Raw genomic sequence first — 288,358 nt, 5'->3', positions numbered from 1 at the left:
CTTGTTTTCAAGATTTTCTCCACAATCATGAGAGCTAGAAACTTACTTTAGTTTTAAAATAAAAGCTGAGGGCTTGTCTACACATGGAACTTTCTGGAATCTTTGAAGATGGATTAAATTAAACAGGAACAAGGCTCTCATTTCAGAATAAGAGTATCCACACATTGAGTTACTCTGAAATAGTTCTTTTGATTTTATATTCACACCCTGCTTAATCAGAATTTTCAGGTGTAGACAAGCCCTGAAATTCTCCTCTCATTATGTGACTACAGGAGTGGGGACTTTAAGTAAAACATCATATATCACAAGATTCACAATAATATTGTGAGAATTGGCCACATTGGAAGCGCACAGCTGGATTTGTAACCTGCCTTAAAGGGCCAGTACAGCTGGTGACAGTAAGCAGGAGCTTGAAAATATGAAAAATAAATCAACTAGTTGAATTGTTAAAGATTTTCTATAGTCATACCCCCAACTCTGACACAGAAACAAAACATAATTCTTCTGTCTGCCCCTCGAGCCAGGTAGAGCTGAAATGCCACATTACAATTTTAACCCTTTACCACTTTTTACTTCAGCAGGCTTTGTCTGAGTCTCTAACAGTCCCAAACTGCTTCCAAACACAGAGGCATTGGCCACCAGGTAACCTAGCAAATGATCTTTGCCCCCACAAAAACACTGTCCTTTAGTGATTAGCAGAGGGAAATGATAAACACTTGACACGGGTTTGACATTCTATCCAATAGAATAGGTCAACAGCAGATGGACAGGGGTACATGCACTCCATTACAAATACATTATTCCAAGAAAAGCAGGCAAGCTTGAACTGCCTAAAAGTATGTTTCATATGATTATATTTTTTAACCTCCAGTGGCAGGATGTGGGGTTGTAAGATAAAAGCAGATGCTTTGAATATATTGCCTGAAACAAGAAATGGGCTGTCTGCTTCAACGTGATATTTTATTAGAAAAGTTCCTTCACCCATGTATATATGTATGTATCCTGTCTATAAAATATCTAAAGAAACTCGTGGAAGATATAGTTACATATTCAGTTCTGTAGATTTACAAAAGCTGAATGAGTAGAGTCTCCATAGATTTTCACAGTATTTTCCAAAAGTGTGGATGTTCTAGCTGTTAAATAATAATTGTTTTCTGATTCTGTATTTTGAATTGGAATTATTTTTCTGCCCTACTTATACAGAATTGTACATATGTCTGTATTTTATTAAGCAAATTTACAGATAAAAATTTTTGCCTTTGGAAAGGGAAAAAAAAAACAACCTTTGCTAATATCTGAGAAAAGAGAGTTGTAGATAATTGGGAAGAACAGGCTGCTCACTTCCTTATTCCCTTTATCAGCAGGCTAAATTACAATGTGTTGCAAAATATTTTTCTACTGAAGTAGAAATTCACCTTCTGTGTTTAGGGGCCCAATCCCATTTTTTACTGAAGTCAGTGGCAAAACTCGCTACAACTCCAACAGGAACAGGATCGGGCCCTAGGATGCATCATGGCATTTTTATTCTCCTTGACAGAATAAAATGAGAGAGGATATTTTAGATTCTGTCAGTTATATATTTTGTAAATGATGTGACTTCACTAGAGACAAGAGAAATTTATAGGAATTTCCTTCCCAAATGTATGGAATTCTGTTCTCCCTGGGTATAGAGAATTAGCCTTTCTATAGAGTTTTTGGAGTAGCAGCCGGGTTAGTCTGTATCCGTAAAAAGAAAAGGAGTACTTGTGGCACCTTAGAGACTAACAAATTTATTAGAGCTTTGAAAGCTTATGCTCTAATAAATTTGTTAGTTTCTAAGGTGCCACAAGTACTCCTTTTCTTTTTATAGAGTTTTGGCATTTGAATTTTCCTTTTCATGTCCGGTCTACCTAGCCCTACTCTGATATTTTGATAGCAGTATTCTAAGACAAAACAAGAGACCATTCAACAGTATCTATTGATGCTGGACCAAGTTGTATAGAAAACCCATTGTACTGCACACTGCACTTTGGGAGTTACACTTCGTAGCACACTTGGTATATCCCACCTTTCTCCTGAACCATTGTTATGGGCTGTCCTTTCTAATCACTGGGCCATCAGGATGTCACAGACATACTCAGTTCCTCTGAATACACAGTAGTGGGTTAGTTGGAACAAGGAGCTTTCTTCCTCAGTCCATCTCTTTTTATTTTCCCCATTCTTGTGCTTTTGCTTTTTAGGCTCTCCCCCCAGCCCCGCCCCACTCACTTATATTATAGCTGCCCTCTGTCATAGTTAATTCATCATTATTCCTGGCAGCATAGACAGGACCTAACTAACTGTGTAGTCTATCCATGCTACAGCTTTGTTTATAAAAAATCCTCTATTATGCTTTCACATCTATATGCAGTTTTCTTGAGCTAGGGTGAGCAGCAATGTGGCTGGGCATTTGTGAATAGCCTCTGCTCAATCAGGTGTGCTGATAGTGTCAAACAGGAAAGCCATTCCAGTTTTTTTCTGGATGAGGATACAGCGTGTTTGTCTCAAGAGACCTTTATTTTGCTAGTTAGGGTCGTGCTAACTTGACATCTTGCTCAGGTTAGCTTGCTTCCTGAAAATGGTTTTAATAAGTGTTACTCATCATACCAGAAGCACAAAAGATGCAGAATGTTTAGGCTAAATTCCAGTTCACCTGTACAGTGGGCGTGCAGCCTGGCAACAAGCTCCATGCCCTAGTTAGGCTCCTAACCTATAGAGCAATGCTGCATGCTGAAGGGGAGGGGCTGCTCACCAGGGGCCATGGAGCTGCTCTTGTGGCCATTTAGCCCTGCCCCCTTTCCTCAGAGGCAAAGTCCCTCCCAGACTCTACCTTCCTTGTCACATATGACAGTGGGGGTGCACTGGAGTGATGGTGAGGAGGTGGTGCCTCCTTTGATATCTTTGGCTTCCCTGGCTGACTGACAAGTTGGAAAATGGCGATAAAGGCCAGTGGTCTTCTCTCCCTCTTTCCACTCAGCATCAGAGCTGGCTGACTGGTCCAAAACACAGCTGTTGACTAGGAGGGTGGCCCGTCAGCACCAAACATGCACCCTACCGTGGGAAAAGGAAGAGTGGGTTGCCAGCACAGGCTTCCATTCTTTACCAGCCTCTCAAGTGCTGTTCTTGGGGGAGACATACTGGGACCTGCCCCTGATGCCCTCTCTATCCTCTGAGCAGGGCACCCTGTGGAAGCTACTGCTGCCCCTAGACAGGAATAGCTTTCTGGGCTACCAGGCGAGGTAAAAAGGGGTTGGGATAGCATGAGCACTCTGCCCTGTCCTGGTTATAGATCAGCCCCTCTTTCCTTCCTGCGCTCTCTGACTATCCTTAAGATCAGTTAGGACAGCACAGGCCTCCCCTGTTTCAAGTAGGGTACTGCATGCCCCTTATCCCCTAAAATGTAATCAGTGAATTCTCACTAAGTATAATAGCTTTAATAGCTTGGTGATAATGTGTGAGGGACAAATGAGGTGTCTGCTGCACTGAACAGAATACTGTAGAATCCCGGACAGTGCTACCCAAGCTGGGAATTGTAATTGAGGTCCTGTAGTAGCAAGTTTCTGGATCTTGTCATGCCAGGGAAATAGACTGATTCTCTAGGCCCAAAGGGAGCAAAACCTGGAGGAAGATGTTCCAGATGGCTGAACATGGTTCATTTGGCTCACTTTGTTGGAATTACACTGAGCAAATGACTGAACTCTAATAAAAGTCTTCAGTGGCAGCTGGAACAAAGGAGCTGAAGAGCGTATAAGGTAGGACAAAACAATTAAAACCAGGACTACTTAACCACTTACAGCCTCCAGGAATAATCACGTCGTTTGCTGCATCTGGGATATATCGCTTCCGCATTTGTCAGAGGCTTGTGATTTAAATAAGTAAATCGTAGATTAGGTTACAAATAAATATAGTTTATTTGCTTGTGGGATACTTTTTCAAGAATGAAGCGGAGATGATGCATATGCAGAATTCAAGTAATCACTGGATCAGTCAGGTGTATTCATGTCACTGGAATTGGAGATGGATCAGGAGTTTTGAAATGCACTGCAGCTCCTATAGGTCCCTATTCTACAACCCTTACTCACATGGAGCATTATTTACCTGCATGAATAGCCTAATTGTACTTATTTGCAGGGGTAATTGCTACTCAGTATACGCAAAGGTAGCAAAATCAATCCTTAATTTAAACAGCTAGAACTTATGTGAGAGATTTTCACTTTGCTGCATGTAAATAAAAAGTCTTCAAAGAACTGAGTAGGCAAATTTGACTTTTCCTATTTTTGGCATCTTCTGTCTGCTTCTATGGTACTAGAGTAAAGAGTTTCTAGGATAACATTTCTATGATATATATGTTTATTTGTCTAGCTTGTTTAAGAAGAATATATTTATTTCTTCTTTGGTAAGAAGCAAACTTTAGTTTCTGTTCGTTGCTGTGTTTTGAAACTATTTCAGGTCTTAAAAAGACTGATTAAAAGGAGAAATGGAAGACTCAAGCACAGATTTATTCTATAGTTTTTCAATAATTAGGTTAGAGTTCCACTCAATATTAAATAAATGCCAAAGCTACAAACACATAGTGGGTCACATCAGTGGTCCATTTTGGCTTCCAACAGTGGCCAGGGCCAGATGCTTCAGAGGGAATGAACAGAACAGGGCAATTATTGATTGATTCGTCCACTGTCATCCAGTCCTATCTTCTGGCAGTCAGAGGTTTAGGGACACCCAGAGCATTGGGTTTCGTCCCTGACCATCTTGTCTAGTAGCCATTGATGGACCTATCCTCCATGAATTTATCTAATTCTTTTTTGAGCCCAGTTATATTTTTGACCTTTGTCACATCCCCTAGCAATGAGTTCCACAGGTTGACCGTGTGTTGTGTGAAGAAGTACTTCCTTATGTTAGTTTTAAACCTGCTGCCTATTAATTTCATTGGGTGACCCCCTGATTCTTGTGTTTATGTGAAGGGGTAAATAACACTTCCCTATTCACTTTCTCCACACCATTAATGATTTTACAGACCTCTATCATACCCACCTGTAGTCGTCTCTTTTCTAAGATGAAAAGAGACAACTTTTTAATCTCTCCTCGTATGGAAGCAGTTCCATACCCCTAATGATTTTTGTTGCCCTTCTCTGTACCTTTTTCAATTGTAATATATCATTTGTGAGATGGGCTGACCACAGCTGCACACAGTATTTAAGGTGTGGGCGTACCATGGATTTATATAGTGATATTATGATATTTTCTGTTTCCTTATCTATCCCTTTCCTAATGGTTCCTAACATTCTGTTAGCTTTTTTGATAACCGCTGCACATTGAGCAGATGTTTTCAGACATTTTTCGTGACTACAAGATTTCTTTCTTGAGTGATAACAGCTAATTTAGACCCCATCATTTTGTATGTATAGTTGGGATTATGTTTTCTAATATGGATTACTTTGCATTTATCAAATTTCATCTGCCATTTTGTTGCCCAGTCATCCAGTTTTGTGAGATCGCTTTGTAACTCTTTGCAGTGAGCTTTAGACTTAATTATGAGTAATTTTGTAACATCTGTAAATGTTGCCATCTCATTGTTCACCCCCTTTTCCAGATCATTTATACATCCGTTGAACAGCACAGGTCCCAGTACAGATCATTGGGAGACCCTGCTATTTACCTCTCTCCCCTGTGAAAACTGACCATTTCTTTCTACACTTTGCTCCTGGAACCTTAACAGAATCTCCTTAAGCATTGTCATATAGTCTTTATCACATATTGCTTCTCAAATAATAATGTAATGTCATACCATTTTTGTCTCTTTATCTTCCATAGTATGTGTAACATCTTCCAGCTATGTCTGGTGAGCTTAATTTCCACTCCCTCTTTGCTCTGGATGTTTATGAATACACCAAATAGTGAAAGGCACATTTTTGTTTCTTTTTATTCTTTGTAATATTTCGCACATTTTTCCTGAAGGAGCCCTAAATACTTCATAAGCTTTCAGGACCACTGCAATGCAGTCACCTGTATGAGGGTGATGGCAGCCAGCTAGTACTCAGTTTATCTACCTTCCAAAGCAGGGGCGGGCAAACTTTTTGGCCTGAGGGCCACATCGGGTTTCTGAAATTGTATGGAGGGCTGGTTGCCAGGTGTGGCCCGGCCCCTGCCCCCTATCCGACCCCCGCTGCTTCTCACCCATGGACTGCCCCCCTGGAACTCCTGCCCCATGCACCTCTCCCTACCTGCCCCCCGCCGCTCCATCCCACCCCCCCTTCCTAACTGCACCCCCCCGGGACCCCTGCCCCATCTAACCAACCCTTCTCCCTGACCGCCACCCCATCCAATCCCCCCCCTTCCTGACTGCCCCCCGGGGACCCTGCCTATATTCAACCCCCCTGTTCCACACCCCTGCCCCCTGACCACCACCCTGAACTCCCCTGCCCTCTATCCAGCCTCCCCCGCCCTGCTCCCTCTCCACTTACCCCACTGCCTGGAGCACCGATGCATGGCGGCGCTACAACCGTGCCACCCAGAGCACCAGGACAGGCAGCCGCGCCGGCCAGCTGGAGCCAGCCACGCCACCGCACAGCACAGAACTGGCGGCGCAGTGAGCTGAGGCTGCGGAGGACGGGAAACAGCAGGTGAGGGGCTGGGGGGTGAGCCTCCCGGGCCAGGAGCTCAGGGGCAGGGCAGGAGGGTCCCATGGGCCATACTTTGCCCATCTCTGTACCAAAGGATGGAATTGGCCTTGCCAAAATTTGGACCTTTGATGCCAGGGCCTCTGTGTATTTCAAACCTGATACTTATAGCTACTTCCCTTGGCTATAGAGCACATTTGAAAGAGGACAAATAGCTTTGAATTTTAAAGAATTCCGTAGACAGAGAATTTTTTATAAAGCTCCCAGGAGGGAACAAAGACCTGCATTTAGTTTTGAACAATCCTTTCCAAAGCAGCCAAGTGTATGGGAAAACCAAACGCCTGTACTCGAAACAAGCAGGTGAGATGATAAATGATGAGGGTAAGAATGTGACACATTTTGTCCTGGAGTCCTGTGATAGGGTGTATCAGGCCCTTTGAGTCCCCCGGCTGGAGGCCCTGTGGTCCTACCACACCCTGCCTCAGGAAAAAAAGCATTGAAGGCAGGTCCTCCAGGCCTACCTGGAAAAGATGCAGGGAAGCAGCCAATCACAGCCCAGCAGACTCAGTTCAAAGGGGCTACAGGGTCTGAGCAGGGCAGTTGCTGGCTGGGACTAGAAGGGTGAAGAAGGGCTGGAAGGCTGAGACACTCCACAGGTAAAGAGACTGGGCAGAAACTAGGGTTGCCAACTTTCTATTTGCAGAAAACCAAACACCCTTGTTTTGCCTGGCCCCTTCCCTTCGCTGTGGCCCCGCCCTCACTCACTCCATCCCCCCTCCCTCTGTTGCTCGCTCTCCCCACCCTCGCTCATTTTCACTGGACTGGGGCAGAGGTTGGAGTGTGAGAGCGGGTGAGGGCTCTGGATGGAGGTGTGGGCTCTGGGGTCAGGCCAGACTTGAGGGGTTTGGGGTACAGGAGGGGACTCCGGGCTGGGGGTTGGGGCCAAGGGGTTTGGAGTGTGGGAGGGGGTTCTGGGCTGGGGAAGGGGTTGAGATGCGGGTGGGGGCTCCAGCTGAGGGTGGTGGGCCCTCGGCTGGGGCCGGGGATGAGAGGTTTGGGGTGCAGGAGGGGGTTCAGGGCTGGGGTTGGGATGTGGAAAGGGGTGCAGGCTGGGGGTGCGGGCTCTGGGGTGGGGCAAGACAAGGGGTTTGTGATGTAGGAAGGAGCTCTGGGCTGGGGGTTGGGGCCAAGGGGTTTGGAATGTGGAAGGGGGCTCCCGGCTGGGGCAGGGGTTGCGGGTATGGGTGCAGGCTCTGGCTGGGTGTGTGGGCTCTGGTGTGGGGATTGGGATGAGGAGTTTGGGGTGCAGGAGGAGGCTCTGGGCTGGGTCAGGGGGTTGGGGTGTAGGAGGGCGTGAGGGCTGCAGGCTCCAGGCCATGCTTACCTCAGGCAGCTCCCAGAAAGCTGTCAGCATTTCCCTCCATCTCCTAGGCTCTGCGCACTGCCTCCCCCTGCAGGCACCGCCCCACCGCCTCCCCCTGCAGGCACCGCCTCCGCAGCTCCCTTTGGCTGCAGTTCCTGGCCAATGGGAGCTGCAGAGCTGGCACCAAGAGGGGGGAGCAGCATGTGGAGCCTCCATGGCCACGCCTAAACTTAGGAGCCAGAGGGAGATGCCAGTAGCTTTCTGGGAGCCATGTGCGGCCGGGCAGGCACCCTGCCTTCCCCACTGCGAGCAGCCAACCGGACTTTTAATGGCCCGATCAGCAGTTCTTACTGAAACCGCCAGGGTCCCTTTTCAACCAGGTTTTCTACTTGAAAACCAGAGGCCTGGCAACCCTAGGAGAAACACTGCTCAAGCAGAGATAGGACTGTGAAGCTTTCCAGGTGCAGAGACCTGGGAGAGAGAACCCTGTCTAAAAAGGGGGCAGAGCCAGTTACAAGCTCTCCAAGCAAATGAGGCCTGAGAAAGACCCTGCTCAGCGAGGGAACAGAGAACCCAAGACGGTGGTGGGACAGAGTGGGAAACCACCCAGGAATGCAGCAGTAGCAACAAGCAAAGAAAGCAGCATGTGGCTGCTACTTGGAGGGTCCCTGGGTTGGGACTCGGAGTAGTAGACGGGTCTGGTTCCCCCCATGAGCCACTGGTGAATTGGTCAAAGCCCTGAGAAGGGGACATGTTTTGTTTTGAAGCCCGAGAAAGGAGCTAGAGTTTAAACAGGCCCAGAGACTGGGCTGAAGACCCTGGAGAAGGCCAACCCTTTGTTGGACTGCATTACCACAGAAGAAGTTTCTTCATACATTTAGTCTATATGTGGTTTAGCCAGAGCCACTGAAGACCCTGCTGATGAGGGCAACAGCCGACAAGGGGCAGCGCAAGCAGAGAGCGTGCAGGTTCGCACGCAACCGACAGCAGGAGCTCATAAGAGGTGAGTGCGCACTGTCACAGGTCCTCAGGAGAACTATAAGGACTATAACAACTGTAATGGTGTCGCTATCATATTTAATTAGGTGAAAGCTTTTCATGGCAGGGACTGTCTTTCACTCTGTGAAATATCCATTGGTAGCTTACACCATTCTTATGTGTCACCTCTGAAAGGGGCCTCCTATGTTTACAGAGGTATAAGATGGAATGATATAGATGGCGAAGCATATTTTCCACAAATAAAACAGGCTTGTCATTGTCCTCATTATGCTCAAGACTTAATACTAAAGCAACAGGGCAGTTTGCACAAGGCCTGCATACGTTCACATCAACTCTTAAAGATAAACTAGAAAGAAAAACAAGGTAATTGTACCTTTTTATTCCTTCTTTATGACCAATAGAGATAACTTCAAAGGTTTGCAGTTTAAAATGTTTATAGATTAGAAATATCTGGTCCTGAATTTTCTGTTTTTGTGGGAGAGCCGAGTGGAGGCTAGTGAAATAATGACATCACCTTGAAATAAAACCTTAGCTGCAACTTTTGCATACCTAAACTGAGAGGGGAGGGATGCTTAGACTGTTCAGACTGTTATAAATGTTGTTTGGTTCTTTTTGCTAAGACCTGCTTAATGACAAACAGAATAAAATGCACTTTGTGAAAGTTTCACTGTCCCCTTCCCTTTGCAAAGTGCAAAGGAATGTTGTAGACCAGCTTTTAGTCTATTGTGAGGTCACCATCCCATTTGAGCCATCCAGCCCGCCAAAGGCCATCCAGCAGAAAAAGAGGAGCCCAGATTTGAAGGTCTTGATTTTTCTAAGGTAAAAAATAGAACCCACCCTCTCCTCCCAATTTTCTTGTGTAGAGTTTGTTTTATCCTGATTGAGAAACAAACAAAAATAATAACCCACTTGGATTGCTAGTGTTGTAATTTCCCTGCAGTCAATGGAGTTACACCTCCTGAGAATTTGGCCTATTTCTTTTCCTGTGCAGTTCACCTGTTAAGAAATAAACATTCAATTTGCATGTGAATGTGCTTAGTATTAAAGAATAAGGTACAAGAAATGCACAAAAATAGATAAGTGTAGGCCTGTTTCTAAATAAAATATTTTCCAAAGTTTTCCTTGAGGCATCAGCAGCTCTTTGACACGGAATCTGATAAAAATACAGAAAGTAACTGCAGTGATCCAGCTCCCATTGCCCTCGACTTGTGGTATTTATTCATTTAATAAAATATAGTGTATATATTGTATCCTAAGTTGGAATGAATTATTTTAATTGTAAATGTCTGAATGTTTGAATAGACTGGGATACAGCGAGACAATGGTATCCATGACAGAGGGTAGCCAGTCAATTTAAAAAAGAAGTTGTGCTCTTGAAAACTGTTAGGTTCCCAGTAATTGAATTGCTCCATTCTCATGGCAGGTACAGTGCAGTAGCAGCAGTGGTGGCTTCCCCATGGGCTTTATTGATATGTTTTTAAATACAGCTGTGCATAATGCTCACATAAAACCCAGAACCCAGCCTGAATCAGGATTGTTTCAGGTTCTGTTATGTTTGTTGCCTAATCTGGATTGATTCTACCCATTGCACAGAATTTCTTCTTCCATAGGCAGCTCCAAGGCTCCACTTCACCTGTTGATACATTTGGAGGTGGGCTGCTTACTTGGCTTCTGAGGCTGGGTGACTTCTTTTGCTCTGTTTCAGTTCTTCAAGGGGCTCTGGAATTTTCATGGCTGTGTTCCTTCTCTTAAGACAGTGGTGTACCTGTTGTGATGTGAACGTTTGTTCACTGGGAACTGAACTGTATTGAAACCACCAATTCATTTCCACAGAGGTCACCAAAATTCCATCAGATGGTAATGACAGTCACTACTGATGTGGGCTGGATATGAGCCAGTGATCTAGAAGTGAAAGGCAGTGTCACCCATTACCAATTCCCCTGAGCCATCGAGTCCCCCTGCTTTTCACTCATCTTTCTGCTCCTACAGCTCTCATAAGTTAATCTTTCTTCTTCTATGTCTAATGTGATCATTTTTCTTCTCCTACTCATCTGCTTTTGACTTTCCTGACAGTAGGGCTGACAAACACCTTTAGCATTTTTCCTTCTGTTGCCGTAAAGCATTAGTCAGTAGTACAGTGTGTAGCAGGGATTTAAATAAAAATGGGAGCAGGGAACTCCTTATATTAACCTTTCGCACCTATAATAGTCCAGTAACTGTTATGTTTTTAAAACTCTGAGATCTTCTGATAATGAGTGCTGGCTGGCAGGCTGCAGCCTATAAACTGTACAGGGACAAAAAAAGGATTCATCTGATACAGGATCCCCAGAAGGGGACCTGAATCTCATCAGTGGGACTACAGATGATAATATCCTGCTCTACTGTAACTACCTCAGTTTCTTTTTAATGAAATAAAAACAGCCAAATATAGAGTCAAGTCCCTTGGGGAGTTGTTCTTTCTGGCCTCTAGTTTTCTGCCTTTTTTTGGGGTAAATCTATGGATAAGATCAAGTTTTGGGCCAAACATGGGGCCCAGTCTGCACAGTCAAATCTGCCGTGTTGTGGGGGATCATAATGTTCCCCAAAGGTGTCATAATGTGGCTTGGTCTTGCCTGTGTAGATGGGACTAGTCTGGGGCGCTGTGTGTGCAGGGGGGTAGCATGGATTATAACTGCATGTCACTGAGCCATGTAATAAAAATTCAGACTAGGACCTAGGACTGGACCTGGGTGAATATTGCAGACCCTGTTAGAATTCATTCTTCTGACAAGGTACAGATCCCTTTTACTTGTGTTTTGTATACATTTGTTCAAGTGGATATTTGCAAATATGTATTCACATGAATATTTACTGTGGAAAGGAGTTTGGATGGCCATTTTGAGATTGCTTTGTGGCTGCAGAAGTTTTCCAGTTAGGGAAAAGAAGCAGAACCATGTGACTAAGTTAACCAGTTTACAGTAATAAATTATGAATAGCATCTACTCACAGCAGTAGTTGCAGTAAATCAATTGAGAGTGATCTATCTGTCTGAAATATGTTCTCATAATTTATCTGTTGAATAAAAACTTTGCTAGAGTTTGGCTAGCTTGACATTGGTCAGTTTAATGTTGCCCTTTAATGTGTGGTGTTTGTATGAACTAATACTCTAGGGAAACCTCTTCTTCTACCCTATGCCGCTTCTCCACCCGCAAAATTAGAGAGACTAGGGCCTACTGTTTCTATTTAACATTTTTATTTAAGTTAGCCAGGAGGTGTGATTTCTTCTATAATCCAGTGCTTGTAGGCGTATGATCCTGCCAATAGAACAGTGCAACAGATATGAAACAGAGATGTGCCAGGAATCATATTGTCTATAGCACAAAGTAAGAATAATTGAAAGGTCATATTTCAATGTCATAAATTTGTTTTCTTCACCTCGCTTTTAAATTAACCTTGAAATAGATGGCATGCTTTCTATTCTTCCAAAAGAAAACTGGAAATTTTAGGAATTGTAACTAAAGCAAATAGAGTAAACCTTCTCTTACTGCATAAGTGGACTGTAGTTGGGAATCCCCTATAATTTATATATGAAGTCTTAATATTACTGTAAATTAGCTGGTGTAAAAATCTAATATTGTTCTGCTGCTTCCTTCCATGTATTTTATTACATGCTGTATCTTTTCAGAAACAGTTTGCACTTATCTTAGAGTTTTAAATACTGCCCTGGAGAATAAACATTTCATTTCAGTAAACAATCCTCAGCAGTAGATTTTTACCACAAGTAGTTTGTTTTCAATAACACGTGCTGGTTCTTGGAGTCAGATTCCTAATGGAACCATAAAACCTATGTCTATCCCCACATCTCACTTCCCCTCTGTCAACTTTGTAACAGATGTGTCGTATTTTCTGTAGTTACAGGTCAGCTTCTGTAAATAAAATATGTTTAACTATCATTGGTTCTGGAATTGTAAACTGACATTTACAGTTCCAGGGCAATTTTTTCTGGCAGCAGTGCCTGCTCATTAACTTACATGCCACTGATTTTAAATTGTAGAAGTTCTGAGTAAAGATTGCTTTTAGTGTAGTCAGCATTACAATACTGTTTGGTATTGTTATAGTTAATCAACAGCTAGCATTTCCATTATGAACCTTTTTTATTTTTTTCAGAAAACAACCCACATTTTTTGTAAGAGGCTGATTTAAAATATTTGCTTCTGCATCAACCATCCGACACGCCCTTACTATACAGGACTATTGATGTGTACGGCTTATGCTAGTCATGTTTAATTCACATGCGCAAGGCATACAGGTGGTATGATGATGTGAACAGTGTAAGAATCTGAATAGAATATGCTGTCTTATGTGCAGCACTTTACCTTATGATATAGACTGTACCCATGGCATATTAGAGGAAGGTGATGTAGGAGCATTAGGGACCAGAATCAAAGTCCATTCAAGTCAATGGAAAGATTCAGTTCAATGTACTTTGGATTTGGCCGTAGATGTGGGCCCATTAGAGGGCTGTGCAACACCTAGGGTCTTCAGAAAGAATTCTGGTTGATTTAGTAGTCAGTTAAGCTACTTGAGATTTGGGGGTCAGATTTTTTTTAACAGTGCCTCTCTTACTGAAACTACGTTATGAGTATGTCTAAATAGCAAAGAAAACCCTGTGGCTGGCCTGTGAGGCTCAGTTTGCAGAGTACTTTCATTGCTGTGTAGACTTCCAGATTTGAGCGGCAGTCTGGGCTCTGGGACCCTTCCACCTCACAGGGTCCTCCAGCCTGAGCTCGGAAATCTACACAACAATGAAGCAGCCTCACAGCTTGAGCCCCACAAGGCTGAGACGATTGGCATAGGCCAGCCACGTTTTTTTCTTTGTATGTAGACACACTCTTATAGGTGCTGGAACTAGAGGTGTGAGGGGAACTGCACCCCTAGTTTGAAGCGGTTTCCATTATACACTCAGTTTACAGTTGATTCAATGGCTGTCAGCACCCCCACTATAAAAATTGTTCCAATGCCCCTGCATACCCTATGTGTGCCCAAGTAATTTCAGCTTTTGCACTCAAAATTAATTGTGGGTGTCATTTAGGCCATTTAGATGTTTACGTACTTGACTCTTAGAGCTGGTTGAAAAATAGGAACTTTTTTTTAAACAAAAATGTCCCCTTCTTTTGTCTAACTCTACTGATTTTGCCTGCATAATAGAAATATATATGACTAAATGATCTAAATTGCACCACAATCAGTTGTGAATGCAAAATTGTGCCCACTGTTGTTTATACCTGCAAAATTGAGGGTGCATAAAGGAATTCCTGGTTTAGGCTAAACTGAAGATCAGGCATTTACACCAGTGTAACTGAGAACAGAATTTGGTCTCCAGTATTTTATATTTCAGTATTTAGTTTCTTTTTATATACATTTACTGTTCTGCCACAACTTCTATTTATGTTACTAAGTACTTGTTGTTGTACTTAGATAGTAGGTTGTATTCTAATGTCAGTTACACTAGTGCAAATCACAGCAGAATGTAGCTGTATGTGCGTTAATTGGTATATGACCTAGGGTTGCCAGGTGTCTGATTTTCAGCACTGCTGGCTGGGCTGTTAAAAGGCCGATTGGTGGCACAAGCAGGCTCCCTACCCGGCTCCCTGCAGCGGCCGGCATGTCCCTCCAGCTCCTAGCCGTAAAATGAGGTGAAAATGAGCGAGTGAGCGATGAAGGGGGAGAGCAAACGATGGAGGGATGGGAGGAGGAGTGAGTGGGGATGGGGCATTGGAGAAGGGGCGAGGTAGTTCATTTTTCTGCAATTAGAAAGTTGGCAACCCTAATATGACGCTGAATGGGCATCTGGGAATTTTCAAACACCTGTTCAATGATGATTCCCACATTGTATTCTAATGCTTCTCCGGCGAAGTTACTCTTGTGTTGTGAGGGCCAATTCTATGACCTGTGATTTGAGTGTCAAGCTAACTAAAATATTTAGTGTTGCTGATATGCCTGCAACCTGTCATGTCTACATGTCTACCTGATCTGTGGGTGGAAAAATTAGGGGCAGGCTATGAACACTTTGGGCCTATAAAGGTATTTTCTTAAAGAGAGATAGAATAGATATGGGCACAATAGTCCTGGTCCTGCAGTCCCCATTCATGCCAAAGTCCCATTGAAGCAAATGGAGTTATGTGTAGGGACTGAGGATTAGGCCCTATGAAAGGTATATATTCATATCAGGTATTCCCAAAACAAAACAAACACCTTCAGCCTGCAGTTGTGTTAAAGGATATGGTTCTCGGAAAATATGTTGGCTAGTCATTAATTTCTTCTCACAAAAATTTTAGCTACATTGTTTTTATGAAGGGGGGAAAATCATCAATTTTACATGGGTGCCTAATGCTTGTAGATGAGGATTAGGTGAACATTGATTTATGCATGTAAATCTCCCTGGGCTTCAGAAATCCCTTTTTGCTAAGGATAAGGTCTGATTACACAGTTCACAGACTCAGTTTTATATCTCTTTTATAAAAGAATACTGGTGTCTGCATCATCAACACAAAAACAAAACGAATTAAAATAAATAAAACCCGACAAAAACTCTCTGAACCAACCAACCAATCAAAAAACCCTCCAAAACACTGCAAACAAATGAACAAGCAAGTTAAAGCAAACAAACACAAAATCTCAATGTAACTTTCACCCTATACTACTTTTATCCTTAAGGGAAAAAATAGCAACAAAACAAGAAAAACTCTAAAAGTAATTTGCCTGGAAAAGAATTAATAACAATGTCAGTTCGCTTAAACATTTATTGCTCAAAATAATCCTAATGCATAGAATTTCCCAGTACACATCACTAACCATTAACAGTTTAAATTAAATCAAGAGTATTTCAAAGGCAGCATGTTGTACAGACATTACAATGGTGGGTAGTAGATGTTAACTATTGTCTATAGTAATCAGTGTTATCTCCCTGTTTTTATGTTGATTAATATTGCAGAGCCCTCCTAATCTAAAGTGTTAATGTTTCTCTAGAGGAACAAAGGGCCCATTTTTAAAAGATGGTAGATTGTTTGAAATCCTCCACCTCCCTTCTGTAGTTACAGAGGGACATAAATACAGAGGGACATACACGCATGGTTAGACAATGCCAGGAAATGAAAAGACTGAGCTAGAGGGCTTCACGGTTCCCTATGTGCTTCAGAGCTCTTCAGCAGTGCTCTCTGTGAGAACATAGGGTTTGTGGTCAGTATAAGAGTGGCAGTGGTGTGACTAGTGGGTCCATGAACTGAACAGATCCTCTGGATGCAAATCTTGTGTGTGGGGAGTGGGGTATGCCAAGCCATAACAACCAATTCAGCTAGGGGGCTGGAGCAGTCACTGAGGCCTGTCTATGCAGGTCTATGCTCTGCCTCCAGATTAGGAAGGAGGACTCTATCCTCTCTCAACAGTTATCACTGTTCCCCCTACAAAGCTAATTCTTGTGAGCATTGTACAGAGGATGTGTAGTTCACCTGACGTGTACCAGGTTTTTAGCAGTATATGCTATGAGGAATCTCATGTTTTATAGCCATTTAAAGTCCTGTGCTGCCTTGTGAAGAGAGCTACTACTGTAAAAATGGGAACAAACTACTTTGCTAAAGGGTGCAGTTCCTTCCAATGAGCAGATCTGGTTCCTGTCCCTGCTCCCCCCCTCTCCCCCACACAGAGGCAAAGCATAATCAGTCTAGATTATTTTAATTACAAATTAAGGTAAACAAACACAGAACACGGAAAAGATAAGAATGGGCCTTTCCTTCTGTAAGAGCTTCCATCTCAAATCCCCTCACAGCCCTGATACCTGGTTGACTGGCAGGCAAACTTCTTATGTCTAATGTTGCACTTACACAGAAACAGAATCACACCTGTGTGCCCAATGCAAATTCATAAACATGCAAGAAAATGTTCATGAATGTGTTTGCCAACAAAAGGGTATATAGGCTGACCTTGATAGGGACAAACCTGGTTTGTGCTTGTAGTCGTTAACCACAGTTCATGCTGTGGTCGATAGCCCACTGCTTGTCAGAAGAGTCATTGTTGGTAGTGTGCAGGTAGCTGGGTGTTTTTATGGTTTTGGTTTTCCTTTTGTTCTTGAATGGCAGTGGGGAATGTCCACAAACATGCTCACTATTAAGATGTGGTCCAGACCAGTGGCTCACAACCTTTCCAGACTACTGTACCCCTTTCAAGAGTCTGATTTGTTTTGCATACCCCCAAGTTTCACTTCACTTAAAAACTACTTGCTTATAAACTCAGACATAAAAATACAAAAAAGTGTCACAGCACACTGTTACTGAAAAATTGCTTACTTTCTCATTTATACCATATTATTATAAAATAAATAAATTGGAACATAAATATTGTGCTTATATTTCAGTGTATAGTAAATAGAGCAGTATAAAAAAGCCATTGTCGGTATAAAATTTTAGTTTGTACTGATTTCGCTAGTGGTTTTTATGTAGCCTGTTATAAAACTAGGCAAATATCTAGATGAGTTGATTACCCTCTGGAAGACCTCTATGTACCCCAGGTTGAGAACCACTGGCCCAGGCTATCAAACAGTTTGTGAACCTCTGTGTTGCTAATCTCAGCAGTTTTACCAAATCATCATCTGCTTTTGATATTATGGATCTTTTCCAGGTGCACATGAAAGAAAGCACCTGTAGGGGGAATGTCTTGTACTTTGTACTGTCTTTAAGAGGAACAGTAAGTCGTCTTAGTTTCATACAAATAATTCCTTTCTATCTTTTTCTAAATGAACACATTTTGTGAGAAGAAATGCTATGATTAGTTATATTTGACTAGAGTTAGGACTTTTAAACTATTGATGCATTAATACCCTTCCTTTGCTGGATTAAGGAAAAAGGCCCCATTTTAATTCCCGCTGTGATCATATAATTTTCTGTGAGATACAAAGGCTGATGAGAAATGGATTTAGAATGTGGGATTTGATTTTATGACTTTGATATTCCCCTTAAAAGAGAGTTTTTTAAATTGTGTTTTTTGTAGAGGTTCTGAATGGACTAGTGTTGTAATGGTAAAGCAATTGGACACAGCTTTATTGGTTAGGATCATTATCTTGAGGATGCTGTACCACATGACTGTGTGGGGTAAAGAAAAATATAATTTATTAGCTGTTTGTAGTAATTGAAATTAACCAATTAGGGATGAAATTGTCACATTGAGATGTAATGTATTTATAACCTGGAAAATGAGAGAGAAGATCTAACTCCCAAACAAGACCTAGGGATGATGATGATGAAATTCAGCAGGTGGAGCTTCATCCCAAGGGCAGAAATTTGGTGTTGCCACAGACTGCTTTGAAACCAGAATTAATTTGCCTCTTGTACCCTGAGGTGGAGTGGCTGAAATATTGGTATTTTAGAAGTAAATTAATAAGTGATCTCTGGTTATTGTCAGTAGTTCTGTTCCTTTCAATTGTATTCAATAGTTTATAGTGGAAGACAAAGGAGATTTTTGTGGAGAATAAAAATCTGCAAGATTAGGGTCTTCCTAACAGATATTATGGTAATCTCTAGAGTCTAAATTTCCATGGGCCTTCAAACATGCTCTAGTATCTTCAGTATTAAAAATCCTATCCCTTGACTTCAGCTGTCTCTTCAACTACTTCCCCATCTCCTCCTTTCAGGCTCAAACATTGGCCGATCTCCTTGGCCACATCTTCTCAATCTGTTGATGCCTTTGGCACAGCTGACATGCTTTCTTCTGGCCTTTTTTTGTCCTTTGACTTCCAAGACTCTGTGCTCTCCTACTTTTCTTCTTTCTTCTCCTACTGCTCCTCCATTTTCTTCTTTGGTGGCTCCTCTCCTGCCCTGTCTACCAGTATTCTTCAAGGTTCTGACCCTTGCCCCTCTTTCTATGCTATGTTCCCCATGGGCAAAAAAAGCTTGTAAAGCTTCAAATGATACCTCTGTGCCGCTGACTCCCAAATCTCTGTGAACTATCCCTTCATCTCCAGCTGCCTTTCCAATGTCTCATACTGGATATTCTGTCACTAACTCAAACCCAACACCATCACTGTTAACATCACTAGTCTCCCTGTCACCTATTGGAACTTCAGTATTCATCTTGACTCCTTTCTTTGTTACCAAATCCTTTTGGTGGTGGTTCTGCATTTCACAAACTCCTCTTCCTTCCCATCCCCAATTATACAATGCTTGTCTTTGTCTTGTTAACCTGCCATTGTGACTAATATAACCTCCTCTCTTCTCCAGCCTGCTTGCTTCTCCCTTTACGCCATTCAAATCCATACAAAATGCTGCTCCGATAATGCTCTACCTATGCCTCTTCTCTTGCTTTGGATACACTACCTCCCACCTCTTCATTTCCCTGTACTGGCTTCCTTTACTGTCCTCATCAGTTACATGCTTATTGTCTTTACCTTCAGGCTATGAGCAAGTCTACTCTTGCTTACATTTCTGCTCTCATTTCTTCCTAACTTCCTTTTGTTTCCACCAGTCTTCTCATGTAATTATTCCATTGTTGTTTCCTTTCCTCCATTCTCAATTCTTGTTTTTGATTGCATCTTCTTCCATTCTGACCTTTATGCCTGCCTTGTGGGAGGTTGGACCAAAGGATGCATGCAGTAATCTATGAAGTAAATGTCTTATTACCAACAAAGGACGTCTATGTTATTTTAAGTTATGGATGGGCTGTACATTTCAGGAACCAGATAAGTTACATTTCAGAGTTGAACCCAGATATTATAGTTGGGAAATGGTGGATAAACTGGAGAATACATGTGAATGATAATGTAAACTCCAACTGTTTAAATATTATTCTGGTTGTATATAAAAGAATAGATGAATAGCACTGAGAATACTTTATCAGCTTGCTGGAGGTCATTAGTGCTGGGACCTGTTCTCCATTATTTAGAATGCATTTAATGTTGATTTCCCTAGGTTTAAAGGGTTTTATACACTTGGTTTAGAACTAAGAGCCTTTTCAGTCATTCCTTTCCATCCTTGATAATGCCATTTCTCTGGAATGCATGTTAAAAAATTGAAACTACTTTGGATCTAAGTGCCTCTGTGGTATATTGACCATTTCTGGTTGCTGGTTAAAATATAAAATAGGTTTATTTTGCGGTTTACTTCTATATTGGAACCTTTCTTGCTATCATTTGGTACCATTGTTTGGCATTGCCTGGGCCCTCCTCTAGTGTTTACCTTGATTTACTAACACGTGTGAACTGTAAACTGCTTTGTCCACACTTGTTTGTGAGGAGTTGTAGCCATGTTTGTCTCAGGATATTAGAGAGACCAAGTGGGTGAGTTAATATTTTTACTGGACCAACTCCTGTTGGTGAAAGAGACAGGCTTTTGAGCTATACCAAGTTCTTCTTCAAATCCACAATAGCATTTTGCTACATGTTCTACTACTCCACTTTGGCACAGGAAAAAAAGTGAGAAAGTGCATAGATATTCCTAGCTGATTCCCTTACTGTCATTTATACAGCTTTACATCACTCTGGCAATGTAGGGGCCCTAAAACTTTTACAGGTTTTTATGCTCATGAGGGAATTGACTGAGAATGGAAACAGTTAACTAACAATAGAATAATTAACAATGCTACTATGCAGACAGGTCGCTACATTTCTGCCTCAGAGAATGCGATCAATTAACTATCAACAGCAACATTAACAAAATGTGTTTTTTTAACAAAAACTATTTTCTTTAACTTAAAAACAAACAATTTTCAGTAACATGATACTAATATTTAATTAAGTGTTTTTTCAATTCTCAAGAAATTACATTTTACTAAGCAGACAGGCTGCTACATTTCTGCCTTGAGGATAGAGCCTTCCTCCTGCATAACAAAAAGACCTACCCTCCTCCACACCCCTCAAGCCACAGTATCAAGAAATATGGAGCGAGTCTTTCTCGCTTGTTGGCCAGCCTCGCCCCCTGACAGTGATCAACATCTCCCCCGCAGGTACGCATGCACATGGAGCCCTCCTTCCCCCGCAGTGATTTGCGTCTCTGGAGTTGCTCCAGGCACACTGGAACAGATGTGCTGCCTGGACTGCCGGGAAAGATGCGTGTCTCTCTGCAGATTTCTTTTGCATTTTTCTGTGTGGGGGGCACAGAAATATGTGGGCCACATGAATTCTGTGCTCCTGCATGGGTGCAGAATTCTGCCAGGAGTAATGTTCTTTACCATGTGTGTATTAGCTCATGGTTAAAAAAAACCACCCTTTTCCTAGTGAGGGTTAGGAACTATTTTTTTTAAAATCAAATAATTGCTTGATTCTCAGAGCTGGACCTTTAAGAAAAGAGACAATATATCATGAGAATTGCCTATAAGCTGTGCAAATTGGCAACCCTGTTAAAGCATCATGATTTTTCTCAGCAATCATATTTCCTAAGTAACCCTGATTTTTAGGCTATGTTGATGGCCCTCATTTCAGAGCAGCTATTTTCATGTTAAGCAATATGAAGCAACAAGGGTGGCAGCTTGGAACAAGTGACAATTACTAGAAAGATCTGGGAGTGCATCTATTGAAAAAAAGATTAACTCCTGTGTGACCAATGCAGGAAAGTACTCTTACCAAGGCCAGCCACCACCAAAGCTAGGAGATCCCTTAGTTCACCCAGCGCTAGTTTAATCATCCATCCAACATATTTTGATCCAATGAGTCATATACAGTGCAATTATCCACCTGGTAGGTATCCATGATAATTGGGGAATAACTGGCTCACTGATGTGTGTGCCAATGGGCTAAGAAGCAACAGTTTTAGTGCAATGTTTAGTACAATGTTCAGCAAATGAATTCAAAATATCCCAGCACATCATTTTAACAGATAATCAGGAAAACCCAATATTGTCTGTTCACTGTTGATTAAACTGAAATATTGCTAAAAGGTTGGATTTGTCTCACCTTCTCATCTCTGCAATTTTTAGTAGATAATGTTTTTATTGACACTTATGCTTATTCCATTTTTTTCTGGCTTATGTTCACTTTTTATGTATTTATACTGGAACTAACTGTGCAAATTGCACAGCTGCCAAATCCTATTCCTATCCATTTGCTTTTTTAAATACAATTTTATCTTGCTTAAGAAATAAAAGTGAAATATTCAGTAAATAACATTTATTATTCACCTCAACACATTTTTTAAAGGGAAGTGTTAGATTCAAACAACCCATACATACTTCAGCTGCTATCATGCAATTTTTCACAAAGATATGAGGCTAGATTATTCTTGATCTCTATTTGGGCGCATAGGAAGTTTCCCCATGTGTGAAACTTGACTCATAATATATACCCCAATTGGAGTGAGGAGTAATTCATTAACTTTTTTTTAATGATTTGAGAAGTTGAGATGAAAGATGCTAAACAAGTGTAAAGTATTTATAATTATAAGTAGGGCCTTACCAAATTCATGTCCATTTTGGTCAATTTCATGGTCATTGGATTTTAAAAATTGTAAATGTCATGATTTCAGCTATTTAAATCTGAAATTTCATGGCATTGTAATTGTAGGGGTCTTGATGCAAAAATGAGTTGTGGAGGGGTCACAAGGTTATTGTAGGAGGGATTGTGGTACTGTTGCCCTTACTTCTGCACTGTTGCTGGTGGAGCGCTGCCTTCAGAGCTGGGCACCTAGGCAACAGCCATTGCTCTCTGGCTGCCCAGCTCTGAAGGCAGCGCAGAAGTAAGGGTGGCAATACTGCGACACCACTAAAATAACCTTGTGACCCCCCTGCAACTCCCTTTTGGGTCAGGACCCCCAATTTTAAAAAATGTTGGTCTTCCCCATGAAACCTGGTCTTGTGTGCTTTTACCCTATACTATACAGATTTCATGGGGGAAGACCAGATTTCACAGTCCGTGATGCTTTTTTCGTGGCCGTGAATTTGGTAATTATAAGGTCTATCCATGAATCCTTGTCTGATGATTAGCAATTGGCTCTTACTTAATATAAAAGTCAGCAAAAAAATAAGACTTCATAGTCATTGTTCATTTCCATTCAGTTAGATCTGTTACAACTGTGCTGCTCTTTCTATATTTGTGGTGGCTTTGAAAATGGTGTGGCTAAGAAATGACACTGTAATAGTCGTAAATGGTACCCTGTGATTATGTCGGTGTGAAGATATCGTGTGTGTACTTAACAAGTCAGAGAATTTAAGAATTCTTCAGGGCATGGAGTACACCAGCAACATACCCATAAGAAACATTGGCATGACTTAATATGGGAGAGGAAAGGGAAGTCTTGTGGATATTTAATCCCATATGCCAGTGATTTCTTAACTGCATTTAAAAACAAGAATACCTGTAGGTTTCAAACTGTGGGGACAATCCTGCATTGGCCCAAACAAAGCAGAAATATGTGGATGGTGGAGGGGAAGATACACATCTGAGCACCTGGCACTGTTGTTCTTCATCAGTGTCATTTGGCTCAGGTGAATGTTTTTGGTTACTCTTGTGGTGAAAAAGAAATAAATTAGATAAGACCACAAAATGGTCCCTGTGCACTCCTGCTTGGGGGACAAGATTTGTCATAAGGAGATCTGCCTATGGTCACCCTAAAAAGATTCCTACAAAAAGTAGAAACATGGAAGAATTGCTTAGAAGACGTATAGAAGTACAGCACAATCATGTAGGGACAAAATCAAAAAGTTTAAGGCACTGAATAGGTTACACCTTGCAAAGAATATAAAAGGCAATAAGAAGAGGTTTTTGAAATACATTAGGAGTAAGAGAAAGATGAAGGGAAATGTAGGTCCTTTTTATAGACTAGAGGTGCACAGGGGAAGTTCCAGAAGACTGGAAGAAAGCTAATGTGTCAATTTTTAAAAGGGAAAACTGGATAACCTGGATGATTATAGGTCGTTCAGCCTGATGTTAAACCTGGGCAAGATAATGGAAAGGCTGATATGGGACTTGATTAATAAATAATTAAAGGAAGGTAATATAATTAGTGCAAATCAACATGGATTTATGGAAAATAGATCCTGTTAAACTAACTTGATATCTATTTTTAACAAGAGTACAAGTTTGTTTGATAAAGATAATAGTGTTGATGTAATATACTTAGACTTCTGTATGGCATATGACTTGGTACCAGACAACATTTTGATTAAAAAAAACCTAGAATGATATAAAATTAACAAAGCGCACATTAAATGGATTAAAAACTGGCTAACTGATAAGTCTCAAAATGTAACTGTAAATGAGGAATCATCATTGGGTAGCTGTGTTTCCAGTGGGATCCTGCAGGGGTCAGTTCTTGGTCTTATGCTATTTAAAATTTTTATCATTGATATGGAAGAAAACATAAAATCATCACTGATGAAGTTTGCAGGTGACACAAAAATTGAGGGAGTGATAAATAATGACAAAGATAGGCCACTGATTCTGAGTGACCTAGATCACTTGGTAAACTGGACGCAAGCAAACTATAAGCATTTTAATACCTGTAATGTGAATGTATATTCTAGGAACAAAAAGAATGCAGGCTATACTTACAGGATGGGGGACTCTATCCTGGGAAGCAGTGAGACTGAGATTTGGTGGTTGTGGTGGATAATCACCTGAAAATGAGCTCCCAGTGTGATGCTGTGGCCAAAAAAGCTAGTGCCATTCTGGGGCTTCATAAACAGGAATCTTGAGTGGGATTAGAAAGGTTTATTTTACCTGTATTTGGCACTGGTATGACTGCTGCTGGAATACTGCATCTAGTTCTGGTGACTACAATTGAAGAAAGATGTTGATAAATTGGAGCTGGTTCAGAGAAGAGTCACAAGAATGATTAAAGGATTATAAAACCTACCTTAGAGTGAGACTCAAGGACCTCAATTTATGTAGCTTGACAAAGAGAAGGTTAAGCAATGACTTGATTACAGTCTATAAGTATCTTAAGGGGGAACAAATATTTAATAATGGGTTCTTCAGTCTAGTGGAGAAAGATGTAACATGATCCAATGGCTGGAAATTGAAGCTAGACAAATTCAGATGGAAAATAAAGTGTAAATTTTTAACAGTGAGAGTAATTAACCATTGGAACAATTTACCCAGGGTCATGATGGATTCTTCATCACTGACCATTTTAAAATGAAAATTGGATGTTTTTCTAAAAGCTATGCACTAGTAATTATTTTGGGGAAGGTCTGTGGCCTGTGTTATACAGGAAGTCAGACTAAAGGATCACAGTGGTTCCTTCTCGGTTTGGAAACTATTAATCTTTGTGCACCAACTCACCAACCTAGCGAGGAGGTGTTTAAACTAGATTCAAAGGGGGCAGGTGACAAAGCCCCACAGGTAAGCATAAAAATGGCAACTGTAACAGAGGTCTTGATGTTGGCGGGATATGGAAAAGTCCAGTAGGGTCCTAGGAGCAACAAAAAGGAAATCAGTGCGGAATCTGCTCTATGTTAGAGCCGATATTAGAGCAGGCTGTGGCAAAACTCCTTACTGTGTGGGTTGTACCCCAAAGCAGCACAGGGAGATTTAGGTTAGAAATTAGGAAAAACTTTCTAACTATAAGGGTAATTAAGTTCTGGAATAGGCTTCCAAAAGAGATAGTGGAATGCCCATCATTGGAGGTTTTAAGAAGAGGTTGGACAAATGCTTGCTGGGGCTGGACTAGGTTTATTTGGTCCTGCCTCAGTGAAGGAGGCTGAACTTGATGATCTCTTTCAGTCATGCATTTCTATGATTCTATGAATAGATTATATCAATAATACAGAAGATGAAAGATTAGTTATTTAAAACAGCATTGAAAAAGGTATTAAACGTCTGAATCTTTTACATTAAAGATTTTGTTGCGCTCCTTTCCTTTAAATAAGCTCTGTCTTATTGAATAAATTATGTACAAGCAGTTTTTATGTTACAAACTACTGGATAATTTTCCAGTAATACTCTTCTAGTTACAGTCTGAATTGGAGTATAGAGGTCTGTGTCTTGGTGTATCACAAGCAAACATACACACTTTGCAAAGGATATTTCACTCTGGTATGTACCCAGGAAGAAATGCTGTGCAGTGTTTTTCTAGAATTTTTTGGTCTAACTCCTGTGACTGTAAGTGTCATTCTGGCTCCAGTAAGTAATGCCAGTAGCACAGGTAGATGGATCTGACAGGACTGAGAACTAACAGCATGTCAGACGCTTTTCTCCAATGAAGTCTATAGATCAGAGCTAGGAATCTGCTGGAGCCGAAGAGGGTGACAGGGGAATAACATCCCTTTCTCTTCCATCGACAGGAGTAATAACTCCTGGCTCTCTAGGGACAGATTGTAAAAGCCAATAGCCAGAAGCTGTGAAGCAGGGAGGGTAGAAGAATGGAAAATTAAAGAGGGAGTGAAAATTTTGTGTAAGGCTTTAGTGAAGTGTTGGAATAAACCATCAAATGTCATTCTTTTAATAGCCTTATTGTTGATATAAAGGGTTCTTGAAATTTTAATTTTAATTACTTTAAGATGTTAAAATGTTAGTAAAATATTAGTTAAAATGCTTAAGTAGCAGATGCTATGAATGTATTTCTGTATGGCTGTTTTCATGTATTCTGTAATAGCTTGAAAAAATTTTAAAAGAGAAAATGTTTAACTAATAGCTCTTTAAGATTAAAGGTCTACTAAACAGTGGTAAGTTTGTTAGTTTAGTTGTTGTACCCAGGCACATCCGAGTTTATGTAGGACACACTGTGTATATAAATACTTTATTATAGTCGAATGACTATGTATGAAATATGCATATATTAATCTACTTCCATATGCGGACGTTCACATTTTTCAATCTCTAAGACCACTTATTTTTAGAGCGTTTCATAGCTTCAGAAGCATTTAAAATTTACCTTTTTATGTATCTGATGGGAAGTTTTCACAGTGTTAAATTCAGACATACGCTAATTTTTATGGTATCTGCATTTTACAATGAGTCTTGCATTCACTTCTTCATAAAGTGTCTTTTAAGAGTTCAGTAATTTACCAACAAACATTTAAACAAGCAGAAGCATAATAAAAGGTATAACTTAGGGAGTTTAGATAGGCTTTTAAGAAACTGGTGTGCGCTATCTTCTTATGAGATGTACTTATTTAGTTTTTAAACTGTGACTGGTGTTTAGTTAAATCTTTTACAGACTCAGTTCACTGAAGGTGACAGAAGTACTCACTTGAGCTCAATGAAAAGTAGACATGACAATAAATTTTTCAGTCAGAGACAGGAGATCTTGTTATAGGAGTCAGTATGAGGGTCAGGGCAGAGCCTGTTGATGATTGAGGAAAAGAGAAGTAAATTCATTCTGCTTCAGGCACTTTGTCAAGTGCCAGTAGCTTACCATTGAGAACTAGTCACCCGTTCTAGTCTTACGGCCCTAGAGGTCACTCATTTGATATAAATCATAGCACTGCATAGGCTCAGCAACCTATTGCCATTCCAGATGAAATAAAAAAGAGGAATGCTTCATTCTGCATTGAAATGACTGTGAATACCCCACCACATGTTGCTGTTTAATGCAATATGTAGTTAGATATTGATCTCCAGAATCAAGTCATTAAAATGTGCAGTTTTTGTTTATTGGAATGGAGCAATTAAATGGTTCAGTTATGCCAGACCTTACCTTTTCTGATGAAAAGTATTGATTTCTTGCCACAGCTTTATAAGCGACAATGTTTTTGATTACTCTTGACAAACCTCCTTGGAGTGTTAATTAAAATTGTACCAGATGAGCAGGTGTGGGAGATCATTAGATCGCTCGGATCACACACTACACTTCATATTCTGCAGCCTTGCATAATGAATAGGGCACAAGAGGGGAAAAACAATATCTTCATCAGCAGAATTAGCATCTTCACTTTTTTTAACTAGGTGACGTTAAATTGTACAGTACACACATTTATCTATTGAATAACTTCTGCATTTGATTGAGTTCACTTTCTTTGTCAACATATTCTTTTTTAGTGAAAGACCAGCTGTTTTCATTTTTAAGATTTAAAATGTTTTGAAATGTAATATTACAATATACATTTAAGAGATGAAGTATTAGGCTGTTTACACAAGAATGCAAATAAACTCATGAATACCAACATTTAACCCTCCCCCCCAAACCTATTTGTGTTTCCCAAATAAGAAATATATATAAATATTTTCCCCATATCTTTCTTTTGCTTAACGACCTAGAAATATAAATATAGTATGAGAGCTATTGATTTTGTTGGCTAAACTATGTAATGAGATTATTAATTTACAAAAAATATTTTGTCTTGTACAATATTAATCAGTTGATAATTTTTAAAAACCTCCACTGTATTAAGACAATTATTCTGTATAGTGTTAGTAGCACCGGCATTATGTGTAGCAAAAATGTAAACTAGGGTGCTGCTGGTTTTGAAGTTTGTTGTGACAGGCATTTTTGTTTAAAGAACATGTAGAAAACAAATTAACATTTATTTTGGAAGGGAAAGAAATAAAATAAAGGTGTAATCAAAGTAAAGCTAGGATTTGTGTTTAGAGCAGTGTAGAGAAATGTGTAAAACATCTGCTTACAAAATACCTGGCTTGTAAGTAAATAGAAAGCTTCAGTTTCCATTAATGTGATCTGCGAGCAGTAGTCAACAGTAACTAAAAGCTTGAGTGCTTACTGTTCAGCCCAAGTCACACTGGAACAGGCAATTTGGGACTTGGCTGTTTAATTTATTTTAAATGTACTATTTTACAATGCAAATATCAACATAGGAAAAAGTAGGTGAGTGAGGATTTGCAATATTTGAAATGTGTTCTACTGCCTAGAGCGAAGAACTAGTTTCAAGTTGCAGATGTGCCACTGAATTGCTGTGTGGTTTTGAGCAAGTTGCCCTGTACGTATCTTAGTTTACCCTTCTGTAAAGTGAGTATGATACTTACCTGCCTTTCAGGGATGTTGTGGGATTTAATTAACATTTATAATGTTCTTTGAAGTCCTATAATGAAAAGTGCTAGAGAAATTCAAATTATTCTTATTTTATTATGTACACCCCTCCCACGCCCCAAAGAAGAAATAGTGGGTTGAAAAAGGAAGATCCTACATTAATTGGTTCAGCTACAGGTTTTTAAAAAACTGGACTCTTTATTACAAATATTTTTAGGTATAGTGCTTAGATAGAAGAAACTAATTAAAGACTACCTACACAATGGAAATAGATATATTGCTATTCTCCAGGGCCAAATCCTTGTGACCGATCTCATGTGAGGAATCCCATTGACTTCAACAAGACTACTCATATGAGGCAGGATTTTACTTTTAAGTTGGTTTCAAAGCTCTAACTGAATACTGATTCCAAAGAGTACGACCTAATGACTCCTATGCAGTCTTAACTTCTGTTTCAATATGGCAATATTTAGCACTTTATATTATGCTTTATTGGCCTGATTCCACAATACACTGAGCACCCTTTCAGTGTATTGTGGAATCACCCTTTAGATTCAGTTGATTCCAAAGGGAATTGAAGGCACTCACTGCAATTTAGGATCAGGTGCTATATCTTTTAAAAAGTGGTATACAAACTTACCTCCTGCTGACTTCAGTGAGAGCAGAAGCAGGTCCGTAAAGAATCACCTTGTAGAAAGTGTAGTTGAAAAGGACCATGTTGGTTCAAATTCTTACGTTTAATTTGAGGGGAGTCTTTCTAGGGGTCAAAGATAATTCACTCAGAGGCGTCTATCTCTAACCTTTGAGGAAGTGGAGATTCTCCTTTTTGGAGTGTTACTTCTTCCACTCTAGCTCTTTTTAAAAAGATGATTACCAATCAGGGGACTAGATAGCTCAGGGATTGGGATATAGAGGCTCTAGGTTTCCAGTTCAAATGAGTTTGATATTCTCAGGCCAATTCCCTGTGGTTAAATGTCCACATTATAGAACCTCCATCACAGATCTACTGATTGGTACCCTTTTAGCTCTCTCAACAAAGGCACCAAGGACTGAAATGGCATGGAAACTGACCTATCGTCTCACCTCTAAAGATGGTCTGACTATTTCAAGCCTGATGTACTAGATTTTGGAGGGCATAGATGGAAAGCGCCTGTTCCGTAGATAAAGAGATTACTAGAATAGTTTCTCAATAAGCCATTGTGAATATCTAAGGCTGCTCAGACATCAAAATGATCTATGAGAAGCATATTAAATGTTCTAATGACTATAATTAGAAGAGGAAAAAGGGGAAGGCATGTACTCTGTGGGTATGTCTACACAGCAAAAACAAAACAAACAAAAAACCACTCCTGTGGCTGTGCAGACTCTTGCTTGTGGTGTTTCTGCTATGGTGCTAAAAATAGCTGTGTAGACATTCAAGCCTGTGCTGAAGTTTGGACTCTGAAGCCCTGGAAGGGGAGTGGTTTTCAGAGCCTGAGCCCAAACATCTCCACAGCTATTTTTAGTGCCATAGTCTGAGTCTGTGAGACTGAGTCTGTAGACCTGGGCTCTGAGACTTGCTGCTGTGGGTTTTTTTTTGCAGTGTACACGTACCCCTCCCCCCCCGTCTAATACGTTTTATTCTATGTCATGCAGTACTTTGTTACTGCTGATTTTAAAATACAGCAAAAAATGGCTGGTGATACATGACTAAGACCCATCTAAATTTCTGCTGTGATATGAAATTTATTATATAATTATCTCCTATTTATAGACTCGTGTGTAGCAAAAGCCAGTGTGTCTCCATTAAGTTTTCCAGTTCTGCTTTAAAATGAAGCACTTAATGACCAAAAATCCCAAGGTAGTGATGATCAAAATTATTCAAGTTATGTACAATAAGTCTGACTGTTTTTTGTGTTTCTATATGTAAGCTTGGATTTCTATCTGTTCTGTTTTTTGAAAAGATTTGAATGCATAAAACACTGTCCTTAACTGGTTATTTGAAGCTGTATATGATAATGTTTTGTGTTTATGTAGTGCTTTCATTCAAGGATCTCAGAGCTTGACAAACATTAATTACGCTTCAAGTGGCCGACGCTTCTGAAAGGTAGGTCTGAGTTTCATGGGCGTGCATAGCTCACCGCCTAAAATTTAATAAAGAAATAATATACCACATAGATTTTTCCAGTTGCACAAAGCAACGTGCTTTTAAATGTTAATTTCCTATCTTTTTTCAGAACAATAACATCATGTTTGTGGTAACTTTTTCTTTTGTTGCGTTCTAAAGGCTTGTTTGTTCAACACATTGCATGTTAAGTGAGTGAAACCTGGACTCTCTCAGGATTTAGTGGTTCTCTTTATTCTTTGCTCCATATTGAAAATCATTCCTGTCAGCTGATGCTCTCCAAGCTGCCTGGAAGAACTTTGGCATAGTTTTCTTAACCTTTCAAACAGTAAAAGCAAAACTCTCCTTTGATAAAAAAAGCCGGAGGACTTTGGCACAGAGCCATTAAGGATGTAGGTGACTCTGCTGTGATCTGACAGAATATTCCACAAAACACTGAAAAGCTCTCCTAAGAGTCCCTGGAGTGGGCCGCGGCACTTTGCTTGTACTTAACATATATCAACTGTCACCCGACGGCAGTCAGTGTTGAACTGAACACAATGGAACATCCAGATGGTCTAAACAAAGCGAACAAATGTTCACTGCTATTAAAAGCTGTTTACATCAACTTCCAGTATTTCATGTACTGAAGTTTATATTGTGTCACTACTGAGGTGCTTAGCTCCATTCTAAGCTCATATCAGGCTTTTATAAACTATTGTTGCTTATGTGTTAAAATAGCATTATTAAATATCTTAAATACGTGCCATTGAGCATTAAAACAAAGTAAGAAATCGGTCATTGTATGCTAATCATACACTTTCATATATTTTAATTGATTGTCCATTCTAATTTCCCTTTGTTGTTCCCCCCCATGCAGCCCTTCCTTCCAAAGCCTCCCCCCACCAAACACACATACAGTGTGTACAACTCCATGCTGTCTTCTCTGATTGTGGTGCGTAATGAATAGCTGCTTAACTGCCTATCTGCCTTTGCAGACTGTGCCAAGAATTCTCATTGGCCATTTGATGGGGATGTTTGTGCAGGGAATAGTTTGTTTTCTTCTCCAGCAGGCTCCGAGATATCTACTGCTGTCTTATTAGTGATTAAGATGCATGAGTGACAAATGGACATTTTACATCTCCTTCCTCTGACCCTTGTTCCTGGTATCCACTTTGCAAATTTCCAGGTCCCTGCCTTCTACTTGTTAAATAAATTCATTGATGGGAGAAATGCCCAACTCACTGTATTGTTTTCAAGAAGCTACAATGAAATTCTTCGGAAGGGAGAGGGGGAGGAAGACTCTTTAAAAGCTGTTCTATATTTTGCAAATATCTGATTTATGGTTTATTGCATAATATGCCTGAAACAGTAGAAAAATGAAGTAGTAAAAATCATTAACTGCACTCATTTTATTTTTATATTTAACTGAGAGAAGTAAAAATTTGTAAGATATATGAGCACAAAGATGGCATCAAATCAAAATTTTATAAATGGGCAGAATGTTGCTGTTTGCTAAATATAGATCAGCTATTTCCCCCTCCACCTTGTTTTAAAGGTGAAGCAAAGTGATTTAAAAGTAAATATATACAAAAAACTGCTTCAGGTCCTAAATCAGTAAATCAACTGGATTGTCAATTCTTCGGGAGAGGGACCACATTTTTGTGCAGTGCCTGTAGCGTGTGGTCCTGGTCCAGGGCTGGAACTCGTAGGCACTACCATGTTATAAATAATAAAATGAGAAGAATGAAATGATACACAAATACATATTAAAATAAAATATTTGAAAATGGTTTCTGATCTATCAGGATCTATTTTTGGACTTTTTTCTCCTTACGATGTCACTAGCACCTAAACCAGCATATGGCATGCAGCTTCATGTTGTTGGTGTTAATGATGTCATTTCACATTCAGAAAAAATAGAACCCTGAACTCACATTCCTCCTATGAAACAAATTGTATAAAGTTTTATAGGGACTAAATCTATAGAATTCTGCAGCATCTAAATAGAGGGTTCTATGGAAATGCTCTAAAACCCTGTATAGAATTTTATAGGAAGTGATCGTCTTTCTGAAGTGTTTTTACTATGCAGAAGAATGCTATAGCAGGATTATAATTCTCTATTAAATTCTATTGCATGATTTAAAAAAAACTGTAGAATTATTTATTTTTTGTGTTAAATTGACAGGATTTTTTCAATAAGTGTTGTTTGTTTGTTTGTTAACCTGCTAAGAACTCTGAGTCATGTTTAAAATGCATTGAAAAACTATTCTACACGTGTATTATGTTAATTGTACTGCAGTTTAAAAAACACACACTAAATAGTTCAGTTAATCTTTAAACCCAGTAATTGGAACTTTAAATGCAAAATCTAGATATACAGGTACTTTATTTATATTGGAGTTTCAAGGAATACAATGTGACTTGTTATTTTGCAAGTGCAATTTAAACTACCTATTTTTAAACATAAGAATGAGTGGTCCATGCTCTCTCTGACTTGCTTAATATAAGTTTAAAAAATACTATATCGGCAGCTTTATTTTATAATGTCTTGTTTTGGGGAGCAGCTTTCTTCTTGGACAGCAAACTTTGACATTACATACTGTATAACATTGTTTTTAAAATTTTAAATGTTTTAATAAGTATTAGTAGTAGTAAGAATCACGATGATTCAATATCCCCTTTGTCCTGCAGTAGATGTCTGACTGATAAATTTTTGTGCTAAATCCAAGTCCAAGATTTTAAAAAACAGGCGTCTAAAGCTAGGTTCCCAAATCCATATTTAGGCACCTAAATAAGTGACCTGACTTTCGAAAGTGCTGAGCAACCAACAGCCACTATTGAAGTCAGTTCCATTTACTGGATGCTTGGTACTTTTGAAATGGAAACCAGTTATATAGGTCCCTAATTATGGATCGAGGAGCTTAACTTTAGGCTGCTGATGTTGAAAATCTTGACCCCATTTTTTTTTTCAGGAATATATTGTGGAGAGTGGATGATAATTGTTCTTGTGTTGTATGGAACTCTTTTTACAGTGTTCTATCTATTCTTTATATTATGTGGTAAGATCACCTGAGTGTGCTGTATAAGGGCCAAATCCTTAACTCGTCACACAACCCTAGTGATCTCCTTTGTGCTCTGCAGCCTGTGCTGCAGCCTTAGGGTTGAAATTGCTCCTGGGCTCCTGCATGCCTCTTCCATGGGGTCGGATGAGGGGTAACGCCCAGTGCATCTGAATAACTAAGGACCTGTGGCCCACCTCCTGCTCCTGTGCTACCCTGCCACTTCCTTACTCCCAAAATCTCCTGCCCCCGATACAGAGCACTACACTGTTCCCATTGAAACTGGTGGTGTAGGCTTAGGTCCTGCAGGCTCTTTGTAGGAAGCCAAGCTATTCCCTACACTACAGTATGTTGGAACATGGCAATAAGAGAGTCAGATGTTATTTCTATATGACAGAAAGATTAATTGCTGACCTTTCCAATCTTCTGGTGTTATCACATGGACTGTATGGCGAGCTGGGATGAGAAAATATTTAAAATAAAATGTGATTTTGTTACCGTAAACAATTCCCTGATTTAACAAGTCCCATTTTCCTTAGTCATTCAGAGTAACGGAGAAGGAAAGATTTCTTTTATATGGAGGAGCTTAGAGGTGTCAGGACATAAAACTGTTACAAAACCTTAGTTTTCGTGTTTGACAGGGGTCAAGCTTCGTGCCCGCTTTAGATGAGCCATTTGGAGCCAGATTGTCAATCCAAATGCAAGCTGCTCCATTTCCTGTTTATGCCTGTGCAGAGTTACACATCCTGACTCGCTTGCCTTCAGCTGCAGGTTTTTCCGCACTCCCCGGGAGATTTCTTCCTTAAAATGGCTCATTATTTATCATTTAAGTAAGCCATTGGAATTTTGTTAATTCCTGTTTTACTTAACACATGCAAAATGCTATCATTAGCTAAAGGAAGATAATGTTAAGGTAGTAACTGTTACTGATAGTACTAATTAAATGACCTTTGCAAAACAAAACCTGATCAGAGAGTGCATGAAATGAAGAGAATTGATGCCAAGTTTACTGCCTCACAGAGACCCTGCCTATTGTATATCTGACCTGAGGTTATCAGCAATTAAAACCTGGTCTACTAACTTAAAAATAAGCTTTAGGGAAATTCATATATTTCGTTCATTACAGTTTTAGAACTTTTTACGTAATCTGGTGTACTTTGAATTAAGTCTTTTCTATTTAGAAGAGGAAATTAACAGTGAAAAGTAGTTCTGATGTATTCATTTAAATACAGGGTGTATATATACTGTTGCTGAAATTGCTTGGGATTTTTCTGTTTTTCACTAATAACTTTTCTGGGTCATTATCCTTTTTAGTGAGCTGAAAAATGAACAAATCTGGTTAATTGTGATTTTCTCCGTCCCTTTTAATCAAATCTTATTTTAAAAAAATTCACAAACAACCATGTCACCATTGTAAGCTTTTGTTATTTGTACATATTCTACAACATGAGGTACTCTGTGTCTTTCTTTACAAGCCAAGATTTTTCTAAATATAGCGCTAATGGCTGGAAATTTGGCTTGAATGTTCTTCAAAATAGCCATTACATGCAGTCAAGTTTATTGCCTAAGTACTGTCAAAGTCAAATGGGTAGTCATAGTCTGCATGCACAATTCCTTTCCATCCATTCCCTGGTTTCTTGAGAATTTTATTTGATAATAGCTGGTGCGATTATTTATATTTTGAGTACAGGAAAGTATTGTTTGATTATCATCTAATTTCATTTTTCCTTATTGTTTGCTTCCTATAGAAGATCTTGATTTAAAATGCAGAAAGTAGCAATTTAAGCCATTTTCCTCAGTCAGCCCTTCAATAAGCATAACCTCATACAAATATTGTTCTGTACCCAGGTGAACTATAGAATGACTATGCAACTAATTCCCTTGATGATCATGTTCAGTGTAAGATGTATTAGCACACATTTTGTTTATCAGACCAAAAGAACATCCCATTTAGGGGTTTTCCCCATAGTAATCAAGGTTAAAGAGAGAGCACGACAGCATTCCCTTCAGGGGATACATGAATAAAATGAACTCAACAGATGTTTAAGGCTAACCTGTAGAACCAATTCATTTCTATGATATACTTCTAACATGATCTGACTTTGTCAGTGTAGCTAGACAAAATGAATATTTGTTCAAAACCTGTAGTTTAATTTGCCACAAGATCGTTCCTCCACATAATGTTCTCAAGGGTCAGATCTTTGCCTGGGGTAAATTAGTGATACTCATTTACTCTACCTGAGGATCTGGCCTATATTGTATACCTATGTTGATATGCATGGGAAGCATTTAACTTCTCATGTTCTAATATATAGAGTATGCTTTTACTTACTTTCTTTCTTGCTGTGTCAATAAGTGTTACATCACAGTGTGAATCTTTTTTTTATTTTACTTACTTCTTGGGTAAAAGGTTGATTGAGTCCAAATCCAGAAAGGACCATTGTAATCATGTAGTCTAACACGGGCCATAGGACTCTCCCAAAAACAATTCCTAGAACATATCTGTTAGAAAAACATCCAATTTTGATTTTTAAATAGCCAGTGATGGAGAATCCAGCACAACCTATGGTAAGTTGTTCCAATGGTTAATTATTCTTACTGTTAAAAATTCCTTATTTCCCGTCTGAATTTGTCTAGCTTCAACTTCCAGCCAATGGATCATGTTACACCTTTCTCTACTAGATTGAAGAGCCCATTTTTAAATTTGTTCCCCAAATAGGAACTAATAAACTGTAATCAAGTCTCCTCTTAATCTTCTCTTTGTTAAGCTAAATAGATAGTGCTCCTTGAGTCTATCACTATAAGGCACGCTGTCTAATCCTTTAATCTTTCTTGTGGTTCTTCTCCAAACCCTCTCTAATTTATCAACGTATTTCTTGAATTGTGGACACCAGGTCTGTGACCACAAAAATGTCTAACATTCCAGATATTTTTCTTTACAATTACAGTGAATGCTGCTTGATAGCATCCCTGATATTAACAAGTTCCAGTTAATAGCAACACTTTACTGGGACCCAATCCTGTCCCATTGACTTTCACAGTAATGGGATTTGGATACTGGTAACAATGTGCCACAAACTGAGAACTCTTTTTGGGAGAAAGGCCCCTGCCTCAGGCAGGTCTGTGGGGCTGTATATGGCGAAGGAAACACTGGGACGTGCCTTCCTTGGCTGCAGCTCTGCAAACCTACCTGCACCTGGGGACTGCACAAGAGTTAAGGGGTTGGGGCACCTGTATCCCCTCCTAATGGGGGAGCCCCTGTTGGAGTCTTGGTGCCATGGCCTTGGGGAGGGGAGAGGGAAGGCTATGGGCAGGGTACCAGTGGGGACAGGTCTGTAGCCTGGATGCCAGGCTTTCTGCAGGGAACAGGGACGCTGAGGGTTGCAGAGTTGCATAGTCGCTCTCCCTGCTGCTGCCCTGCCCACAGGCAGGTTTGTGGGGCTGCAGCCAGGGAAGGTAGGTCCCAGTGCTTCCTTCCCTGGCTGCAGCGCCTCATATCTGCTGTCGGCTCATTGGTAAATGCCAGATAATGGCAATTCTTTGCTGGCAACTGAGGGGTTGCTAATCAGCAGAATGTACGGTGTTATTTCCCCCTTGTTTATTAGAATTCTCATTCTTGCCACAATGAGGATGTACCCTGCTATGCCCTGGTACAACTGACTGGAATGGAAATGAGCATTCCACCCAATTTGGCAAGCAGGTGAGCACAGAGAAATTAGTTGTTGTTAGCCTCAAGGGATTCCTGATAAATGCTGTCATTGATGATGGAGCATCAGAGTATACCTATAGCTGAGAACTGTGGGTTATACTCTCACCGTGGGGCAGCATGTGGGGGATAGATGGAACCCACTAATGATATTTGTGGGGTGGGTGTGCGCGCGCACACACATCTGCATGTATTTATAGTTCTATTAAAAAAAATCCCCTTATACAAGGTGGCAGGTATGGAGAGGAAGGGTGGTCCAGTGGTTAGGGCACTGGTCTAGGATGGGAGCGACTCAGACTCAATTCCCTGCTTCAGCCAGCTTGGCACCATCCACCTTTCCATATTTTCTAATAGGGTATTTTTAAATTATTGAAAAAAATGCCGTTCTTTTCCCTGCTGCTTTACGTCCTCTGGCTAACAGGAAGTCAAAAGGATAACAATACCACCTATCACTGGAGAGAAAAGACAACAAAAGGAAAATAAAGAAATTGAACAAACATGAGTCGATATCCTTCTATAAATGACTACAGTGTTGTGCAGTGATTGTTCAAAGTCCTACAGCTAACATAGTTTAAGGCAATTTCTACAGAAATGTCTGTGGAATACTTCATCTCAGAGCGCCTCAATACCACTCTGAGGCGCTGTAGGAGGCTATAGGTCAGCAATACTCCTAGTCCTGCTCATATGATTCCAAAATGGCATTCTGTAATTGTGACCATGACCCAGATGATTATGTGTGCCTGAAAACTGTAACTGGATCAGCATTCAAGGCTTGTCCTGGTGTCCCTGATTGTTTTACAAACATGGATATTTTGTCCCTGTTTTTGTAATCCCTGCAGACCCCGGTCACCTGTCGGGTGGCTGAGCACGTATGTATGAGCAATCAATATATATTGCTACTTTTCCTCTGTACAAAGCCAACCAGTGAGTTCCCTACTCCTCTCCTATCAAAACTCTTCCCCGAGTTGCCCGTACAATGCTATGCTCCTATTCCCAAACCTCTATCAGAACTGTCCCCTGAACTGGGTAGGGGAAGGACATTTATGGAGTTCGTGCATGGGTTGAGTTTTCTCTACTGCCCGGAGTATGGTAACAGTTTTTGGCTGTTTTTGATAGTTGTGAACAATTGTGGTGACTGCTTCTCATTATTCAGATGCAGCATGTATTGTTGCTTATGTTATTCAAAATGTGGCTTGTTTTATTTTTAAAAAGTGAGTCCATCATTTTTGTCCTCTCTCCTGGTGACATTAGTAATGTATTACATAACAGTTATGCCTGTGTATTTATCCTTGAATAAAAGCATGCTTTCTCTAGTATATATCTGAAACATTTTTTGTGGGGTAAAGTTTCTTAATTTATAATGTGATGGTCCTCAAAAAGCCATTGATTCTCAGTTCTCTGTTTTCCTCTTTTTCTCAAAATTGAATTTCTTTATTTTATTTTCTTAAACTCTCTATTTTAAGTTCACAGCCATGACAGATGAAGATACAATCAGAGACTTCTATCAGTACTAACATCTTCACTCTAGACTTTGGGGATAAATAGACTTCTCCATTTACCACTGAAGTGTGTGAAGAACAGCCTATAACATGATTGAACTCCATTGATTTTTCATAAAAATTTAATAAGATGATACAGGTCAAAAGCTTTGCAAAATTTGTAATAAATCTCTGTGGCAATCTGTACAACGGGGGGAGGGATAGCTCAGGGATGAGCATTGGCTTGCTAAACCCAGGGTTGTGAGTTCAATCCTTGAGGGGTCATTTAGGGATCTGGGGCAAAAATTGGGGATTGGTCCTACTTTGAGCAGGGGGTTGGACTAGATGACCTCCTGAGGTCCCTTCTAACCCTGATATTCTATGATTCTAAGATTTAGTTGGGAAAGCTGGCATAAAAGGAGTGTAAATACAAGTTGAGTTATATTGAGGGAAATGAGGACTATGAAACTTTTTGTTTAATCATTTTGAGCCTTGTATATCAGATGCTGCCAAAATAACATTGTGTTGATTTCAGTATATTTTTAGGTGTCTAATTTTTATAGGGGATTTTTGTATTTTTTCAGTACATTATTTATCCTAACTGTCCATCCACCCAGGCTTTTATAATTGCACCCACTGCTATAGTATCTGAGCACCACACTTAGGTTAAAAACCAAATGTACAAATTGCCTGAGACCTTGTTTTCTTCCCTATTTTCCCCTGAGGCAATTGTTCAAACTTGAACACTTGAGTTTACTAAAATCATGTTGGGTTCCAACCACAGAACAACTTTTAAGCCTGTTGCAACCATGTCAGGATACAACTCTGTTGTATTGAGTTCCATGCACTGGTGATAGTTGTAGTATAGATGTGACCTAAGAGTTGCAAATTGTCTATGTGAGGAGCAGCATCAGTGGTAACCTTTTGCATGTGTCCTTCTGTATATACAGCAGAAAATCTCTCTGTGAAGGGTACTTGTAGCTCCCCCTAGAGGTGGTAAGTGTTCATAGACCCTCGCCTTCTCACTGCGTGAGAAGTCACAACTGTCCATGGGGATAAACAGTGGGCTACTTCTGCTACTCATCTTCTTTGTTTGTGTTTGTGGCTGCAGCTCAGATTCACAGACTGAAGACTGGCCAAGTTGGTCTGAGGATTCTGTCCTTCAGCACCTGAGTTTGTTGCGTGCCGCAAAACCCTTTTTTGGTTTTATTTTGTTCCCTAAACATTCATGCTATACAGAAACAGGATGTTTACTAACTGCCCCAGTTAAGAGGGGCTGCCTCTATTTTTCTTTTTACTAATAGAATTAAAAGGTGTTTCCCTATTTTCTCCCTCACTCTCAGTACTTAAAGCTTTCCAATGTTGGCAGATATGTTAATTACTAAACTCTCCTTGCCGAGCTCCATAAACATAGGGTCCTTGGTGTATAGGCCAGGAATTCAGAGTTCAGTTCTTGACACTGCCAGTGAAATACTGTGAGATCTTGGGCAAATCACTCACCCCCTCGATTAACTCCTTTGTAAAATGGGGATAACGTTTACCCACTAATCCAAAGACTCCCACTGATGTCAGAAATCTTTGGATTAGGCCCAGTGTGAGATTTCACTGATAAATAACTGCACTGCGATTGTGGTTGCATAGAATTTTCCAGAAACTTTTACGTTGTTTTATTTGTGAATAAAATAAAATGCTAGTTTTAGTGCTACTTTATGTAAGTGTCACTATTTTTAATCAAATCTGAGCTCAGTGCCAGATGCTGTTTCAGATGTCTGGTTTTGCAAAAAAACTCTGTTCCTACTAATAGCTTCGTATCATATGCACTATTTACAGTAACTTCAGAATAAGATGCAGAATTTTCTTTTATGATCATATGAACAACATAGTTTAGTAGAAATTGCAATAATTTTTTTGCCATAGTTTTTGCAACCTATTTATATTAAAGATAAAAAGGCTTGGTAGAATTTGATTTTTATTATTTTAGAATTTCAACAGATATCTGTTTTTAAAACAATTATTTTTATTAATTTAAAATTTTTCACAATTATGGGAAATTATGGAGGGGCCAGACAACTATTTAATGATACTAGATGTTAAGATTCAAAAAGTTAAGTTTTATAAATTGTTTAAACACAAATTGTCACATAATATGTCAAAATATACAAAATATCCTTAAATCAACAAATCATACCTGTTTCTACTATTCATTCACTTGTCCATTTGTAAAAAGCCTAATTCAAAAGTATAAATCACTGGATTTTGACTCTAAAAAGTTTTCAAGCAGAACTTGATATGCCTATCTGTAAATTTTGGTTATTGATGAAAATATTTATTCATTGCTTTGTGTGTGTATGGTGAAAATGATATTTACTGACATTTACTGACAAAAATCTAATCCTTCCAAGCCTAAAGATAACCTAGAAAGGAAACCTTCACATTGAGCCAAGCACAGAAAAATGAGCTCACTATCTCCTTACTGGCCAGGCAGTGTGGGGAGAGGAGAATTCAATACATAAAATAAGTCTAAACAATCCTCTTAAAAAGTTCTTTATAGCTCCAGTAAAATCAGTGTTTGCTACTGACATCACAGATACCAGAACACTCCTCAGAAAACTGAGGTGGCCCATAAGGGCACCAGAAAGACTTGAATGTTTTCCTGCACAGGGCAGAGTTTTCAAAGGTTTTTGTTTGTCATCTTCATGACTGCTTTATGTATGAAACAATAAGCATTTTCCTCTGGGCTTTATGGGCTGACGCAGCTGAGCTGTGCTGTCCTACAATGGTGCACTCTGGGTTGTCAACAGTGAATCCAGAAGAAGCAGGAGTAATAAATTGCCTCCTTCCGAAAGGTTATTTCTGGGTTGATTTTTTTTCCATATGCACCCTGGGCACTTAGAACTTCTTTCTGTGCTTGGCTCAGTGTTTAGGTTTTCTTTGCAGGTTGCCATCTATTCTAAAAACTCAATTGAAATCCTTCTGGTCACCTATTAAATGTGATGGTCTTGTGGATTATACAATATTTGTTTTCTTTGGAATTATAGTTTGCTAAGAGAAACAGCTATTTCCATTCTAGCTTTCTGTTCCTCCCTATCATATGCACAGATAGTCATAGACTTGAAAAAGAAAGTCCAAATAAGGTTGATGTGCTGGAGACTTAGGCTTAATTTATAAGCACTAACTGAAAATGGAGCCCATCTTGTCAGGAGAAGGTTGGGGCTTGTATAAAGCCAGGAAGTGAGAGCAGAAGGGGCTGCAGTGTAGAGGTCTGCAGTCATTCTCTGGGCCTACTGAGGAGAGAGGGAGGAAACCTGGGGAAAAGAGGGGAGCAGAAACCTGACCTGGAGGGAAGGGCTCATCCACAGGCATGGTGGAGAAGAAAGCCTCTGGAGGGTGGAGTAGGAAGAATCCCAGGGGAAACAGCTGCAAAGGTTGAGACTGTGCCAACCAAGGCTGCTGATTGTAGGGTTCTTGGGCTGGAACCCAGAGTAGTGGGCAGGTCCGGGTTCGTGTACCAACCATGAGGAAAGTGGCAGTCTTGAATGGGAAGACTGCCTAGAATGGCACCTGGACAGCTAGTCCAGTGAGACTTTGTTACCCTGGAAGGGGAAAACTTTATAGTGACCTGGCTGAAGAGCTGAGTCACAAAGGGGAAGCATTGTGACCCCTAGAGAGCAAGAGGGGCCATAGTATGAGAGAAGGAAGGGGGCATCAGACCAGGCAGAGCTACTCCCCAGATGAAGCCACAAAGGGGTCCCTGACCCGTGAGTAAACCCTGGTACATTGCTATTAAGAACAGTCGCTGCTGGCGTAGTTTCATTTTATGAAAACGACGTGTTGGTCCCTTAAGGAACTTTGGACAACATGTGTTATTGCTTCAGGTTCCTTACTTGACAGTGCAGTCTGGAGGTAGCATTTGTACACTTAGTAAGAGGTTTCAGAGTGGTAGGCGTGTTAGTCTTATCAGCAAAAAAACCGAGGAGTACTTGTGGCACCTTAGAGACTAACACATTTATTTGGGCATAAGCTTTCGTGGGCTAAAACCCACTTCATCGGATGCATGCAGTGGAAAATACAGTAGGAAGATTATATATATACAGAGAACATGAAAAAATGGGGGTTGCCCTTCCAACGGTAACAAGACCAATTAATAAAGGTGGGCTATTATCAGCAGGAGAAAAAAACCCTTTTGTAGTGATAATCAGGATGGCCTATTTCAAACAGTTGACAAGAAGGTGTGATTAATGGTAGGGGGGAAAATTAGCATGGGGAAATAGTTTTTACTTTGTGTAATGACCCATCCACTCCCAGTCTTTAGTCAAGCCTAATTTAATGGTGTCCATTACCATTGGCCAAACTGGACAATCTCTACGTAAAAGAATAAATGGGCACAAATCAGATATCAAGAATTATAACATTCAAAAACCAGTCAGAAAACACTTCAACCTCCCTGGTCACTCAATTACAGACCTAAAAGTTGCAATTCTCCAACAAAAAATCTTCAAAAACAGACTTCAACGAGAAACTGCAGAACTGGAATTAATTCTGCTAATTTTAACTGCAAATTTCCCTCTCCCACACACACACTGTTACTCACACCTTCTTGTCAACTGTTTGAAATGGGCCGTCCTGATTATCACTACAAAAGCATTTTTTTTCCCCTGCTGATAATTGCCCACCTTAATGAATTGGTCTCATTACAGTTGGTATGGCAATACCAATTTTTCATGTTCTCTGTGTATATATATCTTCCTACTGTATTTTCCATTGCATGCATCTGATAAAGTGGGTTTTAGCCCATGAAAGCTTATGCCCAAATAAATGTGTTAGTCTCCAAGGTGCCACAAGCACTCCTTGTTTTTTTTGTACACTTAGTAGTATAAGTAGTTTATATCTCCTGTGTAGATATGCTGTTTGGAGATTATATGGTTTCCATTATCTCTGTTTATTCTGATAGAATGTACTTATTGTAGGACCAAGTCCTGACTGCTTATGCAGGGTGTCAAAGGGCCTAACACCTGAGAAACTATAAGCTTCCATTTTGTAGGTGAGACAAAGCATCTGCATAGGATGACTCAGCATCCTCTGTGGGCTCCAGATGGACACAGAGGAACATGCAGTGGAGGAGGGGGTGTATTGCCTCCAAATGAGGGTGTAGCTGCTGGGTCTTCACACGATGTGGATCCATGTGAAACAGGTGGGAAGCAGAGTGCTGCCTTCAGTGCTCCCTCCACCTCTGTCTCCAAGAGTAGCTGGAAATGGAATGGTTGTGCGGGTGCCCTGCCACTACAACATGTGCCAAGGCTGTGATTTTGTTCCAGGATTTTGGTTCCAGGGTGTGGGTCCAGGATTCCAGGATGTGGTCCTATGTACAGAATATGAAACCAGGAGACCTTGGTACTATTCCCTATTCTGCCACTGGCTGGCTCACTGTGTGACTTTAGCCAAGGCACTTAACTTTTATTTGCCTTAGGTGCTCCAGCTGTAAAATGGGAATAATGACATGTACCCAGCTTTGTACAGTACTTGGAGATCTACAGGTGAAAGGTGCTACATAAGAATTATTATTATTCCTTCAGCCCCATGGTGGGGCAGTTGATTTTTGTGCAAACAAAGTCCTTTTCATTAGGCCTTTTCTCATCTTTTCAAAATGGGGTTCATGGTTCATTTGCCTTTGCTACATTTTTAGGTGAGGAGCTGAATCATTCTCTCTGGTTACATTATGAGAGATCTCTGTGCATGGTTTTTTTACTAAAATTCGTGATTTTCAAATGGGCCTAATGCATCCCTTATGTGCAATAACGGTTTTACTTTGTTTGATTTATGCTTCTGAAGGAAGCAGCCCTACAGGAATATATGGAATGCTGTATGCCAAAAACAACACAAAAATATTCATGTATTTAAAGGAAGAACACCCCCCCGAACAATAAACAAATTCAAATCCAGACCTATGTTTGCCAGTAAATTATTAGGAAGTTATGTAACAGCAGTTTAATACAGAGTAACTTACTGTAGCTCAGTAGAAGTACACTGCATCCTGTGGGCATACAATAGATTGTTTCCTTGAGAAATACAGTTATTAATGTGTCATGCTAAAGGACGTCCTCTTACGGGTTATGCCAAACACAGTTGGAGATGTCAAGGTAGGGAATCTTACAATTAGCACACAGCAGTAACAGGTTGGTATGCATATTTCCCCCACTCTTTTTGTCCCACCTCATCACCTCAGGAGTCAGTGTTCACCCAGAGGTTCCCTATAAAAGTCCCCCTGCAAATTAGATGGCTACATTTTAAAAATTAAGAACAGGGACACTTCTATAGCAATAGACCCTGCTACCCTGGCACACTTACTCCCAGCAGCTTCACTTCCCCTACTGATACTGACCCACACAGCTCAGCACCAGACTCTTCAGATGGCTTTAAAGGCCCAAACAACTACTGGAAGCCACAGCTACAGCATAAGCTGGGGAAGTACTGTTAACCCACCAATTGGTTAAATCATGAAGCACTAACCACCTCCTGCCTCTAAGTCCCCTTTCCCTCTGTATCTTTCTTTGCCAGCCCTTTGTCTCCATCTCTTCTTCCTGCCTCCCTTCTTTCTCACTTTCTTCCCTCAAATGCTCTTCTTGCCCCCTTCCTGTTGCCTCAGAGCTACTCATTTACCTGTTCTGATAGATTAAAGGGCCATCCAATGGTATTGACTTTCTACAGAGATTGAGCTCAGCTGCAAAGGGTCTTCCAAATATAGCAGTTTGTTAATGTTGAGCTGAGGGTGCCCACCACCAGCAGACTTTGGTCCTCATCTTTCAGACATAGTCACTGGCCCAAAATAATGTTAATTCTCCTGAACAGAACTGTAATCATACCACAAAGACAGTCAGAGATCACAGGAACCTTTGGCCTACTGAAAATCATGATACTGGCGAGAGATGCTTTTCTAACATGTACCAGAGAAAGTGTGTGAGGTCTTTGCAGTAACCTGTGCGTTACATAAAGTGACCTGTAAACAAGCAAAGGATACAGGATCACCAGGAAGGAAGGCCAAGAAGAGGCTGGAGCTGTTGGGAATCAGCTTTGTCAATAGATGTAGAGACTGTTTTCTGGTTTCAGAGAAATGTTTGCATACAGTACAAAGATACACTTTGGATGGGCTATCACCAGCAGGAGAGTGAATTTGTGTGGGGGGGGTGGAGGGTGAGAAAACCTGGATTTGTGCTGGAAATGGCCCACCTGATGATCACTTTAGATAAGCTATTACCAGCTGGACAATGGGGTGGGAGGAGGTATTTTTTCATATTCTCTGTGTATATATAAAGTCTGCTGCAGTTTCCACGGCATACATCTGACGAAGTGAGCTGTAGCTCACGAAAGCTCATGCTCAAATAAATTGGTTAGTCTCTAAGGTGCCACAAGTACTCCTTTTCTTAGTACAAAGATATGTGGCCTTAGAAACATCATGCTACTGCCCCTGTGTCTGTAACTTCACTCCTGAAAATAACGAAAGGTTTTGATGTAGTAAAATCACCTAGGAGAGACCTATGTAGTCTACATAGACAGTGGAATGCAGTTTGTTTTACAAGAGGAACTGTAAAGTGACTTATTTATATAATTGTTAGCCACGTTATCAGGTAGACCCTGGCAATCTGTGTTACTGTCTGCATCCACAAAGGTGCTATAGCATTTGATTAGCCTAATCCAATATCTGAAAAGTTGTAACATAGGTGAAGCGAAAGAGAGCAGTTAACTGCAGAAGAAGGGAGGAGAGAATAACAACCCTCCCCCCCAATCTCTCCATATCCAAACCACCCCCCTTCCCCCAACCAAACTAAAAAACACAAAGTTTTCAGAGCTTTTGCTTGGGACAGTTCTTTTTTTTTTTTCTAAACTGGCTCATACCTTTCTAGTTGGCTTTGTGAAGGTGAGCTCTGCAAATCTGTTACTGGCAATTTAACATGTAGTCCACTCTTTGGGCTATATTCTATTATACTGCCATGAAGATGAATAGATAGCTAATTAATGTTTATTTCATTAAGAAAAGGAGTACTTGTGGCACCTTAGAGACTAACAAATTTATTAGAGCATAAGCTTTCGTGAGCTACAGCTCACTTCATTAAGGTTATTTGTAAATTGCAAGCATAAAGGAGGGACTAGTGGATTGTGTACTTTATGGGTGTGAATTATACTTTGATGGTTCCACACATCTTCACTAAATTTTGTATGTGCACTGTAACCAGGGGGGACAAACAGAGGTTTTAAACTGGGCATGATCTGAATCATATCGTTCCCCCCTTTTTAGAAAAATAAGAGTTAGGAGGAGTGGATCTTTAGGCAATCCTAATAAAATGTATTTTAAATCTGGTATACATTTCCCATTTGTTTTAAGATACTTCAGATTAGGAGTTATTTACTGATCATAATGGTCTTATGTTTCATATTTCATTAGAAAAGACTATGATCAATAGTAGACTTAGATTCCTTCATGTTATATTCTAGTCTAGGGATCGGCAACTTTTGGCCCACGGCCCACCACGGTAAGCCCCCCAGCGGGCTGGGCTGGTTTGTTTACCTGCCGCTTCTGCAAGTTTGGCCGATTGCAGCTCCCATTGGCCATGGTTTGCCACTCCAGGCCAATGGGGGCTGCAAGAAGCCATGGCCAGCACATCACTTGGACCGCGCCGCTTCCCGCAGCCCCCATTGGCTTGGAACAGCAAACCGCAGCCAGTGGGAGCCGTGATCGCCAGAACTGGCGGAAGCGGCAGGTAAACAAACCGGCCTAGCCTGCCGGGGGGCTTACCCTGGCGTGCCGTGTGCTGACGGTTGCCGATCCCTGTTCTAATCTATAGAGGTGCTCATCAGCACGGTGTCTGAGCATCTTCCAGTAGTGTCTTAAGCAATGTGACTAACATCTGCCATGCATTTGTTCTCTCATCCTCTCCCCAAGGAAGAGAAGTGGGTGCAATGGAATGTTTTGTTTTGGAATGTTTAATATATAGATACACACACAGAACCTATACAAATGTTAAGGGATACTGAGAGATTCCAGAGAGAATTTCTAGTTCCAGAGAATGGTGGGAAGTTCTGGTCATCGTTATTCTACTGGGATTTTCAAATAAACTAAGGAATTTAAGCTAGGTGCCCAACTCTCCCTGAATTATTGGAACAATTAGAACAGAAGAACATAAGAATGGCCATACTGTGTCAGACCAAAGGTCCATTTAGCTCAGTATCCTGTCTTCCGACAGTGGCCAATGCCAGGTGCCCCAGAGGGAGTGACCAGAACAGGTCATCATCAAGTGATCCATCCTGTTGCAAGCTTTTGGTAAACAAAGGTGAGGGACACCATCCCTGCCCATCCTGGCTAATAGCTACTGATGGACCTATCCTCCATGAATGTATCTAATTCTTTTTTGAACCCTCTTATAGTCTTGGCCTTCACAACATCCTCTGGCAAGGAGTTCCACAGGTTGACTGTGCATTGTGTGAAAAAATACTTTTTTGTTTGTTTTAAACCTGTTGCCTATTAATTTCATTTGGTGGCCCCTACTTCTTGTGTTATGAGGAGGAGTAAATAACACTTCCTTATTTACTTTCTCCACACCAGTCATGACTTTATAGATTTCTATTCCTGCTTCTGCCACTCATGTGCTGTATGATTTTGGGCAAATCAGTTTCCCATTTTGTAAAGTGGGCATAATGATCACCTACGTTTGTGAAGTGCATTAAGCTTCTCAGATGAGAAAACACTATAGACTAGTTTGTGGCTTATCCTCCGTGCCAGCGTAAAGAAGTAAGGGGGCTAAGTGCCCTGCCTTGCACAAGTGGGTGTGGGGTGTAGAAAGGATGGCTGTGCCAGTGCATTGGGGAGTGAGAGGCAATGAATTGTTGGAGGAGGAGGGAAGACTGTGAGTTGAGGAGTCACAGAGCCCTTTTGGGCTGTTTTTGCTCCAACAGTGTGTTATCTCTCACAACAGTCTAGACTGCAGTCTGATAATCTCACCCTGAATTAGCACTAAGTATTATTAGTTATTTTTATAACAAAAGAATGAAATGAAAAATAACCCAAACCCATATGCTATGAATGTGTAAAAACATGGCTGACTGTAAAAGGAATAGAATATGACATCAAAGTGAAGAGCTCTGGCAAACTGTCAGAACTGTTCCTTGAGCAGCTGGAGGTGTCTTTGCTCATTTATGCTGTAAAGATTTTGGGTGTGTGTGTGTGTGTGGGGGGGTGTGAATTGGGCAGAGAAATGTGAAGGGGATTCTAGGGAACCTCCACATTTATCAGGTGGCACTAGCAATCTCCTGTCCACAGGGAACACTTATTTTATTTCTGAAACTTAAAAAAACCCTCATTGTGTAAATAAATTGAAAAAAAATACAAAACTTATCTTGATCTTTCTAGCCATTGCTATGTTTTTGAGTAATATATTGTCTAAGCTATGGCACTGCTGTGATGTATTAAACTAATATATCATAAGAATGCCATAGCTTTGATGATGTATTCATGTAATACATCATTAAGGCGCCATTGCTCTTGCGACGTATTATTCCAAATATTACCAAATGCTTGGGTCAATGCACAGGGATCTATGTATGTGGGACAGAAAAACAGGAAGTGTTTCTAAGTACGAAAATACAATAGAACTTAACAAAAATGCTTCACATGCAGGAACAGTTTAACAGGATTTGGAACCACCTGGCTTGTGCAGGAATGTTTGAGTTGAATAGGAACTTAAGGACCAAAACTTTGATTTGAATGGCAAAATTTATGTTTGAAACATAAATATAACATTTAGGAAGATGGAGCCTGGTCCTACTCCTGTTAAAGTCAATGGCAAAATTCTCTTTGACTTTAAAGGTGAAGGATCAAACCAGTAGTCTCTAGGGATGGGCAAAATGATTTGGAATATCTATGAACCTACCTGAACACCTCTTCAGAACTTGAATTCAACATGCAAAAGTGAAGGAATTTTTTGAATTTTTTGTACAGACTCTTTACAGGACACAGTTTTGCACTCCACTGTGTACACCTAGCTCCCATTGACCTCAGTGGGAGTTTCATGGGTGTGTCTGAGAGCAGAATATTTCCCTTGCCTTTTACTTATTTTTTTCATTGCTTCTGCAGTTACTGGTTTCAGCTGGATGCAGAAGTGAAAGTACTACAGTATGTGAGAGAGGTTGTTGCTGTCACAGCCTGACAGACATTGGGAAGTAGGGAGTGTCTTTCATGACAATATGATCTCACAAAATTTCCAGCCTTTGCATAAGTTTCTGAGACGCATCCAAACCATTAATGTGCCTGAGGTCCAGCCCAATCTAATATTCTCCTCAACAAGTCCTGGGAGTTAGGTACACATGGAGATGAATGTACTCAACAGCATCTGAAAAGCTTAAAAAACTAACCTAATTATGTGATAACTACGAATTTGACAGTAGCACGTCATAAAATGTATTAATATAGTGATGTAAAATCTTACTCTGGTAAAAAAACAAAACAAAACAAAACCCAATCCACAATGTTTTTCTGCCAACAAATTTTTTTTGTGTGAAATTTGCAGCCATCTTTGTTACTCTTCTATTAGAGAAATAAAATTTATTTCTGTGGTATTGTCATGGGCTTTACAGACTCCATCCTCTCCAAGCCTCTAAAAGGTTGACAGGGGGCCTCCTCAGCGGGGGCTGAATGGAGACCCTGTACCACCTTGGGAGATGTCATAAATATAAAGGGAAGGGTAAACCCCTTTGAAATCCCTCCTGGCCAGGGGAAAGCTCCTCTCACCTGTAAAGGGTTAAGAAGCTAAAGGTAACCTCGCTGGCACCTGACCAAAATGACCAATGAGGAGACAAGATACTTTCAAAAGCTGGGAGGAGGGAGAGAAACAAAGGGTCTGTGTGTCTGTCTGTATGCTGGTTTCTGCCGGGGATAGACCAGGAATGGAGTCTTAGAACTTTTAGTAAGTAATCTAGCTAGGTATGTGTTAGATTATGATTTCTTTAAATGGCTGAGAAAAGAATTGTGCTGAATAGAATAACTATTTCTGTCTGTGTATCTTTTTTGTAACTTAAGGTTTTGCCTAGAGGGGTTCTCTATGTTTTTGAATCTAATTACCCTGTAAGATATCTACCATCCTGATTTTACAGGGGGGATTTCTTTATTTCTATTTACTTCTATTTTTTATTAAAAGTCTTCTTGTAAGAAAACTGAATGCTTTTTCATTGTTCTTAAGATCCAAGGGTCTGGCTCTGTTGTCACCTAGGCAAATTGGTGAGGCTTTTTACCAAACCTTGTCCAGGAAGTGGGGTGCAAGGTTTTGGGAAGTATTTTGGGGGGAAAGACACGTCCAAACAGCTCTTTCCCAGTAACCAGTATTAGTTTGGTGGTGGTAGCGGCCAATCCAAGGACGACGGGTGGAATATTTTGTACCTTGGGGAAGTTTTGACCTAAGCTGGTAAAGATAAGCTTAGGAGGTTTTTCATGCAGGTCCCCACATCTGTACCCTAGAGTTCAGCATGGGGGAGGAACCTTGACAGGAGACCAAAAGGCTGCAGGTTGGAAAGGAGGGGTGGCTGCCAGAGCAGGTGAGGAACCACTGAGAGCAGGGGCCTTCAGCAACAGACTGGTCAGAAACCTCCCAGATAGTTTGACTTTCAGAGGAAGAGGATCACAGAGTGTGCACCTGGGAAACAGTCTACATGAGAGGCGTAGTGGGAAACAATAAGAGATGAGGTGGGAGGGGAAACTGCTTTATACAGGATCTCTAGATTCAGGGGCTGCAGAGCACCATTTAAAGTGGAAAGGCCATAGATTTGCCTTTGATCCTCCTGTTCCCTTCTCAGATGCCCTCTCCACCAACAGCCTGATCCCCTGGTTCATGAGCCCCTACACCCACTGCCTCCAAATTCCATTCTTATATAGGTTTTTATACCACGCATATCACCATAGTATCCAGGTGCCTTCCAGTTGTGCATTAAGCAACATGACTACGCATCTGTCACGTTTGTTCTCTCATCATCTCCCCAGAAGCAGCAGCATGTGCAGTGGAGTGTCCTGTTTTGCTATGCTGTTTTTTTAAATATACCTGTTTGCGATGGATTTACATTAGAGAAGGCAAGGTCAAAGGAATTCGCCTTGAATTTGGAGAAAAAACAAGTAAGGTTTGTGATAGTCCTTAATTCCTGGGGGAGCTCATTCCATACTCTTGAGCCATCCCTGGAGAAGACTGTGTCCTGCAGAGACCAGCTTTACTTTTATTGTTGAGATTTCCATTGTGCCAGAGGAGCAAAGTTGTCGAACACAGTCTTTGTTCTGGAGCATTGAATGGTCTTTTAGGTATACTGGGCCCAGGACAAAGAGCACTTTGAAGATAAAGATTGAGATCCAAAACTTGATTCCAAATTGTATGGGAAGCCAGCATAGAGTGCAAAGAACAAGTGTGATGTCTTCATGGTAGTCTGTGTTGCTGAGGAGATGTCCTGCAGTGTTTTGTACTAGCTGGAGTTTCCTAAGTGCTGAAGGTTTCATGCTCAGGTATATTGCACTGCAGTTGTCCAGCTGAGGGGTGACAAAGGCATGAATAAGTGAGGCCAAGTCTTCATCTGCTAGGATGGGACGGAGTGTCCTAGCCAAGCGGAGATGGTAAAAAGCATTATTTGTGGCTATTGCTGTAGCATCAGTGAGGAATCCAAGAGTACTCCTGGACTACAGACTGCATTGACCAATTGTGGATGTGAACCTTCAAACAAAGGAGACTGCACTGTGGTTGCAAATTCCTCTGCCCAACAGTGTTTTGCTTCGGTTCAGCTTCAGGCAGCTGTCCTTAACCCATGAGCTTATCTAATCCTAGCACTGGACCATCTTGATGGTGGTGATTGTGTTGTATCTGATGGATAAGTAGAGCTGTGTGTCATTTGCATATTGCTGGCCCTTCAGTCCATATCATCTAATCACTTCACCTAGTGATTGCATGTAGATATTGAAAAGGACCAGAGAGAGAATTGATCTTTGTGGAACCCCACAAGTGAGGGATCTAGTGGTTAAGTTAGCATATTCATAAACTATCTGGAAAAAGGGGTAAACAGTGAGGTGGTAAAATTTGCAGATGATACAAAACTACTCAAGATAGTTAAGTCCCCAGCAGACTGTGAAGAGCTACAAAAGGATGTCACTAAACTGGGTGACTGGGCAACAAAATGGCAGATTAAATTTAATGTTGATAAATGCAAAGTAATGCACATTGGAAAACATAATCCTAACTGTACATACACGATGGGGTCTAAATTAGCTATTACCACTCAAGAAAGGGATCTTGAAGTCATTGTGGATAGTTCTTTGAAATCATCCACTCAATGTGCAGCAGCAGTCAAAAAAAAGGAACAGAATGTTGGGAATCCTCAAGAAAGGGATAGGTAAGACAGAAAATATCATATTGCCTCTATATAAATCCATGGTACACCCACACCTTGAATACTGCGTGCACATGTGGTCGCCCCAGCTCAAAAAAGATATATTGGAATTGGAAAAGGTTCAGAAAAGGGCAACAAAAATGATTAGGGGTATATAATGACTTCCGTATGGACCTTTGGTCTGACCCAGTAAGGCTCTTCTTATGTAAAGTTGCAGTTTCCCATCACCTCTCCTTGTGTGCGTCACTCTCAGACCATGTTGGCACTTTACCTTGGGCTCCTTCCTCCACTCAGGTGATACAGCAGTACCTCCTGGTCAATGGTGTCCTCATAGAAGTCCAGGAGAATGAGAACAGATACCTGCTCTCTGCCCATTGACGGGGGGAGGTCATCCATCAATGTCACTAAAGAGGTTTCAGTTCTGTGCCTAAATGCAGATTTTGCCAGGTCTAGAATGTGGTTAATAGGTCTTTGGCGAGAGCCGCTATGAGCTTGCTCAGAAATGACAGGTTTGACACTGGGCAATAGTTGGCTAGGACTGTAGTATCCAGGGTGGGTTTCTTCAGTGTTGGCTGGATGATTGTGTATTTGAAGGAGAAAGGGAATATTCCTTCTCTGAATGAAGCATTGGCTATTTTAGTGAGGACTGAGTAAGTAGCATTACAATCTGGTACATGGGGTTGCAACGCCACTCAACTCTGGCCCAGCCAAAAAGGTTGGCACGATGGCCCAAGTGGTTCCCTCCCTCCAGTTCTGTAGCCTATGGGATTGGAGCCCAGAGGAGTGGGTGTGTCTGGGTTTCCATACCAACTCCAGCAAGGAGCTATTAAAGCCTGCTGAGCAAAGTCTGGACACCTAGATGGAGATACTAGGGTTACCAGCCTGTTGACTCACTAGAGGGTAGAGACTATTAACTTTACTGCCCTGAGAGGGTGGAGACTATTAACAATACTGTTGGAGGGCTGGAGTTACTTTGAGGACCTACCAGACAAGTGGCTGAACTGTGATTGGCTGAACAAAAGGGAAACTGAGGCAGAATTGACATAATACTTGTTTGACTGCAGAGGGTGCCACTGGCTGAAAGCAGCCCCAGACCAGCATATATCATAAAGACAAAAACAAAGTACAATTCCTTGCGAAGTCTGACAGGGACTCATAAGAAAGTCTACAGGGAATAAGCAATAACATTTTAATTACAAATCACTGTATTTCTTGCACTCAGGGACTTATGAACCTACTGGAAGCATTTCTCTTTTCAGTTCTTGCCACTGTAATATCTGCAAGAAGATCTTACACCTTTTAGTCAATTTCTTACATCATATTACCCTCACCTCTAGGTGGTACTGGTAATGTACTTTGGTGAGTAACACAATTTGCATACCATCTCCCCTCTTTAACCCCCAATCCAAAATGTATGGAATTGATGCTATTACAAATTCTTGACTACTAGGGCTTCACAGTTGTCTCTTTGCAGCATGGTCACTTCGCACTTCACAGCAGCTGCAGGGATAGAACCCAGACACTCCTATTCCTAGAGAGCAAACTCTGTTCCTTGAGCTTAAGACAAATCCTGCTGTCTGTGAGCAGTGAACGGGCTATGATATACAGTTGCGCAGTCCTGCTTCTAACTAGTAGAAAACCTGTATGTTTACTACTGGTTTATTCATACCAATATACTCCATAGATTACTTTTTCACCAGATAGTCTGTATTCTGATACCACTCCATCTACAGTCTTTGTTTGAGAACTCTTTTGTATTGTATCATATGATCTCACGAGGTGGTGGTGGAGGATATAGTCAGAGTTGTTGGATGAGGCAGTCACTTGAAAAGTGTCATTTCCCTGGAAGTATCTTGCACGTTCCCTGGATTTTCATAAGAAGAGTGAAAAGAGGGCTTCGGTTTTGAAGCTAATAGCCTAGCGTATGTTAATTTCATCCTGCAAACACAGAAATGACCAACATTCTATTAAAAGATTCTGGGTACCGTAGTCAAAAGGCATTTCCTGTACTAAGTAGAATTTAATTGGAACTACCATTAGAGGGCAATAAATCAAAATGCAGTGCTATGTGCATATATTATAGCATTGTTTTTCCAACCCGATAGAACTGAGCAGTGTTTTGCGCAGTCATGTGCCCATGGGAGTAGGAGCTGTAAAAACTTGGCTGCCATCTTTATCATTGCTGTTTCTAATCTTGGACACCTTTACGCTGTTTTCTTTTACAAAATTATGTTTGAACATATATTAGGGCTAGGTCGGTGGCTGGTTGGCTTCAACTCCAGGTGACTGTGGCCTAGCCAGCAGTGGGATCTTCATCCAGCCTGGGTGATGTCAGGCTGAGGGTAGAGAATAGAGGTCTGGAAGACTGAAAAGACAGACCTGTGGAGAAAAAAATGCCAATGGGGGATGAAGAACTAGAGGAGAATTCCAAGGGCAGTAAAGGAATTTTCATTATAAGAAACACCTATGGACATAGTCATGTTCTGGATAACAAATAATTTTGTGTAGCTGAGGTTTGATTAGTTGAGGTACGACTATAGTAAAAATGAAATTTCTAAACTATTTCCAGAAATACTTGCCACTGTTTCTCCATTTCTGTTGCTGTGGATGCTACTGTTGTGCCATTTTACTGATATTTCCCAGCAGCAGACCCAGTGTGGTGGAAAGAGAGTTTAATAATTTTCAATTAAGCTGCATGTGACTAATAGCTCCGAGAGCACACTGCTAAAATGGTGCACTAATCATTGCTGAGGGTCACAGTAAACATACAGAAATCCGAACTGGGCATATATCCTTCAAACTCATTTTGCAGTTTTCACTACATTTTTCTGAGCGTAAGTGGATGCACATATGTTAACTGTGAAGCTAAATTATTTGCCTTGATTTTGTCAAAAATCTAGCTCACTATTGCCCTGATCCTGCAAAACCTTAAGTTTACTAACTTTAACTTCTAGGGTAGTTCCACTGAAGTCAAGATCCCATTGATCCCATTTGCAGGACTGGGACCTAAGTCAGTTATAGATTCACGAGGCTCATATTTTCTGACTTGTGCATCTAGAAATGGAAAACGCAGCTAAGTTTCTTGGTAGCTGAAAGATGGCAAACCTTATTTGTGCTTAGGTTGGAAGACAATAGTAATCCTCTGCTGATTTTTGCAATACAGGGAGACTGTTGTACTGAGGCAGAAAAATGTATAAGCTGTTTTTTGCTGTTTGGAGTTATAGGTCTTGTTTTCTAAGTGCTACACCTTTATTGATGTAGATTTTTTTTTAAAATAAATGCACCTCTCTGCCAATAGGCTTTTCTTATATGATGGTTCCTGAGATACTTGTTTGTTTTGACAGCAACTCAAATCGGGTGGGTATGTTACAAATGGTTGCTGTAATAGGTCACAGACAGCTTGACAGTTTGGCACATTTTGTGACAAGAAGCAGTTCTCAGACCTAACAGATGCTACTTCACTATTCTCTTTGATCACTACATGCCTTCTTAAGAGGTACTGCTGCTGTAAGTATGTCATTTTCAGTTCAGAGCTTGCTTACTGATATCAAGTGACTGCTGCTGGGACTGAGACTGTAGTCTGCATTACATGGGAACTTAGTGTCTCCTTGGGTATACGCTAGACATAATAAAAATTTCTTTCCATCAGCCGATACAATTTCTTCTGGGATGTTGGTGTTAAAAAGGGATTTAAAAGCTATCCAGATCTGGTGACTGGCTAGGAGGAGATCACTAGTAAAAAAACATACTGCTTTAAATATACTAGGTGGCTTTTTTCCTCCTTAGATTATCTCATAATTTGCATTATTGATGGAATTTACATATCATAAATAGCAAATGAATTGTTTATGAAACAATGGCGTGTACTTCCTTTTAATACAGCCCTATTTATTGCTGTAGTAAATGTGTCTTGGAGTGGGAAACCATTCATAACCAGCCATTAATGGAAATTATTTAATGGTCGTTTAGTAATATGACATCTTACTTAGCGCTACAGGGAAATGCATTTCAAGAAAAGTCCATCTTATAATTCTTAATTGTTATCCAACTTTTTAATAATTAAAAATTATGAATAAAGAGTATGCATAGAAATGAGAGCAACAAAAAGTGAAAAATTGCAATGAGTCTAGGAACTCTGCAATGCTGCTTGATACGAGTGGAAGAGTGGGGATTTAATGCCACTGCCATCTCTTACACTCCATTCCTTTAATTAAACAGCCACATTATTTAACGTTCTCACTTGTATTATTCCTGAGGGAATTCTGTGCCAAAAAATTAAAAATTCTGCACACAATATTTTAAAATTCTGCAAAATTCTGCATATTTTATTTGTTAAAATAATGCAATATAATTATTTTGGTAATTTATTTAAACTACAATACAATGGATGAAGAATGGGAGTGGGGAGCATTGGAGGAAATCCCCAACCCCCCTCTGTCTAATAGTAACGTAGCTAGTATTGACCCCTCACTGCTGGTTATTAGTCAATAAATATATACAGCCATATGCTCAGTGTTACATCATAGGCAACTGAAGAGCAAGCAAGGGCTGAGGACTCAAACTCTCAATTTATATTGGCTACTGACCATCTCTAGGAAGGTCAGTAGCAAACAGTTCATGGAGCACATTTTGATAGGATATTTTTTCAGTCCAAAAATTTAGACCAGCACCATAAGTATTTATAAGGCTACACTGGCCTTTACAATAAGGCTCGTTTACACCACTCTGGTAATGTAAAGGAAACTTAAAATTTTTACACCTGTTTTATACTTCTGGGGGAATTCACTAAGAACAATGGGAACAATTCACTAAGCAGGCAAGCTGCTACATTCTGTTCTGCCTGAGAAGACCGAGCCTGCCCTATGCCTACCTCCCCAGAAACACCCCAAAGCTCTGCCGCTCCACACCGAGCGTGCCGCAATAGTGAGTGACAGGAACAGAGTGGTGTTTCTCTCTCACATACATGACTGCCCAGCCCTCCCATCCCAGCAGTGATTTATGTCTCTGCTGGCTGCTCCAGGCACCCAAACTGATCTGCCTGCACTGCCAGAGTGGGGAGCATAACCGCTCTCGCAGCTTCCCTTTGCTTCCCAATCAGAAGCCATTTTTCTGCAAAGAAATCTGTGGGGGCCATGAATTCTGCTCATGAGCAGTGACGCAGAATTCCCCCAGGAGTAAAAATTAATATTGTAGTAGTGCCCACAGGCTTCTGGCAGATCAGGATTCCATTGTGTCAGATGCTGTATAAATACTTGTCACATTCTTCACGATGGACCAAATTTGGTCCAACACTCTTTCCGTTAGTATATAGAGAAAATCAGTGATGTTACAAGAGGAAAATGTCCCCCCAAATTCGGAATGACATCCTTTTTCAACCTGCCTGGCCCAAAGTGAATAACTTTCTTTGCCGTGGAAAGGTGGTACAGTAACCTTTTCTTACTATGTTTCGAATTAGGCACTCTCTTCATCATTAATATTTCCTGGGGTGTAAGTTCAGCCTGATTTCTCGGCGTGCTAAAACACCTCCATTCCTTGACACGTTGCTTTCTTCATTCCAAAGAACCCTAATACCCACAGCTTATACTGGGTGGCTTTACCCCCACACTAAACTACTTAGCATCTGGGTCACAGTTGCATTCACTTTATATCTGCGCATTTGAAATGCCAAGTATCCCATCTTAGGCTACAATCTTCCTACAGATTCCTGTCATATTCCTTGTAGATATTTTGATCTTGCAGGACTTGGGCACCTTTGAGATCTACTGAAAGAACCACATAAGAGCTAGATATTATTAATACCTAGGTATTATTAATGATTATTTATTGTAATTTTGTGGGCTTTTCTAATTGCCTGCAGCTTTGCTCCCCAGAAACCCACAAATAGCCAGCCCTAAACACAGAAAGAAGGAAGGATTAGCTAATTTTTGCCTCTAACTGAACAGAGCTAAAAAGCCCAGAGGTGGGGTGGAGCCTTTCATTAGCCTTGACTTTCTGGCTTTGTCTCCTTACTATGAAAGTGAAAGAAAAATTATACCAGTAAAATGACTTATTTCATTCTTCTGTCTCTTCTCCCACAGTCAAGCTGGGTTTGGTTACAGTATTGTGAAACATACATACATTGCCCTTCTCTCCATGTTTTCAGAGTTCTTAATGTTTCTGAACAGCTACTGGTCATTCCTAAAAGCTGTGCATTGTGCTGTGATTCTTCTTCTTATACCCAGGCTTTAGATCAAATTGTAGCTTAATTGTTACCTGTTAACTTTTCCAAATGTGATTCAAAAGGGTGCAGAAAAAGTGGGGAGCTTTCTCAGATCCTCTTCATGTGCAAGTCTCAGTTGGGTAGCAGAGGACAGTAGGATATGGAAATACAGGAGTGGGCTCCTCCAGGACCAAAGCGCAGCTGTTCTGTGTGCCTGCTTATTTTGAACAATAAGTAACTACAATAATGCAGTACTTAACAAAGTTAGGTTAAAGCCTGATAAAAGCAGAGTAATGAAACAGATTATTGGTTGGCTAATGTGTGCTAAATCATCTGCTGTTGGCCATGTTCTTGGTTCTTATGTCAGAATTATGATTCACCAATCCAGGGGCATTTATACTCTAAACATAAACATCAAACCAGAAATATACTACTTAGAACAGAGTTAGTCCCATTGGCTTTAAGGTATGAAGTGCATGTGGGATCCTAAGAGGAAACAGATTGGGATTGGCTGGCTAGAAAGACAATAGGAAAACCAGGAAGCATGGGTCTCTAGTAACTTTATATGGGGGTAAGAATCTCACTTTTGGGAAAATGTAATATGTGCCTAATAGTTTTGCTCAGCCTTTCAGCAATCTTCAATGAAGTTTGGAGGGATGATTCTTGAAAATCAGCTAGAGCCTGAGAGCAGTTGCCGTAATCTCAAACTACTAGGAAAAGTAGGAGAGTGGTAGTAAAGTTTTATTTTAACAAATTCATTGATGGCAACAGTGGCTGTAAATGTTCTTTGTTACTGGCCTAAATATTATTGAATCTCTTGCAGTAGCAGTTTGTACTCTACTTAAGTGTCAGAACTACTTATATGCATTACAATAAACTGTCAAGTACCCCACTCTAAAAAGAGAGGCTGGTCTTTGAAATCAAAATAGCTAATTTTTTTATCTATTAGCTTCACAAGGAGTTGCTTATGACTATAACCACTGACCCAATGAGCCAAGCACCTCCATCAAATACTTCACTTAATGGTGTCTTTTGTTACAGTTCAGCGACCCAGTAGACTACATATTTGGTTGGTGTGCTAAGTACCTCTGAGAGCTCAGCATAAAACTTGCTGCACATCAACTGCTGCAAAATGTTCTCTTGTGACTCTGAGCAGGTATTTCTTTTTACTTTTGCTTAGAAATATCAAATGACAGGAAAATAAATCAGGAAAATCAGTGCTTGCAAACCTCCCATTTATAGTCTGAGATCCCTATTCTGGTCAATAACTTGATAAGGTATAAAATTTATAGAATAAATGAAGAAAAAATGAAATTGTCTTTCTGATTCTCTTCTTGCTTACGTTGTTGTAAATCAGGAGTAACTTCATTAAGTCACAGCCATGTAAAACTGGTAGAGGCAAGGGGCAAATCAGATGCTTAGTTTTCAGTGTAAATTGTCGTTAGGCTAAGTCCATCACAGCAATACAACAGTGAAGATTTCTTTGTGTGTGTGGGCGGCACCTCTATTCTGTTATGTTTAAAAGCGCGGTATCATCACTTGTTTATCACAAAGTTCTGTTGTTGTTATAGGTTCATCCAAAATTAAATTTAAAAATAATTAGTGAACTTCCTGATAGAAGAAAGGAATAAGGATAAATCAAACAATAATTAGTAATTTAATATTCAACATACCGTGTCCTCATGCAGGATCATACACCCCCCAAAGTCATCATCCAACAAATACATGATGAGATCAAATTTCTGAACTAATGAGTGGGATTTTATTTCCAAAGAGGCTATCACTTTGAACTCTAAATTCTGGCTGGCTGGCTTTTTTTTTTTTTAATGGCACCATAAAGTATATATCTGTACCTTTCAATGCTGTGCTGTCTTGGATTGATTTTCTTGGACCTAAGATTTTGCAGCCGTGGGATTGACCAGCAAGCAAATAAGATATATTATGCATATTAATTCTGGCTTTGTAAGATAGTGAAGTGCACAATACTCCCCCAGCAGAGTCATCTTCAGATTGTTTTGTACAGAGTTGAAGGAATTGCTTTGGTTGGACTTAGATCGGTAATGAAGCTATCATAGTGTTTGATAGGTTGGCATGTAACAACTGCTCCATGTATTTCAGTTCATATTATCTCTGCAACATGTCTTGGTCTTTTAACAGTTCATTCAGTAAAGGAGAGAGAGGATGTTAATCAACAGTATATCATTGGTATTCTCTGTGGAAGGGCTGCTTGTAAACAGTTTCTGAAAGGGCACATACTGTAGTTTCCAAGGTGAAATAGTATTTAACATTAGAACGTGTATTTACCATTGGAATTAGACATGGGTAGTATCCAAAACCCAAGATCCCCAAAAATCAGAGACATATGGAAGTTCAGATCTGAATTTTGAAGCTTGAGATTAGTTGCTGGGAGATGACACTGTCTAATTTCTAATGCTAAAGACTAACCCACTGAAGGAAAAAAAAACCTAAAGTGCTGGGTTGACAGGAGTTCTGCAAGATAAGGAAAGAAAGAAGATAAAGATATTTTTTCCTAATAGGTTATACTATTAAGGGCAAAAATGTCAAATTCTTTGTGTTGTATCTGATTGAAATTTTGTTGTCATTACATTTTGTAAGTGTATAACCAGGGTGCTGAAACAATTTATAAAGTGAGGGTGCTGAGAGCCAACCAAACTGTAAACCCTGTACATGATGGAAACCACTGCAAACCAGGAGGTGAAGCAGCACCCCTATTTCCCACACCTATGCAGATTACCCTCCCCAAATAAAACAACAAAACCCACCTTTCAAACAAAAACAAAGAGATGTTGTCATTATTTTGGTTGCCTATTGGAAGATGTGCTTACTTCTTTGGTCCTTACTCTTTCTTGTTCAGTAGCACATCAGAAAAGAGGGAGTTAATCAGAGACATGTCCAAAAAACTCAACTTCTCTAGGGTCACAAAGGAGTTGGTGACAGAAGAGGGAGTGGAATTTAAGACATAGTGGCTCCCAGTCCTGTGAGAAGGACCATTAGACCACATCTCTTTCTTGAAGAGTGTCCTAGATTTTAGCCTCTTGACTAATAGAACTGGTGGAAATGATTCAAAATGTTAACACATTCCCCTCTACACCCCAATTTCTGTTTTTCATACACCTTATGAAACTGGTCAATTTTTTTCTCTGAAAAATGATTAAATTGTTTTTTGAAAAAAATCTTCACTATATTTTGACTAGCTATGTTGGTTAGTATGACCCTTCTTATAGCTTTGAAACTTGGAAAGAGTTAAATTACAAAGCAACTATTGGGAAGATCAGCCTAGCTTTCACAATATCCTTGGCCTTAATTCTATCACCCTTGCAAATCTGACTTCGCTTCCTCTTTGGAATTTTGTTCTTGTTTTGCATAATTACTTTTTATGCAACTGTAGCCTTCAACCCCCTGAGTTCTCTTTATTGAACTTCATTTTGCATATGTAAATATACTATGAATTTATTTAAGAACCATGTGCTTCATGATACATTCTGTGTCTATTGAAGAAATAAGTAAAATGTGATACAATTAAATGAATTCCGTAGTAGTTTTTAAAACTCTGCTTGATGGTAGGGTTTCATATATGCTGCTTTCTCAGTTGACCATAGTGTTGAAAACATTTGTGTAGATGAGTCTTTGAATGCTCCTAGGGCTAAATTCTGTTCTGGGCTATTTGTGCATGTGTCCTGTTGCTTTCTTTTTAAGGTCTGATTTACTAGTGTAGGAACCACTCACGTGAGTATGATTTGCACTGCAAGAAATCATGTGACTTTTTTTCTGCAAGACACACGATAAGTGTCGTTATAACAAAGTTTAGGAAAGCAAACAAAAATCCATATTAATATTTCCTCACCTCTAGATGTCCCATCTGTCCTTATTGTAAACTCTTTGGGGAAAAGTCTGTCCTCATTTGTGGGAACTGGAGAAAGCTAAGCACATTGTTGGTGCTAAATGAATTAATTATGATAGTAATAAAGTGGTCTCAGTGTTACTTCTGAGGACCAATAACCGTTCATCCTGAGATCCAGTTCATGAACTAAAATTCTCAGCTGTCATTTTTTCTGAAAACAAATTTACTAAATACAGATAGTTATTTGATTCTGTAAAATAGTTTCACTTGAGCCAAGATGCAGCAGGCTGACCAATGACCTTGTCTTTGCTGTTGGCCGGATGATTCTTCAGGCTGATCTGACCAGGGCCAGCTGTTGCTTTTCCTGTTTTGACATGTTTTGGTCATTTTGCTGCTTTATAAACACAGCAGGCATGTTATTTTGAATCCTTGAAACTATTTTCAGGTCACATAGGTAACATTCATGACACCTTTCACACATTTTGTTCAGTTGATTTGTAAGCTTTCTTTGAGACACAGAAAAAAGAGGTTACAAAGAGAGAAATGATGTAGAGATTAGATAGAGAACAGATTTAGGGGGAAGACTGAGGGGAGAGAGAAGGAGGTGAGAAGGCAGCAAACAGGAGACAGAAACAGAAGTGTGTTCATGTTAAAAAGGACTTTGGTCTGAGTAGGAGAGCCTGAGTGAATTAATCATTGGAATTAGAGTGGAATAGATGGGCAGAGATGAATGATGAACAGAACTGGAAGTTAAAAACAAGCAAACAAATTTTCCAAAAGGAATAGAAACAAAATAAAATCATTGCATTGATGAGTGAGGTGTCAGGAAACTAAGTAATGAGAGAGTTAAGAACTTGAGGTAGATGTCCCATCTAGTACTGTGACAGGGTTGGGCCAGATGGCTACAGGAGAGTAACAGAAGGCAGATATATTAGCCCCAGGTTAAGTAGGTCCCTTTCCCCTGGGTAATGTAACAGGGAAGGTTCCAGAACAATCAGGAACCTTCTGGAGACAAGACAGACAGGCTGATTAGAACATCTGCAGCCAATCAAGAAGCTGTTAGAATCAATTAAGGCAGGCTAATCAGGGCACCTGGGTTTAAAAAGGAGCTCATTTCAGTTTATGGTGTGCGTGTGAGGAGTGGGGAGCAAGAGGCACTAGGAGCTGAGAGTGAGAACGCGGACTGTTGGAGGACTGAGGAGTAAAAGCATTATCAGACACCAGGAGGAAGGTCCTATGGTGAGAATAAAGAATGTATTGGGAGGAAGCCATGGGGAAGTAGCCAAGGGAGTTGTAGCTGTCGCACAGCTGTTCCAGGAGGCACTCTAGATGGCTGCATTCCACAGGGCCCTGGGCTGGAACCCGGAGTAGAGGGCGGGCCCGGGTTCCCCCCAACCTCCAAACTCCTGGTTAGACACAGGAGTCCACCTTGACTGTGGGTTCAGAAAAACGGTCAAGCTGAGGGCTGCCGTGAAGCTCCAAGGTGAGCAAATCCTCCAATAAGCGCAAGACCCACCAAGGTAGAGGAGAAACTTTGTCACAGTACATATGTCTTGGTGGTAAGTCATGCAAGGGGCCATGGATGGGGTCTCCACAACTGGTGAGTTTCTCCCTTAGGCCACAATCCAGCAAAGCTCTTAAACCCGTGCTTAACTTTAAGAACACAAGTAGTCCCATTGACATCAACAGAACTATTCATCGACTCAAAGTTAAAGATATGCTTCAATGTTTTGCTGGGTCATGACCTTAATGAACTTGAATTTATGAAGTTCTATTTACAATGAAGCAGAACAAGAGTTCCGTGCTTTGCAAAATGTGAACTATACATCCAGTTACAGTGAACTTTTACTCACAGAGAAATTGTTCTGTAGAAAAAATGACTTCACTGTCTTTTGATCATACTTTGGGGGCTTATATTCTAAATGGAAAACAATCCTTTTACAGTTTGCATTTTCTTAATAGTCTGTGAGACAATCATACTATATGATTTTAAATAAAAAACGGTCTAATTTAATCAGAGGCTTCAGTTTTCACAGCATGATCTGAACGAATTGATTGAACGTATTTAATCAATTATGCAATGCTCTGGTTTTCTTCATCATCAGTTTGTATTGATTGGGTAAAACAAAGCTTAGATGTATTAGATGTAAATTAATAATGTCACTTTATATAGCAGCTCCTCGAAATACATAAACAATAATTTATACAAGACTTGTTAACACTTCAAAGCAATAGTAATAATCCAGCATTTTATTTAGTTTTATTTCTTCTAGATTAAAAGTGAATTAAGTTTAAATATTTATGAAACATATATGTCATATTCAGCATCTGTGCTTCCTTCTAATTGTATTGTATTTTTATTCTAAGTTCTTTCTCTGCTCTTCCCTTACCCCATCCCCTTCCTGTTACATTTTATGGGTTGTGTTCACAATAACATAGACATGGACACAACTGCATATTTCTTAATATGGAATGCTAATGCAAATAGTACTCCAGCTCATCTGTTAGCTCAAGTAATTTGAGAGTACCCAACTGGAGACGAGATGATCAGTACCTCTGAAATTAGACTGCACCAATAGTTATCTCAAGATAGGGAGATTAAATTAAATTTTAATTTAATTTAGGGAAATTAAATCCTCTAAATTAGAAGACACTTGAAACTTTGTCCCTTTTATTTCTTTCTGTCTCAATTTCCCCATATATAAAATGGGGATAATACTTATCTACTTTAATAAAAATACTTTTGAGCCTTGCATAAAAGATGCTACAGAACTGCAGAGTATTAATTTCATCAGTCTGTAGTGTGCATTGAAGAACTTCTTTCATCCTTTGCTGCATGTAGATCTAGACAGAATCATGAAGTTCCACAAGGTTGTGATCTTCCAAAGGAACGTGGCACCAGGTGCAGTTGGTTGTATATGTTATACATGTATGGTAATAAGGAATCAAGAACTGACAAATTACAGTCCTGAACTAGCTTGGGCCCATGACACACGCTACAAGTCTGAGATCCTTTGCTCTTGAGGACCACAGTGCTACTTTTGCGCTGTTTATGAGGCTACGTTGAATGACTGACTTGTGTTCTTATGCTCTGTTGAATTTTGGAAATTGAATTATTTGGAAAACTTTTCCTCAGTACTTGAAAAACAGGAAACTGGCATGAGGGAATGTAAATCACAGAGCAAGTGGAAATCTCCATCTTCTCACTTTTGCAGTACTTCAAAAGCAAAGTCTAAAGGCTTGGTGGATCTGAGCTCAAAGGAAGAGAAGTCCCACTCTGAAAGCACGCTCACATGGGAAATTAACATCTATCCTACAATGAACCACTGAAATAAAACAAATAACCCAAATTTAAACCAAATTAAATATAACAAAGAGAAACTAGCTTTCTTTAAATTCTGCATAAGGAATTTCTCCCAAGCTGAGATGGCATCATATCAAACTTTATCTCTGAAAGAATTTATTATAATTGTCTGAAAACAGGAGTTTAATAATGAAAATGCCACTTTAACTGCACCTGTAAGATACCTACCACTTCACTCTTATATGGCTTCTGAGAATGATGAGTGGCAAGGAAAACAGCTTGTCACCTGGAATTGCATGATGGGAGCCTTTCAACTTTACCTATGGAATTGCAATATTTTGTGCTAGGTACTATAATATCTAGAATCTGCACTGGAAATCTCCAGATCTAGTTTTTAGGTCTATCTGTGACCTTTTACAAGTCAGAATATGACGTGCTTGTATGGCCGTCAGTTTAAAGAAATATGCAATAGCCACCTATTAATAGTAGGTTAATTTAATAAGATTCTGGACCCTCCTGGAGCCGTGGGGTGGAATGAAAACTCTGAAACTACTTTTATGTTGCGATGGATTACAGCCTACCTGACAGCTGGAGAAGAGAATCCCCCCCCAGTCTGTATTTCTGGCAACTAAGGCAAGAAAACACACATTTTACCAGAACAGCCAGTTCTTCTTCTGTCGAATCTCTTTACTTCTAGGTTGATGCTGAATGACTTCCATCAATGTTGCTTATGTTTCTGAAGACTATACTGAAGGAAGATGGGAGAACACTAGTTAACTCTCCAGGAAACTGACCTCACTTCATTATATCCAGTGGTCACAAGAACATTCTCCCCCACTCTAGTGATGCAGGGCTATGGGAGTAGAAGAATGTACTGGTCAGTAAAAGCACTGGTTAACAACACTTGGGGGCTTTTATCGTGTTTTCATCTTTAAAATACTTACACCACTCCTGTAAAGCGCTGCTGAAATTTCCATTTTATTTCTTTTGAAAATATTAAAGGCAATATATACAACAAATAGTCAGTCTGGAAATGTCCTACAAATAATTAAAAGAAAGTGATGATGCATATTACAAATACTGTGCGTTATTGCCGACATTCTCAAAATGCTTTCCAAATGTTAAACAAGGGAGCGTATGGACCATGGGTAAAGCCAATTTGCGGCTCTTCCATTCACCCCTCCTTAATAGAACCTCATCAGAATCTGGCCTGGGTGTGAAGCTGCATGCTAGGGGTGGAGTCTTTCCATACAAAAGTAATATTGACTGATATCACTAGGGAGGTGTTGATGGATAATGTCTCAATGCTAGCAGCATGTTAAATATAATTATTGATAACTAACAGATTAGACCTGTTATCAAAGGAGAAGATATCTGTTTTGGAAAGAAGACAAAGTACTCCATCTTTGGGACAGCCATTTCTAAACACATTGTGAAGCTGACAGTTTAGCACTCAGTTTATGAATATGCACTTAGCTCTCACATGGACGCTGGCTGCTAAACAGAAGATAATGTGGTAAACCTTTTCTGCCACTGCAACTCTACTCTAAACATTTAATTTGATGCCAATGGTTCTCTTTCAGTTTTATGCTAACTATATATTATTGATGGAAATTAGTAATAACAGCTCTCTGTACATGACATAAAAATTGCCATTTGTGGCATTTGGGGTGTGTGCATGTGTGTATACAGTTACTGGGTGACATCTAGAAATGTATAACACACCGACTGCAACTTCTTCTGGGCCCTTCACACAGTTTTACTTTCATCTCTCTAGTGCAGGTTACTATTTGCTATGTTATTACAAATGACATTGTGGATTAATACCATCCAGGGAAACATTCTGAAGCAACGGTTACTGTGTGACTGACATCAGCTCTACCAGAAAGTTCCTGTTTCGTTAAGGCTTCAACTGAGGCTCCTGAACTCTGAGATCTATCATGCACTGCACTGAATGACTCAACTTCTTTTGAGTGGCTGCAACAACATAACAATGCTCATTAGTGTTGCTGGGAGCATTCTGAGAAATGTTCTGAGCCTCAGTTTGAGAATTGTTTCCCTCCTTTAGAGTGTGAATTTAGTAATCACAAAAGTAAAAGAGGGGGAGCAGATACTGATGTGCAGCATTTCCCCATGTTGCCTTGCTAACGTGTGTCAACCTGTGTGGCGTTATGGAGACAATTCCTGCTGTCCCTTTGCTGTTCTGACTCAGGGAAAGTGCCCACTAATTTCAATGTGCCACTATTGCCTTTGGCCTATGACAGCAAGATTGAGACACAGGATTGGTAAAGAGCTTTTATAACGCCGACAGATCCCGGTTGTCGGCATTGAACTTGGGGCCTTTGGAGCTTAGTGTATGAGCTTCTACTGCATGAGCTAAAAGCCAACTGGCTGTTAGCTAAGGCTGTAGAGCAGACTCATTTAACTCTCTTTAAGTAGTCTCAGTGCCACTAGATGGGACAGAACACCACACGCAGAAGGTGTGTGGGTACACTTGCATACTACCACCCTGTTGCTTTTGCTTTGTGACTTCTTCATTATACCCAGAGTGTAATAGCTGGAGGGCCCCTTGAAGCTGATGGTTACTCTGCAGCTGGCTCTGTTAGTAAACCTGGGACAGGTCCTCAGCTGGAGTAAACTGACATAGTTCCATTGACATTAATGGAGTTGCATCAGTTTACGCCTGGTTGTCCCAAGACTGCCAGTTAGCGCATCTCTCTTATATTAATGGCAAATTGCTATACTTAAACTAATATGAAAGCCAGGGTCTGAGTGAGCTCTCCCCTGCCATCTATTGATGAACTGGGGGAAAAGACCTACCCACAGACATCACTAAGAGCTGAAACCACTAAGAACTGGGCTAAGTGGTGGAACTGCTGAACACAGCATTGCAGTTAGAAGCAGAGGTGGCACTGAGCAGCAGCAAAGATGGCAGTGACAAAGGCAAGCAGTGGCAGAGACCACAGCGACAGTAATGAACAGGAGCAGAGGCATTGCTCAAACCATCTTCCTCCTTCTCCCATTCAGGGGTAGGAGGTGAGCTTACATGCAGATCCCTGAATTCTGGGACTTCACTGACCTCAGACAATCAACTGTGAGTGGGGTGTGGTGGAGGGAAAGAGGCATGGCATTTTAAAGGGACATTTGTCAGACTTTGACACCACAATGTGAGAAACTGAGGCAAAGGTCTATTGCCCATGATACTAAAGGGTGGGTGTTTACTTATGGTTTGCATACTTTTGAATAAGTGGTGCAGTAGTTTCCCAAATTAATCCTGAGTTCCTCCTGTTCTTAATACGTTTCCTTTTGTTACACACAGACTCAATGCTTGCGAGTGGGGAAGTATTGCCTCTTAGAGGCACCCGGGGTGGTGGTTAGTTTTCCCAGCTTTCTGGGTGAAGGTTTAAGCTAGTTCTGTTTTGTAATGTTAAAAGTAACCCCTCAATATTGGACTTGGCCCTTGTTGTTGAGGACACCACCTGGCAGAAGGATTACAAATATTTTTTTTATCCAGCATATATGCAAATAGCAGAGTGCTGCTTTGACACACAGGTGATCTGAATCATTCCAGCATCACAAGGGTACCTCTATAAAACTGTCTTAATACTTGTCCCTAATGCTGTTGTAAGTTGGCTGAACCACGCTTTGATCATTGTTACTTTAACACTCTTGGACCTACAAATATTGCCAGCTTAGATATTAGCATCTAGTTTCTACACAACAACTTTTCCTATGAAAGGTAGTAGCTCATTGTGTAATGCTGCACACAGCAAATGCTTTGGTGAGAGTGAAAATATTGTTACTATATCTTATGTTAGAGATTGAACTTCATGCTTCCAGTGAAGAGTTAAAAAAAACTGTTTTTTAGCATGCCAGGAAATTGTCAAGATCACTAAGTGTTGAACTCCGTTGACCTGAGTTACATTGAACTCTCTCTTTGCATGTTTCCAATAAAAACATACATCAGCTTGCTTCAGAACCAATGTCAAACTTAGTTAAAGCTAAAATCCCCTCCTAGTTTGTGTGTACTGTGGATACTAAATACATAACTCATATATATTAGGAAGTTTTTTCTTAAGTGATGCTAACTTGATAAACTTGACATCTTCTTTGCGGGCTGATCCAAAAGTTTCTTGTAATATGTGTGCCTTCAAAATAAAAACATATTCCTCCAACATTTAAGCCACACAATATTATCTTTAATTTTTGTGTCTCTTTTGTGAATTTGTGTTTCTTTTAAGCAAAATATTTGTACACAACTAATTCTAGACTTAACATTGACTTCAGTGGGAGCCTGATCAGGGCCGAAGAGGAAAAAACACTTTAAGCTAGAAAAGGTGTGTTTGATCTCATAGTGGGATTCTACTGACAAATCATAGTGTACCACTATTCCTCATGTTCTTGAAATGGCAGGCAAAATAATTTTTCTAGTAGCAGCAACATCTGTCTCTTTGGCAGAGTCCTCTGGCAGTTGTGTTGGAAGCTCTGGCCTTGTCATGTATTTACATTGCTGACAGGTTAGTCTGAGCTCTGCTGTCCTCCTGAATGCTGTTAATTGATTCTCTTTTGTCTTTGTAGGTAACACTGAATATCAAACTGCTATTCGAAGACTAAGAATGCTGTTAAAGAATACATATAAAACCATGTATCTATAAATATGCTATTTTGAAAGGAGATTTATCTTACCCACTCTTTCAAGTCATGTGTATTGCTTTCAGCATATGCATCTACACCGTGTTCATCATGATATCTGAGGTTCTGAACGTAATGTTTCATACATGCAAATTTATATTCCTTTCTGCATCAAATTTTCTTTGGCCTCATCTTCAGTATTTTTTAACTCCTGCTTGAGTAACTGACTTTTCTTTGACTAGGACTTAATTTCCAATGCAATGGGATTATTATAAAAACAATTTTAAAATAATCAGGATGGGCATATCAATATTTATTGAAATACTGAAAAAAAATCCATTGGTGATGCATAACTCCTGGCAAGAACTGACATGACAATAGGTATTTCACTGATACAGTAAGAGAACTTCAACTTCAACAAGTAACTAACTGCACATTCTAAAAGTTGCATGGATTTAAATCCGAGGCAGCTGCAGAACGTCTGTAATACAAATATTCAGACATTACAGATCGTCTGCTTACAAATACAGAACTATAATAAACCAGGCAAAGCCAAAACCTTTGTATTTCAGTCTGCTTTTACTAATATGTCCTGCAATCAATAAGGCAGTCACAAGTAAATGTCTGGTTACAAAGTGGTTAACAATTAACTTAGGGAGATTTTTGTTTAGAAACTTTGGGCAATCTGGAGGGATTCTTGGAACCACAGATACTGCTAATATATGTTATAGTTTATCTGAAACTGTTTCCATTAAATTGTATGCAAATTGTTGCTTGTCTTTTACATCCTTATATTAGTACTCTTGTCCTGTACATAGATAATGGTGCTGTGCATTCAGTTAGCAACACATTTTTATTTATTTTTTAAGCTTTAATATTCACTGAGGTTCACTGTAGAGTTTCCATAAAAACAAATCAAGAATTTACAGAATCTGAACACTTGAAAAAGAAAAAAGAAATATTATACCCATGTTGTACATATGTGACCACAGCAACTTCACTACCACCCTCAAATGCCATTCACATCTTACTTTCTGTAAGTTTAGTTGTTTTGTTTTTTTCAAGTGATACTTCCATCCCTATTGATTATACAAGATACTCAGGTGAAATATTTTCATATTAACATTTGATCTGTAAAACAGCGTGAGTGGTGTTCCATGATGTGAGACAGACATCTACGTGCTGCTGACACTAGGCTTAGCTAGGTTTGTACCCTACACATGGACAGAATATTAGAGATTATTAATACAGGTGATTAAAATAATCTGTTTTATACTAATGCAGAAATAACTGATGTCTTTGGTATACAATGTACAATGTTTGGAAAAGAATTTAAGATAAGAATGCACCTTGTTAAATTCACATAAACCAGAAGAAGCTACAAGTCACATAATTTACAATAGATTTAAATAAACTACATTTAGGATTATGAAGATTTACAGACATTTATCAAGTGAATGGTTTTAATTTGTAAAGACCCTTGTATGTCCCTGAACTATGTTCCACTAACTTGAAGACATGCTACAGTAAACACATATATTTGGCTTCTTCATTCTGGCTATATCTTATATAAAGATGAAACCAAGGACCAATAAATTAGCATCATCATTGTCTACAGTGGAAACTATGATATACAATATAAATAAACTATTCAAAAGCCAGCAACTGTCATGAAAAAAAATTAAGGGATTAGGAGTTTATACAGTTTCTACAAGTGATTGTGCAGCCGATAATCTCAAAAAATTAAAGTTTAAATGAGATTCCCTTTTTGATTTTAGTGTCTCACGACATACAGTAATTCAGTACTGGTAAAATAATTACCAATCAGAAAGCAACACTAAGGGAATCACTTCTTTGCAATCTTATCACAGATTTTTTTCCCACAGGACCTAAAGAATGTAAACACTAGGGTTCTTTTTAACGTAAAGTATTAATACTCTTATTTTAAACATACGTCGATCCACATTTGCCCAGTTACCTTTTAGGATAATGAAATAAGGCAAGACTTTCATAACTGGGGCACTACATGTTATAATACTGATATCTTCATTTGGATAGAGATGTAATTATTTGTCCTTCTCCAATATTTGTTCTGCAGCAGACTTTGGTCTACATAGACATGGCAGTATCACTCTTCTTTACCCATGGAGAATATTTTAATTACCTAACTTTTTTTTTAAAAAAAATATTTGTTTTATTTAAATTATGTGTTTAAAACTTACTTTCTTTTCTTGATAATTTTAAAGATCACTTCTTAGCAAGCAGTTTTACTTCATCAGCTCATACATTTTGATTGTTGGTTTTTTTCCATCGCTAAATGCACTTTAGATGTTGACTTGCATTATTTAGCAATGTTACCATTTGAAATCTGAGAAGATTTTATTTATTTTTAAAAGAAACTAACTTTAAACAGGATGGCTAAAAGACTGAAAAACTTCAGCAAGCTTATTTAGCATGAAAATCTTAGACAATGCCAGAGCCATGTTTTTGACACTGTAATTGAAACATGGTTGAATTGGCAAATTTACTTTGGAGCAACTATTTGTGATGTTTTATATCCATCTCATGTGATACTAGTAGAAGTGGGATACTGCCTGATTTAATTACATGAACACACAAAAAACAAACTTCAGAACATATTAAGAATGTCAAGCTAACTTATTAACAGACTCTTCATATTATCTATTTGCAGGCCTGAGACACAGACATTCAAAACCAGGCTTTTATGATTTGGTGGAGTTACTATACAGTATGTGGCCTACTCCAGACCTTTATTACAGATTGAATAGGTGTCACAACATTTATCACAGGCAAAGTAAGTGTTGGGTCCTTGGAAGGATGATAGAAGATGTTGATGGTGCAGTTTTGCATCCTTTAGAGTTGTTTTAGAAGTCCTGCTGTACAGTGAAGGATTTTAGTGCACTCAATTTCTCCGCTATATTAGCTTAATAACACAGATCAGTTTGTTCCTAAATTTCTTCATAGTGGCGATCAGAAAAGTTAAATATACAAGAATTGTTCCGGTTTTTTTCATGTTGACATTGGTGATAGATCCACTTGTAAGCTTGTTTCATTCCAGTACAAAGTCCTGTAAAGATTCCTTTGGGGATGTGTAGCATTTGATTCACAGTTTGCAATACAAATACCCTGATACATCACTTATTTACTATTAAGTATTTGATTATTATACCATTTTGCAAAGTCTTAAAACCAAGTTTTTAATTAGCATTGCTTGGAGCTGTTCAGAGTATTTTTTTTTCTTGAAAGCAGAAGCTCTAGTGGGTATAATTTATGCTCTCTTTGCATGCAGCATTTCAATGAGAAGGTTATTACATGGCACATCCCCATTCAGGTGTTTGTAGTAGAGGTATTCTTCGGCCTGCATACTGATGGCCCGGATTTCTGGTAGCCGCAGGAGAAGCTGCCCAAATTTGTCTGTCTGTTGTGGATAGTTGCACATTGTATAGTCCAGCAGAGCAGCATTCACTTGTTCCTGAACACCTTCCACAAGCTGGAAGTTCTCAAGGTTTTTGACATCTGAGGGGGGGAAAAAGAAAGTAACATTTCAATTGCATCTGAATTCCTGTTTACTAATGCAATGTTTTACTTAAAAGATGTTTTTTTCTCTTGACAAAAGCATACTTTACATGCTGCTGAATATTCAGCAAATCCATTCCCCAACTTTCCTGGGAAAATGATCACAAAAGAACTCTAGCAGAGTGTCTTGTTGAAATTTTGCATACACCTCAAATCAATTAGACACCAATGGATTTTGAGCAAGGTCAACTCTTTTCATAGCTTACAAAAGGAAAGGTTGAAGATTTCTGAAGTAGATGACCATAATATATTGCCAGCAAATGAGTCCCCAGAGGGAGACCTATCTTTAACCCAGTATATTAAACAATTCATATAATTCTATATTAATTTTTCTGACCCAAGGTGAAATCTTTGTCCAGGGTATGATGTAGTTAATTCTAATAAAAAGTGACAGGGTTCTTGTTTCTGTTTGACATTTTCTAAATGATTCTGAAAGCCTTTGACTTGTCTAGCCTATGCTAATGAGCCATCTGGTACACTCCAGTGACTGCCAAAATAATCTTACCTACTAGAAACTCTCTAAAATATATATTTCAATGACTAATGATCTTTATAAAATAAAACCCATGTCCTTTGGACAGAATAAAAGATAAGAAAAGTGCCCTTTAACCTGAATATGGTTTATAAATTCTGATACATTGATCTTCTTTGCTATTGGACAACTGTCATTCACACTGGTGAGGTGGGCACTGACAAATTGTTCATTCTAACAACATACCATTATCTATAAAGCACCTCTGAGCTCTCTAGGAATGTTGAAGTAGATGGTTTACTAAAAGGTAGTTTGGTGGCATACTTATTTTGATGTGTCTATATTGCAGTATTATATAGTCCTTAACATGAGATGCTGAACTTTTTTTATTATTCAAAAGAGTGTAAATTAAAGTTCTGTTCAATGCAAAAGACAACACTATTGGAAAGCTTAGTTAGAAACTAAAACACAAAAAGATCTAGAAATTCAAAATTTCAGGATAACTAAAATCATCCTGCATACATGTATGCACCAGATGCTGTTAAATTAACAACTTTAAATATATGTATGCAGTGATCAAGGTACAGTTGCTGTGAGAACGTGTCTTGGTTGTCAGCATAACATTATGACACAAATGAATGTTAGCAAGAAACACAATAACAATGTTAATTAACATGAACGTAGAGGCCAAATTTTCTCCTGTGCAGATTTTTCCAGCATAGTAGGCAGGGAACTTGCTGAATTCCCACCTGTGGAGTCTCCTTCAAATTTTATTGGTGAAGGGAGGTGAATGGAGTTTTTCATTATGAAGAGCAAGAATGGGTTTTGGCCTGGGATACAAGTGGCACTCACTTGAGCCCAAGCTTTGACCTAATTTATTTTAAGCTTTAGGCTATTAATGCTAGAATGTGTTTTAATGCTTTTAATAGGTAAGAGGATAAGAGTGCTTGAAACGCAAGTAGATGAACACACGGTATAAATTACAGGCTTGGCAAAAAGGTGAGACCTAGTAAGGCCTATTACAAAGTTGGCATAACTAAATCAGGAGTAAGCATTAATAAGTCACCTAGGGTCACCAGTTCTGGGGACTTTTTGTGATTTGTATCTTGTGACAAGCAAGTTAGCCACACAAGTGAAAAACAAGTTATATAGTAGCTTTTGGGGGGATTTGGGGTACATCTATCCATGGAGCTGACTACACTGATGTATCAAAAGTAGTGGGAAAGGGGTTGACCTAACAGTGAGGCCAACTGTAGAAAGTTAATTATGGGTAGCCAGCATACCAAAAAAGGTTTCCCAGAATATCACAAATGGGTTGGGGCTGAACCATTGTCAGATATGGTCCCAGTCATGTGTAGATATAAGGAAAGAAAGGGGTATAAAGAAGGCATGTATCTGATCTTTGGTGAGCACCTGAGAAGCTGATGTAAACTGGACCGTCACTTCCAGATTATGGTGGACTCCACTGACTATATCTATTTTTATCTGTTTCCTATGTTTTCAGAAGTTTTAGTATGACAACACTAGGACTGGCTGTTTCTATGCATCTGATTTTTGTTCAGTTGCATGAATGATTTGTGTGCTTTGGTTATTAAATAAAAACTCTATTAATGTGATTCACCAATCTCATTTATTAAATAATAATGTATGTAGCTGGTAGAGAGGGAACCTGCTATCTGTGATTGGTATACTTTGCACCCCAAATCAATTTTTCAGCCTATATGCCAGAGATCAGGTCCATCGGCACCTATTCCTAAAAGTACTTCTGATGGAGCAAAGCCTGGTTCCTGCACAGAGCCCAAATAAATTCTGCTGTGTGCAGGAAGACGTTGGAGGTGATTGAAGGACAGAATTTTCCCATTCCAACCTGGCAACAAGGTCTGAACCACTCTGAAGTTTCTGCATGGCCATTAATGCAGACTTGGGACTACAGTAGCATACGCAGCTCTTTGCATGGGTTGTCCCATAGCCACAAATCCCTACTATGTATGCCTGCTGTAGAGACTGACATGCAGCAGCTGCACTCTTCAGCATGCTGAAAATATGAGGTTTCCCTCCATGGTTACTCTGCACCTTGCTCCTTCAAAGTGCTAGTTTGACTGTGTGTGTGTGTGAGGCCTCCTGTGACCAAGGTGTATTTGGCCCTTACACTCTCTGTCTGAAGAGAGGAACAGCCTATGCCTCTACATTGAGCTGAGTTCATGAATCAACCCTGGGCAATCCACTTGCCTCCTTTTTATTGTGCTGCAGTCCTGAGCAACTGGGAGCACAACCTCCTCATGAATTGCTCGCTGGCTTTAAGGAAGCCAGTGGGAAATCCCTAAAATTGGAGCAGGTTCTATTCATAGCTAGGGGTTCCAGAAACTAGACTTCAAAGCCTGATCAGCCACCTCCCCTAGTTATCCAAACCCTCAGTTATCCAAAGTTTTCTGGTGTTCCCAGAGATCTTTGGATAATCAGGTTTGCATTATATTATAAAAATATACCATGCATTGTTTTTAAAGACATTGTTTCAATGCTCATAATTGCAAACTATGTGGCTGTAATTAGTCCTCCAGGAGGCTGTAATTAGTCACTTTTGCTCTTTGCAATGTCTTGTGTGGGAAATGGCATAATTTCATTTTCTCTAGTCTACAGAAAACAAAGTGCACAGAATTAAATGTGAAAAGTTGTACTGCTCTGCATAAATTACCACTGCCATTTGCTTTTTAGAAGAATAATGACACTCACAAGGTATTTTGCAATTCTGCAATGGTTTAAAAATCTGTCTAAAATATGTTTCTGGGAGGTTGTTAAGAATACTAACATTACTAACTGTCACAATTATTTAAAATGGGTTACTTTCAAATGTGAAATATAATCACTAGTTTGCTGCTATAATGTAAGAAATTCCCACAGACACTGCAGGTGAAGTAAAAGACAAACAGATAAACAGGGAGTATACAGTTTAGACTATATTAAATGAACAATGATATGTTACAAAATCAGTATGTCAAACATCATCTTATAAATGTAACTTTTGAACTGCTTTCAGCTACTGTGGACCTGATCCAAAACCTATTAAAATTGATGGGCATCTTTCGACTTCAATAGATTTTGGATTAGGCCCTATTTTAGGTTAAATTATTATAATATTTTTATAATAAGTTTAATCCTGACTTCTGCTCTATGTTCTTAAATATTACTCATGTTTTCAACTGTAACTTCACAAAACCACTCAATTCTTAGCAGAGATGAAGAACAGCCAAAGTCTGAAAATACACATACTTCTTAAGTTGGTGTTTTTTCTTCTTGTTTTTTGTTTGATATGGAGGCAAAGTATGTGCTGTTGAGAGACATATTCTGCTGTCAGATGTGCTGGTATCATATTGGAGTCAGCTATATACTGCCCTCAGTTAAACTTGTGCTACCTGTGACCTATGACATTAGTTAGGCCTGTGTGACCCTTTGTGAGTTCAGTGGCTCGATTTGATTTAATGGAGGATGCATGGAGGTGAGGACAGAATCTGTCTCTGTGATATTTTCTCACTTCAGTGCACAGAGCTTTAAGCATTCCTATAGAACAGTGATGACCACTCTAGGAATGCCATATAAATAACTTCAATTAACAATGACATTAAATACCAATGCTAGTATTGTGGCTAAAATGCCACATATTCAAGTTGAAAATACACTTCTTAATGCATTTGCTTTAGAGAGGTATTCTTAATAAAGTATTACCATTGCCTGTGGTCTCGGAAAACCCGCTGGGTCTCACAAATTATGCACAAAACAAATGTAGAAAAACACAGGAGATAATTATGAGGCATTGATATAATGGGAACACATGATTTTAGGCTTCATTGTGAGGCCCAGTACCCCTATAAAATATAACATTTACTTCATAATTTTTTTTTCTTGGAACCCTTATGGATTTACTTAAAAGTAGTCACAGTAATAAATGTAAATACTTTTAAAGAGATAGACAAGGTGGGGAGAGGTCCACCTCTGACGAGGATGAGTAACAAGGAAAAATAGAAAATGTAAGGTATTTTTGTTGGCTTCTTCAGCTTTGCAGGTTAGAGCAAAGGAGATTATAACACTATTGGGCCCACTGCTGCTTCCTGATGCTTGTGTATTTAGCTGATTATTCATAATGTGGTACTTAACAGTAATTTTGATTTTCTTTTATTTTAGCTATTCTAGGATTTTTTTTTAACATTTGTGGTTGTACCTCTGGGTAAAGCGATTTGATTTCATTATAAAAATATTTATCTTCTGACTAAAGATTCTATGACCACTAATGTTTTATGTGGACAAAGCACCAGTCAACATATTGAGATCAGTTGGGATGAAATTCACCTGACAAGTATAGTAAGAAAATCTGTAGTGCTTTTTATAAAATTATTCAACCTATTCCAGTTTTTTTTGCAGTCTATATGTCTGTCTATCTTTGTATCTCTTAGTGAGATTTTAAAGTACATATGTTTAAGCTTAAAGTAATAAATTCGTTTAGAAGATTTAAAAACTTGTAAAATAAAATGAGCAGAAATAGCCCCCCCCCGGCACCCATACACCCTTTAAATTCTAGCAACTAGAAAACGCATGTTGTGTTGCTACAGTAAGTCCAATCTCTTATCTCATCTACTTTATTCACTCAGGGACTAATTACCAACTTTTTACATGAAACAGCCTTACTGTGAGCTCACAGTGGGGCGCACATCTTTTTCCATCCTTATTGGAGAGTACACCCTTAGGTCTTCTGGAATATATTACATGTTTTACAAGAACTAGCAATAGCTATTCTGTCAAACATAGACTTTGTGTTCTCTATAGTTTACTTCTGAAGATGAAGACAAAAAAATTATTATAGTGGTGCCAGTAGCAGCCCTATAGTCACAGTAAAGGTCTGTCAGTATTCTCACTAAATCCTCAATTTTCACGGGTTCATACCTCTGTCATCAAATTGTGCTCTAAGCTGAAATTTTGCATACAAGATGAGCACACTTGGGTTTTGAAGAAAACACTTTTGCATATTTTCCAAAAAATGGGTCTGGCCTTTAGAGGGGGGAAATATTTAGGTTTCAGAGAGATTTCCTCCCCTCATGTTCCAAACTTGAAACACTGAAATTTGGTGTGCTATTAATCTATAGAGAGCTCTCACTGGTTTGGGAATTTTGAAAAGAAAAATGAAAGGGAATGAGAGATTTAACTTTGAAAAATGGTTACTGTGCAGGAGCTGTGTAAATACTTTTCAAAGAATGTTAATTAATTTTTAGTACTTCATTTCACCAGCCACTCCTGTCTGTATTGCATGAACCAACTGGCCATGCACATGCACAGAACCCATAATTCCACTCCCTCCTCTCTGGACTTTGGAGTTCTCAGCTCCTAATCTAGTTCCACAAATGAGAATGCTAATGTTCTCAATATTTTAAGGTATGAGAGGAGAATTTTTCCAGAAGATGTCAAAAAGTGAAGTACTTTAGAGATGAAAATTCTGAAATGGTTCCTTTTTTAAATGTTTACATTTTCCCCAATGTTTCCTTGCCTCTCTGCTCTTAGACTCCCAAAAATCACATTGGGCTGCAAAATTTGAAAGAGAGAGATTTCGACAACATTTTGTAGTAATAGGTTTTGTGCTGTATTTACAATACTTTAAAGTAACTTGCTATTCTAAAAGACCATGATCCATACTTCCGCAACAGATCTGCTCCCTATAAGTGTTCAGAATCATATCTACTTACTTTTGTGTCAAAATATTTTATAACTGCTTCATACTTCTGTTAAGTTCTGGAGATAAATATGACTAGGAGAGAGTGAGCTGGATTCTGTTCCTTCCTTCCTTTGTGCATCAGCATATTTACTAAGTTCCTATCACATCTGCTTGTGCAACCCCAGAAGACAAGGAGCTTTGTACAGATTCACCTAGGCCTAATTTGACCTCCAGAATCTTTATTACTGGTGATGATACATGAAAAGAAATGAAGCCAGCTTGACTCTCAGATCCCAGGTTGAATTTGCAGGGCTGGCAGATAAAACAAAAACCATTACTACTTTTAAACTGAGGACATTTATCATTGAAATAATTGAGACACAATAAAAATGGAATCCCACAGCAGCATATTTACCAAGTCACTTTTCAAAGTAGAGATTAATTTAAGTCCTGCTCCAATCCCTATTGACTTCAGTGGGCCATAGATAAAATTCTTAAATTTATTATATATTAAACTCTGTTTCTCAAAGGACTCAGCTGTAGGGAAAACATATGGACAAATACAGTAGTATACTTGATGTATACAAACTGCTTGGGTGCCCTATTAAAGACCTTTGTTCTCCTCTGCCTCCTCACCACATTTGCAGCAGCTGAAGCACCCTTCAGCCTCAGCCTCCTGAGGTCACAACTGACATTTACACTTGGACTTTTTTGGCCTATCAGCTGTCAGATGCCTGAATCTCCCACTCTCTCCTCCTTCTTTCCTCTTCTCTTTTCTCCTCATGCCTTCATTTCTTCCCTCCCTTCCTTCTGTCCAATTTATTTCTTCATTATTCTTCTACCTGCCCATCCAAAGAATAAAAAAAGCAACTCTGGAACTAATAAATCATGTGCCATCCATTCCGGTGACCACATGCTTGTAATTTGCATCCTTTCCCTACATTATTTATTTTTGTCTTTTTAAACTATATACCCTTCAAAAGAGGGACTGTGTCTTTCCATATGCAAGGTTGAATAGCAACTATGATATTTTGGGGTCTATCAAAAATAAGACTCCTCATAGGTTTCTAAAGTTGAACACGCAAAATTATAGGATATTTTGGACAATTTGGGCAGAAGTGACTTGCTGAAGGTCATATAAGGAGTCTATGGCAGGGAATAGACTATATCTACACTTATGGTGGCGTGTACACTACAGGCAGTACACATGTCACTACCTGCCACAAGGAAAGAAGGCAGGCAGGGTCCATACTTGTCACTGCAGTGTGTAGCTACGTGCTACAGTGAAAGGCTCTGGCAGTGGGGGAAGGATCTGGGAGCAGGGAGGTAGTGGGGAAAGGCTCCGGCAGCAGGGAGCTGCTGCCAGAACCTTTCCTCACTGTCTTCCGGCTGCCAGAGCCTTTTACTGTGGTGGGGAAAGGGTCTGGCAGCAAGGCTCTACACTGCTAAAAATAGACGTGGGAGGCTCTACTTTGGCATGTAGAGAGCTGTGTGGACAGTGTCAGGTATGTACACTGGGGGTTCAGGCATGTGGGGCACACTACTCGTGTAAGTTGTGTCTCGCTGTCTGCACTGATATTTATAGTGCTGGCTGGGTGTGCATTGTCTGTACTCTACATGTTGCCATAAGTGTAGAACATAGATTAGAACCCATATTACTTGACTCCTAGTCAAGTCCCCTGTCCACAGTATGACAAATGGCTAGAAATATTCAGCTTACCAAATATGGCAAATACTTCTAAGCGAGCTAAGGATTTCATTGGCCTAATAATTCTTTCTTCTCAGAGCCTCTTTGTTTCAAGAGTTGTTGACTGAACTAACCGTAGTCATAGGAACCTGATTTGTCAACATATAATGTTTACAATTTGTAGGTTATGAATATTCAAAATCAGTGTAATTTTATATGAAATTCCTGGAAATGGTGGGTGGGGCAATCTTTCAAAAGACTTGAAGCTGAGAACAAAGGTAAATAAGGTGTTATATTTAGATAATGACAAATCACAATAAAAGAGGAATGTGGAAATATACATTCCTTGGATGGGAAGGTACTGAAAGTCTGGAATAAAGAAACAGGGGTTTTTAGATAGGCATTTTAGGGGGGGAAGTTGGAATATTATGTTTCCCCTTTACTAATTAAACCCTGTTTATTAGAGGAATAATGGGCAGATTAATTTCAGGTGTAGTTCCACTTTAGTCAGTGAAATTACACCAGGAATGAATATGACCAAATAGAAGTACAAATATTTTTTGAAAATATAGCCTATATAAATGTCTACTGTGGTTAAAACACAGAAGTGCAGCTGTCACTGAAACCCTCTTGAGTAGCAGGCTGTATCCTTTTATAAAGCCCATCTGTCTCTATGAAAAATGCATGATCATAAAAAGCAGTGTTCCTTAGGGAAAAACCTCTCTGTGCTAATCTTGTAGACACTTTACAAAACACTTTTTTAAAACTTAAGTTTGCTTTTGATTTTCATTCTGGAACTTTTGTGTTTTTGCGAAGTTTTCTTATTCTAATAGAATAAGATATGAGGTTCAGTTTGTTCAGGTGGCAAGTCCAGACTATGAATAAGCTATGTTATAATATGAAAGAGAATTAAACAGGCAGATCCAAGTGGGGATATATTAAGCCAAATTTAAGCTCCAGTTGTTGAATTTAGCCTGTACTGGATGTCTGGTTTGCCTCGGGATAAATTCAGCTTTTCAGCTAATCGAATGAGGAAAACTGCCTCCGGTATGATAAAATTTACAAGAGAGCTCAGTCAAACAGTTCTTGTTATAAATATTAGCTTAAAGGCATTCTTCTGGTTTTTGGATCAGGAGTGTATGTACATTTAATTATTACATTTAAAACTTTTATCAACTTGGCTAAAATGTTAGGTCAGCCAGTTATATTATGATGCTCTATAGGTAAGAGAAGAGCTTCATACTCCTTTTACTTTTGTATTATTCTGTGAATCTTGTTTGGCTACACAACACCATTTGGTTTCAGTGTAACCAAGTCCCAGCAAGAACAAGAATTGTAACGTCTTTTCTTTAAAATGAGAAAATATAGCTTACAGTAAAGATGTTTTAGTGATTTACTAATTTCAGAGACCCTGTACAGTGCCATGTTTTTCTGTCAACATAATAGATATGTTGGCAGAAAAATTACCTAATTTAGTAATTAAAACAAAACAAATACAGATGAAGAACATAAATATTTAGCAAAAAAAAAAGGAGGACTTGTGGCACCTTAGACATCTGATGAAGTGAGCTGTAGCTCACGAAAGCTTATGCTCAAATAAATTTGTTCGTCTCTAAGGTGCCACAAGTACTCCTTTTCTTTTTGCGAATACAGACTAACACGGCTGCTACTCTGAAATAAATATTTAGGTGTACTGTGGAATCTAGTTGATAGGTAGCTGTAAGTTTGTATAAGTTTTAAGTGCTAACCATAGCAACATGTTCTGTATGGTATGGTAACACACAGCCCTCTCCTAATGGAACACAGTCATAGACCGTTTGTACTTTTTTGAAGTTTTGCACACTCTACAATGTGAGTGGAAATTCTTTTTCCATTAAGCAAATGACTTTTCTTGTTTAGTTTTTTTGTTTGTATTCACTTGAACATTTTAGCTCTTACCTTAAAGGGCTCAATCCTGCAAGAGGCTGAGCACTCTGGTCTCAACCCAGCAAAGCAGTTAAGTGTGTGCTTTACTTAATGTGTGTGCGAAGCGCTTTGCTGAATCTGGACCAGAGTGCTCAGCAGGATGGAGCCCACTGTGGCAACAAAACAGTGCAGACACACTCACTATGATCACAATTCACTTTCCTGGGCCCAATCCTACACCACTGAAATCAGTGGCACTTTTGCCATCAGTTTCAATGGGATGAGGGGTCAGGCCCTGACATTTCCATATGGCAAGATTACAAAACCAGGGGCCAAAATGAAGGAAAATAATCCAGAGTCCAACCAGCATCTTATTTCTGGGGGAAAAATATCCATTGTCAAAGTGATTTCCTAACAAGGTCATTAAAGCCAAGTTCTTATCAATAATTTTTTGACATTGTTTAAATTATTAATTCATCCAAGTGCTTGGGGAAATGTATTTTGTGTATGACGGACAGTAAATCCATAGTGTGATTTTTGTCTTCTGCACTCCAAAGCATGTGGCAGAGGGAGCAACAGGGATACTGACCAAAGGAATCTCAAAGTACATTAGCCATTGTAGCTCTTACTTTATATATATATTATATAGGTACAATGAGGTGTGTTAAGAATAGAATGACAGCCTCACTCTTTTCCATGCATTCAGTGCTAACAGTAAGGGGTTTTGTTGTTCATAATATCTATTTTGCTATATCTGGCAAGTAGTTACCATAATGAGAATAAAGATTTGTATAATTGTTATGGTTCAGTAATGTGCTGTGCAGTATGGTATGATAACAATAGTGGTAATAAAGTTTGACTATTTTTACATAATATCAATGAAAAACTTGAGCTTTACTATTATTACATATGGGATAGTCTTTATTGGGAGCATCTGCGTTTTTCACAATGTAGACTTTACAACTACAAAGATGGTTGGAGATTGGTAATGAAATATGGGGTCTTCCCATCTAGGCGACTGGTTCAAATCCATCCAAAATTAGAGCTGATCAAAAGTCATCTGATGCCAGTTTGGTGGAACTATGTAAAATGAAGGGGTGGGAAGTGCCATTCCTCACTGGCAGATGTGGATGTCACAAAATCCACCATCAGGGCCGAGTGTGAGAATCTGTATCTGTGCAGATAATAGGTACTGCTGTTGGCATTCTTGGCAGAGAGGCCAAGGAATGAATGGGCATGGAGACTTTTCACCTTTCCCCCCTTAAAGTGGTCCCTCCAGGTCAAGGCAAGGCACTGCTGCTTCTTGTTCCATAGATAAAAAGCAGGCTTCACTTTCAGAATCCTTGACCTTTCACTACCATTAAGTGCAGTTTAACTATGTGATTTACTACCAGAATATTTCAAACCATCTTTCTTTTTACATAGCCTTGTTACTTGCCTGAAAAGTGGTAACATAATTTTTCTACCAAGACTTTTTGTCTACGCTTGGATATAGAAGTGGTTTGGATACTTAAATTACAGAGAGAGATTTCATCCTGTGGCTTCCACATGTGCAAAGGCACTTTGCAGGTACAAATGCTTGCATATGTACTTTAAAAAGGTTATATACCTGTGCACATGCAAATGTTAAAATCTGTATTAATTATTTCCCCCCATTGGGTCTTCTGTATCAGTTGCTAACTTGCATATGCAGATATTTACAATTTCATGCACACACAGGTAGTGGATGGGTAAAGACTCCACTGAAATTTTACCCCACAGTGTGATGCTTTCCATAGCACAACTTAACTGTAGATTCATGTCTGTAAATTATATTATTTATTTGTATTCCGGTAGTGCCTGTGGGCCCCAGTGGAGATCAAGCCCTACTGTTCTAGATACTGTGTAAATAAATAGCGAGAAGCAGTCCCCGCCCCCAAGCACTCACAGTTTCGACAAGGCAGGGATGGGGGGAAATGAAGTATTATTCTCCCTATTTTACTGATGGGGAATTGAGGCATAGAGAGATGAAACTGACCTATCTAAGTCAGTGGCAGAGCCAGGACTTGAACTCAGATTCTTTGAGTCCCAGTTCAGTGTCTTAACCAAAATCCCATCCTTCCTTTCTAAATATTATTTTATTTTATGCTTGGTGGCCATTCTGTTTTGAACACATGACATTCTCATGAAGTGAGCTTTAATTCTCAGTCACCACCTTCATTTTCCTAGTCACAAATCTATTCAGAAAGGCTTCTATAGTGTAGCAGCAGAGCACATTTTAAAAGTTTTCCCTGGTGTAAATATGAGGGCTAATTAGGGATGGGTGGGCCAGGTTAAGTAAATCCCAGATCTCAAATCAAATTTGAACCATTGCTGTGGATAAACAGCTTGATCCTGTTTGTTGCTGAATGCCCTCAAGTAAGTCAATGTGAGTAAAGGGTGCTCAACACTCCAGAGGATCAGACCCTTAATTCTGCCTCCACTATCAAATCTCTGTAAAGACTTCTAATCCTAGTTCCATCTCCCACTACTGTTTCCTCTTCCACAGGGCTCTGGTGGGCACTAGGCTGAGCTCAGGTGCACCACTTACTGTCACCTACTGCTTCCCCTTTAGGGGCCCAATCCAACTCCCACTGAAATCAATGGGAGTATTTCTATTGAATTGACTGGTATTTGGACAAGGTCCTACTTGAAAGTAAGTGTCCCAATGCACCTCAGAGCATGTGAATTTTTCCAGCTGTGAGTTACAGGAGTGTTTACTTGTGGACAGGGTTACATTTCCCATTCCCATTTTATTTTCAAGAGTGGAATTTATATCTTCATTTTAATTTTTTTTTACAGATTCTCATTAATCTTTCTAAATTAACAGTAGAAGTTACACTGGCTGTAGCTACAGAAATCTTTAAAGAAGCTTGAGTTTCTTACTTTTAAATGTGAGGTCATGACCGCGAAATATTGCTTTTCCATTAAATCACAGTACTGAAACAAGGGGGATATATGTTTTGTGGGATATAATTTAAGTAAGTATATACCCGCACCCTTGTGGTATATATTTATATAAACATGCAGACTTTCAAGTTCAAAGGTATTCAGCAGCAAACACTGGATTCTCTGGTTATACATGATCATATCCTAGAAATGCCAGAGGAACTGGTAAAATTTGCTGCAGCATTCTCCCACCCTTGCTGCAGAAAACAATACTTCACTGCTGGAGAAATCCAAGGGCCCTGATCATATCCCAGGCTATCAGCTCATAAATTTTCTTTTGTTTCTCTGCATTCTTGATTTACATTCACTAATTGGAAGTTAATGTGCTCCCAGAGGCACATAAATCATATTTAATCTAAAAATCATACGACTTTCTTCCAAGGTGTGCTTCAGAAGGCCACTGAACATGTTAAATATTCTAAATGCCATCACTGTATCTACTATGTCTTTGGTAATATTATGGTGAACCTTTTTTAGTAGGTAGTGGTGACTGGGTGTTTAACACAGAAGTTATTGTACCGTTTGCTTTAATCAGAGGAAGTTTTCTGAATGTGGACTAGTGAACATTAAAGCAACCCTCACTATATCTGTCCGGCTGAATTTAATTAAATTATTTCAAAACAAAGCAGTGAAAGATTTCATCTTGATATTAATTTTCGTAGTTCAGCTTTTGGGGTAAACAAACAAACAGTTCCCAGTGTAGAAAAGACAAATCAGCCTTGGCACCTACCCTGCAAAAGAATTACCAGCTAGAGTAACATGACATTGGATCCAGTTGCATCAAAAATCCCAGATGTTTGATGTTTCAAATTCAGACATCCTTCATTTAGACCGAAATAACAGACATTTATTGTGTACCTTGCAGTTGGTGACTATTTAACAGCAAGGTGCTCTCACAGTATGGTACTCTTTACTTTATGTGCACAGTAATGAAAGTTCACTATTGATTTTTCTGTAGCTGCTTGTAACTATTATAGTTGATACATCAATAGAAAAGGAAAGCACAATGTTTCACAGGAGGCAGAAAATCAGAGAATACATGATGCTGTGATAGTAAATCATGGCATAATCTCAGGAATTGATAGATGGTTACTGCTCACTTGAAACCCATGGCTTTCTCTGAAAAGACTACCCTATAATCGCCCAATATGTTCTAACAGACTGACTGCCTGTAACAGTGCTAACGGACACAGCACAATGTTTCATCTTCAAAGTAATAGTTTCCACAAGCTCAGTTGTTTTGTTGTGGCAGAGTCCATTTTGCATCTTATTGCAAAGGGAGACAGAGAGAGAATATGGGTAGGACTTGAACTTTGTAAGAGATTATTTCCAGAAAAGAGCACAGAGGATTTAAGTAAGTTGTCATTAATTCTCAACTTGCAGAAGTCTGCAGGTCTCAGTAAAGGAAATGCCTAAGAATTGGTTATTGTTGGTGTCAAAATATTTGAGCTGTTTTGTCAGAAAAGACAACTGCACAGAAAATAAGTTTACCACAACCACTTCCGGTTCCAGTGTTCTGAAAGGGTGCCAGAAGTCATGTGAATAATTGGTGGTGCTCTTAAGTGTCTGCTGCTGTGTCTGCAGAATGTTTTCAGGGCACAAATATGTCTGAATTGTACAGTATGCCTTGTGAGGTTTTTACCAGGAATGTGCTCAGCTGCTCCATTCCCTTTTCATCCCTGTCCCAGCTATGGTAGTTTTACTTGTGGTTTTATTAACTGTATGGTCCCATCTCACTGCTAAACTTTTAAAATGTAAAGATCTGTGGTAAAGAAATGGGATATTACTGGGGGCAAAACTCCAGATAACATAGCTGGCTGGATGAAGCTTTATGTATTATTTATGCTCTCACAGTAGCTATTTACCCATGTTCCTGCACTTGTAGAATTCCCTTCTAGTTATTTTTTTGAAGAGTTCAGGGTTTGACTTTTGGCCCTCTCAGCCCTCCAAAAGGCAGCAGATGATTCCATCTCTGCAAGACATCTGCCAGAAAAAAATGGGTATCCACAAAGGGAACAGACATCCTCAGAAAATCACCTGCCTCCCTACCGAACTTGGACAGCAGCTGCCCTTTGAGGAAGAGTCTGTCTACAGTAATTTATTCTGTTTTGGTCCATGGGTATTTTTGGAGAGGAATCATCAGGAGGAGGCCCAGAGTCCTTGCCTTTCCTGTCCCCAAGCAATCCACTCCCATGAAGGGTTCTCCTGCAGTTGGGAGAATGGAGAGGGTGCTGTTGAGGTGCCACGCCCCATTTTGGCATCCTACCCCTTCTGTAGCTCAACAGCAGCAAGTGGAGGGGTATACTGGGACCCACATTTCCAAAGGGCACTGAAAGTCACTGTCTGGTGGTGATGGTCAAAGTATATTTTCCGCATAAACTCTTGAGTGTAGTTTATAAAAGCAAGTTAAGAATATCCTTAATAATTAAGGACAGTGAGTGAATCTTGTGCAGACTGAGGTTTTGGAAACTGCATTGAGTATTTTGGGGGCTTCTAAAGCTAGTTCACCCTGCTCACTTTCTGCTGCATGCTCCACCATTGTGGTAGGCATTGTACAAACAGATACAGACATAGGGCCTCTTCCCTTAAGAGCTCATGTACATAATTATGTATCTGTATTGTTGTAGTGTCTAGGAGTCCCAGACATGAACCAAGACCCATGGGGTGAGGTGCTGTAAACACAGTACAAAAAGACAGTGCCTGCACCAAAGAAATTGCATCTAACTACCGAAGCCTGTTTCTGCACTTTCTTCCATTGCTCTTTTCCTGTTCATTTATTTATTTCATTCTCCCTCCATCTCTCACTTTTACTCTTAGTTCTATTACATTTTTCTTTCCTTTCTGCCAATTTTCTCCTCCCCACCTTTTAATATTTTTACTTCTTTCTCATGACCCTCCATTCTCTTGCCATCTTTTCCTCTGACCCCCATACCATACTATTCTTACCCTTCATCTTTTACACTTTCACCACTTCCTCTTTTGTCCTGACATGCTCTTTTTCCTCCCATCTGTTTTCCTTCCTGAACTTCCTTCTCTCTTGTTGACCTGCTCTTGCCTCCATTTTCCTTTCTCTCCTGCAGATCCACTCATCATTTTTCGTTCCTCCTTTGCTAGGAAGCCACTCAAACTGCCCCAGTTGTTCCTTCTACTCCACCCAGCATCCATATTCCTTCCTTTTCTCCACTTTCAGGTCTCTCCCCCTTCTCTCTCTCTTTCCAAGTTGTCCCCCCTTCGCTCTCTCCCAGGTCCTCTATTACATGTCTTCATTAACCACCTCAGTCCCCACAGTTACAAGAGTGCTCTCTAAACGAGATGTCTGTATATATATAGCTAGTTAAATAATGTACTAGAAGATGGTGCTTAAGAATATGCAGCATTGCACACAGGTTTTCTAGGAGCAGTAAAAGTTATTGTTGTGCCTTGCAAATGGATTCCTTTGTGCAGCTCTTTACTTCAGTTCTTAACGGCTTTCCTGTCTCCACCATGGCTAATTCCAGCTGTGTGTTTTTGGCTGTAAGTAGGATAGGCCCAAGAATCTCTTCAGCCTGGCTGCAAAGATTCTTTTGATGCAGAGCCAGGATGAATCAGGAGCTACTGCTACTATGTATTTGCATAGCCCTCCACATCAGACCTCTCAGCAGTAGGAAGCAGAGGTCATGTCCACTCTTGCTGCACAGCAAAGAGGCAGGCAAGTGTACATTTGGTTGGCCAGCAGGTGACAGGAATAAAAGCTCCCATTTGGCACTGGAGAAGGCACTGCTCTGCTCGCAACCTGGCAGGGCTGCTACAGCCATCGTCGGGCATCAATGGGATGAGAGAAGTATGACGGGGATTTTTGGCACACACTGCAGCGTGTGTTCCCTTAGAGGCTGACTATCAAGTTTATGTTGGCTTTCAGGTGACCATCTTATGTTCATGCTGTGTTTAAACATGTTTGTAGCCAACAGCTCTGATCCCAGTGTGGAATGGGCCTCTGTTGGGGTAGATTGTTCCATATTTCAGATTTAGCTCATAGTTATTTACAGCACTTCATTGTTCCCTTCTACACCTCATCATAAATTAATGTTTGTAAACAAACTCTCGAGATGTTAGAAATTGGCTGGGAAAATCACTGTTAAGATTTTTAAAGGTTCCATATATTTAGTACTGCAAACTCCTACAAGTTAGATATTATGGCCAGATCCTGCCAATCCTTACTTATGTAACTAGACACATTGCTTACTTACAGCAGTAAGGATTTGCAAGAACCTCTTAGTTTTACTCTGGCGGGAGGGAGTGATGGGGGAATTATCAGTTCTATAATGATCACTTCTACATAAAAATATTTAACTCTCAGCCTGCTACAATTACTTTCAGAATCTATCCATACATTCAGAATATTACCATATGTCTCAATTCAACAAAGCACTTAAGATCATGCTTACCTTTAAAAATTTGGGGTGGGCCTATTGAATTCAAAATTAATCAAATGGATAAGTTTTGCTGGATAGGGGGCCTGGGACACCAAAACTGAGGAACTGGTCTAAGGAGTTTACTGCTTCTGCTTACAGTACTTGAAAATTGTGTATGTATGCTCATTTGCTCCCTCCCCCCAAACACATGCAATCCAGTGCCATACAAACATTGAACATATGTAATCTACATTAAAGACATATATGGTGCACAAATTCCAAAGTGACCTGTCAGACCCAACTGTTGATATGTGCTGTTTTCAGTATAGATGTTAGCAATGGGGGAAGCATCTAATACTACAGTGACTGACATTCTATAAATTCATTAGATAGATAAAGTCCCTTGGTGTTATGATTGCAGAAGATACTGGTAGGCTTATTCTGAAATCCCCACTGAATGCATATAAAGGCAGTATAGAATATAAACATCACTTGGATACCCATGTTTCTAATTACTGACAAAATTGTGTCTAACAAATATGTGACCTAATTTTCTCTTCAGCATCTGATCCTTTTGTTGTTTAAAAAATTGCATTTTTAAAAACCCAGTGAAAGAAACTGCCGGCTTTTTTTGGTCTGTAACATTCCCCCTTCCCCAAAGGTATAGTGACCATATCGAAAGTAGTTCATGCCTGGTGTAACTCCATTGAACTCAGTGGAGATACACCAAGGTGAATCTGCACCATTCATTGTGTTTTATCAAATAAAACCAATGCAAATGAATGATGATTATTTAATTTCTACATAATTTTGGCTTAGTGCAGTTGTTAAAACACAATCCATGTAACCATAAAACAGAAGGGTAACTGTGCTTCCTTTTGAGGAGTTTATTAACCATGACTCTAACATCCAGAGCTGAGGTGAATTATAAAGGATTAAAAACCAAAATGGCTGGTTTAATTCCTCCTCATAATTTATTAATCCCCCACCTCTGTTCATTTTACTCCTTTAAAATAATTTACTTTTTTCATAGACACTGAACAGATATAGATTGAGAAACTCTTTGAAGAAAGAAAAGGAGTACTTGTGTCACCTTAGAGACTAACCAATTTATTTGAGCATAAACTTTCATGAGCTACAGCTCACTTCGTCGGAGGCATCCAATGAAGTGAGCTGTAGCTCACGAAAGCTCATGCTCAAATAAATTGGTTAGTCTCTAAGGTGCCACAAGTCCTCCTTTTCTTTTTGCGAATACAGACTAACACGGCTGTTACTCTGAAACCTGTCTTTGAAGAAAGGAAAGTAGAAAACAAATGTTAGCTGTCTGTTTTTCTTCTGAGCTGATTGTACAGTGTTTGGAAACCAGCATGGAAGGCTGGACTAAAAAATTGTCAGCTTGCCGAATAAGTGTTGTCCAAGAAGCAAAGAGTAGTCTTGCATGGTCAACTCAGTTTATCAAAAGCGGCAAAGAGTCCTGTGGCACCTTATAGACTAACAGACGTATTGGAGCATAAGCTTTTGTGGGTGAATACCAGTTTATCAAAATCCTCACTCCACCCATCATCATTTAGCATCTGTAACAACTTCAGGAATCAGGACTCATTTTCCATTATTTGGCTTTTTGTTGCTGGTTATGATGGATGAAGTGAAAGGAAGACAGCTTGATTTCTTTCCCTATATTGAATTTAGAAGGGCCAGAGTAGCAAAGGAATATGGTTTTGATATAAGGTTGCAAAGGAAAGTCAAGTACGTGTCATTTTGTGCCATACAATATATGGAATGTAAGTGTTTGGGTGTGAAAATTGATCTTTGAAAGGATTCATTTCAAAGGGTTCCACACAGTTTTAGCCCCTTAATTCCCACCAACATGAAAATGTAGAAGGTAACTCCTTCAGGACAATATGTTACACAATTTATAAAGAAAAAAGACTTCCCCCAACATCCATAAAGGTTCTTTAATCAGGGGCCTTTAGCTGTGACTTTTATGGAGTCTGTCATAAGGCAGCCCTGCCTAGAGTGTCCGCCTGTGACAGACTGCAGTATAACAGTCATGCTTGCCTCAGTTTCCCCTTTCAGAGGCCCCAGTAACTCTATGCAAGCTGTCTAGACCTACTTCACTCACAGCGTCTAGTCACCCTGTCTCAGTGCCAGATGATATTTTGGTTACGATACTTTCAATTATATAGCATCTTTTATTCAAGCATCTCATTATAACTTACAAAGGTGGATAGATACTATTACCATTTTACAGATAAGGAGATTTAGGCATCATTTGAATAATCCAAAGCCACATTGTGAATTTGTGACAGTCAATAATAGAAAACAATTCTCCTGACACCCATCCCCTTCGGAAAATCCTTCATAACATGAGTTAATCCTAAATGTGTTCAAATCTAAAGCAATTAGGATCAAAGACATAGAAAATAAACAAAAGCAATATGTGAAATATCTTTATTGGGCCAACCCAGTTCAACCGAAGTCTACTTTAATAGATTTTAAGGCCAGAAAGGACCATTATGATCATCTAGTCACAGGTCAAAGAACCCCACTCCCCCAGTAATTCTTCCATCAAGCCCATAACTTCTATTTAAGCTATAGCATATATTTTAGAAACCCATCCAGGCATGATTTAAAATCTTCAGGTGACACAGAATCCACCATGTTCCTAGGTGGTGGTTCAATAATTAATTATCCTCACTATTAAAACTACACCTACTTACTATGACCTGCCTAAAAAATATTTATTAGCTATCTCACCAGTTCCATTAGGGCACACTTAGGGCTTGATCCTAGAAATGTGAATAATCCCATTGACTGCAGTGGGATTACTCACACTAGTAAATATTTGCAGGACTAAACTTTTATCTGATAACCAGGGCAACTCTACACTAATAAGCAACCAACTCAATGAATTTAAAGGTGTCTCCTTGCTTGTGCAAGTCATTCTTAGGCTGGGAGTAAAGAACAGGGAATGTAAATGATCTTGTTCATTTCCAAAAGTAATCTACGCTAAATACCATCAGTTAAGTAAACAACACTATTAATGTAACAAGCATCACATGGGATAAATATATTGTCAAACTGCTGTTTGAAAAAATATACTTAAATTCATGGCGTTTTTAGCTATTGCAGCCAGCTGCCATCTCATAATAAATGAAATTCACTCCTTCCCTTGATATAAATACATATTGATTAGGTTTAAACTCTGAACTTCAAAATGAGTTATATCTGCCCATGGCTCAACTGCTTTGTTCACTAGACAGAGAAAAAAACCCCAACAACTCCAACACCTATTATACTGCGTTTAATTAAGACAAGCATCAGCTTTATGTACAATTATTTGCTTCTGCCAAGTCTCTATGGTGCAAATATTGAACGGTCACATCTCCTGAATGCTAATCAATCCTTTCTGAATTCCAAATGATTACATAAATTTAAGGAAATGTTTATTTGCCAGTATTATCCTCCGATGCATACATTAGTTAGACATTAGGATCAAGATATGTGCATCTATTTGACAAGTGTACAGTAAGTATTTTTTCAAAATTAGGCTATCATATGGGGAAAGTTAAAACTACGGCTGCATGCTAATAAAGCTGAGAACCCCAGGATATTTCTCTTGCTTATCTGAGTTCACTAGATACAATTTTTCTAATGCACTCGGGTAACAGTATGTGATGAATACATTACAAAGACCTCCAATGGTTATCACTTAAAACCATCATAATATTAGACCAGTTATAAAGAGGCATATTTTATAAGCTGTCAAAGGTAAAACAATAAATCTGGCGTGACCACGATGCTCATTCTGAATAAGATTAAATTAAACCATAAGTACTGTCTGATACTTTCAATAAGAATCAAGCATATTTAAGGCAACAATTCTATCTTTGCATGCATGTGTGCAGTCAGCTTTTACAGAACTCAACTAGAGATCTGCATTAGCTACTGGGGGCAGAATTTGTCCCACATAATACTTCACTTCCACCTTGTAAAATCTGTTTTGAGATCTTTGAATGAAACATGCTATATAAATGCAAAGTATTAGGAATATTATCTATGAGCCTCACAACAGCCTTTAAGATAAAGAACTATTATTGTTCCAATTTTACAGACTGTGAAATAGAGACACAGAAAGTCTTAAGTAACTTGCACATGTGAACTGGAAATAGAACTTCTGGGAATAACTTTGTCTGACCTAATCCTTCCTCTTGTTATTTTATGTTCCCAAATTTATAGCACCTTTAGTGAACTGTGTCTTTAACAAACCCAATAGCAGCCCAAACCAGAAAATCCAAGTGGCTGGGTTCAGGTGTGGTAGATGCAGAATGATCTCTGAGGAAGCTGCATTAAAGGTCTGTTTGTTGGGTTGTGTCTCTGTGTGTGATGATAAATTGAGGATCATATACCCCTGCACTGATTAGTTTCTGTCTAGCTCTCTGATATTGTCCTCTGTTCACTCCTCAGACCCCTTTGCCCTGCTCAAGCCACATGACTCACTTTGTTCCATCTCACACTCACCAGATCTGTGCATCCCTAAGCCTTGAAACTCCACCACAAACCAGTCCCCATGCCCCCTTCACATCCCGCTTTAAAACATAGTGCTTCCAAATGATATCCTAGTGTTCCTCACCTAAGAAGGGCTAACTAACCATGTGATAAAAAAATAAACCCTCAGCAAAAACTGTGGAAGTGACAAGTTACATGTGAACCACAAAGCTTTAGTAGTATTTGTTGCTAGCTTTTGTCTGTTTAGATAGTAAGTTCTTTGGAGCAAGGGACCATTCCTTGTCTGTATATCACCCAGCACACTGTGGATGCTATATAAGTAAATAATAGTAATAATTAATAACAAAATGCTTTTCCAGCTTCAGGCTGCTGCTGAGCTCTTGGAACCAACTGAAAAGTGTTGCGGCACAGATTTCTCTGTGTGCTTTCCAAGAAGCAAATGATGGAGCACAATAATGAGAGCTGTCCTCTCCCATCTGTGCTTGAGTACTATAGAGAATACACAGACATAAGTACAGGTTTCTTTGCTAATATTGCTCCTATCTGGCAGAAAAGGGGCACATCCATAATGGACAATATAACATCCAGGGAGCGTGAATCACAATTGTCACCCCATGTGACATGGTGGCCTGCTTGAAAACTAAGGCTTTCTTTGCTTTGTTTAATAGCCCATTGTTTGCCATACATAATGATTAAACGTTTATTGTTTGTACAAGTCCCTGTTGCCTCATGTTAAGTGAGATGCAAGATCAATAGTTGCTCTGCAATTATTTGCCCATTGATAAAGCCTTCATTTCTTAAATGAAGTACATTTATCTCTGTTCTGACAGAGATGAGAGAAGTACCAGTCAGTTGCTGCCTATTCTAGCAGTAAGCTCTGCAGGCAGACAAGTGGCTGGACATGGGTCAAATGATGTCTAACTTTCTTCCTATTGGCATTTCACTTTACAAACTGTTCTGATGGAAGCGTTGACAAATCCTTGCTGAGTTCTAATGGTGAAAGCTAGCAGGACAAATAGGAAGTTTTGGTAAAGGGAAAACAGTGGCTGGATTTCAGTTTAAATGACTTGACTGTAAAAATACTGGACAGCAATAAAGAAAAGATCTGTTGCACTGAAAACTCAAGATGATAGAAAATATCCCAATGAGAAACCTGCTTGGTTGTTAAAATGTCCATCTTAAATTAGTCATTTAGGTAATGAAAAATTAATCTGAACTCTTTTTCTTTTGTAGAAAGGGGACCTAATTTAGAGCTAAAGTGTGAAATCCTGGCCTCGCTGAAGTCAGTGACAAAATTCCTATTTGCTTCAAGGGAGCGAGGATTTCACCCAAGTTATGCTGTGTATCTGTTTCTGCTTTAGGGTTGCGGAATGTTAGTGCTAATCAGTGAAGCAGGAAGGTGACGATACTGTTCTGCTGCTAAAATACATGCACTTTTCTGTTTGTGTGTGTATGTGAAGAGGAATATTTTTGACATTGTTGGATCTGTAAATAATTTGTACGTTTGTAGCTTTGTTTATATTAGCTGTTATGATCAAGCAGTCTGCAACTAGTATTTTAATTGTTAGATGTTTAATTTTGTTGGGGGAATTGATAGCTGTTTCTGTGTGTGCTGATTATTTTATTTAGATATTAATTTTCAAGGTTTGGGTGGTAGTATAATAAGCAGTTAGTACCTGTGGCTACTTTGCTTTCTAGGTCCAGCGTTTGGAGATGGAAAATCTGTGCATGGAATGTTAATACATTGGGGACTTGGTCCTGTGAGATGCTGAACTACATGTGAGAGATGCTGATCACTCCCAAGTTCCACTGATTCCAAGGGGGAACTGAAAGCTCTGAACCCATTGGTGAAGCAGGACCTGTAGGTAGAACTATTCTGAGGAATTATGTATTAGGATATTAAAGCCTGTATTTTCTACTATTTTGACCCATCTTGGTCTTCAGTTCCCTGTAAAATGAGATCAGGTGGTATCTGGCTATTTTTGAATATAGGGGTATAGAATTCCAGACCGTAGTTTGCTGCTCTGTTTGGAAATGCCCTATAAAGTTTAATAGAAAAATAATTTTTCTGTAGGTTTTGGACCATCTTAAAGAAAATTATACTCCTGCTGTAGAATTCTATTGGATGTTTCTAAAATCCCACTGGAAGGATCCCATTCCTTGTTAACTTCTATAAATGTTGAAGGTAATTTCCACAGAACTCTGTTTAATCCCCATAAAATTCCATGGGATTTTCCATAAAAGGCTCGCTGAGAGTGATCCTGCTCCCATTGAAGACAAATACAAAACTCCCATTGACTTCAATGGGAGTAGGATCAATCCCATGAAGAGCTCAGGCTTCAGTGGACTGTTACATTTTGTCAATGTCTGGAATAATTTCTCGGAGGTGGGGTGGGAGGGGAATTGAATCGGTAACAATTTAGTTATATTTTGGTGAGACTTGATTTAATTGTGGCAGAGAAGGGGTGTTTATTGATTTCGGTCTAATTTATTTTGGTCTTATGATCTCTGTGGGTCCCATCCTGCTTCCTTAAAGGGGATGCTGTTTCCAGATACCTGGGCTTGCTGACTCTCTCCTGATATGCTCTGCTCCAGCTCCTCTGCTCTCCATTCCTTGTGAGTTAGGCTATGGACTTAGATCAAAGCTGTGATTTGTAATTGGCATAGGCATATTTTTGCTAGCTTTAATGTAATTAGCATAGTTAAAAATAGCAGTGAAGACAAGGTGGAATGGACCACAGAGTGGGCTAGCAATGTGAATACCTACCCAGGGGGACTGGGCTTGGAGAGGGGTCTTCAGTGAGAAGAGAAGAAACAATGGGATAGGAGTGGGAGGCACCAGAAAACAGATGCCAAAAGGGGCAAGGGAAAAAATGGAACAAGGAAAATCTGTAAAACTCTCTCTCTTTTCTAGTTCCTAGCTAATTTTGGGATTGGCTGGACTTTGGGACTACAATACAAATCTTCTCATTTAAGTTTCAACATCCTTTTATTATCTCTGGAATCAATCAAAAGCATTTTTCTGCACAAGCCCCTTGGATCACTTTACTAGCAGATACTAACAGTCTACGTCTCGAATTTTATATCTAGACCAACAGTTCTCAAACTATGGGGCGGGCCTCCCAAGGGAGGCGTGGGAATGTGCCAAGGGAGGTGCTGTGTGCTTGTGCTTTTTTTGTGTGTGTGTGAAGAGCTCTGGCTGTCAGCCCTGGGTGGCTGGGCTGGGGCTTGTGCAGAAGGGCTATGGACACCTGGGAGGTGGGGATATGGGGACAACCGGAGCCCCACCACCCAGGATTGGACTCTCCTTCCCTCTCCACCCCCCCTACTCAATGCTTCATTGGGAGGCAGCCTGAGCTCAGACTCTCCTTCTCCCCCACCCCCAATCCCTCACCTGGAGGCGACGGGGCTCTAGCTGTCAGCCTTGGGGTGGCAGTGGCAGGGCAGAAGTAAGGATGGCAATGGCATGCTAAGTCTGTGGTGAAAAGTGATATTGACAATATCACTAGGCAACTATCTGCATCTTTATGTGCCTAAATAGGTTCAAAAACCTGGCCCTTAAACACATACTTGGCTTTAAGCCTGTGAGCAACATCATTAACTTCAGGGGGATTATTCATCTGCTTAAAGTTAAATATGTGCTTAAGTGCTTTGCTGGAAAGGACATCTGTGTTTACTATATTAATTGTCTCATAATTCTACTTAAAATTTCTGCCTTAGTTCCAGTGAAAACTTCAGATGAGGATGATGATGATTAATATATTTACATTTTACTCTTAGTAGGATAACATGTAGCTTTAAATATTGGGCCAAATTCAAGCATGCAGTAAGTAGGAGACATTCTATTGAAGTCAATTATGTTGTACTTGGATGTGCTAGGCCTGAATTTGGCCCTGTGAGTTAATCTGTTTTCAGATGCACTGGTCCTCTCTCAGGTACACCGCTTTAAACATGCTGATACATAACTCCTTTGATTTCAGCAGAGTTGGCCCTAATTTACACTAGTGTAAGTGAGAGGAGAATCAGACCCTCTGTCTCTGCAAAGGGATGGGCACCATTGCAAGATGCTGTATACCCTCAACTCCTTTGAAGCCAAGCTCATCACCTTGCAGAATCAGGCCAAGAGCCAAAAATATAAAGGCAGGGAGCAGAATACTTCCTAACTGAATGGCAAGTATTTGAGGAGCTGATGATAATGATCAGACATAAAGACCGCTTAAAGTAAACTTGAGTGTTTTCCAAATGTAATTCATTTTTTCAGCTAATTTGAAATACCACTGAAGTGAGATGAATTTCTCAAAATATTTTATCAGGGAAAAGCTGTAAGTCTCCTCAGACCTTTCTATAACATTGTCTAATGACTACAAAAATATACTGTACTAGAACTAAAGAAGCAGATGCCTTGCTTTACACCACGTTAATTCATAAGACAATACAACTCCTGCCAAGAAAGCTTTTCCTTCTCTGCACTTAACATATGGGAAGAGACAGATCTCCAAATACAGAATGTTAGTATGTTGCGGACAGTAGATAAATTACACCTCATTTGTTTTTGGGATTGAGCATGCACAAGCCTTGCAATCACCCAGAAGGCCTGCCAATGCTGACATCTTCAGGTTTTTTCCAATAACATTTCTGGTTATGTTATTTCACTACACGTTCTATGTCAGAAATTATTTTTTCTTCTTTAAGATGCCTATATTTAAAATGAGTTTCCTTCACAAACACTCTAGTTTTCAACAAATGCTGGGTGGCAAGTCCAAGAAGAGTGCAAGGCACTAGGAGACAACTTTGAACATTAGGACGTAGCTCTCGGATTTATGCTGCTGCCCAGTCATTTCACTCCTGCAGTTTATTTAAAGATGTGTTGCAATGATTCTTTATTTTTAAGGTTTTAATCCTTTGCACAAGAGCTTGTAACTTGAAATTAAAGAAAAAATATCAGTATATTTCAGCACTACTGGTATTTATTTGTTTTTATTACATTTGGTTCAGTCCCGCACCTTCTATTTGGACAAAATGCCCTTTGATATAAATGGGACTTTTGTCTATGGAGGGATGGCTGGATCTGGCCCTATTTATGTTTTTCAAGTCTCCTCCTTCAGCTGTCTATCAGCATATAATAAATTCACCTGGCAAAGCTGTATTTGCTGGCTTTATTAAGTCAACAAAATGCAAACCTAAAACAGACGACAGGCAGAAAAATCTGGTCTCCGGAAATCAATAAGAATCCATCTCCCTAATCCCTTTTTTTATTCCTGGCAATAGTGATTTTTCTTGACTGATTCATTGGGAGCACTGATTTAACTAATTTGTCTTGCATAGGTATCTTTTCCATTCTAAGGCCTTTCCACTAGTACAAAATAATCTCCCCCTTAAAGTCTATTTCCTGGATAGATCTTTCATAAAATGACGACCATTTATTTACACTTTACTAGTGCCTTTCATTGTACTTTTAAAAACTATTAGTTACGTTGTTGGTTTATGTGTTGCAATACTGACACCAAAATGCTAACAAGACTGTGTGTACTTACCATGCACGCTCTTCCAAAATACATGTATATTTCAACCTTACTACTTCTCCATCTCTTACAGAATTGCTTTATAGAATTCAACACAAAATTATGCCTTTCTATAGTTTTTCTGCACCCTCCTTTAGAATTTAGTAAAGAACTATATACCTGGTTTAAAATTTTATAGCATGTTAAAGTAAACGTTGAAAGCATATCATACCCTTTTAAATCCCATAGAATCATTTCCACAGAACCTTATTTTGAAAATCCCTCCTACATTGTATAGCATTGCTCCAAATGTGATAATTCAAGAATAATTTCCAGGTTACTGTGAACATCATAAAATATGTTTCAAAGTCTTACTTCATTTTTCAAGAAAAAAATAAAAAACATTTTATAAAGCCAAAGATTTTCAATTAAAAGATATCAATATTAAATAATGCACAAATAACAGGATTTACCTACCTAAACTAAAGAGCACCAAGAATTTGAGACACACAAACTCCCGTAGATCAAACTGCAGGGAACGAAGCTTTGCTACTAGCTCCTGTGCGTGGCTCATAAGGTTGTTGAGGGTGGCTCCCGCTTGAGATGCTATTACTGAATAATCCATCTGTAAAAGAAGGTCACATTTTTGTCTGATTATCATTGCCAGATATTGTGTCCAGTTGGAGAGTCTCAAGAAATCTTATGCATGTGAGATACCCCAGGAAGTAAAACATTTTACTTTAATGTCAAAATAATTATGGAATCAAATCAAGAAGATTTTGTTTAGAAACCTATTCTTGCACGGCATTGTACTTTTCAAATGTTATTGGTGTAAAGCATTATGGCATGTAACAACATTTTTGAGTACTGGTTTGTACTAAATTAAAGGATAAAATATTTTTGATATGACACTATGCATTACCAAAACTGTCTCCTCTATCTGTTAGTTGTATCCAACTGTTGTGTCTCATCCTATACCTAGATTGTAATTGTAAGATCCTTCAGGCAGGGACCATCTTTTCACTGTGTGTGTGTACAGTGCATATCTGACCCTTGATTGGGAACATTTGGTGCCATTACAAACTGGAGCATGAAAATAGTTTGATTCAAGGGGCTGAAATCCTGCCCCTACTAAAGTCAATGGGAATTTTGCTATTGACTTTAATGGGGGCCAGGCTTTCACCATAGGACTTTATTTTGAGGATCAAAAAGGTTACTGTATTTAAAATATAAAGAGCCATATCTGGGCCTCATTTACACACCCCTGATTTCAGTTGGGTTGCTCAGGTTTAAATGAAGGCAGAATCTAGCCTGACTTGTCTGCTCTGCAGTTGAATCCTGTACTTTAAAAAAGGAATTTACAATGGAAAGCACTTTTAAATTTGTTTGAGAAGGGCTATATAGGAGCTAATTATTATTTATAACAAGATGAAATCCACCCTCAACTTTAGATAACACTTCACTGTAACCGAACTGACTGAGTGAAATTTACCCATTGGAAGAGGTCTTGTACAAGGCCCTCTGTACTAAGGAAACACTGTGGTACCCTTGCTTGGAGGGCACTGGTTGAGGAGCCTCATAGGCTGGTCTTTGCTCCTGTTGTGTACCAAGGAAGTGGGCTCCGTGCCTGCTGTGAGTACACTGATCCAGAGGAGACTGGTGCCAGGTGTTTGAGAGGAGTGATGCAGCCTCTGGCAACCTCCATAAATGAGACAGTTGGGGCAGTGTCCTCTCTTCCAGCCCATAAACTGGAGTCCCATAGAAATTCCTAGGGCTGTGGGAGTGGTTTCTCTCTCTCTCAACCCCTGTCAATCCAACAAAGTCCCATTTGCTTTAGTGAATTCCAGTGGACTTTAATTCCTCTTAGAGGAGTGAAGCAGGAGTGCTATAGACAGCAGCCTCATCCACACCATTCCACTGCTGCAATGAATGTAGCAGATTTATTTATACAGGGAAGAAAGCAGGACTGCTTTTAGGGTTTGCCTTCATTGGTATGTACCCCATTTACTCTGTAGAGGAGCTAGGACTGCCTATGAACTTTCCTACACTATCCTCACATGCAGAAAGAATTGAATGTTGGAATTCATACCCTGAATTACAAAACTTGGTGTGCATGCACAACAAACATTTTTTTTAAAAAGTAGCTTTGATCAATAAAAGCCAATTTTCACCTACCCACTTATTTGCAAGAGGGAGACATTCTGTCTGCTAAATTTCAAGTTTCAACATCATGCATTAGAACTGTTTAAAAAAAATCAGTGACAAAGCCAGGATTTAGAACCCAGGAGTCTGACTTGCAACCCTGTGTTCTTGTCTCTGGCCCAAGCTGCATCCCACAAACCACCTTAATCACCAAACTAAGTTAATTGTTTCAGTAAATAATTTTTTTCAATGTTAACATATCTGTCAGAACAGCAATTTTCTAGTAGTGACATGATGCTACGTACTGCTGTGAAACTATTCACAGCAAAATCATCTCATTCACAACTTAATTTCCCTTTTTGTAATTGTACTGCTTTGTTAGGGGAAAAACATCTCTCAATGCTGTACCAATTTCAGAATCTTCATGGGTGAAAATATGATCTTCACTTCCTAATAATAAGTTAAGATGTTTGGATGGATTTCAGGAATATTACTGGCCTACTGCCGTGATTATACTATAATGGAAAAACCTAATAGGTGTCTGAATGTCCCACCTTCCCTCTACTGGAAAGCTCTCGGGCAACCAGCTACTCTTTCAGGTGCATTTAATATTTGCAGCACCAACAAATTTGTCTGGGAGGCAAGTCCTCATCTGCCACTCACCAAGAGCAGACTGTATTAAATTTTTATATTTATTGACATTTCATTACCATAATTGACTGCACTTGGTTCTCTAGTAGAAGGCACAGGGCTGCCTCCTAAGCAGGAGAATTGGTCCCTTGAGGAGGATTTGCAATTAAAAACAAGACAGAATGGATTTTTTTATTGTGTAAATATGATGAGTTGAATTTTCAGCTTTAACTAGAGAATACTGGGTGTACAGAAGCCTTTTTCAAGAGTGAGAAAAATTATGAGTCAGTGGAAAGACGACCCCCAAAGGTGTCAATCAGTTTATATAAAGTCAACTGTGCATGAAAAAGCCTCAGTTAATGTCTATTCTGAAAAAAAGTGTTCATGTTAAACAGCATGGTGTCCTATTTGCTGTGTCTGTGTGCACCGTACACAACTAGAGGTGTATAGTCAGAGTGAGTTTTATTTCTGTATCGAAGCAACTAAATGCTAGACACTCACAGATAACCACAATTACTTTCACAGATCCAGTAACTATCCAAAATGCACCAAGCAATCTGTTATCTACAGCCAGGCACTCAGAGACCACAGAATATGCTCTGAGGAGAAAGACTAGGACATACATCTTAACACACAACCACCTTCACCAAACAAGGACACTCCACCAAAAAAGTAGACTCCATCATGGAATGGGCTACTCAGAGTCCCAAGAGAACCTGCTTCAGTACAGAAATACCTCCCCTCAACCGTACACATCTAGTTGTCACCTACCACCACACATTGGAGCCCATATTGGGTATCATCAAACAATTACAACCCATACTTGATGGGGATCATCCTGAAAGAAATCTTTCCTGAACCCTCTCTTTCGGGCTTCAAACAACCCTCCAACTTCTCCAAGCTCATCATCAGAAGCTCCCCCAGACCAGGACTCACCAACTCAAAGCACCAGACCCTGCCAGAACAACAGATGCAAAATCTGTGAGTATATCTCCACTGCTATAATGATTAACACATCTTTCAAGATCCATGGGTTCTTCACATGCCTATCACAACATATGGTGTACCTCATCCAGTGCACTAAATGGCCCAATAACAACTGTGTGGGTGAAATTACATAACCACTACACTTTCAAATGAACTCACACAGAAAAATTATGTAAGACAAAAACACCATATCACCAGTGTGTGAATACTTTTTACAAAGCACTCACTCTGTATCTAACCTCTCAGTTCTCATCCTCAAAGGAAATCTGCACACCACTTTCAAAAGACGAGCCTGGGAGCTTAAATTCATAACTTTGCCTAGATATTAAAAATCATGGACTGAATAGAGAGATGGATTTATGACTTATTACAACAATCTATAACCCACTTAACTTACCCAGGTTTTTTCCTTTCCCCTCTATGACTGGAGAGATGTTAAAGGGGACACTTCACCTTGAATGGTCCTTTGAAATGTGTAAACTACTTATGCTAAACAATCTCTTCAACCTTGTATTTAGCTGTGATGCTCTGGGTACATTCCCCAGACCGGAAGAAGAGCTCTGTGTAAACTCAAAAGCTTGTCTCTCTCACCAGCAGAAGTTGGTCCAATAAAATATATTACCTCAAATACCACGTCTCTCTAAAAAACCCCAAATAAACTACAGTACTTGTAACTTGAGCTGCAAATTCACATCATATGCAATTGCATACTGAAGAGCATAACTTTTACCTAATAGTGAGTCATACTGTGCCATCAATGCTGGTTAATTAACCAAATTAACCAAAAACCCGTTTGAAATTAAATGATGATTTGCATCCGATGAAGTGAGCTGTAGCTCACGAAAGCTTACGCTCAAATAAATTGGTTAGTCTCTAAGGTGCCACAAGTACTCCTTTTCTTTTTGCGGATACAGACTAACACGGCTGCTACTCTTAAACCTGCCTTAAGATTGATGGTCTGATATTGCACAATAGATTTTAATGCAGAAGAAGATGGTTCAACATGATGATTGACACTTTCAAAAATAAGAGCTTAAAACTAAGCGCCTAAATCCCTATTTAGGTGCCTGAGGGTGGGATTTTCAAAAGTGCCTAAGTAACTTAGGAACACAAGTCACAATGAATTCAATGGGAGCAATGTTAGGCCAAAGCTGAGTACATTTGAAAATCCCATCTTAAAACTGTGAAAAGTGATGTATTTGGGAAAACTTATACCGGAAACCAGATCAAGTAATCTCTAGTTGATCAATACAGTTGTAAGGTATTTACTTAGATGAGGCCAAATTCTGCGATCCTTACCCACAAAGATCTCTCTGAAGTCAATGAGAGGTTTTGCCTAAGTAAGAATTTAAGGCAAATCTTGTTTACAAGGGAAAACTATATTCTGGGCTAAATAAGCTTTGAGCCTGAAAGCCAAGATATGAATACGACTGAGTTAACAGGGACCATCAAATTGATTGGTGCTCTTATGATTTAGTATAATAATTGTGCTCTCCATCTCACGGGTGCTCTGACCGGCTACTGCCCAGGACTGCCTGAATTTCTCCCCAGCCTGTCACTTGACTTGTGGCTGGCCTTGTCCACAAGCAAAAGGGGTTGTGGCAGTGGCACAATGAATCTTTTGTGCCCTGAACAGGTGCCAGCAAGCATTTGGGGGCAGAAGGCCTAGCTAGGACTACTTCTTCAAGACCTAGCCGAACAGTTGGTCGTAGCAGTCGTTCGCCATTTGGTCTGTTCCTGCGCGGCTGCAAGGGCTTGACGGCCTGAGAGTCCAACATCAGAACAGATTTGATGAACCTATGTAATAGGGGATCTGCCTCTTGGCTGCTTCCACCCCTCGGTTGGTGGAATTTTATCCCAGATGTTACAAGCCACCCAGAGAACGGCGTTCGCTGCAATGTCTTGTGGTATTCTCGCTAGGACTAGTAGCCTCTTAAACATAGATTAGGAAAGATGAGGTCCTCATCCCTTTCACTGGACAGCAGAGCAGCACTGGTCTGAAGGGGAGAGTATGCTGCACCCTCTTGTGGGGCAGCAGAGATCCTGCTGCAGTGGGCTCCTCAGGAGGAATTCTGGTTGAGCCAGCCAGAATGCCACAAAGGATTCGGCTGCTATAGAACTCTTTCATACAGATCCTAATACAAATCCTAAAACGTAAAAGCACAATCTGGCTCCTTCCCTGCACTAAAATTAATTCTTTTTTTTAAGTTAAATTGTATTTAACATCTAGGATCAGGTGGAGAAATAGAGGGTTGGTGGGGGAAGCATGTGAGTGGGGAGATTGAAGCTGAGTGGTCATATTTGCTGAATGCTTATGGATGGGGTGCAGTAGCCAGTCATAGTGTAGCGATTTGCATAATCACTGTATTGTCCTTTTTCAAGAATTAATCCTTTAGTTGGCTAATAATTGTCCCCAGACTAGTAGATTACAGTGACTTTCACAGTGTATAGTTATAAAATACCAACTGTACCACTGAATTTTACATCCTCTTCAACCAGTGCCAGGAACTGCATAACTGAGGAATAAAGCTACAGTTACAGATCAATAACTGGACAGCAACTGGACATTCTGACTGGCTGAGATAATGTAATTTCAGTTTAGTGACATTTAATTCATATATAATTTAGTAAATTAATTTACTGTTTGTGGATAAGCGGGTGTGTTTGGGAGAAGGGGGTGGACAGGCAGGTGACTTAACATAAGTTAGCTTCATACCTGAAACTTTCTCATAAGGATGTGATACTATAGTGACAAGCATGGTTTGTAGAGAAGGATTATTTAATATCACAAGCATAATTATGTTTCTATTGTTTGCTGAAGCGTGAGACTGTATACCTTTCACTGGCAACTACATTTCACTTTTCACTACATTTTTACATAGCTATTAAAGCTCATTTAGAACTTTTCATATATAATTTAGCTCAGTAACTTAATGTTGTTCATAAATATTTGCTTCAGATTTTTAGATCTGCCTTTGTTTTATATAAATTGAGATGGGCTCATATTGGACAAAGACAGAAGGTATAGTTAAACCAGTTTTAGTTATATTAATTAAAATTGTGATGACTTGTACAGTGTAAGATGTCTGACATTTTAACATGGTACACAATAATAGAAGATAATGAATTAAGTTGCCAGTGGACCTTTCCCTTAGAATGATGTTATTGTGGTTGCTAATTAGCTATAATATGCAAATAGTAAAACTGATAACACTTCAAAGTACTGTATTTGTTTTGTCTAACTTACATTATAAAGACCACTAGTACCTCAAGATAGGAATAGATTGCAATTTCCTGTATTGGGCCATATATCTATTATCTACAGTGACTGATTTGACTTTGTTATAAAACCTATCATTGTAAAAGTATTCTCAAGGTGCTGTACAGAGAGCAGTTTTAATCAATTACTTATTTTTTTTTATAGAAGTAATGACCAAGATCAGGTTCTTCAAATTAACAACACTATAAACATTATGTTAAAGTAACATGCAGGACCTGGCTAACTCAGTTACCACAATACATTGTTAAAGAGCCCACTCCATCCTTTGCTCACCTTATCTTGATTAATACTATCACATCTGCTCAGAGACCTCTACAAAATTACTACAGAAATTACTATAACAAATGACCCTCCCCTTGGAGTACAACCTACATAGAGATGGCCTGGAACCAAATCCCTGAGTCTGAACATGCCAGAACTTCAGGGAAGTTTAGATCTGAGATCAGAACTTTCTACTTTTGTGAATGATTACATAGATGCCTTAGTGTCATACTAATTCACTATTTTCCCACTGATAGGTAGTGAGGAGGTGCTTTTAACCCCAAGGATTTAACATTTCCCTTTGTACTCCCCCCTATTCTCAAAGATTTTCAAATCTCCTTCCACTGGAGGAGGACTGTCTATGCTCACTCTGGAGACCATCAGTGTCACTATTGCAATTGCCCTGAGGGGTTGCTAGAAATGATATAGTGTCCACTCCCTCCAGGGATATTGCTTCTGAAATGCTCCCATTGCTTGTTGGTTCTAGAGCTTGAAATCTAATATGGGACCTATACTGGCACCATCCTTGTGGTGCTGCTACCAGACTGCCAGTCCATTAGCTCATGGTTTGGCAATGACCCTCTTTGTCTTTCTGGAAACACTGTATTAAAGAATGAGAAAGGAAAACATTTCCCAAGGAAGGGTCTAGGTGTTAAAACTGCGTGAAACAGCAATTTTGGTTCACAGGGATTAATAGAAGGTGTTCTCCTTGCTGTGGGGATCCTCATCCCTATATATTTTTTTGAGTTTTAGATGTTGGATCATATTAAAGAAGTTCTGTATTAAAATCACAAATGAGTTCGATTCCCCATAGTTTAAATTCCAGGCTATTACTAATTAAGAGATCTCTTGGTTTTTGGTACTGTTTCTCTCCCTCTGTGTGAAACTTGCAAGCTGCTAATTGTGTTCTCCAAGCAATTCTTTGTAACAACAACTACTCACACAGAGAAAGGCTCAAAGCAATACTCTGTAAAATAGAAACAGCACCCAGAGACTCCCCACCCTTTTCTTGTATTCATCTCGCTTTGTTAACAATTGTGATTAAAATAGAGATAGAGGATGTATGTGGATGGATGCTTGGTGTGGATAATAACTGAATGATCAGGGAGGTGCCAGCCTAAGAATCCAGTGTCCATCGGCTGAAGAAGGCGTCAAGTGGAAATAACCAGAGGACCCCCAGAGGGCAGACTGGAATCCACCCAACAGCCTCAAGAATGGGAGAACCAAAGAACAAAATAACATCTGGCAGCACAGAGCCATCAGGAATGTGACATCTGCTGATTGATTCAGCAACAGCATGATGAAGCAATTCCCATAGACTGGCATAGAAAGAAATTCCTATAAAAATGGACTCTAGAAAGTGAGAACTTTGGGGTCTGATTCTGCAAACCAACTTCCAGGAGCATCAGATGAGCATCTGACAAGTCCCTGCTCCCTCTTCATGTCCAGGCCACCTGGCCAGTGGCTTGGCATGAGCAACTCTAAGGCTGGTAACTATGATGATAACCTTGCAGAACCTGTGTGTGTGTGTGTGTGTGTGTGTATGAATGAATGTGTGAATAAATATGAAATTGAATGGAATGTTATAGCTGTAACTAACTGTTTACTATGATTCTTTCTGTTTTCACAATAAATGTGGTATTTTGCCTTTCCCCCTTTAATAAGATCCTGCTGGTTTTTATTTTATTGGTATAACATTTATTCAAACTCAAAATCTCAGTAGTAAACTGGTTTTGTATTGAATGCATAACATAGCAAAGCCTCCTAAGCAAACACTAATCATGGCAAGATTGCTGAAAATCTTGGTCCAGGGTTACTTAAAAGGTTCAGGATCCTTAGCAAACCTTTAGACGGACCTGAATTTGGCATTTGTAATTAAGCCTACAGTCTGGTGAGTTTTGTGTAATTTGAGGTGTCACTGTAAACTTTTAGCACAGATGGAATGAACACACCATTTTATCATCAGAGATGAGAGACTGTTAAGGACAAACCTAACACTGTTTTAAATATGTGGGTTAAGGTTCTGTTTTTTCCTTCCCTTTTGGTCAGAGATAGCTAGATCAGATGAGACTTGGGCAAACCTGAACACAAGAGGACAATAAACCGAACACAAAACAATCATTGCTGTACACTGTTTGTATTCACCTTGTCCCAAATCCTGCAGCCCATTGCCTGTGTAATGACTTCAGGATTTGGCCGCTTGTGCACAAATTAGTACTGGATGCTCTGTGCGCTGATGCTCTTTTTAAATTTACACCACCACGAGCTGCATTGACTGCAATGTGTTCTTGTCACAAAGTTAGTAAGAAAGCAAAAAGAAATACCATTTTTTTTTCAGAACAATTTCATGCAAAAGTTAACGTCATTACCATATGCCTCCTTTATAAAAATCAAGGGTAATCATCATTTTGTTGTTAAGTATTGCAATATACTGGCTGTGGATTCCATTTCACTAATAGACTAGGGGTGAAATTCACCTCTGTATAGAGGACTAACATAAGGTCTATTTACCATTTAGTTCCTACTTCAGTCCTTAAAATTTCTTCCAATAATATTGGCTGAGTGCAAAACAAAATCTCATATCCTTAACATGCAGCAAGTTGGAAAGTTTGAAAGTTCTGCCTAAACACATGGGATGGACAAATTCAGAAATTGCACTTTAAGAAAAGTTGAACAACTGTAACACCAAGTATATATCAGATATTTATTGAATGGAACTGGGGTTTATAGTTGAAATATTTTTTCATTCCTTCTTTACAAAATGGAGAAAGAGAAGAACAATTCACTTATGTCCCTTCTTTAACAGCCTCTTTTTTCTCTCTCACTACAACTCTTTCTCCTGTTCCTCCTGTAGTTTTATTTAGGTGTTGCTGCCATGGGACACTGCTTCTGAAATGGATTCCTCTTTCTCATGAAGTTGTGTGTAGCCAGCACCTAGGAAGCTCAGCTGTGCCCCCAGATTCTCTCCATCAACTATGTGCTATCAGGGTGGATCTTGAGGCAAATTTGGTCTCCAAAGGCCTTGGCTAATACGATTGAGGTGAGTAAGTGTCCACCAGAGATTATGGCAGCGCATAAAAAAGCCCACCCACTCCCCACCCTGCCAACATCTGATAGTAATGGGGAATTAAAAGAAAGCTGCAAAGTATTTCACCAAGAGATGGGTTCAAACCACAATATTCAGATGTAAGTTGAGATTCAGATCTTAACCTGCTTCAAAACTAGACGTTGTTTAGATCTTCGATTTCAATTACAGCCCATCCTCATAAACCCAATTGGGGATAGAAAATCATGTGACCTGTTTCAGTCAATTGGCCAACCAGTCAAAAATTTTAAAAAATATCTCAAAGAAGTCTGAGTTTTAGGCAAAGTTGTGAGTCATTGTTTTTTATCTGAATTGATTTGACCAAATGTGGTGATCTGTGGTAATCTGTCTGTACAATTTTATGAATTAAGACTGGTGCTCTGAAGTTGTTCTTATGAAAATACTGTATTCTGGAATACCTCTATGTAAATGTGGAATTCACCATGTGCTGACAGGGCCTGTAGCACATACAGACCAGACTAGGGATGATGGAGGGTAGATAACCATAATGATTGTACTCTGCCCACATAATAGGTATGCTAAGAAGGTTGGCTGATGCAAGGAGAACCAGTTTTTTCCAACCCCTCCACTGGGGACTGACATTTAGAGCAGTGGAAAATCCCCAGAAGCAGAACAAAGGACATATTGTTGTTGGTGGGACATATAAACTAAAGGTACTCAGAATGAGAGAGGCAGGAAGGTTTAGGTAGGAAGAGATGAGTCAGGCATGCTTTCATAGCTGCGGGATGTGCGTGCTCTCTGTTTAGTTGCTAGAACAACTAACGTCAGAGAAAGCGAGAGACTCCCTGGTTCAGCAGTAAAGCCATGAGCTGCAGCAGAAGTATCCTGGATATGCCTAGAGGATACCTCAGCCCAAAGGCTGCCCTAGAGTGGTGAAGAAATCGAGGCAGGGAAATGTGTGTAGCATTCATTATTTTTATATAGATCTGTGCATTTCTTGTGGTTTTTAAAGGAAGAATGATGGTTTAGAAATCTGTGCAAAATCTGTCTGTGTTGTGTTATGCCTCTCACGTGCCTAGAAGAGTTAACCTGTGGACCCAGAACACCCACACAACTGGAGTTCTGGGAGACAGTGTGTTTAAGCTACAGGAGAATCAGGGGGAATGGTCAGTATTGGTCCCAGGGTCTTGGCAGTTGGATCACAAGGTCTCCGCTCTCAGGATGGGCTGCTAGACAGATCTGCATCACAAGAGTGTGTCTGAAGACCCCAGCCTGCACCTCAGAAGGAGCCAGAATTTACCTATGAACATTGCCAAAGAGCCACAGTAATACATCAGCAGCCCCGCATCAGCTCCCCCGCCGCCTGCCAGCAGCCCTGCTGATCAGCACCTCACCCTCCTTCCCCATGCCTCCAGTGGCATGCAGGAGGCTCTGGGGGGAAGGGGAGGAGCGAGGGCATGGCAGGCTCAGGGAACAGGGCAGGAAGGAGTGGGAGCCTTGGGGGAAGGGGTGAAGTAGGGACAAGGCCTGTGGCAGAGTCAGGGGTTGAGCAGTGAGCAAACCCCTGACCTCACCCAGCTCATTGGAAAGTTGGCGCCTGTAGCTACAGCCTCAGAGTTGGTGCCTATGGAAGGAGCCAGATATTAACTTCTGAAGAGCCACATGCAGATCTGGAGCCACAGGTTGGCCACCCATGCTCCAGAGGCTTAAAGCACACAGGATACAGTGGTTGGATTCCCTCACAGCTGTCTGATGAATGTCCAGTAGGGGGAGTTCAACTAGATTTATAATACCATACTAAGAAAGCAGAGGATTTTACTACAACTATAAGGGGAGCATGGGTAAGATCAAAATGAATAACTCATGTCCTGGCAGCCTGGGCAATATATCTCATGTTGCACATTAACTACTGCAGCAAAATGCATGAACAATGAATAATATTCTGTTGTAATGTCTACTCTTGAGTTCTGAGAACAAGAAAAATGACAGCAGCTTGTTATGTAGAGAATTCAGTAGGATAGCACATAACCCTGGAGGAATTAAAGTTTCTCTTTAATGGGAAATGGTTTGTTACCATCACATACCACGCGGTTAGCCTGTGAAACCTGGAACATGGAAAGCAATGTGGCAATGATTTACAATTAACGAATACAGTGCAACTCATTCCTTGGTTGTTTTGTGTTATGAAATTTGAAGAGATGTAAAATGCACCTGTGCTAGTTTATGTCCTTTTGAAATGGTAATTACTGTTGCTGAGGGGCAGCATTTAGTACAGAAAATGAAACGTGCACAGAAAGGAACTCATCCATGAGGAACTGCTGAGGGACCGTAATGATCTGAAAAAGTGCTTTCTTGCAACCCCCCCCCCCCCGCATTATTTATGAAACTCCAGCCAAATAAATAAATAAAACAAAGCCTTTCTGTGCAAGCCCCAGGGCTTGCTGCTTTGCCACTGACTGCTCTTTCCTATCAAGGGTCGGCATGTGGCTGGAAAGAGGGCAGTACAGCTGTGCAGAACTCCAACCAGAGCCCCTAGACATCCTGTACTTGATTCGAAGCCTTTGAAAGGGTACAGAGTGTGCTTCATGCAACTGGCCCAGTTCTGCTGGCTGGGGTGGAGTAGGTGAAGTTTATGACACTTATTTATCCTGCTCTTCCCATGGCCTTAGAGAAGGTTGGCATCACTAGCCAGGAGTGGTCCTTCCCCTATGAGAGCATAATGGCTATGATTATAACCAGCTCATGGGCAAAGGTGCAAGGAGGAAGGCTTTCTGGGCTCTCTTAACTTTATTACCTTGCAGGGCTAGTCACAATCTAGCTCTTAATGTCTCCAAGTTAACAAAGCAGACTATATAGGACTCCATTTACAAAAAATGATGGGCTTGTACTCAAAGATAGTGACAGCCAGAACCACAAACATTTCTCCTGAAAGCTTGTATGTTGCCCTATAATCTTGCTTATAGTGAGGATGATAATGATAAATAATATCCATAGCGCTTCTCAGTCAAATGACTCAAGTACTTTCCAGACATTGAGCAATTTAATGTCATGACAATTACTTAATATAGGCATTATTGATGTGATGCAGGCATTATCTGCATTTTACTGTTGGGGAAACTGAGGCACACCGTTACATCTTGGGTGCCGGGCAGCAGTCAACAAGCACACAGCACGCTGCACAATAGCAGAGGTTGGAAGTATTTTGGTCTAGGACATTGGTGCCCCAGAATTACTAAAAACACAGTGGGATCTTTAGCATCAGTGTAAAGCCGACAGTTTCTAAGCTTTCTATCAAAAATTCTCCCTGCGTAGTAAGCCATAGTTTCAGTTTATCTCTCTCAGATATAAATGGGATGAGTTTATCCTGCCAGGATTTGAACTTGTGGTTCTAGTAAGTCTGGATATTTAAAACCTGATCCTTGGAACACTCAGCTAGCCTCTCTGTAAAATAGTTTCTGTTAGTCCTGAATGGCCTTTTAAACTGAGTGTTTTAAAATTACAAGTGGCAAATTACTTATACTGGCATAGTTAGAGCAATCCCATAGTTCCCTGCTAATGTTCCAGAGGATAGGCCACTAGCATAAACAGGCACAGTCAATGGAGTAGTGTGCACTTCCACTAGCAATGAATTTGATTCCATATTGATGGTGATCAGAGTAGGATGAGACTGCATACCTAGAATCTACCAGATGTGTGTTTGATTTCAGACTATTTACTGTCTTATTACCAGCAGTCTCAGACTGCTGTTATTTTTGGATAGCCTATTTGATCCGGCTGCTGTTCATCTCTACTTCTCAGTGAAAGTCTGTAGGAGATTAGCTGGAGACTAAGTTAGTTCTCAGCACGAGTGAAGTGAGCAGTAGCCCATCCATAAGGAGAGGCACTGAAATTGGTTTTTGTTGTTGTTCTTGCAGGGTGGGTCCCTCTATTCTCTGAACATTTCAAGTTGAAGGAAGAGTGCTCAATGGATGAGGAGAAATTCTTTGAAGGGGATGCTGAGAGTGACTGCACCAACTAATGCAGCACTAATGCTGGAAGAGACGTAGGTGAAATTGGGTCTGAAAAGAGGACATATTAGACCAGCTTGTCAGTGGTGGGGCAAAAATGGATGCAACCAGTCCAATTTAGTCATATTTTGAGACTCTAGTTTTGCCTGGAAAAATAAATTTTCCAAGCAACTCTGATCATTTGTAAGCAGTGCAATTATTATGCAGCCTGCTGTGCATTATTGCCCAATAGTCATGAAATCTTCTGCTTTGTCTTTGTATCACAAGCACCTTTTTTTTTTTTTTTTTTTTTTAAGTACAGGCTAAAAGTGCACAAGGCAATAAGAAATTACTATTGCATATAAATGGCTGCAATGCAAGGGAATAAGTTAATCATAAAATAAATTAGACATTAATTTACTACAACCCTCAGGAATAGAAAACTGCCAATGTGTCATCGTGACAGATAGTATTTTCCATTTTGAAAGGGAATTATAAACATAAAAATCATAAGCATCCTTGTGTGGTAGGTAAGCCGCTACTATTATCTTCATTTTGCAGATGGGGAAACAGAGGATCGACTTTGCTTTCACTGACACCAATATAAACCCAGAGTAATTCCACTCCTTTCAGCTGATCTCAGTGTGGGGCAGAATCTTGGCCTAGGGACATTAAGTTATTTGCCAAATGCTGCAAAGGGCATCAGGATTAGCCAAGATTAGAATGTGGGAGTAGTGTGGCTGCCCAGTCCTGGTCTAGCACCACTAGACCATGTCTGTGATGATAAACTTTCTAATAGCAAGCAGAACACTTCTTCTGAGCATAGGGAAATGGCCTCCATTCATAAAATTATGACTAAGTTGCTAAGCAAATTCTGCACAGCATAGACCCATGCATGATGTATTTCTGTAGTTGGAAAAAAGAGTTGTTTCCCATTGTGCATATCAATCTAGGCAGCTTAGTTTTACTCCTGAGGGCATTCTGCGCCAAAAAAATAAAAATTCTGCACACAGTATTTTAAAATTCTGCAAAATTCTGCAAATGTTATTTGTCAAATAAATGTGGAGGCTCCATAATGGCTCCACTGGCTGCGCTGGCTGGATATTAGGGGGTCTGGATGCATGCGGGTTGGGCAGATGGGGGAGCAGCTCCCTGTAGAGGGATCCCTCCCACTGTAGCTGAGGAGTGATGGGTGCAGGAAGCAGGGGGTAGAGGGCAGAATTTTCAGAGCTTCCTGCAGCTGGGAAAGAAATTGGGGGATGGGTCTGACCCAGCCCTGGATGCCATGCAGGGGAAGAGGAAGCCCAGTCCTTCTCAGCCCAGCCGGGACTAGCAGCTGAGTCCAGTGCAAGAGTAGGAGCCACCAGCCGGGTCTTCCCCAGTCCTGCCCCCTGCCCCACAGTGATTTACCTCTCTGCAAGCTGCTGGGGCACCGGAAGCATACTGCTGGGGAGGGTCACATGACTGCTCTTTTGTCATTCCTTTGCTTCCCTGTCAGAAAGTCATTTTTCTGCAGGGAAGCAAAGAAATCTGTGGTGGACATAAATTCTGCACATGCGCAATAGCGCAGAATTCCCCCAGGAATATAGTTTGCAGTTACTTAAATACCAGTGGACCATCATTTGTTTTCACTTTGAATCAGGAACCAAATGTACAGGCACACTCTACCTCTCACTGATACTGTACATTTTGTTCCATTAAAGTCTGAATATGTATTCTATTAATAGGTTCTCATTTTCATTGTCAAGCCCGTTGTGCTTTTGGAAATTATAAATGATTCAAAGCTTTCTATATTATTTTGATTTTCCCACAATTTTCCTCATTTCATAATTTAGCCTGTTTTTTGCTGTGTCAGACAGACTATACCTCTGATGCCTGGAGACAATCAACTTTTTTAGAAGCTGTTTAGCAACACTGGGTAATAGCTGCAGGGAACTTCTGAGCTGACCAGTGATTATTCTGAGTAAACCAGAATTCTCAAAGAAAAATAAATTTTTATTGCTCAGGTCTAAACCCTAGTTTTTGTCAGAAACCATCTTAGCCCTAGGAAATAAAACTTCTTGAGAGACACTTCAGGTCTACTCTCTTTCAATCATGGTGGTATACAAGTAGATTGGAAAAGCAAAGTGCTTATAATTATATCTGCTTTTATAAGTTTAACTGTAATCATTGGACTAGGAACAGAGTACACAAGTCATTTTATCTACATTATTTGTAGCCAATCTCTCTATTTCAGAACACAAGTGCTTCTGATCTAGTTAAGCTCCTGCTATTCTGAAGATGATTAATAAAAAAACAACACCTCTTGGAGTCTGAACACTCACTTGTTGCCCAGTAACCAGAAGGATAGAGCCTTCTTTCCCATGTACCACTTGCCGGAAAATGTGATCTAGAATTAAGAGTTCACTCCAGCAATTCTGAAGCAGCTTCATTTGGTCATCAACCTGTAAAACAAACAGAAAAATTGATAATATTTCTTTGGTAATAACTTTTACAGAACTCATACTGCACAGATTGCTGAAGGAGAAGAAGGTAGCATACCACCCTTTTTAGTTGTCTAGTTAAGTTTCAGATATTCAGATTTAACGTTTTGAGAACTGAAGTGATGTCAATAATTATGGGTGTCAGAACACTGATATCGCAGCTGATAGGCCTTTGTCATTAGATGGCACAATCTATGGTTAAGTAGAATATTTACAATTGATTAACTGCTATAATAAGGTGATCCATGAGCATAATAACCAAATTATACTGGACACCTGGTGAAATGCCAATGACTGAGCAATTAATTTTATTTTTCCACCTTATTAGGTGCTTATCTCAGGAGATCAGCATTCTTTTCCTTTCTCAACCACTAGCCTGCTGTGTGACCTCATGCCTCAATTTCCTTATCTGCAAAATGTAGATGATACTCACTTTCCTTTAGACTGCTTTGAGATCTATGAGAGAAAAGCTCTGGAGAAGAGCTGAATATTATTATATGCCTATTATGCTCTTATGGCGATGTTCTTTTAAACTGCAACTTTCACCATGGATTAATATAAATTGAATAACTGAGCGTGACACACACTTTAAAAGAAGTAATTAAAGAATTTTAGGCCTTCTGAAACCCCCCCCCCCCAGCTTTGGGGAGTGGATCTTATTTGACTCACAGAACAGGCATAGAAAAGACAGTGCTAGTGCAGCCATCTCCCTGCCACTGAGCCTCACTCTTTAGAAGTACTGGAGAATCAGCAGAAAAGTATCAAAAACCCAGTTGCCTTGACAAGCCCAGGTCCAGGATTAATCCCGTGACAAGGAGCAGGCTCAGGAAGAAGTAAATACTGCCTCCAGCAGTGGTGGTGTTACACTGAAAAAGGAAGGATGCTTCCTCTCCACGGTTTACTTCTAGAAACAAAATGGAGCAGGGTGACTCCAGGCAGGAGAAGAAAATGTATGTACAAGCAGGTGTCAGAGAATTTGTACAGTAGTAAGAGCTGTATCACTGACTGCATCTGGTAATAGCAGAAGCATATCTGACACTAGTCCTGATTCTGACCACCTAGAATATTGTCCAGGCTTTGAAACATAGCAATTATAATCTGAGTCAGAGACAGACTGGAAGAGGCTGAGATTAAAGGAGTCTGTCTTCTCCCAAAAGGGAGGAGAAGAAAAAACATGCAAAATAAAGGGTAAATTTCCTGTGAGTAGTACACCTTCCTGAATACAGAGAGTAAACAGTGCCAGAATGAACCTAGAGGATTCTGGTGCTACTGTATACTGAAACCAAGATTTTCAAAATGCATTCCTGAATTTAGGTTCCTAATTGATTTAGGCAACTTAATCCAAACGTGCTGAACATTTGAAATCAATGGCTGTTGCTATGTGCTCAGCACTTTTGAAATTCAGGCTATGGATTTAGGAGCACTCATTTTTTAAAAACTTAGTCTGAATAAATAGGCATGACAAAAACTAAACCAATGCTATGGCATTAGGTAGTGGGACCAGTGAAAAATAATCTTTTTGAGAGAAAAATGCAGGTAAAGTGCACAATGTCAATGTTTTTTTTACAGAAAATGGCCCAGATGACATAGATGATACAACATGAACAGCCACAGACGTGCAATTTTAATGACTGTATAATAGTCATAGATGAAGCTTCAAAAAAAATGAGTGATCATTTCTTATTGCCACATTGTTAATCTTATTTCTATACTTAGAACATATTGAGAAACATATTGTAAAACATCTAGAGAATAGTGGAACCATATTTAATATCTTTATTAATGCTCAAAAACTGGGGGCATAATATTGCACAGTACTGAAATTTGAATAATACAAAAGGCTTGCTCCAACTATCATTAAAATTAAGGGAAAACAGCATTTGCTAGAAGTGGTTTGCCAGAATGAGTGATAATAGCGAATAGCAAATTAGAGAGAAAACTTTAAAATATGATATGGCTGCAAAGAAGTGGCTTGCAGTACAATGTATATACGTGCAATGCAGTTTGGGTTGGTTATGTAAAGAGGCACCGTGTTGCAGACAAGGATGGTTCCAGCAACTGAATTTCTCAGTGAAAATGTGTGTGACTGCAATTGGAATATTGTTTTTAGTTTTGGACTTTCTTTTCCTGGCCAAAAAGAAAAATAAAAAAGAGACAAATTGCAGGGGAATCATATAAAAGCAGCACAATTGTTGGGGGGGGGGGGGTGTGAGTCTGACTTTTAAGGAATGATTAAAGGCATGACCCTACAGTCTCATTACAAGTAGTAGTCCTACCAACACCAAGTGAAGTTTTGCTTGCTTAGGATACTGCATGATTTTGCCCTAAAAAAATACATATTTGTACAGTGGCTTTGCTGGGCAACAGTTAAATGGGAAGCATGATAAGGTTCAACAAATATTTAAAGGCTGTAAACACCACTGATGGATAGGAACTGAGGATAATTAAAATATTTATAATTCAGAGAAATAAAACAAAATTACAGATGGGAAAATTTAAGCTGAATATCTACCTAAAACAATTTCTGAGAGACAGACCTATTAGGCTGCAAAAGAGCCTCCCAAAGGAAGCGGTGGACACTGCACAATTTGATACATTTAAAACTAGACTGGACAAAGCACTAGAAAAATGTATTTCAGGGAACAATCCTGCATAACTGGAGAGCTGGAATAGGTGATGTAATAGGTCTTTTCAATTTTTAACTTCTAGGACTCAATGAACTTTTTATCAGTTGCACCCTTTCAGACTTAGGCTACAGCCAACAGGGTGGTACTAATTGTATGGTTTGCTTAGCCTAAGAAACTGAAAGCTTTTATTATAAGCTTGGCTAGTAGTGCCGCCTATTATTAAGGCTGCCTGACACCTCCCATTATAAGTTCCTGTTTTCAGTTGCTTATAATTTTGTGAAACTTTATCCATTTGGGCTGAAATTTTCCATGGTGGTTGTCTGCCTCAGCCTAAATTGTTGTGGAAAGTTTCAGCCAAAACAGTTCAACCACTTTCCAAGAAAGAAACATGGGAAAAGTGCTTTGTTCTTCCCCTGTTAAAAAAAATCCTGGTGACCTTTTCATTGAGAACCTCTAGCTCTCCCATGCTTTGGAGCAGGGACTTTGGACTTTGTATGAGGGATGTATCTTTTTCCAGCCCCGGGAAAATCTGCCCAAATTTGGTCAAGTTAGAAGCCTTTGAAAAATTGCAGTTCACATATGCTCAGTACAGACCTTTCAGATTTTTAGCAGCTAAATTTCCTGAAGATTCTGTCTGTACTTGGCATGTTCCAGCCTACTGCTGAGCAGGGCTTCTGCTGCAATTGCAGTGCTGTCAACCAATACCTGTAAAACTCACTCTCATCTCCTGCTATCCTCCTCACAGAGGATGACAGCCTACTACTGTTATCAGTTAACTCCATTAGTTTAAGTGGTAGAGATATGTGGTAGAGATTCCAGCCCTGCTGATGACCTATATAGGTATCAATTTGATGCCACATGATGGAATTTTGTGGGTTTTTTAAAAACCTAAGAAATTACACACAACATCTACAATAAAAGAATATTATTAAAATTGCAAAGTCAACCACCCAAAAGTTAGGTAACGCCAGAAGTCAGGTTACCTGTGCAACCTTAATTTGGCCTTGTTGTGCATATGCATTATGATACGGCTTTTAACTGCGTAATCACATACTATTTTTTCCACAGAACCCTGTCTCATTCAGTGTGCAAGATGGACCTGTTCTGGGGATGAGTGAGGGTTTTGTAGTGAAGAAATTGCTGACTGTAGGATACCTGCTTCTACCTTGCAGAATTTGGAAGGTACATACTATTTGTAATACTGGGACCGGCGGGTCTAGGCCTGCTCATAACTAAAGGCCCACCTCCTCAATTAAAGGGGGGAGACACTAAGTCCAGGTTACAATTGATTGTTGGGGACAACAAAGGAGAAAACAGGAACGGGAGTGAGGTTAAAGGTTGAATATTAGGAACCAGAAGGGGACACTGGGCAGAGAGCCCCGAACAGTACACCCTGCTTCCCAAAGGAGCTCAGGAGTCAGTGGACACTGCCCAGAGGAACTCTGCCTGGAGATGTGGCAGACAAGGGACTGGAAATAGGCTCCACAGTTGCAGAACACCCCTGCCCTATCCAGCTTTCTCCTCCTGGTATGACTGATGGCCATCTTGGCCAATGCCAGAAGGAGGTTGATGAGGAGGTCTCGTGACGCAGGGTGGTGGATGGGGTGCGAGGATCAGGAGATGTGGGGAGAAATGCAGAGAGAACTCAGTAAGAGGTTCTGGAGGAGCTGGAAGAAGAGCTGCAACCTGACACATTATGTAGATTTGTACCAGGGTCTCCCTCTCACCACAAAGGGGACAAATGTTGGAGGAGTTTGGGAGCTGTGCCATGTACATATCCATGCTCACAGGTCCATGGAGGAGCTGTCAACTAATATCCCCAGTGGACCATATATTGGCAGGTATGTAGTGAATGAGGTGGGAGATTGTGGGAAGAGAAGAGTTGGTCTCACAGTTAAGGCAAATGAATGCTACCCTAGAAATTTGGAGTCTATCCCTGCCTCTGTTACAGAGTTCTTATGTGATGCTAGCCAAGTCACTTGAACCAGACTTTTTACAGTTGTTTAGTAATAGTGTATTCCTCATTATCTGTGTGCCTGAATTGAGATTCTGGGGTCTCATTTGTAGAAGTGCTAAGTATTCATAGCTGCAGATGAAGTCAGTGGGAGCTGTGCTTTGAACACATAAAGTGCTATATTATGGTAAGTACTCTAAAAAATCAGGTCCTAGGTGTCTCAACGTGTGCACCAAAATTAGTGGATATTTTTGACCTTAATCTCTCTGTGCCTCAGTTCCACATCTGTAAAATGTTCCTTCATCTCACAGGCATGTTGTGAAAGTAAATTCTTTAATATTTGTAAAGTACTCAGATACTATAGTGGTGACCACCACAGAAAACACCACAAGGAAATTAATACTTCTGTCTTCAGAGAAGACTTTGAATAAATGTACAATAAATAAGGCCTGGGGCCACATATTGAACAACATGTAGAAAAAATATTGAATAGTTTCTTATTCAGTAGCACCATCCATTCTGTGCACTGCACAAGGCAGTGGTCCTGTGGAAAAAATAGTATGTGATCAGGTAATTAAAGACTGTGTCATGATTCATATGCACAAGGGGGACAAACTAGGGTTGCACAGACCACCTTTATTCTGGCATTCCCTAACTTTTGAGTGCTTGACTTAGCAAAAATGTTCTTCTAACGTGTTTTTATGTGAATAATTTTAAATGGGTTAAAAAACCCCTTGCTGTATTTATTACAATCACAGTGTGCAAACCAAGTTAATATATGTACGCTCAAATATCAGCTACAATTCACATATCCATTGGCAACAGTGACGGAGGAGAGAAAGAGGAGCGGGCTTAGTAGATGGATATATTTCTGATCAAAGTGAAGCTGGAGCTATCACTAACTCAGCTCTGTCCCGATGTTGTGTGTGGCCACGATAACTCATTTCTGTTCAGATCACAGAGCAAGGCTGAGTGTGTATTAAAAATGTTTCTTTTCCTCTGCCCACAACGTGTATTTGACACCCCTTGCCATTTCAACCAAGCAACATGTTAGCTGGAGAGAGGATTGTAAATTACAACATTCATACACACCCTGAAAAGACTGTGGGTATGTCTACGCAGCAACCCACCCTCCGCCCCCGGCAGCAGTGAGTCTCAGAGCCTGGGACAATTGATTTGGGCTTATGGGGCTCATGCTATGGAGATAAAAATAGCGCCTGGGATCCAGCCCAAGTCTGAATGTCTACGTGGCTATTTTTAGCCCCACAGCTCAGGTCCCATGAGCTTGAGTCAATTGATTTGGGCCGTGAGATTCGGTGCCGTGAGTGGTTTTTTTGCTGTGTAGATGTACCCTATGGGCCAGATTTTAAGTAAATGGAATTACTTGGAATTTACAATAGCATAACTGTATTCAGAATCTGCCACTATAATTTGAATACCTGAAACTCTGCTTTGTGGTCATTTTGCTGTAGTCTACGCTGCACAACAAGGATTATAAAACCATTTAAACCATGCTCTACATATAATAACCTCCAACATAAATTGCAATTTGCACATTATTGTGTCTCTAACTCTGTTTACCGCATAATAAAACAAGCTCTGAAACAAAGTTTAATCATACAGTCTTCATGAGTAACAACTCATACCTGGAAAAGAGGCCAAAATACGTGACTCCATTCATGCAATTGCTCATAGAATATATTTTTAAAAAATCTACCTCAGCTACAGGCAACAACTTTTGTGAACAAACTACTTTACATTTCTGGTTTTAGAAGGATCCAACAGCAGCTAACATTATCAAAGCTCACCTCCCAAGTTTTTATCATCTCATTACAAAATCAGTGCTGGGAGAGCGCTGGGAGATGACAAATTCACAATCCTCCCCCCACCATGTTTTCACATAATCTGCTCCTGCTGTTGTACAAGATTCATAAAACTAGCAACAGTGAACATCTGCCAGTGGCTCACAAACTTTGCACCTATTTTAATTTAATGAGCAAGAGCCCATAAAAGTAGTAGAGAAAAAGCAAAATACACATGCACAAATTAGTGCGTTCTTGAGAGAACTTAACTGATGCATCTCTTTTGACACAGAATCATAGAATCATAGAATATCAGGATTGGAAGGGACCTCAGGAGGTCATCTAGTCCAATCCCCTACTCAAAGCAGGGCCAATCCCCAACTAAATCATCCCAGGCAGGGGTTTGTCAAGCCTGACCTTAAAAACCTCAAAGGAAGGAGATTCCACCACCTCCCTAGGTAACGTATTCCAGTGTTTCACCACCCTTCTAGTGAAAAAGTTTTTCCTATTATTCAACCTAAATCTCCCCCACTGCAACTTGAGACTATTACTCCTTGTTCTGTCATCTGCTACCACTGAGAACAGCCTGGATCCATCGTCTTTGGAACCCCCTTTCAGGTAGTTGAACGCAGCTCTCAAAACCCCCCTCGTTCTTCTCTTCCGCAGACTAAACAATCCCTCAGTTCCCTCAGTTTCTCCTCATAAGCCATGTGTTCCAGTCCCCTAATCGTTTTTGTTGCCCTCTGCTGGACGCTTTCCAATTTTTCCAGATCCTTCTTGTAGTGTGGGGCCCAAAACTGGACACAGTACTCCAGATGAGGCCTCACCAATGTCGAATAGAGGGGAGCGATCACGTCCCTCGATCTGCTGGCAGTGCCCCTACTTATACAGCCCAAAATGCCATTAGTCTTCTTGGCAACAAGGGCACACTGTTGTCTCATATCCAGCTTCTCATCCACTGTCACCCCTAGGTCCTTTTCTGCAGAACTGCTGCCTAGCCATTCGGTCCCTAGTCTGTAGCAGTGCATGGGATTCTTGCATCTATCAGAGAGGCTGGTAGAGCAGCAGAATGCTATACAGTTTGCATTAGAAGGACACAGAGATGAATTTAAAGGTGGTGGTGTTCTACATCTTACGGGATGTGATCGTTTATGGAATATTCCTGTAAGCTTTTGTAAACTGGGAGGAGCCACATAAGATATTGGTGTTAGTGAAGTATAAGTGAAATAAACTTAGCCCCACAGTCCACCACTGGAAAAAACATGGTAAGACAAGATGATTGATTGATCAATGATGTGTATAAAGCCTATAAATAAATTAACGAGGTGCTGGTATATAAAGATTTTTTTAAAATTGCACAGCTAAACCACAAGGACCTCACTACCTCCATGGGTATGTTAATAGCCAAATTACATGTACATACACCATAACCAACATCAACTCCGGGCTAAAGTAAGTAAGTGTCACTAGCATTGTTTCCTGATGGCTACTCGTCTCATATTCTGGTCGCCCAATAAGTAGAATGGATTCCCAAGATGAGGGAAGCCTTCTGCTGAAAAAGCCATACTGCTCATCCTGCCAACTTTAATCCTATGAACCAACAGTAAGATCATGCCAGCAAATGTTAACAGGGTTAGTGGGCTGAAAGGTAAGAGGTTGTCTCTTGGTTAACTGGGTCCCAGACTGTTCAAGACGTTATATATTATCAACATCATCTTGAATCACACTAAGAAGTGAACTGGAAACCAGTGCATAGACTTTCACTATTAGATGAGAGGAGAGAAGACATACAGAAGAAGGTAGAAGTAAGGTAAAACCTTGAAAGCAAGGATGATAAACCTGGACTTGATGTAGACTTGAAGGATTCAAGTGTAAGGGTGTGTGTGATGTGATTGGACTGATGAGTGAGCAAGATGATCTGGCCATAGAGGAGGTTACACATAATTAGACTGAGAGGTGGCCAAAGCACGGACCTGTGCAGTGTCTTCTCTCCTTGACTTGGAAGTGGACACACACAGGTTGGGGAAGAGACTAGAATGGAGACTGGAACATCATCCTTCTAACAGTGCAAGTTTATGCATTGGTTTAGAATCATAGCATATCAGCGTTGGAAGGGACCTCAGGAGGTCATCTAGTCCAACTCTCTGCTCAAAGCAGGACCAGCTCCAACTAAATCATCCCAACCAGGGCTTTGTCAAGCCTGACCTTAACCTCTAAGGAAGGAGATTCCACCACGTCCCTAGGTAACCCATTCCAGTGCTTCACCACCTTCCTAGTGAAAAAGTTATTCCTAATATCCAATCTAAACCTCCCCCACTGCAACTTGAGACCATTACTCCTCGTTCTGTCATTACTCCTTGTTTAGGTGGGGGAGGAAAAGAGAGCCAGCTACCCTCTAACTCCGGCTTAGAGTTAAGGGGAAGAGAGAATACCCTCGTGTAGTCCTTGGAGTCTACCTTCTGGTGAGTGGGTGCCTGGGAATGAAGCATGGCAACAGGAGTTCAAAGGGAGTAAAGAGATCTAGGATTTAAAGCTCAAAAAAATTCAGCTCAACCCCTGTCCATGTGATGTCCTTGGAAGCCAGTTTAGAAGGGGAGACTTAGAGTGAGAGAACTGGGAGCTAGATGTAAGCTTGTGTCTCATGCTGCTTGGACTATTTGTATCATCTCCTTCTGTAAGTAGAGAGAAATACATAGTTGTCACAAACACCCAGCAGAAAACATCCATAATGCTGCCTATCAGTTGCTTTTCCAGTGGGAGTCTCTGCATTTAACAACCAAATATCAGCCTTATGAGGAAAGTGCCTGGCATGTAAAATACTAAACAAAAAACATGGCCAGCTTAATGGTGGGCTATGGCTGACTATTGATTTGTACACGGAGCTTCTACTGATGGGTGTTCTGCATAGGGTTACCAGATAGCAACTGTGAAAAAAACGGGATGGGGGTGTGGGGTAATAGAGGCCTATATAAGAAAAAGTCCCAAAAAACAGGACTGTCCCTTTAAAAACGGGACATCTGGTCACCCTAGTTCTGCATGCTGGCTGATGGCAGGACACAAACCTGTATTTGCTGATGAGGATTTAAGAGTTTTTCATTTCAGAACTGGCTCAGAATGTGTCCAGTAAAATTAAGATTGTTGTTAATTACCCAAATGCAAGTATGAAGATAGGACTCTTTGGTTCTATGCCTGAGTTCCTCCACTGACTCACTGTGGAACCTTGGGCAAATTACTTATGACTCAAAGTTATTTTTAAAGAAAAGTTTGGCGCTCTTTATGAGATAACTATGAGCTATGCATGAGAAATATATTAAATATATACTCATTTTGGCTGATTTCTCTTACACAGTATAAAGCACATAAAAGGATCCAGTATAGGATATTTTTGTGTGTGAGGTAAACACATCTGTCAAAAATGCAAGATCTGATTCTGAGTATTGTGTCATCACAGTACCTCCAGGATCAAATCTATCTGAGGAGTCCTGCCTAATTTGGGCCCAATCCTTTCCCAAAGAAATCAACAGAAATTTGTCATTGACTTCAGTAGAGCAGGAGCAGGTCCTTGTTGACACTGCAATACAGAACACATGCTTATCAAGTCTAGTTAAAGGAAGGACTTATCTCAAAAATGTTGGCTACTCATCGTAAAAACGATCTATGCTGGTGTTATAGATGAGGGAGGCTAGTGCAATACAACGGTAGTATTGTTGGACAGTGTATACTTCCCACAGCACAGAATGTTAATCATTAGAAACTTTTGTTTTCTTTGAAGAAGAACGCTGAAACTGGCAAACAGTAAAATGAAGAAAAATGTGTATGTTTTGCTGAAATGTACTATAACCTTATCAAAACCATACTGTATGTATCAAAACCTTCTTTTTTAGAATAGCGCTTCACAATACTTATCGTATTGTAATCAACAACTGCAGCTCTATTTCTGTTTTCCTCTTGAAGAAGTGTTTTCCAACTGGAACTTGATGAATTACCTTTGAGTTTTCAGGGATTACACATTTTTGTGCACTGCATAAAGATATATATTTTACTTATTATTGTTGAAGTTTTTTCGAAAGAACGCAACCTGCATTCCAGTTTTACAGCTCCTTTGTTGAGGATCCTATTTCATGCAAACATAAGTTGCTTTTTAAGTTGCTTCAACTGCCAATATATTTTTGTGATCTATTGCTAGTAAAAATTCAGGAGGGTATCTAATTACTGAAATTAAAATCTAAAACTGACATGATAAAAAAGTTGTAAGTGTTGGCTTTGGTTGAATTGGTTTTACTTATGTTTCTCAAAGTCAAGAAGTAACTTGAAGCATTCACATCAAAATGTTGCTTTTTAATTCCTAGGCAATTGAATAGCCATTTCCCAGTGAATCTGAAGTGATTAAACATCTGTCTGAACTGTTCAGCCTGAAGCACAGAAATTCAAGGGATGCTGGAACTTTCTTTCAAGCGTGGTTTGGAGATCACTCAAAAGTCATTGCAGGTCTATAGCTAAAGCAGTTATTACATTTTCTTATGCTATGGTGAAGCAAATCCCCCCATATCAAAGTTTTATAAGACAAGTGCACTTGAAGGGCCAATTTCTGCCCTGGAATGCAAGTGTAGCTCACAAATTGTTACATAGGTGGGGAGGGGTTTGGTACATCTTGATATGTCGCTGGTAACAATGAAAAATTCTTGCACACAGCATTGTCTTCTGAATGCAGGGTATAGCTGTCTATGTGGTTTTAAATGACAATGCATATAACTCGCTGAATCAGTGAACACTATTATAAAGTTTGATGATTATCTGTATGCTCAGCAATAAAGTGCTACAAAGTCCAAGAAAAAATGATTTAATATTAACTCTGATTGTTCCAGCCATCCACTGGTACTGTAGTAGAAACCTATCTGCCAATAAAAGTGCCCCCCCCTAATTAAGGGAGAGGAAATATGTTTACAAACTAGGGGGCCAATTCACCATTGCCCTGCACCTGTTGTACTTGTGCAGAGTGAGTATCAGATCCATTCTGATTTGGTAGCATTTTACATCCACTTGGTGCTTCTGTGCACGACTCTAGCAGGTGCAGGGCAATGGTGAATCTGGCCCAGGATAGCCTTAGGTGGGCAATGGCTAGTCCCGTGTATTTCAGCGCTAATAGATATACTAGTTAACTGTACGTTTTATCATGATTTGTGTATGCTGGGTGCTGCTCATTTATGGTCTGTATAGGTGGCCTTTTAAAAAGTTTTAAAGATATTTTAAACGTCTGGAATATCAAGCCCTGGCTTCCCCCTTTCAGTCTGTGGAGGACTTGGAGAGTGACACCTACTTTATATCTTCCCCTCAGCTAACAGTAAGGGGAACATGAGGCTAACATCCCCTCCAAAGTCACCCTTGCTCCAGGGTGATGTATGATGTCTTTTGTTTAGCGAGGCCTGAACACGTTGAATCCACTGTGCTCCCAACCACTACCAACCTCCTGGAATGAGATGCAGGACTAAGGAATAGACTTTAGGACTAGAGCTGTGGGGGTGAGGGAGGGAATGTCAGCTGAAACGTTGCAGATTCGACAACAGCAAAAAGTTTTGCAAATTCATGTCAGTTTTGCCAGATTATTCACATCAAAAAAATTCTGAAGTCTAACTATTTCATTTCAACATTTAAAATGAAACATTTTCATTTAAAATTATTTTTCTTTCAAAATTTCCTGCAGTTTTATTTAAAACATTTGAAAATGCTCAAAATAAAAAAAACCACATGTTTTGTTTGGGGTCAAATCAGTTTTTTGACTTTTCAATATGCTGAGAATTTTAAAAAAAATTGGGGTTGACCTGAAATGATTTTTTTTCAGAATTCCCAGCAAACCAATTCACAGCTCTACCTAGGACTCTGACATGCAATGCAGGGCTCTTGCTGCTGACTATTCCACTAACCATTGTCTTTTGATAATTCAAACTCCTGCCACTGTTCTGAAAAAGTACGGAAAAATGTGTACTGTATAGTCAGCTGCAACATACTGGGCTCTTGTACAGTAGCTGTGTTTTGACTTTGCATTTTATAAAGCTGCACTTGAGGATCAAATACTCACTTTAGTAATCTAGGGTTGGTTTCCTCCACTTACACAGGCAGAAAGGAAGAAATTGTGTGGTAGGAGCTGTGCAAACGGAGAGCAATGGCTCTGTGGCATGCTCCCTTCTGATATGCCCATCAACACCTACACATAAGATCGCTGCAAAGTAGGGACAGGCCAACAGTCAGGCACCGAGAGACTCCCAAGGTGTGGCAATTTCTAAACTGCATGCTTATCTCCCAAACTTGCAGAAATACCGGCATTAACAACACCCTGTTCATGTGGTTCCCTCTTCCCGTAAGAGTACAGCACAGGGATATATGTGTAAGGACACCATACTGCCAGAACGGGCCCTGGAGAGCAGCAAATGGCAACCAGACTGCAGATCTGGCACTTCTATTCCTCATGGATGCTTAGAATCTACACAATTTGGAGATTGTACCCCCAAGGAAAAGGTAAACAAAAGCTCTCATCATGCAGAGGAAGACTCAAATGATTTGAAAGTTAAAATGAGGTCATAGCTGTATATTTATATGTGTTATATAATCCAACAAATGCAACACTTAAAATACTAGCATGAGCTTTTCAGAAAAATAGATTTCTGTCTCTGTAATCAATGTTAGCGTATATGTAGATTATTCAGTATCTTGTAGCCAGCATTATTTTTGATGAATTATAAATGTGTGTTTCTTGGGTTCTTTTATTTTTTTCTTTTACCAAAAAAAAAAAGTTATTTTGTGTTTCAATTGGAAATTCTGCTTACACTGCAGGGACTTCTCTGTATCAGAGTGGATACAACGACAGGTATAGAGAAACACTATACTTTCCAGCACATATTTTACTAGGAGGCAAGAAGATGCCTTCTACAGGATCTGGTCCATAGGACCCTGCTCCTGCAAGCTTACTTCTGTAAGTAATCCTTACTCCAATAAGTGGCTCCACTAAAGTGAGTAAAGCTATGCATGAGATGAGCCCATAGTTAGTAAAATTTTGCTAAAGGTACATACTTTGCATATTAGTTTTTGGTAATGAAAGTATTCTCTTCCCTTCAGTAGATCTACTTCTATTTCCAATATGCCAAATACGAAAACACGATGGGTCTGATTCTTATCACACTTACACTAGTAGACTGGTGTAACTACATTGACTTCAGTACAAATGAAATCAGAATTAAGCCCAGTGGGTTCTCTGTTGGGAAACAGAAGACAGGACAAAGCCGGGTGAATTTTAAAACGCTGTTGGTGATTTTATTTAAGAACATAAGAATGGTCATACTGGGACAGACCAAAGGTCCATCTAGCCCAGTATCCTGTCTTCTGACAGTGGCCAGTGCCAGGTGTCCCAGAGGGAATGAACAGAACAGGTAATCATCAAGTGATCCATCTCCTGTTGCTCATTCACAGCTTCTGGCAAACAGAGGCTAGGGACACCATTTCTGCCCATCCTGGCTATTAGCCATTGATGGACCTATCCTCATGAATTTATCTAGTTCTTTTTTGAACCCTGTTATGGTCTTGGCCTACACAACATCCTCTGGCAAGGAGTTCCACAGGTTGACTGTGTGTTGTGTGAAGAAATACTTCCTTTTATTTGTTTTTAAATCTGCTGCCTATTAACTTCATTTCATGACCCCTAGTTCTTGTGTTATGAGAAGTAGTAAACCACACTTTATCATCTACTTTCTCTACACCAGTCATGATTTTATGGACCTCAATCATATCTCCCCTTAGCCATCTCTTTTCCAAGCTGAAAAGTCCCAGTCATATTTTTGAATATATTGAATCAGCAATTATAAAATATGTTACAACAGCCTTTGATTAAAGTCCTTATTGACATCTTTGAGTCACAAGTGTTTTAGCATTATGTAAAATGATTTCTAATATTTAAAGTTCATCTCCTGCTTGGTGATTTATTGGATATTTATTGCATCATTTTTCTCACACCTACCCCATTTTTGCAGCTGACACTTATTTCAGTAGTCTATATATAAAGTTTACCACTGTATTAGCTCTCATTTGTGAAATTTATTAGAAAACAGCAACATCAAAACCTGAGAGAAATCAATACAGCACATACAGATGCATTGCTAAAAGAAAGATGAAGGAGGACCTTCATCCTAGTGAGAATGGAATTTATTTTTTGCAATAAGAAATAGTCTATTAACAATCAACTAAATATAAGATGGAGAACATATTTATTTCTTGTGCAACAGAGACATGCTAATTTCAGAAAGAACCACTGTTGTCATAATGGACAACTAGAATAACCTCTCTATGCACATAGGGTTCTGTACTTCCATGTGCTGCATATCCCATAGTGCCGATTTTTGCATACGTTAAAATACACAAAATGCTTAAATTGGCTCTAATTTAAATTTTGCTATGTGTATATTCTCCTGTCTATCAAGCTCTGCATCTCTTGATTTCCATTATTGCTACTTAAGGAGGTGTAGATAATAGGAAAGAGCCAGGGAATAAGGGAAAGGAGGTGTAACCTTTCTCACTAAACAAGTGACACCTACAGTACCTTCCAAGAACTGGTTTGTACACAAGATTCTGCCAGATTCTGTTCTCAATTATACCAGTGCTATTCTACAATTACTCCACTGACTTCAACTGTAGTTATAATTGTAGTACAATCTCTTTATCATGAAAGTTGAACTTACAAATGTAGAATTAAGTACAAAAAAACCTGCATTCAAAAATAAAACAATGTAAAATTTTAGAACCTACAAGTCCATGCAGTCCTACTTCTTGGTCAGCCAATCACTCAGACAAACAAGGTTGGTTTCAATTTGCAGGAATTTGCTGCCTGCTTCTTGTTTACAATGTCACCTGAAAGTGAGAACAGATGTTCACATGGCACTGTTGTAGCTGGCATTGCAAGATATTTACGTGCCAGATGCACTAAAGATTCATATGTCCCTTCATACTTCAACCACCATTCCAGAGGACATGCTTCCATGCTGATGATGGGTTCTGCTTGATAACGATCCAAAGCAGTGCATACTGACACATGTTCATTTTCATCATCTGAGTCAGATGCCACCAGCAGAAGGTTGATTTTCTTTTTTGGTGGTTTGGGTTCTGTAGTTTCCGCATCAGAATGTTGCTCTTTTAAGACTTCTAAAAGCATGCTCCACACCTTGTCCCTCTCAGATTTTGGATGGCACTTCACATTCTTAAACCTTGGGTCAAGTGCTCACATCGGTACCTTCTTTGTGTTTTGTCAAATCTGCTGTGAAAGTGTTCTTAAAATAAACATGTGCTGGGTCATCATCTGAGACTGCTATAACATGAAATATGTGCAGAATGCAGGTAAAACAGAGCAGGAGACATACAATTCTCCCCCCAAGAAGTAGTCACAACTTTAATTGACCCATTATTTTTTTAATGAACATCATCAGCATGGAAGCATGTCTTCTGGAATGGTGGCCGAAGCATGAAGGGGCATACAAATGTTTAGCATATCTGGCATGTAGATACCTTGCAATGCTGGCTACAATAGTGCCATGCAAATGCCTGTTCTCACTTTCAGGTGACACTGTAAATAAGAAGTAGGCAGCAGTATCTCCCATCAATGTAAACAAACCTGTTTGTCTTAGCAATTGGCAGAATAAGAAGTAGGACTGAGTGGACTTGTAGGCTCTAAAGTTTTACACTGTTTTGTTTTTGAGTGCAGTTATGTAACCGAAAAAAAATCTGCATTTGTAAGTTACACTTTCACGATAGAGATTTCACTTCAGCACTTGTATGAGGTGAACTGAAAAATACTATTTCTTTTGTTTATCATTTTTACAGTGCATATATTTGTAATAAAAAATAATATAAAGTGAGCACTGTGCACTTTGTATTCTGTGTTGTAATTGAAATCAATATTGAAAATGTAGAAAAACACCCACAAATATTTAATAAATTTCAATTGGTATTCTATTGTTATAAGTGCGATTAATCGCGATTAATTTTTTTGACTTAAGCGCATGAGTTAACTGTGATTAATTGACAGCCCTAATTAAAATGTTTTTCCAGTAAGGGACTTGGTGCTTGTTCAAGGCACGAAATGAACATGGACCTTACAACAAAGTGAGTATGGAATGCTGAAGCAGTGGTCAACTCACTCAATTGGACACAGCCTTGTGAGAACACCTCTAAATGTTGCTCAGTGAGTTCCTAAATGCCTATATCCAAGAGCAAGTTCTTCCTTAGTCTGGGAAGAAGTTTAAGAGGCTGTTCCACCCCAACTTATTAGGTTTTCTCTGCTCACTTCTGGGTGTCAGCCAGGGGATGAGGAAAGGAGCTATGTTGCCTGTGGTTCACTCCCCTTCATCCAATGTGTGCCTTGCATGCAGTAATTTGTCAATGAATTAGACCTAACTAGATGGTTCAAGAGCTCACCCAATATTTATTCTTTATTCACTGGGAAGTTATATGATCTTGTAATAGAGAATGCAAGGAATGCATAGAAAATTAAGTTTTCCCTATGTTGTAGGATCTGGCATCCACAATTAATCTGAGAAATTTGTGTGCTTGTAACTTGAACTGATCTAGAAACACATTCATTGTGATCGAATAGACAGCGCATTGGACTGGGAGACAGGAATTTTTTGGGTCTGCTATTAACCTGCTGTATGACCTGGGCAAGTCTCTGTCTTTGTTTTCTTTCCCACCCTTTGTTTGTCCTGTCTATTTAGATGGTAAGCTCTCCAGGGCAAAACTGTCTCTCATTATGTGTTTATACAATACCTAGCATAATGGATCCCTGTCTCAGCGGAGGTCTCTGTGCTATTATAAAAATAATAATAGTAAAGGGCTGCTTCACTGTGTGGAACATGCATGGGAACTTCTATGTAAATAAAAAAAATCTACCATTCCCCATAAATGGACAGTCCCCCAAATAAAGCCAGAATGTCTAGGGAAATAATGCAGCAGGATATTATTAGCAATTTGCTGTCTTATTCCATATACAAGAATACAGTGAGAATGTCTAACTCCATGTCCTTTATAATGTTGCATAGCTGTGTATCCTGCAATCAGACATATCTGAAATTGGGCTGTATTACATTTTATTATAAATACTTTAGAGCCTGATCCAGTAGCCAATTTTCAGACAAAACTTCTTGACTTAAAAAATGATCAGGCCCTCAGTTTATACTGCTTTATATTTGTAAAGACTCTATGACAATGCACACATTTTAAAACTCAATCCACCATTAGCGAATTTTAAATTTGTCTTCTGGCTGCGGTTTATTTTGTATCACAGATTTCCTGTCTCATATGTAGGACCCTACCAAATTCACAGTCATAACAAACACATCACGGACAGTGAAATCTGGTCTCCCCCTGTGAAATCTGGTCTTTTGTGTGCTTTTCCCCAATACTATACTGATTTCATGAGGGAGACCAGTGTTTCTAAATTGGGGGTTCTGACCCAAAAGGAAGTTGCTTCACTTGGGTCAGAACAGTTGCTGCAGGGGTGTTGCAAGGTTATTTTAGGGGCACTGTGGTATTGCCACCCTTACTTCTGCGCTGCCTTCAGAGCTGGGTAGCCGGAGAGTGGCGGCTGGTGGCTGGGAACCCAGCTCTGAAGGCGGCGCCACACCAGCAGCAGCCCAGGAGTAAGGATGGCCATACCATGCCCTGCCACTCTTACTTCTGCGCTGCTGCCTTCAGAGCTGGGTGGCCGTGGAGTGGTGGCTGCTGACTGAGGGCTCAGTTCTGCAGGCGGCAGCACAGAACTAAGGATGGTAATACCTACCATGCCATCCTTACTTCTGCACTTTTGCTGGAGGCAGCTCTGCCTTCAGAGTTGGGCTCCTAGCCAGCAGCCGCTGCTCTTCAGCTGCCGAGCTCTGAAGGCAGCGCTGCTGCCAGCAGCAGCAGCAACGCAGAAGTAAGGGTAGCAATACCACAACTCCCCCTACAATAACCTTTGCGATCCCCCCACAACTCATTTTTGGGTCAGGACCCCTAACAATTACAACACCATGAAATTTCAGATTTAAATAGCTGAAATCATGAAATTGACCAAAAATGGGCTGCTAATTTGGTAGGGCCCTTCTCATATGCGATAACACAGCATTAAAATCCAGTGTTCTGTATCAGATATATGCATTTTGCAAATATGTGACTGGCTGATGAACTAGGTTGAAACTGGGGTCCTGCAAATGATCTTTAAAGATGGAAAAAATTGCATTTTTTATATTTTAACTCAAATTTTGCGTGCAACTTGTCACTTAAAAGTCTGAGCTGGACAGACAATACTAGTACTACATGAATATATATATATATATATACACACACACACACATACACACACACATATATATACTTGGATATATATATATATCATCAGTATCCTGTCATGATATAGAGGTTTGGACTACATGACCCATGAAGTCCTTTCTAAATCTAATATCTATTATTACTTTGCATTGGAAAAATAACATTATAAAGTCACTAATATGTGGTTGTTGAAGGTAGTCATGCTTAGCATTCAGGTTATTCATGGCTACTTTTTATGTCCTGGTTGGAAAAGATTCAGTATAGTAATAGTATAAATCAAAACTGAAAAAAACCCTGATGTCTTGTTCTGAATAATTGATAAAACAATTATATAACCTTTATTCCCTTATTATGTGAGTCATGCACATAATGAGCCACCCAAATGAAGTGGTGAAAACATCTAATTCTCCTGTCATGGGTGGTACCCTGATAGAATCCTCAGGGTCAGAAACCCATCAATCTCTTTTCACACATGAGCTAATCAGTTCAAGGAGGGAAGTGCCAATGAGCTATTAGGTCAATATGATGAAGTATGGAGATTGATCTTATCCCAGAGTGACTGCATTAACAGACTCATCAGTGTGACCTCTGCCCTATAGTGCAAATTATACTGTACCGCAAACCTCATATCTGAATGAAGACCTCAGGTCGTTGCTTTTAATAAATCTCCTTTGCTACAGAGAAAAGAACATAAAGCTGAAAAGAGATGACTAATGAAAATACAGTGTGCTTTTACTTTCCTCTTGCTTTTTAGTTCTTATAGAAATTACACCACCCTTGCACAATTGTCATGGAAATTTTCCAGCCCAGGTACAATTCTACTTACTCACTTTTACCATAATCAATTAAGATTATGGATAAAGTACAACTAATGATACTTTACTGGCCTGTCAACAAAAAATTACTAGCCTTGGCAAAGTGGATAATAGAATTCTTGAAAGACTGAATTACTGTAACCAGTGGTTTTCAATCTCTGGTCCGCAGTTCCCCAGGCAGTGGCATTGGAACAATTTGTATAGTAGGGGTGCTTAAAGCCATTGAACAAAACTGTAAACCCTGTTTATGATGGGTGGGAGGTGCTGCCATATCCCCAGCACCCTTAGTTCCAGCGTCACTGCCTAGTGTCTGCAGACTATGTCTAAGGGGTCCGTGAATGGGGTTGTCGTTACCATAGAACAGTGGTTTTCAACTGTTTTCAACTGTCTACGATTGCCAAAGGGGTCTGCATCTCTTTCAAAATTTGTAGGGGTCCACAAATGAGAAAAGGTTGAAAACCACAGCTGTAACTGATTAATCTAAGCAACAAAACTAACAGCTATGCTTAAATTTTGGAGGTCATGGCTAGTGTACTTTCTTTAACATAAAATTGTAACAGCTGCCATTGCTGCTAAATTTGCTAATAAAATTGCCACGTTCTGCAATTACTGTGTAGCAAGCATAACCCTCATAATATTTCCTGTTAACTCTGAACAAATCCTGAGGGTCTTACTTAGCTATCATTCAAACCAAACGCTACTGACTTCAGTGGGAATTTGTCTGAGTAAGGACTGAGTCAAAAGTTGTGGGTAAGTTCCTCAAAAGGTAGCCCTTACTATTATCACTTTAGGAACTGATCCTGCAATGGGATCCTAGTAGGCAGACTCAAGTCAATGCACTCCATTAGAGCTTAAGTGTTCACCTGCTGCTCAGAACCTTTTGGATGCTTGGGGCTTTGTAGTATTTAGGACTACTACATGCATACTTCTTATTATGGTGCCTGGCTCTTTTACGAATTAGCTCTCATATTGGCATTGACTTTCGTGTGAGTTCTACATGGGAAATTATTGCAGCACTGAGTGTAATCTATACGTGATGTCTCATGGAATCATTTCAGCCTTTCTTTTTTTAAACATCAAATTTTTGTCTAGTACCTGGTTTCAAAAATGTTCAACAAACCATACTTAGTAGCCCAAAATCTTGACGTTTCTATGTTAATACATACATATTTAAAACCCTGTATAATCTGACTGTAATACAGTATTTATATATAAAGCACATTTTAGTACTGTATTTTTATTATACTAAACATTTTTATTGTTCAGTGTATAATTGAATCAATGAATTAGAAGAAGGTTACTAAAAAAGGATTAATGCATTTTTAATGAAACTGAATGATATAACTTCTGTTATTCACTAAGAATAATGGCAGATCTATCAGGCTTGTATAGATAAGAGCTTTGTGAGCTTATCTGAAAGCCTACATAATGACTCTCATTTAACTGTAACCTAGAAAAACAGACTGAGATCCTATTCAGCTTTAAAATTCATTGTTTATTTATATGATCTCTAGTCCTCTTTGTAATCAGTTCACCTGTCTAAGCATGAAATTGTAAATCATTTTAACAAATATATTCATTTCTCTTAATAATACACTTTTTTGAACAACACGGTTTCAAAATCTAGATGGGAGAACTAAGATAACCATACAATACCACTGGGAAATATTTTGAAACCCTTAAGTTAATAGACAAGAGAACTGGTGAGAACTTTGTTTGGTAATAATGAGAACGTGGATATTTCAATGTTCGCACAGCTCTAATCTTTAATTATCCCAACAGACTAAATTATAAATGCTTTCCAGGTAATTACTGATGCTTTTAAACTCATTTCCCATTTAAAAAAAACCCTACATTAATATAACATTACATTTGAGATTTTAACAATACACAAATCAGTAAATTTATAGTTAAGATTGCCACAGTAACCTTAACACTGACTCTTTATAGACACAGCCCATATTGCAATATGATCTTGCAATTACTATAACACTTGGGAATGAGAAATACTATTAATCTAATAATACAAAATGATAATACAAGGCAAGATGAACTTTCCCTTACAACTTTAAAAGTATATTTGCCTTTTGCATTAGGAGGTGCATTATTAGGCTTCAGTTTGAGGCATATTACACATAGATGCATCTATCTGTCTCTCTCAATATACATCTGTGTATATGCCTACAGAATATCTATCTTCTATATATTCAGATGTATTACATATATACAATGTATAGATATATACTAAAATACATGTTATATACATTATGCTGTGGTATAGGATGAAAGTTTTGTGGCATGAATTTGTGGGACCACGTAACCTGCAGTGGTGAAACCATGCGACAAGTCACTAAAATGGGTAGCAAAAAAATCTCTAGACAGCACTATGATATAGTTTTTACAGCACATATTTGCTGTATAACTTTATTAAAAATGTTTTAGATTTGCATTTTGAAGAAGTTCTAGTGGTCCTGATGTTTGTATTCTCCCGCCCATAAAGCTAGGAGCTTGAGCCCAAGCTCACAGGCCTCAGAGGGGCTCTGATACAGAAAAACACCTGTGCACTTGTTTAACTTTTAAGCATGTGCTTCAGTCCCATTAAGTACCTGCTCAAGTACTTTTGTGAATAGGGATGCTTTCCTGAATTGGTGCCAGAGAGAAAAATGTATATCCAATAATTTTCAGAGACCCTGAATAACAGCTAAAATACCTTTTCTGTAAATCATAATGTCCTTTTAAAATCCAGTATTTCACAATCTACTTGTGCTAGAAACAAATGTTCTCTCCTAATGGAAAGTGGGGGATTGTTAGCTCTCCAGTTGGATAAAGCACCCATTTCTAGCCCGGATAGTTTATCATACATAGGACCTTAAACTTCTTATTATGGGTTTATAACTGAATATTTTTTCGCTTAGCCCTCACACTGAAGTAGTTTTGTAGGGAAATTCCACACTGGCAGGTAAATAAGGAAACATTTTTGCAGCAAGTTGTTTTTTTAAAAATGGCAGCTGCTTGGAAGCTGCTGAAAGGTTTGGAATCTGAGGCAGCAGAGATGGATTAGTGGGCAGAGTTCAGGTGAGGCAATCAAAGTGCATGATAAATTATTTATCATATAAATCTGCAATTTATCATATAGTTCCCCAATTTATAACTTGGATACCACTACTACATGTGTTGTACCAACAGATCTGTTTATCTATTCATAGTATCTATTGATAATGTTACTACTGATAGATATTACTACCTATACATCTAAATGATGGTTATTTATACAACTACAAATAAATTGTATGCATAGTTTCTTAATCAATTAAACATACCACTTTTCCACCTTTGGATAATTCAGAAATGATTTAATAGAATTTTATAAAACTTTCAAAAAGCGGTTGCTTATAGACAGAAAACAACCATGAAAACTTTCAGCAGAAAAAGACAGTTTTCTGGGAAAGTTACAATAGATTGAAAATAGTATTTCTGTTCTATACATGTATCTCAGCCTCCAAAGAATAAATAATAAATGCTTTCCAGGTAACTACTGCTGCTCTTTTGATAACATATATATTAATAAATTAAAAATATTTGTAGACTGACAGCAACTGTTTTGTGGGCTTATACTGGAAAGCCAACAACTAATTATGAAAGCCTGACTTGACTAATCAATTATTCAGATGAACATTAGGTGCCTATTATATACATAAACATGGGAATTGTATTTCCCTTAAGTAACTTACTAAAATAACAAATCCAAAACATGCACATTTGAAATAGAAAGAAATGGCAGATATAATCTGACACCCTTATGCACTCATTGCACGTACAAAACTTGAATTATTCAGGGAGTGCAGAATCAGGCCTGTTGGTATTTTGACTCTAAGCAACACAGCAATAGTTGCACATGCCAGCTGTATTTGTTATGTTACAATATAGATTTAGCTTATCCTTGCTGGTAGTGTTTTAGATTCGTTCCATGTTGAAGGGGTGGAGGAGAGAGGGAGGAAGTATCACTGGATTGATTTTTGCATCATATGTTTTACATCTATTGTACACTCAATTATCTTGTAAATGAATAAAACTACAATTTCTATTGTGAAGAAAGGCATGAGCATTGTAAAGGAGAACATTTCAGGTACTGGATTGTGTTTTGACAAGGTTTACAGTTACTCTTCCTGAATTTAAAGATCCAGTGAGTGCTAATACATAAGAAAATTACTGAGTGGATTCATCGGCATTTCATTTAATTTGTCACAAAATAAACATAATAAGCTAACACATAATTGTCCTTTGCATTTAAAAAAGACCAAGCTCTGAAAACAGATTGCAGCAGTAGGGAAACCAGAAATAGATGTGACCAGACACCTGCTGACAAATAGTGACAAATCCCACTGACACTGCAGTGACCCCCAGTTAGTCAAGATTTAATTAAGGAGTATAATTAAGTCACTGGAACAGAACAGTAATGAGTGTTTTTTTTAATACAGGTAATTACACATAAGAATACAAAGTAAGATGAGGCCCTAAATATATCATTAAAATGAACAGTATAGAATGACAAACAGGGCATTAAGTATGCCTTTTGCTTTGGCTGGAAGAATGCAAGTTGAAATAACTCAGATCCACTAAAGCATTTACTGTTTGATGAGCCCAATCCTTTTAGTTCTTTCTTGGTCAAAACTCATTAACCTCAGTGGTGGTTTTGCCAGAGGAAGAACTGCAGTATCATGCCCTGCCAACATTTAGTACCAGCTATACTGCTTATTGGTATAAGTAAGCACTATACCTGATCTCATTGACCACTCACCATAGAAAATGCTATGGGCACAATCCTGCAAATGTTTAAGCATGTCAGTAACTTGCAGTCAAAGAGAGTATTCACGAGTAAAGTGGATCATATTTGCAGGATTGGGCCCTACGCCTGTTGTCATGTTTGCACTTGTTTGTTTCATGCAGGGATCACTCGTTCTAACACATGATATTGCTAATGTAATTCCCATTCCAGGTATAGAACCCATTGATTTTAAAGTGTCAAACATTTTGTCTACAAGAAAACAGCTAAGCAACTGATTACAAGCAAGTTATTCCTCCCAGGGCATGCGTATGATTATCTGAGTCCTAGGTGCAATCCCTTCATGTTCAGAACAAACGAGAGATCTACCAAGGCAGCAGAATTTTATATTTGATCTAGTTCTTTGGTATTCTGGGATTCCTCGTTCAGTTAAATGAAATATCTGAAGTATTTTTGTCTATTTAATGATAGACAAATAACACAGAGAAGATAAATAAAAATAAATTTTAAAATAAACTTAGATGACAAACATTTTAAACATGGACAGAAGATACCTACATCAACACTGATGACGATGACAAAAACAACTTCTCTGTATTCTCTATAATTTAAAAGAATGCCTGTGTAGTCTGGGAGCAGCCCTCTGCCAGGAATATTCTATTTGCTCCCAGCTGGTATCTTCTAGTTCATGACAGCCTTTTATCCATTATCAAAGCAACAAGTGGAAAAGCAGATCCTCCTGACTGCTAACACCCTCTGTTCAGTTCTCTCTGTAGAATTTCTGATTCTAAATCTTTCCTTTTAACAAGTTCTCAGATTTCCTTCCTACTGCTGCAGTCGGTACTAAATACATCTCTCAAGTCTTTAACTCGCTTGTCTAACCTAAACTCTGCTGGATTCTAAAGGAATCCATAATTGCTTTACAACAGTGCATTATCTACAGAGACTGACTGAAATACAAGATGATCTTAATCCTGTTCCCACTGAAGTCTGTGGTGGTATTGCCTCCAATTTTCGTGACAGCAGAATCAGGCCCTAAATCCATAGGCTACCCACGTAGCAATACTTCTGTTCAACGTTAATTTCAGATTGAACCTCCCATGATTCTAAGTTTAGTTTTTAACATAACAACCATTCTATAAAAATCAAACAATTATTTCTATAAACACAAACTCTTAAAGACAGCACAAACAAACAAAAACTACACGGTGACTTCATACATAGATATATATGTCATGATTTTGTTTGTTTGCCTGTTTTATCCAATATATCTGGAGCAAAAATGTCAATAATAAAAATGTGGCAGATTTGAAAATAATTGATATGAACTATTTTAAATAAAATCTACTGTAAGTATGGTGAAGTCTATTAGAAAATAATTTTTAAATGAATAATATTTTATGTAGCTAAATTATAGACCCAACTTTTCCTTGCTTCATGTTGTCAAAGTATACGAATAAGTTATCTCCAAAATAAAGTCTTATAATAGTTATCAGGAAATAGAGACACAAACATTATACGTGTATTTAAACATCCTAAAGATCAAAAGAAAAACTTGTTAACAATCTGCTAACTATCCAGAGGCACTTTAAACAAAATGCTAGATGATAATTTATCATGGCCATACAGCCAAAGGAAAGCCAATGGGAATTCTGGGTGTGCAATGAATGCAGAATCAAGCTCTTTGCTGAATTGAGAGCTTTATCGAAAGGTATTTAAGCATATGCTTGTGACACTTAAGCATGTGTTTAAGTGTGTTGCTGAATCAGGGCCCAAATGAATGTATAAATTAACTTTCAGAGCAGGGGCCTGATCCTGCAAACACTTACTGTTGGCTGTGGTGCTTACCACTAAGCATAGTTCTATTTAATCAACAGGATTATGTTTAGTATTAAGCGCTAATCTAAGCAGTACATTTTTGCATGATCATGCCCTATTGGCCTAATCCTGACTGTTCAACTCAATCATATATTACTGATATCAATGAAAGCAGGATTGGGCCCTAACTGTACAATAGCTTAATTAAAATGTGGTCAGTAAGGACCTGATACTACAAGGTATCGACTTTAGGATTTTTACTTAACTGGTTAGAGCACTCATCCAGGATGTGGGATTCATCAAAGGGGAGACTTAGGTTCAAGGTACTGAGCACCTCATAGTAAGTGTACAGCAATTCCCAGTAGGCATTCAGCACTGTGCTGGATAGGCCCCCCCTAATAAAGCATCTTTGGCTATGGATTGGGTAATTTATTGCATCACCAAATACTCAAGCACATTTGAAAATAATTAGTAAAAATGAAATATTATAAATCAAAATGACAGGGGACTGTGAGAAGTTCTCTAAATTGTTACATTACTCTGTGTATCCTTACATAGGTAAAATGTCAATACAGAAATATTGCATTTGAAGATTTAAGCTCATCTTAGGACCCTGACACACACATTCATAATTGATTCCTGACATCTATTTTTTTTGTTGTTGTTGCAAGGCCACCCTTATCAAGTTATGTATGAATGAACAGAAGTGTCTTTCATCCCCCACTTGCCTCCTGGTTCAAAAGGAACTACTAAAATAGCAGCCACAAAAATTCAACAGCCTGCCAAACGGCCTGCACACGTCCCATTCTTAAAGGCATGTGAAAGGTTGGAGAGCTCAGCAAAATTTTTATGTACGGGAGCAGGCCCAAGGAAAACTCACACGCCATAACCAATTGTGGACAGAGGATCATCTATCAGCAGACAAATGCAGGAACTCCAGAATGTCTCTCCTCAAATGAAATAATATATCTTTGAAAGCCAATGCCCGTTTTAGGCCTGAGGCCCATATATCAAGCCTGAGAGGCTTGTGGATACGCTCCAGGGCCATTAACCTTCCACCTGTTTCCCCTTGTCCTTCAGGATGAGACCCTGCCCTTGATTTTACTCCCTTCCCCTGTTCATCTTCCGACAGAGTGTAAATGTAAAGCAGAGGGCCTGTGAAATAATTCAAAGGCAATGGACCAGGGACATGGTTACAAATCTCTGCCACTGGCACTGTGACTTATGCAGGCAGTTTGTCACACATGAGCCAGGTGACCTCTGTGACATAACAGGGAAAAAATATTGCCTGAGATCAAAAGATGAGATTCAGAGCACTCTAACTAACTCTGGTTTACAAAGTGACATTATACAGTGTCCAAGGATTTCCTCTTTTCCAAACAATATTTGTTCAAGTTAATAAAACGTAGGGCAGGTTCTTTCTAATTTAAGTTCTCTCTGATCTTCTTTGAAATCCTTCCTGTAACATAAAGATTGAAATTTGTTTCCAGGTTAAGTTTCTCTTTTTTTAACACCTAAATGTGGCCTGGCAGGAAGGTACAACCAGAAATTATTCAGTGGACATTTAATATATTAACATCAACAAAATTTTCAAAATGGACTAGCTACTTTTACAAAGAAAAGACTTAACCACCCCCCCTATAATTATTGAAATGCTAAGTAACAGCAAAACTTTAAGATAACCACATTCTAGAGACAGTATTACAATTAAAGGTCTTAAAAGTCCCAAAGTGTTTATTAGAATTCAATCTGCATGATGGCTAAAACAAGATTAATATTAATATTGAAAAAGACAATGCACCAAGACAACACAACAGCTATAAATCTGTATTTTACAAAGACAAGGACTACAGGGCCAGGAAATAGGGTTTGTTTCATTTGACTATTTAGAATTAATTTCTCACTTGGATTCATTATTCAAGTTATATACTACACATGAAGTTTCCCAGCTGTTTTGTGCATTCAGGGCTTCTTCTCTGTTGGGTGCAAGGTCTAATACAGTCTTTCCCCTCTACCCCCTTAACCTAATGGGATGTCTGGTATGAACGTTTAATTTTGTCATTTTCATAAATTAAAGATCTGTCTGTAGAATCCAAGGCATGATGATGAAGTGAGAAATGTAACTGCTGCTCGATTAGTCTAAACTCCTGGTCAAATACAGATTCAACTCTAAGCCTAAATCATTTTTGGCACATGCCAACTCCTATGTGATGAAAACCTTAATTTAATCCATGCACAAATATACACATGCACACACTCAAAAATATACATATAATTTATGGGTTTCAGAGTAGCAGCCGTGTTAGTCTGTATCTGCAAAAAGAACAGGAGTACTTGTGGCACCTTAGAGACTAACAAATTTATTAGAGCATAAGCTTTCGTGGGCTACAGCCCACTTCATTGGATGCATAGAATGGAACATATAGTAAGAAGATATCTGGTCAGCTAATTTGTTTCATTCGTATCACATGATGAATTTGGAAGTCAGGCATGGAATTTAACCTTTTAAAGGAAATCATCTGAGGAAATAGTGCTCCTCCATTACAACTATTCTTTTATAGTAAGTTTAAAACCATTAAAGTTGTGGGATCATAACGGGAATCTTAATGTTCAGTGTTCTGATAGTTTAACCCGCCCCACCCCACAAAGTTGAGGATCAGCTCATGTTTTCCGCTGATAAAAATATTTCATGCAAACGGTACTAAAGTAGTTTGTTGCAGGATACGTGAAGCAATGAGAGCAAAATTACTATTACAGAAATTCTGTCAAATACTACCCCATGTCTTTGTAAAAATGAATCAACACTTTGGCTTTATAGTTTTAAAATAATTTCACTCCTGGTTGGACCCTATCATGAATATAGTCTTCTTTTTCTTTATTTTCCTATTGAAGCATGCTCACATAGTTGATTTTTGTAGCTTCAATTTGTCACCGGATCGGAGGTTTGCCATTGTCTTCACTGGGCACAGAATCAGAGCTAAGATGTCTTAATTTTTAAATGTATCTTGAACATTATATCACAGATTTGCAGTGTAAGAATACAGTAGGAATGCCCCCTGAGTTATGACAATCATGTCTTTAACTTTCATTATGGCTCATATTGAGAAGAAATTGTTTTCATAAATATAGTCACATGGTAGGCTTGATTTCAAGTAGCTTTTCTGCATTCAGTATATTGTTAAATATGGTTGATGCATCTCTAAAAAATTAATATTTAATTTAAAAAGCACCTAGGCTAATCCATTGTCTCTTACAGTAAGTATGATCTAGTGCTTTTGCTTTTGTAATATTCATGATATTTTCAAATCAAGGCTAGGCATTCTATTCTATTCTCATGAGAAAATTTTACTATTTTGAGTGTTTGATAATTTTTGAATGATTCAAAAATCCTGAAAAAATTGCTAAGAAACAGAGAAGCCATTAAAATAAATTAACTGTTTTATGTACAAGAATGCTAATTTGTAACTTTTACAGAAGAAAACTGCTGAGTCTCTAGGAAAATAGATAGATACTATGGACCAGATTCTCTGCTAGCATAAATGAGTGCAGCACCGTTGACATAAGTAGAGTTTTATCCATTTTATAACTGAAGTGAATTTGACCCTATGTGCTTAACATTTTCATAATAATAATGAGAATAGTCATGACTCTGGGGAAAATGTTGTAAACACTCCTCAGTAAAGTATTACATAGATGCATCAGCATACTGTATTTTGATTGTTTAGTTCCCTATTGTTCTGTCATTTAGATGTGTAGCACCTAGCAAATGAAAAAAATAATCATTTGGGGCATGAATCACTCCTTACATTCTTTTCCATCCACAAACAATTTCAGTTGGGAAAAGTGCCACATAGTATCGACAGTGACAACAAATTGTATTGTCCAGTGAACATCTGTTTCCGACTCCCACACTGATATTGCAGGTTGGGTACTTATGAGTGAGTTAGTCTTCACAAGCTGCCTGGCCACAAAGGAACTGGAAATTACTGGTACGTTCAGCTTTTATTATTGGAACACAGGAAAACTTTATCATCATGCTGGGAAGTTCTGTATCTTTTGAAATATTGGAACAGGGGTTATGTGAGCACATAAAACCACATGGAATACTACTTCTAAAGAGAGAAAAATGCCTCTTGTTCAATATGTCTTTGGGTATATGTGGGCATGCAAGCTTGAGATCAAAATCCCAAAGCAGAAGAATATTTTTTGTTCTCAAGATGTTAACAACAGTTACAGAAATTTTGTTGCTTAAAAAAAAAAAAAAGTCAGGAAGCAGTGCAAACTAAGGGACAGATTCTGCCTGTCTTACTCAAGTTGAGTAGCATCTTATCACAGAGAGTCCTATTGAAATCCATGGGATTGTTTGCATAGTATAGTACTATTCAAGGTGAGTAAGGGTGGCAGAATCTGGCCCTAAATTTGGTAGAGAGAATTTTGGTCCCCTACACAGAAAATGTAATTTTTCTAGTTTATGTACAGGGTGCTAAGATTAGCATCAGGATAATTAAAAATATTTAGCTAGCTAGATACATATGTTGCTGTTTTAAAACAAAACAAGATAATTTGAATAATTTATATAATTAATATGAATTTGCCAGGGTGCTGAGGTTTAATTTTTCTTCATTGGTATGATACAGTTATTTGTGTGGTCTACGGAAAGGCAGGTCATGTTCCATAGTGACTGTGGTAGTAAAAGAAAGAACAGAAAGGATGGTCCTGGTAGACAAGGAAATATGCTAGGCACTGTAAAACATATAACAAAAAGATGGTCTCTTTGATGTCATTTTCTGCAGCAATTTAACTTTTCCAAAGAGTAACAGTATTGGCAGCGTGGGTTTGATTCATATTAAAAATTACTGCTAAAAGATTTTAAGCCTCAACGCTTTGGGCATAAAATAGTCTGGTCATGCTTTTTATGAGGAGTTGTTCTACTGCATAAGTTATAGTTATTAATGATCTCTTCCAAGCTGCACAGAAGGGGGAGACAGGGAGTTCTACATCTGTGGCACTGTTTCCCCCTCTCTAGCACCCTATGAAGTCCCTCTGCATGGAAGGGACTCTACCAATTGTGGGAGTGGATACCAAGTTAAGTGGGAATGGAGCACAAGACAGGCTACTCTGCACAGCATCATCATCTGTTAACAGCTGGATTTCTTTGTTGAAACCTGGGGGAAGCTAATAGAGTTCGGATTGGCTACCTCTGGGCCATCTTTGTGGCTGTTCCTGAGCTCCAGAAAGAAGGCCACTGGAATATCACAGAGGCTGAGTTTATCCATGCAGAAGATTCTCTTCCCATAGATTTGAGGCTTCAAGAGGGATGGGAAGCCTTATCCCCTTCCTCACCTCACAACCCCACAAATTCCTCTCCCCTGAGAGGATGATTCACAGAGATGTCTCTGGGGGAATCTCACAGAATTTTTCTGGCCCCCGCTGTGGGTTTTTCTGTGGAGGGATGCAAACTGGCCCATAGATATAAAGGGGCTAAAAATGCTACTCCAGGTGGCAAAGCTGGTGCTAATACAGTTTTCAAGAGGCAGAGAAATGAAAGGAAAAAGGGGTGAATATCTGGGAAGTTGGAAACAGGTGAATAATGTCTTAGAAAAATATAATAGTGAGCGATTTAACAAGGGAACTCCTACCAAAGAAACCAGGCAGACACTTCACACTAAATTTTAAATATACATATGTAGGACCTAAGACTGCACTCGTTATTCAGACAAACTCCCATTGACTTCCATGCAAGTTTTCTCCCAGTAAGATATGTTAGACTGAGTTACTCACATTGATAATCAGTAAGGGAAAGGTTGTTACTTTCTCAATCACCCGCCTAGGGAGCAAGGGGGCATAGATGCCTCTCAACATCCTTGCACCGCATACCACAGGGGTACGCTTCCCTCCCGAGTCCCCATCCTCACCCCCTCCCTCTGCAAGGGGGGAATCAGAGAATGAATGATGACAAAAGGCTTGTCTTCACTGCTTTAAAAAAAAAAAAAGCTGTGTTTTTAATCTCAGGGTAACTAATGTACATGGGCTATCTTGAGGTAAATCATAATGAAGACCAGACACTTCAATTTTACTGTGGGGTTAACTTGCCATAGTCAGACTTATACTTCCACCTGGGTTTACCCTTGGTGAATTTACCTCCTGGTAAAACTAATGTGCCTGTGTTTTTACCTCAGGCTAGCTCACATTCATTACTTACCCTGAGGTTAAAAAAAAAACACATCCTTTTTAGCAGCGAAGACAAGCCCTCAGAGCCACAATTCAGAGCACTGTCCCTTACTTAGGGCAGACTGTGAGGTTACAATAAGACCCTAAATATTCACGAATAAATACATAAAGGTAATCAGTTGAGACGAGTAGACCATGCTCATTGTAGCACTAGAATGAAGATATAATTCTTCGTCTCATCCAATGTCACTTAGGAAGGATGATATTTCCTGTATATAGGAAACATGCCAGTAAAAGAATTTTCTTGGCAAAGAGACAACATGGAAATGTCCTTTTAAAATCAGTTAATAGCCACAGAACTCTTGAGCTAGCTAGAACCATTTCCTATGCTATGGAAAGAACACTTGAATAAGGTTAGCCAAGACATTTCACCCTCCCCCCATATCTATTTCTGGATATCTTCTTTTGTTCACTCTTTGCTAATTATAGTGGCCTAGCTTAGGTGATATTTATAGTCTTAAAAGATTTGCCTGACTTTCTGAACACTTTATTCATGTATATTTCCTGTGTTTATTGTTGCTTTAGCACATTATTAATTAAATTTATTTGATCCAAGATTTTATTTAGCAACAAACTTTTCTAAGCTACTTTTCTTTCTACAAACGAAAGAGCTGTATTTAGATGTAAACAAAGCATTTTTCTATTTCTGTATTAATGAAGACAGATTTTTGTTTCTTTCCAAATACAAGAGTGAGGACCACTATAGGAATCTTTAGAAATAGAGAAAACAAATATTCGTTTTTTCAGTAATGTGTTTATTCAGTGTCTTACCAAACATTTACTTGAACTTTTCTTGTAAATTGCAAATTTTTTAACTATTGGTACTTTATCAGAACACAAGTATTCAATAGTTTTAAAATTATTCAGTGTGATTTGATTTTACCAGCAGTGTATCCATCTATAATGCTTCTAAGTCACTCATCACCATAATATCCATGAGAAATACAAATCTTTCTTTCTTTCGTTCTTTTTCTATTTGCCCTATACTTGTCCTGACAACCTAATAGTAGTGACTCCAGTTGCAACTGCTTATGACCAATATTTAAAATGTATAAATAAGGTACATTTGGGGGCAAAACTTGTACCATGCCTTTTAACTCTATTGAAATCAATAGGGTTAAGAAAAGTTTTGGAGGAAAGCGTGAGAAAATTATCAATGATTTGCTATTCAATAGGTAGCATTAACTCAAATCTACCACTGGTCAGAAACAAGGGGAATTGCACTTGTGTGGAATACAAACCTGAACAGGTGGTAGCCTAACTCCTTATCCTATTTATCATATGCTGTCTTGAGTCTGTATCCCAGTTATCTTGCAACTGGGCAGATGTAATGGACTTTGTCCAAAATGGCTGCTGTGCACTGCAAGATCAGGAGCAGGAAATTCAACCCAAACCACTCCTCAATCTATTCTGAAGCCTTACATATTCCCTTCTCCTGCCTTTGTGCCAACGTGGAAAATGGAGGCGAGATGGGGGCAAAGGGAATGGGTCAGAGTGGGGTTAAATTCACCCTTCTGCAGGAGAGCAGCACTAGGCTTATACACCACCTCAGTCCTATTTAAATCCAGTTTGGAGGGTTTATGTAGTGCATAGGCCTTGGTCTGGCCTTCTGTACAAGGGTGAATTTCATGCAGGGTGCAGAAGCTTGTGCAAGTTACAGATTATCTGACAGGTTTGCACTTGCAGTATCTCTGTGCTCTTGTGGTATACAAAGTCCTTCCCCTGCCCCCTTTTGCACTGCATAAGATTGACCCTATGCTGTAAACGTCAGTGAAATGGAAACAGACCTGCCGTCAAACAGCTAGATTTGAGATTTTAATCTGTAAACTAGTTGCTGTTAGGCTAATGCTTCCCTGAAGTATGTTGCTTTTGTTCAGCAAATAATTGACATTTTTTTTTTCATTTCAAGATGAAGTCATTTCAACAACTAGGCCACAGTTCTGTACTCCCTTACTTAGGCAAAATTCCTATTGATGTCTATGGGGGTTTTGTCTGAGTGAGGGTTGCATGTCTATTTCTGTTTGACACACAAGGTAGTGCAATCCTACATCCTGCTGCCAAGCTGAATTGACAGAGCAGTACATCAAGAGACTACAAAGTACAAATGTAATGATAGTTTAAGAGTACTTTTTAAAAAAAATTAGTCATTTTTGCAGAAGTACAAATGAAAGAGCCATTTCAAATGAATGTTACGATATGGAAAGCCCACAAGTAAGCAAAATGTACTCGAATTTACTATTAACTCCTCTTCATTCTCTGAATATAAACGGTGCTTTTTTATAAACAGTACTTACTTATAAACCTTAAAACCACTAGAACAAGGTAATTAGATGGGTTTTCATTAGAAAATCAATCAGAAACCAAACAGGAAGTTAGAACATTCAATTCCCAAGAGCTTTCTTTTAACAAAAATATTTTTTACTATTTTGCTTTTTAAAAACTGATCATACTAGAAGGTTCAGGGGAAAAGGGAATAATTAATAGAAGCGAGCAAATTGATTTTTCAGTTCAATGGCTGAACAGAAAAAATCAGAAAAATAATTCGATTTGTTTTGAACTGAAACTAAATTTTTTTAAAGGTCTTTCTTGCCAAAACAAAAAATATTTTTTTTGTTTGGGTCAAATGAAACATTTCCAATGTTGATTTGAAACAACATTTTGAAATGGAATGGAATATTGATTCAAACCGACATGTCATTTTGAAAATGTTATTTCAAAGCTAAATGTCAATACAAAATGTTTCAGTGTTTCCAACTTTTTTTTTTCAGGTTTCTTTTCTGACTGAAACTAATTGTCAGATTCGACCCAAAGTCATGAATAGTTTTGGTGCTGCAACAAATTAAATATTCACCAGAAGGTTTGCCTGCTTTAGTAATTACATAGCCATGTTATTCATCATGACTCACTGCAGGATTTGTCTTACCCCTATGTTAACAGAACAACAAATTCTGGACATAGTTATTGTATTAACTGCTACTCTCCAGTTTGGCTGATTGTTTTGTGTTAATAGAGTTAACACTGGGAAAAATTACATAGACACTGTAAAGTCCACTCAGATATAACCTAATTATTGAAACTATCACGCCTCCACCTTGTGTAATGAAATTATGATGGATTTCACATCAAAATTGAAACTTGCTCTGTGGAGGTTGTTTTTGCTCCTGAGAAAATAGGTAGAGTAGTTAGCATGAAAAATAATTAAGCAACTGAATTCACTTTCCACTGCCTGACTTTACCTCCTGCTTGAGTTTGCAAGTAAAGCTGGCAATAATTTGAATGCTCAGATATTGAGGCTGGGTAATGGAGCAAACCTTGATGGATTCAATAAATGCCAAAAATAATTTTAAAAATCTAGGGATCAGATCTTTGGCTAGTGTGAAATGGTACAGCTCCAGTGAAGTAAATGGACCCATGCCATTTATGGACCAGTAAATGGACCCCAATGAATGATCTGCTCCCTAATTTATATTCACTAAAACTAAGAACTTCAGTCTACATCTTTGTTACTTCCTGCCTGTGGGGCTTAAACTGATTTTTACAGTGCAATCTTAAAACCAAAGATGGAAAAGACATAGTAAGTCATCTAGTTCACTCTTCTGCATATGTTGGACAGTTCTCTGTAGTATACAGTTGTATACTTTGTGAAGACCAGTTTTAAATTACTCAAGCAATAGGACTTTCATCGCTTCCCCTAGGAGACTATTGCGTAGTTTGATAGCTCTTGTTGTTAGGGAATGTTTCCTGACAGTCAGCCTAAATTTTCCATTTCTTAGTATCACTCTATTACTCCTAGTGCAGTTAGAACACAGTTCTTCACTGTCCTTGGTGTTTGCTCCATTCAGATACAGCACTTCTATGTGTTTATGTGGTTCCCAAGGTGGTTGTTTGACCAAGCTCTGCATATGCAGTTCTTTTAATCTATCTTTAAAGTCAATTTCTCCAATCTCAATTACTACTACCACTCTTCCCATAGTTACCTCCAGTTTGTCAATATTTTTCTGCCCCAAGAATTTAATGCATTATTCTAGGGGTTGCCTCCAAACTGTATATATTGTATACAGAAAGATAATCCTCTCCCTACTCTGTAACAACATGATACCTCTACATATGAAGCATAAAATTACATTGGCTAGTCCCATAGGGACGGAACCCCCACACCTTTGAACTTAGTAAGGGTTTTGACATTGGCATCTATGAGGCCAGGATTTTACCTAGATGTAGCAGTTGCTAGCTGCAATGGGTTAAATTAAAGATGCCCTTAAATCTACATCTCCTTGATAGAACTGGATGAGAAAACTTTCAATGTAACTGAAAACAGCCTTCCCTCCAATTCTTTTCATTGTTTGCAAAAAGCAGGGCATTTTGTTCTCACACAGAACTTTTTGCAAAGATGAAAGAACTTTTTACAAGGAGAAACCTTCCACCATGAAACTGTAACATTCCTCTGTGAATGGACAAATTGTGATTTTCCCCGGGACTGGAATTTCTTCCTTTTTTCACGGTTATAAAAGTTGTGTCATTTAACAGAGAATGAAATTGCACCCTACATCAGCACAGCAAATAATAGTCCAAATAATAGTTTGGAAGATTGTGGACCATATCATATCCTTCTCTAGCAGCACCCAGTGCAAGGGGTATAGAGGTGGTGAGTGCTGCCTCTGTGGCACGCCCGAACATCTGTGTGTGAAATGGGGCAGGCAGTGGGTGCAGAAATTGTTACATCTCCCTACCCACCCCATGGGTCTTTAGTAGATAACTTGATGCTGATCTAGTCAGCATCAAACTTAATACAGCTTTCCACCTCCATGAGGAGGAACATTCCCCAGCTGGGAGAATCTGGGTTAAGCAGCCAGTACAGAAGCGCTAGAATGTACCCTTGAGGGGAGTACCATTCTCTCCTCAATTTTACTCATAATGGGGCAGATTTTCAAAGGTATTTGGGAGCCTAAAGATGAAGAGAGGTGCTACTGGGATTTTTCAGAAGCACCTAAGCAGCCTCGATAAAAACAAAGGGAACTAGGCACCTAACCTGTGTACCTGTTTTTGAAAACTCTACTAGGTGCCTATCTGCATCTTTAGGCACCTAAATACCTTTGAAAATCTGGCCCATTATTCATTGGGGCCCACTTTCTGATCAAGGGCCCAATCCTTGCTTGGATTGACTTTAATATAGTTTTTGCTTGACCAAAGCCTACAGAATGAGGCCCCTAAAGAGCAGCATCTTTTCATTCTAATCTGGACGGATAAACGTCTCCCATGTAACAGTTCAAAGTTCAGTGCAAATAGTTGCCTTGAGCTTCTGATTTTGCACCTCGGTTTTGAAAGGGAAAGTTAAACAAATGGAAATTCTGAAATTCCTTTACCTGTCATGTTTCCAGCTAATTGTTGTACTGCATGCCTTTGCTTATCACATCAGACCCTAGTTCTAGGGTGGACTGGATGCCTCATGGCATCATCAGTAGTTCAAGTCCTGCTCAGTTCATAAATGACTAAACATCATTATTACCTGCTGGCTATTCACTAAGGTGGGTTGGTGAGTCTGTCTACTCTAGTGGAAAGTGTCTACCTCAAACATATACCCCCTTAAGTGGCATGTTTATGGGCTGCCTCAGCACAAGCCCTGCAGTAATTGGGCAAGGTCAGCTTTCTTATCATCCCAAGAAGGCTTGGGATCAGGACTGAATATAGTGTTCAAGAAGGATGTCAGAATAATGGCCCTAGATACTGAAATCCTGTATTTATCCTTAGAACAGATACAGCAAAGACAGTGGCAAAGTAAACTTCCACACACACCACACTGACTGAGAAGGCTCACCTGTAGATGGTGTGTGTAGCTTAGTCTCCATGCTCCATCCATCCTTGTCCTCTCTCGAGGCTTTTCCTTTTGTAATATTGATTTTACCACTGCCTTCCAAGTCTTCTCAGATAAAAATGTCAGTATGAACAATTGTTTTTCATCAAAGTACACTCAGCGTTTGTCAATTTAAAGTTTTTTTTTAAATGAGTAATTCTTTTTGTTGTACAAGATTAATACTTTCACCCAATATTTCTTCCACACAGTTTGAGAAACAGACTAAGAATGAAGGCAATTCCTATTTCCATATCATGGAATACATTTCCTAAGCGTGACCAGAAATCCACGACTATACGTGACAGCTAATATAACCATTGATACTAAGGGAAATCCTGAACCTAAATGTTTTAAACAGCAGAGCTGTTCTCTCCTTATTTGCTCTGGAAGATCCCTGATTGAAAGAACACTGCAAAAGATTCCTTTCATCAGCTCTGTTAGTTACATTTCCTGCTTTGATAAATGTAAATACAAGAAAAATCTAAAGCTCTTCAAGCTACCCAGTTGCATTTGATTAGTTAGTCTGAATAATGTAACAGTCTTTCAGCACCCAAAGGAAAATTTTGAGTTCCACTGCTAATATTTTTCTCCACAAACAAATATAGATTTCCTACTCTATATAATTATCTTATAAGAGATAACTTAATATTTCCTGGACTTCTGTAATTCAATTCCCTCTTTTTTATAGGTTCTGTTTTAAGATGTTTGATTTATTTGTTTGGAATTAGAAATTTGGAATTAAAGGTGATGTACGAAGTATTATCTGTAATACTTTTGGATGGAAGATGTAGCCGAGTAATTTTGTTGATTCTGTCCACACTATACTTTTTATCATATTTAGAACCCATTTTAGTTTCTGCTAACTGTTGTGCTGATGGTGAGCATGGGATCTAAATTTATTTAAATGGCTTTTGCCCAGTTGCCATCTGTCTCTGATACCAGGGTAAACAAATTTCCAAGTATTTATACAGCAGAAGTAGCAGAGTAGACTGAGTCCTATGGAACATAAATTGTCAAAGCTGTAACTCATGAAAGCTTAAGCTCAAATAAATTGGTTAGTCTCTAAGGTGCCACAAGTACTCCTTTTCTTTTTGCATGGTTTCTTAGAGAATTTAAAACCTTGGAAGAAATATATTTTAAGTCAAAGGGCCAAATGCAGTTTTGGTGCAAGTGTGGGCATCTTCACTGACTTAGATGAAATTAGATCCATTTACAGCAAGGAGGATTCTGGCTCTGAACTGATACAGTCAGAAATCACTGGATTGTCCAACTCAGTCTACAAACTCTGGATCCATGGTTGTGCAGGAATAAAGGACACAGTATCCTTCACCCAGCTCTGCGCTGCCCTGACCAACCCTGAAGACAGTAAATATATTGGAAAATGGACTAGCACCTTCTCCAAGGGTGCAAAGCCACTTAACGGGGAGGCCTCCATAAATCTGGTTTCCCCTTTTCCCCTGCACAGGAGGAACAACGGCTCCTGTAGCCCCAGGTGAGCATTAACTCCAGTGGGGTTGCCACACAAAAGTTGAAGAGGTCCAAAAACATCATTGTTAGAGGGGTTAACTTAGAAAGCAGTTTCTGGAGGGTCCTCTTGGGGGTCTCTCCTGTACCAGCCAGGAGGGGAGAAAAGAACTTTGTCCTAATAAATGTGTCCTTTCAATGTGTTTTAAAACTGGGTATGTTCAAGATACTCATTCCAACTTTAAATTGCATGCTCACCTTGTAAGAATCTCACTTCCTCGCTATTATCCTGTCTTGACTACATTACCAAATTGTCATCAACATAATAAAAATGATCATCTTAATGACAAAGAATGTATGGGTTGTGGCTGGGAGAGGACTTACCCCATTGTGACAACAATACATAGATTAAACTCCTCTCATTTCAGCCCCTGCTCCTCAAAGGTCAGTTAAATGACATATTAATATCATTTCTTTCCAGCAACGTAATGAAGGAAAAGCAGTCTAAAACAGGAAAAAATGGGGCAATACTTGAAGTTGCAAAAGTCACAAAGAGGAGCACCCCAGACAAGGAGAGGGGATTTATGTAAATGTGGCTTTGTATACACTGTGTAAGCATGGTTTACATACCAGAATCCTCCTTGCTGTAAGTGGGTGTAATTTCATCCAAGTCAGTGAAGCTGCCCACACTTGCAACCATTTGCTAAATGACCTCACCACACATTAAATGATAGGGGCCGATGTCTAGCTTATAGGAAAAATGTGCAACTTGTGGAGTGGGGGGACTACTTAAGTCCACCCTGGTGCAGGAAAAGCCCTCTCTAACAGAGCTGCACCAACCCTCCCCTCGTACCCCATTGGAAGTAGTTAAATGCCAGGTTCTGTCATGATCTGCTGTGGTCATTATGCTAGTTATTCCATTCTCAAAGGGCTGGGAAGGACTTTTTCTCTCACTGCCAGATTGGCCATTGCAAGGTGGGTTGTTTTCTTCTTCCCACAGCAGGATGGGGGCTTAGTTGGGGTGGACATGAAATGGAGGTTAGGCTATGATGTCACAACTCATTATGTAAACATGAGGCGGATGTCCACTGCAGGTACTCCATAGGGAAGGGATACAGTGTTCAGATAGCATGGATTGGTAAAGAATTTAAAGGAGATGAAATAGGTTTTGGGACTCCTATGACTGGTACAGCTGGCAGCCAACCCCTCCTCCTTTATAGCCCCCCCTTTTAACCCTTTTTTGAGGTGGGTGGGGGGCCCAGCAGCAGGTTATCTGGGGACCAGAATGAGTAAAGGGGAGAGCTGACATCACTCCCCTAACCTTTAGTATATATAAATTATTATGGGATTACCTGCACTGTATGCTTTTACATGCTGGGTACTCCCTAACATTTAGGAATAAAGTTGCAGCCTAATTAAACCACATCCAGTGCCTCCTATCCTTCTTCTAGCACAGCTGGATATTGGGATTTTGTGGCCATATAGTATTTTGACCTATAATATCCACACTCCAAATTATGGGAATAAATTGAGCTAAACATTACATGATCCTTGCCTTTTAGGTACTACCAACCTCAGTTAATTTTTGGAGCCCAGGGCCCTTGCTACTTTCCAGGATATTATGCCACAGCGTAATCAGGACTGCATCAAGATGAAAGCAATTTGATGGCTACTGCGTCATGGAAGTGTTATTGTCTTCCTGAGTTATGCAGCAACAGAGATTGTTCCCCATTATGGAGTGGGGAATATGTTAGCTTTGATAGCAGTAGGTGAATTCTTTTGTGGCTGACTAACATTTTGATCAGGGAAGATGGAGGCCACTGGAACTTTCTGTATCCAGTCTTGGGGCCATGCAGTTTTTGGACTGAAGAAACTCTTGCAGTGTTTTCTTTTGAGCCTTGCAAAGACCTTTCTCCTGGATAGCACAGCCTGCTACACAGCCATCATCTAGGGCTACACACAAGATATATTTAAGTTTGAGATATTAGCAAGATGTTGAAATCAAAGTTTCCAGACTGCAGCTAGTCACTTGGAGACAGATTTTGACATCCATATTCCCTGATGCATAGTACTTTACTTCATGTGGTTTTATTAATTTCAGATAGGACAACTTTCAGAATAAGGTGCCACTCATTGTAAAAACTGGCAGAATCTGGCCCTTAATAAGTAAGATTATCAGTCTTAAAACATTACATTTTCTTAATATAATTTCACTACCAAGCTTGAAAAGTATTTGTTATGCATACTTTATAGTTCATTGCTGCAAATGATAACAAACATCATTTGAAGACTAATGATTCCTTTCTCTCCTTCTCCAACATGAAAAGGATGATCCCCAAAATTTAACTCATACATGGATTGAAAAGATCTTTAACTTCATTCCAAAGCTCTGAAGAGTCCAGTACAATGCAGAGAGCATGCTACAATATATCATTTAACTGACCTTTAAGGAGCAGGGTCCAAAATGAGGAGTTTAATCTATGTACTGTTGTCACAACAGGATAAGTTCTCTCTCGCTCTCTTTTTTTCCCTGGTGTAAGTCTACTACTCTAGTGGTAGGTGTTTCCTGTTGTATGTATGTCATGGACCACAGAAGAGATGTTGCGTTTTGATAGAGCAGATATACTCAGAGGAAGATGATCATGGATAAACTGAATGGAAACTTCAAGACATAACCATTTAAGAAGTAAATATGCATTTATTATCATGTGAGTTGATTTTAAAATAATAATTATAAAGGGAAAACTTAAAATAATGAACAAAATTCAGTGCCATTTCCCCAAGGATGAATTTTTCCTAATCCATTTATGAACTAAGGCAGCACGTTGTCATCATATGTCCTTTTCAGTCCCGAGTTAAAGGATGTTTAAGCTTTCTGGCTCCAAATCGGTAGGGTTGGGACAAAAGAAAAGGTTCCCCTTTCTTGTGCATGGAAGAGATGAGCATGTAACAATGGGTTTGGAAGGAACTGAATGGCTTGCAAACACCCTGTTTAATAATTTGCACCCATTTGTGTAAGATGTGATCTATATGCATTGGATCATTATGAATTTGTTACTAGTCACTATTTATGCAGATTTTTTGTTACATCAGTTGTGATTCACTCATCCAAGGGAAACTCTTATTCCCAGATCTCTTTTTATGCAGCTGTCTAACCTGCAATGGATGTTCAAGATTCATACTTTAAACTTGGAGAAGTAGGAATAAAAAGAGATACATTTTTCTCATTCTTTTTACATACTTCTCATGCTTCTCAGCTGTGACTACTGATTTGAATCAGTTGAGACTGGCAAGACGAGGGCTAGTTCATTTGGCGATCTAGTCCCTCTTTCCTCACAAACACCTCTCACTCCCATACTGCACTTGAGTTCTCCCAGTCATATCCACAGGCCAAATATGCTTCCTTCAGTATCCATGCTCTGTGGAGCATTCTGAGATGTCTGCTCCTTTTGTACTGACCAGGAATGGACACCTGAAACTGATGCAAAAGGTGATAGGAAGGGGGGACCTGGGAAGGAATCCATGCGCAGATAGGAATGTAAGTCCTGCTTTAGTGCTGTTTCTCTCATCTTCTTTCAGCAGCAAAGGGATATGCTGTTGTCTTTCACTCTAGGACCTGATCCACGGAAGTGCTGAGCACTTACAATTCCCACTGAAGTCACTGGGAGTTGAACATGCTCAGCATTTTGCAGGACCTGGGCCATAAAATCCATCAGATCTATATGTGCTAGTGTGCTTCATTTTCTTGTGATTTTCCAGGGATGCTCTGTGGTTTAGTAGCTCATTGTCCAAGAGGAAGATCTCTGTCAGTAGACATTAAACTGTCTGAAGTATAAGGTCCTATGGTGTAAAAGGTACAAATATTAAGATGAAAAAAGTGCCTTAAAAAGCCTATTTTAAAAAAACCTGCTTTCTGGGTACAGAATGTATGTAGTCCCCATACTTCTGTAGCCTGGAAAAGTTGGCTCTCTCTTGTATGGAACACATTCCTGCATCTTGTGTGTTTACTGTAGTGGATGGAAGGGATAAAGAGACTCTACAAGGCTGATGCTGGAGGTAATGGCTGTCTCCTATAACTGTCCTCACTACAGCCATCTGAGTGGTTAGTCTTCATACGCACTGGGTTTTGGGACACCAAAAGATGAATGTTTAAGGAACATCTGTTAAAGATGTTTTCAGATTATCATTTTATCACATAACTCCATAATAATTTTAGGCCAGATCCTGCCATTTTTGCTCACATTGAGTAGTACCTTACTCTGTGAATAGTCTCAGTGATTTCAGTGGGTATTCCTCAGTGTAAGAGCAGCAGGGTCTGGTCCTTTATAAATAAATTTGACTTTTAGGAAATGGTTTGCTAAAAGTTTGTTTCTGCATTTTGTAGCTTAAAGTTATTTAAAATAGAGCACATGGCTCATTATAAAATCTTAAATAATTTATATTTGCAAATAAATCAGAAGAAATTATACATTTATTTTTCCTTTTTAAATCACCTTCCCTCTAAATGACCTTCCTCATCATTCAGGCTTAGTATGCACTGCTCCTGCAACTACTCTCATGAATGGAGTGGGAACAGACATCTGAGGTCAGAGTCACCCATACTTCAGCTGCCTAGGTAGCACGAGGTTCCTTTAGCTTCCTTTGAACTGGCCTTCAGAGATCACTCCAAATGTGTCTTAGCATCGTCATGCTTATAACAGCCAGCAACTCTGATGCAGCGAGCGTCCTATTGTGTACCTGTGCCTTTTTTAACAGGGTCCCCCATCAGTGCTCCTGATTCACAATGGAGGTTTCAGTGCTCAGTGAAACTCTGCAGCAGCAGTTCTATCAGCATACTGGGTTACCTTCCATTGGCTACAGAGTCAGCCTGCAAGGAACCAATGACTGTCACAAGGCTGTACAACAAATGATGTTGAAGCAACAGCATCTCCCTGAGTAGCAGAAGGAAATGCAGAAACAGGAACTAGAGCAGGAAGTTTCAGAGGTGGATTCCAATGCATCTTCTCTTTTGGGGACAGAAAGAGACCATTTGGTCATTCAAGAGCGATCCCCCTATTAAGCTAGTGGGTAGAGAATGCTCTTGTTTACCCCTCTAACATTCTGGGCCTGATGTTTGCCCCCCACCCCACTTCCCCAGTTCTTCTATGCCAGACCAATTGCACAATTGGGCCATAAAGCTGCCCTAACAAATCAACTGGGGAATCCCTTGGTGTGAGGGAATTCCTGGCTATCATAGAGCTGTCATTCATGTGTGTTAGGGGTTCCAGCTGTTTAGTGCTCTGGCAAACCTTGGCCTGAGTAACAGCCTCTAAGGGGCTGTTGCAGCCAGCATGGGTTAAAGCAGTCCATTGGTACCTCTAGGATCAGGGGAGTGCAAAGGAGACCTTAAGCCACCATTGCTTGCTCTTCATCAGGTCCCATGCTCCAGTGGTACACAGTAATTTTGGGGCTGTATATACATAAGTGTATAAAGTGTTTTTTCCCCATATGTGACTACAGTAACAGGACCAATTAGGTAAATGCTACCTATAGTGGTGTAACGTGCATACAATATACTCAATGGATGTATTTAGAAGAGTAAATGATTTCTGATCAGAGGGAGAGCGAGAGAGAGAGGGAGATGCATTAAATATAAAAAAGGCGGAACAGTGTCTAGTCTTTCTTATATCCCACATAATAGGCTAAAATAGCAAAATCAATTGAAAGTTTATTCTCATTATAGTAAACCTACATGAAGCCGAAGTAAAGTAAGCAAGTGTGATGCATTTTAACAAAATAAATCATATTCTCTTGCTTAAAAACCTGTATCTAAAATAATACGAGCTTTTTACCTACCTTAAGTTCTCTAAAAAAGATGCTACTCCTTGCCCACTCAACAATGGAGAAGAGGGTTTGGTCAGCCATTTTACACATAAGCCCAAATGTGTTGAGCTTTTCATGTTTGCTTCTGTTAGCTTGCTCCTGCTGCAAATATGCCATGATCTTAGCCTGGACTTGTGGCTCATCTGGCTCGCACTTCAAGAGTTCCAATATCAGATGTGGAATACTTGCTGGTGAGCTTGTCTGATAACTATCCATGTATGAGTAGCCCATTATTGACTCTGGAGAGCTAGTGTAAGGGTCAGGATACTCAGACTTGATAGCACGGCTTGGAAAGTGGCCATAGGTTTGGTAACCTTGTAGGCTGCCATGAGGCGGCATTGTCATGCTAATTGGAGAGGTTACAAAGGGACTTCTGTCATAGTCTGTAGGAGGCAAGGCAGTATGGTTCAGAGGTAGGCCTTTGGAAGCAGAGTGGATATTCTGGATTGCAGAGGATATTGTCAGGTCAGTGGGCATTGCTTGGATCACTTGAGTCATGGCTTCCAGTTTAAGTCCATTTGCTCGGATAAGGGCTTTCTTCTGCTGCTTCAGTGCCCTGTCTCTCTTGTACATTGGTCCAAATTTGTTTCTACCCCCACGCATTCGGTCAGCTCTCACAGCTGTTGGGGAAAAGAGAAGGAAGTAAGATATTCGTTAAAACTTAAGCAGGTAACTAACATTCTTGAGTTGAACACACGTTTAGGAAAGAGTGGCAAGACAGCAGCACTCCCTTAATTTACTTTGATCAAAATATCATGATTATTCCAAAAGAAAAAAAAATCTTTTGATTTAATGAATTTTAATTGTCTTAGTTACCTATTGGACAAATATTCTTAACATGTATGAATTCATTGTTTAGGTCATTTAAAATGTAATAATTAGGGACAAACACAGTGGTTGGCTGAACAAATTTCACACATGATGAGATAACGTGATTCCTGTTGAGATCTCATACTTTTTTTTAACTGCAACCCACGGTATCATTAGGAAAAAAATGGCTTCTGTCCTGAACTCATCTGAGAAGTATCCTGAGGGCCATGTTATCTCATGATAATCATTCCATTATTGCATACCACCATTACACAAAAATTGTCTGAAATGTAAGCTGTAAAATGCTCAATAGGCATAAAGGTGAATCTGGTTTCTTTGGCAAAAATTAAAGATTATTTCCTTTATGGTTTATGTATATCGTTGCAAATGTTTAAGGAACATTCCTCATTTTCTAGAGATGTTTCAAATGCAATTTGAATAGGCATAGAGAAAGCTGCCCGCTTGCCATATTCCACACAGAAGGTTGAACTGACTCAGAAACTACTGACAATGTTATAGCTTGTAATATCTCTGGAATCAGAAATAATTAAAACAAATCTACTTCAACAGCTGCCTCAGGAATCATATTGGTGGTCTCTGTCACAGCAGTATCTGTCACTATGGCATATATCTAATGGACTAGTGAGTAGTTCTCGCCAAGCCCACCTTGCCCAATGGCAATTAGATAGAAACAGGAACCTCTGACAGCTTGGTGACATGATGAGACTGCTGAGATTGCTGGAGGTTAAGTTCTTGAGCTTTTTATCTTAGGGATTAGTGTAACATTAAAAATTTATTATGAATCCTAGGTACACAATACTGTAAATTATCATGAAGACTTTAACAATTAATGATTTTTGGTATACACGGTAATTTATTAACTAGAATTCAAGTCCACATATCACTATCAGGGAAATAGATATATAAATGTTACAGGCATTTATAATTATGAAAGCATGTGTTCTTCCAATTTTCCAGATAGAGAAAGAGAAGTTGTACAGATGTGACAGAAGGATATAAAGATAAATCTTTTATAGTCTCTCTCAGTTTTAGTTAATGCTGTAGTTAAAGCATTTTTTGCTGCTAACACTATCCCTTATGAATATTACAGGAAACTGAAAAGTCTTATACAATATTTTGCTGATAAATGTAACATATATAAGCATCCTTCTCAAAACAGTTGCAACATGCTGCACAATTAAATATTATAGGTCAAATTCCACCCTGAGATACTTTGATTTCAGTAGGAGTTGCACAAAAGTGAGTTGTATGTAATCATACGATTACAGAATTTGGCCCTGTATGATTATCTATAATTAAAAACAGTTAGAAGTAGCAGTTATGCAATATATTTTCAACCTGATAAATGTCCATACTGACAAAAACATTAAATGACTTATTTTACCACTAGTTTTCAGAGGGATATACTGCAACTCAAGATGTTTAGCTCATTGCAATATACCAGTTTTATCTGTGCACTGTGGGCAAATGTAATGAGTGTGGTATTTACTAAATTGTGGGAGGGTGTCTGTATATTTGAATGCATATTTGCATTTATATCTACATATTTCCATTGTAATACTGGCATGATCCTGCAGTCTTAACTCAGGCAAAACTTATTCATTACAATAAGAGTTTTGCATGAGTAAAGAATGTTCAATTCTGATCCTGCATTTCTTACTCAGGCAAAATTCCCATTGACTGTAGAATCTGGGCCTAAGTGTAAATGATATGTTTAGAATGTGTTGAGTTGAACTGCCAAGATTCTCTTACTAATCTCTTGACAGTAATTTTGCGTTCTATTATTTCAATAGACTCTTGTAGTATTACCATTCTTCTCTGTATGTGAATGATCTTTCTGAACTCTAAAATCTTGTATTTCCTTTAAATTTTTCAAGAAATCTCATTGTGAAAGTATACCTATTCATAATAGCTTTACGACATACTTTTGGAGATTATTTTACCCCTATTTTTAGCTCAATTCTTTAGTCACTCTGTGTACTGAACTCCCATTGAAATCCGTTGCAATTTTGCATGAGGAAAGACTCTTAATTTTTCTTTATTTCACATTCTCTTTAAGATGGATATTGCAAAACAAAACCACAACAAAAACAAAATACTCTATAAAATATAAATTAAATAAAATAATCCCTGATACTAAAGACCAGAAATTAGTTGCAATTATTAATTCCCCATTCTGTATTCTGTTTTTATTCTGAATTAATTCTGTTTGTTCCTATAAAGTTTAAAAAGTAATTTCCATGCTATTCTTACTCTTTCATCCAAGTACTCCTAAATGCATCAAGCTATCTATAAATCAAATGTTTTCAATTTTTTCTTGTGGTTTTAACTAGCTTTAACTTATAATTGCCCTGCTACTACTTATGAATAGATTAAAAATATCCTTTATTTAAAACATACAAGAGCAGCATATAGTAAGTTACTAGCAAGTATTTTTAAATGGGTATGGTAAATTATATGCAACATAATTTGTATAAAACTAAAATGTATGTAATATTTTCAATAGTTTGTATAGATTATAAATATACAATAACAGTAATAATTCTTACCTTCTAACTTCATTCCAACACTTAGGCATTTTTGAAATCGACAGTAAGGGCAGCGCTTTCTCTGTGTTTTGTCAATCTGGCAGTTCTGATTTTCTATACACGTGTACCTTTTGTTATTCTGGACCGTTCGTTTAAAGAATCCCTGTATGATAGACAAAGAGTCAGCCCGTTTCACTTTAACAGTAGGTTTCAGCATTTTATTTTATGGAAATTTGTCAGAAACTTGTCATATACCACTCAAACACTTATGAGGTTACGTGGTTTATTTTAGATTTCAGCAAGATATACCCTGGAGAAAACTGCTAGACTAGAGAGGAGTTTTTCTGGTAGTAGTACTGTGTTTTTTGTAGACTTACGTCAAAGATTGGTGAGACTTGTCTGTATGCCACTGCATCCCTGACAATATGACCATAAACACTGATGCTGACCAGTATCTCTTTTGTCTGCTCTTTAATATTCATAAAATGACTGAAGCCTGCCTTATTCAAGTATTCTTATATGGAATACATGATGCAAAATGTAAGAGAAACATAAGATACATTGGCTCTTTGTATATTGTTATGGTGTATACCAGAGGCATAATAAATATTTCACTTTTATTGTCTCGATACAATTTTTTTAAAACAAAAATGCAATTTGCTAGGTTTATTCTGCTTTCCATACAGTGAAATGTTTAAAATTGCATTGTTCTGGTGTAGAGGGTAAGAGATTCTGCTCTTAGAAAACCGATTTAAATGGTTGTATATAACTTTAAAAGGTTTATTCATGACAAATTATTGCCTTCACTTACAAGGCTCAACTATATTTAATAGTTGGTTTCATTAGATATGGATTTAGTTTCCAAATATGTGCACAGGATAAATTACATGAGTGACTATTCTTTATTTAATATACTGCAAGAAATTATTTGCTTGACTTTAATTGTGTACATGTCCAAGTAAATACTAAAATAAAATACTTTGTAGGAAAAATAAGCATGAAGTTGTGATGACAACAGAAATTTACATTTTTATATTGAAAGGGAAAACCTTGGAACAGTGGCATTAGATTTTGTAAAACTGAAATGTATTGAGGATACCAGTTTGTCACTTTATCCTACAGGAACAATAGTACTCTAAATGTATATAAATCACCTAAAATCAATAGTTGAGTCACTTAGGACTGAAAGTTCTACAACTCTATCACTTCACAACAACAAAATATTTAAAAGCAGTGGACACAGACATACAACAAAACAATCTAACTTCTTGGTTTTTTCCATTTGGGCAAATGAGGTTTTTCAAAATTTTGGGTGTGAATCTAACAATAAATGGAATCAGAAAGAAGCCAAACCCCTGTTTGTTTATTTTTACCAGCACTTTCCTTTAACATTTTAAAACATTTTAAACCATTTTGATTTGCATTCTATTAAGTAATTTGTACTAAACCTTGCAGCTTTCACAGGTGAGAAGTCCATAATGGTAACCAGACACTTTATCTCCACAAACTGGACACAGTTCTTCCAGGTCTTCATCGTAAGAGTAATTCACCATTTTAAACTGAGACACTGGAAAAAACAGAAATAACACATTCAATGAGCATTTACATTAGTAGTTCAAAAATGCTTTCCTCAGCTCCAACTATCAGACATTAATTTTGACCTGAGGAAACAATTCATTAAACACCTTCTGCAAATTAAATAAAAAGACTTTAAAAAAATCCAAACAAACAAAACATCCCACCATCACAACTCACACAGAAACATGGAATTTTTCATTCAACAGCAAAACAATATGGACTCTTCACAAGTAAACAAAAGTATAAACTTCAAAGTTTTGTGTTGTAAGAAAAAATTCTAGAGTTATTCAGAATTCCAGTGCTCTTAAACCATCTACAATCCATCAAACCAGAAACTATGTTAAATAATTTAATTTCACCACTTATCAGGAAAGTGCTTTGAAAAGTCAGAACCAAAATTGACAAGGTTAAATCTCACTGATGTATGTAAACTAACTTTAACTAGGTTTGCTTCCTTTAAAGTTTTGTTAAAATAATACCAATCTGTAAATATTTACTTTATCTAAACTTGAAACCCACATAACCAGCACTCTCCTAGTGTGTTGAATGTAAATTACTTACAGCACCAAGTTAAAATGCTGTCCTGACCCCCAAAACCTTGTGTGCTTGATTCTGATCAGGCTCATCTTTAACAAAAGCCTGCTTCCTGTAATACCTAAATCGATCAGTTTTAATATTAAGTGTTCACATTTCTTATTGTTTCCCATTTTATTTACTTTTGCCTCCAAACGTTTTTAACCCCCGGAAACTAGAGAACAGCAAAGAAGGAGACAAGCAGAAGGCACTGGGATTGTTTTTTTGGAGAGATGAGGTGGTAAAGTACCTAAACCTAATTAATTTTATATAATCGCCATGCTAAATTAAACCCAAATCAAACCCCAACGATCCAGGATGAAGGTCCCAGGCGCAAGTAACCAACTTCCTCGGACAAAAGTAATCAGTGTTTGCGGGAGATCTAAAAGATGTACAGACTGTAAACAGGAAACGCAGCAGTTCCTATACCCTGATTTTCCCAAATACCCCTATGCAATTTAGACAAAACCCTGAAGGAAAAAAACTGTCTGTAGGAATCTAATGCGGCCTCTGCCACTCCGAGGAAAGGTGGAGGAGGAGCTGGGAGATGAGGGGGTGCGAAAGAACCTGAATGAAAGAGAGAGAGAATTGATCCGGATTCACCCCACAACCAGCGCACCCAGCAGGTCTGATTATCCTCCCCCCCCCCAAAAAAAACCCCTCCCATCGCTCACCGCAGAGCCAATTTCCTTCTCTTTTCCTGCTGCAAAATACACCAGGCAGCTGCCTGGTTTGTAATGTAATCAATGATCTCTGTAAGGGGGTGATGGACACAGCAGCGGCAGAAGTTATTATTTTGTTCCCCTAGAATCAAACCGCTATCACGTTTTTGAGTCATCTAAGGGAGTTACATCTAAGTAGTTGTAGCAAGGGAGAGATCCCCCAGAAAGCGGCTGAGGATGTCTTGGAGTTAAGAGTCTCTGGGTTAAGAAAAAGATGTGCTAAGACTTAAGTAACTAACAGCAGCCGTGTCCCCTAAGGAAAGAACCCCCAGGCTCTCTCTGGGAACTAGAGAGGGAACTGGAGTGAAATTAACACGGCGTGAAATAGCCGAGAGAAAATATTTTCAGAACGACTTCTTCACGGTTTATGAATCAGGGCCAATCTGATCAGAGAGTAGTGTGTGTGTGTTATACGCTATGGGCTCTCCAGCTACCATCTCCACGCTTGTTGATTTCTTTTATATACCTGACCTTAGGTGGACGATTCTTTAAGATTAAAGAGCGGATGAATGCAGTTTCTCTGCTCACGGTATGCAGGCAATAAATACACAGGGGGAGAGAGAGAACGACCAGTCCCTTCCTTCTCCTCACTTTGTCTGGGCTGCAAGGGCCGACGCAAGAACAAAGTTCCCGGTGTCACAAGAGAAAATAAACGGTCAAAGGGGTCAGTAGGGAAAACAAGGATTTTTTCCCAAGCGCTGTCCGGGAGCGTTGCAGGATAACACAGTGTTGAGCGAGACACATCCAAAGAAAAAGTCTGAATTACCCTGACACCCCAATCCCCTTAAAATTTCTGCGTCCCATTAGCCTCAAGACAGAAAAGGGCCCCTTGAAATCGAACAATTTAGGCTGAAACAAGCGACCGGTAGAGAAGTTTCTGCTAAAGGGTCGCCCAGAGCCCTCAATCCTACCCCCTTCAGGAGTTGAGGAGTACATTGTGTTAAAATGGGGCATTTCTACAGTGAAGAATTACCGCTGTGTCTCTGGCCAGCTAGCCCCACCAGACACCTGGGACTATAGGATGTAGAGAATTCCCGAAATGGAGACCCAGCATTTAGGGGATCCTCTCTGCTCCTCCATTTAGGGGTGTGAATGGGGTGCAACTCCAGCGCTGATGCCGAATCTCTCTGTGACACAGCGAAAGCCCCCTGCCTTTAGCATGGCAAATAAGGACCACCTTTAACTGAGCTCGGGAGCGAGCTGAAAATCACTGGTTCCCGTGCCGCTCACAGTCACTTCTCGGAAAGAGCGTTCAAATCTCCTGTCCCGAGCTCAAAATTCACGCAGGTTAAAGCGAAAGTCTCTGGGTTTCAGACAGAAAGTTTCCAGCTCCGCTCTGGAGTTAGGACTTTAAAAAGATCTTCCTGCTAAACTATGGTACCCCAGCGACTCAGCTCCAACGCCTGCATTCTCTGCCCACCCAGGAATGAAATTCAGAGGCATAAATACGCCGTCAGTTTCAGGACTTGCTGAATCAAAGTTTCCCAACGCATCTGGTTGATCACCTGTGTTATTTGAACTGAAAGACAAGCTGCCCTTATTACCACACTTACTCTCACACAAAGCCATAAATGCAATTAGCAAACCGACAGGAACAGCCCAGAAAACGACCGCTAATAACGCATCAGAATGGCTAAAACCCTGCTTGGAAATGGTCCCCTGACAGCTGTGTATTTCGGATGCCTTCGAGGCGTCAGTCTCCAAGCCTTATTCCTTCGAGTCTATGCTAGGTAAAGTTGTAAAGGGGTGGCGAGGAGCATTTCGAGAGCAGAGACAGAATCTGGGTCGTGCAAAGGGCGAGTATGGAATTGCTGCAGGGATTTTCCTGATGTCACCCCCTCGTTTGCTTGAGAGAAACTTCAGAGGCTCTCTCACGCGCGCCAGAATCTGGAGCTGCCTTTTTTTTTTTTTTATTTAATAAAACACGTTTAAAATAGAGCCAGTGGGATGGATATGTTTTCTTGCGAGCAATCAGGAGCTAGGAAAATAAAGGGGAACTGCAAATCCCCGCTCCCATAGGCCTCATTCCCCCCTTAAAATACTAGACAGCGGGTCCGAGTTTCCCTTAACAGCTCAACCCTGCGTCTGATGCTTTGAGGATACGACTGCACCGTGTCACGTCTCCCATGCACCGGGGGCAGAGGGTAGATTCGGATCGTTACACGTAGCTCTCCCTCCCATTCATTGCTTTCGTGCTGAATTTCCGAAGGCTTTAACCCCACCCCCCCGCCCCCCAAGCTTTTAGTAACTCGGTTCTGGAAGTTCAGCGAACTTCCCAATTGTCAGGCTCAGCTGCCCGGCTCAGCCCGGCTCCAGCGGGCGGTGCCGCTAAGCCCTGCCGGCTCGAAGTGGCTAACTGGCAATCGCTTTAGAAACCTCCGCAACCGCTTGCTCAGGAGCCCCCAACTTTTTATGGAGGGAGCCGCGGAGCTCTGCCCCCGGGGCTCGGAGCCCTGCCCGGCAGGTACCGCAGGAGCGAGCCCCCCTGTGCTTACCTTGCATGTTTTCCGGCATCTGCCCCTGCTCCCCATTCGCTCGGGCGAGTCCCAGGGCTTCCGTCTCCACTTTGGGCAGCATGACAAGGCGGCTGCGGGCCGGGATGGGGGCTCCGTGTCCGTCCGGGAGAGCGGCACCTGGGCACGGCAGCACAGATTTAGCTCGGAGAGGGGGGGAGCGGCGGCGCCGGCGTCCACCCCCTACTCCGGCCCGTGCCCCGCGCGCCCCGCTGCTGCCCACACCTAGCGCCGCCGCCCGCTAGCGCCGCGCGCGTGGGGCGCTGGGGCTCGGCGCGCGCCAGGGGGCAGCCCGGGAGCCCGCGGCGCAGCTCGGGCGGAGAGCGGCGGCAGCCAGGCTGAGCGCCAGCCCGGGGAAGCCGCGCTGCGGCGGGGCTGGTGCGCGGCTGGCCGGGTTCCCCGCCCCGCTTCTTCTCCTCCCCTCGGCCTGGCAGGGGCTCCCTCCAGCCGCGGCTCTCGCCCTCTCACAAGTGTGGAGTTGCGAAGTTCAGACCTTGCGGTCCTGCCTTGTTTACTCCACATGCACCGTGAAGAGGCGCTTCCCAGCCGGCTGGGGTTGGGGGAGGGGGGCTGGGGAGATAGCGAGTGTGAGGGCTCCCGGGGGGAGGCTGACACTGCCGCTCCAGCCAATGAGGAAGAGGCACAATCTGCAACCAACCCTTCCCCCTTCACTAAAGCCCCCCCTCCCCCCGTTACAGTTGTTAAATCACCCTGATATTACAGGGCTAGTAAAACAGGCACGGGCCGCCTAAGGGAGCGAGGAGCACCGGCCAGCAGCTTGCAAACACCCCTAGCAAGCCAGGTGATCTCTGCATCCAGGGGAACTAAGACATGAAGGTGCCGTGCAAGGAAGGAGCCGGGCAATGCATTATTCCTGCTCCGTGGAAGGCAGGGCTAAGGGGTCTTCTTTAGTCATCGCAGGCTGTTTCCTAACTGTGCAGCCGCGCTCTTGCCTTACACTCTCACCCAGCCATTGTGCGGGCACAGGGGGTATGTGCAGGGCTGATAAGAGACGTTTTTGTCTCTCCCATTTTCACCCATCAGGGCTATTCCCCGCCCCACAGCAGCGACAGCTGGAGTTGAACTCTCTCCAGTAGAGAGTACGTTGTCGCACACGGTCCTAGGCTCGCCGCCTGTACATGGACTCAGGTGGGAAGCTATCACCCCCCGCCCCACTATTATGAAGGAATTGTATATCTTTGCAAACACTGCCTCGATCCCCCTTGTTTACATTTCCTTCTTACAGTCCGATGGAGACCTAATGGAGGTACAGTTGGGTTTTCTGTATTAATTCTACATTTTCTAGCGTCTTGTGAGACGTATCAAGACGAGCTACATAACTTAAATAAAGCAAACGTCCTAAAGAGCAATCTGTCAAACAACAGCCAACCTGCCGACTAAAAGTGCAGTAAATGGCACCAACCTAAACGTTACCAGAAAGACCTCGTTCAAATAGTATTTTTTAAATGCTAGAATATTTAATTATCGGTGCCAGCTTTTGCAATCCCACAGTTATTGCAGCCATTCGCAGTCCATTCTAGTGAATGGGATTTCAAAGATTTTAATGTATTCTATTTGAGTAGCACGAGGAGCAGAAATATTTCAATCAAAACTCACCGTCCACTAGTCGAGGTAATACAATTGCTGTGATATTCAAATTAGTTGTATTAACATATATCTATTTTGTTGACATTAGATGAGCAAGCATTATTTCCATCTTCAAAACAATCAAAACCTCCTCTATCTGACAGTTAATATGATTATTTTTCTATGGCTTGTTAATCATGTTCACGTTTATTGAAAAATATAAATATTTGGAAAATAAAAATCCCTTTGAACTGTAAGTATTATATGCTATTGACTATAATAGTGTATGGAAAATAAAGGTTCATGACTGTTAATCCAGATTCTATAAAAGGTAATTATTGCTCTAACTTTATTAAACAATTTTGATCACCAAAGTGCTGATGGAAAAGTGGCAAAAAGTCATTTAAGAGCGATAACGGAGTCGGTTGTGCTCTGTGCTTAGTTAGTTTGAACTTTTCCCATCAAGCAGTTAAAAGTTAAAACTCTAAACTTAATTTCCTGGAGATCTGGATATCTCCAAACGACAGTGTTACTGAAAAATAGGTTTCTTTCTTTCTCTCTTTCTTTTATGAGACTTCCGGACTTGATATTCTTGGGACGGGTTAAATGTGGGGAGGGAATCAGACCTGTAAGTGTTGCAACTTAAAAATATTGAAATAGCCAATTTGGGGAAAAAAAATCCTGCTCAATATTAACATGATTTCCAAACCTGGAATTCTATCTCTCCAATTCTCTTGTGGACAGGTTTTAAAAATAAATACCGGCGCAGCTATCTTACTAGGGAGGGCTGTTTGAGTGTCCCCTGAAAGATGCCTTCCTCTCAGGGGAGCAGACGAGTATGAGATGAGACCATACCATCTTGGCATTTGTAGATGTATTATTTACTTATTTTTTCAAACCTATAGACTTTGCTTCTATAAAATTGTTGTAAGCTCAGGTTGAATGGGCTCAGCAGTTGTAATACCTTCAGAATAGAGGCAAAGGGTCACAAAAGTGGATCTGATGGAAGTTGCTTTTGGTTCAGCTATGGATTAGAGGAGAACACTTTGGGCTTCCTGTCTCCGCAGCAAAGAGGAGCAGATCAATGGATAAAAACACAGAGGTGTTTTCGAAGAGCCGGTCTTAGACGGAAAATTCTGATTTGGAGACATGTAACAGGATAGACTGACGCTGCTTCTCTCCCTACATGCCCACTCGTTCCAAAGGGAGCAAAGGTCCTATTTTAAAATTATTTTAAATCTGTGTCCTATTTTAAAAGCACCTCGTTCTCTGTTAGAGGGATCTGTGCCCTGTCCCTCCCACCCCACTTTACCTCCCCGCAGGACATAAATTATGAAAGGCACAGCCTATGACAGTATTTACAACAGACCTTGGAAAGTTAGATTAATACCTATATACAGATCCTCAGTCCTACAGCTCTCTAAGGTTTCCTGGGCAAATAAGAAGGGCCGTTCTCTATCCCTCTCTGCAGTATATTGTTCCGGGGAAAGTGATTTCATGTTGTTTGTCCGATAAACTCGCAGCGAGACAATCCATTTAGTTTCTCCCGCTCTTTCTGGTGAGTAAAGAAGATCAACATTTTAGCCCACCAAGGCAAAAGCAGAAAAAGATCATGCCAACTAGGACAGTATAGCTCAGTCTCATAGTTCGTCTGGGACCAGATTATGCATTGAAATCAATGGGAGTTTTGAGCGCTCAAATCTACTCTGGTTAAGATCGAGCCCTTAATGTTCAGATTTTCCCCATTACTTATTTTCACATCAATACGAGCCAGTCTTCTTTGTGAAGATTCTACCTATTGCTTCATTTATAGCTCTCTATGTCTATCTCTACTCTCTACAACCCCATCACCCCCCCAGTGGTTTACTCCCACTCAGGTATAAACAGAATCCACCCTCTAAATGACTCTTTAGTGCTTAAGTCTCTGTTTAACTAGGACTTGTGGAGTCAATGTTACAGGCAGTATCACTCCACAGGGGCCTGACTTGGAAGGAGTTCAAATGGTACATTGCAAAGCTACTCCAGGAGTTATTAGTGTCGATGAAAATACTTTGGAGTGGTTATTAAACATCTACATTTCTCCGAAGTAACACTTTAGGGCAGTAACCATTATAAATTATACCTGCTCCCTCGTGGCTACGTTAAATTTAACATGGAGCTTTAGCTCTCACAATTGCCTTGAGCAACCTTAATTACCCTCTCTTCTAATCCCTTCGCCATTCCTTACCAAGTTCTCCAAACTTTTTAATGTGACTTCTCTCCAGAGTTTGCCTGGCTTGTTCTGATGTAGCCTGAAGGTCTTGATTGACGCGTGTAATTATAATAATAAAAGATGATGGCTTGGGGAGCCTCTAGCAGCCTTGATTAGTGCAAGGAGCACAGCTCTGGAATATTTATGTTTTCCCGTTTAAATGTATGTACAATTCCATTAAAAACACGGGCTGATTATTTATCTTTTTATTTTTTTAATCGGGAACTTCCTCTGCTCTTTTTGTTTTCACAGTGCAGGGCTCCATGGTCGTGGAAGTTCAAGGCCAGCTCCAATTCTTGGGAACTTGAAAGAGGCCCAAAGCTGGGCGCTCCTAAAGGCTTTCCAGCTAAGCAGGAACATTTCGAACTTTGATGGGCGTTCCTGTGAGCAACAAATGCGAGGCTACCTTCCTTCTGCTTTGCTTAGGGTAAAGTGTCCTGCAGGGGAGAGGGTTTGCTTTATCTGACCACAAAGGCAGGCAGCTCTAGCAGAAGAACCCCCCCACTCCCCCAGATCCCATTAAGAAATAAATGAGAGCAAATTGTAACTTTGCTGTTGGCAAGAGTCCTCTTACTTCTATACTAATGTTTAGGGTGGAGAGGATTTGCACTCTCTTTTTTGCCTCTGCTGAAAGTTCACATTGCAAAGATCAGCATGACAAACTGTGTCTGTAGATGGAAGGCAAAGAGCCACAAACGCGCAGCCTGTCCATAGCCCACTCACTTGATACGTCCCCTCACAAAATACAGCAGAGGAGCCAGTGTTTAGCTGCTCGTGTCAACTTCGGAGAGCATGAAACGCAAGGGATCTCTTTACAATGGGAGACATGCTCTCTTCCTGAACAATTCATGCGCTTTATACTTCATCTCCCCGACCACATGCGCACACATTTCTTTTCCGTGCTTGCTTTCTGTCAATCAGAATGTGAAGCATACCCACGTCTCTCAGACAGAGAAAGGGAAGAGTGACATGAAGTCACTGCAAGTCCCTTAAGAGAAGGAGTTGGTTGTTTTTTCCCATTAGACTGGAAGTCTTGTATTTAATACCTTGGGTTTGAGGCGCTAGGGATTGTTAGTGCTCTAATCCAAATCTCGCAGAAGGAGGCGTTAGAAAGTAAACTGCCCGGTCTAGAGAAGTGAAAACCAAAACCACACCTTTCTGATCCGATGTAAAACGCAATACACAGTGAGTGAGTCGGGCTGTAAAATATACGTCGCAGGTGATCAACCTTTTCAAAAGTCTATTACATTTACGAGCTTGAGTGATTCACAGTTACCTTACTGAGGGTGTCGATCCCCTCCACTCCGAAATACACAACTATTTCGACACAATCAATTATTGACTGCAGTGCTATTTTTAAAGAACAATAAAACTTACTGCTGCACACTGGAACGCACCCATGCCTTATAAACACCTTGCAGCGTAGAGTGAAACTTGCAGGACATGTTATATGACGAATAAACCTGGTCAGGTAAGTGGTAAAGTATCTCTGTGATTGTATTTTTTTTTTATTGCGAAATGAGTCATCACCAGTGAGTTGTAATGACTTCACCTCCTACTAGTTGATGTACCTTCCAGCCCATGCAGGTAGGGACACGACACAATACCCACCTGATCCCTGCTTAATTCTCTTACAAATCTCAATACAAATATTATGCAATAAGGTGTTTTACAAGCAAATTTCACGTTTGCAATTTATGGTTTGGGAGTAAAATATTCCCACCTTCAATAGTCATACCAAAACTCGAGTTTATAATTTCCCATTAGCTTTAGGTTGCAATGTAACTTTCTTACAGCAAACAAACTGGGAGTATGGATATTGAGGTTTAAAAGAGATGAGGGTGAGGTGTGTATAAGGGGGTGGTGGTGGACGTTTAGGGTGGGACAAAGTGGTTGTAACTCTGCAATCCAATTTGAAATTAAACAATGACAACCTTTGGTACATTTTAATATGTGAACAACACGTGCCCAAAGGTTGCTGTGAGGAATTTCCTGAACTAACAGCATCAATAGCAAACTGCAATCTATTCCAGGCTGCAGTTTTCACCCAATCCCATTAGGCCACCTTGAGAGCCAAACGTTCAGGCAGAAATGGTGTTCGGGTTTTTTTCCCCCTTGCGATTCACTGTTTGCCTTTCAGATGGAAAATCTGATCTAATGGAGAAGGATTAAATACAGCTCAGACCTGTTGCCATTAGCAGTCGGGGGAGGGGGGAGGGAATTTGTTCAGCTTTGATAATTTTTTGAAGTTGAGGACATTTTTAGTTTTTATCATATAGACAAAGAAGAGTTGAATACAAAGAAGAGCCCCATCCTTAACCCCTTACACAAACAGACATTTCTCATGGTGTGCCAACGGCGTTATTTAGGACAGTAAATACTATTCATGTGAGTAAGGATTTGCAAGATCGGAGCTTTAGCTTTTACTACTTTATTTTATTAACGTTTGTCTAGTTACTATTTATTAATTATCACATTCACCTACTTTTACTGTTGCAAATCTATAGCATGTTTACTGCAGTGTTATTGAAATCACTATACTGTTCTAGTTAGGTTCCTCTGTCCATATTTCTGCTTCACTATTTGAGGTTTAGCTCACTCTGTAAAAGGTTTCCACGATGAAGTGAGCTGTAGCTCACAAAAGCTCATGCTCAAATAAATTGGTTAGTCTCTAAGGTGCCACAAGTACTCCTTTTCTTTTTTCTGTAAAAGAAAAGCTGTAGCTTGGAGTACACATACAACTCTACATCTGTTTTTATTAAGAAAGTAAGAATTGTATTCGAACTAAACCCAAGTCTCTATATCATAAGAGATAACTGATTTCTATACTGTACAGCCAGATTTTAAAAAAGTCTTTATTATTTCTGGGACAAGTAACCTTGATTCAATAGCAAAAAAGTTTTCTTGGGTCTCCTCCCCCCCCCCCTTACCAGTTATGTGCTGAAGCTTGCAAAACTTTATTTAAACAACTAATCTTTGTAATTAATACAGTTTATGCTCATACATCTATATATCAATATATACATATACTTTATATATAATTTCTCTCACACATATAGTCTTAAAATAAACCTTAAAAATTTATACTTGAAAAATGTGTGTGTGTCTCTCTCTCTGTGTATATATATATATATTACCATAGGAAATTATAATTATTCCCCCACCCATCCATCCTGTACTGGTGACCATAACAGCAGATTCTCCCCCTTCACTCTATATAAGGAACAGTTTAAGAGCTGATTCCTAACCTACCCACATGGCCAGGTGCCTGGTAGAGATCTGTGAACACTGCAATCCTTTCCTCTTAGACACTGAAGACATCATCTCTGTTACTTTGTCTCAGCTATTCTGGAATCTAGAATCAGACTGAATGCATGTGTAATGTGTAATGTGTAATGTAGGTGTAAATGTGTTAATGCTTGTAACACTAGATTTGGCAAGTTAAATATAATGTCTAATTACTCCATTACATCAAAATGAAAAAAAAGTTGAGTATTTAGTCACTCAGGAGCCAAATTTTCAAAAGTATCTTGAAACGAGATTGACATAATACATTTAAAAATGACAGACTCAAAAACTTACTGTTGTAAACAAGTACAGAATTTAACTTGTGTCCTGACAGTATTGGGGCATGCCCTGAATCAGGCAAAACTACATTTGTTAGTGGAAACTTTGCTGGAGTAAGAAATTAAGGAGGGGACCCTATTTTGAAAAAGTACAGTGAAACTTGAGTTTACAGCTATCTGCAAATGCTGAGATTCTCATCCAAATTTCTCAAAAACCTAATTCCCCACAATACAGATCCACAGTACAAAGGACACACACATATCAAGGTTCAACTTTTTAATATAAACTTGCTGCTTTGTCAGTCAATTAATATTGCACTATACATTGGAAACTATACCTTATCAATTACCTCATTAAACCCTAAAAACACTTTAGTAAATATAATACAATATAGTATGAAATATAGATGTTACCTCGGGGACTACAGAAAATTTGGATGGCAGTAAGTATTATGCAAATTGGAAAATTTCATAGGTGGAAGTTACAAATAGATTATTTTTTCCTTCCACTTAACCAGTTTTTCAAGTTAATGGCAAGTTAAATAATCATAACTCAAGTGTCTACAAATTGTATATTGGTTCTCTGAGGAACCCTGAGACAAGAGGCTGAGTAAAGAAAAGTAAAACCATTAAAAATGTGAAGCCCTGGATGAATATTTTCCAAAGTCTATTTAATGACATGGTCTGATCCTGTGAATGCTGAACACCATCAGCTCACTGAATCCCAGTTGCCTACCATGACCTTTGTTGGGGTGAGGGGAAGGAAAAGATAAAAGGCAGGAAGTGAGGAAAAACGAGGGGGCTGCTTATGTTCCAAGGTTGATTCACCTTTTAAGGGCAAGATAGAACTTCTCCAGAAATCAATAGAAAGACTCCCACTGGGAGCTGGATCAGGCCCTTAATGCTAAGTAAAAGCTAGGTTTTGATTTAATCACCGATATTCATTCCTGGTCCAATTCTAGTAACTGATTTACACAAAGTATAAATTTGAATAAATGGACAAAGCACATGGGTGCTCTGAATGGAAGTGTGAATCACATGTTGTTCATCAGTTGGCCAGAAACTGTGAATGGCAAAATATTGTGATTTTTATTGTTGAGTGAGCATACAAAGTGAAGGCTATCTTTGAAGACCAAAATCAGCTGTGGTTTTAAGAAGGCGATATGCCCATTGAAGTCAATTGCTCTTATTCACCTCTCACACAAGTATAAACTAGAAATAATTCCACTGAAGTTAGTGGAGATACACTGCTGTAAAGCTAGAATAACAGATATCAGAATCCAGCCCACTCAGTGCCTGTTATACCAAGGGCAAATGAGGCCCTGAGAGTAAGGCAAAATAGACCAGAGTGATTTATCTTTAAGAATTCTGGATCTGACTTTGTTCTTGCTTATACTGGTTTTACACCAATGAAATTAATTTAACTTCAGTAGAGTTATTCCTGGTTTACATTGGTGCAAGTGAGAGCAGAAGCCATTTAGTTTACTTCTACACCACTTCCAAACAATAGTGTGCAAGCTGGACACAGATCTATTGAATGAATACCAAATTGGTGCAAGGTTACAGTGCTTTGCCACCTACATTCACTTACAACTCTTTTATGACGCCTTGACATCCAGATTCTGTTCTCATTTGTACTGCCATAAACTGAAGTAACTCCATTTACTTTAATTGCATTACTCCAGGTTTACACCAATATAAGTGACAGCAAAATCTGGCCAAGTGCATTGATCACCACTGAATTTAGCCCAGAGACTCTCCTGGGAGTTACACTGGCTTTTTCCAGGGTTCAGCATTTGTCTGAATTTGTTCCAGTGTCTCAGAGATACAATGCACATAATATAGTCACTTTGAAAGTGCATGCTGTCAGTAGAGCTATACTAATTTACACCAGCTGAGGGTATGGCCCCTATGTAAACAAAATGTAAGTGAATAAGGTATTCTGCAGCATCATTATATTTCTGTAAGGGACATACTTTTTGCAGCTGCCACTTGATGAACAGGAAGCTTAAACTGAGTTGGGGATAAATGTGATACATGCTAATATATTATTAATGATTATTGTTACTGTTGTTGCAGTACCTAGGAGGCCTAGTGATGGACTAGGACTCACTGTGCTAGGTACTACACTTCTCTTTATGATATGGCCTAGAACCTTCCCCTGATGGACCATTCTCTTTCATTTTTTCCTACTCCTGAGATGCACTCAACAATTTATTATACAACAGTTTTAAGAAAAGAAGACAGACATTTTATATCGTACTCTGAGCCACATTGTACAGTTCTTACTCAGGCAAAAATCACACTAATGTCCTGGGAGTTAGGCTAACTGGAGTAAGGGCTGCTGGATTTGGCCCTATTATAATTATTTAAAATACATTTGGTATTTAAATTGTTCAGCAACAGGGCCATATTTTATTCCCACTTAAACTAGTGTATGTTTGGCTTGTAAACTGTAGAAGTACACACCACACACACACCCACACGCTGGACCTGGTTCTGATCTCATATTGGTTTTACACTGAGGTCATTAACCCAATTGAGGACAGTGGAGTTCTGGTTCACCTCTGTCTGAATGAGATCAGAATCAGACTATCTCTTTTCATATTTTCCTCTACTAACAACTCTCTTGTTTTTCTTAAGCTTGTAGAATTGTGGTTTAAAGGAGCACAGGTATACACACACAGTAGCAGTTTGGGTTGATCCTTTCTCTGCTAACCATGTCGGGGAGCAGCAGTCTTCAGATGGACCTAAGTTTACCTCTTGTGGTGTCTTTAGCCTCATTCCAACCGATGACTATTAAGGCTACCTGAGAACGTCTGCCTAAAAATCTCCCAAAGGGTCCTGAGACAAGTGGGTCAGAACTTGCAACATTTGGAACACATATGGAATCCCTGGGCCAGAGCCTGCCCTCACTAAATCTGGAGTAACCCCTCTGAAGAAATGAGAGCAGCATGCGGCCCTTCATCACAGCGAAACACACAATTTAGAGAGCTGCTTTGACGCAGTACAAATCTCCTGAAGCAGAGCGGGCCGCAAGGTGCCTCTCACACCGCGCTAGCTGAGCAATGAAAAGCAATGGATTTATACCCCCAACTGGCATGGGAAGCGAACGAAACCCACTTCGTTGTGCCGAACAGCCTGTGGCTGGGATGGCGAGAGAAAAGGCGTGGCTCGAGTTTGGGAAGATGCATCAAGGCTATTAGTGGAGAGCCTTCCGCTACTCAAAGCGATCACAGGGGACTAGTCCCCCAAGAGCCCCATGGGCCTACTCACCTTGATCTGGGGCATTTTACGCAGGTCTATACTCTTTGGCTAGTAGATAGGGACGCTGACCCACATAACCTGCCGCTTTGCACTTGAAAGGAGACACAGTCACGCTCTAGAAGTACACCTGTGCCAGGCCAAGTTTAAACAGCAAGGCTTAGGCGCCGAAGGTGATTGTTTCAAAGGTTCATTGCGAGCAGAACACGCTGAGTAGCCACCAGTCGTTCGCTGAAAGATGGACCCAGGAGAATGGGAGAGCGAAGCGAAAGGGAAAGGCCCCCCGCAGAACTGGAGCCTGGCCTGGGGACGACTCTGGAGTCACTGGGCGCTGGCTGGCTAACCCACCTCGGGAAGCCGAGCTAAGTTCTTCCGTGGGGTTCAGTGAAAGGAAAAGCAGCGGCCCGTCCCAAGAGATAAAGATCACGTTTCAGCTGCAGTTGCTCGTCTTTAGACTGCCGGCAAACTAAGATCTCGAAGCCATTCCCCAGCCCGCTAGCAGCACCCGCTAAAGAGGGTCCTCAGATCGCTCTGCTCCCAGCCCACCCGGGGCAGAGGTCTCCATCCCGGAGGCTTTCCGCCAGGCGTACCCCTTCTTTCAAGGGCAAGGGTTCGAATTCGTCTTTGCAAAAGTCCAGCCTCAAATTCGCGCCTGCCATAGTTCTCACAAAGCCAAGCCCCAGAAGTGAAACACAAGAGGACACAACGTCGGTGTATTTCAACGCTGCCGGGGGGCTGAGAAACCTCCTGCCTGGGGCTGCGCTCAGCCGGGGTGTCGCACTCGCCCACTGTAACTTTCACGCGAGCCCTGGTTGGGCATCTATGTACAACCCAGACGGCGCAACTGGAGACCCTTTGCAAGCAAATCCGGGACTGTCAACTGAACAACGATCAACACCTGGCTAGCTCAAGGCACGGAAAGGACACGCTCAGGCCACGGGACACAAACGGGATTCGCAAGAGATTTGGAAAACCATTTAAAAGTAAAATTCCTCCACCTCCAAGCCTGGCACAATCACGTCCCGGTCTAACCCCAGCGCCCAGCATTTGAGTGATTCTCTGCTGTTCTGTCTATGCACTACCTACTTTTCCAGGCGTTCAGCAGGCATTTCATTCTTCCCTCCGCTGACATGCAGTAAGATGTCTCCTTACGGAAAAAGAATCCCGACTCTAGATGTAATTTGTACCAACTCCGAGGAACGAATAAACAGAATAATTCGAGATTTGGCATTTTTATGAAGGTCAAAGCGAAGTATAAATGAAAGGGAAGAACTATTCAGAGAGAATTTCAGAGAGACTGGACAAGGCTTAAAACACAGAAGCATACCCCTCCCCCCCTAAAACAGTCAAAACCACGCCTGAGAAACAACATCAAGAACAAGACACACCATGCAACATTCAGTAAGAGCTTGGATGCAGTAAAATAAATGCCTTCCAGTTTTCCAGTGGAGTGGATGATTCCAGAGGCTAGCTGAATGCACTCGAGCTTTATAAAGATACTTTAAAATATTAAATGCATTGTCTTATTTACAGCCCTGCTCACACTCAATGAATATTTAACTTCATTTGTACAGTATCTAAATAAATATGTATTAGATGTCGGTATGATAAGACTAGAAAATGCTTCTGAGGTTTTATTGACTTCAAATCATGCAATAGACTTAGGCCTGATTTTTATGTATTTATGCCTTTTATATATTTAATGACAATTGCACAAGTATTAGTAATTGTAACAAATAATTACATTAACTATGTTATGCATACCTCTTTTAGACTAGAGTGATGACAGATTATGTATTTAGTGATTATAGTATACCGGGAGAAGAGAGAGCTATTCAATTAAATCATCAACTGTTTACTTAACATTTTAAACAGGGATTTTAATGCATTCATATTCTTGCTGATAAAATCAAAGTGCAAATTAAACAGTTGTTAAGTTATTTTCAGTTTGGCATGGATGATACGGCTCATGGTTAACAGATTTAAGCAGTTACCATAACAGAAAAGCTTTTACTTACCAACTGGTGTAAGTCCATGTTTTATAGATTCCTGTATGTTGCCATTGTCAGAACTAGAAGACATTATTAGGTATAAATATACAGTGTCCTTGAGTATAGGGTGTACAGCATTGAGTTTGGCAAAAGGTGTGGTTTGTAAACTTTTCTGGCCTTGAGACCCAGGCTACAATAACCTTCAGTGAAAGTCAGCAAGATGAACAACAACAACACAAATCCAAGAATTCAGAAAGTAGCAAGTATGTCTTTCAATGGACTCTGTACTTTTTCCAACATTAGTGGCCTGCCCTAAACCATGTATCCCATTTCATGATATTCTCTAATCAGAAGAATTGAAACTTGTGATAGGTTCGGCATGGTCACATGACTCTGCACAGGTTGATAAGAGGACTCTGTTATAAAGTGACAGCAAAAGAGATAAGAACTCTTGGCAGATAATGGCAGAGAAATGATTAACTTAGCTGTGCTATGAAGCACAGAGAGTGGAAGGTTGTAAAATTGCGGGGTCAGAAGATCATACTGAGTGGATAAAACCCAGTACCAATGTAAGTGTAATGACAATAAACTCAGGCTTGTGACCTGTCCTCTCGATGTCATCACCTCTTTGCACAGCGGCCAACAAGTATGGCTGTTTTGTCTTCTGTAAATACTCTTTGGATGGCAAAACAAGCAAACATTAATTTCTTAAACTCGGACTATGTAGCTGCTTAGGACTGTATTCCCTGGGTAAGAGCATTAGCAAACCTATGGCGATTTTTTGTCAGACAAACCCATTTTATTGCACCTACTCATTAGACAGGTGACTATCTCCCAACTTGTTTGGATGACAGCCATTTGGTTAAAAGCATACACTATATTTTCAATAAAGCAAGAGCTTTATGCCATAGTTAAACATTATTATCCTAGGAAAATAATGTATAGGCAATATTGTATTCACAATTAAAGCTGCTTTAATGCAAAAACTTTTCCTAATGTGTAGAATTGCTTTGAACAATGCTTTGCTGAAAATAAATGTTACAAGGGCGTGTAGTGCAAATGATCACTACATGTCATTTTGAGCATGTCTGTCAATGAGACAAAGTTCTGTTCTCAGCTACACTGGGAGTAAATGCAATGTAACTCAATTTACTTTAATAGAGTTAGGCTGCATGTACATCCATGTAACTGAGTGCAGAATTTGGCTCATGGAGCTTGTTTCTCCTCTTATACCAGTGTAGATCAGGAATAACTTCACTGAAGCCAATGGAATTTCATCAGTGTAAAACTTTTGTGAGCTCAGAATCAGGCCTGTCATATCCAGTTTACATTAATTCTATATTTCCAGTCTATTCCAAAATAGAGAAAATTGACTGTGCTGTGGGCCAGATCTAAAGCCCTCTGAAGTCAGCGAGAGTCTTTCTAAGGACTTCAGTGAAATGTGCATCAGGCCCTAAAGCAACACACACATCCTTTTATACATTTTGGCATGGCAGTTGGCTCAATTTAAATAGTGCACAGATTGAACTGCTTTTCACTCCTGTTCTTCTGGTCAGGACTGAAGCTAGAGCAGGGCATTGGGGTAGGAGATTATCTGTAGTTGTTTTCTAATGGTCTGGACTGGGAATCTTGAACTGGAGTTATAATTTGGGCTATAACACTGTCTCCCCCTATGACCTTTGCAAGTAAGTCATGTAGGGCCTGATTTTCAAAACCGCTAGGTGCACAAACATAAGTACAAAACGCATGCCTTATTTGCCTGTGTACGTACCACAATGGGGTGTGCAAATCAGATATTTGGTTACTCAAATCACCAGTGATTGTCATAAACATTAATTTGTGCAGTCTATCATGGTAACTATGCATGTGCCATGTAAATTCATGCAACGTTTGAAAACTGGGCTCCTTAACATCTCATCTTCTGTTTTCTCACCTGTATAGTGGGATAACTATACTTATGTACCTCACAGGAGTGTTGTGAGTATTAATTTGTATGTTTGTAAAAGTGAAAGTGAAAAGGTTGGGTAAATGCTTATTAATTTTTATTATTATTTTTATTATTGACAACGCTTAAATTTACATGCCAGAGAAAATGGCTATATTTAATAATATTGGGCATGTCTCTACAGTCACTGAAATATACTGAAGTGGGTTCATGTTTATCAAAAACCAGAGACAATTCTGACTGATTTTATAGGAAACTCTGATTTGATTCAAATTCTATATCTGCTCTTGATTCATGGGATGATCAAATGAATTTGAACTTCAGGTTATAAAAATGAAAAGCTCCTCCTCCCCTCCAGTCATATATTGTGTATTTTCTATTTCGGCCTCAGGGGTGGTGTTGGGAGGATGAGGGTTAAAATAAAAGAAATGCTGCAAATGATATTGTGGTTAGAAACTTTCCAGTGTGTCATTAGAGACAGTGTTTTAGCTCTGTTGGCCCATATACAAGAGTGTCTATAAAGAAATCTGCAGTACATGGGACAGATACACTAAATCATAGGAATTATAAAGAAAGTCCCTGGCTTTGGCTTCAACTTCTGTAGCTCCATTCCTTTTTGCATCAGTATCAAATGTCAAGGTCATTTAAAAATGTACCTCCTTCCCTCGATGATACATTGTCTCCAGTGATAGAAGAATTTGTGCCAGGTGCAGAGACAAACAGACTTTTAACTTTCCTTAGTGCCTGGGCCAATGGGAAGGAGGAAAGTTATAGGAAAACTCAAGGACATCCTACATCAGCTTGTAAATCAGTCATTACTTAGCAAAAGGGACTCAGGCTCTGACTGAGTAAAGTACTTAGGGATGTGTGTAACTTTAAGCATGTGAGTAGTCTCATTGAAATCACACGCTTAAAGATAAGCATGTGCTTAAGTATTTGCTGGATCAGGAACTTAGAGTTCTGTTCAGAGAAGTCAGTGTTAAAACTCCCATTTGACCTTAATGAGATCAGCTTTCCCTTGTTGTAGTTATGGCACCATGCAATAGTTTTCTACTTCTGTGTGCTCCATACTTTGTTTCTTCTGATAAAACCAAGAGAAGGCTTTTATGATACTTTTACAATTTTATTTTTCCATCCATGGTCATGTAGGTCATGAGGGGAGCTAGGAAAACATCGAGTAGAAACACGCTTTACCAATGTTTTTTTTCATTTATTGCCAGATGAAAAAGTTGGTGGTTTGAAAAAAGATTGGCAAGGATTCCTACACTGAATCTTGCTTATGTAATTCTTTGCAACGATTTGCCACAATATGGAGTTGGAAGGAATTTTTCATATACTGTGAATCACATCACATTATCACTGCATGCGTTTTAATGGGGCCTGAGCTTGTAAGGAGAGTAGCCCTTTTTCTGAAGGATACCTTGCAAAGTGGCTTGATGAATACACAGTGACCTTTTGAAATAGCTCGAAGACCCCAGTTTGAATCTCTGGTTGTAAATCTAGTGAGATCAGTCTGGAGTTTACCCTTCTCTTTCAACTTTTTAAACATTGCTCTCTTGGTATCTGGTACATCCATCAATGTCTTTTTATGCCATCTCAGGAGACCGTCCACCTTTTATAGACACACAAGACAGTGAAGATTAAAAATTTTCTCATTCTGTGTAAAGGGAAGGGTGTGTCAATGTGTGGGTGAGATTCTCCAGCTACTGAAGTCAATGGCAAAATTGCTATTGATTTCAGTGGCAGTCAGATCAGGTTACCTGTAACACTCATGCTAATTGGCATAAATAGCCAGGATTACTCATGTGAGTAAGGTTTATAGAATCTGACTCTAGGTTTGCAAATCTTGCTTTTACTTCATCCATTCAAATATTCATCCTGATGCTGCGATACACATTTAGAATTCATTTGAAATATCTTGTGCATTTTTTCTTTATTGATACATTTTACATTATTTTTGATGTTCAAAATATTTCATTACCAAAATAGCACATTCGGTAGACAACTGTAGTTTTTTTTCTTTCTTTTTTCTGTATTTCCATAAAAGGAGAATCTGATCGATCCACTCAACTTTATCTTTCTGTTGTGTTTCATTTAAAAAATAAAAATTATAATACTGGAGCGTGAAAGTTCTGATGTAAGCAATGTATTTCCTGCAGCTGATTCCAAATGACTATGATCATGGAATGTATTTGCATCATGAAATGATTGGTTCTTTTAATTTTCCCCCCTCCTCTTCAATATCTAATGAAGCATATATTAGAACTGGAAATACATTTCGGAATCTGCCACATCCTAGTTCTGGATTTGAATATATACAAACTAGCTTCTAGAAGGAGAAAGTAATAGACTAAAGAATGGTAATTTTACTATAGTGAAAATAAATGCTGAAACCTTCAAACTCTTACTCCTGCTACAGGGAGTCTCAACTGTTGTGGTGCAGTGGATGAATAATTCATTAATAAATAATTTAGTTGGGGTCTGTCCCAATGGCTGACTTCAAAGGATCCTTTCAATCAGGGCCTTCATGAATTTGGCTTCCTTTTTGTTCAAAAATTTGTCACGCTGTCTGGAGTGGCTCATGACCGTGAGTGGCAACCTCAGGACAGACTGTCAAGAAGCACGGCAGAGACCCCAAACTAGTTGTATGTTGTATAATTAGATTTCACTAACCCAGTCACAAGTGTGAATTCCTAAAGCACTATAACAGTCTTACCAGTGAGTCACAGACAATCCCGTTGGGCACTTCAGCATATCTTGCCATCCAGGCAGCTGGATTTAATGATAGATGGCTGCTATACACCAACGATCATTAAATATTCAGGTTACTCCCAGTCCCAAAGGACCAGTCGCTTAACCCAGGTCAATTTATACCTTAGATCTCACACCAGAGACAATGCGTGTAGCCAATCCTACAGTAAACAGTCTAAAGCTTTATAAACTAAGAAAGGTAATTAGAAAGTTATGACAAGGTTAAAGCAGGCAAGCATATAATGAGATAGTCTATGGTTACAAAAGGTAATGGAATTGTAGTGATCTGTTAGCTCTGAATGTCTTTTAGGGCTAACCTAGGATGACTCTGGGGATTTTTGCTTCTGTTTCACAGCTCTAGCTCAGTGAGAGTCCAAACAGCAAAAGAGAGAGGAAAATTTTTCTTATCAGCTGTTTTTATTTCCTTCTTCCAGAATTCAAGCTGATGGGGTGATAATCCTTTTTGCAAACAGCATCTTCATGTGTGTGAGTGGGAAATTAACAAAGTCTTTGTATTGGGATGTCCCACAATGGCCCATCTAGTTTGATAGGCCTTCTTGATGGGCAGGAGATGATCCTTCCTGATTGGGTTCACAGTTTCAAGCAAAGATTTTTTACAGTTACAAAGCAAAAACTTAAATATTACCGTATAGCAGGTGATAAAGATATTATACGTGAGATTAACACATGCAGCAATTTACAAGCATTTCATAAAGTCTAAACATATTGTTATAAGTCCAATACACGTCTTAACCGTACTAACACACAGGTGAAACAGACCGATTTCCAGCAATGAATTTGTCCGTGCTTGGTTGAGGCCTAAAACCGTGGCATGAGCTGGCACCTGGTCTGCCAGTGTCACAGAATTCTCACAATTAAATTGCAATTTTCTCAAGTTTGTTCAGTATTTGAAATTTATTGGCCCGTATAATGTTTGTGAGCAGTTCACTGATGGTATTCAACATTCAAGATGTTTTGATTGGGCACATCAGTCACATGATCTATTTCAGTGGTGGACAACCTGCAGCCTGCGGGCCGCACATGGCCCATCAGGATAATCCACTGGCAGACTGCGAGACAGTTTGTTTACATTGACCATCTGAAAAGCATGGCCGCCCGCAGCTCCCATTGGCCATGCGTCGCCGTTCCCGGCCAATGGGAGCTGCGGGAAGTGGTGGCCAGCATGTCCCTGTGGCCCCATGCCACTTCCCGCAGCTCCCATTGGCTGGGAATGGTGAACTGCGGCCACTGGGAGCTGTGGGCGGCTGTGCCTGTGGACGGTCAAAGTAAACAAACTGTTTCGCCTCCTGCCAGCAGATTATCCTGATGGGCTGCGTGCATCCCGCGGGACGCAGGTTGCCCACTACTGATCTATTTCTATTCTCTGACTGGATGAGCAGAATGATAAAATGCATTGGCTGGAGCAAATATATAGGATTACAAATTCTAAAATAGCTTTCCATGACTTTTGTGCAAGAGTTGCTTAAAGTAAATTATTTCAGTGAATATTTCTGCTAATAAATTAATTTCTGGACGGCAAATGCAAAAGGAATATGCACAGAGCTGAAAGAAAACAACTTAAAAAATTAAAACAAATATTCAAGAACACTTTTTTACAGAACTTGTCCAGATCTGCTCAAGTGAGTGATCATATTGAAGCCAATGGGACTGCTTATGGTGAAATTCACCTCTGTGCAGAGGGCCAGCGTAAGGTTTATACGCAATGTATGTCTCATTTAGGCACTGTTTTAAGGGCTTACGTGAGACTTGGAACAGAGCTCCAGCACATGTCAGTACAGGAGTGAATTTCACCCCATATAAGCCTGAACTACTCATGCAAGTGTTAGCAGTTTGGGCCCTATGAATTGAAGGCTTTTTTTTTTTAATTTATTGCCCACCTTGTTGCTATTCACCAGTCTAACTTATTGACACACTAAGAAAAATGATATTAATGAGTTACTTAGCTGTTTTGAAGCTTATCTGGGAGACTCATTTACTAGAAATAAGAGCTTAGTATTTGACTTCGTGAGAAAACAACAGATTTTTGTGAAACAGGCAGGAAAGAATAGCTTCTATATATGGCAGAAGAAACAGGTGCTCTGAACTCACCCATCATTGTACATAGAGCTAGGGAGAAAATTTATATTGCTATTAATAAAAAAGCAGGAATCGACAACTCCAGAGGGTGTACAGGAGAAAAGAGTCCTTAATGGACTCATGCTGATGTTTAAAAACTCCTGTATTTGGCACCTAGACACCATGGCTATTGGTGTCATACATAGACACATACGCAAAGAAAAAAACCTATCTTGATAAGAGTGAATTAAAATATCAAATCTTACAGGTTAAGACTTCATCCTGCAACGTGCTAAGCATTCTGGTGAGGCACTGACTACCTTCCACTCTCACTGACTGCATTGGATGCTGAAGGCACTCAGTAATTCACAGGATCAGGCCTTCCCCGAGCACTGTGAAGTCAATGGGAGTCCGTGGTACACAATGAATGTAGGACTGGGCCAAGAGAGCAGTTCAGAGCCTGCAATTCATGCCCAGAGATAGGAATGTCATCTTGTTGAACTTTGTTTGCTGTATTAGCATTTCTGGAGGCTTTTGAAGAACTGAACTGTCCATTGTATTCATCATTGGCCAAATTCCAACCTGGTGTATGCAGGTGCAACTCCAGGCTTAATTCTGATCAGTGGTGGGGACCTGAAGTAGGGGAGGGCTTGCAGTTGAATTGACTGCATTCTCTTAGTTGTAAACACAGGAATAAGTTCTCATTTTAAAACTGACTTTCATTGGGGCTGATAATATAAAGGAGAGGAAGGTGCAATAAAAACTATTGTGAAACAAAATAAAGGTTTCTGACCATTTTCTTAATAATTGTGAGAAATACAACACCTGGCAGGAGAGATAAGTAGATTTTACAAAGCACTGTTATTGCCAGGTAAATACTGCTCAGTTTCATGGCACTAATAATTCAACAGTACACTAGTCTATCTCTTTGCAATTGAAATTTTAAGGTGGTTGTTTTCTGTAGGGCTTATGCTGAATTCTGAACATCATTCATGATATATAACTAACGCATATCTAGATTTTAGCTTCATGGTAAAATAGCATAAGGTATATATTTAACTGTGGTACGTTACATTGAATATGCACAACCTTTTCAGTGTTTTTCCAAGTTATCAAGGCACTAGCTACTTGAAAATATTACATACTATTGCAGTTCTTTAAAACTAGCACAAATAGACTCATCGGAGAAATATTTAATTACATCAGGAGCATAGTCTCCCTAGCAATTTCACATGAATAATAGATTGCTTATAACCTATTAATTAATAACATTATTTTTAATTTTCATTTTGTCTTTTTTGGACAAGTTGTGTAAAAATGTTTCACAATCTATCACAAAATATTGGATTTTTTATTTTATTCTTTGGCCAAGATTTTAAAAAGTGACGAGTGAGTTTGGATGCCTAAATCTGGGGGGGGTGGGGGGACTAACTTGAGATGCCAGAAAATGGGTGCTCAGCACTTTCTGGAAATTAGATCTCTTGAAGGCATCTCAAGTTGGGCATGCAAAATCTGGGGTCACCATGGAGTCAATGTAGTTGTACAGCACTCAGCGCAATGGTGCCCTGATTCATGACTGGAGATTCTACAAAGAAATTAGAAATACAATATTAACTATTATTAGTATTGATAATGTATTTCTATTCCTAATGTTTCCCCTTCTCTCAACTGCATTCTTATACCTCTGTGTTGTAACCTTATTAACACCTGGGGCACCAATCCAGATTTTGGTGAGAGGGGGCAACTTTAACCATGATTCCAGGGGCTACTTAGGCACCTGAAAAATCTAGTTTTTGTTGTCGCAGATAATGGGGTGAAGGGTGCAACTAAACATTATAACTCAAAGTGTGTGTGTGTGTGGGGAGGGCGGGGAGGGGGGGGCTCAGCTCAAAAAGTTTGAAAATTGCTCAGGGTGCAGGCAGGGGGTAGCTTGGGATAGTGTGTGTTGGCAGGGGTGTACCTCAGGATGCAAGGAATGGGGTAGCTGGGGCTGTGTGTGGGTGGGGTGCAGCTCAGGGTGCAGGGAGGGGGTAGCTAGGGGCTGTGTGTTGGCAGGGGTGTACCTCAGGATGCAAGCAATGGGGTAGCTGGGGCTGTGTGTAGGCGGGGTTCAGATCAGGGTGCAGGGAGGGACTGTGTCCGAGGGTGTGCTGCTGTTGCAGGGCCAGTCATGTGCTTGGTCCCTAGTTGGCACAGTGGGGCAGCTCTGTAGGACAGGGGCTGGGGTGAGGGGCACTCTCTGCTTGCCCAGGTTCACGATGGCTGGGGGAAGGACAGCCTGACATCAGTCCCTGCCTGGTTCGGCGCAGCAGATCAGGAGGCAGGCTCTCAGTCCTGAGCCGCACAGCCAGTGGCGGCTCCCCTGGGGTGTGTGTGTGTGTGGAGGGGAGGCAGGGGCAGCACAGTAGCTGCAGATGGCAGCGGCTCCATTGTGGGGGTGGGGGTGGAGGAAGGGCAGCATCTCCTCATCAGAAGGAGGAGGGGCAGCATCTTCTCTCCTGTTGCTAACTTCACCCAAATGTTTTATGAAACTCGAGGGGGGGGAAGGGAGGGAGCAAGTCCCCCCCCACCAAATGGTGCCCCTGATTTACACTGTAACATCTCTGTGGCAATGTGATGGGGTGTCCACTCCACACAGGACTGGAAGGAGTTAAGGGGGCCAGGTAGGCCTATTAACTCCACAGGTTGCACCTGGAAGAAGAGCCAGGGAGGAGGGAACTGATGGCAAGCAGACACAGCTGGGCAGGAAGGGATGAGGCATATAAAGTCAGGAAGCTGGCAACAGACAGAGCTGCTGGGAAAGATTGCAGTCATTCCCTGGGAAGAGGGTTTGGCGCTGATATACCCAGAGAAAGGAGGGCAGGGATGGACCAGAAGACTAGGAAGCAGTCCAGGGAAGAAGCAGTCAGGGTAGAGAGAGTAAAGCCCTGAACTGCTGAGTTGAGGGTCCCTGGACTGGAGCCCAGAGTAGTGGGTGGGCCTGGGTTTCTCTATTGACCACTGGAGAGGTGGCACCATCAGAGCAGTACTGGAGAACAGTGCCTGAGACTGTTTTTGCGGAAGGACTTTGGGTAACTCCCAGAAGGAGAAGCCATGTGGTGGTCTGGCTGTAGGGCTGAGTTATGAGGAGAAGGCTGAAGTTCCTGGAGTGAGAAGGACCACAGGGCAAGATGACGATGGGCCAGAGGAGGGTGCAACACCTAGCCAGTGCTAATCCCCAGGACAGCCAGGAGGAGGCACCACCTGCACTGAGTGCACCCCATGACAGGCAGGAACTATCTTTTATTGTATGTTTGTATAGCACCCAGGACAATGAGGCTCCAGTCCTGACTATGAACTTTCAGGACTATTGTAATACAAATATATAATAATAGTGATTTAATAAGATTACTAGTACAAGAATGATAAATGGGAAGCTTGTTATAAGAAAAGAGTTTGGTGCTGTCAGCCCATTTTCTCATGGGTGTGTCTACATTACAAAACCATTACCACAGCTAGTAACTTGGTTTGTACTCTCAGCAGAAAGGCAAAGGAGCACAGAGACTCAACTCTTAACCCTAGAAATGGTCATTCCAGGTCAGGGTAAAGACACATAGGCAGGATGGTGTTGGCAATGTTGCCGTGCTCTACTTGTTTTGTCGATAAACAGGACGTATTTGTTCACTGACATCTGGCAGCTTTTCATGAACACTATATTCACTTAAAAATCAACCCACCAACATCACTCCCCCTTTCCTCCCTCTTTTTGTAATGTCCAGCAGAAGTTCTGGATCAGAAAGTAAAATATTTAGGGTCGGATCCTTCAGCTGGTGTAAATCTGGCTCAGTGGAGCAATGCTGATATACACCAGCTGTTCCCTCTCCACTCTTTCTCTTTCATATCAGCAAGGGCACTCCATTTCCCAAGGAATGGGCTTACTTTTACACAAGCAACTCCATTCTTTCACTTACATAGTGGACCTCTTTCTGCTCTTCAGTGGGACTGCTCATGTGAATAAGGTGAGCAGGATTTCATCATTCCACCTTGTTTGCCTTGTATTTAATGCAAATATGCCTCATCTCTTCCCAGGGTAATCAACAGCTATTTGTATAATGAAGCCCACGTACTTGCCTGGACTTGTACATGCTTTTAAGTTAGAAGGCAAAGGCCTTTCAAATGGGATTCTGATTATCCCCTCTTGAGGCTCTCCCCATCCACTCGTATTTTCTGCTTTTCCAGTGTATGCCGTGAGTGAGAAGCACTTTGCTTCTATGGCTCAAGCTAAAGGAAAACTAAGGGGACTGTGATTCCTTTGGTTATAATAAATCAAATTATTAATATGTACATGAGGAGACTGAAGAGAAGGAGAGCCCACTTTGATAAGTGCCCAGTACTACCCTTGGGTGCATAGTGTAATAATACCACATGCATCTGGAAAGACTCCTGTTGACTTCAGCGGCCTTTAGCTCAGGCTTGTAGGGAGCTAGCAGCAGACTGTTGTTCTGCAAGGATATTGCCCTTCCCAGCTTATTACAAACGCTACGTGTGGGAAGATACAATGAAAGTTGCTCATACAAAACATGATAGGGGATTGCAACATTTCGTGTGATGTGCAGCTCTTACCTTTAAGGTATAGCATACTCAGGCTTTTCAGAGGTGTGGGAATGTCTCACTGTGCCAGATGGAACGAGAAGAAAGACGAGGAGCTTCTGGAAGAAAACCCTAGAAACAGCAAAATTTAGGGAGGGGATCTTAGGCTGGGGTTTGTAGTACACTGTTTTAACAAACCAGAGTCACTAAATATAGCCAAACCCTAGGAAAGTGGTTTGTCATTGTCTCAGAGCCAGTGTGTTAATTGAGGGTGATGGAGGGGCTCGGCTCATTCACAGTATGTAATTAAAAGTCTTATATTTTTCCAAATTTATTTTAAATTCTGTCTCTCATATTTAATGCCAACAGCAAAATGAAAATAACTGCTAGTTAGTGGCATTGTCCCTAACTCCTTGTTGTGTCCAAGATTTGGCACATCAATTGATTAAATGTAATGACTGAACAATGAATATTGATCCTCATTTCACATTAACAGGCATGACAAATTCTGGACTCAGTAATGAGGGAAGGATGCCAAATTGAGCAGATGACTTCCCATTCAGTTGTTTTGTGAACTTGTGAGATCTCAGAAAAAAAAAAAAACAAATGATTTTTATGCCCCAGGACAAATACTACATGAGAAGTTATGTGGGAATTTCTCTCACTGGGACAGAGAGGGAAGCAACAAAGTTTCAGGATTTAAAAAAAGGTTTAGAATTTTACATCAAATGTCACAATGGTTTACAAATTATCTGGGAACTTAAAAAACAAACAAACAGATTGGACCAAGATCGGGGAGACAAGTTAAGGGAAAAATACCAGCAGTAGCGGAGTCAGCTGTGCAGGTTAGAATGGAAAGGATATCAGCTGTACACCGGAACTTTAAGTGTACAAAGGTGAGAGTCAGTAGAAGAGAGGGCAGAGAAGTGATATGGAATCGAGGAGGAGACCAGGGCCCTGATCTAAAGCCTGTTGAAGTAAATGGAAAGACTCCCATTCAACATACATTGGATTAGCTTCCTGATGGAGATGAAGAGAAGCAAGATCTGTGGAGCTGGTCAAATTTTTTTTGCTGGAACAGTTTTCCATTTGAAAATGCTGTTTTAATAAATCTTTCATGGGAACATGTCTGATGATTCAAATCAAAATGGACTTTTTCATTTTGATTTTCTTGCTTTGTTTAGGCCTCGTTTGTTTTGTTCAAATTTTCTTATTTCATTTCAACGTTTAATGTATTAAAACTTTTTGTAATGTTTAATTTTAATACTATGTTTTTATATATTACCATATATAATATGGTGTATTTTATATTGTTTTGATGTTGTTGAAATAAAATGTTTCAATAAGGTAATTTTGATGTTTCTGAAATGGAATATTTTGGAATTTGCGTTCCACAATAAATTTAAAAATTTCGATATTTTCCCCCAATTTGGGACAAAGGAGAATTTCAAAATGTTAGAATTTCCTGCAGGATGAAAATTCTGTTTCTGACTAGCTCTAAAGATCAGTATTTTACAGACTGAAGGAGAGATGGGAGAGGCAAAGGTTTGATTTTGATATAAAAATGTACTTTGATCTATTTACTTAATTGTTTTTAATCAGCACTGCTTCTACTGAAAACTAGTTTGGAAGCAAGCTCAAGCCTACTCTATAATTTCTTTTTACAAAAATAATACTGCTCCAGAATCTTCCTTTCATTAGACTGGTGTGAATCAAGAGTTATTACATTGGTGTTAGTGGTTTAAAATGCTGGGACTGAAAGGAGAATCACCCCTCCCCATTTTTTAAAATTCCCAGAAGCTTGCCCGAAACATCATGAAATTTTGCAACAAATCCTAATGCTTTGGCAGAAACGAAAACTTTGCTGCGTGCTATCAGTGGGATTTAGTGACTAATGGAATGCAAGATATTCAAGGGAAATAAGCTGGATCACAATGTTTTTGACTAGGTAGGTTAAAGTACATTTTGTCACTTCAAATACAAACATTTATCCATCCTGCCTCTTCCTCACTCTTTTGGTCCTGCTTTCCCCCCCTCTCTGCTCCAGATCCTTCTTCTCTTCTCCAGACCCTCTTCTTTACCCTCTTTTCCACTGTCTTCACCTTTACTCATTTGGGACTCTTTCCACTGATGTTAGAGGGCTTTGGATCTGGCCTGGGAGGCTGATCCTGCTCAGTGTTGAGCACACCCTGGAAGATTAAGCCTTTGAATGGCCTGTAGTAACCACCACTGCCACTGCTGCTAAAAACATTTCCCACAGTTAAAAAACCCCCAAACTATAGCATTCTATGGCAACAGATCCAAGCACTGTAACACTTGTGACATGTAGTGTTTCGATCCATCACTGTATTACTTTTTTATGTGAGCTGCCTCCAACCTTAGTGCCTTACCCCACCGCTGCTGCTTGTTCATTTCCTTACCTCTTCTAACACAGCTTAGAGGTTTTGTTGTTGCAAGAAACGTTGCAACCCACAATGTTGCTATGATCCCTAAATTCCTCTCACTATATTAGACTTTCACAAGCAACAGTACATTGCTGATCCTCACCTATGCACGTTCCACAGTGGAAACGATCACATGAGGAAAACGGTTCTTTCAGCGAGCCATATGCTGTGCAGAACGACCTTTCAGCCTACGCTGCAGTGCTGGAACTGCTGCACACGAAGCTTCTGTTCTGCTCAAATGGATTTTCCATGGCTTTCGCTGTGGGGCTTTATCATAAATTCTTATGGGATTTGAGGCTAAGCCTGCTCCTATTGCTAAAGGTTGTCTGAGTGAAGCTTCAGCCTTGTCAATGTCTCTGACTACTGCATCGTGTGTGAGAGGTAACCACATTGATACTGTCTGCTGTGAATACACGGTTAACTCTTCTGGATGGGTCTCTCGGGTGGGGCCATAATATTTTGGTGGAAGGCATCTTAGATATCTGTAAAGCACCTTATACATTTTGAGTGCTATTCAAACAATTATTGTAATTCAACACGCCTTACCTTGATCAAGCCACCCAACCTAACTACTGGCATCCTGATAGTACCCACAACTCTGTTTTCTAATCAGTCAGACTCCATTGGACAGACTAATTTAAACAAAGTCTCAATTGATTTTGAGCCTTCTATGAAAGACCCACTAAGCCAAAGGGAACTCTGAGGCCTGTTTGAGTTTAAAAAAAAAAAAAAGAGGGGGGGAAAAAAAAGGCAGGCCAAACATGTAAACCTGCGGCTTTCTGCATGTGGAAAGGGATGGAAGATTATTTAAATCTTCCTTAAAGAAAAGAGGCCTAAGTGGTTTGAGAATGAATTAGGTGTTCCTTGTTTTATCTTATTTGATTTGATTACCAACAATGTTGAAAGCTGGCTGCTATGTGGTGGTACTTTGTACTGCGCTTTAAGCCCCAATTGCTTTTACACCATTGTTCTGATAAGCTACTTGGAGAATTTGGAATGATATGATTCAGCCCTAGAGTCAGTAAAATATACAAAAGCCCTATTGTCCAAGCAGGTTGTTGAAGTGTTGTAATGGTGACTTTCCTATTTGCAGCTTTCTAAATGTTTTATCAGACTCTTTCAAAATGGCATCCTCAAACTGGACAAGCCATTAATACAGGACAGAAATGGATTATTTTCTGCATTACAGCAGAATAACTCTGGGCCCAATCCTGCACAGTATGAACACACCACTTAACGTAGTCTACATTTCTCCACTTACTGCTTATTTCCAGGAGAGGATCACCAGGAATGGGATGCATGGCTCCCCCCTGGGATGCTACCTCCGCTGCATCACGGATTCACTGGCAGGGCACTGGATTCATGAAGACATATTTGCTTGCACTCATCTTCTCATCATGACCCACCAGTCTACACACAAAGCTGCACACATTTTGTGAGAGGTGTGATGTTAAACTGACTTAGTTAAACTTGGTCAACTTTGTGTGTGGATGTTTCCACTGGTAATTTAAGGGGCTAGTTAAACCCATGTAAGCCATGTTAATTGATGTATCCACACACACAGTTGTACAGGTTTCACTAAATCAACGACATCACATCTTTAGTTGAACTGGTACAACTTTTGTGGGTAGATGAGCCCCTCTTGCTCACTGAGCTGGGGTGGGAGAATACACTGAAACATTCTAATGGCTTAAATCTTTGCCATTAGAACAAGTGATTTTTTTTGAAGGTGCTAATAAAATTGGTTTGGATAGTTTAATTAGGATGGGATTTAGAATATTGTTTCCCCATTGCAAATACGATTGAGTGTCACAAACTGAAATCCAGCAGATATCCAATTAGGGTGAAATCTTGTCTTGTTGGGGGGCAAGAAGACAAAGTCTTTTCCCTGTGCCCCAGCAACTCAGGATTCCAGCACAGTGCTTCCTTGAGCATAGGACAAAGATTTCATTACACTGTCGCAGGGCGTGGCACAACCCTACCCAGTCATGTGTATGCTGCCAGCAGCATCAGGTCTTGGGAGGGATTGGGGAGAGTTCCCTTCTCTTTTGGAGCAGCAGGAACATGTGGTGTGGAAAACAGTGCCCCCTAGTCTTCCTTCTGCCATCCTCCCTTGTGCTGTCAGCATGGTTCCTGGACACTTCCCTCTCCCACTGCTACTCCATTTTCCCCTTTGAGTTAAGGCAGGCTTTCACCCTTAAACGTGTAGTTTCAACTGGTGCATTCTCATGCTGGGAAAAATATTATGATATGCCTGTTGTTAGCAATAATGAGCGGTCACTGCACATAAAGAATTCAGCTCCATTTAATCTCAATGGGGAGGAACCATCTTGTAGTATGGTTTCCTGTACATCTGCTCTAAAGTAGAGCTCATCTCATCTCAGCCAAGGAAACTGCAACATGTAAAGCTTTCAGTGAAGACCTGTAATTTAGAATAGCAAAGATTTCATCATGAATGCCTAAAATTCCATTACAATTGCAACCATTTTTGTTGACGCATTGCAGGCAAACTATAGTCACCACTGTGTGTTATCTAAAGTACCTTATGTGCTGCATTACCAGTCTAGTCGCAATACCTCCTGAAGGGGAAGGCTTTCAACTTCCTTTTGGAGTGCTTTTATTTTGTGATGTCAGTTACAATTGTAGTAGTTGATTTACAAAGAGTTGTGTGTGCAGTTGAATTGTATGCTCCCACTGGTTTTTTTTTAGATGGGAAAAGACACCCCACAAACAATGCACAACAACTTGAAGATGCAGTGTTGATGTTATCTTAAAGTGTTTCTCTTAAAAGAAAGTCTTAGGAAGCTTTATCTAGTGGTTTGTCCATTTGCTCTTTCTTAGTAAGGCACACAAGAGGGGACTAGCCCAACAGAAGTTCTATCTCGGGGGGAGGGAAGGAGCTTTTTGGCCTGAGGGCCGTATCTGGGTATGGAAATTGTATGGGGACTCTATGGGATGTTGCATGGTGAGGGCTCTATAAGGGATGTTACTGAGGTGGGAAGAGAGGGGCTCATGGGGTGTGGTGTGGTGGTGGGGGCTCTACAGGGACGGTTCTGGGGACTCCTAAGGGTCCTGCTGGCAGTGACACCAAGGCGGCTGTATCAGACACTGCCACAGGCAGAGGCACCCTAGCTGGGATGGGTGTGGCCCCTGGGCAGTTTGGAGGCTCCTGAGGGTAGGATCATAGGAGACCGGGAGGGGAATGGGTGCAGTGCTGCATGCGGGGGGAGGCTGCCGTGTAGGCGCGGGGTTCCAATTCTGGAAACAGCGTGGTGAAGTCGTGCCTGTGCTGTGTGGCTCTGCGTGTGCTGGAAGAAGGGAATTGTGAGTCAGGGGCTGGGGAGCGCCGGGCAGGCAGAGCAGGGCAAGCCTCCACCACTGCTTCCCAGCAGGAGCTCGATGGCCAATAAAAACATCTGACAGGCTGAAAGCAGCCCGCGGGCCGTTGTTTGCCCACTCCTGTTCTATCTGCTGTTATTCCAAACCCAAGATTCCAAAGAAAACCATGTGAGTATGTTATGCATATTGAATACCTCTTCCCCCGAGAATACGAGTACAACTATCTCACATAACGTCACATCTAACAACACTGCTCCTGACAGCTGTACTTCTTAGGTGGAATCACACTGATTGAAATTGCTTGAAACTCCTTCCATGATCACTACATTTCAGTGCCAGATGAATAAAATTCCCTACATATCCCTCTGCTACATCATAGGGATGTTGTGAAGCTGTGTAAGTTGTCAATGGGCAAGGTTCTCAGCTAGTTTAAATAAGTGGAGCTCCATTAAAGTTAATATTGAGCTATGCTAATTTACACCAGCCCAAAGTAACAGCACCCCAGAGTTAATAAAAAGCTTCAAGATCCTGGATAACAGGTACCATAGAACTAAAATATATTTTTACATGAGGAAATGAAAAAAATGACCTTTGCATACCAACACGTAAACACTGTTTGAAACAAATTCTTGATTATATTTTTACATAGAAGAAGCCTTAACTTCAGGCTACTCCAGAGTGGTCTCTTCTCAGAATGTCTTTTTTTTTATTAACAGTTGCATATTTAGTCATATATATTAGTAGATGTTGTTTCATACAGTTTATCACACACACAAGCAAGAAAGGTTGTTTTTGTCACTTACATCCCCTCCCTAAGTTCACCAAAATCACACTGATCTTGAACTTTCACTTGTTAGCTTAGTCACGAGTCAAATTTTTCTGCAAACTTGGAGTGAATTGGCAAAGAGATTTTGGAGACATTTGGGTTAAAATAAATGTGAAAATGTTAAAAATGTAACAAATACTTTTTTGGCTCATCACATCTTCAAAATGGCTTGGTCAGGAAACTCCAACTTTATTTTATTTTGTTGGTGTTGCCAAAAATGATGTCTTTGCTAATATTTTTCTTTTTTTGGGAAGGGAATGGTGATTGGTTATGGAATTATTTAGATATTAACTGAGCCTTCCATTTATAGCATGTACGATGGATGGCTTTAATGCACACTGTGAATTTTTTGTGGACCATATACACATGCCAATGAGGAGAGGAAGTCACCCAAATAACCTTAATTCTGCTCCTGTCAGTACAACTTTGTCTAATTTTTTTGAGAAAATGACAATGGTTTCTTAGAAAGAAAAAGATAGCCCTGCAGTTAAGGTACTGACCAGAGACTCAGCAGGTCAGTGTTCATTCCTGAGTCTGCCACAGATTTCTTCTGAGACCTTGGGAAGTCATTTAAAATCTCTGTGCCGCAGTTTCCCTTTTGACAATAGGGAGAATAATATTTCCTTTGTTTGCCTTGTCCAATTAGACTGTAAGCTCTCTGAGGCAAAGACTGTTTCTTACTATGTGTTTGTATGTTTTCTACCCAGAGGGGTCCTAATCTTAGGGTGACCAGATAGCAAGTGTGAAAAATCGGGACAAGGGGTGGGGTAATAGGTGCCTATATAAGAAAAAGCCCCCAAAATCGTGACTGTACCTATAAAATTGGGACATCTGGTCACCCTGCCTAATCTTGACTAAAGCCTCTACATGCTACTGTAATACAAAATTAATATCAGTACGTTTTTATTCAGCTGAAGTACACGATAGATTCTTTCAGCTTTAACTCCAGGTTAACTAAGTGTTTTGCCTGGGAATTCATTTTAGTTTGGGAACCTCAGCCAGGGTGATGGGAACCAGCTCAGGAATGATGTGAATTTGAACAGGCACACACTGCATGACTGGCACTGAGCATAAGCAATGTGTTTTCCAAGGTTTTAAGATGCCATTAGTTGTGAAAAAGTACTTACGGCTGGTATTTCTGAAATACTAGCTTTTGTGTGACAGAGGCCTGTTCTTTTTAATATTCTTGAATAAAGCATAAGGTAATCTCTTTTGTAGGCATTATGCATGTGCATCCCATGGTGAAAAGTGTGTGTCCTTAGGCACTGTGGAAAAAATTCTTCCCTCTGTTACACCAGAGAAATTCCATTAAAGTTGATGGAGTTACATAGAGTCTCACCAGTGCAAATGAGAGCAGAAATCATCCCAGTGCATACATTTGTCATTTTGCATAGAAATGCTCACTGAGCTGAAACATATCCCTGTTTGCAAGTATGTGTCTGTGTAGTGTACATTTCCAGTTTTAATTTTTGAGCCACATGTAAGAGACTCCAGGGAACAGTGTGTATTGTCAGCAGGAGTTATCTTTTTGATGAATCAGACACTTTGTTTGTACCTCTGCATTTGACAGACATGTTGTAATAAGGTCTTGAACTGCTTACTGTGTCTTTATGTACCTTCCCTCTCAGCAGTTGTAACTATTGTGCTGCTTGACCTAAATTAATGGTACTACAAACAACAAGTTTAACCATTAACTTGTGAGCCATGTTTAAATAGATTCTGTCATGAGATGAGAATTATAAATGTAAGAAGGTAAAAATTAGGGGGCAAACCAGTCTGAAGAATTTCTGTGATTAGTAAACTGGGGGGAAGGCCGGGTAAGGGTCTTTGAAGACCCAAGAATAAAACTGGATATTATATCACAGCATCAGATATTACAGTGTAGGTAACACTCTAATGCTATTCCAAGAAACACTGAATATGGTATGAATGTCCTTCAATGATGTAAAAATACGAAATCCCCTACCCTGTAGAGGGTTAACAAGACTGGATTGTATTTCTATGCCCAATTATTTAAAATGGGTGTAGTTATATTTTACAAGCTTTGGGCCCAAGCTTGCTCCTGTTGAAGCCAATGGCAAACCGAAAGAGGGGAGGATTGGACCCATAAATTCTAAATACTTGTCTCATATGTTGCATATCCCCTGGATGGATTTGAAAAGTAGTATTCATGGACTCCACATCATTCTAAACACAGGAAGTATTTATTATTTTACTGTGTGCAAGTAAAAGGATATGGTGAATTTACCAGTAGTGACAAGGCCCATGATCCTGCAAATGTGCTTAACTTTATGACCATGAGCAATGCAACTGAGGCAAAGCAAATTCCATTTTTTATTTGAATTTTTGTGGAAAATGTTTTGAGGTATTTTCCCAACTCTAACTTTTAATTTCTCATGGAATAATACATTTTCTCATACTAGTCCCTGCAAACAGCCTTCAGTTTCTCTAGTTCACTGTTCCTTTAGTCAGATTTATTTTTTTAACAGTTTGGATACTTTCTGGTTTGTATGTAACAGTTTGTGTATTTAAACGGTTCTATTTTGTTTTGTTGTTCCAGTTATGCATGATATTCTCTCTGTCTCATTCTCTCCATACATTTTACTTAATCTGTGAACTAAATTGTATGTGTTTCTTCTAAAATCTTAATTCAAATTGCAGATGGATTCTTTGAATTAAGTTTTTGCTCATAATTGAGTGAATTATGGGCCCAATCTAAAGCCCATTGAAGTCAATGGAACGACTCATTGAGCTTTAAATCAGATTCTATATGGAGTATTCAGGCATGAGGGAAAGAATCCAATGCAAAGAATGATCCCCTGCCAAATTCACCCTTCAGTCTTCAAAGCAGCTACTGTGTCCCTCCAGCTATTACCTCTCTTTTTTCCTTTGGCATGTCACCACTTTAGTTAAATAAAAAACATATAGCAAAACCTATATAATCAACTAGAGTCGTGCTGCAAGGTGTTGAGTGCTCATGTGAGGTACTGAATGCCTTTAACTCCAATTGGAGTCAATGGCAATGGAGGATGGTGCATGACAAGAATTGGTGTTCACAGTTATGGATCCTGGCTCACAGCTGTGGATCCAGGACCTGGGTTCAGTCCCTGTGGATGACCTAGCCAGAGGTATCATTGGAGTCACTAAACCACATTGTTTTAGTATGGATACATCAGCATTTTGCACACATAACCAAGCCCTTTAAGAACATGATCCAAAGCTCATCAAAGTCAGTGGAAAGACTGCCATTAATGTCAGTGGGCTTCAGCTCAGGCATTAAATGAAAAGCAAATTTACCACCTCTCTTTAAAAAACAGCAAAAACTTATAGTTAGCTAGGTTTTCTCCCAGTCTTCTAAAGATAAACTATATATGTTAGTCTGCTGATTATATAATTGCCCCCTTCAATCCTTATTCTGATTTGGTTAGACTAATAAAAGTAGAAATCTATCTTTTTCACTCTATCGTGGATTCCTGTTAAAGATAAGTGAGTTTAAGCACACCTGGGTACTCATGCTCTTAAAAGTAATTATAGTAATAAAATAATTATACTTCACACTTTGAGTGGTGAAATTCAAGAAGCTCTGGCAATATTAATTAAACTTCACAGAAGCCCTATGATAGGAATTGTAGGGTGGGTGTATGACTTTCAACATTTTACACATATGTAAACTGAGTTAGTTACAAAACAAGGAACAGAATGTAGGATTCCTGACTCCTAGGCTTCTGCACTCACTAGGCAACATTGGCTCTTTCTTTTGTAAGGAGAAAAAACATGCCTAAATTCACACTGAATATGAGGTCACCTTAATTGAAGTCAGACAATAAGGAAAAATATAGGTACTTGAAAATGTTTATTGGGAGCAAACTTTTCCTATCAGCAGGTTTTGTTGTTCTTTATACCCTGTTGCATCTTTCTTTCCTGGTTCTCTTTTGATGCAAACAATTCTCAAGACTTGTCTACACACAAACTTAAACTGGTTTAGTTAAACTAATAGAAACCTGTGTGTGTGTGCCCGCGCATCAGTTTAAAATCTGGTTATATTGGTTTAACTTGCTCCTGTAGATGTGGAGGACAAGCCAAACTGACATAAACCAAATTTAAATCAATCTAAGATTGCCTATACACAAAGCTGCCCCTATTTCACTACAGCAGATGAAAATCACATCTTTAGTTAAACCGATACAATTTGGTGTGGAGGCCAGACTCCTCCTCCTCTCCTCACCTTTTTTGCTTCAGTCTAGTCTTTCAATTCACTGAACAAGTATGTTCAGGGTGAGATCATGACACAAAGGTCTCACCCTGAACATTACATTTGTTCTAGCTGCTATGTTGGCATCCATGCATAAGGAAATGAAGCACTTTCCCCTTTATTGATATGATTTTTATTTTGCCGTGAGTCTAAAGGGCATATTCTGGCTCCTAATGATGAGAAGGCCTAGTAGATGAGTTTTTGAGATGTTTGCTTGTTTACAACTCTGGTGAACAGTGACCTAGAGTTCTGCTTTCTGTGTTTTGCTTACTTCGGTGCCTTCTGACTCTAATAGTTCTCATGCCATTAGATTTGCTCTCGTTGATACAAAGGGTTCTAATCTGGGAGATCAGTGGTGCTTATTGGTCTAGATGCCCACTTTCAGCCTTTGTCCGGGGAATATTTGGCATCAGCCTAGCAGGAAGGAAGGGAAAGATTTACAGCTTAATATTTTTCCCACTGTTTTCTACCTTGTTGCACTGACAGGTGAATGTGCACTAGGCACTTGTTATAAAGGGCAGTCAGTCTGCAACAGCTTAAAAGGAAGGAAACCTAGACACAAGATGGGATTTGTGTATGTGTTTTTATTTTTGTGTTTAAAAAGGTAACACAAATCCAAATCCAGTCAGAGTAGGTTAGATTTGTGCTAGTTGTGACCTGCAGAATGCTTGTCTGCCACGTAAAGCGTTCTGTAATGAGTTGCCAGTGACCTAACACAATGAACCAAAATTAATTTGTTGTGATTTGCTATTTAAATAATACATTCTATTGCATACCATAACAACTTGGCAGAATCATCCTTTATGGTGCATCGTATTTTAGCATCCCAATTTTCATTTTCTGTGTTAAAAGGTTACTATAGGTGGGCTTGAGACATTTTTGTCTCATATCATAGCTGTAAACCTTATCTCGGTAAATAAAATAAAACTGGCTAATGATCACCAACCTTATTTTCTTTTCTTGCTGAGGATGGGCTTGAAAAAAAAGTAATGTCTTTCAACAGTACTAAAAGCTTCTGAGAGAAAACACTCTTCATTACAATCAATAAAGATAAGTCCTCCTTCTTAGAAAAGCTAACCACTCCTATGTCAGTAATTCATTACAAAACGTGTAAAGAGTATACATATGTTTAGAACCTACATTCCTTACACTTGCAGAACTCCCATGGAAGTCAGTGGGAGCTATGCCTGACTTTGGACTTCAGCTTTTTTTTTTTTTTTAACCAAGCAATCTCAGAAGAGAATCTTAACATGCTAACACATTGGTAGGGCCATCAGAGAGGAATGGAAACAAGTTGCTGTTGGTATGTGGCTTTTCTGAAATGGAAGGTTGGCAACTGGAGGCAGCCCTATGCATGTGTGTGTGTCTACACAAGATTGTAGCTTGGAGAACAATTCAAATTCCTTAAAAGCATCTTGATGTCACTTATATTTATTGCAGACTACAAGCAACACAGAGTTTAGGAGTGGGGAAATCTGTTGTATTGTGGTACAGGCAGAAGCAGGAAGCACAGAGGCACATGTAGTTGCAAAAGAGGTAGGTGACTCAGTTAGCACTATTTCTTGATAAGGGAGACAGACAGTAGTGAGTCTAAGTATCTACCCCGCCCCCCCCCCCCGGCATTCTGATTCAAAGTTAATTTGTGTCTCCATTCATTTCAGTCGACTTTGAATCAGGATATATATGTATGTGGGCTACCAATAGAATAAGAGTGTTAATGAGTGTCCTGAGCACCTCTTAGATGCTCAGCATTTCGAGACGGCTGTTGTTCTTCAAACAGATTTCACTGAGGATGCCTGAACCCCTGCCCCCAACACACTCACAGGCATTGTCTCTGCTTACTGTGGCGCTACAGTCCTTGAAGTGAATCTGCAATTAGTGCTAAATCAGTGGGAACAGGCTATCTGTTAAAGATAGCTGGAAAAAATGCATTGGAAGCAGGGATCCTCTATTTGTAGCAGGAAAAGTGAAGCACATTGTCCATGCTTCACTTTAAGGCAAGGAGATATGACTTTCCTAAGCTCTGTATCTTGGGACTTAATGGCATATAGAATCACTACACAGGAACAAGCCATTTACCTCAACAAGCTTATTCTCAGTCTCACTTAACTGCTTTCGCACTGAATCTCTCAGTGCCTGCTCTCTTCTCTCACTCTCAAAATGTCTTGTTTTCTCTTAAATTTGGCTCTGCTATTCATTCCAATGAACTTACTTGGCAGCTTATTCCCAAGGCTGCAGTAGTCTTTTGATGAAATAGCTCAGCTTCATTGCTGTCTTGGTGTTTATAGTATATCCTCTGCTTTATGAAGCCTACAATAAAACACACAGTTTAATGGAACAGGCTTTGATAAACTATCAGAAGTATACATTTATAATATGTTTGTTTAATTGTATAGAGATTTTGTGAGAAGACAATAGCTTGGCAATGAATGTATTTTTATGAGATCATCTGAAAATCCAGTTTAATGCTGAACTGGTCAACATTTGGAGCTATACTAGACGTTCAAATGGATTTTTGTTTTCAAGTGGATTACAGATAATAAAGTGTCACACACTTGTAGCACCCAATCCTGCAATCTTCATTTAGGCAAAATCTCCACTGAATTCAATAGAGTAAAGACTATAGGAATGGAGCCTAGCTGAAGTAGTGCTGTGTTTCCGTAGACAAATTAACAATGGCAAGATTATTTTTTTCAAAAAACGATTTGAATCTACATTTTCATTTACTTTTATATTTTTTTCAGCCTTTTTCAGTGAGTTCCTTTTTGCAAAGGGGTCAGCCTATCAACCTAATATCAGATAGGCATTGATACAGACAATGTAGTAAGACTACAGTTTCAAAGGATTGAGTCTTGCAAAGATAGAAGGACAAGAAGATTAAAACTGCTCTTGCTTCATTTGTGGTGGTAGATTCACGAGAAGCTCTGTCAGAGTAAAATAATTCTCACTTTGCAACCCTGCGGAGGCACTAGAGTTGTGACCAGATTCATAATGTCTGCTGTCACTGTGCTATTCATTATTATTTGTATTAATGTAGCACCCGGAGGCCCCAAGGAAATTTAGTTTCCCTTTATACTAGGCACTGGACACACACAATAAGTGACAGTCCCTACCCTGAAAAGCTAACGATCGAAACAGATAACATAGACGAATGGTGGGAGAAAGGGAGTATCATATATCCATATTTTTCAATGTGGGGAATGGAGGTACACAGAAATTAAGCCTCTTACCCAAGGTCCAACAGCAAAATTGTGGCAGAGCTGGGAATAGGACTCAGGTCTTACTCACAAGAGCATACTTTCTACTGTGGATAGAAGAGACCAGTAGAGCTTTGTTTCATAAAAGAAAATCTCCTTTAGGACACGTCTCTTTATTTCAGAGCAGCAGCCGTGTTAGTCTGTATTCACAAAAAGAAAAGGAGTACTTGTGGCACCTTAGAGACTAACCAATTTATCTGAGCATAAGCTCACGAAAGCTTATGCTCAGATAAATTGGTTAGTCTCTGAGGTGCCACAAGTACTCCTTTTCTTTTTGTCTCTTTCTTTGACAGCTAAGTACTCTGCCTTTTAAACAATAATATTAAGTAACTCTTCACAAACTTTGTAGCTTCTAAGTGTTGTAAGTACTGTTTTTTTCCATAATTGCCTAATTCAGGGTTTTTGCACCTTCCTCTGAAGCATCTGGTAGTGGTCATTATCAGAGTCAGGATACTGGTCCACTGGTTGAATTCCTTTGTAATATACAAAAACCAGCCAACCAAATACTTTAGCTAGCATTGCATGTCTTATTTGTTTTTCAGTGTGAAATAGGAAAAGAAAGCCCATCAGTAAGTCTCATATTGACTATGCTATAAACTTAGATATTACACGACAGATATGAAACACTAAGGTGGCCACTACCAACATTATGGCTCTAAATCTGAATACACAAAAACCTCATTTTGATTATCAGCATCTCAGGCATAGTAAAAAAATTGTAAGATATTTTGGGATTTGAATAGAGATGATTGTCTTCCTCAGGTTCGATGAGGAAAGAGTGCTTGATACTGTGGTAACCAGGGAAGTATTCAGTTATTCTTAGAACAGTAAAATAGTTTTTCCAGCACCACCACATCCTGTAGTCATTGGACATAATCGGAGAAAGTCTAGGAATGAGTGAATTTTCACACTTGTGGGTGATAATGAATTTGGCCCCCATCAGAGTGTGGTAGTACACTAATAATAATAATTACACTAATGTGTAATCTAATCTCTGGTAAATTTGGGAATTTATCCAGTAAACCACCAGCAGAGTCTAAAGGCAGGCCAAGCGTTCTTATTTTAAACATCTGTTTTATAATTTTTTCCCAAAAGGGGATGGTTCTTGGGCACATCTACCACTGATGACCATAGTGTCCCTATGACCATGCCTCTCCAGGACTTGGAAGAATACTTGTTGTCTATTGTATTTCACATGCAACGAGTGAAATAAATTGCACCTATATTTCTGTAACCTACTGGGATATAGTCACCTTGTGCCAAAAGCTCCACGTGATTGGTCATCTAAGGGCTAGTCTACACTGTCAACGCTAAAAGGCTGCTGCGGCAGTGCTTTAACGTGGCTTGTGTAGGCAGAGCAGAGCGCTGGGAGAGAGTTCTCCCAGCGCTCTAAAAAACCCACCTCTATGAGAGGTGTAGCTCCCAGCACTGACAGCGCGGCTCCCAGTGCTGGGGAACTGTTTACACTGGCGCTTCACAGCGCTGAAACTTGCTGGGCCCAGGGGGGTGTTTTTTCACACCCCGAGGGAGAAAGTTGCAGCGCTGTAAATTGCCAGTGTAGACAAGCCCTGAGTAAACTGCCACCTAGTTTTCAGTATAGCTTAAAGGCATTCTGTAGTTTCACAATTTCCCACAACATTGCGTGTATCATAGCTCGGGACAAGATTCTTCACCAATCCAAATAGTTTCCACTGTGCTGTCTATTTACAACTTTGGTGTTCAGTCACTAAATGTCCATGTCATTAAATGTTCAGTCACTAAAGAGTTTACTTTCAACTTTGTTCTATTTTTTCTTCAACCATAGAGCCATGATTACTATATGCCTTTACCTCTGTTTGTGCGAGTATATTTAAAGAGTAAGGCTACAAATGGAGCTTGTAAGTTCTCTGAGCTGAAGCTATCTGGCCCAATGCCTCCTGCATATTACTATCCCAGAGCAAAGCCTTCTAAACCCACCTATCCTTGACCAAAGCCTTTAGAATCTAACCATTTCTGAGCAAGACTTGACCTAGTAATTCAAAACCCATACTTCTCAAATTCTGGAGCATCTCAAATTTTAGACCACCTCACAGTTTGTCTCAAAGCTTATTTGTAACAGAGTGAAGAATGAGGTCTGATGAATCTAAGAAGCTTACAAATTGTTACTTTGGGCCCAATCCAATGCCCATTGGAGTCAATGAAAAAATTCCACTGATTTCTATGTGCAATAGGCTGGGCCTTTAAGTCCTGGGGTGGGTGGGGGGGGGGAGAGAAAGAATTTAATAGTCTTTTCTGACACTTATTAAAAATGGGTACCTCTTTTTTTAAAAGGAGATCCTTGAGCCTTGATTTTGTTTTTTAAGTAGAATGTTAAAAATGTTAATGTTTTATCCTTCAACGAGTTGTTTAAATATATTGTTGAATAGTCAAGTCAACTATATTCTTCTTCAGAAAAGATGTGATTCTGCTGTTCCACATTAGAACAGGAAAACTAATGTGGTGCATCATTCTGGCTGGGAAGTGACCAAAGTTATTGTGACAGGATTGTATTTTGAGCAATTGTTGGTGATTTGTTTTTTAGCCCACAAAGAAAGTAATAAATCTGTCATCCTGAGAAATCAGGTTGTGACCTAAAGGAAGGAGCAAATTGTGGCTTTAGGTAAAAAAAGAGTGACCTGTCTATGAGGGTCATTTATCATTATAACAAAATTGCTGGTTCTTTTCCAGCTGACCAAGAAGAAAGGCTGCAGTAAGCAAAGACAAGCATCCGAATATTTTTAACTTATCAATATTTTCAGGAATTGCAAGTAGCCAAAAATCTGACAGCACTCAAAGGACACTGTCATCCGATCTGTAAGGGAAAACAAGATTTAATTATACAATTTACACAATACAATTTTTGTGTTTACAATAAATAACAGAAATAAGAATTAAAGGCATGCACCATTGCATTATGTTCAAGATGCCCACCATGTACTGTATATATTATATGATGTTATTAGGGATTGGAGGAACCAAACCAAAGTCTCAGCTTTGAACAACCCCAATTTTAGATCTGAATCTGGATTCAATCTTTGCAGCTCAAGGCTCTCTAAATATGCTGAATGCTGGGCGTCTCCCAGCTCCTCTACAACATACTTTCTGTTGGTACTTTTCTGATGTCAGAAAATGACATTCTCAGATTCTTTTCTGTTCAATATAGGTTCTTATATGGCACTCATCACCATAATATCTAATGCACTATTAGAAGGCACTCAAACAACTTGACTATCATGTGGTGTTTGTCCTCTCAACCTCTCCCCTGTGGAAGAAGCATGTGAAGTAGAGGCTTTTAGGGCTTTTTAAAATTAAATATACATATTGCTATGTGTTTATGTTCGAGAAGTCAAGGTCAAAGAAATGAGCCTTGTACTCGGAGAGGAAGGTGGTGAAGTTTATAATGGTCCTTAATTCTTAGGGGTGTTCATTTTGTAGTCTCAGACCAGCCTTCAAGAAGGTTCTGTTTTCCACACACAAGTTTTACCTTCGTAGTAGAGAGTTCCATTGTGCCAGAGGAATGTAGCGCTCAAGCACGGTCTTCATCTCGAACCTCTACATGACCTTTTAGATAAGGACCAAATTCCAACTTGAACTTGATTCCAAATTCTATGGGGAGCCAGTGTAGTGAGTGAAGGACAGATCTGATGTGATTGCGGTAGCTGGTATTGCTGAGCATGTGCTGTAGTGTTATGTATTAGATTGAAACATAATTAACATGTGAAGAATTAATCAGCTTTAGAGTTTCCATCAGCTCCACAGTCTTTCAGCACCTTTGCAATCTTGGTCTGGTGTTTCCATGGCCTTTCAATGCCTCAATCAACCTTTGATGGCTTTACAGCATTTCAGCACTTCCAGCAGATTTTGGGAGCTCCATGAGACTGGTCTATGGAGCTGGAAAAATGCACAAGTGAATGGTGGTATAGGATGGTATACTGGAGGTCTTAGGCTGGTAAGGAGGTTCAGGTGCCAGATCTCATGCTCCCTCTCCAAGTTTATATATCTCTGGCTCCACAGCATATCATAAAGATATACCATATATGTGGGGTTTAAAGAAGAGGGTTATTATCAGAAATCCCAGTAAACATTTAAAGTATCTCTTCAATACTCTTACAATTACCTTCCTGTAACACATGTTGCCTGTCTACAGAATGCCTCATCCTATGATACAAAAGTTTTATCAGCACTCATTTTGGATATCCTATACCACTTACAGCTTCACCACTTGTGAGTAATGCAACCATACCAAACTCATGCAGATAAAAGCTTTATGGCACACCATTTTGTATTCTCTATAGATTACACATGCACAAACATTTATACAGTTTTCACATACTCTAAAGGAATAATGGCATGAGAGATTTATGTATTTTTAAATGCCCTTGACTGAGGTTGAGAGATGGAGTGAGATTGCATCCGTTATTAAAAAAAATATTGTACTAATCAGAGAAGATCTAGTTTACATTGAATAAGGAATGCATACATTGTAAAATAAGAGATCTAAAAATTAGTTTCTCTTTTGTCCCATTTTTCCTAGCTACAGAACCCCACTCTAATTAACATTTCAAATCCTGATCCACACAGCTTTGGTTAATTTACCCGCCACCCTTTTCCAACTTCTTCTAGTTGCAGAATCTCACCTTTATCCTGATTTCTGATGCAAAAAACATCATATAAGAAAAGTGAAAGGTCAGTCTCTTGTAGTGCAATTTGCATCCTGACCGCTACTCTCAGCTGATGGCTTTAGAGCAAGTATGCCTTTATTAGACTGTGCCATTCAATGTCAGAAGCAGTAGTCTTTATTCCAACATGTGAGTTTAGACCACTGTTTACAATTCTGACTAGCAGTTAACATCAGCTGTGATTATTACAATGCTATATGCAGGAATTTTTAACAAAGCTGTTTAAATGAAGGTATTTATAATGGGATTTAATATATAGAAGCTGATAGCTAAAGTACTATGCATTTGCCTTAAATCAGAGAACATTATGATGATAAACCATACAGAAGTTGAGGAAGTAATAGCTTATAATATAAGCAGTTTTTAAATGAGAAGAATCTAATCACGTATTCAATATGGCCCCAATTCAGCATGTGCTAAAAGTTAGTCAAGTCCCATTATATCAATGGGACTTAAGCAATTGTTTATGTGCTTAAAGGATTATATGCTTAAGTATTTTGCTGAAGAAGGGCCTAATAGCTGAAGCTCCTAATTCAGATGTGCACCACAAGACCATGGGCTTCAGCTAATGTGCCCTGGCTGATTTGTCCGTCTGGAGTAGCAGGAAACACAATCAGTCCTGCATAGGAGGTGGAGTAGCACCCTTCAGAGGGCACCGGTGCAAGGATGAACCTTGCCCCTGATTGTTTAGCTATAATGGCAGAGTGAAGAATGGAATTTAGGTTTCATGACTCCTACTTCCTTGCTGTAACCACTAGACTCTGCAGCCTCTGTTATCCACCACTTCCCCCCAACCTCTTGATTCAGCAAAATTGGGCTGGAAAATCTCATAGGAAAAGACTTTTTGGTGAGATTTTTTCAGCACTTCTGATTCAGTTCTAGCTGGGAATACCATGAGAGCAGCCTATTTCATAATATTTTGATTTTTTTTCTTCTAATCAAACTGGAAATGAAATCTCCTATCTGTGTATTATAGAGCCTCATAAAGATATTCTAAAATTTTAGGTGTATGTGTATTTTTTTTAATGAGTTTGCCCCAAATTGTTACATCTATATAAAACAAACCCCAAATGGACATAATATATATGGCTCAATTTCAGATTTGCGTTGAGTGAAAAACTGATTAAATATGTTTTCCACCTGAGACTCAGGGCTGGCAGAGATGAGTAGGATTCAGTGACATCAGGTTATTAACTGTGTTCAGATTTATGATAGTAAATAACAGGAAGGGACTTTTTTTTTTCTAATCAGGATCAGTTAATAGAGTTCTTGAAAATAGCATACCCAGGAAAGGTTATTAGTCAGTAGCTGAACAGCTTGAACAGCTCTGGAAATGTCCATGAGAAAGGTGGTCAAATAATTTCTTTAAAGTTTTGTAGTAACGCACTTATGCTGGAGAAACAGACAAAAGATAATTTTAAATACAAAGTGGTGAGGGTTCATAGCAATTTGAGAAAACACGAAGAAATCTGCCAAAGGTCAAATACTGCTGAATACAGTATTTTGATCACCCCCAATCTAATACCTAACTCTTCACTGGCTATCTGAAAATACAGGGTAAAATTTGAAGCTCAAACAAACAAACAAAACAAACAAACAAACAAACAAACAAACAAACAAACAAACAAACAATGAATAAATAAATAAATAAATAAATAAATGGTCCAAGTTACCTGAGGAAGCCTGTTTGTGTGGATGTGCTTTGATCATGATGTCTCATGACAGTGGCATTCCCCTGGAACAATGGAGCAGTCAGATTCAAGAATGAAACTTGTGAGTCCAAGAGACAGAGCACTCTCAGTAACTAGCACTCAAAACTGGAACTCAGTCCTGGGTGAGATGATGATGAACGTCATCACTGTAAGTGTAAAGGTCCACTGCTTATTCCCCCCATACCTTTTTAAATAAATGAAATGAAAGAAAATACTCCATAACATAGTCCAGTCTCTCCTGATTGGAGTGACGTGAATGAGAGGAAGAACTATCTGTGTGTGTGCAGGTCCACCCACTGTCTGTATTCAAAGATATGTAGACTCCAAATCTCTGAAAAATGCTTTCATCTACTCTGTTTTTGGTTTCATCATGGACGTAGCCACAGTTTTGGCTCTCAGATTTAATTCAGCATACTCTCAGGGACAAATTTTCAAAGGCATCGTCTAACATTTCACCCACAAATTTTAGGTTTTGCACTTGGAGGAATTGAGATTCTCTAAGTAAATGGTGCTTGTGCATGAAAACTGCTGAAAATTCTTACTTGCCAATAAATAGATAGGCAAGGGTCTTTTAAAGGCCTTTTATGAAAAATTAGTATTTCATATCCTCATTTGTTGTCCCACCCAAATCATATGATTAACCTAGGAAACATCTGGATTAAACTTCTAGTCCAACATGGTGATGGTAGTAGTGGGCTAGACTCTTTTTTTAAGTTTGTTCTGTTTTCTTCAAGCCAGAAGAATAACTTATATGGAAAATTTGCTAGAGTCTTTTTTGGATGCATTCAATTTAGATTATTATGATTTTCTTTGAGACTTGGGCATCAAGGGCCTGACACAAGGCACATTCAAGTTATTGGGTATTGCAGCAGGTTCCAAAGCATAATTTTTGTCTCCAGGCATTGCTGTAAACTCTCAGAAACCAACCCTATACTGTAACCAAATCCACACTGCAAGACAAAATAACTTAGGGTATGTCTAGACTGAGATAAAAAAACAATGGCACTGAGTCTCAGAGCCTGGGTCAGCTGACTCAGGCTTGCAGGGTTATAAAATTGCAGTGTAGATATTCAACTTGGGGTGGAGCCCAGGTTCTGAGACCCTCCCTTGTTATAGGGTCTCAGAACCTGGGCCCCAGCCCAAGCTTGAATGTCTACAGTGCAATTTTATAGCCCTACCACCTGAGTCTGAGTCCGCTGTCCTGGGCCAGCCACAACTATATTGTGGGTCGTTTATTGCAATGTGGACATTGCAACAAAATGTTAGCGACTACAACTAAAACTAGCACCATGCAGGGAACTCTATGAATCAACATCTGTGCCAGAGAAAATCCAAGCTCCAGTCCCTCTGGTCCATTAATATATGGCATCATATATTCCTAAAATAAATGGACCTGTTCCTTTATTTCATTTAACAAGTTTGCTTTATCTTTCTAGTATTTTAATGCCTGAATGTACAACCACATGATATGTGTTGGTGTTTGTGAGAAGAATTGGGCATGAATTCCTACAGCATGTTGAGCGATGGTGTTAACATGATAGTACAACGTTGGGGAAGGGACCTCAATCCTTATAAACCCTTCCTTAGTGCGTGCACTTATGCTTGCAGTATTCTTTCAGTTGATATGGGTAGGGCTCATCAGCAAACTTCTCATGAGGTCTCTAAGCAAGGAAATAATGTTCTTGTTACAGTTATGAGATGTTGCCTATCTTCGTTTTACAACAGTTCTACTGTAATTAGTTCTGATTTAAGTATTCCTGTGAGGTTGAAGTTCATATTTTGGGAAGTGAGCAGATACTGGATTTGCAATGGCAATATAGCAGAGAATATACAGCAACTGGAGAAAATACATTTTTGCACACTTGAATTTAGGACAATTTTTATACCAGTATAAAACTTGAAGCAAAAAGCCCCTTTTCAGTTAACACAGATGCACTTTTTGGGTTGTGCATCCATAAGGATTATAGCTGAGATTGAAGATTAATAAAGCATAGGATTTATGAAAGGAGAGAGCATGTACAACTGTGTATAAGTCAGGATCAGAACTATTTTGACCTCGAATTATTATCAAATATGTGGATAATCCTCCTTTTCCAATATAAATAAATTATAAGAACTCTGTTAAACCTCAATAAAAATGCTAATCTTAAAGTTACATAGCTTTTTAACCATCTAGATAAAATGTCAAGAGCTACGATTTCTCAATGCTTTGTTAGTACAAACACCACTCAGTGATGTCTACACAATGCTAATATTGCTTTGTTTGTATAGATCAACCAAGTCTGAAGAGCATCTGTGATGATTTTATGTAATATTTTTATGAATGATATGCATGGTAGTGACTTATTTGACTATGGGATGCAGAAGGCTTAAAATGAGCCTGGGGCAAAGTAGGAGACATGAGGTGCTTATGTCACATAACTGTGTACTGTCTAGGGTGTATGAGTCTTTATGGTTTGGTTTCAGCTGGTCCTTATCAATAGAGATCTGGAAAGACAATGGGACTGAAAACTGACACCTAACAATAGGAAACTCTGCCAGGTAGAACACATGAGTTCTGCAGGGGTCTTGCAGGAGGAGGATAATGGATTGAAAAGTGGCTGTATTAAGAAATGGCCTTTGGAGAATTGCAGGACCTCTTACCTGGGGCTGACAGATGAAGAGAGAGAGAGGGAGCACCAAAATGGATGCTACATCAGCATAGCTGGGTAGAATCCTCATGCTGGCCAATCTGAACTCGACTTCTCCGTGCTAACCTAAAGACTTCCCCATGCTGTGCTCTAGTTGACTGATAAACCCAGCACTGTTTTGAGAAGACTGCCTGGTGCTACTGCAAATACTTGCTGAGGTACATTGATCCCAGGAGAGGGCAAAAAGTCTCTGACCAGGAGTCTCCGTTGGACTTTCTGGGCAGAGCTAGCAGTGTGAAAAAAGGGTGCTGGAGTCCAGAGGCTCAGTGGAGGTGCTGAGGCCATCTGGTCCACCCTTGAGGAAGAGTGGTTTAAAAGCTGGGGCATAGCACATATCCCATATGAATCCATGACAGCATTCATATATCTTGCATCTGTTCTTACAGGTACCATATATGTTACCAACAAATCTTTTACTGTATTATTTTTTTTTAAATATCCTGATTCAGATGTGTTTGGTGAAGTGTTATTAGCACTGTGGTACTGGGTTTTGCTTGGTCAAGTTATTGTCTTGCTATTTTTAGAAACAAATCTGCTTACACTGTGCACCATAGTTTGGCACTTAGATGAGTTTGGGGTAAGCAGATAATCAATCATATCTAGATAATAGACATCAGTGATATTGCTTTGCAAGGTTTACACTCTTTGATTTATGCTAGTGGATTGTTTTTTTATGGGACCTTTAGAATATTTGTGACTGAATAATGCTTTTATGACCAAGCCACAAAGACAAAGTCATTATTTCTTTTAAAATTGTCAATCAACAGTTTGATTAAATTTGTGCTTATTTTGAGAGCAATTGGGCTGCATGCCATCAGGCTTAGTAGGGGCAATGCGCAAAGATGTTTCAAAAGGAATAAGAATACTGGGCCTGATTCTCCATTACCCTGCACCATGTGCACCATTTGCATCAGATGCAGAGGGGATGTAAAATGCCACCAAATCACAATGGGTAGCATTTTACATCCACTCTGCACTCACTTTGCTCTGGTGTAAATGACTACATAAAGCACAGGCAATGGAGTTTCAGGCCCCCTATCTACAAAGTAGTAAGAAATATTCAGCTAACGCATTTAAATTAGTTTGCTTCATTAATCTTCAAGTGTACAGTTTTGTTTAAAAACCTTTAATTTGCACAAACAGAATTGCATCTTGGCTTTAATAAAAGGTTCAATTTTAACCTCACGGCAGTGCCAATCAGGAGTAACTCAGCTTGTGTCAATGGACTTACACAGGTGAAAAAATGACGTATAATGAGGTGGTAGAAAGCAACTCACAGTCTTTATATAGCTGCACAAATACGCACGGATGCTTCATCCTGAAATAATTACTACTGAGTGGAAGTAAGCACTGTAGAATGATAGAAATGTAGGGACGACCTCTCTCAAGATCCCTTCCAGCAAGTCCAGCCTCCTGGGCTGAGGCAGGACCAAGTAAACCTAGACTATCTCTAACAGGTGTTTGTCTAACATGTTCTTAAAAAACCTCCAATGGTGGTGTGATAAGGTTGTGGGTGGTGTGACAGACCCCACATGGACCCAGAGCATGGCATGGAGCAGTACTATTACTTCAACACCTGCAGGACATGGTCCAGGAGGAGGAACAGTTTAAAAAGGGCACTGGTAGCCCAGTTAGAGAGGGAAAGGAGTTACAGGCTGCACTTGGAAGTGATGCTGCTGCCTGGACCTGCAGCCTTAGTAAGGCCACTCTGGGACCAGTAAATCCATATTCCTCCCCATCCTCTGGAGTCAAGAACCCACAAAAGGCTCTGAAGAATGGGACACTGATGAAGAAGGTACTACTAAGACTGTGATCATGCCCAAAATGGAAGAGCCCCAAGCCGGTAGGAAGTGGCTCAGGGGGAGTGGACCAATGAATGGTCTGAATACTGCTACACCCCTTTATGGCCCTGGGTTGGGAATCTGGTGGGAGTGGGAAGGTGTGAGTCCCCCACCACTCTTCCAGAAGAAAGAACCCAAGTGGGGAAGAGGGGATACAAAGGAGAGACTGAGGCCATCATATGTGACCTGTGAAGCCGCTATCTGACTCGCTACTGGCTCCACAGCCTGTTTTGGAAGCCTGTTCCAGTACTTAACTATCTTTATACTTGGAACATTTTTATTAATATCTAAGCTAAATCTCCCTTGCTGCAGATTACTTTTGTCCTACTTTCATTGTTCCTGGAGAACAATTGATCAGCATCCTCTTTATAACAGCCCTGCAGATTTGAAGCCTGTTATTAGGTCCTCTCACTGTCTTTTTATCTCAAGACTAAATATGGCCAGTTTTTTAATCCTTTCCTCATAGGTCAGGTTTTCTAAATCTTTTATTATTTTTGTTGGTCTCCTCTGGACTCTCTCCACATCTTTCCTAAAGTGTGGAGCTAGAACTGAACAAGGTGCTCCAGCTGAGACCTCACCAGTGCTGAGTAAACAGGAACAATTACCTCCTGTGTCTTATCTAAAATACTCCATAGGATGTCATAGGGTGACCCCATCTGGAACACCCTCTTGCTGTAGGCCACGGCATGACAGGCATGTCTGCCTCAGTTTCCCTCCTTCAAACTCCCCAGAAATAGTCCAAACCATCTTCCCAAGCATAAATATCCTTTTGGGGTTCATTTATTACCTATCCCCCATGCACATAAATCATAGTCCAGAATTTCCCCAGTATAGTCCAAACAGTTCATATAGCCCTAGTGTTCCTCGCCATGTCCTGGCTCAGCCCTTTTCTGTCCTTGAACCAGGACAGCCACTCCAGCCCTTCCAATTGGCCCACAATCCCACTCTTTCCAGTGGGAACCCTTACAGTCTTTCTGCTTGGAGCACGCTTGCCAAGGGAACCTCCCTCATCCCCCCTGGCCTTCTTATGGTTCCTTTGAGTCCAGCTGTCCAGCAATGGAGTTGTCAGTGGGTAAGTGCCTCCATTGCTCCCCTGCCTTCAGCCCACTCTGGCTCTGAAACAGCAGGCAACACCCTCTACTACTGTTCCTGCATTCAGCCCTCTCCAACGCTGTGGTCCTGGCTTGGGGACACCAGTGAGCAAACCCCTTTTGCTGCTCTCTTTGCCTTCAGCCTTCTCCTAGGAAACACCTTCTGATTCCTTTTGGGATCTCCTCCTGTCCCCCTAGTCTCTGGTAACTCTCACTTAACCCTGGCTGAACCAGTCTTTGTTGGGACTATTTCTTCTGGCTTCCTTCAGGGACTTCCTCTCATTGGTGCACTCTGATTCTTTATAGCCCCCAGGTGCTGTCCTGCCCTCTTAATTAGGCAAAGGGGAGCACCTGCTCTCGCACAGAGGCACTGGACTTACTGAGGCCAGCCATCTTATGATAGCACTCCAGAATATTAGCTTTTTTAGCACCCAAATCACATCTTAAGTCTTCACTTAAAAGGTAAATTGTAGCTAATTATTTAAACACAAATAAATAGCACCCAAAACACAGTTGACTGATATTCAGTTTGTGACATAATCCTCAAATCCTCTTCAGCAGTACTACTGTTCTGCCAGTAATTCCCCATTTTGCAACTGAGCATTTGATTTTATTTCTTCCTGAATATACTACTGTGCACTTGTCTTTATTGAAGTTCATCTTGTTAATTTCAGACCAATTCTCCAATTTGTCAAGATCATTCTGAATTCTAATTGTGTCTTCCAAAATGCTGGCAACTCCACCCAGTTTGGTGTCATCTGCAAATTTTATAAGTGTACTCTCCACTCCATTAATGAAAATATTGATTAGTACAGGGCCCACTAGACACATTCCCCGCAATGTGAGAACAAACTATTGATAACTACTCTTTGAATTCAGTCTTTTAATCAGTTTTACACCTTAGGGTAATTTTATCTAGACCACATTTTCCTAGTTTAGTTTATGAGAATGTCATATGGGACAGTCAAAAGCCTTACTAAAATAAGATGTATTACATCGGCTTTCCCCCACCCACTAGGCCAGTAACCTGTCAAAAAAGGAAATGAGGTTGGTTGGGCATGATTTGTTCTTGACAATCCATATCTGCTATTACTTATAACCCTATTATCCTCTAGGTGCTTACAAATTGATTGTTTAATATTTTGTTCCAGTATATTTCCAGGTATCAAACTTAGGGTATGTCTACACTTACCATTTAAAGCACAAAAAGTCACTTTTTTTGTGCTAAAACCACGGGAGCATTTACACGTGTTAATGACTTTTTGCAGTGAAACTCAGAAGTTTCACCCCAAAAGGAAAACCACCTTCACGAGAGGTATACAGCTCTTACCGCTGTTCTTTTTGCGCTGCTGTGAAAGTGAAGACACGTTCTAGCAGTGTAAACACCGTTTGGCCTCTGGAGGATATCCCACAATTCCAAAAGTGACCACTCTGGCCAGCATCTCTGCTGCTCTGACGCACGGATGTCCGCCCCTCCCCCCGTAAGCCCCGGGAAGTTTGAAGCTGCCTTTCCCTTTGTTTGTAGATGTGGTGGGGAAAGCAGCCAGACAGCAGGAGGTTTTAAAAAAAATGCCACGGAAGAAACCAGGAAGTAATGGGGCTCCTGAGACATGAAGCAGGGCAGTGTGGGGCACTGATCAGGGACCCAGAATGCCTTCCGCTCCCCCTCCCCCTTCCCACAAGACCTATCGCGAGAGCTGCACTGTGGGATAGCTGGCCTACAGCGCTGCTCTCATCGGGGATGGAAGTGCTGGTAATGTAAACACTCTCTGATGCCTGAGGAATTGAGTGAGTACACAAACCAGTGCTTTACATTCTCCGGTTCCCTATCACCTGTGAAACGTACAGTGCAAAAACTCTGTGAGTGTAGACATACCCATAGGCTGATTGGTCTATCATTCCTTGGGTCCTCTTTCCCCACCCCCATCTGTAAATCTAGGCACTATGTTTGCTCCCCTCCAGTCCTCTGGGACCTCAGCCATCTATGAGTTCTCAAAGATAATTGCTAACGTTCTGAGATTGTTTCAAGCTAGTTTCCTAACTACCCTAGGGTGCACTTCATCAGGCCCAGATGACCTGAATACTCTAACTTATCTAAATATTCTTTAACCCAGTGGTCTCCAACCTTTTTATGCACAAGATCACTTTTTGAATTTCAGATCAACCCAGGATCTACCCCGCCCCTTCCCCGAGGCCCCACCCCACTCACTCCATTCCCCACTCCTTCCGTTGCTTGCTCTCCCCCACCCTCACTCAATTTCACTGGGCTGGGTCAGGGGGTTGGGGTGTGGGCGGGGGTGCAGGCTGTGGGCTGGGGCCAAGGGATTCAGACTGTGGGAGGGGGCTCCGGGCTGAGCCTGGGGCAGGGGGTTGGGGTGCAGGAGTGAGGGGTGCAAGCTCTGGGAGGGAGTTTGGGTGCAGGCATCATATGGTCGCTCTGCACCTAATCTCATAGAATCCACTGGACATTTTATGAGTTTTACTTTTTATTAGTGTCATTTGTAGTTTATAGATCCAAAAGCCTTCAGGGATTGTCACAAATCAGCGTAACATTCTCAACTGTGGGGTGTGCATTGGCTGAGCCTGGGGCAGGCGGTTGGGGTGCAGGAGTGAGGGGTGAAAGCCTGGGAAGGATTTTGGGTGCAGGAGGGAGCTCCAGGCTCGTGCAGAGTGTTGGGATGCAGGAGGGGGGAGAGGTACGGGCTCTGGGAGGGAGTTTGGTGCAGGAGGGGGCACGGGGTTGGTGCAGGAGATTGGGGTGCAGGAGGGGTTGTGGGGTCTGGCAGGGAGCTCTGGGCTGTGGGTTGGGGTGCAGGAGGCGGGTGAGGTGCAGGCTCCAGCCGGGAGGCACTTACCACAGGTGGCTCCCGGTCAACGGCACAGCGGGGCTCAGCCAGGCTGCCTACCTGCTGTGGCACCACGCTGCTCCCAGAAGCATCTGGCTGCTGGCACGCCTCTGCGTGAGGCCCCTGGGGAGGCAGCGGGTCTCTGTGTGCTGCCTGTGCCTGCAACTGCCGCCCCCGCAGCTCCCATTGGCAGGTTCCCGGCCAATGGGATCTGCGGGGACGGTGCTGGGGTCAGGGGCAGCGTGTGGAGCTGCCTCCCCCCAGTTCCCTCAGAGGCTGCAGAGACGTGCTAGCAGTCAGCTGCTTCTGGGAGTGGCGTGGGGCCACAGCAGGCAGGCAGCCTGCCTGAGCCTGCTACGTCGCCGGACTTTTAGTGGCCTGGAGATAATGAGGCTCCAGGATAGGCCAGTCAATTACGATCGATGGGTTGGTGACCACTGCTTTAATCTATTCTTTCCCTGTTTTGGATTGTATTCCTTTCCCCTTGTAGTTAATATTAGTTGTGTTTAAATAATTAGCCACAATTTACCTTTTAAGTGAAAACTGAAGCAAAATAGGCATTAAACACCTCAGCTTTCTTGATGTCCTCTATTATTAGCTCTCCTTCCATGCAATTCCATGTATTTAAAGAACCTCTTCTAATTGCCTTTTATGTCCCTTGTTAGGGGTAACTCATCTTGTGCCTTAGCCTTTTTGATTTTGTCCCCACGTGTCTGTGCTATTCTTTTGTACTCCTCCTTAACAATTTGACCAAGTTTTCATTTTTTTTTGGTAGGATTCCTTTTTGATTTTCATGGCATTAAAGTGCTCCTGATGGAGCCATAATGGCTTCTGTTTCTACTTCCTTGGCCCTAAACTTTGTAGCAAGTGTTTGCATGATCATGCATTAAATATGTCCAATTAAATATGAAGTTTTGAGACTTTCAAATCTGTCTAGTAGGCTTGGATGCCCAGAGAGAGTTTTCAAAGGCAGAAATGGGAGTTAGGTGCCTCGCTGCCATTTGTGCCTTTGAAAATCTTCCCCATCCCCAATTCTCATTAATTTTCAAGATTTTTTTTTCTTTTATGAAACTTCTTAGAACGAACACTCAGCCATTTTTAGATAGCATATAATTTTCTAGAATACATGCTTTGTGAGGAAAATGGATAAAACCTGTAGAAAATGGAGGTTTGCATAAATAGGGGATCTGTGTAAGGTGCATGTGGATATGAGAAAGAAATGACCTAGTTTCCGATAATTGAAGTTTGGACTGATGGGGTTTGACTGTACTGGTAAGATAAAAAAGATATTCATTACAAATGAAACCATGAAGGTTCTTCAGTCTATTGTTTATAATCAAAATTAGCAAATTTTGACTATATCTTTGAGGAAGACTGCAGTGAAGTATGAAGGGGACAACATGTTCCTTGATTCTATGCTGAGAAGGCATCATAATGAAAATTATCTAACTGCTATATAAACTAGCGTTTCTTCTTTAATCTAACAGCGGATATGCTATTCTGATGCCCTTCTATTGTTTAGATTGATAATTCTGGTCCTCACAAACTGTACATTGCTTCATTCAATTGAGGAACATCCTTCCTAAACAAGAAAATTCTAGGAAAAAAAACATAATTCTGATATTTTGCTAAGAATTACTGATAACCTTCAGCTGAAAGAAAATAGGATCACGGCATTATGGCACTTAGCTTTGCACAGCTCTGATTTCAAAGCATTTACAGCAGAGCATGGCGAGCCTGCATATTTTGTTCTTTCCAAGTCACTGAAGAACAGTCTACCAGTAAATCCATGTGCTTCTTTTCAAACCCTTGGTAATTTAACCTGTGGATTAGAATTTCCTCTGTCCCTCCCTACTGTCTCAAAGTATGTCCCTGTATTTAGGATTCTGTGATCAAAGAGTCAATGTAGGAAGAATAGGCTTTTTAAAAAAAACATACTTTTATGCTGTGAAAAATGTTGGTTTTTTTCTGGTTTCCGATATCACCTCTCTTGCTGTGTTATGTGGAAAGGAGGTAAAGGATTAAGTAATGGGAAGACTATTTTAGGATAATGAAGAGAAGTACAATAATTAATTTAAAATCGGTGACAGCAAAGGAACAATGTAGCAAAGTACAATGTAATTCCTGCCTGCATTCTTGAGGTGCAGCTCCACCCTCAGGTATGTTACATGTGTCATGGTAACCAAACAGGTGGTGAGAACAACACACTCTCACATGATGCCCCAGACGGATGAGGGGCATGCATTTGCAAGAGTGCAGCAAAACTGCAACTAGAAAAGCAAAGTAAAGACAGGGAGGGGACTAGAAATCTAATATACAACTGCTACTACTTAGTTAATAGTCAGACACTGAACCACAAAACAAAAATCTTATTAGGAATAACTAAGGATATAACACCTACAAAGGCAGTAAAAATAAATAAATAATGCAAGGAATGGGATACTACCCAGTATCAGTGCAATCTCTACCCAGAAGAATCCTAGTCACTGAGTACTGTAATCAACAACACATGATATGAAAACAGTGTACTAGAGAGACTCCCAAAGGTACTAGAAGTTGCCATATGTGTAAGCAGGGGAATGGTCCCGCTATTGTGGGGAACTTTCCTGGCTTCTGTACTACCCTGGTGAAATGGGCTAGTGGAAGAATCAGAGTCCTCGCTCTCACTTCCTTTCCCAAGAGGCCTCCCTGGCCTTGAAGACTCCCCTTGCACTCTTCTGTCTGGCAGAGTCCTCGTAACCCTGACAAGGCTGGGCCCAGGATTCCTGGGGGGCTCGACCCCCAACACTGCTGTGGTCACCTCGGACAGGGGCTAGGGTATCCCCACTCTGGAGTACTCTATCTGCACTGGGCATTTCCCTGACCCACTGATCATTACATACAATTTAAAGCAAATACAAGTTATTTAATCAACAATTAATTTAAAAAAGAATAAGGAAAAATGGGAAAGGTTAAAGGAAAATACATCACCCCGCTTTGTGGCAGGGAACATCACAAACAGTGTCTCTGGAATGTCAGGGCAGTTCACAATCTGTTCCTCGTAGGTCCCAGGCCTTCTTCTCAGGCCCTGGCTGTGCTGCACGGATGCTGCGGGTTGAGAAACTTGTTCTGGTGGTGACCACAACAGCTTTGGGCTTTGGGTGGTGGGACCCTTCTTCCCAGAATCAGCCCCCTTCTGTTAAGATCCCCCTCCTGGTCTGGCCTGCAAGGATCCTTGGCTGGGGGTGTCTTTCTGTGCTGGGCCCTTTACCCAGGGTCCCCCATTGGCTGGTCCCAGTTGCTCACCACACCTGGCTACAGACTGCTCCAGCTCCCCTGTTCCAGCTCCAGCTCCACTCTGCCTCAGCACTGATGCTGCTGCTCTGCCTCCAGCCCCCTGGGCTGCTTCTCTGGCTTTGTGGCTACAGCTCTGCTCCCAGCACAGGATCTGCTTCCTGAGCTGCTTTCTGGTCCCTCTGGATCTGCCAGAGCTCTGCTCCACAGCTCAGCTTGGGTCCCTGCTCTCTCCTTCGCTTAGCCCCACTCTGTCTGACACAGGCAATTCCAGCTCATAGGAAGGACAGGATCCACCTTGGCCTCCTGACTCCCTGATTAGCCTGCCTGCTCTGTCAATCAGGCTGATCTGGAGCGTTGGCCTTTCCCCATTGCCCTTGGGGACTGTCAGTCTCAGGGTCCTGATTTCCCATTGACCCTTCCCCTTTCTTTTGGTACTGGGAGCTAGCCAACCAAAACATTCCCACTGAGTTTTAATAAGGGGACAATAGTCTCCTTACATATGCATGCACCTTTGATCCGTGTAGTCTTTGACCTTTCTTGTTGCAATGATGAACCTGGGGCCCAGTTTTAAAATACAGATGCCTAAAGTTAGCCACCTAAATAAGAGGCCCAATTTTCAGAAGTGCTGAGTGTCTGCAACTCTCCAGTGAAATCAGTGAGAACTATGTGTGCACTGTACTCCTAAAAAACAGGAAAGTTTTTATGTAGGAGCCTCAACATGGATTGAGGGCTTGTCTGCACTTGGAAATTTACTGCACTAGCTATTCCAGAATAGTTTATTTTGGTATAAGGTCCTGTGTAGACACACTTATTTCAGAATAACATGGGGAGTGATTTGGGAATAGCTATTTCAATTACCGGTAATTTCAAGTGTAGACAAGCCCTTAGGTGCCTAGCTTTCGGTATCAAGGTCGGAAAACCGTGGCTACACACATGGGTGCTTCCTAACCCACTCAGGCGATTAGCACAGTGCCTCAGGCATGGATTTCATTATTACCCATAACACTATCGCAACTTGCACAGCTACAACTGTGAATGCTGATATTTAATTCATTCAGGTTTTCAGCAAGAGAGAGAAATTTCTGAATCAGGTTGCCCACCCCCCTCCTTATGTTGTCTGAGTTTTGAAAGAACAGAAAGTGAAAAAGCTTAGGGGACCAACTATTGATTATGAACTTTGGCAGATTTATTGCCAGCACTATCACAGAACATTCCCAATTGAACAGGAGGGGCTGAGATAGATCAAATGTGCAGCCTGTGTACATAACAACTATATTAGATAGCCCTGACTATCCTTAATGGTTCACAGGAATGCTCTCTGCATTTTAAAAATAGTAATAGTAGAAACTGCTTGGGATCCCTAACTATTTCCTTGCAATCTGCCAATTCCCAAATTTGTGACTATGAACCATTTAACTATAGTTTGAATCTAATGCCTCCTTGGCAAACCACATCTGTATGCTGGATATTATAAGGATGAGTAATATGACACTGCAGGTCATTGCATCAGCTTAAGTAGCTCTATTCCAAACCAATTCTCCATGATCACACATGCACATTTTTATATTTGAATATAACCTCCTTGAACTCCTTAATTACCTCATTAGCATGTTGTTACGATAAAAACAAAAATTCACCAGGGAACTTTGTGCTTGTGAAAAGTACTAGATTGGCAGCCTTGCTTCTGAATTCCTCCATTTATCCACAGGATGGGTACAATACAGCCAATGGCTGTGCAAGCTTCCCCACGTGTGTTCTTCAACTCTGACCTGGAAGGAACCTCCTCTAGGTACATCAGTGCTGAATCGTCTTATGATCATTCAGTTCTTGGCCTTACTGCTGAAACTTCACACTGCTACCACTTACTGTCAACTGCAGTGTTGACTTTTCTGTTATGGAGACCTATTCATTGGGAACTGGACAAACATCATATTTATTTTCCATTGCTACTGAACAGCCATCAGAAGGTAACATCTTTAGGTAACCACTGACCTGAGCTGGAGCTGAATTGGTGACCTAGTGACAGGCTGTATACTCTATTACCAATACCCTGAGTGAGTGAATCTTCTTCATTTCTAAAAATGCTATAAGATCACACTGTAAATACTTAACCTCATATTCCAATATAGCTGGAGTCTTAAAATTCCACTTGTCCTGTAAGAAAGATGTGTATTTTTAAAGGCACTCAGGTCAATTTCTTATTGAACGTCCATTAATTTTTGATGCTTCAGTTTCTAGGTGCTTAACTTGGGGTTAATTTTCAAAGATACTAAGCTCCATATCTTTCCATTGAAGTTAAATTGGAATTGTGGAAGCATAACACCTTTGAACATTGCACTGTGTCTCTAGTCTGTAGATGCCTAAAATCAGAGGCATCCAAAATTAGTGGACACTTGAAAATTTAGGCTTGATCAGTAATATTCACTCTGAATGGCAAGAAATGCCATCCAGGACAGAGGGAACTTAAATGCTCCACCATGATTGGGTCTGTCATTGATACATTAAAAGAGAAAATAAAAACTGTCCAATTTACAAATCAGAAATTGGATATCTTCATCCTATACACGCTTAAATGTCAGCATAGTATTTGAGAAGGAATCAAAGACCCTGTATAAACTGACCTCCCCCCAGAATGCATCATTCTCTGATCTCACAGGCTGCTGCAAAACTCTACTGCAGCAGTGAGACGGCCCATGGGTGCTTGTATAAGTCACTTAAAATATATACATATATATATATATATAATATAATATTGTACCCAGAGTTATTTATCACAGAGAAGGAGGATGAGGTCCTTAGAGTCACTTCATGCATCTGAAGAAGTGAGGTTTTTACCCATGAAAGCTTATGCTCAAATAAATCTGTTAGTCTTTAAGGTGCCACCGGACTCCTTGTTGTTTTTGTGGATACAGACATTACACGGCTACCCCCAATCTGTGACTTAGGCCAACATAACAAGAAAACAATAGTAATGACTTGGCTAACCATGGGGAGGTGATCTATGGCCTTTCATAGTTTCTCGAGCCTTGCACAGATTTTAAGACAAATCAGGTCCTATAATGTTGTTGATTTAATCAGGTATCAAGAGGAACTCTCTGGTTTATAATGTCAACAGGGGGGAAAAAAGGGAAAATGTCTCTCGGTATGGAATTTAACCACATTTTATGTCACTGTTGAGATCGTGTAGAATGGCAGAAAATGCTTTCTTTTGACACTATAAAAAGCCCCATGAGTCAGAGCTGTTTGAGAAGGAAGAAGAGTTCAATGAATACTGTACAATGCTACCACCATACTAAGGAATCAGAAATTTTAAACTGAAATACATATTTTGAAGAGAAACATATTATTGCTGTGGAGTGTCCTATACACTATATTTGTCATATACAGCTCTGCTCTATTCAGACCCTTCACCATAGTGTGTCCATGTGAAATGTCAGCTTGAGAAAGAAAAATGTGACATTACACACACACAGAGGAGGATAGATGCCAGCTGCTTACCAAGCTGATGCTGACCAGCTAAGGACAAAAGGAAAACTCATGACTCAGACAATGCTTTTAAAACTACTGAGATAACAAACTGGAATTCCTAAAATGCAGGATGTCCTGCTGCAAGCAGCAATGTTAAGAAAAAGGTGGAAGGAAGCAGGATAATCCCAAAGAGAACCATTCACAAAAAACTTGTCTTCAAGTCCAAATCCTATAGCCAAACATCCAAGTAAATACATGGAAGAGAAACTAGCTTCAAAATCAAATCTATCCCACCTCTTGTTTTAAAAGGGACAACACCAAGCCTGGCAGTCTCAAAATGTGACCTGAATTTGCTCTTTGAATATCTGATAAATCTTCAGATAATTCAGTGTGTGTATGTTTTAAATGCTTCAGTAACACTCCTCCCCCCCGCCCCCAAAATAATTATTAAAACAAAATTAAACAGCAGCAGCCAAGTGCTTGTGACTAGACCAGTCATTACACAAGATTAACACTCATTTCAAGTTTCCAAACAAACTGTAAACATACATACCAAAATTGTCTCTTAAGATGAATGAAAAATAGCTGGGGTCTGTTCCTACCCTTTCAAGTCAATGGGAATGTTGTCTTTGACATTGGTGGCAGCACAATCAGGCCTGTAGACTGATTTTTAAAATAAATACTTTATTTTAACTCAGACTTCTGCTTATTTTTGCTAAAAATCTGTTCATTTTATTTTCTTCTCATTCTCCAAACCAGCCTCCTGCCCCTGTTTGTCTGGTTGTGAGGCCTCTGAGTCAGATACTGTCTTTTCTGTTATTTGCTTGTACAGCACCTAGTGCAGAGAGTTTTTGATCCTTCACTGGGGTCCCCAGATGCTATCATAATAGAAATAATAATTAACAGCTGATTTTAAAGCATGTGAATGTGCTGTGTTGATGATACTGGAGAATTAACTACTTAGTTTTCCAGCAAAAATTCTCCTCATCATCCCATCAAGTTGTTTCATACCTCATCTCTTGATCTAGAAAGATCACTTTTCTGAGTAAATGAGGCTGATTTGGTTGCCGGGCTATTCATCTCTTCTGCCATTTGTGGTGTCAAACGCTGGCAATGTTTTTTGTGATGCAGAATGTGATGTGAATAGAAACTCGACACAGGCTCCACTTTATGGTGCATGGGTCACCAAACAGCCAACAGATCATAGCTTTCAGCTAATATCAACCTGGGCTGCATTCAAACTAGTGATCTAGAGAAGAAAGGCTCCTTATTCCATTATGACTTATCAGTCCCTGAGTCATTCAGATCTTCCAGTACTGTTCCCTCAAAATGTTCACTTTTAATTAGTGATTACAGATTTGTTAAAGGACCATACAAGAGCTTTTGTGCCACCTTCATTGTTAGCTTTTATTTGTTGTCTTGATACCCCATTAGTGATGGAGAAAAGTGTGGATAATATGAAAGCTGGTGAAGATGTTATTTTAAAAACATGGATTTTGTGCTATTAGATCAATAGGCATGCTAAATAATGTATCCATATAGAATTTAAACACTAAAGCAAAGTACTTACCAGCAGGCAGTTCAAACACTGCAATCAGGTATGCCTGCAGGGTTCTCACTAGGAATTTCCTGAAAAATACTTAGGGCCAATGTAGAATGGGATGTTTAAAGAATCAGCTGAAGTTCAGAAATTTGGGAATTTTGATTAGCCCATTGCTTTTAGAAAGCAATTCTTCATTAAGTTATTAATTAAGCTTTTTTTCCGTGGAGATGCAACTTCCTGGTTTGGGAAATACTTTAAGGATTCCCTCTAACACAGGTAGATTGCATATTTGAACAAACATGAGATTTTTTTGGAAGAAATAGTAAAGGATGACATGAATGCTTCTTTAAATACACATATGAAAGACAACACAGAATTGATGTGTAGCTCAGAACAGAACACAGAACAACAATTTGTTTGTAGCCTCAATGGACTAAAATACTGTGAAAATATGGCAGAATATTAATTGTATTTTGTGAGTTCAGTAATTGTGTTCATTCATATTAACCTACTGGAAGCAGGTTTCCTCCAGCAGGCTTACTGTTGTTCCCTTTATTTTGTGTTTGTGTGTGTGTGTGCATGTGTAATAGATATGGTAGACTTTTTCTGTTGGTTGAAGAGACTAGAATACTTCGGAAAAATATCTGTCTAAAGAAAAAATTCTGGAGTATTTTTAAGAGTCCTTTCAGTGTTCTTCTCAAATACTACATAGATGGGTATGACAATTAGAAGGGCTTAAAATCCTTAGGAACTGCCTTAGAGATGGGCAGTGTGGAATGCCAAAGTTCCTACCTTGTGATCAGATAAGCACTGCTAATAAAATTGCATTTAAGTTTCCATATGTAGAAACTATTGAAACCTACAAAGCTTCTCTGCCCTGTTATTTATGTGACTGGATGGTTACTGATGGAGCTGTTAATGTAACTCTTTACACACACTCCTTATAAGAGAAAAGTGTGCAAAAAGCAGCTAAAGCAATTAAAATACTTAGCTATTTGTAGTTAAGAAAATTGAGTTATATTAGATTTTTTTAAAAACTATCCTATTTCTGATTACATTTGTTTCCTATTTATTCTATACATGCAGAAAAGTAAAAGAATCCATGGAGCATCAGTCATCCAACAGGCCTCATTTCCTCTGCAAGTGCTACCATTTTTTAGATTTTTCCCTACAATTGCATTTTGGAAATTAGATAATAATGTTTAATGCATTTTCCATTTAAGCCAGATGCAGAAATGACTTTGCAATTGTATTCTCTCAACATATTAAACATACTAATATGTTTTGCAAGATATAATAGACACCTTCAGCACACAGAAAATGTATTAAAGCATCTAATAGCAGGAAAATTATTTCAGTTGATTACTAGACCTGTACTGTTCATGTCATACACAGGTTGAAGCCACATATTTATTATATGCTGTGGGCCAGATCCTCAAATGGTGTAATTTATATATAGCTCCATTGACTTCAGCTGAGCTATGCCTATTTACACCTGCCTTGCCCACGTTTAAGGGGTTTATAACTAGAGTGGACGAGTGATGTGTTCTCAACAAAACCTGATGCAATGTGAAACTTGCCATGAGTCAGCTTCTGCTAAGAACTCCGCCATCAGAGCAGGTCTGTCAAAAGGTGTGGAAAGACTCACGATCATTTCAAGTTTCAGAGTAGCAGCCGTGTTAGTCTGTATTCGCAAAAAGAAAAGGAGTACTTGTGGCACCTTAGAGACTAACAAATTTATTTGAGCATAAGCTTTCATGAGCTACAGCTCACTTCATCGGATGCATTCAGTGGAAAATACAGTGGGAAGATTTATATACACAGAGAACATGAAACAATGGGTGTTACCATACACACTGTAAGGAGAGTGATCAGGTAAGGTGAGCTAATACCAGCAGGAGAGCGGGGTGGGGGGGTAGTGATAATCAAGGTGGGCCATTTCCAGCAGTTGACAAGAACATCTGAGAAACAGTGTGTGTGTGTGGGGGGGCAATAGTTTTACTTTGTGTAATGACCCATCCACTCCCAGTCTCTATTCAAGCCTAACTTAATTGTATCCCGTTTGCAAATTAATTCCAATTCAGCAGTCTCTCATTGGAGTCTGTTTTTGAAGTCCTTTTGTTGTAATATTGCAACTTTTAGGTCTGTAATCGAGTGACCAGAGAGATTGAAGTGTTCTCCGACTGATTTATGAATGTTATAATTCTTGACATCTGATTTGTGTCCATTTATTCTTTTACGTAGAGACTGTCCAGTTTGACCAATGTACATGGCAGAGGGGCATTGCTGGCACATGATGGCATATATCACATATGTAGATGTGCAGGTGAACGAGCCTCTGATAGTGTGGCTGATGTGATTAGGCCCTATGATGGTGTCCCCTGAATAGATATGTGGACACAGTTGGCAACAGGCTTTGTTGCAAAGATAGGTTCCTGGGTTAGTGGCTCTGTTGTGTGGTATGCGCAAGTAGAGTAGGGGCATTAGGGGACAAGAGCTGAGGAAGCGTTCTTCTAAGTCAGACATAAAAATTTTGGCATACTGTGGGGCCATGCGGATACCCATAGCAGTGCTGCTGGTTTGAAGGTATACATTGTCCCCAAATGTGAAATAGTTATGGGTGAGGACAAAGTCACGAAGTTCAGCCACCAGGTTTGCCGTGACATTATCGGGGATACTGTTCCTGACGGCTTGGCTAGGATCTACAACCTATCCTGAAGGACGACCCATCACTCTCACAGATCTTGGGAGACAGGCCAGTCCTTGCTTACAGACAGCCCCCCAACCTGAAGCAAATACTCACCAGCAACCACATACCACACAACAGAACCACTAACCCAGGAACCTATCCTTGCAACAAAGGTGAACGAGCCTCTGATAGTGTGGCTGATGTGATTAGGCCCTATGATGGTGTCCCTTGAATAGATATGTGGACACAGTTGGCAACGGGCTTTGTTGCAAGGATAGGTTCCTGGGTTAGTGGTTCTGTTGTTGTTGCTGGTGAGTATTTGCTTCAGGTTGGGGGGCTGTCTGTAAGCAAGGACTGGCCTGTCTCCCAAGATAGGTTCCTGGGATACAATTAAGTTAGGCTTGAATAGAGACTGGGAGCGGATGGGTCATTACACAAAGTAAAACTATTGCCCCTCCCCCCCCCACACACTCTGTTCCTCAGACGTTCTTGTCAACTGCTGGAAATGGCCCACCTTGATTATCACTACAAAAGGTTTTCTACCCTCCACCTCCCCCCACTCTCCTGCTGGTATTAGCTCATCTTAAGTGATCACTCTCCTTACAGTGTATATGGTAACACCCATTGTTTCATGTTCTCTGTGTACATAAATCTCCCCACTGTATTTTCCACTGAATGCATCCAATGAAGTGAGCTGTAGCTCATGAAAGCTTATGCTCAAACAAATTTGTTAGTCTCTAAGTTGCCACAAGTAGTCCTTTTCTTTTTATGATCATTTCAAGTGAATGTGGGCTGATTTAATGTATGGTGGTGCTCTAAAATCATGCAAAATTAGCATAGTTTCAATGAAAAAAGAGATTAAACATGCTAGTTTTAGATGAGATTTGCTTTTAGATTGTTGGTCCATTTGAACATGAAAACAATGCAAAACCATATAGATCTTATCTAAATTCATGCAGAATTTACTTGAAAAAATGTTCACATTCTCATGCAAAAGCAAATCTTTGATACTTTTGCACAGCTCTTATCATTATAATTCATCAAAAACATTATCCAAATCAGAATTCTGGTCTATTAAATCTCTTCCTAAAGGCATATATTTTTATCTAACAATAATAATAATAAAAATTAATAATAATAAATCTCTCCAGCCTTTTTAAAAGGTATTCTGGATGGACTGTACTAATATAAGTTTGACATAATATCAGATAAGCGGGTCTGACTCTCCACCCTTAATTCGTTCTTTTGTGCATGGCTATTGTAGGGACTCTCGGAATATAGTCACTAAAAGCACAGTGGGATGGGTTCAGGGAGAACTGTAAAGTTTAACTGTGGATGTCTTCATTTTTAGTCCCTGCTCCAACAAAGTACTTAAGGCTAGGCTTAACTTTAAATGAATAAGTAGTACTCCTAACTTCAATGGGCCTACTTGTGTGTTTAAATTTAAGCACATTTAAGCACACTGCTAGATTGGGGCCTTGCTTGGCATGCTGATATTATATTACATGTAGTTTTCCTGTATCTATATACTCTTTTATACTTTTTTATTTCATACAGAAATTTTTTTTTTACAATCTTATTTCTTTAACAGATGTTCATTTGAACTGCTTCCATTACATCTATATTTTCATTAATGACCAATGGCTTGACCTCTGAGGGTTCTATTGAAAAGTCATAAAAGCTTGTGGGGCCAATTCTGCACTTCCTTAATTAGTCATTCAGTGACTTCAGTGGGAGTTTTGCTTGTGTATGTAAATACCATATGATGTCCCATGTAACCTATTTATTGTGCTTCTAAAAAGGTTCTATACTTGTAGTTATATAAAAATATTATTACTCTTGTCATGACAGCTCCTAGACCATTTACTTATTCACTATATGGTCTTTAAAGGGGAAAATATTCTCCTTACATGCCTTTAAATGGCTAAGGAGAAAACATTGTGACATATATGAGATGTGCATATGTATGATGAGATGGTACACTGTAAGAGGACCCTGTCAAACATTACTCTGATACTCAGAAAGGCATGGAAGTAGAAGCTCAGACTTTCCTTCACCCTATGCTCCAGCTTCTCTAGCAGGTACTGGCTCTCTGCACTCCTCAGGGCCTGTGCCTGAGAGCTAAGCAGAGTCTGTATTTAGAGCTGCTCATGTAGCCCTTCTGCTCCCTATCAAGCAGCTCTCAAGGCTTTCTACTTGGAGTCTTTCCGGCTCTCCTCTTCTGCACTCCACAGGCTGCTGCTTTATCTCCCCTTCTCCTCCAGAATGCCTGATTTAGCCACATGACGTGCCTGGTATGTGACATTGCATCATTCTTGCTACCTGGGGAAGCGTGTGACAGATGGGACTCAACTCCCCTGAAAGGACCAGCTACTGTGTGACAACTAGTCATTAACATATTTGTATGGGGTGAAATCGTGGCCAAACTGGCAAAATTCCCATGGACTGCAATGGGGCCAGGATTTCACCATTGCATCAGAACCCTGACCTGGAGGCTTCATCATCTGGCAGCAAGAGAGGAGTTCAGTCTCCATGCTCAGCCTATCAGTGGCCTCTGATAAGAGTGCCAATAAGGGGGCTAATCAGTGTAGGATTAACCCTCTTCATTCTCCTCTGGCCTATGCCAGTCAAAAGCATGAGGGAATAAACTTATTCCCACCCTTATAGACTTCCTACCATGCTGGTGCTGTTATTTGGCAGACAAAATTTCAAGTATACACCAAACGCACTGGATATAACATTCCAGTGTTTGGAAAGCTGCTTTGATGATATTCTCAGTGATGTTTCTGGGGTCAGTATTTCCTGGAATGATTTGATTTAGGCTGTTCGTCATGCTACAGACCCAGCCCTTTTCCTTGTTCACTCTGTTGACATGTGCAGGGTTATGCAAAAATCACGTTTTGTTTCATGAAAGCTTGCATGAAAATTCTCATCATTTAATTTTACAGAATTTTATACCACCTGAATTTTGCCTTATTCCAATTTTCAACAAAATGGCTTTGTCCACTTTGAAAATGCGCACTGTTGGTTTTAATGCAAATGTCATATTTGCTTAGAAACAGACATTTTTGCTTGAAAACTGGTCTATTTTCTCTTTTTAATAGCACATTCCAGCATTATAATGAATATAACTTAGCAATGTCTTTTCAAAATATAGAGCCAGTTTTGCTAAACTAACTGCATACTTAGCAAATTTTTACTAAACATAAGCCATTAAATTCATAATATTTTTTAAAAATTGTGTCATTTTCAGTTTTGTATTAGAAATTTTGCACACCTCTAGTCGGGTGGTCATGGGCTTATGTCTGATAAATATATTGTTCATTTCTTAGAAATGTAAAGAACTGCGGTCATTATTTTCATACCTGTATACCTAAAGTTAAACATCTAAATCAATGTACAGGCATTTGGCAGGCTGCGCTGTGCACTTTGAAAATCAGGCCAGATATTCAGGAGCTTAAATATGGATTTATTTGTCTAAGTTTCAAGTTTAGACAAAGTTTAGACAAATTATTTGTCTAAGTTTAGGACTCCAACTTTGCAAATTTTGACCTCACAGTGTTTGGTATTTTTTTCTTGAAGTGCAACAAGTGTATCAAATGTTTACCAGACTAAGTGCCACATACGCCCCGTTAAAATATCTATATCTAGTTCGGTTTTAAACTGCTTTTTTTCTGCCTCAAATGTTGGCTCATTGTTGAAGTATCTAAGTGATGTTATTTTGATTAGTAGGACTTTTATGTCAACTATGGGCAAAAATGTTTGTAGGTGGATACATAATTTTTGGCAAATCTCAGGAGAAACATTTCTTTAGACATAGTACCAACAACAGTGAGTTCCAGTATTCCATGGCATTTTTGCTTGAGGTTGGCTCTGTATTTGAAAACTCACTGGACCTCTGATCTTCTTGCCTGTTTTAATGTTTTGTTTCCTTTTCATTGCACTTTCATGGACAGACCAATCCATTGGTACTTTTTTCCAGAATTTCTTTCTTTCTTTCTTTCTTTCTTTCTTTCTTTCTTTCTTTCTTTCTTTCTTTCTTTCTTTCTTTCTTTCTTTCTTTCTTTCTTTCTTTCTTTCTTTGACTATAAATTGATTAGAAGCTTGGTGCATTGGCAAGCACTCTCCATTCATTTCAGGAAGAATGGGTTCAAGTTTGACTTGGGACAAAAGTGAAATGAGTTTGGTGTTGTCTCAGTCTAATGCCACAAACAACATTTGCTTATGTCAGAAAATCACTGCTACATGGTTTGGGAAGACTAGCAGTCACAAAATTCACATGCAGCTACTGTTCCAGGGTGATGTGTTCAAGGTCTGAATGGAGGTAATTGGAATGGTTGAGCGGGAAGCTAGCGCTTGCTCACACTAAAAATTCATCCAGTTCAATATCAAATATTGCTGAAAAGAAAAGAGGACCAAATCTAACTGTGGTGTAAAGGGCTGCATTTCACTGATCTCACTGGCGTTGTGCTCTTAGAGAACCAACTTCAACCTGGGTGTGAAGTGGGCTCATATAAAACAAATAAGGATATTGAAGAAGGCAATTTGTATACACTATACTGGTATTAAAGGTCCTTTTATGAAGCCAATTAAGCCCTGGTATAAGTAGGTGCAATGAGGTTAATAGCATTCAGCCTACTTATACCAGGGGAGAATTTATCTCTGTAAAAGAACCTTTAGGAAATTTATATTGTATACAAACTTCCTTCTTCAACATTACACATTTTTTTTCTTTTCCCCTTTAAACACGTGTTTCTCTCTCTCTCTGTCATACCAGCAGATGATCTTCAGTTATATACAGGAGCTTCTATCCCCTGGGTTGCTATGCAACAAAATGCATTCTATCTGCATCCTTTCTGTGCTGTATCCCGTTTCCGTTCAACAGCTCAAAATAATCAGCGTAGTGCTTTAAACATGTTACTTCCTCTTTTCTACAGAGTTGAATATCTATCAAGTATCTTCCTGGGCTTCCTATCTCTTCCTGTTACAGCCTTGAAAAAATGTGTTTGCCTTACATTGATTTTCCTCATCGCTTCCTATTTACACCGTCCTGTAAGTGCTAAGGCAGGCAAAACATACATAAATGAGTCATGCAGCTGCTGGCCCATTAAAAAATAAATCGTGTCAGCCAATTGTGTGATGTTTGAAACTAAGATTCTTTATTGTTGTCAGGTGTGGGGTTCCTGTTTGTCCTTTTTATCATGGGTTTGTTTCCCTACTGATACCAGAATGCTGAAAACAATCTTTTTCCTTTTTTTAATGTACTGGTCTTACGAAAGAGAAAAATATTAATCTCCAACATCACACTAAGGGACAGGAGAATGAGGTGGAAACAGTATGACTTGCTTTGGTGTAGGATGAGGACAAAACTCTTTTTTTGTTTCATTGTAAATCTTGCAAAAAATTTTGTTTCCTCAAGAGTGCGTCTCATTTAGCACTTGCTACACCACTGTTTGAGATCGTGTTTTATCATGTGTCAGTGTTCTAAGATGCTTGTTCCTGGTCTGCATTTAGAATCATGTTAGTTAATACATGTGTGACAATTCTCAGGGCACCCAGCACTGAGAGTCATCTTGTTATTCCTTCTTCCAGCAAGAGGAAATCTTTCTTGTGGTAGTTGGGTGTCATCTCCGTAGCACCACCAGCCCTTTAGGCCACTCAGTCACTTCCTTCTGAGTTATGACAGCCATAACTTCGACGTGCAGGTTAACCATCTGAAGCGTTCCCCTGTGAAAGCCAGCCCCTGACACTGGCGACTCACAGAAATTCTGGATCCTCTGCACACAAAGGTGCAGTGTACCCCAGTTTACCAGTTTCACCTTAAGGCACTGCTCCTGTAAACTACTTGGGAGCAGTACTATTGTAAGGCACTGTAAGGCCTTACTACTGTAAGGCACTGCTCCTGTAAACTAAACTAAGGCACTGCTCCTGTAAACTACTTGGGAGAAGTTATAATAAGACAGAAGTACGTTTATTTAAGAAAGAATAAAGATTTAATAAGAAGCAATGAGCTACAACTGTTTACAACACAAAACAAAATTGTAAACCTGGGTTTACACTTATCAATAATTCTAGTCTATATTATATAATAGTCCCCCCCCCCAATTTTAGTCTTTTGCAGAGCCAGCTGTTTTCACAAGAACCAGCATCCATACATTGATGAAAGCCCCCTGCTCCTGAAGGGGTTTCATCAGTGACTGGTACACAATGCTTCTCTGGCCTCTGTGTTATATTGAACACAACCTTTCCTAGTCACAGATAGGATGAGCCCCTGCCTTGTTGTAATGTTCCGTTTTCATCTCCACGTGGTTTTGATTGATTGTAGTTGTCTTTGCTTGTTTTCCATTGATAGTCTTGGGAGGGAGCAAGGCTAGATAATTGAGCCTTGCATTACTTCAGTGGCTAAACAGGGTGGGGTGACAGCTCACCTTGTCCAAATGTGTTATCACCAGGACACACAACTCCTGGTGACTAATTTTTACTCCAAGTCCATAGACCAAACTTTCCATATAAATACATTATTCCTTCAATATTACCCATACCTACCTCTCACAGTGATTATGAATCTGGACATTATGAGCTTCCTGTATACACCCTCCATGTTACTCTTTATGGATAAGTATCCTGTAAGACACGTGTTTGCTGTAGTGAGTTTGTCAGTCTGAGTAGAGAGTTGTTTGCAAAGAACAAGAGACACTTTGCCATGGGGTCTGTGTGTCACAACATGTTTAAGCACAATTGCATTATAGTGTGCTCTTCGAATGCACTTTAATCCCACAACGGCTTTGTGTTGGCTTTCTGAATAAGAGTGAATTTCACCATTAGAGAACCTCCATTTCGCACAGATCATTCAGCTGGTGTAGTAGGTTTAGAACATTTAGTTTTTGCAAGAGAGAGAATTCCCATTTATTAACACCATTTGTCAGCATTGCCAGTGCAGACAATTCAGGCTATATTTTTGTTATATAGGAAACTATTCAAATTCTTCTGGATTTTTCATGATTTCTGTTCAGAGGACTTTTATATAGCCAAATATATCAATTTCTTTAGCAGCCTGTTTTCAACATGCTAAACATGTATGCTTATGGAGCAGCAATGTATACAAATGGAATATTTTTCAAATGGTAAGTTAAAAATGTCATAATGTCATTTAAAAGAGGGTTTAAAGATTACATATATCTAGAGCACTTGATTATCATGTGCAGAATGATTTTGCTGATTCTAAAAACAATGTGCTATCACCAATAAGCTTCTACACAAATCTGAAAAATTCTTTCATTATAGCCAGTTGTTTTTCAATAGACCAAGAGGAGATTCAGGGTGTTGTTTGTTGGAAATCCAACCGTTTACTCTAGAATTTTCTGGTTCTACCCTTTTCAGTATTCCAACTTTAGTTCTTTGCATGCATTTGAGTATGATTTGCTTCCACCTTGTTTGTGTGTGTGGTTTTATATCATCCTGATTAGTAAATTCAGTCAGTACACCAGAAAAGGCAAATACAGTACTGTGGTTCTTCTATATTTATGTGGATCTCCATCTAAGGAAAATTCTGCCCACACACATTTAAGTTTACCATAAAAGTGGGTTACTGTTATACACTTCTCTTCTTTTTATCACAATTCTTTACTGTGACAATGTGTTCTCATCCGAATCCAACAAGCAAAGAAAAAGGCAAGAGAAAACAAATACTATTTTCACACAATTCTAACAGAAGCAGAGACCAGAACAATACTGAAGACTGTTTCTTCTAGTGTTGTGCTATGTCATTCTAGGCAGGATAAGCAGGGATGTTAAAACATGGCAAATGACAATAATTAAGGGACCTTGAAAACACATTGTGTAGTTAGGCTCATCATTTTACATGTTTTCTTTAAAATGGCAAATCGGTAATTGCAAATCCACTTGTCAACATTTAAAAGATAGGGTGATAATTTCTAGGTTAGATTTACAACAGGCATTAAAGTCATTGGAGAGTTTAGTCTGAGTTACAGCTGGAGGATCAGGCTCTAAATGAAATGATAGAATTAGATATTTTTGCCTGTTGAAATGTAACTTTTGCAGTATTTGGGTTTTTGGACTCTGTTGCTCTCTGTCTTCCAACTTAGGTTGTTCCCCAAGGACACAGCCCATAGCCAAGCATGGAGCATCACTTCAGTGCTATTGGAGCATCTCAGGTAGCCACAATTGCCCCTGCTACCCTTTGCCCCAAGGGGTTAGTAATTTGGCACTGGTTTTTTCCAGCACCAAATTACTACCCCCTTCACACAGGCTCAGCTGCACCCATGCTTTGCTCTTCCCAGCCCACTCCCTATCCACCTGCTCTGGAGGAAAAGAAGTAGCAGGTGTGCAGTGCCCATTTATCCCTGCATACATGCATCCAAGGTTTAAATATCCTGTGCACATACTTACTGCCCCTTACATCCCTGCATTGACTCACAGTCCAACCTGAAATCTAGTCCTTAGTAAAAATACCACTGAAGCATATAAATGCCTAAAGGCCTTAATGAAAATCAATGGAGGAATCTGAAAGAATAAAGGGAGCATGTATGTACATGTGGTGTGTGTGTTTAAATTCTGGGGTCACAGGTTCTCTTTCCCCCTTATTTTCATTGTTACCCAAATCCTCAAAACAGAGTGAAATAGAATGTGTTGCAACTTGCCATAGAAATAAATAATAAATGATGATGACTTTATATTGTGCTTCTTTCAGAAATATTTTGGGCCAACAAAGACACATTCTAAAAATCATTCTAAAATGAAGACATGCGATAATTTTGTTTTTTTTAAAAATGCATCCTCATAAAAAATCTTAAATAAAGTTAATAAAGACAGCGTGATTCTTTTGGTTCACAAACTGTAGGAAATATTGGGTGATATTCTATGGCCTGTAGTATGCAGGAAATCAGACTAGATGACCATAATGGTTCTTTTTAGCTGTAATGAACCTGTTCATTAAAAACACAGGTGGGGAAGAGAAGGATGGTTATAAAGACCCCAGTAAATGATACTAAAAGTAATTTTCTAATGTGACAAAGAAGGAGCTGAATGGATGTTGTGGGAGCAAATTCTACCGATTAGGAGCCATCACAGCTAAGGTAAAATCTCTAGTTGATCTCAGATGTGTTGGAGATCCCTACAGTCAGGGTGGTGTCCTACTCCCTCTACAGGACAAGATGCAAAATGGAGGTCTAGCTTGGGGCTACACCATTTAACAAACCACAGTGCCTACTGAGGCCTCAGTCCTACAAGCTGCTTCATGTAGGAAGATGACCCATGTGCCCAAATAAAACTACAGATGGGGTCCACACACTTGGAGCAGCTTGAAGAATTAGGGCTTTAAAGGCAATAAGCCAGGTCATGGGCAACCAGAGCAGAGAGTGCCTGCAGGTGTAATGTGATCATGGTGGCTTAAAGCAGCGAGCAAGTGTGCTGCTGCATTCTGAACAGGTTGCAAGCATTGAAGATGCACTAGGAAAAGCCCTACAATGAACCATTGTGTCAATTGTATCAAAAGCCATGGACAGGACTGTCATGAAAAAAATGGAGAACTAAGCCCTGAAGGAGCTCTTTCATGCCCCTGACTGGCACCATCTCAACTCCAAAGGGACCTACTGGAACCGAAACAGGATGTCACTGGTGTCTGTGTGCAGCAGGCTTTTGCCACCAGGCAATTTGTAAGGAATTAAGCCTTGTCTACACTTGCGGTGGCGCAGTATGCGTAGCTACATGCCACAGTGAAAAGCAGGCTGCATCCCACTGTGCAGTGTAGCTCCAAGTAGCAGATGAAGACAATGGAAAAGGAGCTGGCAGATTCCCCACTGCTGTGTGAAAACGTTGACAAATATTGTTTTTTATCCATGACTTCATTCTTTAAAACTCAGTTAAGTTGTGGACTGGTAGTTTCTTGGCTAAAAAGGAGACTGTCCTTTTACTAACTGAAGGTACAACTTCTGGGTACGTCTCTGAAGTGTAGTGTACCTATTCTTGTTGATATGCCAAAACAGTGTTTCTATGTTGCATGGCGTGTTTTTGTTTAATTAAACAAATACTATTCCCCATCCACCTGCAATGTATCATCATTACTACAGAATAATAGAAGTGCTGGTTATGGGCATATTCAAGCTTTTATTACTAAAATACTTCCTCTTAAACATATTCAATCTGTTAATTTTCTGTCTTTAATATAGAAACAGTATGTTTAGAATAATTCATTTTCAAAAAAGAGTTGTCAGCCTTTATTAATAATTAGTAAAGCAGTAAAGGGAACATATATTAGGGACTCTGCAACTAATTAATTTTTTGAAAAGAAATGGGAGTGCTGTGTTCTGTTGATAAGGATCTTGCATCCAGTGAATGCAGAAATGGGCGGCGGGTGGGGGGGAAGGGGAGGGAGAACAACATAGATTAGGACCTCATCAGTTCCCTTGGGGCAATGAAAGTCTATGTTTCCTGGACTGGAAAAAAAGGGTTTGCTTTAATGCTTTCCCTTTTTAAATTGTACAGATCCTTTTTCCCAAAGAAGAATATTATTTTTTTGTATAGAAAGTTGCAAGTGAGATCTGTTGTAGCTCTTACTAATGGCAATAAGCAATTTGTAATTTTGGAATGCTCACAATCTACTTTTGCAGTTAGGTTTCAGAGTAACAGCTGTGTTAGTCTGTATTTGCAAAAAGAAAAGGAGTACTTGTGGCACCTTAGAGACTAACCAATTTATTTGAACATAAGCTTTCGTGAGCTACAGCATCCGATGAAGTGAGCTGTAGCTCACGAAAGCTTATGCTCAAATAAATTGGTTAGTCTGTAAGATGCCAAAAGTACTCCTTTTCTTTTTGCAGTTAGGTTATTTTGGAAAGGTCAGTTTGCTGAGCTGAAGGGAGGTCAAATGAACTTCTGCAAGGAAAAGGAGTGTTTGCTCTAGCCCTAGCTAGTTAGATAAATGAATTAAAATCTTAACCAGAAAGAAACCCATTAGGAAAAAAAAATCTGGGCTGGGACTCTGATGTGACAGGAGAGCTCTTTCTGAAAGGTAACATTAGACATTTGCTGATATGCTCAGTTATATTTTATGTAGCAGTGAAAGGTTTACCAGCCCATCACTTATGGCCTTACTTTGTTACCTGTGCTGATAATCCATTACTATTGAGAAATGTGATTGGATGATAGGCAGGAACCACAGATGCTTGTACCTGAAAAAGGCAACTATACATAGTTAATAGAAAGTCATCCACAAAATAAAATTGTCTTAGGGGACACTCAGCACAATTAATCCGAGTTATAACAAAAAGGTGGGAATTAAAAGTGTATTAATTAAACTGCAGTGAACCCCTCTGTGGACATTCTTATTCAGAACTAAAGTGGACTTAATTGGGTTTAGCTTATTCACAAGCTTTTGGATCACCAATGAACACAAATCTGAGAAAACTAGATTATAGCCAAGTACAGGCCTTTCATACTGTATGTGGTGCCTTCATTACTGTGTGTCTGGGTGTGCCACATTTAGCAGCTGGTGAAATGCCTATCACTCTTAGAATGAGCTCCTAGACTTAATCTCTTGGGCCAAAGGACTTGGTAATAGCGAAGATGGCAGCATGAAGCACATAAATAATGATTGTTGAGTATTAAGTGGAGCCTGAACAGGACAAAAAAAAAATCAAATTTCCTCAGGTAAATAGGGTACAGAAGTAGATAAAGATCTTAATGAAAAGAAAGGATTGAAAGAGACCAAAATCTATAACTGTGGGAACATACTCTACCCCAGGAAACCATCCCCAACCCCCCTTGAGGTAGACATGGAATTAAATAAGGAAATAAATAAAAGGAGAAGACTGATAAATATACAAGATATAGCAAATCATTATATTTGTGATAAGTGGGGACACTATTGCCAAATAAGTATAGACGGCTCCAAAGAGGAAGGTACAGGGAACAACTTTCTGCATGACTTCAATGGGACTCAAGAAAGCCGTAAGTCTAACTAACTTTGTAGCTCTCTTTATGGCTGAGCGAACAGGGATTATGCTAGCAGTAAACTAGGTTTTAGATGTGTGGCCAGCTGCCGTGGCCTACTTGTCTGACTCCTTATGAGGGTTGCAGGCAATTTACAGTGGTAAGTCTGACAGCAAAAATGATATTTTTAATGAAATATTACTGCTAACAACTGAGCTGGTGCAATTGGATATATCCATGGTAATAGCATGGATCCCAGAGCATGTAGAAATAGCAAGCAATGAACTGGTGGACAACCATGCAAAAATCATGCTATTAATCATGAAGAAGTTGACCTGGGAATTCCTTTAGGCAAACTGGAATTTAAATACCTAATCAAAAATGAGCTAAGGAAGGAATGGTAAGAACTGTGGGCAAACGAAACAAAGGAGAAAAAATTCCGAGAAGTAAGCCCAACAGTTGACAATGTAGCTATGATCCAATGCCCAGAGAGGAAGAGTGCAGTGCGTCTATTTAGAATTCTAACAGGGCTTTGTGAATTAAACAGTATTTATTTCTAACTAACATGAACACAGATTGATTATGGGTAACATGTGAGGTCCAGGAAATGATAATATCCTTTTGGGATGGTAAAGGCTGTACCAGTGAAAGGAGGAGTTTAGATAGCAAATTCAGAGGCTGTAAAGTAACAAAACGGTCCTTGCAACATCTATCAAGAAGACAAGGAAAAGGGGCCCAATAAAAAAGCTCTTCTGCAATTCTTTAAGAATACCAGGAAAGGAGCGAGACTCTAAGTCATGAACTAGATACACAGGTCAGTGCCTGGTGGTCATAGTCTCAGGAAGTGAGTTGGCTTATGGCACAAAACTGAAGAAGAAACTGAAGGAAGAAGATCCAGCAGAGAGGGAATGAGCTCTACACTCACCGCAGGAGCAGAATGGATCCCTTTGGTGGGGTTGGAAAAGGGGCAAAATTCAGTGAGAAATGCAGCAGAGCTTTATCACTTTTGGAAATAAACCAATGGGAAGCAACGTAATCTCCGGTGGGAGGAGGCCCGGAGTTAGGGGCCTACAACAGGTGGCAGAGCTGCACGGGAAGCAGAGTAGGCTCCAGTGGGAGGCAGTCCTGAGATAGGATTTGTAAGTGGCAGCTGAAGATTTCCATAGCCCAGCGGGACAGGAGAATCATTTGGATTTGCTTGGATTTACCAGGAAGGGGTTTGTACTGTGTGTCTTGGCCAGAAAGCCGAGCTACAGAAAAGCTGGGGAGAGGAGGCAGACAGAGGAGGTGCTGGAGCTGAGGATACCGGCAACATTACACATGGTTGCAAGGCGGAGCTCCAAGGGTGAATACACCATCTCACAGTCCCACCCCACCTAACAGGAGATAAAATGCTGTCCTGTCACCTCTCTAATATATGATTTGCAGTAATTGTTTTCTGGTAGACTTGGTTGTGTTTGTGTATGCGTGTCCATTGGGGGTTTATTTATTTATTTGAAACATCGCTTGCCATTGAACATATGTCTGACTTCCAATATATTTCTGACCATTTTCAATGAAAACATAGGTTTGCAGGGGGAAGTTTGTACAAGCAGATCTTAATACATATGTCAATTACATCAAAGTGTTCCAACAGAACTAGTCGCTTTATTACTGAAGCGGTAGTAGAAGACAGCTAACCACAGTAATTAGCAAAGTAATCAATTTCAGCACTATGTAGATTTTTAGCAAGTCCAAAGAAGCTGCGCTCCAGTCACATCACACTCATCCTTTGCTTGAGAAATGAAGCTGTTAGGTCTCCTCATCTGCCTGTGTATCACTTGGGTTGATCATTTACATAAGTAAAAAAAAAATCATTGCAGGATTTTCTACTAACTCATATAGTGCAGCTAGAATGATGCTCAGATCTGTGTCAACATACTGCACTTTTTAACAAGCCTAAACAAAACTGATAAAGTCAGTACAAATTCTAGCTTGTTCCACAGGGATATGCACACCAGAAACACCTGGCTAGGAAGGCAACCACAGAGCAAAAACTGTATTCTGGCTCCCATCCAAAACCATGGAAATGTGACTCTGTGGGTCCGCCGTGTATGTGCCCAATATCATTTTAGCATGAGTTGATTGTTAAAGGCACATTCATTTTTTGGTGTGTGGAACATATCCCTAAACTCGACTTGACTGTGATGGACCTAACAGGTCTCGATCAGCTCCAAGCCATGCAGATTACTCCTGCTCCATTTCACCAGCATGATTAATTTATGGGCGAGCGAGGAGGGAAGTAGCGTGGGGTTGCAGGTAGCCTGAACAGGACTAATGTGAGTGGTACATCAAGAAAGGCGGTAAAAGCCTGCACCAGGTTGTTGGCTCCTTTGAGGGGCAGAGCATCCTCAATACCTGTGAAATCCGGGGCTTTCAAAGTGCTCAGCACCTCCCAGGAGTGCTCAGAATATTTCAGTAAGGAGTCCTTAAGAGCACTGCTGCATACACTGTTACCACAATGACTTGGCCCATTGCTGTAGAATATTGTAATATTTTTGTATGAAGAAGCCTTACTAACTGTTAGTGTTAAATTATACTGTCGTAAAAGCAAGCAATATAGCTGTACAAGTGTGTCGTGTCGCAGCCCAGGGTGGAATGAAAGACTCCTTGGTTGCGAGGATATATTTAAAAATATTCCTAATCTAAGCTCTATTCAAGGCCCTTGCAAGGGACAGATAACTTAATATTGACATAGCCTTAAATATACTGAAAAGATCTAAATGAGAGTAATGAGATTCACAAATCCTTTAATATTAATGGGGGGACCCTGTTGGGAAGCACAGTGTAAAAATCAAAGAAAAAAAATGAGCCTAAGATGGAAGTGATGATGTTAGTTTAAACGAATACAATGCTGTGGCTATTTCGTTTCAATGGCCTTCTCCGTTCTGAGTGAACCATTACATGCCTCTTGAAATAGCGCTTAAGCCTGTAAAGCTGTCACAGGCAACCAGATGGCCAATTTTAGGAGAAACTAGTCATACTCATTTCTGAAACCCTCCAAGTAAACTTAACTGGAATTATTTCTTTTGTGCATTAGGGAATGAGGAAAGCACCATGAAGCCTTTCTTTCAAAAATTCTCTCTAAAATCAATAAACTAATTCTACACTGAATTTCAAGACAATAAAACTTTAGTAGGAAGAAGAATATGCATATTTTTGTTCACACTGCTATGGTTAAGGGTCAGTCAGCATTTCCTTCATAAACACCAATAATTTTACACTCCAGGCTGAAATTTAACAAAAGGGGCTCTTGGACTATTCTTTCTCTCCTCATTCCAGGTCTCAACATTAAATCTGTTTGGACATTTCACAACTTTAAGAGAAAATAGCCATTGAAGGTGCTGTTTCGCACGCTTGGAACCATGTACTACCCAAGATCAACTGGTACAATTCCCACTGAAGACGTTGATGACAACAACAGAACCCTTTATCTTCCCAGTCCTCATCTTTCCCCATCTTGTCCCTTCTCCGTTACAGCAGAGAATTCCATAATCCTTTCCTCAGTGCTGTCTTTGACTTCTCACTCCGCTCAGTTAGCCCCCTCATTCAAGCGGTTGCTAAATCTTGCCTCTTATTCCTTTGCAACATATCCCAAACCCATTCCTATTGCCAAATACTTGTTCGTGCCTTGATAATCTCCCTCCTGGCGGATTGTAAACTCCATTGGAGCAGAAGCAGGAACAGAAGGAGGAATGGAGGTGAACTTTACTGGTCCAAACCTGGTTTATATGGATCCTGGCACCCTGGCACATCTGTGCTGCTTGGCATGTTCAGAGGCAGAGCCAAGGTTCCACCCATTCCCTTCCCCGTTCCATCCCCTCCTGCCCATCCGTGCAAGGGTATGTTGCACCTCTGCAGACCCTGCTTCTCTTTATGTGCTGTGCACCTGATGCACCTGCACTGGCACAAGAGCTGGGCCACTGTTTAGTCTGGGCTGAGTCATAGTCTGCATCCTAAGCTGCTCCAAGGGCAGCAAAACCAAGCACTGACTCTTGATTGGGTGCTCATGGCAAAGCCACAGTTCAGCCTTCTGTAAAGCACCATGGAAGCTCTATGGTGCTTTTTAAAGAAGGAGCACAGGGTTGGGAATCAGGATGTCCTGAATTCTAATCTGGGCTCTGCCATTGACTTGTTTTTATGTCCTTGGACAAATCACTTTACCTCTCTGCCACATTTTATCCACCTGTAAAGCAAGAATCTTGTCCATCTACTTCAGGGGTAGTTGTAAGGGTTGGTTAATGTTTGTACAGTGGTTAGAACATATACACGCTTATGTAAAGGCTAAGTATTACTTATCATTAAATGAATAACATAATAGTAGGAGATATAGTGTCCTAGTGCTAAGAGTGATGTATATGACCCTAAGACATACCTAGATCAATAATAATAATCAACCTGTAACTTTAAAACCACACTTAGATCTCTGGAAAAATACACACAGCTGTCATAGGGTCCAGTTTTCAGCTAGGAATCTGGTCTCAGACAGAATGAGAAGATGATTTTGTCTGATTGCATTGCTTAAATTACACTAGGTAGCAACAAGCAAAAGGTCCAGGAGCTGCCAGGATCCCGTCAATCAGCCAGGACCGGTCAGTGAGGAGAAACACTCCATGTTCCCTTCCTGCCACTGTTGAGCACGAGTCTGCAAGCCAGCTCACTCCCACACAGGGAAGGAGAGGGGGGCGGTTTGCTTGGCTAAGAAAGGAGGACCATGTTATTTTTTTCTCTAAACTGTTGCTCACCTCCCTGTCAAAACCAGTACCCTGCATGCTCCTCTTCCTCCAAAACCAGGTACCCTTGGCTCGTCTCTTTGAAAATCTCATCACCCTACAACTGAAGGTCCTCAGCCACATGGGCATAATGTGGGCTATGGATGCTCAAACTAGTGGACTAGATGTCCAACATCTCACAGGCCCAGAACCAGTGCTGTTGGTCTTTGGCTGAGCAGTCTAAACCGCAATCATGTAGCGAAGCTAGTGCTCAGAATGCCAAACCATCTATGATGGATGCTGAAGAATTACTTAACAGCAGATGTGGCAAAAGGACTGAACTCTGAAGCTGCAAAAGCACCTTGTATCTTTAAAATAAAAAAGGAGCCTCATCTTCTCAAGCTCACTGTTAAGCAAGTGCAATACATAGCCAAGCCCAGCAAATCATGGCTTGCTGAAATGGAAACTGTGGTGTAGATAGCTACATAACTGTTATACTTGCTGTTTGTGTGCTACCCATTTAATTCTGTAAGGCCATAGCTACATGGGAAAGTTATACAGGTGAATTTAAACCAGTACCATTATAATGGTATAACCCCCTGCATTGACCCTCTTATTCCAGCATAAGAGTGCTTTGTCACTTGGGATGGGGTTTAAGCTAAACTGAAAGAAGCCACTCTTCTGCTGGAATACATGTGTCCACACAGGAGGTTACACAGGCATAATTGTACCAGTATAACTACGCTGGAATAACTGGTAAAACTCTCTCATATAAACAAGGCCCATATAGTCTGCACATCTGCAAACACAAGCAGCCATTTTCAGACTAGAGAGATACACACATGCATTGAATGCTTTATCATGGAGACCTTACTCTGGTTCTTGCTTGTTTTTTTTTTGTTCTCGTAATCTAAAATAAGTTATTCACACTAAAAATATCTCTTTACTCTAAGAACAGAAACTACAGTTTAAAAAATAAGTGAGCAGGAAATGAGTTTTTAACTTACTCAAGGATTTGTATTTTTAGGTCCCTTCTGACATATGCACCAGAGTTAACTATTTCTAGGAGTGCCCAGTAGAAGCAGACTGTGGATGATGTGCTCTCTCATCGTTTACACACAGGTTTCAGAGTAGCAGCCGTGTTAGTCTGTATCCGCAAAAAGAAAAGGAGTACTTGTGGCACCTTAGAGACCAACAAATTTATTTGAGCATAAGAAAGCTCAAAAAGAAAAAAGAAACTCCTTTTCTGTTTACACACAGTGAATCAATTTTAAAAAAGTGCATCAAAATCTTTGTAAAGATAGTCTGTAAGAACTATGCCTAGCCAGATGTAATGTCATTCCTCTTCCTTTCCCCCACCCCCCTGTTTACTGGCTGTAAGCTAGCCATGCTTTAAGTGGGCCCTTCAAATGAGATCTCGCCAGGAGTCTGTGTAGTTATATTCTGCAGAAACACCATGAAATGGGGGCAGAGCTCTTTGATAAATTGGCCTGTGACAGCAAAAATATCTTGTTTGAAGGGTCTCACTGTGGTGGGGAGACAGGGATGTGTGATCTCTATTATGATGTTGCCTTTTAGCACATCTATGTGAAATATGACGCCAGAGTTAAATGGAAAAACTTACTTTTTTAAAATACGAGCCTCATGTTAGCAGGGAAGATGGGTCAGAGGCAACATGGGTTACCTTGTTTGTATGTGTTTAGAAGAAGCCTCAGACTCAGTGTCAGGAAAACTGGCTTTTCTTTTGCTCAGACTTGCTAACATTATATATTAGCCATTACAACTTATATCAGGAGTAAAAGGAATCAGCACATCAAAACACACCGCAAACTGCTTTTCATTTTGTGCTTAAAAACTCAAGTTCTACAGTGGCTTAGTGCTGTTTCTGACAACCAGTAGCCATATTCCAGAAAAGCTGATCCAGCTTTCACTTTTCACTTTTCAGCTTTTCACTGAAGTCAATGGAAAGACTCCCATTGACTTCAGGGGGTGTTGGATAGACCTTTAGTACAATTCACCATCTGGTGGCTGGTTGTGGCTTCTGAGTTCCCAATACTTTACCACAGCTGAGCCTCAACCAGGATTCTGATGGTCCATAGGCAGCAACTCTAGCAGGGGAATCCAAGGACTCTTCTGTTGCCTTGGCTGTGCTAAGAATCTGGGTCTTGATTCAGCAAAGCACTTTAGCATGTGTTTAACTTTAAGCACATGGGAAGTCCCACGTAAAATGAATGAAAACATAAAATAGACAATATAGAAAGCAAGCCAAGCCCAAAATTGCCGTTAACAAAGTAAGTGTTCTAGATATTGGCTGACAGGGATAAGGTGCCAATCCTATTCCCACTAAATCAATGGAGAGATGCCATCAGGGCTGGAAAAACCGAGGTTGCTGATCACCTTACAGGATCAGACCCTTATATAACAATTAGAATATGTGGGGCCAAACTGTGCCCTTGGATAAACACAGTTGACTCCTAGAGTGAAATTTACCATGGATGACTGGAGTTTTTAAGGCCAGAAGGGACCATTAGATCATCGTCACAACACATATGTGCTCAAGGGTAGAATGTGGCCCAGAATGCTTGAGATTTTCATACGAAGGAGGAGCTTGGCACTGACCTATAAACATGCTTTTATCACAGTCGTTCAGTGTAAGACTGTCATATCTCTAGTATGTCAGATAAAACAATTGTCTATGCTGACAAGTCCTAAAATAGATACTCCAATGTGAGAAATCACATTCCAGAAGCTTGTTAGGTTATAGAATCTGACAGGTAAATGCGAGGATTAGTTTCCAGTAAAAAGCCCACTATGGTTTCCATAACTTACATAGTATATGTAGAAGTCACTGTTAATATCATGATGGTCATAAAGTTCAAAGTGTTTGCATGTATTTGCACTGAGAATCTCTGCATTTCTTAGTGGAACTGTCTAGTTACATACCAATACAAGTCAGAAAAATGTAAAATTTCCCCTATTTCTTATTTAAAATTCCCATAAAGATAATTCTCATTCATGTGGAACTGACTACTGTACATCAATATGTTTTCAAATCTCAGATCAATAGTCTAGCTGTTGTCAGAGAAAACTAATTAGTCTCACTGAGCAGTTACCTTGCTAGATTGAAAAAAAATCCTCCACTACAGTTCATCTGGACTGTAGAGTCACTGGATAGAAGCAATTTTTTACCCTCCTACGAGGTCAGTTAAAGTGCTCTGGGCAACATATTAGCAATGGAAAAATACCCTCTTCTGCTCTTTCATTTGCAGCACTTGTTATCACACACTCTGTTTTAATTGAGGGAAATGCATATTTCACGTAAAATGCTGATCCTACATCCTTACTGAGAATGTAAGGACTTTTGTTTTTATCCAGATGGCGTGAAAAAGTCTCCATATTGCAGGTGGGGTCTGTTTTTTCACAGCCATTACTGGTTTGGCCAATGTTACAAGTCACAACTTTCATTTCAGAGAAATGTTTCGAGCTGTTCTAGCTGCAAAGATTGCTTTAAAGTGTGAATCAGTCAGGAGGCTTAAAAGTTTGCCATGATGTCTTTTCTTAACTATCTCACAGTGTGTGCTGGTGGGGAACAGATGTGACGGACTCTTCAGTGCCAGGAACTCCTCTCAGGTGCCAGCTCTTGGGTTCAGAAGACCTTGTAGTAGCACGTTGGGAAGCCATTAACAGTGCCCTTCAGTCCCTCTGCCACTACCATCACTTCCCAAGCCCTGCCAAAGGTGATGGAGTACATGACTATGAAGATCAGGTGGGAGTAGGAGAGAAAAGTCTCTTTACAGCCACTCCTTGGCCCTGAGGAGAATGTTGCTCCTGGAAGATAACTAACATTCTCGCCATATTTGGAGTGGGGAAACCAGTTTTAGACACCCCGTCCTATGTGTGAGACATCAAGCATCTGACCTCCCTTCTCTGTTCAGCAACAGGGACCCTTCAAAGGTAGGGAGCGGATGATACTGCACTTGAATCTCAGTAGGGGAATTTTAAATGAGTGCTCTGTGAGAGTACACAGCCTCTTATATTCGGAGCAGATAGCAGCAGAAAAGTGATTGCCCCACATACCCCAGGCTGGACGGTCAGTTGGCAAAGTTTCCTTGCCAAAAAAATGGGGCTTCATTGTACCCAGCATAAAATCAAACCAAAAGAAAAGGGCGTTGTAGGTGCAAGGAAAAGGATAGAAAATTGCAGAGTTTGTTCTTTCCACAAGAATGTATTTACCAATGCAATATCTGAGGCTATGATTCTAAGGAATTCAGAATTTTCTACCATAGATAGAACTGGAAAGGGGTGGTCACAGTATCCACTGGCCTCTGGTACATCACCAGAATTCAGCCCAGACGGCTGGGCCCTGAGCTCCCTTCAAGGAAGAGAGAAAAGATAAGCCCTTACCAAAGGCCCAAAGTTCTTGTGAGTAAACTCAGCTAAATGAGGCAGTATGGAACTCTTGGGCTGAACATGATTGTTGAGCCAGATATTCTTGCCCTCTAATTCTGCCTGTAATACTGGTTCACTGGGGCTACATCCTTGGTCTTCCCAGAGATCCCCTTTGAGATGCTGGAGAGGCATAGGCACCCAAGAGAAGCAGCTGAGGATTCCCCATGCAACCATCTCTAGGGTGAAACATGGCAACTGCTTAACAGTGCATAGCTGTGCTATACAGCGCCTTAGGTCAGGAGATAAAGGAGCTGGTCATTGCCACTGAAACTACTGGGGAATTTTAGGTTGGGTGAAAGTAACCTAGCAAACTGGTGTTTGGCCAAGGTGCAAAAGTGAGATGGGATCTATAATGACCACAAAAGCTCGGGACATTGGTTTTATGTCTCATCAGAACAGTGGCACATCCAGCAGTACAGAGCCCATAGCACTGTGCTGAGATATTTCATCAGTGTTAAAAGGAAGAATACCACTGATCAAATCACTTCTTGCAACACCCATGTTTTACTTGGAGATTTCCCATTGCATAACTTATGAGATACAATAGAACTAAAGTAGTATGATAGTATGAATGCCTTTACAAGGTAAAATTCATTTCTTTAGAGTTTCTGAGTACATCGTCTTGTGAATGGGAACATTTGAAAAACAAGGGCCAAGAAATCTTTCTGTCATCAGCTTTCTATCTGCCAATTAAAAATGTGAAGTCCCAATGGGTTTTTCTTCCTGTGAGTTTGCTTTTAATTTGTCAGGCAGAGTTCTGTAGCTGAAAAATCTTGTTAGTTTTGTCTGTCTTCATGAGCTATAGGTCTGAATTCTCCTCTGGTGTCCCCACAGTGAAATATGGCTTACAAACATTGCATTGATATTGATGGAATAACTGGTACTTAATTAGACTTTGATCTTTTTCAGCAATTCACGTATTTAAATGCTATGTTAGTAGACTCTAGACATTTGTAAACAGAAAGCATTTTTCAGAAAAAGATTTCAATTTCTCTTCTTCTTGGGATGTACATTAAAATGTTATCTCATGTGCAGTATAGATCAAGCATACTTTTATTATTGTATGATAACAGCTAATAAAAACAAACAATAAGGATATTTTCAGGATAATTTTTTTAAAAAAGATTAATCAAAAGTGGCCTGACATTTCCCACCAAGGGAACAGCACAGATGATTTCAAGCATTATTCTTAATTTATATTATACAATATTTCTTTTTATTGATGTGAAAGAAGGGGTGGGAGACTCAGAATTCTGAATTGGGATTTCTTTATCTTTTGCTTTCCTAACCATAGTTTATTTGTAACCTAAACTGACATCAGTTACAGACAGGATTATACGGAGAGTTATCACATGGTAAAACTCCCTTTGTTTTTTGCACTTGAGGACAAGTAGACAGCGCTTCATAGAAAAATACACTTTTAAACTGGCATATTGTTCCCTTCAAGTACTTTGAAAATAAGAAGTTAATAAAACACCATCAAACAATTTTTTAACATCAGCTTATTTACAAAATCCAATTACTGTAAACCAATGCTGCTTTAAGTATGACTCTTTGGAGTACAGTTGATGGTGGCAAACATTGATAGACAAGTTTCAGATCACTTCTGAATCACATCTAAAACTTCATGGTGGCCTCTTTGATGTGACCCCAAGAGGACTGACCACCTGTGTAGCTCTTACATGCCTTAAGCAGTGATGATTTGTTAATCAGGAAAACAAGTAATCCTATATGGCCTCAAGTAAACCTTTGAGTAATCTTAGCTGTAACAGAGTTTTTTCGGATCTTCATATTATTGTCAGCTTGATAAGGAAGTTATTTCATTAACATTATTAATGGCGTGCCTTTATTTTTTTACACCCACTGTTCCATAAAGAACATGTGAATATATATTTTACTGCTGCCTAGAATGAACGCTGTTGAGACTGGCAATTTTTTTTTAGACGAGCCAGACAACTCCTGTTAGCCAATTCTTGCATACTGGTTTACAAAATGGAGTTTACTGGCGTTTTCATCACCTCACAGTTCATTATTTATTATTACACATATTGCTAAAGTGCCTATTATTATAGCATCTGGAGCACTGTCCATACTACAACCAGCCTCTGTTCTGATTATTTTTCTAGGATAAATGAATAGATCATTTGTGATAGAAAAAGTAAAGTCAACTTTGTTAGCTAGGGATTGTAAAAGAGTTGATCTTCAGGCTCTTTCTGAGCTTTATCTCTCCAAAGGTTCACCGGCTATGTCGACACTGGAGACCTTACAGCAGCACAGCTGTACTGATGCGGCTGCACGGCTGGAAGATCTCTCGTGTAGTAGCTCTATGCTGATGGGCGAGAGCTCTCCCGTCGACGTAATGCAACCACCTTTAATGAGTGGCAGTCGTCACATCGGCTGGAGAAGCTCTCCTGCTGACATAGCGTAGTGTGCACTGCCATTATACTGGCGACACTTATGTCGTCCAGGGTTTCTTTTTTTCACACCCTGGAGTGACCTAAGTTTTGCTGATGGTAAGTGGTAGTGTAAACATGGCCACCTCCCTGAACCTGAATACTGATCAATGGCATGATGATAGATATTTTCCCCTTGTTATAATGTCTGTATATCAAATGCTTTAACAGTAGCAAATGAAACTGTGGCAGCATCATCCTTTACAAGTCCTCTAATATTAACGAGTAATAACCATATCCTTAACTAGGAAAACATATGAAGTTAGTGTCCTTAGAGACTGAATTTCAGTAAAATTTGTCCACTTTTCTTTGTGATTGCAGAAGAAATAAAGAAAGGGCATTCAAGGTGAGCCTACAAGACTACACTAACAATAATAGCTGCTGGAGTTTGCCAAGGTCCTTCTAATTGGGAAGCTACAAACTTGTCATTAGCAGCAACTATTTTCTACAATGAAATTCTAGCTAAATTTGTATGTTTTTACCGAGCAAAAACTCTGAGGAAAAATATAAGAATTTAGATAAAATTTCACTGGAGGAAAATACTCTGATTGGAATCTTAGAACAATGGCATTTTTAGAGGGTGAGCTGAGATCACTGGGAGTTAGGGGTAATGGTACACAGTGCCTTACACACTTTGGCTTTTACATACTCATTCACCCAGCAAATGAGGAACACCCATTTAGAGACCACATGGGAAATGTCTGGTTTAAGTGACTTCCCAGAATCATATAAGAACCCTGTGGTAGAGGTAAGGAAAGAATCTATCCTGTGCACTGAATGAGGCAGCGGTCCTGTGGGAAACTGAATGTAATTAAAGACTGTGTCCTAATGCATACACGCAAGGGAGCTGACTGATCATTGCACTGGCAACCTTAATTCTGTCATTTCCTAACTTTCTGAGTGCTTGACTTTGAAACCTTAATGTTCTTTTAACATTGTTTTTTGTGTATTTAAAGGGCACTGTGACTGAGGGCTGCCTCCCACTCCTGCAGATACAGTTCAGTGCTTAAGGATCTTCGTATTTCTTGCCAGATAAATGTGTTTATACATAAATATTAGAGCAAACTCATTAAAGCCTGTAATAGGTTAACATCTATTGAACATTTCCGATGTTCTGCTGCTTCCCAGTGAAATACTGCCTTTCTGTCTTGCTTACTTTAAATCCACCATCAGGATTAATTTGTGTATTAAGTCTTAATGTAAATGTGTCAAAAGGGGAAATGTTTTTCACACTGAACTGGCACCATGTTCTTCTAGCGTGACCATTCTTTTCATTTGTTAAAAAAAATCTTTTGATTTCTTATGCTTTCCTTTCCTTTTAACAGGAAACTGCTGTTAAATAGTGGGATGCATGGATCCTCTGCTTTTCTTTATACTTGTATATTTGAAATTTGCTCCAGGAAAGAAAAACAACTTGTTACGGAGACTGCAAGGTAGGTAAGTAGTTTCATGTTATTTCATTTTCAGAGGTCTATATTCATCCTGCTCCATGTCACATTGGGCTCCCTTTCCACACACTTGGAGCTCTTTGTTTATGTACCCCTGCTTCCTGATTAATTCATTCCCCTTCTCCAATACACGCCGACTCTGTCTTTCAGAAAACAGGATCCATTTAATGTGTAGTTTTGACTGAGATGTCATCAGTCTCTACTCAGATTTTAAAAAGCAGTATCCTCTTGCAGCAATTCACTCTTGTGCACTGACACTGTACATCTGCAACTATAATTATTCTATCATAACTCCAGCTTAAAACACCATTTAAACACTTTTAATAAGTAAGCTGTGCTGTGAATGATGGCTAATTCTACATGTAGTCTCTCCACTATTACCACTGTTATTTTGGAAGCTTCTGAGATGTGCTCACCCGTCCAATAGGAACTGGACTGCCAAAATCAAACTCACTTCGCAATACATTTTATTTGTCATGTCAGTTTGGAGCCATTACATAAAGTCATAAATATAACAATTAAAAGACCACTAAACAACCCCTCTGAAGTTATCCCAGTAAAATACAGAGCACCAAGTAACTGTCAGATGGCAGTGATTTTTTTTATCACTACTTTCCTGAGCTACATTCAGACCAGTGACCTAGAGGTCAAAGACAGAGCCTATCACACATCCTAGGAGCCATCCAATCTCCTACCCCATGTTTCTTACGTTGCTTTGAACAGTTGTCTGGCTGCTGTGGGGAGCATGCCATATTGCTCACCATGGTGGGCCAAGCAACTGTTCAAAGCTAGTAAAATAACTTTGAGAACTATGGAAAGAAGTTCTGACTCTTAACTTCCACATTAAAGTGGTAATGAACTGCACTTTTGTACATAGCTTTGAAAATCCACACTGTAGAATCATGAAGTATCAAGGGTCATTTTAATAACATTGATTGTTTAAAGGTACAGCTCCCAATGTAAAAACAGAACTCATTAGAATTCAAGATAAAGATAATTACAGATGAATGCATGAAATTGAATATTAAGAAGAACTGAGTACCAGTGTTATATTCCAATGGGAAATCCCCAGTGTGCTCACCGCCCCAATCAGTAGTACCCAAAGGCAATCTGTACCTTTGTGTGCCTACCCTGCTGGAGAGGGAACTCTGAGAGTTTGGCCAAGGGTAACAATAAATATTAAAACATTTATTATCAATGTTTGATAGAAACATGAAACATTTATAGTTGTGTACAAATTATTTCACAGTGTAGACATGCGATTTTTATGATGTTAATATTAAGTCACTGTAGGTATTTTTTTTTTCCATTTTCAGACAAAGATTTTATTATTTTCCCCCAAAAATTCTTCTGTTGTTGCTACCTATACTAAATAAAGAGAGAACCAGAATGGAATGAATAGTTGAAACCCAGCTTACAGCTAAATAGTAGATTCTGTATCAAGGTCACTAGAACAGGCTGTTACGTTTTTTGTTTCATTTTTAATTTCCAGTTCCCGTAACCACTCTCCCTTCTTTTACTGTTCAGCATGTATGTTTGTCACAGTCTGTCTCTTGTTTAGAAACAAATGTGTTCAGACATCTTTGACACTTATAAAAGCCTAGTCTCAAATTACAGTGATCATTAACATAACACTTATATATAAGAGTTACTCTAGCATGAATGCAAAATGCTGTGAAGCTTTCTAATTAGTAAGTAATCTTTGAGACAAAAATGTAAGGGGACCATCTATGTAAATGGGAATTTCCATCTTCCAAATGGAATTACTTTATGCATAGTTAAGAGTCATTATATGTTCATGGAAACATATTTATAAGATAGAAAACTTGCCCATTTTTGTGATATGTAGCTGTATGTGATGTGGCATAGTTTCTAAATTTAAAATGTGGGTGTCATGACTGGATTGAAAAAATTAACCAGTCCTGCAGTAGTTATGATAATGTAGCAATAAATAAAAGGAACATGTAACATGCATTGTTTCAAGAGTCTAACACATATGTGATTACAGTAAATCAATATGAATTTCCTTTCGTTGTACCTGTAGGATTAGACAGATTCATGCTGCAAACTTTTCATACTTTATTTTAAAGTATACGTGAAATCAAATTGGAAATAGTAACAAGTGAAGTTATCTGACAGAGACCTCATCCCTTCAGCATCTGTCATGAGAGGGCCCCAGTCTTGGTTGAAGTCTCTGTGATACTGTAAAACAAATAATTAATAATAATTCCTTCAATCTTTCTTTGTCCCTATACAAATCTATAAATGTTATTATTACAGTAGTGCTTAAAGAACCTAACTGAGATTGGAGCTCCACTGTGCTAGACATCATATATACACACATAAGTCCCAAGTGTCCCCCTCTACCTTGAAGAGCTTATAGTCTAAGACAGATGGGAAACTGAGGCACTGAGAATGTACGTGAGTTGCCCAAGATCACACAGCAAATCTTTGGCAGAGCCAGAAACAATTCCCAGATCTCTGGAGGCCCAGTCCAGAATTTTAACCACAAGACCATCCTTCCTCAAATCTTTTCCTTCTGTATCTCCTTCACACAAATTTCCTCAAGTCAGTTTCTTCCCATTCCTTAGTTTGTCAAACAGAAACCACCTCTCAGGGCTCCATGCTGAATTTGGGGCTACAATGCAAATTAGTTATGACTTCTCTAAACTGGCTCTGCCTTAATAACAAGTAGGAAACAATTTACTTAGAAAATACACAATGGTCAAGACAGAAGATTCTTATGTGTTTATGGGCTCTAGTTGCCTGTATCTGGAGACATGCAGGACCTGATATAGGGGTAAGGATTCCACTTGGCCAGTAGCTATGTGTGATATGCAGCACTGTTTCCATATACAGTGGTTACCACCAGAAACTTAACGTTTGCTGACAAAAGCCATTCGGTTACCACAGCGATTTCTTATTCTAAATACAGTGAAGCACTACAATTAAGGTGACATTATAATGCAGGGCTGCTGTGAATCTGGGTCAGTTTCCCTACTAGCTCTTATCCACATCTAGTAGTGAAAGGCCCCTAAAGGAAAGTCTCCCACATGACCAGCAAGGAATTAGCAGCAAGTTAGCGTTGGACGTCTTCATTTTCTGTATGTTGTGTCTCCACCTGGCTGTCTCCCACCATCTCTGCCAGCCTGCTTGAGGACTTAGTCCAGCTCTGCTGAAACCAGGTCTAGATGAAACAATGGTCAAAATTCTGATGATCACCAAGATCATGTTTGCAAGTGTATTCCCAGCTTTGGTACTGGTACCACTGGTGGAGGTGTAGACATGTTTGGGAATTTTGGAAAATAGGTCTGGTCTTTCTGGGTAGAAAGACAAGGCTTCAGATACTGATTAATCTTTCCCGTGGTTCTTTGGGTGGAACACCCCTACTATCTTTCTGCTAGGCTCCCTTACTTCCCGTGCATCCAAACCTATGGAAGCCACAATGAGCTGGTGTCCGAGGACTCTTCCTATTTTCTTATTTCAGCTGATTTTCCATCTGGGGGCGGTACCTGACACCTATTCTATTTTAAGGTAAGCCTATGCTATTTGATACTTTGCAGAATGGTCTAAGCCATTTTAGAATTTAGCCTCAAATGTAAGAGCCTAGCACACAGATTGGTTTGAAAAAAAACACATTATACTTAGCCATGTAAATATGATCCAGGTAACTAGATCCAGTTGGAAAAAATTAAACTGTTTTAAATTTTCTATTAAAATTGAAATTTTTTTTTGACATTTTTATCAATGAACCCACTACCCCCCATTATTTGACCAGATCTTTTGCTGGTTAGGAAAAAATGAACCAATCCTGGACAGGTTTTGTTCTTTAAACTGTTTGTCAACTAAATATATATATAAAACCTTATATTTACACAATGTGCCATACAGTCAGAACTATTAAGATTCACGGGAAAATAAAATCTGTTTTCCCTATTATAATAATAATAATAATATGTAGAACTCTTCATCTACAGCCCTCAAAGCAATTTACAAACTTTGGAAATCATCATCTCCATTTTGAAGATGGGAGTAAAATGATGCACAGAGATTTAAGTGACTTAGCCAGCATAACAAAGCAAGTCCACAGTGCTCAGGGAAATCACTGGAGTGAATTTTTAAAATCACCCAAGTGACTTAGGATCACTAGTTCCACTGACTTTCTCAAATCACTGAGGTACTGTTGAAAAATCACACCCTAGGTCTTTGACTCCTACTCCAATACTCACTACCATGCTACCATCCTTGTAACTTTTACAACCGTATGCAAAGACTAGCGAGAGAGCGAGAGAGTTAGAGTTATCTTTTGGCTAGCCAAGTGCAAACAAAATGTACTGTACAGCTGCTATAGTATGTAAAAACCTGTGAATTTATATATAATTTTGACCAAATTATACTTTGCTAAAACCACACTAGTCTTTCAATAGAGTAACACTTAGCAATGCATTTATGATGACATTACTGCTGCTTTACTAAGGCATTCAGTTACAATGTTTTCAGTTTTTCATTTAAAATAATAGAAGCCATAAAGCTATTAAAATAGGAACTATATTAATATCTGAAAAGCCATTTATATAAATTTTTCCTGTTTTGAATCCCATAAAGAGTAGAATACATTGTAGTGCAGCCTAGTACACAGTACAATGTATTGTAGAGTTTCTGTCTATGTCCACAGTCCCTTTTAGCTATAAATGAATGATTTGAATAACAACAGTAATCTGGCGGTAATTAAAGTAGTTTATGCAAGGTGCAATAAACAGCCATTGTTGTGTCTAGAGAACATTTGTTTACGTGATTGGGCAAATGATGTCTTTTTAACCTCCTAGCTGTTTTGAAGAAAATTCAGAGGCTGCTAGTCTGAGTGAAACAAGGACAAGATAAAAACTGGAGACACAATTAATCCCTGTGCTTCTGAATAGTACAAACTGTTACAACAATCACAGAAAAAGCTGCACAGAGGTTATAGAAAGATGAGTTAATGCATAACTTTAAAAAAGAGACTTGAACCATGAGTGTAAGATCGAAATTATAAAAGCAAAGAAATGAAAAATATGACTTAACAAGAAAAAATGCAGTACATTGTACACTAAATGTGGAGTGTTTAAACAAAATATGAATTAAATCTCTGTTTTCTTGACTCTGACTCATGGATGAAGGTTTACATAAACTGTGCTTCTTTAATGATCATGAGCAAGTGAGGAGGCCCATCAGGACTTGAAGTCAATGTGACTACTCGTGTGCTTAATGTCAGGCATATGCTTAAGTACTTTGCTGAATCGGGGCCATAGACACAATCTGAAATCCTGGCCCCTTTGAAGTGAATGGCAAAGACTCACATTGACTTCACTGGGGCCAGGATTTCACCCACAGATCAAAGTGAAAAATCAGAGGCCGCATTCTGTCCTCTAATAGGCACAAGCAACTTCAGTGGGAATTACACAGGTGTATCTCAAGTCAGGATCGAATCCTTAGCGCTAGCTCCTGTCCTTGAATATGCAGGCACACATCATTATGTATCTTACAAAATCATCTTTTGTGCTTGTTTCCACTGACTGGCAGGACTAAGCTTTTGTTCTGTGTCTGAAAGAGGAAACTAAGCAAGAATATAAATTCCTGTTTGTGAATGCACGGGGCCAGATCCTGCTTTCAGGTATGCTTTTTTCAACTTGACTAGAGTCAATGCTATCTCTGCCAGAAAACTTACTCCACTGCCTATCACTTCTAGAAACGTATGGGGCCCCTTCTGTGTAAAGTGTCCTGGGAAGAGTAATTGCATGTGTGACCAAGTGGGAATGTTCTGTGACCCTTTTATGAGTAATATGCATGACAGTGACTTACTTGATGAAGGATTGCTACCAAGTGGGTGCAAAAGGGTTAAAAAACTGCTCTGGGGGAAGAGCAGGAGACATGAGTTGGGGTGTGTGCGTGTCACATAACTGTACTGCTAGGGTACTATGAATAGGTAGCTAAAAGAATGGCTGAAACTGATCATGAATGAAGGATCTGGAAAGACAGCGGGAACCCCAGTGGCCTGAATGTTCACACCTAGCAACCAACAGCCAAGAGGAAGGAGTCTGTCCCCCCATTCCCCCCCACAGGGAAGTAGCGCAAAGGGCCTGAGTTGGAGAACAAAGGGAAGAGGTATCATGTGGTTGTGTTAAACACATGGGGAGACACAACAGCTCTCACCTTGGACTGGCAGGCAAAGGGACAAAGAGAGAGAGAGAGAGGAAATGAAAATGGATTCTATAGCTGCTTGGCTGGGTAGAGGCTTGATATTGGCTAGTCTGAACTCTACTGTAAGCTTTGCTTCTCTATGTTAACCTAAGGACTTCCTGATGCTGAATTCCAGTTGACTAATAAGGCTGCTGGTGTCCCTGCAAATACTTGCTGAGGTGCATTGATCCCTGAGGAGGGCAAAATGCCTTTGAACAGGAATCTATCTCAGTTGGACTTGCTGGGCAGAGCTGATAGTGTGAAACAGGAATGCTGGAGCCCAGAGGTTCAGTCTCAGAGGCATTAAATCCTCGTGGCCTACCCATAAAGAAGACTGGGACCCCGTGGGGGTATGGCAGACTGAAGGGACTGTTTAAAAGCTGTGGTGTAGCACAGAGCCTGTGGATCCATGACAACGTGGCAAGTGGGAGGTGCAAGTGTAGAGACATCAGAATGGGAAGGGAAAGGTACCTGGGAAGGGCCACTTCCAGACTTGGATCTTCAGGAGACGATCCAAGCCCTAGCTGCAATTTCTCTACTATCAGTAGGCTAAAATGGATGATTAATGAGGGTAAATCAGAAACCTGGGCATAAAAAAAAGTTCAGCCTCTGAATCAGAACCAAGTTGCAGCTGACCATGTAAGCCAGGCTCTGAACTGGAACTAGATTGCTGCTGACCCAGACACTTTGTAAAGTTAACCTATGAGCAAAGGCAAGATTTATACCAGGGTTTTTTATTTTTTTGGTTTTTTTAAATTGATTCTTAATCATTCAAAGAAATGTCTACTGATAAATATGCATGGTAGGGGCTTGGTGAATTGGATTCATGTCTCTCTTTATATGCTGACGTCCTGCTCACTACATATGGAGATTCTACAGATGTACAGAACTGCTGCACAGGATGGGCTGTTTCTTTATGGCATTTCCTTGTGCTTTAAATCTCAGACCAGTTTTCTGTGTGTGTTTTTATAGTGAGGCATTAAGTATAAAAACAAACTTATTCACTAACCAGCTTTGATCTACGTTTCCTGTGATTTATCTTTGGTGTCTATAGCATGAACTGAATTCCTACCTGATTGTTATTAGTTCCCCAAATATTTATATCACTCCAGATAATCAATGCTTATCACAGTCAATACAGATGTTACAAGTTCCTCAAAGAAAGACACTGTCAGCATAATAACATTTTAATTATTGCAGCATGCATTTTTGAATGGATCTTTTGTTTACAGTATCAATTAAACAGAACTGCTGTACATGTCTAATTAATAGAGGGTGTTAAAAATATTGTACATGTAAATTATAGCTTTTCCCACCAAAGAGTTGAAGCAATAATGCAATGTCTTGGAGGTATTAATGTTCACTTAATTAATTTAAATCATGTTGCTAGTGCTGTGTTTTCTCTTTTCAGTCCCTTGCATTTGCACTCTCTGCAGGATGTTTTTCATTCAACTGCTATGTAAAATAAATTTGCTTGTGGAGGCTAGTGATATGAAATATCTGACTGGCACCAGTACGTTTGTTATTCTACATGTAACCAAAACCATAAAAAGCATGTGTGGGGAAAAAGTAAAGATATCAGCATCTACTGGTTAGTGGGTTACAGAAGACATGGGCACTGTTCTCAAACATGCCATTAACTCACTGTGTGACTTAACTTTTCTGTGCCTCAATTACCCATCCACAAAGTGGGAATAATCCTATCTACACCACTTTCAGATCCTTGGATGAGAAGAGCAAAGCACATTTTTAAAAAGAAATTTTAAAGTGAACTGCTGCCTTACAGGAGTTAGTCTATGAGCTTGTCAGGATTATCTCTGTTTTCAGGTGTTAAATTAAAAACAAAAAGGCCTCTGCCCAGAAATGGAAATAATTTTTTCTTAGACTTAGTGTTTTTGAAATTGATTTACAGATCATGAAAAATGCCATCGTGACAGCCCTGCAGTCTGAAATCTTGCATCTATCCACTGAATTCATGCAGCAGTAGCAGAGCAAGCATCCCTACACCAACCTGCTAATGCCAATTCACCACCACCCTGACCAGAAATGAACATTTCTAATCTGGAGACGATAAATCCATCTCCATGGACCATTCAGACCTTAGCCTCTCTAAACCTCCCATCAGTGCTCATGCAAATGTAATTCTTGCATGCAAAAGATATCTTTTGTTGTAGAAAAGTGTTTAGTGCTTAAAAATATAAAAATCTTTTTCTCCATTTGTACATATGATCTAGAAACTATCTCTAAATATAAAAGGTCTTTGGGAATTTTTTAAAAAAATAATTTTTTAAAGAAAAAAACGTACCAATCACATCTTGCTTATCCATTCATGGTAGGGTATGTCTACACTGGAGCAGGGGGTATAATTCCAAGCTTGGGGAGACATACCTGGAGTAGCTCTGATCAAGCTCGTGTTCTAAAAATAGTGTAGATGCAATAGCACAAGTGGAGGGCAGGACTAGCTGCCCCGAGTAAGTGCCTAGTGTCTCAGATGGGTAAGTACTTGAGAAGGCCAGACCCGCTCACACTATTGCTCACATTTTATTTTTAGTGAGCAGCCTTGATTAGAGCTAGTGCAGGTATGTCTCCTCGAGCTGGGAATTACACCCCTACCTCAGAGTGTGGTCACCATCATAACCTCTCTGTCTGGAGTAGTGAGATCCTAAAGTCTGAAAATGCAAAAGCGCAGTCAAATCAACCACCACCTGAAAATTGTTGCTCATGCAGCTACAAAGAATAGTGACCATAAATTGCCATAAAGCAATTACAGTGCATCTCAGGCAAAGCCCACTGAAGTTAGTGAAAATGCTCCTATTGACTTCAATGGGCTTTGGATCAGGCCCTTCATGTGAAATTTCATCTGTATATAGGAATATAAGAATTACATATTTGATCCATTAATCCAATGGACGATCTAGGCCTGTCTTCAACAGTGGCCAGTACCACATGCTTCTGAGGAAGACAGCGGAGTCCCACCATGGACCACTCTGCAATAACATGCTACTGCGGAAGCATGAGGTTGTTATCCCATAGGTTTTTAATTTCAAATAATACAATAATACTTATTTTTAAAGACTATTAAAATTTACATTTTATTTTAAATATTGGTGTTTTTTTTCTGGAGTCACTGATGCTGTTTCACGTGTCCTGCGGCTGAACCCAGGATGTTTGCAAGACTGGAAGACTGCCTTTAAAAAATTGTAATCTGGTTAGTGATGTGCTCCACTGATATTGTTTAGCAACTGACTGTTTCTACCAGGAGTAGTTCAGACTGGCCATTTTACAAGTGAACCTACACAAAATGCTGAGTGATTTCAAACACCCCCATGTTTGAAGTTATGATCCCTTACATTTTTCAAAGACAAGTATCTCATCTTCTAGATCAGTGGTTCCCAAACTTGTTCTGCCACTTGTGCAGGGAAAGCCCCTGGGGGGCTGGGCCAGTTTGTTTACCTGTTGCATCCGCAGGTTCGGCTGATCGCGGCTCCCAGTGGCTGCGGTTTGCTGCTCCAGGCCAATGGGAGCTGCTGGAAGTGGTGGCCAGTATGTCCCTTGGCCTGCGCTGCTTCCAGCAGCTCCCATTGGCCTGGAGCAGCGAACCGTGGCCACTGGGAGCCACGATCAGCCAAACCTGTGGATGCAGCAGGTAAACAAACTGGCCGAGCCTGCCAGGGGTTTTCCCTGCACAAGCAGCGGAACAAGTTTGGGGACGACTGTTCTAGATCTAAGGTACCCCAAGTGTCATTTCTCACATCTTTATTGATGGTTACTAGAGCTAAATGATTTGAACTCACTCTACACTTTTTTTTCACCAGGTTTTGTTTACTCTATGAATTTATCATGAACAGTTCTCTTTTTGTAGTTGATATTTTGGCATTCCAAATGCAAACTGGCATGGTGATTTGAGATCAGTCATGTGGTGTCATGTTATTTGTTTGTTTGATGAGAATAACTCTTAATCAGGTGGCTTGTCAGAAGTCGTCACTGGGTTTTGATTCTCATAAGGAGAGGGAGCAGTTTTGGGAGTGATCACAGCTAAAAGGGATCAGGGAATAGCACCATATTCTAAACATTTCCCTTTCTGAGAAATATGGTCTTTGCTGGAGGCCTCACTCCTAGAAAACTGGGGCTAACATAAGATTTTTTTGTCTTGGTTCAGAGTTTAACTTTATTCTCCCATGATATGCACACAGAATAATTGCACAGGTGTGAGGGCAATCCTAGTTGCGATAGGTGTAGTTACATCCCATGTCTGATTTATTTAATTATGTCTGCACAAGGGGCTTTGCTAACCTTGTTCCCTGCTGTGTTAATGCATGTCCAAGTCCACACTACAAGGTGGATGCAAAACTGGTTGAAAGACCCTACCCAAAGAATAGTTATCAATGCTTTGCTGTCAGACTTGGAGGGCACCTCTAGTGTGGTCCCATAGGGCTCAGTACTGGGTCCAGTATTGTTCAATATTTACATTAATGACTTGAATAATGGAGTGGAGTGAATTCTTATAAAATGTGTTGATGACACCAAGCTGGGAGGCTTACAAGCACTTTGGAGGAGAAGATTAGAATTCAAAATTCAGACCCTGACAAATTGGTGCAAAAGCAACAAGGTGAAATTTCAGTAAAGACAAGTGCAAACTGGCTAGGTGGCAGTACTGTTGAAAATGATGTATGGGTTATAGTGAATCAGAAATTGAACATGAGTCAACTCTGTGATGCAGTGCAAAAAAGGTTAATATAATTCTGAAATGTAAGAGTGTCATATGTAAAACATGGGAGGTAATTGTTGCGTACTACTCGGCCTCAGCTGGAGTACTGTGTTCAATTCTGGGCACTACACTTTAGAAAAGGTGTGGACAAATTGGGGAGAGTCCAGCGGAGAGCAACAAAAAAACGATAAACCATTTAGAAAGGCTGATTGCTGAGGAAAGATTTAAAAATGTGGGTATGTTTAGTCTTGAGAAATGAAGACTAGAGGGAGGGTAGGGAGAGCTGATACTCTTCAAATAGGTTAAAGGCAGTTATAAAGAGGACAATGATAAATTGTTCTGCATGTCCACTGAAAGGAGGATAAGTAGTAATGGACTTAATCTACAACAATGGAGATTTATCTTAGATATTAGGAAAAACTTTAAGGTTAGTTAAATGCTGGAATAGGCTTCAAAGGGAGGTTGTGTAATCCCGGCCATGGGAGGTTTCTGAGAACAGGTTGGAGAAATATCTGTCAGGGATGGTCTAGGTGCAGCACAGGGGCCTGGACTTGACCTCTCAAGAGCCCGTCCAGCCCTACATTTCTATGATTTGATACCACTTTTGACTGAAGCAAATTAAATGTAAATGTAAGCATTACTTTCAGCAAATATTTTTGTTAGAATTTACCCTGTTCTGCTGGGTGCCAATTACTAGGTACCATTCACTACTTCAGCTGACATGTAAGAATACTCCTCTGTGTTATTAAAAACATAAAACGAGGGGCTCAGCTTTGGTGCATTAATCTTACATAAAGGCCCTGAACTCGCAAACACTTAGTCCTATGCTTAAATTCACTGTGTGCCAGCTCACTGAAACTGATCTCAGTGAAAGTTTCATCAGAACATGGGTGGTTCAATCATTTTTTTGTTGAAAATTGTTGGTGGAGAATAACAGAAGGCCAATCAGCATTACTGAGCAGGAAAGAGCTAGAATGGTGTGAGATTCAATACTGAACCATTGGCTTCTTCCACCTGCAACTTGGTTCTCTTTAAGCCAGGATTCAGGTCACTTGTGGGGCATCATGGAGGGTCAATGAGCACCTGATTTTATTAGCCCTTGTGGTAGATAAGGAAGTTTCAGTTTTAATGGCTGCAAAATCAAATATTTGATAAAAAGTGAAAAGTAAAGAGAACAGAGCTAAAGTGCAGGGGGAGGAGAGAAGAAAGAGTTTGGAAAGAATAAAACACAGGTTGCTTAATGGAAAAGAATGCTGCAAAGGTCTCTATGTGACTTTTCAGTTCCAGGCAATTCTGCCCAGTCCTTCTATTACTATTTCAAGTAACTAAGTACATATGGCATGTTTGCAAGTAAAGCAGTCAATGAAGTTAGTTACACCTCTGCATTTATTACCTTACCCCTGCGTATTATTAACTTTTACATTCCCCATAAAATATAATTTATCACTTAAATAATTTGCTTTGTGTCTGGGTTCAGTGTGCTCCAGTGCTTTCCCGCTCATTAAATGAGATATTTTAACTTAATGAGCCAAGGAAGTCCTTTGCATTTAACATTAGAATTGATTTCAAACACTCCATTTTTCTAACATTTTTGTGCGTAATTTCAGAATGTGGGCTTCGTTCCACAATCTTATACTGAAGAGAAACGATGCTGTAACGAATAATGATCTGTGAATTCTACAGCCTGTCCTGTCTATGGGAGAGAGTAAGGAGGGGGTGAAGAGTTTTAAAAACCATCTACCTGAACACAGAGTTCTCTGATCTAATTTGAAAATTTGCTTATTCTTTGGCCCGATCCTGTAGTCATTATATAAGTAGGACTGACTGAAATTTTTCCTTTAATAGGACAGCAGGAATTTATTGGAAACTATGAAACTAAGGCCAGGTCTACACTAGAAAATTAAGTCAGCTTAACTACATCACTCAGAGGTGTGAAAAATCCACACTATTGAGGGGCGTAGTTAAGTCGACCTAACCCCTGGTGTAGACCTGCTAGGTTGATGGAAGCATTCTTCTGTTGACCTAACTACTGTCTCTCAGGGAGGTGGATTACTATGCCGACGTAAGAACCTCCCCCTGCTGTTGGTGTAGGCAGTGTCTATACTGACGTACTACAGCGGCACGGCTGCAGGAATGCCACTGTCGCATTTGAAGTGTAGACAAATGCTGAGATAGCTAAATTATGTCCTTATATGTGTGCATTTGAGATTCCTATTGATTCCAGTAACAGCCATGAACACTTTCCATGTCTATGTGGCTCTAAATTAATACCTAAAAGAATGCTCCCATAAAAATACTATAGACCAACACCTCAGCTTGTCTAAATCAGCAAAGCTCCATTGAAGGCAATGGAACTATACCATTTTACACTTGCTGAGAATCTGACCTAATGTCTGTTAGAAGCTTATTCATAAGGTGTGATTAGAGAAATTCTCTGACGTGAAGTGACACATGAATTGCTGGACTAAAAATTGAATGACAAACTGAAAACTCAAAGCAATCCAAGAGCCGATGATGTATATGTGACGGGTTTGGTCACAGAGACCCGCTTGGGACTGTCACCTGATGTGCTGAAACTGCCTCTGAGCCCATTTTTCCCTGTCAGCTTGGGACTCCAGAACCCTGTCTTGTTGACCCAGACATGCAAGCCTACTGCAAACACAGACCCAGGGTCTGAACCATGTCCCCAAAGCTACAGGCTTTAACTGAAAACCACTCAGCAGGTACTCCTGTCTCCAGCACCCAGACACCCAGCTCCCAATGGGATCCAAACCCCAAATAAATCTGTTTTACTCTGTATAAAGCTTATACAGCTTAAACTCAGAAATTGTCCACCCTCTATAACACTGATAGCGAGATATGCACAGATGTTTGCTCCCCCAGGTATTAATCACTTACTCTGGGTTCAACAATAAACAAAAGTGATTTTATTAAGACTAAAAAGTAGGATTTAAGTGGTTCTAAGTAATAACAGGCAGAACAAAGTAAGTCACCAAGTAAAATAAAGCAAAAACACGCACATCTAAGCCTAATACATTAAGAAACTGAATACAGGTAAATCTCACCCTCAGAGATGTTTCAATAAGCTTCTTTCACTGACTAGACGCCTTCTTAGTCTGGGCCCAATCCTTTCCCTGATATAGTCCTTGTTGGTTCCAGCTCAGGTGGTAACTAGGGGATTTCTCATGACTGCAGCCACCTTTGTTCAGTTCCATACCCTTTTATAGCTTTGGCACAAGGTGGGAATCCTTTGTCTCTCTCTCTGGGCTCCCACCCTTCCTTCTAAATGGAAAAGCCCCAGGTTTAAGATGGATTCCAGTATCAGGTGACATCATCACATGTAAGACCTCATTCTCCATTCTTTCGGGGTTGGTCTGAACGTACCCAGGAAGGTTTGCGAGAAAGCAGAGCCATTTACAACCAACTGTCCTAGTTAATGGGAGCCATCAAGATTCCAAGCCACCATTAATGGCCCACACTTTGCATAGTTACCATAGGACTTCAGAGTAATACTTTATATTTCTAGCTTCAGATACAAGAATGATACATTCATGCAAATAGGATGAACACACTCAGTGGATTATAAGCTTTGTAACAATACCTTATAAGAGACCTTTTGCATAAAGCATATTCCAGTTACATTATATTCACACTCATAAGCATATTTCCATAAACATATGGAGTGCAACGTCACAGTATAATTATAACTAAATGGAATGATCTCAGCAAGTCAGGTCAGTGCTCCTTTTAGCCTTCCCTAAGCCCACCAACAAACATGCATTTTCGGGATATATGTATGTGTGCATATTACAGGCAAGGCTGGTAGTGCCGCATAGTTATTAAGTTTGCCCAACCCTGTTTGCAGTTATTTATAATCTTGCCAAACTGAATTGTTTGGGCTGAAATTTTCCATGCTGAATCACTGCCTTGGGTTGAATTTTTCTGGAAAATGTCAAACAAATGCATTCAATGTTTCTGAGAACAAGGCGAGGAAAAAATATGCTTTGCCCATGTTAAAAAAATTCTGGCACCCTTTCCCTTGAACAGCAAGAGCATCCCCTGCTTTGGAAGACAGACTTGAAATTTGGCGAGGTGGGGGAGGTGACCTTTGTGTTAGAGATGTGCTTTTTGCTATCCCTGTGAAAAGCTACCCGAATGTGCCTAATGTATAAGCCTCTGGGGAAAAAAAGCTCAGTAAAAAAATCTTCACAGGTGCCTGTGATGAATGAGGTAATATTTTAAGGACCCATATGTGTGCCCCAGTTTACTCTGCTCACTATGTACTGCTATACACTGAGTATAAAAGGGAATGAGGCATGGCTAAGTGTCACAGATGCTGTCTGGGTTGAGCCCAGATAATTTAACAAGCACTTTCTGGAATCAAGACGTATGAATGGAGAAGCCAGATGATAAAATGGGAGCCTCCAATGACTGAACATTCAGCACTAAATGATCAGGAAGCCAAAACAGGCTGAGCATAGCGTGGTTGCAACAAGATACAAAAGACCAGGGTGTGACCAGACTGCTGGGAACATTAGAAGATCACAAAGAATCAACCACAGAGATGAAGAGCAAATAAGGATATCAGAAGAGCATGGCATCTTGGGGTGCTTGCTTATACCAATATGGACTCTGACTTAAGCTTGGCTTTACCATGCTGAGGATAGGTCAAGAAGCAATGGGCTTAAATTGCAGCAAGGGAGGTTTAGGTTGGACATTAGGAAAAACTTCCTGTCAGGGTGGTTAAGCACTGGAATAAATTGCCTAGGAAGGTTGTGGAATCTCCATCATTGGAGATTTTTAAGAGCAGGTTAGACAAACACCTGTCAGGGATGGTATAGAGCAGTGGTTCCCAAACTTGTTCTGCCGCTTGTGCAGGGAAAGCCCCTGGCGGGCTGCGCTGGTTTGTTTACCTGCTGCGTCCGCAGGTTCAGCCGATCGCGGCTCCCAGTGGCCGCGGTTCGCTGCTCCAGGCCAACGGGAGCTGCTGGAAGTGGCGCTGACCAAGGGACGTACTGGTCACCACTTCCAGCAGCTCCCGTTGGCCTGGAGCAGCGAAAAGCGGCCACTGGGAGCCGTGATCGGCTGAACCTGCGGACGCGGCAGGTAAACAAACTGGCGTGGGCCGCCAGAGGCTTTCCCTGCACAAGTGGCGGAACAAGTTTGGGAACCACTGGTCTAGATAATACTTAGTCCTCCCATGAGTGCAGGGGACTGGACTAGATGACCTCTCAAGGTACCTTCCAGTCCTATGATTCTATGCTAACCTGAGGAATTTCTCATACTGTATTCCAGTTGACTAGTAAATGCTACCTTGCTTTGAAAAGGCTGCCCTGCCTCACTGCAGATACTCACGGTTTGCATTGTTTGCTAAGAAGGTAAAGTCTGTCTCAGCAACCTTAATTTGGCTCTTTTGTGCACGGGTAACCTTAATATGGGCATGTCCCAGATTTTCAGTGCTTGGCTTTGCAACTTTAATAATATTCTTCTGATGCAGTGCTTTTGTGTAATATGAAATATACATACATATATATGCCTTGTGTGTGCAGTCCCGGCCTCTCCTCCCTACCTGATTTCCACTAACAGTGTCCTTGCCCAGCCAGTCCCAGTTTCTTAATATTTTTAATGGAGTTTTTTCTGTGTAATATGAAATATATATACACGTATATACACCTTCAGTTAATAATATGCATTAGATGCTACGAAGAGATCTTGCACAGGGGGCCACATCCTTTACAGAAGCACCCATATTGGGCCTCTCCAGTGGGCTTTGGATTAGGCCCATTGTAAAGTAAAAGTGACCCAGGATTGACTTTTTTTGAGGATGTGTATTAAGTTCCTGGGAAATTCAGTGAATTTATCTCATTTCTATATGCTGGACATGATGAACTACAATGTATATAGCTTGTATGTTAGGTGTTTCAACTGTACTACTGTCTCAGTATAAAACAAAGGCTTATTTAAAACTACATTTTAAATTTTTTTTAGTATGTAATGCTTAGCAACATTTGCCAGCCTTAATTTGGATATTTGGTATGAGTTTTAGTTAAAAAAAAAAATCAGACTGTAACTGTCAATAAACTTCAGCCAAGACAACTTAGCCTTGTGCTATCCGGTTCATGTCTCTTCAAACTTTGCCTTCTTTAAGCTAGTCTCTTATCTTACATAATGGTTAAACATCAACAATACCTGCTCAGAGAGAATTATCCTGACTCACATCAGACTTCACACTGTGTGAATGGTACAGATTCACTCATATTTGTCAATGGGTTTTGCTATTTTAAACATTTACTGTAAGAAAGAGCATTATCACCTCCAAAAATTTGATTGTCAGAGTGATTGTCAATATTAGTGAGTCACTTTATGTTCTTCTAATTATGCTCAATTTTTTCCACAAGAATCTCTCTTAGGGTGTCAACACTAGTGTGGCATAAAGTGCACTTATTAGCAAATTTGTCCTTCAGAAAAGGTTTTTTTGTCTATAAGAAACAGCTAGATTGTGTCTTTCTGTCAGCGCATGATACAGTAGAAATCTTAAATCAATAGCACTTTTTATTCCTACACAATTGATGCATAACATCCTCCTTCACACAGAGGTTTAATGTGTTGTAAATTAATTATCTGGAATGAGTATAGGGTCAATGGACCTTGGTATGACCAGGATGTAATGTTAAAAATGTTCCATTTCCTCCCAACACTCCACATACCTTTTACTGAGTCTTTTGTGTGTGTCAGTTATGCCATCTTCTGCAGTATGTTCCCTTAAGGATTGTTAATACCTCTCTCGGGATCGATGGAGAAGCTAAACTTGCCTTATCATAAAGTTGCCCAAGAATTTTCTCCCTTCCAGCCCAAAGCGAGCATATTTATTATGAATACTTATGTAATGTGCTCTGTTAAACTATTTTAAAAAATATGTAAATTAAATACATTTGCTTTTTACTTTAATTCAGCACTGAATCTTGAAGCGTTTTAATGGACAGAAGTAGATTTTATTTTCTGCTATGTGAAAACAAATTAGTCATTGGTTGTCTAAGTCGACAGAGAAAGGAATTTTGCTTTACTGCTTCTATGTAGCAAAATAAATAGATGAGTTGAATTGTATTGTTATGTATGGGAAATTATAGCGAGAGAGAAGTGGATTCTCAGCCATAAGCACTGAGATTAAAAAGCAGGAGTTAACTAAGTTTTAAAGTAGTCGATTTCATTAAAAAACAAACAAACTGGGGAGGCAACTTCTATTATTTTTTTTCTATGCTAGCCTGGCTATTAGTCGCTATAGTAACAAGGTAACCAGGTAGTGAACACAAACCATCCACACAGCCCAATGTTACTTGTATCTAAGATGAGAGAGAAAAAACTAGCAACAATATTTAAATATAGATTTTTTTTTTACTATAGGATGAGTGGATGGGAGATAAAATATCTGTGGCTTACACATTCATTATTTTAAAAATTACTGCTACAATGGCTTTTCCATTGCCAGTTACTTTGGCAAAACAGATGACACTAAAATATTTAGGTAACAAACATTTATAGTCTCACTGTCGAACAAAAGATGCTACTGCGAGGATTTAAAACATGTGGTATACTGCTGGGATTTTATCTAATGTACAGTGATCTGTCAATGTCATTTTTGTAAACTTTTTGCTGAAGCGCTTTCCCTAGTGTACGTTGAATGATGTTGTCATGTTAAGGGGCAGGGGGAATTAGCTACTTTACTTCCCTTTTGACAAACAGGTCACTGCCATTTGTAAATCTGCTTTACTCCCTGAGCAGTTGTAAGTGTCAAAGCTCTGTGGGACATTACAACTGTGGTAGAAACAAGTATCCCTAATTCCCAGTTGGTAGATCCCAGGAAAATGTCTTTGATCTCCATGTAAAATTCCTGTAGAAAGTTTTTCATGAAGGTTTCCTTCTGATAGAGTCTTTTGGATTTTCAGGTTACTTTGCCTTGATTGCAGAAATAAACAACATTTAAGTTTAACTGGATCCCATATGGTGGGCTTTCCTTGATGGCAGCTTGTCACAGCACTATTTATGCTGTCTAAGTATTATAGCTGCACATGAAGTGGCCCTCTCTGCTTTATTTTATTATGGTGAAACATACCCAGTTTTGGCAATAATTAAGGGTCTGCTTGCATTTCCATTATAAACCCCTGTCTGGAATAATCAGTCATTCTGAGAAAAATATTTTTCCAAGCCATCTGAAAAATATTTGACTTACATGAATGCAACCCTCCAGCTAAACAGACAAATCCCCTCAAATCAAAAATTACGTCTCATAACATCTTATTTACACTTGTGTGCATATGTAAAGGCACAATCTTATTCACTGGTTCCCTCCTCCTGGGGGTCAGCATGGTTTATGGGTGACCCACAACAGATGAAATGCAAGGGGAGACGGCTGGAGTGCTGTTGGGGGAAGTCCCATGCCACGTCTGATCAATTACAACATAAAGAGTTTTTGAAGTCTTATGCTGTGGCTGCACAGAAGATTGAGATCAGGTTCTTTGCATCCACAGTCTTGCATAGTTGACTTGTTCCACGTGGTCAATTACCTGGTTATTCCAGGCTTCATCTACTAAGATACAGAGTCCAGTTTTTCATATCCTGAAGTATTTTTGTGTCAGTTTGTAAATACATTTCTCTTGATCTGAACTGAGTGGTCTGTTGTTGTGGAGACAGAGCAGGATCGAGAGGGCAAATGCTCAGGCCAAAAATCCTCCGTTCTTTTTCTGCTTGTTTTTCAGCCAGTATGGCTCACTGAGATCTGGAAGGTGCTCCAAGTAAAAACCTGTGAGTTGAGCCCTTGTCTCACAATAGCCATTTTCATGGGTACTGGGCCCGTTGTTGGGTGAGGTTGGTGTTGTTTCACTATCTAGTGTGGGGGGATGCCAGCTATTCTTAAAGGTGACTTGAAGAGGGGAAAAGGAAAAGTTTAAGAAGGTCTATAATGTTTTTTTCTTCTCCTTCTTAAAAGCCCCCCAAACATATAAATATCAAGCATGCCAAGTCTTATCTTTGGTTTGCTGGAAGTTGACCTTGCAGGATCCATAGATGTGGATTGGAAGTTCTCTTCAGCTTTAGCTGGAGGGATGATCATGTGGACTCTTTTGGTTGTGACACACCAGAGTTGAATAGGTATTAAAAACAAACAAACAAAAATTAAAGAAAAAAGAAAAGGAGTACTTGTGGCACCTTAGAGACTAACAAATTTATTTGAGCATAAGCTTTCATGAGCTACAGCTCACTTCATCAGATGCATGATGCATGATGCATGTAGCTCACAAAAGCTTAGGCTCAAATAAATTTGTTAGTCTCTAGGGTGCCACAAGTCCTCCTTTTCTTTTTGCGGATACAGACTAACAAGGCTGCTACTCTGAAACCAAAAATTAAAGAGTTTTAATCACCCTGAAAAAAATTATATCCTGTTAGTCAAGTTTCACTTCAGTGTAAGTATAGGTATCTTTTAAAATGATATAAAATATGTCTGGATGATTTTATGTACTTTTGATTAAACTCCCCACAGAATTTTCATAGCAAAATTTACCTTTTCCTTTCTTATCATGTGCATTTCTATTGTTTGTTATTAATAAAGAGCTAGCCACAGGTATTTGTACTTACACAATTAGAAAGCTGAATAGTTACCTGTCACATCAGTACTAGTGTTTACTGAAGACTCACAATGTTGGACAGAGGGCATGTCTGAGAAATGTAAACAAACATCTTCCTTATCAGGCCATATTGCCATTGAAAAATAGAAAATAACATATTTCCATTCCCTCTGCTCCTCCATCCCAGCTATAACTCCAACTCTGTATGGCTTTTATCAAGCATTTCTATATTTTCTAATTTACAGTTCTGCTGAACAGAAAGAGAGCGAACAGGTTCAGATATTATTATCGGATGATTTGCCTCTTGCAAACCTAAATTTGGGAGAGGAGGATTGTTCCCCTATATTCACTTGTGCTGGATACTTGTTCTCTCATGTATGATTGAGCTATCACTCTCTTAAAGTTCTCTTGCCTGAGTAAGGACTAAGCAAAAGTTTAGGGCCAGATGGCTCCATTGAAATCAATGTACCTATGCCAATTTATATCAGCTGGAGATATGGCCCTTAAGGTTTGGGCCTAAACCACATACAACCACATTTATTAAGGGGGAGGTGAGATTGAGGAGGAAGAATTAAATTGATTAAACTACACAAAAACAGAATGATCTAAATCTGTGACAAACTTCTCCACCAGGAAGTAATTCTATACTGATATTTTAATTCACAAAAACTAAATGTATAACAAACTTTAAAACCGAAATTAACAGGCACTTTGAGTCACTTTACTTCAACCTTTTTAGTGGATAAACAGTTAAGATCAGCTAATGTATCAGCAAGCACTAAATGTTTGAAGCATTCACAGCCACCACTAAAATGACATTGATCCTGCTCCTAAAGTGCTAATGCTAAATGGAAATTTCAGTGGATGGAATCTCCATGGTGGTTAACCTCCTAAGAAATGCTAGGGTTCCTCATTCCTGAAATAGGATGTAAAGTGACATGCTCATTCATAAAAGCCAGGCACCAAAAATGACTATAAAGATTTCTTTAGTACCTTTAATTTAATTTCTTTAGGACCTTAAGATGTAGATCGGAATATCAGTCTTATCTACTTCTTCTGGAATCTTTCTTCTTTCTACTTCAAGTGATCTTTTATTCCCTCCTCTCCCCCACCACACACACAATTAAGCCCTGTATGCAGGACCACATATACAGCATCTTGCATTATGGATATCCATTATTTTAATGGATCATTTTTAATGGAAAAATTCTGTGATCTAGATGAATTCCTTTATACAATATGGACCAAAAAACCCATCCCACATCAACATTACCACACGCTAACCCTCCTCCTGCAATTATGGGTTATATTGCCACTACTGTCAAGTAATATGTGAATAAGAACAACATTCCATGTGCTTGCAAACTGCAATCAGATTGTTGTGCAGGAGTAAGCCAAGATCAAAATAATGGCTAACACCACACAGCAGCATTCTGATAGTTTTCCCATTGGCAGACTATTCTTAAATAATGGTAAAAAATTAGGATTAAAAGCACTTCACAGTGAGATGTGCTAAGAATGAGATTGTATGCTTGTGACCCACAAAAAGAAAATGTAATACATTGCCTGCTAGTGCTTTCAGCCACAGCTGCAAAGAATGTTAATTATGTCACTACAGTTTTCAAGGGTGGAACCTGCACAACACAACCCTGCCCTTCCCCTCCCCCCCCAAAAAAAAACCCCCCCAAAACCCCCAAGCAAAGAACAAACTCAGGGTGAGGAAAGAACTGGTGCTACAACAAGAGATTGTTTTGCTCTGGCTCAGCAGAACAGGAGCCAAGTTTCCCACTGTATTCTCTGAAGTGCCTCATTGCAGAGCAGTAATATTATATCTTAACAAGCATAACACTGTGAACTGATGCACATTTTTAAGGCAGACACATGGGAGGGAAACATATCAGAGCAGAGCAGTGTTATTTTTAAAGGCGCATGTGTTTGTCTTGTAAGTGTGTCAGAAGAAAAGGAGCAGGTCTCAGGTTTCCTCTCACCATGCCTAATGTAGGGTATGAGCTCCAACTGCCTCTCCCATTGACATCAGTGAGCTTTGATATTACAGATGAAATGAGGACTGTCCAGATTGCACTTTACAACACATTCCTGCCCTGATATTTGTGTACAGTTGTGTCTGTAGGAAGCTATCCTTAGGGTCAAAATTTTAAAAAAGCAAACTCAAGAACGGAGTCAGTCCTTGTTAGACAAAGGTTAACAAGCCTATAAACAGAACCTGTGTGCTCATCCAGGACTGATGTAAAGAAACCATACCGCTGATATGAGGCTCGCTCTGAAGGAAAACATATTTCATTTCACTGTAAATTAGAAAAATGCAGTTTCCAATACTGAATTAATAGCTGTCATGTAAACCATATGGCAACTCAAGCTATTTCTCATTCACAGCACTGAAACTAATATTTTAGTAAAAAAATGCCTAAACTCCAAAGGGCATTTTGAACTTCAATTAAAATAAGTAATAGATTTTTTAATAAATCCTGGGTCAAGATGTATCATAAAACTATTTTCCATAGTGCACAGAATATATATCCTCTCCTGTAATATTACCAGATCTAGTCTTACGTCCAGCAGCCAGCTGAGACTGCTTGTCTATTATAGTCTGTCCCACCATTCCTAACAAATGAACAAATAACTAGATAGCCTATGAAACATTTTAAATAGAATGGTCTGGAAAAACAGTTACTGACAGAGGCAGGTTCGATCCAGACCAAGAGAATCTGCTTTGGGAAAGAGGAGATCAATACAGGATTGTTGGGGTTTTTTTTGAATAAGAGGAAGGTAAGTATTATGACAAATAAAGTAAAACAGAAAACAAGTGATCTATAAACTGAAGTGCATCCTTCTTATTAAACATTATTGCACTTTTAAAGCAGTAGCAGGAGCTCTTGCTATGAGTTTTGTGATCTAAGAGGCTTTCAGAAATGCATTTAAAACTATATCTTAGCTGGAAAAGCACTTTGTCTGAAAATTCTGAAGAAGCTTGTCTATGTATTTGAAAAGGAACCAATATATTCCTTGACACAGTAAATTTGTCCCTCTCTTTTTACTTGTGAAGCTTCAGATCAAAATCCAGCACTGAACACAAATGTCTGTAAATGGAATTAATTTGAGTGCTTCTCCGTTGCTTACAACCATTCTATGAATCTTATTCTATAATATTAACTATCCCATTTCTGCTTTCCTCAAGTTCTCTTCTGCAGTGCTCCCTGGCATATACATGTGAATTGCATTCTTTCCAATACCACCTGGAGACCTTTGGGTTTCAATCTCACTCATTGAGGAAAGCAACCCAGAGATTAGTGCACTCTAGACCGATCAAAATGATCATTGCTTTCATTTAATCTATTTAAATAGCTTTATTTAATCAATTTTTGCTCACCAATAGTAGTCACTGAGAGTAAATTATCCTTGTAATGGAGAATTATAAAACAGAATTCTATAGGAATGAGGAAGTAATGTTGGCTTTAACAGTTAGCATTACAGCTACAATGTTCTACATAGCCTTTGGCTAAGTCCAGGAATTCAGTCTACAATAGAATCAATCTCTTACAATCCACAAGCATTAAATTCATCATTAAAATGTTGTTCTCCCTTTCCCACACCTTCAGTATAACCAGCACCTCAGTAAGATGAAAGGCATTTGTTACTGAGGACAGCCTTAAGGAAGGCAGAAAGAGCAAATCTGGAAAACTTATTCATATTTTTCTGGAAATGAGTAGTATTCACAAAACATTTAGTGAGTTCAAGGTCAACTTGTTCTCCTTCTGTATACTATTCATAACAGACAGTTGACAACTCAGTGACAGTTGATCTAGGAGTTGAACTGAATATATGGGGTCATCCAGTTTAAATAAAAGTCAAATCTCCACCATGGAACTAGCACAGCAACAGTGAAAGACTTTTCTGCTTCTGAAATTTCAATTAAAATCCAGTAAATATGTCTTTATGAAATATGAGATAAGATAAATAGTAACATCAAGAGGACAGCATATTTCCTTGAGTGGGGGTATGTGTAAGTGGTAGGAGATTATACTCCTCATTAAAGCTAGATACCAAAAATATCTAAAGCTAGAGACCCAAACATTTTCTTCCCTTTCAATAGAAACATTATAATCTCTAGGCCACTGCAGATAGCTCTAAAGAAACCTTTACAAATTGGCATGACATGTTTTTACTCATCTTTAAGAGCCAGATCCTGTGAGGGGCTGAGGAGACACTCAAGGTTCTAAACCTGTATGAAATAAGAATCAAGATTCTGTTGATAAAAATGTAAGAAAAGATGGAGACATACCGATAGCAACAACATAACTATTCAGTATTAGAAAAAAGAGTCTAAACAAATGCAGCTCATTGGTTACATCTGATTTCCCATACAGATTTGATAAAGTTTATGTAGTCAGGTAGAACAGATGGGATTAATTTTATGGCTTTTAAAACACGGTGGTCTTTTCTTAATTGAGTATAAACAGGTGGATTCTATTAATCTTGTTATTAGTAATTAATATTAGCTATTACTACACACGTGATATATTGTTTTAGGTATAGAATTTGAGAGTGTATGTGTATCATGCAGGAAATCCCTTGTTTTATTTTTCATTTTGTACTAAATAAGGAAATGCTAAATGCCAATAAAATATTAATAAGAAGCTTAAATTTAAAACTTTGAGTGAGCTTGACATCATGTGTGGCAGCATTCCATCCCCAATGCAATGTAGCACTGGATCTGATTCCCGTAATAATCAGTGGTTTGGGAGTGCATGTGTTCTGCTTCTCACCTCTGGTCATGTGCCATCTCTTTTAACCATGAAGGCTTTTAGCCCAAAGTAGCAGGATGACATCAGGCCAGTTATAGTTAAGGTGGAATCACAGGATTTTTATCAAATTTAATAACTAGCACATATTAATGTAACAGCATGTACCAAAATCCCAGATCCAAACACCTCTTAGCTTTTAGAAAGTTTGAAACCTGGGTGCAAATGCAAATTCTGAGATTGGGCTCATCTCTACTTTCCATTCCAGTTCTCAATGCAATTGCTGTTACGGTGAATTTCAGTTTTTAGGGAAGTCATTCAGTCTAGTTTACTGTACAACATGTAGAGTATGTGTATACTCCAATCACAGCCATCTGGTATTAAAAGAATATCCTAACTATATAACAGCACAAGCTGATATGACATAACTAGAATACATCATTAATTTTATTTGCCTTCAGTACAGACAATCATGCACAATCAGATTGTGCCGCCACTCCACTGCTTCTAGGTTACACAGCTATTTCTGATGTATGAAAATAAAAGTGCATCATATTTCACACTAGCAGCCGTGTTAGTCTGTATTCACAAAAAGAAAAGGAGTAC

General features: G+C 39.9%; 1 protein-coding gene across 1 annotated transcript; it reads right to left on the bottom strand.

The window, feature by feature from the left end:
• Positions 1-74,020: 74,020 nt before the first annotated feature.
• On the bottom strand, positions 74,021-173,669 carry NR5A2 (nuclear receptor subfamily 5 group A member 2). Its single transcript, XM_073356777.1, has 7 exons — positions 173,416-173,669; positions 169,496-169,614; positions 168,069-168,210; positions 164,662-165,308; positions 118,984-119,103; positions 102,805-102,952; positions 74,021-75,140 (listed from the first exon to the last, which is right to left on the bottom strand). The coding sequence occupies exons 1-7, from the start codon at positions 173,495-173,497 to the stop codon at positions 74,893-74,895; spliced, it is 1,506 nt and encodes a 501-aa protein (XP_073212878.1). The 5' UTR covers positions 173,498-173,669; the 3' UTR covers positions 74,021-74,892.
• Between the last annotated feature and the right edge of the window lie 114,689 nt (positions 173,670-288,358).

Source organism: Lepidochelys kempii, chromosome 8 (genome assembly GCF_965140265.1).
Source record: "Lepidochelys kempii isolate rLepKem1 chromosome 8, rLepKem1.hap2, whole genome shotgun sequence".
In the NCBI taxonomy this organism is placed as follows: domain Eukaryota; kingdom Metazoa; phylum Chordata; order Testudines; family Cheloniidae; genus Lepidochelys; species Lepidochelys kempii.
Note: the sequence above shows the minus strand (reverse complement) of the source record. Positions and strands in the feature narration are given on the sequence as shown.

Excerpts from the sequence above, each read along its gene's own strand:
- NR5A2 (XM_073356777.1), bottom strand. The coding sequence starts at position 173,497 with ATGCTGCCCAAAGTGGAGACGGAAGCCCTGGGACTCGCCCGAGCGAAT. Across the intron at positions 119,104-164,661 it reads TCTTTTTTAGAGAACTTAAG|GTTGATGACCAAATGAAGCT; the intron begins GTAGGTAAAAAG and ends TTTGTTTTACAG. Across the intron at positions 75,141-102,804 it reads CTTGGTGCTCTTTAGTTTAG|ATGTCAAAAACCTTGAGAAC; the intron begins GTAGGTAAATCC and ends TCCCCCCCTCAG.